This window comes from Zalophus californianus, chromosome 6, assembly GCF_009762305.2.
Source record: "Zalophus californianus isolate mZalCal1 chromosome 6, mZalCal1.pri.v2, whole genome shotgun sequence".
In the NCBI taxonomy this organism is placed as follows: Eukaryota; Metazoa; Chordata; class Mammalia; order Carnivora; family Otariidae; genus Zalophus; species Zalophus californianus.
The window spans coordinates 37,744,126-38,032,483 of record NC_045600.1 but is presented as its reverse complement, the minus strand read 5'-3'; the positions used below and the strand labels follow the sequence as shown (position 1 = coordinate 38,032,483).

The window sequence follows — 288,358 nt, the reverse complement described above, 5'->3', positions numbered from 1 at the left end:
TTTATCTTTCTCTGACTGACTTATTTTGCTTAGCATTATACCCTCTAGTTCCCTCCATGTTGTTGCAAATGGGAAGATTTCTTTTTTTATGTAATATTCCAATACACACACACACACACACACACACACACACACACACACACCCACCCACCCCATATCTTCTTTGTCCATTCATCCATCAATGGACACTTGGGCTGCTTCCATAATTTGGCTATTGTAAATAATATTGCAATAAACATAGGGGTGCATATATATTTTTTTAAATTACTATTTTCATAATCTTTGGGTAATAATAGAATTACTGGATTGTATGGTAATTTAATTTTTAATTTTTCGATGAACTTTTTAAAAAAAATTTTATTATGTTATGTTAATCACCATACATTACATCATTAGTTTTTTTCAAATTTTAAGTTATGTTAATCACCATACATTACATCATTAGTTTTTGATGTAGTGTTCCATGATTCACTGTTTCCGTATAACATACAGTGCTCCATGCAGAACGTGCCTTCTTTAATACCCATCACTGGCTAACCCATCCGCCCACCCCCCACCCCTCTAGAACTCTCAGTTTGTTTCTCAGAGTCCATAGTCCCTCATGGTTGTCTCCCCCTCCGATTTCTTCCCCTTCATTTTCCCCTTCCTACTATCTTTTTTTTTTTTAACATATAATGTATTATTTGTTTCAGAGGTACGTGTCTGTGATTCAACAGTCTTACACAATTCACAGTTCTCCCCATAGCACATACCATCCCCAATGTCTATCACCCAGCCACCCGATCCCTCCCACCCCCCATCGATGAACTTCTATACTGTTTTCCACAGTGGCTGCACCAGTTTGCATTCCACCAACAGTGCTCGAGGGTTCCTTTTTCTTCACATCCTTGTCAACACTTGTGCCTTGTGCTTTTGATTTTAGCCATCCTGAGAGATGTGAGGTGATATCTCATTGTGGTTTTGATTTGTATTTTCCTGATGATGAGTGACGTTGAGCATCTTTTCATGTATCTGTTGGCTATCTGTATGTCTTCTTTGGAGAAATGTCTGCTCTTGTCTTCTGCCCATTTGTTCATTGAAGTATTATTACTATTTTTTGGTTTTGGGGTGTCTAAGTTCTTTATAGACTTTGGGTACTAACCCCTTATATATATCATTTGTTAATAGCTTCTTCCATTCATTAGGTTGCCTTTTAGCTTTGTTGATTGTTTCTTTTGCTGTGCAGAAGCTTTTTATTTTGATGTATTCCCAATAGTTTATTTTCTGCTTTTATTTCCCTTGCCTTAGGAGGCATATCTAGAAAAATGTTGCAATAGCATATGTCAGAAATTATTGCCTGTGCTCTCTTCAAGGATTTTTTTATGGTTGCAGGTCTCACATTTTAGGTCTTTAATCCATTTTGAGTTTATTTTTGTGTATGGTGTAAGAAAGTGGTCCAGTTTCATTCTTTTGCATGTAGCTGACCAATTTTCCCAACACCATTTGGCAAAGAGACTCTCTCCCATGGCATATTCTTCTCTTCTTTGTTGAAGATTTACTGACCATATAATTGTGGAAGCATAACATTTTAAAAGAGTATGTTTCCTTTAAAAAATATTTCTTTTTTACAAAATACATGAATGTGTATAAATATTAAAACATTTTCAAAGATAACTCTGAAAATGCAAAAACTGATTTTCTCAAGGGGGTGGGATTAGAATGATATACCTTTTTTTCTTCTGCTTATGTTCTAATTTTTCTAAAATGAGTGTGAATTCCTTGCATTAAAAAAAAGGAGGTAGCTCCTGAGAGAGAAAATTACTAGTATTGCAAGCAAGTAGGCAAGGAATTTTTAGGTGTCAGAGAAATGTAGAGGAGAGAATCAAAAGTTATAAAAAACATTTTTCTAACTTTTGGAAATAATACAAAACGACAACATATGGGGCAGATTCATAGAAGAAAAGGCCGATCTTGGAATGTGGTCTTACAGGTTCAGCATGACTATGGGTGATCAGTATTTTAAAATTCCTTTGGTAGTTTCCAATTCAGTTTGTTAGGTAAGTTTTCTTCAGAAGGGATATATCTTAACTTCGATGAAGTACACATGTTCCATGAAGAGACCTGTCCATCTGATAGAGTTGGGTTGATAGTAAGAGGTAAATGACAGATGTTCAGAGAAGCACCACTCTCTCTCCTATCCTCTTCCCATTTTTCTAAGACAGACCTTCATCATCTGCCCTCTGCACTCATGCAACAACCTCCCAGTTGGTTTTCAGATTTCAATGTTTTTACCTTTCAAGGACATTGTATTAGTTTCTTATTGCTGCTTAAACAATTTACCACAAACTTAATATCATAAAAGTACACAAATTTACCATTCACTTCTGTGGTTTAGAAGTCTGAACTGACAGGTGCCTGGGTGGCTCAGTGGTTAAGCATCTGCCTTCGGCTCAGGTCAAGATCCCAGGGTCCTGGGATCGAGTCCCGCATCGGGCTCCCTGCTCAGTGGGGAGTCTGCTTCTCCCTCTCCCTCTGCCTCTCCCCCTGCTTGTTCTCTCTCTGTCTCTCTTGCAAATGAATAAATAAAACCTTTTAAAAAAAGTCTGAAATGCATGTCACTGGGATAAAATCAAAGTGTCAGCGGGACTAAATTTTTTTCTGGAGGCTCTAAGGGAAAAATGTTTTGTTTTTTTTTGCCTTTTCCTGCCTTGCCATCTTCAAAGCTAACAATGATGGGTTGGGTTCTTCTTACTCTGGTTTTCTCTTCTGATTCTCTTTTTCACTTTTAAAGACCCTTGTGATTACATTGGACTCCTCTGAAAATTTGGGATAGTCTCCCTATTTTAAGGTCATCTGATTAGCAACCTTAATTCCACCTGCAACGTTGATGCTCCTTTGTTATGCAAACTAACATTCACAGATTTTAAGGGTTAGGACATAGACATCTTTAGGGGGCTATTATTCTGCCTCCAGTAGGTGTTATCAACATAGCTATCAGAAAAAGCTATCTAGTATGTACACCTGGCCAGACTTCTGTCCTAGTCAAAACCTCTTTGAGCCTCTTAATCATCCAAAGCCCTTGACTTCACATATGAGGTTTGTCACCCTCTGGCTTTGCTTTTATCTCAGTCTTCCATCTTCCCATTGCTTCCCGGTTTATGCTCAGGTAGTGCTGAACTCATAGTAATCTGCACTCCCTTCCCAACCTTGCATATACACACATTGCCATTTCCCACTCCTGTGCCTTAGCTGCTCGTGGTCCTTTTGCCTTTCATTCATCTGGTTACTGCACCTGGTTTTCCCCCTACCACCCTATTTCCCTTTCCTGGCTCCTCTTCCTTTCCTGATTTCTAGATGTTGATCTATTCAGACCTTGGTTATAACCTTCCTCTTGGTCCTCTCTCTTTTCCTAAATGATCTCATCCATTCTCCTGACTTCAACAACATGATGATTCTCAAATTTTTATCTCCAGCACCAGACCTGTCCCTAGACTTGCATATACAACTGCATACACTACTAGAAACCTTTATTGGCATGTCCCATAGGCATTGTAGACATTTGACATTCAAGAAAGGCTTCCTCTTGATTCCCCTCACCCCCCCAATTATTGAATCTGTTCACTTATTTGTTGAATGAATGTTCATTATGTCATTCAGCAGTACAATTAGGTAACTTTTATTGTTTACTGAATGTGCCAGACTCTTTTCTAAATTTTGATCTTCCGGATGTCCTCATGAAGTAGATACTATTCTTACTTCCATTTTACAGATGAAGAAATTGATTCCCAGAAAGTAGTCTGCCTAATTTTACAGAGCAGTGAGGTAGAACCTTTAGAGTCTTGTACTCTCAACTACCAGGTTAAACAGCTAAACAGCCCCAGGCATGTTTCCAGTAAACTCTCCTCAAACCTCCATGCTGACTTAGGAGCACCTCCTCTGTGTTTCCTCAGTCCTCTGTGCTGACTTCGGGCTTTATAATTAGCATGTGATGGTTAAATCTGTGTTTGCCTCTTGTCCCCCTCTGGAGAATGTTCACTGTTCACTGTCTTTGTTCCCTCAGCATCTAGCATAGAGCCATGCACAGTAAGCAATGAACAACTACTTTGTTGAACCAAATAGATGCTCCTGTGTTGCTTTGTCATTATCACATAACTCATGTTCCTGTAGCAGTGGGTTGTCTTAGAACCTTCTCCTTCTGCTGATTTTGCCCCTTGACTCAGGTTCAGCATCATCGCTCTTAATTTCAAAGGTCACAACTGCACCTGAAATTCTCCTCTGAGAAGCCATCTGTAACTAATCACAAGTGAGAGGGCAGTTTTCCTAGTCCCGTTCTCTAACAGGAAACTTCTGTGTTCCTGTTGTATTCATAACCTTTGTTCTGAGGGCAGTGTCAATATTTAGTTTTGTGTCAGCCCTATTTATATATTCATTCTTAATTCTTTCCTGTGCTGTCTGCATTCCATATTGAGTACTGTCACCTGAGGTTGTCAGCAGCTTCCCCGAGCCCTAGTAGTTTTGTTGACGAGAGTAAGGGGCTCAGAGCCATAGAAGAACCATTTTGCTTGGCCTCTTCCTGTTTCAATATTGTCTAACCCCAACCAGCTACTCTGCAGGTTGTTATTAGTCACAGGGGGGACCCAGCAAGAGAGATACTGGTCTGTCACCTGTGGGGCAACAGCCTCAAAGCACATGTCATATCGGAAGTGAGATGAAACAGTCAGTACAGTGGTTAAGAGAAAGGACTTCAGAGCAAACAGACCTGGTTTCACGTCTTAGCTTCAGTGAAACACTATTTTTCCCAAAGCAAGTACTTCTATGATTTTTTTTCCCTTGGCTTTAAAGTGGGCTCAGGATTCTTATGTCTAAAATGAGACTATCTAGCATGTATTTAATAGTCAGTGCATGGTTTCAAAAGAAAGAATACACTTAGGACTCAATGTAGTGCTGGGGGAAGAAGTAAAGAAATACTTCATAAATTCTTATTGGTGGTGATGAAACTAACGTTAGAGGTAGAGTGATTATTTGTTTTCCATTCTTTCAGCTATTCTGGCATGCTGGGAGAAAATGGTCCCTGTGATTTTTTAATTATATAGAAAGTTATTAGGGTAACAAAAGAATATTCCAACTAGTTGGGCCAGAAATTATGGGAACTATGGTACCAAACTCATTCATAGGAAGTGTATCGGTAAAATCAACCAGCTATCTCTTTAATCGTTTTCTTTTTAAAAAATGCCATGTGGCTGGAACTGCACTGATATTGGTGATAAGTTATATTGATTTCTATTGCTCTAGTTTATTGCACAAAGTCAAACAGTCATTTCAGGGATCCCAAACCTCTCTTCCCCAAATTTCTTACTTTCTCACCTCACCACTAGATGACAACCCATTCCTGTGTTTTAGCCAGTGAACAAGGGCAAACACTTTGACTTAATTGTTGTGTAGTTGTTTACTATTAGGTGTCCTAGTAACATCTGAAGGAAAACTTCATTTATATCCTCTGATCATCCTAATGCAATTGTTGAGATGCAGTACAGTTAATTATCTATGCCAGACAAATGGAAATGATTTTTCAGCTTAAGTGTTTGACTGTCACAATTTAATTATCTAGTATTTAGTATGTTTTCTAAAGTTCTTGAAAATCATACTGTCACTTTTTTTTTAAAGATTTTTTTTGTGCGAAGAAAAGAAAGAGCTAGCATGAGCGGGGGTGGGGAGGGGCAGAGGGAGAAGCAGACTCCCTGCTGAGCAGGGGGCCTAACACAGGACTTGATCCCAGGACCCCAGGATCATGACCTGAGCCGAAAGCAGACACTTAACCTGAGCCACCCAGGCCCCATACTGTACTTCTTTATAAAGATTCAAATTCAACACATTATTTTTTTTTAAGATTTTATTTATTTTTTGACAGGGAGACACAGTGAGAAAGGGAATACAAGTGGGGGAGTGGGAGGGGGAAAAGCAGACCTCCCGTGGAGCAGGGAGCCCAAAGTGGGGCTCGATCCCAGAACCCTGGGATCACGACCTGAGCTGAAGGCTGGCGCCCCAAAATCAACACATTGCTAATAGGAATTTAACCTTCCTTAAAAACCATGTTGACAAAAATGATCATAAGATCTCATTCATCATTAAGACTACAATCAATATATTTTGGGACTGCTGTCAGTCTTTTAAGAAAATACTTTTTAATTTGGAGAAATGAAAAGTTTCGCTCAAAAGTTAAATCTCAATCAAGCAAAGTTAATACTTATATAATGTTGTATGTGAAAAACCACTGTCCATGCTGAATCAGGATGGAAGGAAACGGATATAAAGACATTGAAAGTATTTTGACATAAAAGTTGAGGTGGTCATTTGTGCATATTATACAATTCCTTCAGATGACTTTTTTTGATGCCCTAGTTATATCTAGCTCAGTACTTAAGGACCATGGAGAGAGAAAAAAGAAGACTATAGTAAAGAAAGAAGACAGAGGGTGAGGTGATTTGGGTGAAGCTTATTTATTGAGATGATTAAGCCAAAGCACCACAAGACCCCTAATAATTTGTGGGTCTTTCAGAATGTTTGAGGGTATTTGACACCTTTAAGCCAAGATAATGTCTGGGTGCCACCATATATATTCTATGTAAAAAACTTCTTTGACAGTCTAGTTAATGCTGGTATCTATGTTTTGCACCAAGGTGTGCTATTTGCTTCTCATGTTACCACATTTTCTTTTCAGGTATGGTATTCTCTTGCTTATGAGGGACCTAGCAAAAATGTTCTTCAGTTTGTTATTGTGCAAAATGGTAATGACAATACTTGCCTAATAGAAATATTGCATGGATTAAATAAGTTTGCTATATGCTAAATTCAGCTATAAGAGACAGGAAACCCCAAATTACGGTGCCTTAAACAAGTTAGAAGTTTATTTCTTTCTCATCTAAACAAAGGCCACAGGTAGTTTAGTTTTGTCCCATTGTGTTGGCTTCTTGATTATCAGAGACCCATGCTTCTTCTGTCTCCCCGTTTCACCGTCAACACATCTCAGAGTTGATTTTAAGACTTGTGTTTGTATCTCCTTGGCCAGCTCTTGGTCATATGACCTTATGTACCCTTTGGGAGTGTTGAGAAATGTCATCTCCATGACATTTCTGGGACAGCCATTCGCCCAGTTGCTAATTGGCAGTTCTATTCCTAAGGAAGAAAGAGAGAATAGGTATTGGGGGTAAGTAGCAGTCTCTGGCATGGCAATCTAGGATAGTGTCTGATGCAAGATGTTCTTCAATTGCTTGTTTTCCTCTTTTCCTTCCCCCTTTTCTCTTCTCTTGGCTATTTGCACCTGGGATGAGTCTTCTGTGTAGGTTGGAAAGTGTTAAGCCTGAAAAGAGCTTTTTGGCAGTAAAGAAGGAATTCCTGTGGCCAGTTTCAGTTAATTTGTGATTGTGGAAGAAAATCTTGGCATAGATTATATCAGATCATGTGTTGTGCAAAGAGTGTTCACTGTGGACACAAACTGATGTATTAGCATTTGCATTTAAGTAGCTAATTATATTCTGAGCATTTAAAATTGTGGAAAACAAACACTTTCCAGAATTACTTCAGAAACTATTTAGCACTGCACAGACCCATTGTAATTAATAGATGAAAAAGAAAGAATTCTTCTACAGGATTTTTAGGAGCATATAATTATAGTTTTCCTATGCAGAGTTTTCCTATGTGTTCTCTTAGGATAATTTCAAGGTTAGGGCTTTATTGTGGCTGTCTTTCATGTTTTTGCTTTATTTCCTTCTAATGGTCTATGATGCAGTGATTATGTTCCTCTCGCTCTTCACTTGAAGTGAATGAGTCAGAATTTCTCACTTTGAAGGTGAAGTCCTAAAAGCATTATCTGAAGGATCTATGAGGGCTTGCATATGATTGGTGCTTTATCTTCAAGGAAAAGGAGTTGTTTTATTCTCCATTCTTGTGAAATATCCACAAGAATGGAAAACTAAACAAAAACTTGGCAATTCTAGGACTGGAGTCATGGTTCAAATTGTGTGAGACCATTGTATATACTTTATGAGGGCAGAGACTTTTTCTGCCTCGATACTGACTGTTTCTGTAGAATGTGTAGAATATGTCTGATATACTGTAGGCTATCAATAAAGATACATTGCTGAAGTGAACAAATTGAATAAATGAATCATCAACAATGGTAGGTGATGTAACTCAGCAGCACATGTGTGAAAGATATAGGGGTTTTAATTGACTTAGAACTCCCTAGGAGTTAAGTTGTGACTTCCAAAAAAATTGAGACAGTAGATACTAGAAGTAATTTGCTTACTCAGGGGGTAAAATAAGGTTGATCCTGCCAAAATTAATGTGCACAATCCAAGTAGAATATGGGCTGTGCCTGGTTGCACTTCATGGCAGGCATAATATTTAGTCTTTAGGGCCACCTGGTGAAAGACATGGGCATACAGGCATTGAAGTACAACTTAGTCATGAAATCTCAGATTGGAGTGGACTTCAGAGGCTATTTATTCCAGTTCCTGTTCTGATTCTCCGATCTTCTCTGCAACATTGTTAAAAGTGAGAGTCTGTTCTCTGTACCTTCCCAGTGGTGGGGAACTCAATTCAGTTTGAGGCATACCATTTCATTTTTCAGAACATTCTGCATCTATGCTTTGGGAAAAGATGAGTGTGACCAGGAAAATGAAGGAGTGTAAAAATAATGTCTGGTGAAGGTCAATTGGAAAGAGAGCACCTTCCATTCTTTGAAGAGCTGTAGTGTGAAAGAGGAATTATTTGTGTGTGTGTGTGTGTGTGTGTGTGTGTGTGTGTGTGTGTGTGTTGGCTTAATAGAAGAAGTAGACTGAGGCATGGACCAGATATTCCCTCTGAAACAAAAATTCTTAACCTGGAGTTTGAGGACCTCAGAGGGCTTCATGGGGATGGATCTTAAGGGAGTGTCCATGCATTCTATGAATGGATTTACAGAATTTTGTTTGTGTATGTTTATCTTCTGGGAGAGGGTTCAGAGCCTTCATTAATTTCAGAGGGGGTTCTTAGCCCCAAAGATGTGAACCACTGTGTTGAGGTTTATGACTTTGAGTATCTATGCTTTTATAAAAAGTATGTATGAAAGTAAAATGCCAGTTTTTTCATACATAGGGAAAATAGACTACTTAAGACAATTCTGGAACAGTTTCTCAGCTGTTTTGTATGACTTCTCTTGTATGAAGGAGGAGTGTTTAAAATATGCTACAACTCAACAATAATGGCCCTTCATGCCACATAGCTTCCGTTTTTAGTTTTCACAGAGTAACAGCTCAGTTACTGCTCCTGGCTTCAGTTTTACCTATGACCTTCTGTGACCCTCCAGGTTTTAAATTCCAGGAAGTGTAGCTTCATCTCAGCCTGAAGCTCTATAGAGCTATTCAGGAAAGAAACGAGTGATTAATATTTGGGAAATAATGTATGATTCCAGGTTATGATATTCATGGGAGACTAGTTATTTTGTCTCCATAAAAAATCCCATCTGTGGTCTTTGAACTTGCTTTTCATTGTAGGGACTGTAGGCTACAAACAAGAGAAACAAAGCACTCTTATGATTAACCAAAATATTTATGGCCAGAGTCTGAGTTTAGCCAGGGCAGCAAATTACATCTGTCCCCTAGAGGGATAAATTACTTACCATTCAATAGCAAATGAATAAAAATCTGGAACAAATTTATCAGGAAGATAATTTTGTCCATAAAGAGAGAACTAATAATGCCACTGAACAGGTGGTTATGGAGTCGAGAAAGAATTATTAAATGATTCAGGCAGAGGGTTCCAATAGCTATCATGGTGAGTCAGTCCAGATTCTCTACCTCCTCTTTAGCAAACATTTCTTTGGTGATTCTCACGCTCAAATAAGCAACTAGCTTTCCTTTGCCCCTTCTAGATAGATGGGAGCTGCAGTTTTGTGCAGTTGGAGTGTACATTATTGACTCCAAGGAGGGTAGAAAGGCATTAGGACCTAGAATTAGGAAAAAATTAATAACCTAGAGTTAGAAGAAGGGGAGGTGTGGGTGCATTTTCAAGGAATATTTAGGTAGCATCGAAGCAGTTACTGAATCAACACTTTCTCAAGGAAATGCCATGCCTGGTTTAACCTGCTTTGCAGTTGTGAATGTTGCACAGAACCAGGTGAGTTGTTGTGAACAATTCTTGGGCTAACGTTGGTGTTCTAAGGAAGGGGACAGTTTTCTTTGAAAATAGTATAAGAGCTGTAAGAGGTGTGAAATTGATATTTAATCCATTAAAATTTTGTTTTATTTTGAATTAATCTGGGAATCTTTCAGGGCTGGGGGTTTAAGCCCTGGTAGATCTGTGTCATGTTAGTTCATCTGACGGTGCGAGAGACGGAGAGTGGTTAGGAGTTGGAGCTCGACGGAGGCTGGAGGTGGTTATGCCTGAAAAGGAGAGAAGGGGCGTTTTGCTTTTGCTTTTCCCTCTCATCACTAGAGACAGGAATGGACATTCAGGGACCCTGAGGGAAGTAGGTGTTACAAAATTGTTTGCTATGCCCAGTTGGCAGGAAGATAGTATATAACCAAAATTTCACATCGATGCTTGTATCAAGTTTCAAACTAGTTTTGCCCTTGGCGCCGCCTATGTACAACCTCCTTTCTGTGTGTCTGAATACCTAGCCAGGTGGGGTTGTATACGAGGGTTAGTGGTCTACAGTCCTCAGAAATCCCATGAGAACACAGTTCAGCATTTGTGGACACCTGATTCTTTTACATCTAGGTGAGAAGGCCAGCCTTCTGGGGGGATGGGCTGGAGCAGGTGGTGGCAATTACATTTTGTTCTCATTTGCAAAGCTTGTTTCTTTGCTATAAGATTGGCTCCTGTTTGGAGATATTGGCCACTCCTCCATTCAAAGGTACACTGGAGGCGTTTTAATAACCTGGGTTAAGAACTGAGTATTGCTTCCTTTGGGAGCTGGAGCAGAGATAGCACACAGCTTGTTATCAGGAACATGATCATGAGGATAAGTACATAAATAAGGATAAAAGCACATCTCAAAGCACCATCTCTTGCAGGAAGAAAGGCGACTTAATAGACATAAGCCTGACACTTCCTGTGTGCATAGTCATTACTGACAACCTGTGAGTGTGGGGAAGTACTTTGTACTGTGGAGCAAGGACATTGGTAAATGTCTATGAAAAATCCTCATGCTAACCACATTTTTGCTGCTTTGCTTCTTCACGAGTGGCTTTTTTTTTTTTTTTTTTTTTTTTTTTTTTGCTTTTCTGTCCATTCTGAGGCCCAAAGGAACAGTGATCCAGAGACTACTAGTGAAGAACCAGAAGAACCTTCTGGTTATTATTTATGTAGCCATTTCTCCCAGCTATCCTCAGGATCTCTCTGTAAGAACCGACGGAGCAGATTCTATGAAGTTTGCAAGTCAAGCCTGCTCAGTAACCTCTCAGGTTTGGCAGACCAGAAAAACATTGTTGGAGTCATTAGAGGTTTGAATGGTGGGCATGAAATGAGGAAAGAAAATTCTAGGGGTCTATAATGTCATACAGTGTGATGGACCAGAGGAGATAAAATGTGTGTTGGATGTAGAAGAGAATGTATACTGGGAAGGTGGAAAAGACATATTCAGAAAAGGCCACATGAGGAAGACTAGCCTGGGGATTGGGCCATTGGGTAAAATGGTAAAGTGGGCAAGTCCATAATTTGCTCTCTTCCTCAGTGGCCTCCTACTGAAGAGGCGGCCGAAGTCACTCTTAGGACGCCTCTGGATCTAAATACTACCCACATCCCTCTTTCTGGACTTTAAATGTTTCAGGGGAGAATGTTTGCTTCAGTCGTAATTGGACAAACCAAAAACTGACACAACCTTTTTTTTTAAACATTTTTTTTTCCTTTTTCCTTTGGTCCCTGAATTTACAGTGAAGGCCCATCTGAAATATATTAGATTTCTCTTAGTACTGCATTGCTAGAGCATTTTTGTCCCTGGACAATATGTGTTATGAGAAGCTCGAATGTGACTTCGGGTGATCAAATAGGTTTTCTTAGTTTTCTCCGTGAGTGCTTCTAAAATGCATTCCCCAAATTAGCTGTAAGAGTGATTTAAAACCTCTGGTAGCTTAAATGTTTTCAAATGTTGTTTAATTGCCTTTTTTTTTTTAACTGAGAGAATAGTTAAGACTGTTGGAAATATACCACAGCCTTTGTAGAACTCAGTTCACTAGGTTGAATTATATCTAAAGCAGTTATGTGGTGCCATTAACTTAAGGAGTACTTTAGAATTTCTGGAAACATAAGGAACTTTTCCTAGGGACTTAAATGAGTGAGAAAGGAGCCAGCTTGGTTAATCCATCTTGGGGTGGGGGGTGCCTGGGTGGCTCAGTTGGTTAAGTATCTGCCTTCGGCTCAGGTCATGATCCCGGTGTCCTGGGATCGAGTCCAGCATTGGGCTCCCTGCTCAGCGGAGAGCCTGCTTCTCGCTCTGCCTACTTGTGTTCTCTCTCTCTCTCTCTCTGTGTCAAATAAATAAATTAATAAATAAAATCTTAAAAAAAAACATTAAAAAAAATCCACCTTGGGGATAATCCTTCTTGCCCCCAGGTAGTGCTCGACTCTCACATTTTCAACCGGTGGATGCTGAGTACAAAATGAGGAGATCCATAAAGAAAAGCTTTTCTCTTCTTTCCACATGATTCATGCTAGAGCAGACAGCTTGGCCTGCTTGTCTCCTTTGCTTCAACTGGGAGCTTTCTGTGCTGCTGTATCTCACTTCTTTTTATCCAGTCCAGACCTCCTTCCAGACCATCTGCTCAGAGAGCCAAATGCTACTGGGAATGTCGACTTGCAGTCCCATGAGCCCCTCAAGGACCGCATGAATCTGTATGGCTATCTTTCTCTCTCAGCTGCTCCCTTGCATGTGTTTCCTGTCTCTGTGAGTGGTAACAGCTCCCGTCTGCCACCTCGGCTCCAAGTCACTCCCCATTTCTGATTGGCCACCAAACCCTAGAGGTTTCAACCTCATATCTGATGGACCTGCCTTCTCCACCCTATCTGCATTGCTCTTGCCAGCCTTGAGGCTCTCACTTGGATCAATGTCATGATTTTTTAATTGGCTTAGTAGGTAGAATAATGCCCACCTCTCCCAAGAGGTTCACATCCTAATAATCCCCAGAACCTGTGAATATGTTAGGTTCCATGACAAAGGGTAAGTCAGGTTGCTCATCAACTGCCCTTAAAATAGGGAGAGTAGCCTGGATTATGCAGGTGGGACCAATATAATCACAAGAGTCCAGGCAAGTGGAAGAGGGAAGCAGTAGCAGAGCTCAGAGTGATGTGACTGGCGGACTTGACCGGCCCTTGGGGGCTCTGCACGTTTGGGCCACCCACCAAGGCATCTGAGCGTCTGCTATAAGCAGAAGAAGGCAAAGCAATGAATTCTCCCCTAGAGCCTCTGGAAAGGAAGGCAGCCCTGCTGACGCCTTGGTCTTAGCCCTGACAGACCCTTTGTGGACTTCTGACCTACAGAACGGGAAGATAATAAATTTGTGTTGTTTTAAGGCACTACGTTTGTGATAACTTGTTAAAGCCGCCATAGGAAGCCAACACCCTGACCTTCCTACTTCTCTTTTGCCCCCATCTCAATCTATTTGCAGACCCCATGTGACTCCCTTGTCCTTACAACTGGTCCATGGTTGCCCCACCCCCGCATTGTCTTTGTTTACTCAGCGTCTCAACACTTTACACATATGAGGCAATGAATCAGTGTTTAATGAATACATGGAAACAGCCCATTTTCAGCATCTTGGTCCAATTCATGATTTTTAATTTGTGGAGATAAAAATAAGGTAACCAACTGATTTTTAGTTTTATATATCCCTTTCTGGGGACAGGATGAAGTAAAAATATATACTGTCTTTTCTTCCTTTTTAAGCCTCTATTGGTTTTAAATTACATTGTAGCATTCTGTTATAGCCAATTTGATAAATTTAAAAAAATCCACAATGAGGCCGCTCAGAGAGGACCACTGTTATTATTTCGATGTGTAGCTTCCTATTCATACATCTGCATCTATAATTTTTAAAAAGGATATTTTATGTATTTTAAAACTTTTGACTTAGTATAATGTGAACATTTTTCTCCCGCCCTTTTAGTGGATGCATAGAACTCCTTTGTGTGGCCGTACTAAAATTTATTTAAAACCTTTCTCATGTTATTGAACTTTTGTTTCCATTTCTTCTCTTTTATGGACAGCACTATAACTAATACCTTTACACTGTCTTCATGCATGTCTATGATTATTTCCTTGGAATAAATTCCTTAAGAGTAATACCTGGGTCAGAGACTCTGGAATTCTTATGGTGTTTGATACGTACCACAAAATTGCCCTCCAGGAAAATTACATCAGTTTGCACTCCCACCAGCAGTGTTCTTTCATCCGGTTGACCTTCATGCTCTTGCCATCTTTTGGATATATGGCAGGACTAGAGAGCGTGACATCAAAGGTGGCAAGAGGATAATTTTACATTGAAAGTGGGCACAGCTTTAACCAGTTGAACACAAACTGGTGTGGTCAGCAGTCAGCACACCCAGCTCCTTCATAAGTGAGACATCCTCCTGTCCTCTCTCTAGAGGATTGGTACCATTGCTACTTGCAAAAGTGTGTGGGTCGGCCTCCCTTTTCCCAGCACATCAGCTGCCAGAAACCAAGGGTGGAATCATGCCCCCCACCCGTTTATATAGGCTTCTGGTTTTTGGCAGGAGTCTGTAAAGGAAGGTTAGGGCTTTATTGTGGTATGGGGGTACACAGAACCCCTGTCTTCCTGAGCCCCCTGTTCCATCTTTACTCCAGGCTGTATTTAAGCGTGAACTTGAGCTACTATGACTCATGTAAACAGCTGCTGCATGTTATGTAGTATGGAAGTCACCTTAGGTGGTGAAATGTGAGTCCCGTAAATGTCTGCTGAGTGGACCGGCCTGACATCTCTGCTCACTCAACATTAACAACAAAAGCCTACTGCTAGACTTCCAAGTCCAGGCAGTTTTGACGATTGGTAGTTGGCCTTGGCTATGGCTGTTTCTGGAAACACTGGTCTGGCATGTACAGAAGCATTAATAAAATACAAAGTTTATTAGTTGCATTTTCTTTTTTAGTGGGGGAGTTTTTACGCTGTGAGTTTAGGAAAGCTAGTCTAGTTGCTATGGCAACCCAAAAGCTTTCAGGCCCTTGTTTGTTTGTTATATTCCCTTTTCGGTTTATGGAGTGGTCTGCGGAGCCTCTTGAAAGCTGTGCTGCTGAGTGTTTGACAGTTAAATCACCATGCTGCCTGACAGAGATGAGAGTGGGGTGAAGGCCAGGGGACAAGCCACAAAGCTCCTTTCTCACTGTCCGCTTTCACAAAGATTGTGGCTTTGGAAAGAGGGCACCTGAATCTGGAGCAAGGACTGTCCCTCAGTGTCCCTGAAATTACAAAGGAAAATCGCTGAACGTTGGAAGCATCACACGTGTCTTTTCCATCCTGTTGTTCCACCCTTCCACCGCCATCCTTAGACAGACAGTGCAATTACTATCTCTTGAACGTCTAAGGGTATGAAAACTCTTCTAGCCCACCCGTGGGCCCTGAAACAAAACAGGTGCTGGGAAAAACAAAGCAAAGTTGGCCTTTGCAGGTGAGAGGTCCCACCGTTGCCCTGCCGCCTGTGCTCTGAGGGGGGGTGCATGCTCACAGGGTGGTCCTCCTTCCCCAGCGGAAGCAGCTGCTCCTGTTTAGAAGTCAGCAGCTCCTCAGGCTCTGGGCGCCTGGGCTTCTTCTGTATGGGTGGGCTCGGTGTGGACAGTGAGCTTTAGGTGACCAGACATATCTAGGATTGCCTACATGGCCAGTCACTTGAGCATTAGAACAATTTGAGGTAAAAGTAAATTTCTATAGTAGAAAGATTATAAAAATACAAAATAAGGGGAAAATTAGAAAAATCACCTATATTTCACACCCCCAACCCCAAAATTAACATTTTGGTACCAATGTTATATGTGGTATGTATGTGTGCACACATATGTACATGTGTATGTCCATGTATGTCTGTATATAGATGTGCATGCATTCATGTATGTGCATTGCTGTTGTTTTTGTAGAAACATGGGATTTTGCATATACTTTATATACTTAGTATAAATTTTGCATATACTCTGTATAAATTTTTCATTCAACTGTGTATCATGACGTATTCCATGCCAATAACTTTAATGATTGTGTAATCTTTTTAAAAATCATATAGGTATTATGGTTTGATTCAATGCTTCTTTCAATGTTTGACATTTAGGTAATTCCTGATTTTCTATTTCTTTAAATAATTCTGGGCTTACCTTCTCATGTACCTTTATGTAAACAGCTTTAAAAGGACCCAGAAAAAACAAATTAAAAAAGTATCCAGAAAATCAGCAAGTGCCCATTCAGTGTTAGTTATGTAAATTTTTTTTTTCTTTTTAAACTGGTGAATCAGCCTCAGGAAAATTCTCTGATGACTGAAAACATGGAGTGTTTTATGAACGTTTAAATCCTAAACCTGCCATGTCAGCTCCAGAATTGAAGCATGACTATGCGAAGACAACTGCAGGAAGGGATGTGGTTTGGGACCACACTGGTGGGTAAAATGCGCTGTTGGATGCATTGAGTTGCATTGCACCTGATGCCAAGGAGATGACCCGGCAGCATGTGGTACAGAATCATGGACGGGGATCTGCCTGGGACTGGGGCAAGCTCAGTTTTCCTGGTTTTGCCACTAATTTGCTTGTGGAAACTTGTATAGTATTCTCAGTTTCCTTATCTTTAAAGTGATAGAATTGTTCTAATTCATCTCCAAGTTTCCTTTCAGATCTAAAACTCAGTGGTTTGAAGCTGACTCTGTTCAATTTAATTCATTTGTGACAAACAGAATGGACTTTCAAAATATCTACTAGAGCTTAAAATTGGGTGGCCTGGGGAAATTACTACAGTTTTACTATAGTGAACTCTAACACTGTTGAGTGAAAGAATATTTTTTTAATAGATTTTTATTTATTTCAGAGAGAGAGAGAGAGAGCGTGTGCGTGTGAGCATGAGTTGGGGGGAGAGGCAGAGGGAGAGGGACAAGCAGACTCCCCACTGAGCAGGGAGCCTAACATGGGCTCCATCCCAAGACCCTGAGATCATGACCTGAGCTGAAGGCAGCTGCTTAACCGACTGAGCCACCTTGGCAGTCCAGTGAAAGAATACTTTTGCTTGCCCACTGTCCATTCCTTCTTTCCTCTTTATTTTGCCCAGGGGATTTACCTCTCCCTATTGCAGGCAGTTTGGCTGGTATTTTGTATCAAGCAGCAGCTCCAGCTAAGAAGTCTGACTGTCCCTCCAGCAGACACTCAGGGCCCTGCCCGAATCAAAGCTTCTTTGCGTTGTTAGTGGCTCTCATTTGTTGCTCTGGTCCACATCCCCAAATGGCCCTCATTCTGTTTTTCTATTTTATTGTTCCCTTTTCTTTGTAATCTGTGGACTTTGCATATCATTTCATCAAATTCTGGTTTTACCTTTTAGCCAGAGTTAGGATTCCATTGTTGGCTAGAGAAAAACCGTACGCCTTCATTGCTGGTGCTGGCCCTAGTGCTGGTTTTCCAGCTGACCAGGGCTTTGTGACCAGCAGGCAGGTCACTCCATCTCTCTAAGCCTATGTGTCATGATCTGTGTCACTGATGGTAATAAAACCAATCTAGTAAGGTTGTTGTTGGTGGTGGAGGGGTGGTCAGGTGGAACTGACCATCTGACCCTGTAAGTATAGGGTTGGCACATGTTGGGAGTGTGATGCCTGTTAGTTTCTCTTCAACATGGAGTTTCATTGGGAAGGTGCTTGACCTGTGAATTTGAAACTTTGCTCTGAATGTGTCACATGTGGACCCTAAATTAACAGACTCAGAAGGATGTTTCTGATAATAATTGTGCTCAGTTTGTTCTTAGTCTTTCCTTGCATTGTGGTAAGCACATAGTAGGTGCTTTCTAAATACAAATTCTTTCGAATGGCTTTTAAAAACCATTAAACAAGGACATTGGAAAAAGTTTTGTTCTACACATTCTTAGTGTTACACTTTTCAATCACCAGTGTTTTAATAAGTTGAGCAAAGGGCAAAAATATTCTGGCCCTTTGGCCAAGCTTGGAAATATTTTTGCTGGGAGAGCCTTTATTTAACTATATTGCTTTAATGGAATTTGAGATGTATAGGAACGTTTTAATTATCAGAATGTTCTTTAGAAAAAGCCTCTGAGATTTGAGATAAGTTTACATATTATTATATGAATCACAATTTGCTTTAAGAGCTTATCTAAATCCCATCTGTTTGATTGGAAAAGGGAACTCGGAATGAATCCATCTAATTTTCGGTTTTCTTCCTTGGAGAGAATCGTGATGGAAAGTCAGAATGGGGTTATGTGCTGCCTTTTTTGATGGTTTCTAGTGGAAGTTTCAGGGTTTCCATAGTAATGCATGAGGAGTCATCATATTCTGTCATGATTTCCTAGCAAACAGAAGAGCATTGGTAACTGTGGTTTAGTATAAGTGAAAAAGTTGACAGCAGATCATTCTAAAATTGTTCTGGCTATTCAGGGATGGGTAGGGCAGAGCATTGTACTCTCAACTGAAGGTGACTGACTCCCAGCTCCACAAGGCAGATAACATAGTTCCTGCTCATCCAGTGGCAATGTCAGAGAGTACTAGGTGTTTTGACTAGGCGTAAGACAGGTGGGGTCCTGCCATATTGCCCCTGAGATTCACTAGAGAGTTTGCATTTGAGGAAATTCTGATGTTGCTGTACCTCTATCTTCTCCTTTCCCCCTCTCTCCCTCCCTCTCAGTTTTTTCTCTCCCTGACCCAACTCCCCCCCGCCCCCGCATCCCACCCCAGGCCTTCCCCTCTGCTCCCTGTCCCACCCCTTCCCCTTCTCTGTTCTGTGGCTACTCCGACAGCCATGGTTTCAGCTGTTCAGAAGGCAGAGGACAGTGGCACGGGATGGTGGCTGAGTCCCTTGGAGAGCGGGGTCACACGTCTGGCCACTGTCCCTGGCATCTTTCCATCACCCTCAGGCTGCTGGGCCTGGGATATTCCCTTCCTGTCACAATTCGGCCTGTTTTCAGGTTTCCTAAAAATAGCAGCATTTTACCTCATGTCACAAGGTATACGCGCACATCTTTGTTTTGTTCTACCTGAACGAAGTGTTCCCATTGGTGAATCTGGAGGCACGAAAAAAGTCTCCTCAGCAGCTGTCCAGCCAAAGTGTGGATTTGTCTTAGAGACAACAAAGCCAGCAGAAATGAGTGTGCCAGGAGCAATGTTATTACCCAACCTGGTGGTGGTTAGGTGGGATTTCCCAGTGGGCTGTGATGTCTTTGTGTTTCCCTTTGCAAGAGCTTCAAAGTTTACCTTTGCTTTAAGCTAGTTTTGCTTTGAAATAGTATTCCGTCATGATTTTCAAAGTTGGTTATCATTCAGAATCGCTGGGGTAAGCACAGTGTTAATGGCAACCCTATTTGGCAATTTGCAGCTTTTTTTCTCTGCTTAGTTAACACAGTTAAGTGATTTAATAAGTTCTAGAAAAGTCAAGGTGGATCCTTTACCTCAGAAGAAGACCAACTTTCTTATCTTGCCATTCATGGAAGTCCCTTTATTTTATTTTATTTTTAAAGATTTTATTTATTTATTTGAGAGAGAGAGAATGAGAGATAGAGAGCACAAGAGGGAAGAGGGTCAGAGGGAGAAGCAGACTCCCCGCTGAGCAGGGAGCCCGATGTGGGACTCGATCCCGGGACTCCAGGATCATGACCTGAGCCGAAGGCAGTTGCTTAACCAACTGAGCCACCCAGGCACCCCATGGAAGTCCCTTTAAAGTAAGAGACTTGAGACCTATAAGACTTACTTGCTTTTAGATTTTATTTAAAAGTTGTCAACTCCTACCTAGGCTCTACCTCTCTTGCTCTTTCAGTTAAAATCACTGAAGCATTTGTTGACAAAGTTGCTGATGACCTCAGGCCTGGTTAAGGTAATTGTCTTAGCACACAGCTACTTTAGATGGTCAGGAAGCCCTCTTTTCCCTTTTGCAGACTGGGAATCTAATGGGAGAGTTTCCAGTAGAAGTATTGCTCTTTAGACAGCAGAAGTGGAGGTTCATATGATGTACCAGACTTCCCAGATGTGATATGGCTTTTGGGTTTGTTGGGTCAGAGAAATGGAGGAAAAAGGAAGAATGGAAACTTCTTTTGCTGCAGCGGTGGGAAACTCCAGAATCACGTTTATGGGCAAACTTAGAATCCATTCATTCATGGGACCCCATCCATCACCCGTTTGCACGAGTAGTGGGGTGGGTGAGTGTGACACATGAGTGTTCGCCTTTTGGGGACATTGGGGTACAGTGAGGAATACCCACTCATATTTTCATCTGATGCCTCTTGTGAGCCTCCGTGCATCCCAGATCCACACACACACACACACACACACACACACACACACACACACACACACGGTATTACAGGGAAGAAACTTGAAGGGAAGAGATCACACACATCGAGCCTGTAAGTTTAGTTTAAATTCTCAATTATCAAAAGATGAAGAAACTTTTAAGAAATAAGAAAAGATGCTTAAACAGGGTAGGACTGCTACACACTATCTCTTTACACATTTTCCTCTTACCCCCTTCCCCGGTGTTTAGTGAATGGTACTGTACCCAAACACCATAGCAGATGCCTTATGAGATTAGGGCTGGGGCAGGGTACAAGGGCTATTAGACATTTACCCTCCAGGTCTTCACAATGTAGAAACGCTTTAGCGATACAAAGCCGCCCAGGTTGCCTGGTAGTACATGTTCATCCAGGTAGGTGGTGTGGAAATGCTATAGAGTTCACCTTCATAGTTGGCTGGGAGGAGACAGGTAAGAGAGGATTTGAAGTAGGAAGGCATTCTTGGGGAGAGATTGGCTTATGGGACCAGGGGCCTAGAAGTAGACGAGTACCACTCTGCCCAGAGGCTGTGAGTTAAGGATGCTAGTTTTGTTGAACTCTGAGTTTCCCGTGGGGGTACAGTGGGATGAGCTGGAGGAGTTTGCTTGGAGTTGGACCATGTATAGCCTTAAGAGGAACGTGGGCTCTGTCCTGTAGCGCATGTGTGACCGTTACCACCAGCTGCGTAAGAGCGACATGGTACAAACAGTATTTGGTGAAGATGAATTTGGTGTAGTGCTAAGGATGAAGTTAGGGGGCTGTGAGAACATGGAAACAGAATCTAAAGGGACTTCATGGTAGTTCATAAGGGATATATAAAGAACATGAACTGAGGGGTCCTGGTGCTTGGAAACTTGGCTGCAGAAGTCCGCAGGACTTCCTCTGTCCCCACTTGATGCACAACCCCCTCCTGGCCCTGACAGTCAGTCTGTTTTAGGGTCAGGAACAGAAACATGTTTATTCAGTGAGAAAGCTAATAATTCTCTTACGTACACTTGTGGTTCAAGGGAAGACACCTGCATTAGTCTCCTCGGGCTGACATAGCAAATACCACACATGGGGTGGCTTCAACAGCAGAGATGTATTGTCACCCAGTCCCAGGGGCTGGAAGTGCTGAGCAAGGTGTGTGCAGGGTTGGTTTCATTGTGAGGCTTCTGCCCTTGGCTGCTAGATGATCGTCTTCTCCCTTTGTCTTCACCTGGTCTTTTCTTTGTGCACACACACGCCTGTGTTCGAATTTCCTGCTCTTAAAAGACATCAGTATAGGGGCTTAGGGTCCAGCCAAAGACATCATGTTAACTTAATGACCTCTTTAAAGACCCTATCTCCAAATAGAGTCACAGTCTGAGGTACTGGGGGTTAGGACTCCAACATATGAATGTTGGGGGGGACACAATTCAATCTGTAACAGCACCTAAGGAGAAAGAAGATGAGGAGCAGCAGGAGGACCAAGGCCAGGCATCTTCCCTGACCCCTTATCCAGGCTCTTGGCTGCCTGTTCCTTGTGGTAAAATGGCCATCTCCAAACACAAGTTCCAGAGCCAGCTTTCTGTCATCCTTTTCTAGGACAATGTAGGCTGATGTCATCTGGGGGATTTTCAACTCCCAATTTTAGGATTAGCAGCCTTTCTCCTTTTTTTTTTTCCCTTTCCTTTTAACTTCTCTGGCAATGCTAGTTTCTTACCATATTTATTGCAGTCTTCTGTTTATGTGCATGATAATTTTTATCATGATGGCAAGGAATCTCTGAAGATAAATGGAATGTATAGAATAAACAGGTACATTAAAAGTTACAGCTACATGGTTTTCATGAGTGTCCTCCTTTTGGGGCTAGCACTTGTTTCTGACTTCTCTCCCCTCTACCCCTGAGATGACCTCCTCTTTATTTCCAGTGTTCTCCGTTCCCATCAGCTGGCTGAGGCTGAGGCCTCAGGTCCCCATGTCCTTGCTTCTAAATTCTTGTTCCCCTCGGGACTTCAGGCCCAAACTGCTTTTTTCACAGTCACCTGAGCCCTTGCTGAGAGTGTTTACTGCATTCTAGCCTCAGAAAAGTCATGATGAGGCAGGATGGTGGAGTGATTAAAACCAGGGACCCTGGCCAGACTGCCAGGGTCAAATCCTGGCTCTGACACTTATTCTTCTGCAACTTTGGATAAGCTAATCTCCAAACCTCAGTTTTTTTTTTTTTTTTTTTTTTTTTTGGTCATCTGTTAAGTGAGGATAATAATAGTCCCAGCCTCAGAGGACTGTGAATTTTAAATGAGTATAAAGTGCCTGGGACATAGTGATTGCCATGTGAGTGTAAACTATAATAATTATTATTTTGCTTGCCTTTGTTCTGAGTGCTTCCCTGGAGATTCAGAACTTGCTTGGCTCCTTCTGCATTCCGCCCCCCCAACCAGGCTTCCCTTTTGTAACCCATGTAGGGGTGGGCAGGCATCCCTGGAATCCTCCTCAGACCAGCTGTCTGTTTATTAAACTGATAACCAGAAGTAGTTGACAAGGTCTGTAAATTGTGCTTGTCTTGGGGGCAGTTCTGCTAGAACAGTCCCGGACTGTGTGAGCCTTTCCCTTCCACTCAGGCCAGTGCCTGGAGAGCAGTTCCCTATGCAGCCACCGTGGGCCCTTGAAGTTTCCACAGAAAGGAGGGGCTGCTCAGGCCTCAGCAGAGACCTTTGCCCCTTTCTTTTGCAGAAGTACCACCTTCTTGGAGCCAGGAGACTTTTATGATCCAAGGGAAAGTTTGGAATGGCCTGGGGTGGGAGACGGGGTAGGACCGCTTCTTGTGATCTTAGTTGGGATACAGGACGAACACACCTCTGTCGGTGTTTAAGATAAGGTTCTCTGGCTTCTGCATGGTCACGGTCATGCTATACATACATCAGCTCTTCTCCTTGTACCTGTGGCCTACCTTGGGCTGGCCACTGCTGGGAAACTTATGAGTCCTTAACTGGCCCCTAGTGGGCCCCTTGTGAGACACTCCATCATCACAGGATCCCCAAGAGCTCCGAGATTCACAAGTTCACCATAAAGGCACCAAGTTATGTACAGACCAGTATTAATCCAGGTCTATACCAGTGTTTTCACTCTTCAGATTATTCTTTGCCTTGGGCAAAGGGTGACAGCTTTTGTTTTGTTTTGTTTTTAATCTTTGAAATCTGCGTTCTTCACCGTGTTCTTCTCTGCAATCTGGGGTTCTTTTTGTAATCCTTAGTGACTTTTTGAGAAGTTCTTGAACCTTCTCCCTTCCTTCAGCATGCTGCTGCTTCCACAAGATGGAGCCTCCTGCTTGGCCCCTCTCATTGTATCTTTTTTGCTCTAGCCTGTAGCTTCCCCCTTACATACTTAAACAGAATCCCTTTTTTCTTCTTAGCTCTATGGCTCATTTAGTGCTCCCTCCCCAGTCTTCATCTCTTCCCCAGGTGGAGGACCCCATTATTAAGGCTATAAATGTGCCCCTTTCCCCACAACAAGTGCTGATGCATCTATCTCAATGAAGCATGGGGCAGGCCCTTAATTTCTAGTTTGGACAATTGAAATGATCTATCTTAAAGATGGTATCTAAAGACAAGTCAACAAGCATTTCAGAAAATATCTGGAGCCGGATGAAATTCATCCAAGGGCAGAAGAGGCTCCTTGCCTTTGCCAGGCAAGGCTTCTTTGGCCATATATACAAAAATATTACTCATCAATCAAACTAATTTTTTTACCAATATTGAAGGTGTTCCAAAAATTGGCAGAGCATACTACCTTACTCTAATTTGACAAGGTGTATTATGTAAGCTACATGTTTCAGATATTGGTCTTATTTTTTTATTTTAAAGAACTGTTAATAAGATAAGGTATTGCTTATAGATGTCGAAAATGGTATGTTTTAAAATCAAGTTGTTGGAATGTTTCTTGCTAAGTCACTCAACCTCCTTTAAATTTTTTTCCCATTTTACAACAATTGATCTTTATATCCCCTTCTTCAAGTCTTGTTTTGCATGAAATAAATTTTCCACCTGTGAAGAAGCCTTCCTTGAAAATCTTTATTAAACTTCTTGGAGTTCAGAATCCAGTGCCGTCATGAGTGGGTGCTCAGTAAAGAGGTTGGTTTTCCATGCAGGAGAACAGGCTCTATTCAATCTTTACTCTCTTCAGTGGAGATATAAGTGATGTTATCAAAATGGGATTCCACTAGGTTTAAATAATGAAAGTTTAGCTGGGAGAAATGTTAGATAAGCCGAGAGATAAATTTCTTCTTCTGTTTTTCTACTCAGTAGGATTCTAAAACAATCTCTGCAGGAGTTTAGGTAGTTGCAATCTTATCAAAAATATGTACAGAATATTTTTGGTTTTGAATTGATATTTCAGTGACTGCTTTCTTAAACTTGGGATGGGGGTTGAAAGGAGACAAATGGGAGAGAATGTCTGGAGATGTTTTAATGCATTCTGAGACATTTTAGTTTGATTTGCTTATGTTCTAGGTTAATGTGGACCTAAAGTTTTTTTTCCCTAGATACTTGCATAATGCTTATCGTTTATCCTCCTTATGACTCTACCAAATATGAACTGGTTCGAAAACAGAACATTCTCAGGTCATGTTTTCTGTGGATGGGTCCTGCATTTTACAGTTCAGATAGTGTGTAGAGCTGAAGGAAGTGACAGTTTTGCACTGAAAAAAAATAGAGATACAGGCATCAAAGAACATTTTTTTCTTTAATTTTTAATTAATTATTTTTATTATGTTCAATTAGCCAGCATATAGTACATCAATTAGTTTTTGATGTAGTGCTCAGTGATTCATTAGTTGCATATAACACCCAGTGTTTATCACCACACGTGCCCTTCTTAATACACATCACCCAGTTACCCCATCCTCCCCACCCCCCCATAACCCTCAGTTTGGTTCCCAGAGTCCAGAGTCTCTCATGGTTTGCCTTCAAAGGACATTTTTTTCAAAAGCTTTATTTCTGTTCTCTTTCCAAAACCAAAAGCTGTTTAGGGCTAGGTCATATTCTGTGGGGGAAGAGGGCAACAAGTAAAATGGTGGGGTCACAACCCTATGTTTTGAGGAATGGTTGAAGAAACTTACAGTTGTTTAGGTTAGAGGAGAAGCTGGGGAGGCATAAGTGCTGTCTCCAGCTATTGGCAGGGGCGATACTGGCTTTCTGTGCAAAGAAGAATGTCTACCCAGAAGATACGGACAAAGAAGGAATGGGTTGCTTGGCAGAATATGAGCTTCCCAGCCACCAGTAGTTTTCAAAAGATGCTGCTGGCTGTCACTCAGGGTTATAATATACTGGATTCCTTCACTGAGTGAGATGTAGGAGGTTCTTGGCGGGGAGAAGGGCACTACTGCAAAGGTGTTGTGATCCTAAGAGAGGATTTTAGGGAGAAGCTGCAGAGAGAGGTAAGATCAGAACTGTCGGAATGCATGTGAAAACCTGGGCTCTGGTCTCAGCTCTGCCACCGTATTTTTGGGTGTTTGGGTTAGATCTCTTGGCCTTTTTGGGCTTTAGCTTTTATTTTTGTAAAAGGAAGGTTTGAATTGGTGTCCTCCAGGGCTCCTTCTAAATCAACAGTTTTAAGATCATTGTTTTCACAGCCTGCACATTTGCTGGTTAATATACTGCAGACCCCGAAACACTGATGGACCTAAACCATAATAAAAGAGTGGCAGAACAATATGCTTGTTGGAGCCCATAGGACGTACCATATACAGGATTTGTTTTTGTAAGGAATCTTCCAGAGACTTACCTCATTCCATACTCTAATTCAGTGATAGTTTATATGCAATAAACCCATCAGTAATTTAATATAAAACATCTTGGAGGTTACACTTGTTAATTTAATTAAACTAGCATGCATTATGGATCTATTATGAGTGAGGCATCAAGAATATAAAGATGAAAAAGAGGACACCATTTCTGGCTTCAGTAACTTTACAGTTTAGTGGGGAATTACAGATAGAATAAAACAATGGTGCAGCATTTTGAGTTAGATGTAAAGCTACAAGCACTGTGCAAAGGACACAATCATATAGTCCGCCTGGTAGGACAGGGATGGGCTTTATAGAGGAGTTGTCTTCCCAGTGGGTCCTTACAAGATGGGCAGGACTTGACTGTTGGAAAAGGTCATTCCAGGGAGAGGGATTACTCTGAGCAAACACACAGAGGTTTTAAAGTACATGACCGGTTTAGAGAACTGTGAGTATCTATCTAGTAAAGCCAAGCACAGTATACCTGGGAGGTGTGCTTGGTAACCAGACTGGAAGGGTGGTTTTGGATTGATTTGGAAGGGGTCTCAAATGTTATGGTAATAGTTTGAGCTTTAACCTTTAGGTGGTGGAGAGTCCTAGAATCTTTTATGCATGACTGTAGGTCTGTGGTTCATATGGCTAACTCTGTTAGGGGTTATAGAATGGGTTGGTGCTGTGAGGAACCTGGCAGTATCCAGCCTAGGAGTGTGTGTGTGTGTGTGTGTGTGTGTGTGTGTGTGTGTGTGTGTGTGTGTGTGTGTAATAATCAGTGCTCAACCATGTTCATGAAATGATCTCAATCTGCCTGTAAGTTTATTATTAAAGTAGCTTAGCCCAGGGACGCCTGGATGGCTTAGTTGGTTAAGTGTCTGCCTTTGGCTCAGGTCACAATCTCAGGGTCCTGGGATCAAGCCCTGCATCGATCCTTGCATTGAGCCTGGCATTGAGCCTTGCATCGAGCTCCCTGCTCAACGGGGATCCTGCTTCTCCCTCTCTTCCCGGCTGGTACTCTCTATGGACTATCTCTGTCTCTCTCAAATAAATAAATAAAATCTTAAACAAATATAAAGTAGCTTAGCCCAGCTAAGTCCTCTTCACCAGAGATTCAAATTATATTTTTAAGAAGTTAAATAGTTGAAAACTTGAATTAAGCTTTAATTAAAAAAAAAAAAAACATCAGGAAGGAAAGAAGGCAGGCAGACAACATCAATTTGGAATCTTTGTAGAGGTTCAGCCTGGTAAGAGTCTGACTCAAGTACTGCACTAAGAATGGAATGGGGAGGACTTTTGAGGTTTCAGAAGGCTTTTGAAAAGGATAATGAGTTAAGTCCTGGCTTGGTAATTTTGGGAATGCCTGCAGGACATCCTGGAAGAGATATGTGTCAGATTAGAGTTTTGGCTTATAGACACACACTTGGTAGCCCTCAGTGACAGCTGAAGCCATGAGAATATACAAAATATCTGAAGGAATGGGACCCAAACACAGAATCTTGAAGAATAAAAAACTCTGAGAGGTGAGCAGAGAAGTAGAGCTCCAAGAGAGTGGGTGAAGTGATAAGAAGAGAAACCTAAATCAGAAAATTCTGGTGATGACTTAGGTGTGTAGAAAGAAAAGTTGAAGAATAAGGATGTGGGATGTGGGTTCTAGCTTTGCCCAGAGGTTTGGGTATTCTTATTTTAAAGGACCATTCTGGGATCTGAGCAAGAGTGTCTTTGGGAGAAGGTACCTAAATCATTTGTGTCATTCGGGGTTGGAAATAGCCCTCAGGAAGATTCCACTTTTCATGCTCTTTTTTCGTTGCTCACCAGGTAACCCTTTAACCCATAATTTCATCTTAAGTGGAGCCACCCCCAGATATAAGATTGACTGTAGTTCTATATATACAAATTGGTTCTAGTTCCTGGGCTAGGAATAACCATTATAATAAAAAAGTTGGGCTCCTAATTTATCACATATCTCATTGGTGGAAAAGCACATAGATGTCACATAGTCTGGCCCTCAGGACCTCACATCACCCTGGGTTATAGAGTTAGGTAAGACAGTGCTGGACCTGAACCTCCTAACTCAGGGCCAAAAGCTGTTTTGTATCTACTCTGCCTTTGTGCCTTATAGCCTCTGGCTGATTTAATTACAATGATGTAATCCCCAAGAGTCTGAGCATCTCGTGGTAAATTTTAAATATCATATTCTTAAACCCTGGAATAGTATTTGGACTTTGATGGCCTCACCAAGATGTACCAATAATTGAGGTTCACTTGAATCCATCATCCTATCTCTTTCATGTTTTATATCATCAGAATGATCCTGGTTCACTCATGAAAGAAATTTAGCTCCCTGTGACTCTGATCTGGTGAGGGTAGCTTCTTACCCTAAGCAAGTGTGCCTGGAGGAGACACAGGTGTCTCAAGAGGCAAAATTTTCTGGTAAAAGTGATCAGTACATAGCATGCTATGAAATCAGAGCTTTGTTGCACAAGACTTTGCAACATGGTACCTGAAAAACACCAGAATAAAAGCACTAATCTGTGCCTCAAAGCCCTACTTTTATAGTCCTTGTTTGCTTTGCTAATTAAGAGACTTTCACAACTCCCTCTTGACCTAAATGTGTAAAATGTTGCATGTTGTTTTGGCTCTTCTAATAGCTTTTGTTTGGCACATTCTGAATTTATAAGGTCAAATGTAATTAGCTCCAGATATCCAAGCCTCCATTGGGAAAAATGTTAAGGAGGCAGTGCATCTCAAAATCTGCTTAAAAGTCTCTGACATTTTTGCATCTTTCAAAAAATGTTTAAATCTCTAAATTGGCCTTGATTTTGGAAGGGTAAATGGGGAGAAGTTTGAGGGAATAATTGGCCTGAGTTAGGTACTTCTGCTCAAGGTTGGGAATAAAGGACCCTTTTTAGATAGACCTGTCATAGTTGTGTTTTAAGATCAATACTCATGGCTACCATGTGGAGCCAGACCCCTGGCTTTCATGCCTACAACGGTTTGACCCTGTGTAATCTTCCGTTGATGTGCAGTAATTACCAAGTGGAATGCCTAGTGCAGATGGCCTCCCGTGCTTTAGTGCACAGCCCTTCTGAGTAGGGATGCTATGCAGCAGAGTGATGTGGGCACGTAAGTGGGTGGAAACTTTCTAATGTGTCACAATAATAACAATGCAGAATCCTTTTGCTGTTCAGCTTCCCCTAGAACTTCAGCCCACGCAGCAGCCTACTTGGTTCACAGTCCTATGTGAATGCTAGACAATTAGCAGCTGATAATGAAGAATGCCATGGGAACCAGTGGGAAAATAATAGCTTACTCCAAGGATATAATGAAATGAAATTAGCACAGACAGTAAAACAGACAATTTATGCTGGTGTTTTTTTCTTTTTTCCTTTTTTTTTTTTTTTTTGTAATGAGAAAAGAACCAGTAAATGCTTCTAGTAGAGAAATATGAGAATCGATTAGAATCCCATCTGTTTTGGAGGGGGGTTTTATTCAGAAATTAATTCCAGAGAAACTTCTAAGTTTCTACTATGGAACTAGAATAGGCAAAAGACAGCTATTTCATTTGAATACAATGATAATTTTGTTCAGTGTTGTTACCTAACTGGGTGCATGTGGTCTGAACTTTAGACAGGGATGCTAATGCTGGATAATTGATTTTACTGTTAGAACTATATTTGATGCTCTCAGCTGAAATGTCAGTGGATTTTCAGTGTGCCCAGCAAATTCTTACTAAAAGGGTAAACTTGTATCTCTGTGGATGGATAACTTTCTGAATACACAGAAATGTATTATCTGAGAAATTGGGCATTTAAAGACCCTTAAATGTTCTTCCTATTTCTGGATGTCCCATATGCTGCTTAGTCTTTGAGCATAAAGCTCTATATAGCTTTTGGGGTCAAAGGTTAAAATTTGAAGACTTTACAATAATCTTTAAAAAATATTTAACTGTATTAGACTGCAAGCAATTTTTTTTGAAGGTATTGAATTGGTAAAAAACAATTTTGTTAAAATTTCAGTCTCATTGTGTGGGCAGTCTTCTGTGAATTGAAAAATAAAGAAGTTATAAACAAATCAAAATTATATTTCGCTCCAAATGCTTTCCAAATGCATTTGTTTTGGAGAGTTGAAGAAAGTTGGATATCTTTCTTCCGATATTTTGTCTGCCTGAAGTAGACTTGTCTCTCAGTTTCTCTCATTTATAAAAATATTCTCTTTGTGCTTGAAAGCTAAATTGCCACATTGATTCAACAACCATTCCACCAAAATGATGTACATGTATATTCTCTGATGTTTCAACATGACATGCTTTAATTTGGCATATGTTTTTAATTTTATCATATAATTATATTAAATTCAGTAATGTTAAATTTATAAGGAATAATGTCCATGCTAACTGATTGATTTTATTTGGCAAATGACATAAATTGTACAATGCCCATAAATTACTGAGTGAAATTCAGCAATATAAGTATGCCATTAAAAATCTAACAATCTAAAAATGTTGACTGTAGCCTTATAAATCATCAACATTATCTAATTCCTTTTGTTTCCTTTCTATCTTCTTCCTCATCTGGGAAGATGTGGGAAAATGGAGAAGTTGGAGACAGTGGAGAATAGCTGAAGTGTTCAGGGAAACTCAGGCAGGTGAAAAAGTCTCAAGGATTCCCTCCATGGACTATTGGTCCACTTCATCCACTTTCATCATTAAATGCTGCTTCTGAGCTATCCATCTGAGCATTAAGAGGAAAGAGAGCAAGATTGCTGATCATTCTTCGTTTCTAGAAGTATGTGTGTGTGTGTGTTAATGCTAAGGGAGAATTAACATTTTAAACATGTAAAACAGAGAGGTTAGGTTACTTAATTCTCAGAAGAAGATGGACACATTTCAACACACATATATTATTATATTAAAGATAGCACCCCATGTATGCCCCCAAATGCTGTGTTCTCAACTGTTTTGAGAAATGATTGGTTGCTAGTGACTCCATATGTTGTTATGTTTTATTTTGGAACATGTTAAAATCTCACTTAGGTTTCATTAAGCCATTTTTTGAAAGGTCTATTTTTTCCTTCCAAAGAATTTGTTTGAATATGTGGTTTAACATATCCTGGTTAGCTATTACTGGGAAGAAAATTTAAGTGGAAATACCCATTTTTCTTTAAATATATATATTTTATAAAAAATATTTTACATTTCTTAGTCCTAGAAAGTTTTAGAAAAATAATTGACTATCCATGAAGGTTGTTGAGGTTATAATAACTAGCCTTAAATTTAGACACTGGAAAAACAATGTGCTAAGTATCAAAGGTTTTGTTCTTTGATTATTATTATTATTTTTAGTTCTGGAAGCATTACCAAAGGAAAAAAGGAAAATTAAAGCCCTCAATTTAAGTTGTTCTGTGCTAATTTTTAAAAGTGACTTATTTACTTTTGTAGTTGGATTGTAAAAACACAGCTGATGATATAAACGAGTCTAATTGTATGGATATTTTTAAATTTGTGCCCTGAAGTAACTGTATATGGAGTTGGCACATTGGTGTTCAACTCTAACTTCTGTTCTTTTTGGTAGTTGCAAAGAAAGTCTGAGCATAAACTCTAGGTCAAAGGCCTCAACTCTTTTGTGGAGCCCAACTCAGGGTTTGAACTCATAACATTGAGATGGAGACATAAGCTGAGATCAAGAGTTGGACACTTAATTGACTTAGCCACCCGGGTGCCCCAGGCCTCAACTCTTATTGTCCCAAAATTGCCTCTGAAGACATCTCCTTGTTTTGCCAAAGCCTCTGATATCTAACACAATAGCTTTTATGGTCACCTCCTCACCCTAGGATCCTGGCTTATGTGCACCTGACTGGTAGACACCTATGCTGTACTCAGTTTACCTCTGCTCTGACCTGGTTCGCTGTCCTTCCTGGGAGGCTTCTCAAGTCCTCAGGTGGATGGATCACTGGAAGAGGATGTATATGCCCAGGAAATCCTGAATTCTTTTTTAAATTTACTTTTCTTGAGATATAATTGACACATAACATTGTATAAGTTTAAGGTGTACAACTTGTTGATTTGATACATTTATATATTGTGATATGATTACCATCATACCATTGGGTAACCCATCTATTATGTCACATAATTATCTTTTTTTGTGGCAGGAACAATTAAGATCTAGACTCTTAGCAGCCTTGAAGTTTATTTTTTTTAAAAAAAGATTTTTATTTATTTATATGACAGGGAGAGAGCATAGCGGGGGAGGAGCAGCAGAGGGGGAGGGAGAAGCAGGCTCCCCGCCAAGCAGGGAGCCTGACGCGGGGCTCGATCCTAGGACCCCCGGATCATGACCTGAGCTGAAGGCAGACGCCCAACCGACTGAGCCACCTAGGTGCCCCAGCTTTGAAGTTTATTAATAGTACTGTTTTGTCTGTAATCACTAAGCTGTGCATTAGATTAATCCCAGAATTCTAAGGTGAACAAGCTTAGGCTCAAGTCAGGGACTTTTGCTGCATAACCATGCTGGAGAACATCATAAAAACAATTTCAAAGTCATGCTACTTTTTACAGGGATGAATGAAGTTGAAGTTATATCTCTGAAAACAGGACTTTCAGGTTGATGGATACTCAAGGTAGAATTTTTATAAGTGAGTGGAGTTTTAGATTTACCTCAGGCTTTCCTCATGTTTTTAATGAGATTCTTCATGTTCCTCAAAGTGATGCCAGGAGAGTTTATTCCTGAGAAATTGTAACTTTACTTTTAAATTATTTCTATTGTCATTGCTGTTAATTCTGATCCCCCCTTACCATTTTGTTAAATACAATTTCAGCTTCCTCTCATCTTATTTCTAGCTCTTGTGAGTCAAACGGCTGTAATTGGCTAGGCTTTATTTTTTAACCTCTTCAACAACCATGGAATGAAATTTACAAACATCTAGTGACTGTGTGACATGCAGAGACTTCCCTATTTATGTCACTGTATGCTCTGTCTTCTTGAGCCATTGCTTGAAAATCAACAGATGGGGCTATCCAGTGGAACATGAGAGATATATTTAACTTTAAGGAAGTTTTCAATATAAACTATGTGACCAAACTTCATACCCATCTGATTTCCAATTTAGCAATTACTGGAATAATTAGATGAGTTACTTTGCAGATGGCACTTAAGTTTCTTGACATATGTGCCCTTGTCATCTATAGCAGATGATACATGTAATGCTTGTTCTTCACTATAGCATTGTATATATGGGATGCAAAATGAATTTAAGCTTCCTTGCCAAAGTCTCTAATTTTGTTTAGACCCAAATGCAGCATCAAACCCTCCTTGGCTTATACTGATAGAGATGTTGGCTTGCTGTGTTCAGTGTTACACATTGAGGGTAGAGCTGTGCAGACTCCAGTTCTCATAACCTATAATATTTTAACTTTATTTTTAATTCTACATATTGAATAATAAATTACAGAATGCTTAAACATGAAGAAAGTCACTTTCAAATCAAATTGAAGAAAATTATTATATTTTTCATATTTCCTTCCAGTCTTTATTAAAATGATATATTTGCAATTTAAACTTTCTGAGATAAAATCCATATTCTATAAAATTCATACTCTTTTAAAGTGTAGAATTCAGTAGTTTTTTTTAAAGATTATATTTATTTATTAGAGAGAGAGAGTGTGAGAGAGAACATGAGCAGAGTGAAGGGCAGAGGGAAAAGCAGACTCCCCACGGAGCAGGGAGCCTGACGTGGAACTCGATCCCAGGACTCCAGGATCATGACCTGAACCAAAGGCAGACACTCAACCGACTGAGCCACCTATGCGTCCCGAATTCAGTAGTTTTTAGTATATTCACAAAGTTGCACAACCATCATCACTATCTAAGTCCAAAATAATTTCATTACCTCAACAAGAAAATCCATACCCATTTGTAGACACCCTCACTTCTCCCTTCCCCCACCTTCTGGGAATAACTAATATACTTATTGTCTCTGGATTTGCCTATTCTGGACATTTCATTTAATGGAATCATACAATAAGTGGCCTTTTGTATCTGACTTCTTTCAGTTAGCTTGTTTTCAAGTTTCATCCATGTTGCAGCATGTACCAATGCTTCATTTTTCATTGCAGAATATTTAGCTGTATGGTTATATCACATTTTGTTTATTTATCAGTTGATGGATATTTGGGCCATGTCTATACTGTTATGAACATTCATGAGCACATTTTCGTGTGAAAATGTATTTTCAACTCTCTTGGTTATATAGCTAAAAGTAGAATTGCTAGATCATGGTTGGAGTTTTAAACCACTTTTAAAAAGGACAATTTGTGTGCAACCCTGGTAAAGCAATTGTTACAAGTCTGGGGTCTCTGCCAACTTCTTAGCCATTGCTATGATATTCTACTCATCTAGAAAGCACATAAGATAACCTACAGCTTAACATAGCATTTCTCCAGCAGACCCTCATGCACCTGTTCAGACTTTCCACTAAGTACCCGTAACCACATAGAAAAAGATGGAATTAGAATTGATAGATTCTAGGAGGAACATGAACTCTGTTGAAATAACCAAACTTGCCAAACTAAGCTTTTTCTCTGCTTTTAGCTGGATGTGTACTTATTCATAGAGTTCTCCACCATCCAACTTGAAAGGGGGGAAAAGATGATATATCCCTCCCCCCTGCCCCCCATGTGCCACTGACGCAGATATTCAGAGTTTACAGTAGTGAGTATGGTCCAGTGGTTAAGAGCGTACTTTCACCTATTTACTTGAGTGACAGTGTGTAGTCTGTATTTAAGAAGATCTATCAGAATGCAGAAGAAAAAAACAAAGAGGAAAAAATTAAAGTTGGTAGCCAAAGAAATACCGTTTAATATAGAAACAAGAGCAGTTAGAATAGAAGAAATTGCCAAAGACATAACTGAAGAAAACTCCCACAAGCTTTACAAAAGCCATAGATAATTTGGTGGAAAATCTGGGTTCCAGGAAAAAAAAAAAATCAACAAAAGATACTCACAAAAAAATACCTTCTGGTAAAATTTTTGTGTTAAAAGATTCTAGCAACACTTTGACCAAAACATTCATTTGCCCATACAAAAAGTAGAAAAAAGTAAGCTGCAGCATCACACTTATTTATAAACATTAAAGGTTAAAGGTTAATGGAGCAATATCTATACAGATTTTAAGGAGAAAAAAATATTGACACCTACTTTAGAATTTTATACCCATCCATAGTTAACTCACTGTCACCAGAATTATTGCTAACAGAAATGTTTTCATCTCCAAAAAACAAAGTTATTTTGAGGAACACAAGGGTTTATTCCCTCATTTTTTTTTTTTTTGCATCTTTGGAGATTATACTGAATAATTTCTTCATGTTGTTTCCGTTCTGGAATCTGAGGGTTTTTATATCAAATGCATTAATATCAGCATGTAAAATAGTGTTTCAGTGATGATAAAGATAGGAAAAAATTTGTAAGAAAAAAACAGCAGGTTAACGCTGATGGGTGGTAAGATTCCATATGATTTTTTTTTTTACATTTTCCATTGTTGTCAAAATATTCTACTACATGAATGAATTATTTTTTCTTTAACATCTCTAAAAATAGCAGAACTTTTAATCTAATAAAAAATGTTTTATGAACCAGAAAGGTAAAATCAATACAGACAATTTAGTATTTTCCCAGTAGTCAAAATGACTGGAAGGAAGTCCACAAAATCTTAATAATGTTTGTCTTAATTTTTTCTATATTTTGCAGATTTTATGAAATAAGCCTCATGTTGCTTTTTTTTTAGGTTTTATTTATTTATTTGTCAGAGAGAGAGAGAGAGAGAGAGTGCACAAGCAGGGGGAGGGGCAGGCAGAGGGAGAAGCAGGCTCCCCACTGAGCAAGGATCCAGATGCGGGGCTCGATCCCAGTACCCTGGGATCCTGACCTGAGCCGAAGGCAGATACTTAACTGACTGAGACACCCAGGCATCCCCTCATGTTGCTTTCCAATGGAAAAATATACTTTGTTCAAAAATAACAAATTAGTTTCATTAACGAATGACATTAGGTGCAAATGTTTCTGCTTATGAATGATAGATGAACTCTCTTTTTCTTAAGGCTGAATGTTATGTAAATCATATCCTGTGTAGTTTAGTGTTACTGACCCATTTGAGATTTATCTTTTCTTTCCATAAGTTTTCATTGATAGGTCCATTTATCAATGTGTTGAACAAAGAAGAGTTCGACATTTATTCAGGTAGCAACTATTTATGGAGTGCACCCTATGTTAGCTGCTGAGAGTACAATGAGTAATCGAAGCACAATGCCTGTTCTTATGAAAATATGTCTTATTTGAACACTGTTGAAAAAGCTGTTAGGGGTACAGTGGCAGGGAACACACAGTAAAAGCATCTAGCCTGGTCAGGAGGAACAAGAAAGGCTTTCAGAAGAAGTACAGTATCAGAAATAGCCAGAATAGAGGTAAGCATTTGCCTCACATAGTTGAAATAGCCTATCCAAAGGTCTGGAGGTGAGCTATGTTTGGGGGACAAGAAGTAGGTGAATACACTGTCAATAAAAAGTTTGATGTTGAAAAAAAAGTTTGATGTTGGGGAGTGATAAAGGCTGCAATCACTAGCTAGGTCATGAATGGCCTTGTAAAACAAGTTAATGAATTTGAATTTTGTCCTGTGGGTAATGGGAAGCCACTGGAGGGTATATTAGTTTCCTAGCATTACCATGACAAATTTCCAGAAACTTTATGGCTTAAAACAACAGAAATTTATTATCTTCCAGTTTTTGATGCCAGAAGTCCAAAATCAAGATGTCAGTGGGGTTAGTTCTTCTAGAATCTCTGAGGCAGAATCTGTTCCATGACTCTCTCCTAGCTCCTGGTGGCTGCTGACAACCCTTCGTGTTCCTCAGCTAGAGGTTTCAAAACTCCAGTCTCTGCTCCTATGTTCACATGGCTTTCTTCTCTCCGTCTTTTCCTATTCAGGCTCTTGTAGGGGCATTTATCATTAAATTTAAGGCCCACCCTTATCCAGGATGATCTCATCTCAAGATTCTATCCTAATTACATCTGCAAAGACCTTTATTTCAAATTAGGTCACATTCTGAAATTTGGGTGGATGTATCTCTTGGGGGGGGGGGCACAATTCAACCCATTACAGAAGGTTTTAGGAGGGCAGTTGAGCAAATCAGACTTGTATTTCAGAAGGATTTCCTTGGCTACTGTGTAGAGAAGGGATTTGAGGGGGTAATTCTGGGCACATAGAGATCAGTGAGAGTCTGGGTAAAAGATGCTAGTGGCTTCAGAGGTAAAGTGGAGATGAGTATAAGAAATACTCAGAAGGTGGTTGAAAAGGGGAAAAGAGAGGGCTATGGTTGAGGAGCATATGGTGGTGAAAAGAGGCTTGGAAAGATTGGGAGGTGTATGATGTGTTTTTAACACAGGTGAGAAAGATGTTGTATTTACAAGGGGGAGTAGCTGAAAATACATGGATGAGGGTCAAAAACAGAGAGAGATAATTGTATTGATGAAAGGGATGGAGATAGGGTCCAGAGCACAGACTGTGAACAAAGCTATGCATGCATACCATATTTGACTGCTGCTAGATATTTTTAAATAAAAATATTTTATTTATTTACTTGAAAGAGAGAGAGAGAGAGAGAGAGAGAGAATGAGAAGGGGAGGGGCAGAGGGACAAGAGACTCCCCGCTGAGCATGGAGTCCAACTTGGGCCTCGATCCCAGGACCCTGAGATTATGACCTGAGCTGAAGTCAGACACTTAACTCTTAACTCAGGCCCCCCTGCTAGATATTTTTTTAAATTAAAGTTTAGTTAATATAAATGTTATGTTAGTTTCAGGTGTACAACATACTGATTTGACAAGTTTATATATTATGTCATGCTCACCATAAGTATAGCTACCATCTGTCACCATACAACACTATTATAATACCGCTGAATATATTCCTTAGGCTATACCTTTCATCCCCATGACTTCTATATTGCATGACTAGAAGCCTGTACCTCCCACTCCCCTCCACCCATTTTGCCCACACCCAGCCCCTCCCATCTGGCAACCATCAGTTTGGTCTTTGTGTTTATGGGTCTAGTTCTGCCTTTTTTGTTTGTTTTGTTTTTTAGATTCCACATATAAGTTGAAATCGTATGGTATTTGTCTTTCTTAGTCTGACTTATTCACTTAGCATAATATCCTCTAGGTCCATCGATGTTGTTGCAAATGCCAAGATCTCATTCTTTTTTATGGCTGAGTAATGTTCCATTGGGTATATATATCATATCCCCTTTATTCATTTATCAGTTGATAGACACTGTATAGCTTGGCTATTGTAAATAATGCTGCAATAAACATAGAGGTGCATGTATCTTCTCAAATGACTGCTCCTAGATATTTTAACAGCTCTGCCAAGATGATGGTGGTGATGTTGGGGAAGATGGTTATTCCTGTTTGAGAACTCACTATATGTCAGGTGTCACACCGATTATTTTCCATGTATTACCACATTTGATCTTTGATATAGCTGGATTTATTATTTCCTTTTGTTGCTTAGGAAACTGAAGCACAGAGAGGTTAAATCATTTGCTCAAGACCACGCAGATAAGAAGTGGTAGAGTGTGATTTCCTCTCAGGCAATATAATTGCCGAACCCATGCCAGTAAGCATTACTACCTAAGCTGCCTCTGCAGACAGAAGGAATAATCGATATGTGCATACTTTTTCCTCATGGTGTATGTTGGCTTTGATAGCAGACACTATTATCATTTTGCAGACTACCAAGCTACTATCTTACCTGCTATTTTTTGTTTTGTTTGTTCTTTCTTTGGCTTGCCACTGGATTGGTTCAGTGAGGCAGTACCATTTATTTTCTTTATCTTTCCATGGCATTGCAACCAATTTAAACCATCCTTTCTCTGTGTATCTGGATGGTAGTGTGAGGTAAATATTTTCCCTTCATATTATTAGTCTACATATTAAACCTGCCCAAGGATTAAAGCTGCTTTTAGGAGGTTGATTTTCATAAGCTTTCCATGTACCCAACTCCCTTGAATAAATCTTATTGACACCTGCTCTGTAACTAATTCCTTAATCATGTTGCTTTCTGAATTTTTTTACCGAGTGTTGTCTTGGCTCAAATGTCATTTCCTTAGAGGAGTCTTCCCTCAATCCTGATTTAGTTCTGGTCTCCCTGCTATATGCATCTCATAGCTGAACTCAATGGCTGGGACTCTTTAAGGTACACTGGGTAGCACTTAACCAAGGTCAAATAAAGCTCAGGATATTTTGATGAGGAGGAGGAAGATGGGATTTCATTTTTAAGAGTTCTAAACTATTAATCAGTCAAAATATACTTCTGATCTCTTACATGGATTAGCAATTTTCTTGTCACCATTGATGATGATAATCATCATATTGCATAGTTGGATTTGCAAAACTATATCCAGGAAATGACTTTTTCTCCAACTGCAAATATTGATAAATGAAGATGTCTGAAAGTTTGTCTCAAGTGATTACTTTTTAAGTTTTAGGTAGCTGTGTTTTTAAGGGACATGCTTTTTTTTTTTTTTTTCTGAGAGACAGAGACAGAGAGAGAACAAGTAGCGGGAGAGGCAGAGAGAGAGGAAGAAGCAGACTCCCCACTGAGCTGGGAGACCGACATGGGGCTCAATCCCAGGACACAGAGATCATGACCTGAGCTGAAGGCAGATGCTTAACCATCTGAGCCACCAAGGAGCCCCCATGGGACTTGCTTTGATAACGCTGATCAACCATTTCTGGCTCAACCCATTTGACAGATATCTCTCTTACAGTTTGTGTGTTTGAAGCTGAGTATTAGGCTAAGGACAGGAAGAAAGCACAAGTGCTAAAGTATAGAGGTCTGTCATCTGAAGAGCCAGCCTAACCAGATGTACCGGGCAACAGTATTCTTTTTTCTTTCTCCTGTACACAGTCCTGGGAATGCCAGCAAGTGTTGAGACTTGTAGAGTATTTGGCACTCTAATTAATAAACATAAACTTGGATCAGTTGTTAGAACTAAAAGTTGGTTTACTTCCATTTTGATGATGTTTCTTCTTTTGTGTTCTCTTGCCAGTTCCTCCTGAAGCCATTGGCTTCTTGTCAGCAGTTGGGGTCTTTATTGTTCTTTTGGTCGTCCTCTTCCTCTTCATCAACAAGAAGATATATTTAGAAAAAATAGGCCTTCCATGCCTGGAGCAACGAGGGAAAAGAAAGCACTCCAAAGACAAGACTGGGGTCTGTGAGGGGCTGGGTAAGCATGATGCTTTACATTCTCCTGAGCTTGACAACTTGCTGTGGTTTGGGTGAGGGGAGGAGTGTCACTGTTTCCAGGATAGGCCCCATTAAGAAACCAACGTGAGCTGTGGTAGACATGATGGATGGACATTACCAAAGAATACATTAGCCTTATGAAAGTAATGCCCTCCTTCGAGTGTGAAGAGCAGATGGGAGAAGGCTGACCACCACTTCCTGTTGTCTTAGCTTTTTAAGTGCCTGGGTTGAGTTTCCCGCTGACTAATGATTGACAAAAAAATGGTTTTTCACAAAGAGCCTTGATATGTTTTAGTCTCATTATATTGGAGCAGTGTTAACATTTCACTTCAGTTAGCTATTTTTGAGATTTTCCTTGCACAGGGCCACTTCCCATCTCATATGGCAATAGCCACTTTTCCAAAGGGAGGTTTTTACTCCTTAAGCTGAAACTACATTATTTACTCACCACCTTCAATTTGTTGGAGGAAAGTAATATACTTAAAGAAATAATTGGCTTCCTGTTCTTAAAGGACATACTTTATTTTCAATTGCTGAAGTGTAGAACTTTGTGGTACAGGAGGTTACCACAGAGTGAGGGTTATCATCACACCGAAGCTGGATATTTAAAGGTAGTGCTCTTATCTTACAGGTAACAACTCTGTTCTCTCTCTTTTTTTTGAAAAGAGTCTAATTCTCACTTCCTCTCCCATGCCCCATATGGGACATGCTGTCACTGATGGAGGAACAATCTTATTTATTTTTAAAAATATTTTATCTGTCTATCTATCTATTTTCTATTTAGAGATCATGAAAGGAGGGAGGGGCAGAGGGAGAAAGAAAGAGAATCTCAAGCAGACTCCACACTGAGCACAGAGCCTGACGTGGGGCTCAGTCTCACAACCCTGAGATCATGACCTGAACTGAAAGCAAGAGTGGGATGCCCAACAGAGTCACTCTGGTGTCCCGGAATAATCTTATTTTTTTGAGCAGGGGCAAGGCCTTGAGGCATATACCCTTTACTCATCCTACCTCCTGGGTATGTTTGGGGAGATGAGCCTGGACCAAAGAATATATTTGGCTTATTGATATGGCAGCTTTTGTAGCCATGGTTCAGCTTTATTCCTTTGTTATAAGAAAAGGCATATTTAGAGATAAATGTATATTAATTAATTGCTTCATAATAAACATCCCCCCAAATACAAGCACCTAAAACAACAAATATTTATTTTATAGTTTCTGAAATTCACAAATTTGGGATTGGCTTAATGGGGAATTATAGACCAGGATCTCTCATGAGGTTGTGATTAGAATGTCACCTGTGGTCATTTAAAGGCTTGACCAAGGCTGATGGACTTATTTCCAGGATAGCAGGAGCCCTCAGTTCCTATCCACATGGAACCTTCCACGGAGCTGCTGGACTATATTTATGACATGGCTGCTGGCTTCCCTGAGTAAGAGATCCAAGAGAGGAGAGCAAGAAAACACCACAGTTTCTTTTATAACTGAGTCTGGGAAGGCCTACATTGTCACTTCCACCATATGCTAGTCATTTACTGCTTTGTACTTACAGCCTACACTCAAGGGAAGGGAAATTATGTTCCACTTTTGAAGGGAAGAGTATCAAAGAATGTGTGTACATATTTTTAAATAATCACAGGAGATAATATAGGTGGTGTAAATTGCAGGTCTGGTGATCTGTTTGGCATTGCTGTGTTGTAGCCTTATCTTTTGAATACTGCTTGGGACATCTGACTCATCTTCTGAAAATAGAATGGAATATTTTAATAGACTTTGTCAGGTGAAATCTGGGACTTACAAATGGTTTAGCCACTACTGTCCCAGCCAGGACATAGGTGTGTGAGATGGATAGGCTTCTGCTGGCCAGGTTGGTAATGAAGGTAAGATTCATAGCGATTCCACTTTTCCCCCCTTAAGCAGCTGGTTATCACTAGTTGTGTGACCTTGGCAAATCATGGAACCATTCTAAACTTTAATTTCCTCATCTGTATTTTGAGATAATCAATACATTCTCTACAGTGTTGATCTAGACTAATGAATTACTTTGTAAAGTTACTGGCATGGTGTTTATAGTGAAAGTCCTAATAGAACCATAGCTGTGCAGCATTAACAAAATACCAGTCCCAGTAATGGCTTCTAGGAATGCCATCACCCATGAAACACATTGTATTCATTACTTAAATTGGGAGATTAAAGTTGGTGATGTTTTCTCCTTTGCAAACTATAATGGGTAAAGAGAGCTAAGGTTAGAGCTATTTAAGATTTTTTTTTGTCTTGTTTGACATGTTATCTGAGTATTTTAGAGACAATTATGAATTATACTTGCAAATAAGTTGAGGTTTGAAGATAATGAAGAAACAATAACAATAAAGCATAAAGCGGAAGCTGTCAGCTGAAGAAACACTGAAAAATCCATGTCTCAAACTCAGAGTGGGGTCATAGAAAGGGAGCTTTAAAAATAGTTTAATTGGGAGAATCTCCAAATTATAATGTCTAAGAACCATAGACCTTCATTATGACATTTCTCCCTTTAAAAGTTTAATTATCGATACAAAAGTCTAATTATCACTGATCAAAAGTCTTTTGAAAAATGTGCTTCTATCCCAGATTTTATCTAAGTTTTGATATTTGCCTTAATTACCATCCTCAGAGTACTGACTTCTCAGTGAAATTGGGATGTTTTTAACAGAATTTGGCAAATGTAAAGAAGTAGGGAAGGCAGCCTGATGTGGTGGAAAGAAGCATGGTGAAGACAGCCAGAGCTTAGTTTTGCCACTAATTAGCTGCGATATTTTGGGAAGCTCACTTCACCTCTCCAGGCCTTAAGTCCTCATTTTTCAAAGTGTTGAGTCTGGACAAGGTTTCTCCCAATTTCTCTTGTGTAGTCCTCTTGGATTCTTAGGGTTACCATAACAATTGCTTCTTTAGATCTCAGTCTATGAATGGAAGAGACCTAACAGAAATGATTAAAAGTCAACTACAGCATCCCACTCTCAGATTGAACTATATGAAATGCCATTTTTACAGATCAAAAATGGCTATCTGCAAGCTAATCATTATAATCTAATATACGTGAGGTTCTGAAGAATACAAAAATTCATTTGTGTGGTAATATCACAGAGGCAGGAGTGACAATCTATTTTCTGAAGCCATCATGCAAAATAACTTACCTGACAAAAATACTTTGCTTTCTTTTAGGCTATAAAGTTTTCATAGTTCAAAGAACTTAAACATAGGGCGCCTGGGTGGCTCAGTTGGTTAAGCGACTGCCTTCGGCTCAGGTCATGATCCTGGAGTCCTGGGATCGAGTCCCACATCGGGCTCCCTGCTCGGCAGGGAGTCTGCTTCTCCCTCTGACCCTATCCCCTCTGATGTGCTCTCTCTCTCTCATTCTCTCTCTCTCAAATAAATAAATAAAATCTTTAAAAAAAAAAGAACTTAAACATATTGTTCTATTCAGATTTGGTAAGGGGACAAAGAAACTGCAACTCTTTCTTCCTAATAACACAGATAGTAATAATAACTAGGCAGTAACAACTGACAGCTATCACTTATTTAGCATTTAATATTGCCATGCACCTGCTAAGTATGTTACATGCATTACTTGATTTCTTTATGCAAGGTATTAGTGTTGTTTGGGGAAAGGGTGGGTACTACTTGTAACAAAGGAGGCATTGTTCAGCTTTGAGAGAAAAACCTGATTAAAAATAAAACTGCCATTGTGAGATAATAGTTTTTAAAGAAGCCTAGCTTTGTGTGTGTGTGTGTGTGAGAGAGAGAGAGAGGAATTTTTTCTGTTTTTTTTTTTAATTTCTCCCTCAAAACCTTTCTTTATATATCAAAGACAACATTTAGAAATTGGAGCAAAGAGTTTCATTTTAAGAGACACAATGTAGATGGGATAGAGGATATGCTCTGTGGGGAGATATTCCCAGGCAGGGAGGGGAAGAAGAAGGCCCTTCCATTGCTAGAAAGGGCAGCCCACAGCTTGGAAAGATGGCAGAGAAAGAGATACAGAAGGCTTGAGACCTTGTCTAGACCCTGAGAAGGGTGGCGGATGTGGGTGGGGTTGGAGTAGTTGTGGTGTGATCAGAAGCCAACGTGGCCTGAGGAGGAGGCAGAAAGTAGAGTGCCATGTGCTTCCCATTTGGAACTGTGGCGGGAGATGGTTTCACACATGTCCCATGTGGGCCAAGGGCAGATGCAGCATGTAGAACATACTGGTGGGAATGGAAGGAGAAAGAAATTGAAAAGATTCCCTTGTAGTTCTTCAGGTGAGCAGTTGATGTCTCAGGGGATTTAGAAGTTTGTGGAAGGCCCTGTGGGTGGGAGAAGACAGCGTAGGAATGAGAGTCCATGAGCCTGCCAGGGAGTTGTTGCAACTTGAGGTGAGGTGGGCCTGTAGCCAGAGGCTAGGGGTGAACTACCTGGAGCCTCCTGGAATCAGGGTCTGCTTCATGGGCATGCACCTATGCCTAGAAGGGACCCTGCGCTTGGTTTAATGTTCTGCTGTTGCCATCTTAAACTTCTTAAAGATTTTTGAGCCAAGGTCCCTGTGTTCTCACTTTGTATTGGATTTTGCAAATTGTGTAGCTCATGTAGTCCGAAATTGTCACCAGGAAGTACTGCAGATATGAACACTTCACAGGGAAAGCTGTAGGGATAGAGGCCAATTCCTCAGGAGGTTAGGGGAGCCAGAATAGGAAATGGCACATGGTGGCAAACAAGCTTCCACCTGTGCTCCCTGATATATCAGAAAAAGAGGGTGGGAGTGGAAATCCCAAAGCCTGGGGATTTATCCAAAATGAAATTGACTGAACTACTTTAAGTGGGCAACCTGAAGTTTAATTTCTCAGCACTTAGCATGAGAAGGGGGGCCACAGAGAAAGACAGGAGCGCCATGAGACAACATGAAGAGGAGCTTTTGTACATTTAGGGAAAGCTGGTACTCAGCTAGTGCTCAGCAGTAATGTTGTGTCAGCTGGGGCTCAGAAGCAAGGTGGTTAAAATGCAGTAATTTCTCCCTACCAGTTGAAAAGAAGGCCCTGTTGACTGGTGCCTCCCCAAGACCACCCTAACCTCTTTACCTGCAGCTCAATAGGTTAGCTTCTGGTCCAGCAGGGGCCTCCACTCTGTGCCATTGCCCTCTGCTTGGGCTATGATGGCTGCCATTGTCAAATATTTTCTGTATTTAGGGCAGAATGTATTCAAGTACAACTTTCCCACTAAACATTTCAATAAATAGGTCCTATTATCTCCATTTTATAGATGAGGAAACTGGAGGTCAGAGGGACATTTTTCTCCCCAAGCTCTTAAGCGGCAGAGCTGGGACTTGTGTCCCAGAACTCCTAATGCCAGAGGCCCAGACCTTAATCATACTTTTTTTCTGCCCACCTAATCTCTCCAACTCAGTCTACTACTTCATGCTTTTGAACTTCTGGGATGAGAAAAAATCAGGAAAAGGAGGTTTGAGTTCTTGTGGCTGCCATGTAAAAATGTCACAAACTTGGTGTCTTATAACAACATAAATTTATTTTTGGCACAATTCTGGAGACCAGAAGTCCAAAATCAGAGTGTCAGCAGGGCCACACTCTCCAAGCTTCAAGCTCTGCCTCCATGCTCACAATGCCTTCTCCTATGTGTGTCTGTGCTCTCTGTGCCATTCGTCACTGGGTTTTGGTCGTATCCTGATAATCCAGGAAGATCTCATCTCAAGATCCTTAACTACATCTGCAAAGACCCTTCCAACATTCGTGGGTTCTAGGGATTAGGACATGGGCATATCTTTTTTGGGGGCCACCATTCAGCCCCCATAAGGGGGAGAGGAGGTGAAAGCATAACCTGGAAGTCGTTTTTAATCATTCCAAATTAGGAGGGTTGATAAAGAACTGGATGCAGGATTCTCTTTTCTCCATTTTCCTCAGTGATATTCCACATGCCCCGTCTGGGGTTAGAATGATTCTTATAAAGAGATGCAACAAAACCTTGTCAAATGTTTACAATATGGATTGTAATCATCAGTTAGCATGCTTTCCAACTGGAAGCCCAGTTGAACTCTACTGGGTCTCAATCCTGGGAAACCTAAAAAAACAAAACAAAACAAAAACAGTGCCCAAATCCCACTGCAAACTAATTAAATCAGAATGGAGAGATACAGTGGCGGTGGCAGGGCAAATCATATGCTTTGCAAAGAATACTAGGTGACTTGGGGTGCCTGGGTGGCTCAGTCGTTAAGCGTCTGCCTTCAGCTCAGGTCATGATCCCAGGGTCCTGGGATCGAGCCCCACATCGGGCTCCCTGCTCAGCAGGAAGCCTCCTTCTCCCTCTCCCACTCCCCCTGCTTGTGTTCCCTCTCTCACTGTCTCTCTCTCTCTCTGTCAAATAAATAATAAATAAAATCTTAAAAAAAAAAAAGAATACTAGGTGACTTAAAGGTGTGGCCAGGGTGGAGTACCACTGATGGACATGGGGGTAGGCTCACTGCTAATTTCCCCTTTCAGGTCAGGAAGGATAGTGTGTGAGCAGATTGTTAACACTAACCAAATCCACCCTTGCTTCTGCCCACAAGGTATCCATCTGGTGGTTCCCCACACGTTTCCTTCCCTGACTAGTTCAATTCAATTCTACTTTTGTCATCAAGCAAGCTTTTCTCTTTATGGTATTTTCCTTTCCAAAGCCCCACATGTACCATGACACAACCAGCAGTTTACTTTTGTACGGGGATTAAAAACATACTTAGAAAAAGTACTTTATAAAATTACTCAGAGTTGCCAAATTACAACCAATTCCAATTCATATTCAAGATTCAGAGAGTTTTACAAATTTTTAGTGAATTTGAACCAAACAGAAGAGTTTGGTTGTCCCATTGATAAAACTTCCAGTGTTTTCTGAATGATTTTGACAACTTACATTTTCCTTTTATGCCCAAATAAGAAAGAGCAATGACAAACTTTACAAAATGGTATGAATCATGATCTGAAACAGTTATAAAAATAAAAATATAAAGGGTACTCACCAGTAGGTAGGAATGGTTTCACTTTTTTTATTTTTGGCTCCTTGAAGTGAGAGGGACATTTAGCCATGTGCTCATCTTACAGTTGTAAGCAACCAGCATCAGCTTCTTTGTACTTTATGTTTAGTAAGATTGATAAATTAAATACAGGCAGAAAAGGGAGGGTTTTTTTTTAAGGATACTGTAAACACAGTATAATCCATCTCTACTGGGAGGTCTTAGATGTCATCTTTAACACTGCATTTTATTTTACCTATACCCAGAGTCTAGGTTTCTTCACCTGTAGATCTGTACATTGGTTTTGGGCTTGGATGATTCAGATGAATTGTAAATGAATCAAATATTTTGGAATTTAAAAAAAAAGTTCAGTATTTTTTTCCTCCCTTCCTTCCTCCCTCCCTCCCTCCCTCCCTTCCACACCCAGCATGGAGCCCAATGTGGGGCTTGAACTCACAACCCTGAGATGAAGACCTGAGCTGAGATCAAGAGTTGGACTATTAACTGACTGGGCTACCCAGGCGACCCACCCCCATTTCTTTCTAATAGGATAATTGAAAACTATACATGCCACTGAAATGCTTTTTATACAATTTACAAACTTCTGGATTGCACAATAATCTGTTTTAGAGCTATGGATTGGATAATCTTTGAAGCTAACCCTCCTTCTTTTCCTTTTTTTTTTTAAAGATTTTATTTATTTATTTGACAGAGAGAGACACAGTGAGAGAGGGAACACAAGCAGGGGGAGTGGGAGAGGGAGAAGCAGGCTTCCCACGGAGCAGGGAGCCCAATGCGGGGCTCGAGCCCAGGACCCTGGGATCATGACCTGAACTGAATGCAGATGCTTAACTACTGAGCCACCCAGGCACCCCCCTCCTTCTTTTCCCCACCTTTTTTGCTCTGAAATAGTAGAATAAATGGAATAGCCCCTCTATACTTCTTATGTCATCCTTCCCCAATGAGGAATATGCAAAACAAGACCCAACTTGAAGGGTAGTACCTAAAGTGGAAGATTCACTTTTCAACAATCTAAATTGAAGAGTAATTTCTCTTCTGATTTTAAGGACTTAATTTACATAGAATATGGATTTCTCTAACTATGTGTTATATTAGGTTGAACTGTATGAAATTACTCTCTTTGTAGATTGGAAGTTTCATAAGATTCAACATAATACATGAGATGAAAAATTGAGAATTGAGGTGCTGTATAAGTTTGAACATTAAGACAAACCATGGTATGTCTCATTGTGTTGTCTAGGTACTTGTTTTATTGACTTGATTAAGACACAAATAATTGACAATATTTCTCAGTGGAACTATCAAAGTATGACTAATTGTACCTTGTTTGGTGGGTGAAAATTCCAAAGAACCCATTGGAGAATTTACTGGTTTGAGAATATTTGTTCATCCATTCAGTGTTATTTGTTGGGAATCTGTGTTATACTACAGTGTGCTAAGTGTTAGAAATAAAATGGTGAAAAAGAAAGATGTAGTCCAATAAGGGCTACATCTACTCCTTGGTTACTTCTAAGGAGTAACTCTTGGAAATTCGTTAAATTTTTGGACGAAGAGAGACAAAAGCAAAACTGAAAGAGATAAAATATAGATTGTTACAAATACTGTTGGGGATTAAAATAACAATTGACAAGGTGTTGAGATTTACTCCAGATAGAGTTGAACACATCTTCCTCATTGTTGAGTAGAGAAAGAAACACACACACACACACACACACACACACACACACACACACATGCACACATACTACCTTATATTGGTTCTTTTTCTCTGGCAAACCCTTATTAATACAGCTCCTAATAGCCACTACAGACTTTTTAGTTATCTTACCCTATATATAAATTTATCTCTATTGCTATCTATCTAAACCTATACCTATATCTAGTTTATATAAATATTAACATATTTAATAATAGAGGTATAGAGCTCTCTCCATCTCTATGCTTATGGACATAGACATAGAGATGGAGAGAGGGAGAGAGATTGAGAGAGAGGGAGAGATTACTTTAAGGAATTAGTTTATACAATTATAGTGGCTGGCAAGTCCAAAATCTACAGGGCAGGCTGATAGACTAGAAACCTAGGGAGAAGCTGATGTTGCAGTTGAAATCTAAAGGTTATCTGCTGGCCAAATTCCTTCTTGCTCTTGGGAGGTCAATCTTTGTTCTGTTAAAGTCTTCAACTGATTGGATGAGGCTCACCCACATTATGGAAGGCATTCTGCTTTACACGAAGTCTACCAGTGTAAATGTTACTCTCATCCACAAAAACCACCCTCACAGAAATATCCAGAGTAATATTTGATGAAATATCTGGGCACTGTGGCTCAGTCACGTTGACCCAATTAACCATCACAGGTGCTTTCTTAACATCTCTGTGTTCTTGTTTCCTTCAGTGTATAATGGTAGGGAGGTTGGGAAGAGATCTTCACTTTTTAAAAACTTTTTATTATGGAAATTCTTACACAGACAGGAAAGTAGAGAAAGAATCATATAATGAAACCCATGTACCCATCACTCAATTTCAACAATTATTAACAAAGACAGTTCATTTCTAAATTAAACCCTATTGTCTCCATCTCCTTGTTTTCCTTGGTAAATATAGGGAATAGATCTGTTCCTTTAAAATCTCTCATCCTTTACTATTTGTTTTCTTGCAACTTAGATGATGGGTTATTATCCTCTGCTCAAGCATTTGACCCAACAAATGAACATGTTACATGCTAGCTGATTGCTAGAGATGGGAGACATTAGATTAAGGGTTCAGAGGACCTTTGACAAATCTGGGCACATTTACAGTTGGAATATGAGGAGTTCTGCTTTCTGAGCTATTTATGTGAGGGTATATAATGAGTTACCTTAGAAACAGATTCTTGTGGCATTTAAGCTTCCTCTGTGATGCTAGGATATTAATAAAAACAAACCTGAAGCTCTCTGTAAGTATGCTGTGGAAATGTTGAACACCTAAGTTTGAGAACTCCCTAAACACACACCACTATTTCAGAAACTGTAGAAAATTTCTTTCATGAGTTTTCACTTTTCCAATGACTCTATACATATGGAGGTGTGTGTGTGTGTCTATATATCTAACATATATAGTCCTGAGTCTTAATTTTGGCAGAAACTTTGGAGCCATTTTGCATTTGAAATAGCCATAACATGGAATTTTATGACAGAGTTCTAGGTAGACCTCTGTCAACCTTGGCAGTCAACATAGAGGCACCCATTAAATGTTTATTGCTTGGTGGATTGAAGTTCTTCCTCTCCTCCTTCAGCACACATTCTCAGGATTATATGAGGAGGCCTTAACCATACATCCTTTTGAATGGAGATACTGAAACTAGCTCACCAACTTTATGGGTAGCTTTGAGGGATTTTGACGTAGTGGAGATGAACCTGTTATTTTCACTTATAGATCAGGAAATTGCTCATAAGTTTAGAGCTTGTGCTTTTATAGGTGTGAAAGAATGGCATAATTAACAACAGTTGTTCTCTTTGTGATATCTTCCAGAGATACAGAGTGTCTGGAGGATACCAAAAGTTACATTTATCAGAGGACGTTAGGTTTTTGTGCTTTTCTTGTCAGCAAGACAGCAATGCTTATTATACTTTAAAGAGATACATGCCTTAAATAAAAAGAAAACTTCAGTTGATAGGTGGGCGGCAAGGAGAAAAGGTTATTGTTTGTGTAAAATGGTTAGTAGCACGGATCATTTTCTGCACGAAAGTGGGTATCTATGAGTTTATATGCTTAACTAGCTATTTGAGTAATCAGTTTTAAGCTAGTTATTGGAGTAAGAGCTTTAAAATATCATCATTTTCTTAGCCTGACAGATGAAAGTAAAAGAAAAGTCATGTCTATCGTTACACATTTCCATAAAAATATCTGCATCCCTCTAAAACCCACTTAAAGGAGCAAATGCTTTATTCACAAAAACTCTCATAATAATTGCACGTCTGTGTTATTCTGGGCTTGCTGAATGAGGTTTAACAAGGTGACAGATATTATTTGAAGTGTGTGAATTTAGGAATTCCAAAAACATTTTGAATCTTGTTTTCTTCGTTTCTATACTCTGGGTCTTCAAAATAGTTCTTAAAACTTAGGAAAAATTAATGCCAGTGTTATAGAATGAAATGGCTATCTGCTTAAAAACTTTTCTTTTTTTGTTTTTTTCCAGTAAGCATTGACTGTAGAGTGGTAATTTACAGTTGTCATCCCACAAAAGTGTGGGCCACTTAATGCGAGAGGAGGGTGATGGAGAAAACCTTACTTTTAGGGCATTTGAATATTTCTTTTAAAATTATTTTGAAACAAAATACAAACCACGGCATTATAAGGCACATTATGGCAAGTATGGTGAAATTCTCAATTTCTTACCTGGACTCCCCTTTTTTTTAAGTTTTTTTTTTTTTTATCTTCCCAAATCCTTTTATCACTCTTCTGTCTCTAAACAAGTAATGCTTATTAAAGCTGTACTCAGTAGCTCATGATTCTATGTTGAAAAGATGTCAGAGTTTAAACATTTTTTATTTTTCTCATGGGTTGGCTTTATAGTCAAAGACCTAAACTGGTATTAGTTTTAAGAACATTTTAGGGTAAGAGTTCCATTTAGAATTTCCCCAAAGAATCTAAAACTAACCAAAAGTCTATTTTGTGTGGGACTGTGTTTAGAAATGGGATACCAATGTGAAATGTCACTTTCCACATCTGTTGGAGGATTTTTCTTTTCATTAGCTGCTCTATTGTAGGACTCACATTTATACTGGAATGCTTTTTGGGATGAAATGTTAGAATTTCATTACTAGAAAGTAGAATCACATTCATTATAGGTGATGGTAGTAAATCCATGTTGGACTGAACTGTGCTAAGACTTTAGGGCCATTTGCTAATCCTCAGCAAGCAAGCTTTCATATATTTTAGAGAGAAATTGGAAGAAATTGAAAGCAAAAGAGAAGAAAAAAGTAAAAGGCAGGCATTGTTGACTTAAAATAGAAATATAACTCGCATTTTGGTTTAACTGAATAAATACAATCTGTGTAACTATATATAATGCTATAAAATAGGTCACACGTGTATGTAGAATTAGTTAAGAACATTTGGATCCACTATTATGCTGAGAAAACAGTACTCCCAGTTCTTATGTGAAATTCCCCACCAATGGGAAGGGAAATGTGAAGAAAGGAGTGTTTTCAAATGTTCTTTGACGGGAGCCGCTTTGGCTGGGCAGGACTGAGAGATGTCATGTACTACCCACCTAACCTCCTTGTGTTTGCAACCACAAAGATCCCATTAAGTCTGCTGCTTTTGATGGGCTCCCAAGGGGAACTGATTATTAATGTTTGCCAAACACAGAAGTATTGATATTGTCATATTATTGGCATTACTATTCTAAGAGCCCCGTCATCAAGGACCCCAGGAGACCTTATTTTGATAACCACTAATGAAGGAGATAAAATGTGTCACAATAGTCATTTTTGTAATGAACAATTTTACTACCTGCTTAGTTCGAAGCTTATGTAAACGAATGAAAAGGGAATATATAAGGAAAAATACTGAACATTTGTTAGCATTGATTTAGGTTGAGAGTTCTAACTTAAGAGTATTGATATGTTCATTCATAGACAGAAGGGGGCCAGTATAAATAAGAATATGAGGCCATGTCCTAACACCTAGCAGAAACATGTATAATAAATTAATACTTTGTGCTGGAATGGTTTTCTGGCTGTATATGGAAATTTCATTAGATATAAGATTCATATTTTCTTCATCACAAACAGTGGGATCCAAATTAAAATGGTGTAATTGTTGGTTGCAGGGTATCTTTCAGAGACAGACTAATCTCACCAATCTGTGCTCTTCATAGCAGTGACAGTTGGGGGTGGTGGTGAGGAATCCTTTTGAGACTCTGCAAAAGGTATATTCAGATATTCACAACTATCGATTGCTGACAATAGGCAAAGGCAAAACTAAACTGTTACCTGATCTCATGGAGCTTCTAGCTTAGTGAGGAAGGCAGATGTTAAAAGAAATAATTATATAAGTTATCAATAAGCTACAATTATAAACCCTAAAGACTCCACCAAAAAACTACTAGAACTGATAATTGAATTCAGTAAGGTTGCAGGATACAAATACAATATACAGAAATCTGTTGCATTCCTATACACTAATCATGAAGTAGCAGAAAGTGAAATTAAGCAGAAAGTGTAATTAAAACAATTCCATTTACAATTGCACCAAAAACAATAAAATCTCGAATAAACTTAAGAGGTGAAAGAATTGTACTCTGAAAACTATAAAACACTAGTGAAAGAAATTCAAGATGATGGAAAGAATTCGAAAGACATTCCATGCTCATGGGTTGGAAGAAGAAATATTGCTAAAATGTCCATACTACCCAAAGCAATCTATAGATTTAATGCAGTCCCTAACAAAATACCAACAGAATTTTTCACAGAACTAGAATAAATAATCCTAAAGTTTGTATGGAACTCAAATAGCTAAAGCAAACTTTAAAAAGAAAAACAAAAACTGGAGCTATCACAATTCAGATTTCAAGTTATATTACACTGGGTGTTATACTTAACTAATGAATCATTGAATACTACATCAAAAACTAATTATGTACTATACCGTGGCTAACTGAACATAATAAAAAACGACACAACAACAACAACAAAACCAAAATGGTAGTAATTAAAACAGTATGGTACTGGCATTAAATAGACACATAGATCAATAGAATAGAACAGAAAACTCAGAAATAAGCCCACAATTATTGGGCTTATTTGACAAAGGAGGAATGAATATACAATGGGAAAAACTCTCTAAATGGTGTTGGGAAAACAGGACAGCTACATGAAAGAAGAGGCAACTGGACCATTTTCTTTCACCGTACACAAAAATAAACTCAAAATGGATTAAAGACCTAAATGTGAGATCTGAAACCATAAAAATCCTTGAAGAGAGCATAGGTAGTAATCTCTCTGACATTGGCTGCAGCAACATTTTTCTAGGTTTGTGTCCTGTAGCAAGGGAAATAAAAGCAAAAATAAACAATTGGGACCACATCAAAATAAAAAGTTTCTGTATAGCAAAGGAAATAATTAACAAAACTGAAAGGCAGCCTATGGAATGGGAAAAGATATTTGCAAATGACATATCTGATAAATGGTTAGTATCCAAAATATATAAAGAACTGATACAACTTGATATTCAAAAAACAAATAATCCAATAAAGAAACAGGCAGAGGACATGAATAGACATTTCTCTAAAGAAGACATACAGATAGCCAACAGACACATGAAAAGATGCTCAATATCACTCAACATCAGGGAAATGCAAATGAAAACTACAGTGAGATATCACCTCACACCTGTCAGAATGGCTAAAATCAACAACACAAGAAGCAACAAGTGGTGGTGCAGATGTGGAGAAAAAACAACCGTCTTGCACTGTTTGTGGGAATGGAAATTGGTGTAGCCACTGTGGAAAATGGTATGGAGGATCCTCAGAAAATTAAAAATAGAATTACCCTATGATCCAGGAATTGCACTACTGGATATTTACCCTCCAAATATGAAAAGACTAGTTCAAAGGGATACATGCATCCCTCTGTTTATTGCAGTATTATTTACAATAGCCAAACTAAGGAAGCAGCATGTGTCCATCAACTGATGAATAGATAAAGAAGATGTGGTATACATATACAATGGAATATTTTTCAGCCATAAAAAGAATGAAATCTTGCCATTTGCAACAACATGGATAGAGCTAGAGAGTAAGAGAAATAAGTCAGTCAGAGAAGGACAAATACCATATGATCTATTCATATTAGTGGAATTTAAGAAACAAAACAAGCAAAGAGAAAAAAAGAGAGACCAAGAAACAGACTCTTAACTATAGAGAACAAAGTGAGGGTTACCAGAAGGGAGGGGGGTGGGGGGTAAAAAAAAGCTACAATTATAATATAGTAAGTGTTAATAAGAAGGAATAAAAGGTGTTAAGAGAAACTATTTCAGGGGCAACTGGGTGGCTCAGTTGGTTAAGCAGCTTTACTCTTGGTTTTAGTCAGGTCATGATCTCAAGGTCAAGGGATGGAGCCCTGTGTCAGTTTCCATGCTCAGCACAGCCTTCTTATCCCTCTCCCTCCCCCTCTGTTTCTCTGTCCCCCCCACACACTCCCTCTCTCTCAAATAAATATATAAAATATGTTTTTTTAAAAAGAGACTATTTCAGGGAGACATAATTGAGTCTGAATTATGGGGGCTGGTTGTCAGGCTGAGCCCTGAAAAGAGATGGATGGGCTTTGGAGGACAGGAAGGAAGCCTGAAGGAAGGAGCACAGTCTCAGCCAGTGGAGCCAGTGGGAGGAGCCTGTTGAAGTAAGATGTTGAAGTAAGATGTTGAAGTAAGATGTTGAAGGGTGGCGGCAAGATACTGAAGAACAGAGAGCAAATAGAGAGTGGTTAAAGATAAGGGGTCAAAGCGTGCATAGCTTCCTAAGTCCTGTGGAGGATTTTGGACTTTGTCTTAGAAGCAGTCAAGTAATTTTAAGTCATTTCAAACATGGAATGACACAATCAAATACGTGTCTTAAAAACAGCATAAATGTCATTCTACCTTGGATATAATGGATGGTCTAAAATACTGAATGGGCTTTTGAAATTCGGAGAACATCTAAAGGTTCTATTGTTACGATGGAAAAAACACTGAGCAACTTAAAGCTCTGGCTGAGCCAACCCTGGTATTTTTGTGGTCATCATGCTCAAACACAAAGCGGTCTGTTGGATAGTTTGAAAAATATATTTTAAAATAAGCCTTCCTCAACTTAAGCAGTAGTTCAGAATATTTTTAAAAAACATTATTACAATTATTTTAGAAAAAGAATTCCAACAGTTTTCATTTTTTAGAGAGTTTCATTGGTGAAATAGGCAGCCGAGGTGGAGTGGAAACAAAATGAGAATAGACTTTGGAGTCAGACAAACCTGGATTTGAACCTCACGTTGCCCACTAATGAGGGAAATACCTTCACATTTTTTATTTCTAAGGTCTTCACTGTCTTATTGGCATTTTATGAAGATTTGGAATAGAGGTTAAAGCAAGAATTTGGAAATCAAAGGAGAATTGGAATACTAGCTTTATTATAGATATGAACCTTGGGGAGCAAATCACTTGCTCTTTCTGAGCCTCAGTTTTTTTCAGCTATAGAATGGGAAGGCTAATATCTTTCACAAAGAGTTTATTCATATAAGTTGTCAAAAATCATTGCATGCTGTAAAGTGGCAAATGTTAGCTATAATGATAGTATCATGTTTCTGGGGTCTTAGCATGTTACAGAAAGGATTACAAGAGTTTAATATGTTTTCAACTTTCAAAATGTCACAAGTTTGGGTTTAGTAATGAATAACTGATATTCAGGGCCTGTTATGTAGTGGACTCTGTTCTAGGTGCTTTAGAAACATGTAATCTAATTGTCACTGTGGATTGCAAGACAGGGGGTAGTGCTCCCCATATTGCAGATGAAGACATTTAGTTTCACCCAGGTAATGTGATTTGCCCCATGCTGTGGCATAACTGAGAGATTATCCAACACTGAGCCTTGTTTTTTGTGATTTCAAGGCCATTGCGACTGCTTTTCCTCATGCTGTCTCATTTTTCTCCATGTCTACTGATGAAAGTATGTTTTGATTATAGGGCAATTTCACATTTAGCTTTACACTAATTGCCTCTCCCCTCCCCCACCTGAAGCCTAGTGGTAAAGGGTCTGATGTATTAGACATGCCATACAATGAAAATACGGTTGAATTGTATCCATATTGTTGACATAGATAGTTTTCAGTAGTCCATTTTTATATTTAAGATTCTAACCTTTAGAACATATTTTGGACAAATGCTACAAAAGATATTTCATCTCAGTGGCACATGTTCCTACCCACATAACAAATTTTCTCTTAACAGAAAACACCTGTAGTCTCTTTTGAATCATGTTAAAGATGAATTACAGCCCATTTTATAGTTCTTATTTTGACTCCATGAGTTATTCATGTTTCTAAGTCTTGTTCACACTAGGTGATACAAGATGCCTTCCTCTGAAAAGCATGATAATTGTCATAAAAATCATAGACTTAATTAGCCTTATGACCTCTTTAAGAAGTCAGTGATAAGTAACCCACATTTAATAGATGACACAAGGAAGTTAACTGATGGCTATGAGAAGTATTTCTCATATTAACCCAGTATTCTTTTTTTAAATAATTTACCCAGTATTCTTTTTTTAAATAATTTTTTATTATTGAAGTATAGTTGACAAACACTGTTATATTAATTTCAGATATACAACATAGTGATTCAACAATTCTATACATTATGCACTGTTTACCATGGTATGTGTCATTACCATCTGTCACCATACAATGTTATTACAATATTGACAATATTCCCTATGCTGTACTTCTCATCCCCGTGGCTTACTCATTTTATAACTGGAAGTTTGTACCTCTTAATCCCCTTCATCTATTTCACCCATCCCCACACCCAGTATTCTTGACTTTTACTTATGACTGCCCTACAGATGTTGGTAGAGAATAAGAATAGATTTTCCAAGGTGATTTCTCCTTTAAAAATTGCTAAACATTAACCCACTTCAGTAGATGAACTTGTATAAGATTTTGACTTGGGGCTAGGTTACCTGGGGACCATATTATTGGAAACGTTTTCTTTTCTCTCAGAATGTGTTTGACTCTCTCCAGGGGCTCATAATCCTTTAAAAATCACACAGGCATACAGGCTTCCACTTTATCTTTCACCAAAATAACATCCATTTTAAAGGCATATTTCCCAGAAGCCAGTATTTCTTCTTAGATGATAACTTTCTTCCCTTCCTCCAAGCATTTGTCATCAAATAGAAAATGGGGTCAGAAAGATTTAACTAACAGCCTTTAAAGGACCATGAGCATTATTATTCTGGGTATGGAACCACATCTTTTCTGTTCATAATTACCCTTGGTGAGGATGATCAAAATATGTGATAAAGCATATGGCTCAGGAATTTGATAGTTTTCCCCCTTAGAGAAACAACTCTTGAGTGTTTACTGTTTAGTCATTTCCTATGTTTAAAATGACCTTAATTGACCATTTTATAATTAAAATAGGATTCTAATTAAAATGATATTTAAAGAAATGTAATGTAGCCCCTAGGAATATATCAATGGTGTTCCTTTCATCTTTATTTATTGGTTGTTACTAATACTTTTTAAAAACATTTTTTAAATAGAATTGACACACTGTTATTTTAGTTTCAGGTGTGTAACATAGTGATTCAACTTCTCTATATGTTATGCTGTGCTCACCACAAGTGTAGCTACCATCTGTCACCATAAAACACTATTACAATATTATTGACTATATTCCCTACACTGCGCCATTTACTTCTATGACTTAGTGGTTACTAATTCTTTATTAGATTGTTAGTTTAGTCTCAGTACTTTGAGAGGTTGTAAACTTTCCTCAGTTATGTTTATGGTAGGAGCTCTTATGTTAAACACACGCACATACATACACCCACCTTTTGCTTTTTTTTTTTTTTTTTGGTACTTCTTATAATAATGAAGTATCATGAACTTTCATTTCAAATAGTGAGCCTTCTCAGCTACCACAGACCTTACATATATTTTTCCTTCTAATCCAAGGACCTGGACTATCTTTTCTTTTATTTTTTTGATATTAAATGTTTTATTATTTCCCCCTGCCTTCAACTTGGTAATTGATATAATGAAACTATGTATAAAAGTCAGTATTTCACATACATACTTCCTGTACTCTTTACTCTTTTAAATAAGTAAAAAATTATTACTGGACTATCTTTTCTTTACTATTTTTCTTTTCCTATGTGTTTTTAAAAGTTTATTATTATAATACCAGAAGCTACTTTGTCTTTTCAGCTGTAAGAAAGTTCCTGAAAAACTAGGATACCAGATATACATCTGCTATTACCTTTGGCATGCTCTACCAAGCAAGTTGAAATTTATCTAAGCCACAAAGATATCTCCCTGGTTACCCTGCCAGTACTTAGCTCTCTTGGCTTTAGACTGCTTTAGTATAAAATAAAAGGTCTCCAGTGTTGCTAACTAGGTAATTTTTCAGGTTCCAGCTTTAGGTTGCCCTTCCTTTTTTAGTATTTTGGAATATAACAATTGGACACTGTTTCATATATATACTGATATTTGACCTCTTTCCAATTGCTCCATGATCATATCCAGCTGTCCATGCAATGGTTATTGACAAAAGTACAGAACCAATCTGAAAAGGGAACTTAATGTTGAATATATCTAGCCTCAGTATTACATGCTTTTTGCCCGACACTGGTAAATTCTTGGGTTTTAAAGCAGAAAGAAACTATTAGGAGTCATCTAGTGAGTTAACTCCACTTTACAGATAAAGAAAAATGAAGGCATCAGGGCTACTTAGCTTTAAAATTGTTCATGAATAACTTTCATTCATTCATTCAACAAACATTAGATAGAGTCCTTACCCTGTATGGGTCCTAGAGCTATTAAGTCTAAACACTGTCCATTGGAAGAGGAAAATGGACAAATAATTACCATATCCAGTGAAAACTTATATCATAGAGCACTGGGTGTTATTCGCAACTAATGAATCATTGAACATTATACCAAAAACTAATGATGTACTAGATGCTGGCTAATTAAAAAAAAAGAAAAGAAAACTTATTATCATAAAGGCACATTTAAAGCCTCTCTGAGGTCACACCTTTGACTGTAGAAGAGTTGACATAGGCAATGGGAGTTTCATTGTAAAGAACTATTAAGTATCAGAGGAGGAGCAAGATGGCTGGGAGTAGGAGACCTAAATTTCGTCTGGTCCCAGGAATTCAGCTAGATAGGGATCAAACCATTCTGAACACCTACTCACGAACTCAACATGAACACAACAGGAGATTGAAGAAAAGAATAGCAGCAACTCTGAACAGAAAAGCGACCACTTTCTGGAAGGTAGGACGTGCGGAGAAGTGAATCTGAGGCGATATTCGGGAGGATAGATGGCGGGGGAGGGGGCCTCCATTGGCCGCTTCTGGCAAGTGATAGAGCAGAGGAGCACAAAATCAGAACTTTTAGAAGTCTGCTCCGCTGAGGGACGTCGCTCCAGTGGCTAAATGGGGGATGGAACCCTCACAGGACAGTGTGGTCTCAGGACCCTCAGGGTCACAGAAAGACCAGGGGTTCCCTGAGTGTGGCAGAGCTCTCAGATATTGGAGCAGGGAAGCCGGCTGCAGAGACGGAGCTGAGGAACGGTTTCTCAGCTTGGGGTTGCCATAAACCATGATCCGCAGCACAGCCGGGCCACTGCTCCTCCAGCAGGGACCCAACAAGTGGCAGATCCAGGGAGACTCCCCTTCCTCCCCCGAGAGGAGTGGTGCGGGAGCGCATCCCAGGGATCTGCTGGGTTTGAAGACTCCACATAGGGTCAGGTGCCAGAGATAGAAATGCTTGGTCACAGGCTGGGGGGGAGCATGGAGTGTGTCCGGAGACCGGGGAGATGGGAGTGATTGACTGCTTTTCTCTGGGGGCGCACGAGGAGTGCGGCCCCGAGTTCTCGGCTCCTCCGGGGCAGAGATTGGGAGGCCGCCATTTTCACTCTCGTCCTCCAAAGCTGTAGGGAAAGCTTGCAGGGAATCAAAAGCTCCCGAGAGCAAACCTGAGCAGATTACTTAGCCCGACCCAGCAAGGGCGGGGCAATTCCGCCTCCAGCAAAGACATTTGGGAACCACGGCAACAGGCCCGTCCCCCAGAAGATCAGCAAGAACCGCCAGCCAAGACCAAGTTTACTGATTAATGAGAACAGCAGAACTCCAGCCTAGGGGAATACAGCACATAGAATTTGTGGCTTTTTCCCCCATGATTCTTTAGCCTTTCAAAGTTAATTTTTTTAATTTTCTTTTTTTCTTTTTCTGTTTTTTTAATTTTTCTTTTTCCCTTTTTCAACCAACATCTTATCAATCCCTTTTTTAAAAATCTTTTTTATTTTTCATTTTTAGAGTCATATTCTATCCCTTCATTGTAGTTAACCTTATTTTTGGTGTATATATATATATATATATATATAAGTTGTTCTCTCTTTAAAATTTTGGGATACAGTTTCTTCTCACAGACCAAAATATACTCTAAATCTCTAGTGTATGCCTTTGTTCTAGTCTCCTGCCTGATCACATTCTCTCCCTTTTTTTTTTAAATTTCTCTTCTTTCTTTTTCCAACCAACTTCTTATCTTATCAATTCCTTTTATAAAATCTTCTATAATTTTCATCTTTACAGTCATATTCCATCCCTTCTTTGTATTTATCCTTATTTTTGTATATATATAAGTTTTTCTTTCTTTAAAATTTTGGGAGGCAGTTTCTTCTAACAGACCAAAATATGCCCAAATTCTAGTGTCTGGCACTGATCTATTCACCAGACTGATCATATTCTTTTTTTTTTCTTTCCCTTTCTTTTCCCCCCAGTTTTCGGGTCTCTTCTGATTTGTATAGTGTATATTTTTCTGGAGTCATTGTTACCCTTTTAACATTTTGTTCTCTCATCTATTCTCCTCTGGACAAAGTAACAAGACAGAAAAACTCACCTCAAAAAAAAAAAATAACAAAAGGCAGTACTGCCAGGGACCTAATCAATACAGACATTAGTAAGATGTTGGAACTAGATTTCAGAATGATGATTATAAAGATACTAGCTGGGCTTGAAGAAAGCATGGAAGATACTAGAGAAACCCTTTCTGGAGAAATAAAAGAACTAAAATCTAACCAAGTCAAAATTGAAAAGGCTATTAATGAGGTTCAATCAAAAATGGAGGCTCTAACTGCTAGGATAAATGAGGCAGAAGAGAGAATTAGTGATATAGAAGACCAAATGATGGAGAATAAAGAAGCTGAGGAAAAGAGAGATAAACCACTACTGGATCACGAGGGCAGAATTCGAGAGATAAGTGATACCAAAGGTGAAACAATATTAGAATGATTGGGATCCCAGAAGAAGAAGAAAGAAAGAGAGGGGCAGGAGGTATATTGGAGAAAATTATAGCAGAGAGCTTCCCTAATTTGGGGAAGGAAACAGGCATCAACATCCAGGAGGCACAGAGAACCCCCTTAGAATCAGTAAAAATAGGTCAACACCCCAACATCTTATAGTAAAACTTACAGGTCTCAGAGACAAAGAGAAAATCCCGAAAGCAGTTTCTACAATGATAGAAACATTAGATTGGCAGCAGACCTATCCAGAGAGACCTGGAAGGCCAGAAAGGACTGGCATGATATATTCAGAGCACTAAATGAGAAAAATAAGCAGCCAAGAGTACTATATCCAGCTAGGCTGTCATTGAAAATAGAAGGAGAGATAAAAAGCTTCCAGGACAAACAAAAACTAAAGGAATTTGCAAACACGAAACCAGCCCTACAAGAAATATTGAAAGGGGTCCTCTAGGGTTCTAGAGGGGAGGGGGTAGTGGATGGGTTAGCCTGGTGATGGGTATTGAGGAGGGCACGTTCTGCATGGAGCACTGGGTGTTATGAACAAACAATGAATCATGGAACACTGCACCAAAAACTAATGATGTAATATATGGTGATTAACATAACAATAAAAAAATAAAAAAAAAAAAGAAAGGGGTCCTCTAAGCAAAGAGAGAGCCTAAAAGCAACATAGACCAGAAAGGAACACAGAAAATATACAGTAACAGTCACCTTACAGGCAATAAAATGGCACTAAATTCATATCTTTCAATAGTGACCCTGAATGTAAATAGGCTAAATGCCCCAATCAAAAGATACAAGGTATCAGATTGGATAAAAAAACAAGATGCATCAATATGCTGCCTGCAAGAGACTCATTTTAGACCCAAAGACACCCCCACATTGAAAGTGTGGGGGTGGATAAGCATTTACCATGCTAACAGACATCAAAAGAAAGCTGGGGTGGCAATCCTTAGATCAGATAAATTAGATTTTAAACCAAAAACTATAGTAAGAGATGAGGAAGGACACTATATCATACTTAAAGGGTCTATCCAACAAGAAGATCTAACAATTGTAAATATCTATGCCCCTAACTTGGGAACAGCCAGTTATATAAGACAATTAGTAACAAAATCAAAGAAACACATTGACAACAATACAGTAATAGTAGGGGACTTTAACACCCCCCCCTCACTGAAATGGACAGATCATCTAAGCAAAAGATCAACAAGGAAATAAAGGCTTTAAATGACACCTTGGACCAAATGGACTTCACAGATATATTCAGAACATTCCATCCCAAAGCAACAGAATACACAGTCTTCTCTAGAGCCCATGGGTCATTCTCCAGAATAGATCACATCCTAGGTCACGAATCAGGTCTCAACTGGTACCAAAAGATTGGGATCATTCCCTGCGTATTTTTAGATCACAATGCTTTGAAACCAGAACTCAATCACAAGAGGAAAGTCAGAAAGAACTCAAATACATGGAGGCTAAAGAGCATCCTGCTAAAGAATGAATGGGTCAACCAGGAAATTACAAAAGAATTAAAAAAATTCATGGAAACAAATGAAAATGAAAACACAAAATCTTTGGGATGCAGCACAGGTGATCCTAAGAGGAAAGCATATAGCAATACAAGCCTTTCTCAAGAAAAAGGAAAGGTCTCAAATACACAACCTAACCCTACACCTAAAGAAGCTGGAGAAAGAACAGCAAATAAAGCCTAAGCCCAGCTGGAGAAGAGAAATAATAAAGATCAGAGCAGAAATCAATGAAACAGAAACGAAAAGAAAGGTAGAACAGATCGATGAAACTAGGAGCTGGTTCTTTGAAAGAATTAATAAAATTGATAAACCCCTGGCCAGACTTAACAAAAAGAGAAAAGAAAGGACCCAAATAAATAAAATCATGAATGAAAGAGGAGAGATCACAACCAACACCAAAGAAATACAAACAATTATAAGAACATATTATGAGCAACTCTATGCCAGCAAATTAGATAAGCTGGAAGAAATGGATGCATTCCTAGAGATGTATAAACTACCAAAATGAACCAGGAAGAAATAGGAAACTTGAACAGACCTATAACCACTAAGGAAATTGAAGCAGTCATCAAAAATCTCCCAACAAACAAAAGCCCAGGGCCAGATGGAGTCCCAGGGGAATTCTACCAAACATTTAAAGAAGAATTAATACCTATTCTTCTGAAACTGTCCCAAAAAACAGAAATGGAAGGAAAACTTCCAAACTCATTTTATGAGGCCAGCATTACCTGATCCCCAAATCAGACAAAGACCCCATCAAAAAGGAGAATTACAGACCAATATCCCTGATGAACATGGATGCCAAAATTCTCACCAAAATACTAGCCAATAGGATCCAGCAGTACATTAAAAGGATTATTCACCACGACCAAGTGGGATTTATTCCTGGGCTGCAAAGTTGGTTCAACATCCACAAATCAATCAATGTGATACAATACATTAATCAAAGAAAGAACATCAAAAACTAATGATATAATGTCTGGTGATTAACATAGCATAATAAAAAATAAATAAATAAAAATAAAAGAAAGAACAAGAACCATATGATCCTCTCAATAGATGCAGAAAAAGCATTTGACAAAGTACGGCATCCTTTCTTGATTAAAACTCTTCAGAGTGTAGGGATAGAGGGTACATACCTCAATATCATAAAAGCCATCTATGAAAAACCCACAGCAAATATCATTCTCAATGGGGAAAAACTGAGAGCGTTTCCCTAAGGTCAGGAACACGGCAGGGATGTCCACTATCACCACTGCTGCTCAACATAGTACTAGAAGTCCTAGCCACAGCAATCAGACAACAAAAAGAAATAATAGGCATCCGAATCAGTAAAGAAGAAGTCAAACTCTCACTCTTTGCAGATGATGAGATACTTTATGTGGAAAACCCAAAAGACTCCATCCCAAAACTGCTAGAACTCAAACAGGAATTCAGTAAAGTGGCAAAATATAAAGTCAATGCACAGAAATCAGCTGCATTTCTATACACCAACAACAAGAGAGAAGAAAGAGAAATTAAGGAGTCAATCCCATTTACAATTGCACACAAAACCATAAGATACCTAGGAATAAATCTAACCAAAGAGGCAAAGAATCTGTACTCAGAAAACTATAAAATACTCATGAAAGAAATTGAGGAAGATTCCATGCTCATGGATTGGAAGAACAAATATTGTGAAAATGTCAAAGCTACCTAGAGCAATCTAATATTTAATGCAATCCCCATCAAAATACCACCCACTTTTTTCAAAGAAATGGAACAAATAATCCTAAAATTTGTATGGAACCAGAAAAGACCCCCAATAGCCAGAGGAATGTTGAAAAAGCAAAGCAAAGCTGGTAGCATCACAATTCCAGACTTCAAGCTCTATTACAAAACTGTCATCATCAAGACAGTATGGTACTGGCACAAAAACAGACACATAGATCAATGGAACAGAATAGCCCCGAAATGGACCCTCAACTCTATGGTCAGCTGATCTTCGACAAAGCAGGAAAGAATGTCCAATGGAAAAAAGACAGTCTCTTCAACAAATGGTGTTGGGAAAATTGGACAGCCACATGCAGAAGAATGAAACTGGACCATTTCCTTACACCACACACAAAAATGACTCAAAATGGATGAAAGACCTAAATGTGAGACAGGAATCCATCAAAATCCTAGAGGAGAACACAGGCAGCAACCTCTCGACCTCAGCCACAGCAACTTCTTCCTAGACACATCACCAAAGGCAAGGGAAGCAAGGGCAAAAATGAACTATGGGGACTTCATCAAAAAGCTTTTGCACAATAAAAGGATCAGTCAATAAAACCAAAAGACAACCGACAGAATGGGAGAGATATTTGCAAATGACATATCAGATAAAGGGCTAGCATCCAAAATCTATAAAGAACTTATCAAACTCAACACCCAGAGAACAAATAATCCAATCAAGAAATGGGCAGAAGACATGAACAGACATTTTTCCAAAGAAGATATCCAAAGGGCCAACAGACACATGAAAAAGTCCTCAACATCACTCGGCATCAGGGAAATCCAAATCAAAACCTCAATGAGATACCATCTCACACCAGTCAGAATGGCTAAAATTAACAAGTCAGGAAATGACAGATGTTGGCAAGGATGTCGAGAAAGGGGAGCCCTCCTACACTGTTGTTGGGAATGCAAGCTGGTGCAACCACTCTGGAAAACAGTATGGAGGTTCCTCAAAAAGTTGAAAATAGAGCTACCCTATGACCCAGCAATTGCACTACTGGGTATTTACCCCAAAGATACAAATGTAGTGACCCAAAGGGGTATGTGTACCCCAATGTTTATAGCAGCAATGTCCACAATAGCCAAACTATGGAAAGAGCCAAGATGTCCATCAACAGATGAATGCATAAAAAAGATGTGTACACACACACACACACACACACACACACACACACACACACATACACACAATGGAATTTTATGCAGCCATCAAAAAACCCAAAATCTTGCCATTTTCAATGATGTGGATGGAACTAGGGGGTCATGCTAAGCGAAATAAGTCAATTTGAGAAAGTCAAGTATCATATGATCTCACTGATATGAAGAATTCTTAATCTCAGGAAACAAACTGCGGGTTGCTGGAGTAGTGGGGGGTGGGAAGGATGGGGTGGCTGGGTGATAGACGTTGGGGAGGGTAGGTGCTATGGTGAGCGCTGTGAATTGTGTTAAGACTGATGAATCACAGATCTGTACCTCTGAAACAATACATTGTATGTTAAAAAAAGAAAGTAGGAAGGGAAAAATGAAGGGGGAGAAATCAGAGTGGGGAGACAAACCATGAGAGACTATGGACTCTGAGAAACAAACTGAGGGTTTTAGAGGGGAGGGGGTGGGGGGTGGGTTAGCCCGATGATGGGTATTAAGGAGGGCACATATTGAATGGAGCACTGGGTGTTATACGCAAACAATGAATCGTGGAACACTACATCAAAAACTAATGATATAATGTATGGTGACTAACGTAAGATAATAAAATAAAATTAAAAAAATAAAAAAAGAACTATTAAGTATCTACCAGACAGGGTAGGGAGAGAAGGCATCTGGGCAGAGCAAACAGAAGTCAGGGACGAGCACATTTGCTATGAAAAATGCTTAGTGTGTTAGTGAGTGTGACAGGCACAGAGGACTTTACAATGAGGGGTGGTGAAGAAGGGCCAAGTTGTCACTGTGGGGCAGTGTTATTGGGAACATCTCGTACAGAGCGAGACATTCTGTCAGGACAAGGCTCTGTGAGTTGTGAATATGTTGAATTATTTCCAAACTGGTTGATAAACAGCCACTGATCTGAGACCCTCTCCCCTCTATGGTCCTGTTACACCTCCCAGAAGTCCTCACACCCAGTGATTTCAGCAGTTAAAGAGTTGGCAACTTGCAGGAGGCCTCTAGGACCCCTCCAGCACTGAGGTCAGTCAGGCAATGTTGATTGTGCATTTTTGAGCATCTCTCCTCTTGTATGCCATAGTAGAGAATGTGAACTTTATCATATAATGTAGGGCTTGGAAATTCAGATGCTTCCAGGGGTCAGGCAGGCTACACAGAAATGAATGGAGCAAGTGGGTACATATAACAGAGAGAGATGAGGACTGTAGTGAACTGGAGGCATCAAAATTAATTTTTTAAAAACCGTGTCAGTAAATGTAAGTGAATGGTGATTTTGACAGATGGACTGCCAGTGCTCAAATTCTGCACTATAGGTAATAGGAAAACCATAGTGTGGGTTCTTTTTTGATTTTCTTTTTAAAGTAGGGGAGTGATATAAGCTTTATTTTTTTTAGAAAAATTGCCATGAGGCTTTGATGGACAGAGATTACAGAAGAAAGAGATATGAGACCAAGAACATGAGCTGTTACTAGTTCAAAGTTTGGATAAGAAAAAGCTGGCTTAAATTAAAGGGTCTTAGATTGAATATGGAAACAAAGTTTTCTCTGTGTAATAAAACAATAGAAAGGATTATTAAGGAAGATATGCAATTTCTGTCTTAAAAATTTCAAGTACCAAAAGGACAGTGGTAGAAGCTAAACCCAATGATTTCTCAGGGAACTTTCTAGGTCTACGATCCTCTGGAGCACAATTTAGGCACAGTATTTGTGGAGAAACAAACAAAAAATCTGTGGGTGGTGAAATGGAGTGGAAGAAATGCTGAAAGAACCCTTTAATACTACCAAGCAGGGGATTAATATAGTAATGTTAAGGTGTTTTTTTTAGCAATTCTGAGGTCTATTCATAAATTTAGCAAATTTGAGTATATACTATATGCTAGACAATATGCACATTAAATAGCACTCATTACTTCATTTATTGAGAATTGACTACATACTTAGCACACTTCTAGGCACTGTGGATAAACTAGAGAATAAAACATGCAATCCCTGCCCTCCAGGAATGTCTATTCTAGGGGAGGAGCCAGGCAATAAACCTACTAGAAGGTTAGGTTATGGTGAGCAAACCTAGAAGGATGGATTGAGGCTGGGGAAGACTTGAGACAGGAACCAGCTAGGTATGTAATTTCTGGGGAAATTAGAGTGTTGGAAAGGTGATCACTGTACAAAACACAACAGAAGAGTCTGCATAGACCTAAAAGTAGCAGAACTTGGAATGGAAGGAATAGAAGGGGGCAAGGTTGAAGAGAAAAAAATCACAATTGTGAGTCTAAAGTGTTGAACACTTGTAGTAGTAAAAGTGGCGAATTTGAGATTTTGGTGAGACACCCAAGTGTAGCTCTTTCCTTAGATCAGCATTTCTCGAATTTTGGTGTGTGTCAGAATCATCTGAGGAACTTGACAAAAATAAAAAGATAGGGCCTATTCCTTCAACCCACCTGAACCTCTGTTTTTTATTAGCTTACCAGGTGATTCTCATACAAATTCTGTGAACCACTAGCTTAGATAACCAGAGATCTAAGCCGGTATAAAGGGATTGAACTATGGGCTGGAGATGTATATTTTGGAGTTAAAGAAAGTGTTGAGATTATGGATGGGTCGGCTCTCCCAGCTGAGTATGAAGGGGCAGGAGGAGTAACCATAGGACAATGTGTGGTTGCATATATGTAGTTGATGGGAAGACAAGAAAGAGCCTGAAAGACAAACACATGAATTATTTAGCATAAAGGGAAAGTGCAGAGAGCTCAGTTTCCCTTTAATTGGAATATGGGCCCCATGGGGACAGACCTCAGGGTTACCTCACACCTGGCATTGTGCCCAGCACTTAATAGGTACTTATCAATATTTGTTTATTGATGAATCAATGTATATATGAATGGCTATTACAAAAGCCCCCCCAAAAAAGCTAAGAAGACATTTTCAGGAAAATGTAGGTAATCCTATCAATTGCAGTAGCTGGAGGACAAGAAGGCTGAAACATATAGGAGTGTTGGTAGACTGAGTCAGAAGGAAGCTATTGCTATAAAGAGATGGGGTAATTAAGTGCAAGCAGTGAATTTAGGCTCTGTGGTCATTTATAGCATTCATCCTGAGCTGTTCATGAGCATTGTAAGGGCAATAAGATATATATATATATATATATATATATATATATATATATATATATATATATATATATACACACACACACACACTCACACACAGTACACATACACATGCAAATGTATATATGTGTAATGTTTGTATGCATGTATATGTATAAAAGTATAGACGTTCAGCTCTAGAATCTTTGTGCCCTGTTGCTCTGTCAATGTCCTATAGCTGCCTCTTTCAGGTTGTAAATCTTGGGGGCAGGAGGTTCTCTCAGGAGTCTTCAAGGTTGTGGAGGGTTGTCTTTGGGAAGTTAGAACACAAACAAAGGCAATAGGATGCTAGATTCATGTCTCCAGTAAGCTGCATACTCCACTTGCTGCTTTGTTTTTCAGTGGTTCTTTGGTCCCCAAGAATAGATATGATTTGTAGAAATTGCATAAAAATATTAAATCTTACTTTAAGATCTGTTAAAAGCTTTTTAATTCCAGGCACACATTTCCTTTGAAAGGATAAATCTTTGTGTCATGAAGCAGAGATGCTTATTAGCCTGCTCACTGGGATCTGCAGGTTTGTAGATGAAGCATCCAACTTTTCTTGTATTTTGAAATGTCATATCCAACTGCCTCTTAATGAAGAGTCATTTATCCTTTTCACACTGTTAAGTATGGTCTATGGGGATAGACTTCTCTCAGTCCACATGAATAGAGCCCATTACTGCCGATGGAAGTTTTGCACATGCCTGAGCAGGTGAATAGGCATTGAAGTAATCTACATTTAGACTTTCACAGTAATTTTTATTTAGCTGCTTTCAGATTTCAATGATGATCTCTTTTTGTCCCTGAATGTTGTTTGACATTGATTATAGGTATCTGATAATGGATCTGAGGTTGTTACTGTAATAGGTGTAAGTATTTCTTTCCTCTGTTTCAGCTGAGAAGTTTTGAGAGTGAACTATTCACAGCCATTAAGAGACCTTCAATTTAATTTGTCATCATGCTTATTCTGTAGTTCACATTAAATCCAGAGTACTGAAGGAGCTGAACAAGTGGACTTGTAGACATCAGATAGCTGGCCATGGTTTTGGCCATGGCGTCTCAGGATGCTCAGAACTTCTTCCAGCCTCTCTCTTCCTGGATATCTCGGGTTTATGAAGCTCTCCAGCAAGCAGGAGATACGCTATCTGCTTCGCTGGTTAACTTAAGCAAACAAGACTCTAAATTGAGTGAAAAGCTAGACCAGGACTTAGATGATACTCAGATTCAGGAAACTTACTTTGAAGATGAAGAACAAGGCAATGATTGGCGTCAAGAGGATGCAAATCCCTTGTTTCTTGAAGTGGATCATTTCTCCTATTGTAATAGGGATTTGCAGGACTCTGCCCAAAGTTCGAGCCCCAGACTTAGCCAACATGCAAAGGACTCATGTTCCATAATGTCCCAGTGGCCCAATCAGACCCTTGATGACCAAAAGCCACCACATGTGCTTTCTTCTATTGCTGAGGAAGAATACCACCTTGAAAAACAAAGGAGTGACCTTCAACACAGCTTTGACAGCCAGCTCTCTGGTATTTTAGAAAATGTTAATGGAAAAAAGCAAGGTAAGGTAGCCAGTGATCATTTTCTCTGGGTTCTTCCAAGGGACATTTCTACTAATTATATTTTTTTGACTTTAGTTATCATATGAAGTTTATTTTTTCCTCTCCTTATACCTTTCCACATGGTGGCTTCTTATTGAGAGATGTACTCCTCAGGAATATTTTCAACATATAAAACTGTGGGAGATCCGTATTTGTGGGGTCCATATTTCAGAACAATTGTTCAGAGCAAGTAAAATGGTGAAAACACGTCTGCAGGTTCTGTTTGAGAAGCCCTTGTGCATATGTCATGCTTTTTAAAATATCTTTTAAAATGTTTTCTTTTTTTTCACTAGGTTAGGAATCTCTAGATGTTACTATATTATTCAGTGTGAAATCCTGTGCAAAAAGCCATACTTGTTGCAAAATTTTTAGTTGATAACACTCCAAGAACACTTTTCACAGTGTTTCACTGAGACGTGATATGAGATGACAGTAGATAGGAAATCTTTGAAATAAGAATAGCTTGATTTTCTTTAAGCCTTGAGTGGAAAGGACACATTTAAAACAAACTGTCTTTAGAGCTTTATCCTGTCAGATACCTTGAATATAGTGAAATGTAATTAGCTCTGTAAAAGTAGCTGTAGTATGTCCTGGCATGAATTTTTCAGGATTCTAATGCTCAAGCCTGAACTAAGGACATTCTACTACTCTTGGGTGTGGGTATGTGACATGTGGTTGTAATGCATCTCTCACCAAGATTATTGGATCTTTTATGTGACATAAAGGTGAGGTCATTAATTCTTTTCTTTTTGGAGGGAGCAGAATTTTCCGGAATACTTCACAGCATCTTCATCCATTTTCAGTGATCCCTCTTAGCTTTATCTTTTTAGGGAAACATTTTATCCAGATACATGAAGCCTTAGAAAATGAGGAAGCATGATTTCATTTTCTTTTTATAGTACTTTTTTGATACTCATTTAAATTAATGTTGAAATACTAAAATAAATTGGTAAAAACAGAGTAGGCTGATATTCTTTCTGAATCTGATAAGCCTATAAATAAATGCAATTTCAAGTCTTTAAAAATTATCTGTGAAGATATTTCTAGAAATATCTGGGCAACCAATAGGATTTCTTAGATTTGACTTGAAATTTCTATTACTATTTAAAAAAGTCTTGCTAAGGTTGAACTACATTTAAAATTATTAACATGAATTTGGTTTAATAGTTGCTTAACATTGGGTTTTTAAAATTTTTTTAATTGTAATAATCTAATGGCAGTAAAACAATTGTGTTCATTTGTTTATTCGGGGATGTTTATTCACTAGATTGTAGCCTCTTGGAAGGCAGGGGCCACACCATAGATTAATTTTTGTATCCTTAACATAAAGCACAATGTTAGGTATATAACAGGACACCAAATAATAATTAATGATAGAACAGCAACAAAGAAAGCTAATAACTCTAAGAGGCAGATACTATTATTCTTCTCACTTCACAGTTGAGAAGACTGATGCTTAGAATGTTTGAGAATATATGCAAGATCCATATTTAGAAAGAGGCACAGCTCAGGGAGTCTGATTCTAGAGTTTATACATATTCTTTCTCTTTTTTTCCTCCCCCTTTTTAAGGTATAATTTACATATGGTAAAATTCATTCTCGTTAGCATACAGTTCTGTGAGTTTTAACACACAGTCTTGTAACCACTGCCATAATCAAGGTATAAACAGTTCCATCACCTCAAAAAATTCCCCCAATTCCCTTTGTACTCATTTCTCTTCTCTATCTCCAGCTCCTGGCAATTGCTGGTATATTTTCTCTCTATCATTTTGTCTTTTCCAGAATGCTATATAAATGGAAATATGCAGATGGTAGCCTTTTGAGTCTGACTTCTTTTATAATGCACTTACAGTAATGCATTTAAGATCCATCCATGTTGCTGTGTGTTTCAGTAGTTCACTGTTTTTTTTTTAATTGCTGAGTGGTATTCCATTGCATGAATGCACCATAGTTTGTTGATCCATTCATCAGCTGAGGAATATTTGGGTTGTTTCCAGTTTTTAGCAATGTAAATAAAGCTGCTATAAACATTTGCAAAACAGGCTTCGGTGCAAATGTCAGTTTTCACTTCAACTAGGTAAATACCTAGGAGTGGGGTTGTTGGGTCATATGGGAGGTATATGTTCAATTTTATAAAAAAAATTCTACTGTTTTCTGAAGTACCATTTTGCATTCCCCAAAGTAATGTATGAGATTTCTAGTCACTCATATCCTCACCAGCACTTTGCAGTAATGTTATTATAAAAAAAAATTTTTTTTTAGCCATTCTCATACGTGTATAGTGATAGCTCACGTTGGGAGATAACTCTCCATTGGTCTTCTGCATTTTAGCATGTCCTATGAGCAAAGCCACAAACAGCCTTTTATTTTGGACTATCTTTTCAAGAATGTTTGTATGACAAAGAACCTTGGAAGATATAGTGTCTCTCTTCAGAGTAGAGAGATTTGTTTGCTACTCAGTCTAATAAAGATAATGTCTCTCTTCAGGGTGAAGCTTAGGCAGATTTGCTTGCAAATGGTAGAGATTTTGCAAGCTTGGTGTTCCTTGGCTGTGACATAAACCCACTGCATGCACAGCATCTATCTGCACCTGTCTCTGCATCGCCTCTATAGTACTTGGACAGTGGGGGACTGACGTGAATGTGGTGTTCATGTTGTATGTTGTGCTGGCATAAACTGTCCTTTGTCTCTGACCAGAAGTCTTGCCTCTTTCGCCAACAACCATAAAACAGTAGCAGGCTAACTTGTTGCTGTGCAAGTAAGATAAAGTATCAGGCCTTTCCTAGGTTTTTAACATATCATTTTGATTTTAATTTGCATTTCCCTAATAACTAATGGCATTGAGCATCTTTTCATGTAGTTATCTATCATCTGTGTAGCTTCTTTAGTAAAATCTTCAAATCTTTTGTCCACTTTTATTGAATTGCTTTTTTAATTTTGAGATTTGAAAGTTATGTTTATATTCTGAGTATGAGTTACTTTTCTGTGGTCTTTTCTATTGGTCTATGATTTACAAATATTTTCTGCCAGTTTTGTGGCTTGACTTTTTATTCTTTTAACAGTGTCCCTCAAAACACAGGGACTCTTAATTACATGAGACCCAACTCATCAATTTTTTTAAATGAATTCTGCTTTCATTATCATCTCTAAGAAATATTCATGTAGCCTGGGGTCACAAAGATTTTTTTGTGTTTTATTCTAGAAATTTTAGAGTTTTGGGTTTTACATTTAGGGATATCCATTTTGATCCATTTTGAGGTAATTTTTTTTATGATATGAGGTATGGATGGAGGTGTTTCCCTCCCACCCTCAGTATAGATGTTTAATCATTCTTGCCTCATTTGTAGAAATGACTACCCTTTCTTCATTATGTGCTTTGGTATCTTTGTCAGAAATATATTATCTATATATGTGTGTCTAGTGCTAGACTCTCTATTTTCCCATTAATCTATATTTGTATTCTTTCTCCAGTATCACACTGTCTTGATTCCTATAGCTGTATAATAGGTCTTGAAATCAGGTAGTGTGAGCCCTTCAACTTTATTATTAAAAAATTGTTTGACTATTCTAGTTTATTTGCTTTTCCATATAATTTTTAGAGTAAGCTTTTGATTAAAAAAATATGCTGGGAATTTGATTGGAATTATGTTGAATCCATAGATCAATTTGGAAACAAGACAGAGGATCATAAGGGAAGGGAGAGAAAAATGAAACAAGACAAAACCAGAAAGGGAGACAAACCATAAGAGACTCTTAATCTCAGAAAACAAACTGAGGGTTGCTGGAGTGGAGGGGGTTGGGAGGGATGGGGTGGCTGGGTGATGGACATTGAGGAGCGTATGTACTATGGTGAGTGCTGTGAATTGTGCAAGACTGATGAATCACAGACCTGTACCCCTGAAACAAATAATACATTATATGTTAATAAAAATTTAAAAAAATGACATGTTAATAACTTTTGTTTTTCAATTCATGAACATGGTATATTGCTTTATTTAGTGCTTGGATTTTTGTCTATGTGTTTTGTTTTGTAGTTTCCAGCATAAAAGTTTCATACATATTTTGTTAGATTTATACCTAAGTATTTCCTTTTTTTGGATTCTATTGTAAATAGAACTTTTATAACTTTCAATTTGAAACTGCTGCTTGTTAGTATATAAAAATACCATTAACTTTTATCTGCAACCAAAAATTATTAATATGTTGTCATTCTATTAAAAACATCTAGTTTCCCTTTGACTTCCTCTTTGATGCATGGTTTATTTAAAAGTATGTTAGTTATGTTCCATATATTAGGAATATTTTAGGTAACTTTCTGTAACCAATTTCTAGTTTAATCCAGTTATGGTCTAAGCACATATTTTATATGATTTTGGTTTTTTAAAATTAATTGTTTTGTTTTATCACTCTGAATATGTTCTGACTTGTTGGATATTTCCTGTGTACTTGAAAAAGACTGTATTTTGCTGTTGTTGGGCACAGTGTTTTACAAATTACTTCAAGTTTTTTGAGGCTGGTTTTTTCAGATTTTTTATATACTTATTTTATCTACTAATTTTGCCAACTGATTTTGTTCTGTTGATTACTAAGAGAAAAGTATTGCAGTCTCTAATTTTTCTTGTGGATTTATTTCTCTTTTCCAGTTCTATTGGTTTTTGCTTCATGTAGTTTGAAGCCCTGTTGTTAATTTCATACACATTTTAGAAATATGTGTTTCCTTGATGAATTGACCTCTTGCTCATTATGTTATATACCTTTTTTATCCCTAAAGTCTATTTTGATATTGATATGGCTCCTCCAGCTTTCTTTTGATTAGCGTTGGCATGGTATATTCTTTTCTATTCATTAACTTTATTTTTAAAAAACATTTAAAAATATTTATTTGAGAGAGAGAGAGCACAAGTGGCGGGGGAGGGGCAAAGGGAGAGGGAGGAAGCAGACCTCCCTCTGAGCAGGGAGTCTGACATGGGGCTCCATCCCAGGACCTCAAGATTATGACCTGAGCTGAAGACAAATGCTTAACTGACTGAGCCACCAAGGTGCCCCTATTCATTAATTTTAAATTTGTCTTTATATTTGTAGTGGGATTCTTGTACATGGCATAAAATTGGGTCTTATTTTTTTAAAATCCAATCTGACAAATTTTCACTGTTAATTGATCTTAACTTTATATTTAATGTAATTATTGATATTGTTGAACTAAAATCTGTCATCTTATTAGATTGTTTCTTATCTGTTTCATCTATTCTTTGTCTCTTTTATCCTATTTTTTTCATGTCTTCTTTTGAGTTGAATATTTTTAAGATTCCATTTCACCTTTACTCTGGGCTCATTATTTATATCTCTTTTTTTAAATTAAAAAAATTTTATATCTCTTTTTAAAAATGTTTAGTGGTCATCCTAGGATTTATGATATATATCCTTAATTGCAGTCTGTCTTGAAATAATATTTTACTGCTTTACGCATAGTTTGGTGATGCTACAACAGTGTATTCCCAATTCCTCCTTCATGTCCTTTGTTTTATTGTGATGTATTTTACTTTTATACATGCAGTAAGTCTCAATACATTGATGCTGTTTTGCTTTAGATGGTTGGTTGTCTCTCTAAATAATTAAAATAAGGAAAAAGGAATTTTATATTTACCTCATTTATGCTGTTTGAAGCTCTTTAGCTTGTGCATATATGCTGCTACTGAATTATCTTAGTTGTTTGTCTGAAAAATATTTATTTTTGAATATATTTCAGCAAGGTATGGAATTCTGAGTTGACACTTATTTTTTCCCAGCACTTTAAGGTTGTCATTTCACTGTCTTATGGCTTGCATAGTTTTCATATGAGAAGTATGCTATAATTCTTTTGTTCCTCTGTATGTAATGTGTCTTTTTTCTACTGGATACCTTCAAGATTTTGTGTTTATCTGTGGTTTCCAGCAGCTGGATTAGGGGTGTGTGTGTGTGTGTGTGTGTGTGTGCGCACGCGCGCGTGCATCTGTGTGTGTGTGTTCTGGTATTCATTTTTCTTGGTGTTCTCTGACCTTTTTGTGTCTGTGGTTTAGTGAGTTTCATTACTTTTGGAAAATTCTTGGCTATCATCTCTTCAAATATTGCTTCTAATACATTCTATTTTGCTCATCTCTTTAGTATTCTAGTTATACAAATATTAGACCATTTGATATCATCCCATAGCTCTTTTTCCTTCACTATTTTTTACCTTTTTGTATTTCAGTATAGGTAGCACAATCTAATGTCATATATTCTTCAAGTTTACTATTATTTTCTTTGTATCAGTTCTGATGATAAGTCCACTGAAAGCATTCTTCATCTCTGTTACCATATTTTTTATTTCTAGCATTTTGATTTGACTTTTTAAAAATAATTTCAGGCTTCTTTGCTGAAATTCTGTATGAGTTTATGCATGTTTCCCCCTTTTCTTATTATGGCTTTTAAAATATTAATTATAGTTTTTTTAAAAGATTTTATTTATTTATTTGAGAGAGAGAATGAGAAAGAGATAGCACGAGGTAGGGGGAAGGTCAGAGGGAGAAGCAAGTTCCCCACTGAGCAGGGAGTCAGGTGGGACTTGATCCGTGGGACTCCAGAATCATGACGTGAGCCGAAGGCAGTCGTTTAACCAACTGAGCCACCCATGCGCCCAATTATAGTTATTTTAAATTTCCTGTCTGATAGTTCCAACGTCTGAGTCATCTCTGAGTTTGGCTTTTTTGGTTGCTTTGTCTATTGACAGTGTATTTTTCCTTTCTGTTTTTGTTGCTTGTCTTGTAATTTTTGATTCAAAATCAAACATCATAGGTAGGGAATGTAAATAGTATTTCTGTCTGGAAATAGGTTAGCCTTTTCTAAAGCTGGGAGAAAATTGAGTCAATTTAATCAGAATTTGATCTGGGTTTGGGCTTTGCTGTTGGTTAATCTCAGTGCCGTATAAGCTTCAAAATTTTCTATTATTACATTGTGTTTGGGATAGGGGCTTGTTTTCTACAGAGTTTTGTCAAAATCTTCTCCATCTTCCACTTTGAGTCTCCTCTTTTTGTCTGTGCCTCAGAAAGGGTCTCTCTTTTTAGGCTTTGTCCCTTTCCCAGAAGGAACCTGCTCTGTATCTATTACTTGGTGTTTGCTAATGTGGTGTGGTTGTGTTGTAAGTTTCTGTTTTGTGCTGTTAGGGAGCAGCCTGTTTTAGGCAGGTCTTATGTCCCTATGCCTTAGGGTTAGGGTCTTCTCAGTAATCCTGCCCTCCCCCAATGGTATGACCCCAAGACTTCTTTCTGCCCCTTCCCCAGAGGTGGAAGTTTTTATTTTGTTTTATTCACTCACTTAATGTCTTTAACTGTAGTCTGGGAGGTGACAAAATCTGCTGCCCTTCCCTAAGTGGCTTAAAGCTTTTGTTCCATAATGGGAATATAATAGAGGAATCTTAGTGAGACTTCTTACCTTTCCTATGGCATCTGCTCTTCTCCTCTTCCAGACTATACAATGAGAGAAACTTTCTTCATTCTTGCCCTGCCACGCCCTCAGTCTTTCTTGTGAGTACTAGGTGAGTTTTGTGGAGAAGAGCTTCTAAATGGGCTTCAATTTTCTTTGGATTTGTGACTCCTTTGGGTTTTGTACTCTTGTGCTGGTCCACACTTGGCCTTTAGAAATTTCTTGAAAATATTAACTTAATTCTTCTGACCGTCTTATGTAAAAATCCAACAACCGCCTTTAGCAAGAAAATGCTTGAAGTCTTTATCCCTTGAAAGAAGTTTTCTTTTTTTAGCTTTTGGATTTGTTGGTTGCATTATGATCTCAGCTCTCTGATGAGTTTAAGAGAATGTGTCATTTTACAAAATACCTAAATTTTGTTGTTGTTGTTTAAAGAGTGGGAGCATTATTTCCAATGTTCTACATCCTAACTCGAAGCTGGGACTTAGATCTTTCACACTTAACACTGTACTTTAAAATTGAATTGGACATTCTTATTAATTGGGTAGCATGTTTGGGCTGGAAGATAAATGTACAAAGAACATATTGGTTTTTTTGTAATGAGTTCCTTAATTCCTAAAAGATAGCTATATGTAATAAGTCCTACGAAAATGTTTATATAAAGTTAGAACAGTTAAGTACATGGTAACTCTTGAGATGATTTTGCCAGAGGTGATCCAAAAAGGTTCCACAAAGCAGATGATGTAGGACTGCAAACTCCGAGCATGAGTCAGAATTTAATGGTGAATGGAGGGAGAAAGACATTTCTTTTGGAGGAAATGGCATGAACACAGCCATGTGGACAAGTCCGACATTTTCAGGGATGGAAAATGAGGCTAGATCTTAGGCTGCAGTTGGGAAGGTCTTTGTTTTTCTGTGTTAAAGACTTAACTTTTATTTTGTAAGTAGTTGGAATCTCAAAAATATCATAATCACGAGTGACACCAGTGGAGTCTTGTTTTAGGATAACTCTAGCATCAGTTTGGAGGCTAATGTGGGAGAAAGAATGTATGTTAGGGAGCTATTGTAGTAACTTATAAGAAGAAATGGTGTCTAGAACAATATGAATATATAGAGAGAAATGTTGTCATTATTTTCATGACAAAATAATGTCATCAAAAAGGCATCTCAGAGAGTCTTTGACAGGACTCTGACAGAGCAATAGTGCATTGGCTTATTACAATGGAGGCAGAAGTCTAGGTTTCTCTCTTGGCCTCCTTCACTCTTGAAGGGGTGGTCCTCATTAATGTTGGGTTGGGATGGGAGTTCTATCTTCCCATGTGATTTCCACTAACACTGAGTTGAGGGTAGCCTTATTACTGTTAGGTGATGGTGAAAGTTCTGTCTCCACTAGAGCTCCTCTGATACCACCCAAGTTGGGAGGGGCACAAAAGCCTCAATACTTTCAGGTCGGGGTCCCGGCTCCTCACGTGGCCTATTCTGATACTGCAGAGGTGGTGGATGCTCATTATTGGCTATCAAAAATGAAAGTCCTGGATCCCTCCTTTGCCTTCTCTGGCACTCTCTGGTGGGGGACTTGGGGTGCCTCATTACATCTTGGTGAGGATGGAAGTCTAGGCTCCCCATTTGGACTTTGCTGGCATGGATGAGGGTAGGAAACAGTTTTTTCTGTGCTGTTTGTCTAGAGTAGAACATTTATTGTCTAAGAGTTTTCTGTTTTGCTAGGCTGCCCCTTCCCTGGTCCTTTGCATAAAGAGAGTAGGCTTTTCTTGGGGCCTTTGTTGTCTGTGCTTGTTGTAATTTCTGGGTTGCCAATTTCTTCAGCTTCACTCTGGGATATGTGTGGCAAAAGAACCCAGGAAACTCACCACCATGTTGTTCCTTGAATTTCATGGTTCCTGGTAAGTCTGCCATCTTCTCTGTACCTTTTGGTCTGCTTACCTTTGTTTCATATAGGATTTTTGGTTGTACTTAGGGGAAGAATAGGGAAAAGTACAGCTATTCTATCTTCCTGGAAGTGTAAGTCTTTAAATTAGTCCTTAACAGCATTATGACTAAATCTCATCCACTTCTCTCCATTTCACAGTGAAAATAAAAGCAGAAAATGGTAAAGGGAGACGTGTTTCTATAGATTGATATGGGGAGAAACATTTCTCTAAAATGAGAGGTTTTGTATGATGGCTGTTCTCACTTAATCAAATGTTTATTGACTGTCTACCATGTACAAAGCACTATAGGGAATGGATAAGTATACACAAGTATAAGCCATGGGCCTCTCCTTCAGATTATTGAAAAGCTTATACCATTTGTTTAATATATTCCAGAAGATGTACAAATGTTTTTAATGTCCTGACTGTTGGTGGCAGTGGGAATGGGGATGCAGCAGAGATCTAGAATGAGACAGTCTCCTTGGCCTAATTCATTCATGACTTTATAGGTGGGGGAGCTTTACTAAGTTGCCTCTAGGGAGCTTCCATCTTTGTCTTTCTTCCTGATGTGATATAGCCCACTAATTTACTTCCAATGCCTCATAACCAATGAACAAAAGCTCTTATTCCTCTTATCTCAAAATATTTACCTAGCCTGAGCACCCTATGAAACCAGGATAAGGGACTGGATTCTTAGCTGTATGACTATTAAACACTTGTTTTGGGGGGATCCTACCTGCTTGGTAGCAGTCTTAAATTATCATGTGCTCAGTTTTTCTTTTATACTAACGGATCACAGCAGCTGCAGTACGTGGCTGCTTTGCAGTCTATTAAAGAGATGTATTTGGAGATACACTAGGAAAAGGAGGCATTTTAATCAGTGATTTATATGCATTTTTTAAAAAGCCTTGTCAAGCCTGCTTTTCCCATTTAACCTTGAATTCTTTTCATAACGTTGTATCTTGATTTTATGTTCCTTAATGTGCCATATTTTTTTCTCCACAATAGATTTTAAGCTAAATTGGCCCAAAACAAGAGGGATGCTGAATGCTTTTTGTAACCATGGAAACATTTCTGGGCACTTACTGAGGATCTGGTTGCCAATAGTAATGTAACAGAGAAAAGAGATACACTTCATTTAGCAGTTGCCTATGATTAAGAGGCAGATAGACTCCTTAGAGTGCCATCTCAAGATAGGTTTTTTGGTTTAAAGACCCAAATCCAAAACACCAACTTCTCAGTCAAGAAGCAGTTATGACACCTTTGATATGTGATGGGAAAAAGTTCTAATTGCATTTAAAAATCATCTTTGTTTTCAGTTTTTCACCTACTTTTTTTTTTTTTTGAGGCTGTTTTTTAACCACATGTATTTGTTTCCAAGAAATATGCTCACTATTTCCTGAAATAGCCTGCTAATGGAATTAATGTGTTCCAAGTACACTGGCATATAGAACTTTAGAAACACTCTTTGGCTAGATGGAATGAATTTTTAAAAAACATAGAACAGCAGGCTTTGGAATCATGGTGATACAATTTGACTTTTCAGTCAGATTATGAGGCTAATATAACATGAAAGGGAAAATCTTACAGTGTTCTTAGTTGCTGGTTGTCTCAATCTTTTATGGATTGGAGGTATTTTGCACTGTCGATGTTCTTAGGAGTGGCAATTGAGACTAAATGTATCAGGCAATATAATGCAATTGATTTATAAATCATACAGGCTTCATTTCTTTTCAATAGGACATGTTACTGCAAATGAAATGTCGCATCCTGCCTTTCCTTTATTTGCAACACTGGAACTTTGGTTTTGCATTGCACAAGTTCTTCTTGAAAGTACACCAATCCCTAATTGAACTTGTCTTCATTCATTAGTACTTCATTTTATAGCATATGCCATCATGTTCCTTGGTTATCCAGAACGGTCCATGAAAAAATTGAGTATTCTGCAAAATCTTCAGAATTTTTTTCAAAAAACTTTTTGAAGTTAATTTTCTTGATACGTTGACTTGCATATTTTAGAAAAGATAGGCGTTAATGAATATGCTAGGAGTTGACAGTTTTCAGAGCCTTGACATTGAAGGCAAGGAGATTGTTATTGCCACTGTTGTTTATTTTGCAATTTTTGTGTCATTTTTAAAGAAAATTTTAGGCATATAACAAAATCCTATATGGACAGAAGTTAGAACATATGACTTATACAAATGGTCAAAATGTGGATTTAATTTTTACCTTGATTTCTTGATGTTACTATAATAGAATACTTGGACACTTTTAAGGACAGGTTTAAAATGAGGAAATAAAGTCCGTTTTCTGTTTTCCCATTCTTACCATCGTTAGGGGTGGATTAGAGGTAAATTATACTACAAATAAGCTTAAATTCCATTTTTCTAATTCCCAAGACACCAGAAATTTCTCTCTTTTTAAAAAGATTTATTTGATTGAGAGAGAGAGAGAAAACACAATGTGCACACAAGCTGTGTGGGGGAGGGGAGGGGCAGAGGGAGAGAATCTTCAAGCTGACTCCCTGCTGAGCAGGGAGCCCAATGCAGGGCTCAATCTCAGGACCCTGAGATCAGGGCCTTAGCTAAAACCAAGAGTCTGATGCCCAACTGACTAAGCCACCCAGGCGCCCCCAGAAATTTCTCTTTAATAATGGAATTACTTGATAATAAAAACACTCAGAAATAAGAAAAACTCAGGAATCTTCCTTGCCCTGAGACTCAGAGAGTAATAGAGCCGGGTGAATCTTTTGCAATTATCTAGCCTAATTGGGAAGAAGCCAGAGCCAGGTAGGAACTATAAACTTAATAAGACCTTTTCTTCGTTTACTATCTTGTTTCCTCTTACTGAGGGATTTCTTACCTGGGTGTTTGTGTGTTGTTTTTTCATCTTTTAAAATGCCATAGAGATACTATTTTCTTTCTCTCTTCTATTCTCCTTTCTTTGATAAATCTCCCTTCTCCCTCTCCCTGTACTCTTGTCAGAAATCCACCTCTGAGGAGAGAGGGTCTTGTTTCCTCTGAAACAAGAGGAAAGCTCCTGAAAAGGAGCCTTATAATGGGGTTTCTGATTTGTGATGATGAGTTCTTCCCTTTGAGCTCCTGTTAATTATGCTCAGGGGGTGGTCTAGGCCACTGCTAATGGAGTTTTTAGTGCCCTTTACATTTCCTAATTTTTAAATTTATGAAACATTTTCAAAACAGAAAAATATAGCATGATATAACAAACACCCACAAATCCACCACTTAACTTGGCCACATCTTAAGGTTTTGCCATATTGAACTCAGATTTATTTTAAAGAAGTCATCTAGGACCAATATAATTAGAACTCCCTGTGAACTCCTCTTTATTTTCTTTCTCTTCTCTCCTCACTAGGGGTAAAACAAATTTAAATTTGGGGGTATGATTCCCAGTGTGTTTTTATTCTTTCGCTGTAAATATTTGCACAACATAATTTTGCATGTTTTAAAATGGTACAAACTATATGATATTAAGCATGTTATTCTACAGCTTGTTTTTGCTTCCAACCCAATGCTACACTTTTGAGTTATTCAGACACATGTAGGTTTGGTTTAATTGTTATACAGCAGTCCGCTATATTAAATAATATGCCATTTATCCATTCACATGTTGATCTAATTTATCCATTTAAAAAATTTAGTTAACATACAATGCAATATTGGTTTCTGGAGTAGAAATCAGTGATTTATCATAACTTACCCATTCTTATAAACATGTAATTTATCTCCAAATTTTCACTATAATGAATAATTCTGCAATGTAAAAATATCTTTGAGCACATATACTGGAGTTTCTTTAGATGGCATTTAAAAAGGAGACAGTGCTATTCTGGGCCCCTTCCTTTAACTAGGTGATTTCTTCCTGGGTTGAGGTCCTTTGAATAGATTCCTTGGTCCTCCCCGGCTTTTTCTTGAGGTGATTCAGATTGGTTCTGTAACCAAGAGAGTCATAACCAATAGTGTGCTGAAGGCATTAAAGGAAACTAAGAATTGTGTGTTTTCCATAGCAAGTTTAAATATTGAATGAGAAAATGGGAAGTGATGCCAGATTTTAGGGGGCTTTCAGGCTCCTTTGAAACTTTAAGAAAAGTTATGAACCAACTTATTACAAAAAAATACCATGATATATCAAAATGTTTTTATTTCATGGGTTCATGGACCACCTGAAGTTCATCTGTGATACTCCAAAGTCTACAAGGCTTACAAGAAAGAGCTAATATAATAATATAGTGAAGAGTCAACCATTTCAAATTTCTTTTGAAATTTGGCTTTTCTCCTAAGAAAATAAAATTGGAGAAATACATTAGGATCTGTGTTGGTCTTAAGCTGTTATCTCTTTGCTCAAATCTATTCTGCAATGTCCTGCTTTGGCTGTTGGGGCTGGAATTCTGCAAACTATAGCTCTCCTTCACCAGGGGTATTCTCCTATATTGTGCCAAAAGAAGTGGTGGAGGGATATTGGAAGATGGGAGGAAGGGAGAAAGGACTTGCTTTTTTCTGCTTTTCCTCATTGTTCTTGTTACTGGCACCTCAGCAGAGCCCTTCACACTGCTGCCAGCAGTTTGGGTTCTAGTTTCCATCTTCTTCCAGCATTCCAGAACCAGCTTCATGGCACCCCACTCAGAGGTGAAAACCCTGTCCAGGCAATTTCCCCTCCCCAGAGCCCAGACTCAGTGGGGCTCCTCTTCTGAGATCCTGAACGACCACCAGCAGCTGGGTGATACCCCCACCCTTACAGCCGATATCTGGGTCTCATATCCATTGGGTCTTATCTCTGAGCTTCTAGTTTCAATACACTTGACTGCTTCCCTTTGCTTCTCCAGCTGCAGGGGTGGTAGCTGCTTCCTGCAGTTATAATCTCTGAGCTATTTCCATGTTCTTCTTTCTATTCATTCAATACCCAGTAGCTATAGAACCAGTTCTCTATATTAAATTCCCGCTATTGAAAAGCCTATTGTGGTTTTTGTTTTCCCGACTGGACCTTGACCAATAGTTATTAAAGTGGTGTCCAAGCAGTTGTATAGATTTTGAAGTAGTCCATATTAATTGTGGAAGAGCTAGAATGTGCATGTGAACTGAGACTTTCTGAAGGTGATAGGTAACTGGTAAAATGAGCATCTAAATCTTACCCAAATTTGATATTCACCAAACAAATGTCATGTCAGGTAATAAGTACCATGTAGGAAAATAAAGCAGGTTAGGGGGTAAGAATTAATCATGTGAGTGGTATTTTATATAGGATGGTCCTGTATTTTATATAGGTGGTTCTATAGTTTATATAGGTGGTGCTTTATTTTATAAACTATGACCTCTTCAGGAAGGCAGCAGTTAAGCAGAGCTGTGAAGGAAGTGAGGGAGTGAGCTATGCAAATATCTAAGGGAAGAGCATTGCCAACAGAGGGAAAGTAGTTGGGCAAGCCATGGGGTAGGGTGAGAAGTGTGTTTGGCAGATTGATTGTAAAATGTGGCTTTGCCCAAGCTTATCAGCATCTGGCCATCAGTAATACTGACCAGTGGTTACTCTGGAAGTTTTGCTGTTTGTGAAATTTTCTGATGTTTCATAAATTGCTTAAGGAGGTCAGATATGAGGTTATCATAGGAGACATTCTTGTTCATGGAAAGACTTCAAAAACTCACAACTATATCATCTCACAAATCAGTTTCTTTGTGAGGAGGGAGTAAGAAGAAACAGGAAGTTGAAATTTCAAGCATTACCTGCTTAAGCTGTAATGTCAGAGCCTATTTCAATAAAGCCAAGTTAGAACTTCAGGTTTTTCTGGCTTTTATTCTGTTTTGATCCTGCAAAAAGTAGCCACTGCTAAACTTATATATGGGAAGTTGGAAAAATGGTTTTTTTTATGTGAACATAAAAACAGTTATTTTTATGTGAACCTATGCTAGACCAATTTGTATAAAAACCACTGTTTCTGACTCTTGATACTTCCCTTCGCAAGGCTGAACTTCCTCGCCATAAAATGGCATCGAGGCAGTACTTCTTGTGTCCCAGAAGCCATGCTATTTTCGTAATTGAACCAAATTCAAGACATACTGGGAATTTCTCAATTTCTTACAAGCAAAGAAAAAGAGGGAGTGAATTCAAGTAATTGATAAACCTGGGAGTAAATCTGGTTTCCTGAGTTTTCTCAGGAAAGTTCAAATGTTATCTTTGGTACCTGGTTTTTCTTCCCCTACCAGCAGTCTTTTCTCTGCTTCCATTTGAGCTGGCTCCACTCTTTGGCTCTGTTTATAGGGGGATGGTTGCCACAAGCTCCAGGTTTATATCTTCTTAGGTTATAATCTGGTGGAAAAAGAAATGCAAATCCCTGGCAACTTGAAAAAATAATTCCAGGGTTAGCACTAATTGGTTTTTATTTACTTTGCTTGGCTTGGCTTGAATTATGTGGCAAACCTTAGTGATCACTTAGAAATCAGGGAAATGTGATGCTCTAATTGGACAGGCCTATGTCACATGTCACTCCTGGACTTAGTATAGATAGAACTTTACCAGAAAGGTGGTCTGACCATGGAGGGAAAGTAGCTTACCAGAAGAAAATCAGAATTTCAGAAATTGGAAGAAAAGATGTTGGGTGGCCAAATTGTTTTGAACAAAAGTTTCATAACAGCCGTGTTTTGGTTTTGAAAAGGAAAGAAAACTTTACTATTATTACAGAAGCGTAATAGAAACAGAAGAGGAAAGGAATCTACACATAGATGAAGGTAATAGTAGGCAATGAATGAGAATAAGGCAAAATTACATCAAATCAGGTACTTAAAACATCCAACCTCATCAGCGGGGGAAGCCCCATGGACACGGCCAGGCTGGAGTCCTGATCGAGAGGCCTGGGCAGAGTGTCCTCGCCTCAGGTGAGACTTCCAAATGGCCATCCTCATAAAGGCCATATTTATAAGGCAAATCACAGGGCTTGAAATTAAACATTTGTTCACCTATGTGCAGTTTAGAGCAAGCTGCATTTCCATGTTATCATGTTTATATTTTCAAGGAGCCTGGGCTATGTATGTCTGCCTCCCCTCCCAGATTCAATTCTCAGGGGCCAGCCCAGCCTGGAGCAGGAGAGAATGTGAGACAAGATTTGTAGCTCTCGGTGTCCAGAACAGAAGGGCCAGTTCTGACCTGGAGGCCAGATAATATATTTCAAACTACCAGGCTCCCAAGGTTATTCACACAGCACGAGTCTCACAAACAACATTCCTTAGCCTGCCTGTGTACATGCAGGTCCAGGTGGTTGCTTATGCAGGACAAATCACAAAAATATCTATCCATACAGAACACAAACAAACAAAAAACCAAGGGTTCTATTGGAGGAGTCAATGTCTTTCATGGATCTTTCTACTATCTGTACATTGTACACTGATTACAAGCCTGTTCCAAGGATGAATCTAGATTCCTTGTGTCACCACATATGCCTGTGTCACCACAGGTGCTATGAACACCTGCTTCTCAGTGCTTAGGGATACATGTCTGCTTCATGTCAGGAAAAACAATTTTTCATATTATACTTCTGATTTAGATCATGGCACCTCTCCTGGATGTTAGAAAATCTCTCTAACCCACACTTTTATCTATCTATCTATCTATCTATCTATCTATCTATCTATCTATCTATCTATCTCTCTATCTATTTTAGATTGGAGGAGGAGCAGAGGGAGAGGAAGAGAGAGAATCCTAAGCAGACTCCACTCCCAGTGTGGAGCCTGACGTGGGGCTCGATCTCATGACCCCGACGTCATGACCTGAGCTGAAATCAAGAGTCGATGCTTAACCAACTGAGTTACTCAGGCACCCCTCTAACTCACCATTTTTAGATTCACTTAGCTTTGCAATTAACTGTATGGGATCTGTATTAGTTATCCATTGGTATATAATATATTTTCACAAACTTAGTGACTTAAAATGACATACATTTATTGTTTCAGGTTCTATAGGTTAGGAATCCAGGCGTATGTTAGCTGGGTCCTCTGCTCAGGGTCTCACAAGGCTCAAAATATCAGCTAGGCTGCATTCTCATTTGGAGGTTGGACTGGAGAAAAATCTACTTCCAAGTTTCTCAGGTCATTGGCAGAATTGGTTTCCTTGGATATAGGACTGGGGGCCCCAACTTTATGCTGGCTGGTGGTTGGAGGCTGCCTGTAGTTCATAGAGGCCATTCCTGGTTCTTTGCCACATGGGCTTCCTCAGTGTGGTTGCTTACTGTATCAAGCTAGCAAGGAGAGCCTGCTGGCAAAGAAATATTATATTATGTAATATGATGATGAGTGTGACATTCCATCACCTTTGACATACTATACTGGTTAGAAGCACATCACAAGTCCTAGCCATACTGAAGGGGAGGGGATCACACAAAGGTATGAACATTAGGAGGCAGGAATAAGGGTAGGGTTGACCACTTGGGGTCTGCCCACTACAGGATCCTAGATTGGTTATTTAAATAAAGTAGAGAAGTTGCACAAAAGGTGGGAGCTACTTACATGCCTTCATTTGAGTTATTTGAATGTAAAGATTTTTTTTCAAATGAAGAAATTGTATTTTTATCTTAAAAGGCAAACTGTTCCTTTCTCTTGGCTTCTCTGCAAATGGTTCATCCAGGAATTGTTCATAAAAAGATTTTGGTTAGAAGCTAAATCTGTAGACTTGAATTGATTTTGAAATGGTAGTGTAGAGGGAATGACGACTTTACAGGAAAACTCGCCACTGGCACATGCTCTCTCATGGGAAGTGCCCAAGAGACCTTGCCAAGAGTCCTTATTGATTTTGTAGATCACTGCAGGTGAAGAATTTCTTGGTTTGCTAATATCTATAATAATAAATATAATAGTGAAAAGTATTCAATAAAGTATAACCTTGACTATGAGCTAGACATTTTACAAACATGGTCTCACTTAATCATAATTTTGTGAAGTTGGTAGGTGAATGGATCATTATTATTTTTAAAGAAAACACAAGAGTTTTGTGGCTCAGTTACTTCTTCAATGTCCTTAGCCTGTAAAGAAGCTGGGATCCCAAACCACATGTGTCTGACTCAAAATATCAAGGTGCTTTCCTCATGTAGTCATTGTCCCAAAGTGGGCTGAAGTGCTCCCACTTCCACCCCACACCTCCAGCTCCACAGCAGTTATGGGCAACAAATTATGGCACAGTATAGCTTCTGACAGTGGACTCCTAAGCTGAGTTTAAGGAATTAATGAGAGAACAGGCTATATGTGCTGTCTCCATTTCCCTTGCTTGCTGCTTTAATCACTGAGGTCTGGCTTCTCCTCTACCACTGCAATGGCCACACAGTTCATTATATCAGCAGCACTCCATCCCCATTCTACTTATCTTGCCTGTGAACATTGCTAAATATTCTTCTCCTGAAACTCATTCCTCACCTAAGTTCTGGACTCCACGCATTCTTCGTTTTCTCCTTACTTCATCTATTCGCTCCTTTTCTTTCCTCTTCTGCCTATCCCTTGAATATTGGTTTCCCTCTTAACACACTCCTCCATGACTTCCACCTCGAATCTGTATCTCTTGTCTAGACCTTCTTCTCTTGAGCTCTGGGCTCGTATATCCAGCTGCCTTCGCTTGAATGGTATCACACATTCCAAATTTAACATGTTGAAAAACATAGCTAATCATCTTCCTTTGTTATTTCATTTATGGAAAGCTAGTCATCAAAGTAAGATAGACGTTTCTCTCAGCTCCCTATCCCTCCCAGCTCCCTTACCCCACTTGTATTTTTTTCATATGTATTAAATCCTATTGGTTCTGTCTCCAATTGCTCTTGTGTCTGTCCATCAAACTCCTCTTTATCCCTCTACCTTCATTCAGATATATATCCTCTTCTGCTTGGTCTATTTCAATAATTGGTAATTGGCCTTTCTATTTCCATGTTCTTTCCATCTTTCTTCATTCCCAGGGTTCCCCTCAGGATGATCATTCTAAACTCTGCATTAGATTTTATACCTTCTCATATAAAAAGCCTTCCAGGATGATTTCTTTCCTTTGAAAGAAGCATAGCCTTCAATGATTTGGGCCCACCATCTTCCAGCATCTGGAAACACCGAGCGCATTTCACACTTAAACATTTGGTTTCTTTCTCGCTGTTCTTGTGCCTACTTAGTGAAAACTGCTCATCTTTCAAGAGTCATCTCAAGTATCATTTTCTCTGGGAAGTTCTCTTAGTCCATTCAGGCAGCTATACTAAAAATACTATAGACTGAGCTGTTTAAACAACATTTATTTCTCATGGTTTCAGATGCTGGGGAGTCCCAGTTTAAGACAGCGGCAGATTCTGTCTGGTGAGAGGCTGCCTTCTGGTTCATAGACAGCCATCTTCTGGCTGTGTCCTCACATGGTAGACTCCCTGAGATCTCTTTGCTAAGGGCAGAAATCCCATTCTGAGGGCTCTACCCTCATGAGCTAATCACCTCCCAGTGACCCTACCTCCTAATACCATCACACTGAGGAAGTGGGATTTCAGTTGAAGAATGAGCGAGGGGCATAATATTTAGTTCATGAAAGAATCCTTCCCTATCTTCTTTCTCCAGCTTCTGTCATATTCTCCACACTATTCCCCTGTGCTCCCCACCCCACCTTTTTCTGGAGGTTAGCTGTTCCTCTTCTGTGTTCCAATAGCTTATTTTACTTCTCAATAATATAGACTTTATATTGTATGTGACTTTTTTTATTATTATTTTTTAAAGATTTTATTTATTTATTTGAGAGAGAGAATGAGAGAGAGAGAGAGAGAGAGAGCATGAGAGGGGGTTGGGTCAGAGGGAGAAGCAGACTCTCTGCTGAGCAGGGAGCCCGACGTGGGACTTGATCCCAGGACTCCAGGATCATGACCTGAGCCGAAGGCAGTCACTTAACCAACTGAGCCATCCAGGCGCCCTTTTTATGTTAGTCACCATAGAGTACATCATTAGTTTTTGATATAGTGTTCCATGATTCATTGTTTGCTTATAACACCCAGTGCTCCATGCAATACGTGCCCTCCTTAATACCCATCACCGGGCTAACCAATCCCCCTCCCCCCTCCCCTCTAAAACCCTCAGTTTGTTTCTCGGAGTCCATAGTCTCTAGGGTTCATCTTCCCCTTCATTTTTCCCTTCCTTCTCCTAGTGTCCTCCATGCTATTCCTTACGTTCCACAAATAAGTGAAATCATATGATAATTGACTTTCTCTGCTTGACTGATTTCACTTAGCATAATCTCCTCCAGTCCCATCCATGTTGATGCAAAAGTTGGGTATTCATCCTTTCTGATGGCTGAGTAATATTCCAGTGTATATGTGGAACTTAAAAAAAAGTAAGTGTACCCACTCAAGTCTGTAGGCTCTTTGATGGCAAGGCTTTTTAAAATCTTTACATTTCTAGCATTTAGCAAACATCAATTTCACGAAATGAAAAAAAAGAATGACTTAATGATTGAACATAAACCTAATCTTAGTGGTCACTACCACATCTCCTTACCTTCAGGAAAATGATCAGCCTGTAGATATCCTACCATTAACTATAGATTACAGATTGTTGAAAGAATCTAGTCAATGACACCCCCCAGGTTTCTTAACACTTTTGACACTGTTGGAAGGTACAGGCAAAAAGACAGTATCTCGAGACTTGCCTTGACTTTCTCCATCCAGTGTTAATGAAGGCTTACAAGGCAAGTGAAAATGAATTGCAAATGTTACTCTGTGAGCCTTCACTTCTAGTTGTTAGTTGTTTCTCTGAGATATAAGGCAAGACTTATGAGCCCTCTGCAATTAAAGTCAGGAGCTCTGGGGAAGCTACTGTGGCATCATCATGCAGAGTAGCTGTGAATGGACTGGCTCAGACAACTTGGCAGTAGTAAAGCCATTACAATGGAGAGCCAATTTATATGTCCTGGCAACATCTCCTGAGCATGCACCAGGGACAGAAGATCAAGGGAGCACTAGCTCTTCTTTGGCACTTCTGCTGTGGAAATGAAGTCATGCTATTTCAGTTCTCAGTGGCATGGTCCCAAGTCACTTTCACAGGAGGTGTCTTCTTGTCAAAAGGTTTTTAGCTAAGATGGGAAAGATGTCATATATATAACATTCATTCAGTGTTAGTACAGAAGAATATTTATTTTTCTGGTTATCAGCTGAGTCTTTGAAATATTTCTGGTTCATATTTTTGGTTTATAGTTATGGCATTCATAACAATGGAATTCTTGTTGAACTGTCAGAATTTGACCCCCAATTGTGTTTCTGAAACTGCTGTGATTTTATCTACATTAACTTTGTATTGTTATTCTCGTGTCCATGTTTAGGCTCCCCCACTGGACTGTAAACTCCTTAGAACTTGGACCACGTGATAATCATTCTTGTATCCCATCTCCACTGTATTTAGCACTGTGACTTGCATATGCTAGAGTCACAATAAATGTTTCGGAATTAAGTTCATGGAGATGTTAAATCCTATTGGCTCTACAATAAACATATGTCTAGAATCAGGCTGTTTCTTCCTACTATCACTGCTATCGTGGCGATTTAAGCAACCATTATCTTTCCCCCGCGTTACTGAATTTATATCCTGATTTCTCTGTAGCCACCTTTCTTCTCCCATGGCCCGTTTTCAACACAGTGCTCAGTGTTCCTTTTAAAACTTAAGTTAGAACCTGTCATTCCTTTGCTGTCAATAGTTTCCATCTGATTTAGAGGAAAAGCCAAAGCTTTTTCAGTGGCTATGTGTTCCATCATACCCTCACCCCATGCCACCTCTCTGACTTCGTTCCACTATTTTCCCCCTTGTGTACTCTGTCCCAGCAAATCTGGGGCCCTCAGATCTTCTAAAACACCAGTTGTGCTGCTGGTTCACGGCTTGTGCATGAGCTCTTTCCTCTGCCTGGAAGGCCTGTCCTATGGGTGTCTTTGGTGTTTGCTCCCTCATTTCACACAGGTCTTTACTCAAATGGCCCTTCTCAGAGGCCTCCCTGATCACATGAACATAGGCTGTACCCATCCCCTTTCCATGCCTTTTTTTTTTACAGCACTTTTCACTATTTGACCTGTTTTACTTAATTTTCTCCATCAGGGCAGGCATTTTTATCCATTTCGTTCACTGATGTATCCCCTGCATCTAGAAGTGCTTGCCTTATGATGGTAAGAAATAAATATTTGTTGAAAAAAAGGAATGAATACTTTTTTTTTTTTTTGTATTTGGCATATCCTATTTTCGAATAGTTTATTCTGACAGCATTCACAAATTGAGTGGAAGAATTTGCCTTGAGATGCTTTTAGATTTGTAATAAGAGGAACAAAAAGCTTTTGAAATGTAAAGATTGCAGTTTTTCTTCACTTTTCACAAGTATTAGAAGTGAGCTAAAACTTTAACAGAGGAAATAACACTGTAGTAATATAAAGACTTTATTTTGAGACTTAGGTTTTAACAGACAATCAAACAGAATTAGAATGTGCTTATTTCTTTTCTTTTTTTTTTAAGATTTTACTTATTAATTTGACAGAGAGAGACACAGCGAGAGAGGGAACACAAGCAGGGGGAGTGGGAGAGGGAGAAGCAGGCTTCCCGCTGAGCAGGGACCCTGATGCGGGGCTCGATCCCAGGACCCTGGGATCATGACCTGAGCTGAAGGCAGACGCTTAACGACTGAGCCACCCAGGCACCCCAGAATGTGCCTATTTCTTAAAAGAATCTGGGAACATGGAGAAAACACACAAATGATTTTTTTTTTTTTCGAGAGAGGGCACTTGAGCAAGCAAGCGGGGGGGAGGGGCAGAGGGAGAGGGAGAGAGAGGTTCTTAAGGGTTCAGCATGGTGCCTGACACAGGGCTCATTCTGATGACCCCAAGATTATGACCTGAGCTGAAATCAAGAGTGGGACACATAACCTACTGTACTACCCAGGCACCTCAAAAATGAAGATATTTTATATCTTTCTCCTCATGAAAAAAAACATCAGTTCCATTTTCTGAATTATCACAGAGAGCTGTGTATGAAGACTCTGGTCTTTGGAACTAGGGGTTCAAATATCAAATTGCTACTTTCTTGCTATACACGCAAGGATAAGTTACTTAAGCTAAGGAGGCTCTCTTTTCTCATCTGTAACAGGGGATAGCAGTATCTAGTTAAATGTGAGAATTTGCACAAAAGTTAGCCATCCATGTAACAATTTCCTTTTTCTCAAATATTCCTCCTCCTCTTTTTTTTTTTTTTGGCTCCTTGTGGTCCTTGGAGGAGATGCTGTAGGCTCCCAGGTGTTTGTTTCATGTGATATATTTGCAAACACAGTGAGCCTTCTTTTGCTATCTGGCTATGTAATCAGGCAGTAGGTGGAGTAGAATCTAAGTCATGGGAAGGACCCTGGCTGGCTCTGTGGGAGGATCACACCAAGAGGAGGGGACATCAGCCTTTTTTCCTGGGGCCTCTGTTGAAGATGAGGGGCTGATTGCATCATTTCAAAGTGCTAATCCAACACAGTCTTCTAAATGGTGGTCTGATCATAATCTCATCAAAGACTACTATTGCAGTGTTTGAAACCTTGGAGATGGGATGCAGTGGGAACTAGTGAAGGGAATTTTTTTTTTTAATAAAGAAATCCTTTTATTTCCTTTACCCCCTAACTTATTTTTTTAAAGATTTTTTAATTTATTTTATTTGAGAGAGAATGAGAGAGAGAGAAGGCACATGAGATGGGGGGAGGGTCAGAGGGAGAAGCAGACTCCCTGCCGAGCAGGGGGCCCGATGCGGGACTCGATCCCGGGACTCCAGGATCATGACCTGAGCCGAAGGCAGTCGCTTAACCAACTGAGCCACCCAGGCGCCCCCCCCCCCCCCCCCCCCCGGCCAACTTATTAGTTAGAGATACACTTGAATTAGCAAAGCAGTTGATTTTATCTGGATCTTTTCATAAATCAGACTTAATGGTTCCTAAAGAAATTGGCCTGAAAATCTTGGCTTCTCCTGTTGAATTCTGGAGAGTTCCTTGTGTTGTGATTTCTTTATTTTAGCAGGTTGGAAAGAACTATAGAGATTCTAAAACCCTCACTGCTTTCATTTTCTTAAAGAGTTTTTCTTTCTCCCTAGTAGATAGGTAAAAGTAAATTAACATATGACTTCACTCGAGTTTACATAATTTTTTTCCCTCTATCCCTATTACCTTATTTCTTTTTTAAGAGAGTAGCTACAACTCTAGCACCCCCCTCTCTCTCTTTTTTTTAAAGATTTTATTTATTTTTTGACAGAGACAGCAAGAGAGGAAACACAAGCAGGGGGGCGTGGGAGAGGGAGAAGCAGGCTTCCCACCAAGCAGGGAGCCCGATGCAGTGCTCAATCCCAGGAGCCTGGAATTATGACCTGAGCCGAAGGCAGACGCTTTACAACTGAGCCACCTAGGCAGCCCTAGCACTTTAAAACAAAAACAAAAACACTTCATTCTAGAGATCTTGGGAGAGTTCTGAAATTTACCTATAAATTCACCAAGGAAATGTTGAACTGAATTGGGAGAATTCACTTGCACAGTTTTCCACATTTTACAAGGGAAAGAGTGGCACACCGTAATGGAGATTCCACTTCATCTCCCAGAAAGCTTCCATGTTTTTAGTCACCCTTCCACAATTCATTTTCACCAACTGGCAGCTCTGGCTCTTAGCTGGAACCGTGGACCCTGGCCTCTCCAGCGATGGACTCAACAACCCCTAAGGAGTCTTTATTCAAGCACACAGAGTCTCTGCAAAGCTTAGCTAAAAGTGAGCGCCAGGAACCTCCCAGGATTAAGGAAACAACACTAAGTGAGTTAGAAATTTGGGCCTGGCAGGTTCAGGAGTGAACAGGGCCCTTGTGCTGATTAGGGAGCCCAGTACCCTCTAGAGCCGGTGCACGCAGTTTGTACCCTTGGTGGTCTGCAGGCACGGAAATTCACAGGGATGTGGCTCACATGGGTCTTCACTGGAAACTCTAGTCCTGAGTTCTCAGGATGCAAGTAGTTTGAGAAAAAGAAAAGTTGTGAAGGTTCACACTCATGAGAGGAGGAATTTTATTCTTTCTTGGAGTGTGAACTGTTTGATTTTTAAAAACATGTCTCCTGACAGCCCACGTAGGTGCCCTTTTCCCCGTTTTATTCATTGTTGGGGGTTTTCTTCTTAAGCCATCCCCTTCTAAGAACTCATCCTGTGTCATTACTGTTTTAGCTTTTGTCATGTTTTGCAAATACTTTTTTTTCCAAATATGCTTTTAATATAGTGTCAGTTGGTCATCTGGAGGGAAGTGATTATTCATTGTTCTTATGTTCAGAATCACCAAGAGGCAAGAATAAAATCCCAAGTCAATTTTATGTAAAGTCTCATTTTTCTGAGGTATCACTTAGAAGCAGCAGTTGCCATGGCATTTCACCATCTGAATTTGAATCCTGGTCCAACCATTTATTTCTTGGGTGACCCCTGGGCAAATTTCTTGGACACTCTGGACCTCAGTTTTCCAATCTATGTTACCTCCTAATTTTAAGTATTTAGTGTGTGCTGTATGCAAAGCATTTAGGGTGATGCCTGACCTGCAGTAAGTTCTTAATAAACATTAACCACTTGAAGTTCTGTCAGTTGAATATTCAGCGACATTTTCTTTTAGCCTTTTTGTGCGTGGTTGATGGGAAGGACATTGTTTTACATTTAACTTTGTGATTCCTTAAAAGTTCACTTTGGTATATGGTATCAGATGAAGTTCTAACTTGGAGGTTTTTCTCGTGGGCCATATTTTTCAAAGTAGAATTCGTTGAGCAATTTCTTCCTTCCCTGTTGATTTTTGTAAAGCTGTAGGGCTTCCTTTATCATTTATCATGTTCTTCTATCTCTTAATCTGTGTCAGGGATGCTTTATCTAGTCCATTAGCTGTTGGTCAACTCTTGTCCTAATACTTAGGTTTTTAATTTTGTTTATTTTTTGGTCTTTTTATTTATTCTTTTACTGAAGTATAACATACACAATGAAGTGCATGAGTCTTGAGGACTATTTATCTGTTTATTTATGTTTCCACTCTTGTAATTACCATACACATCAAATTAGAGACCCCAGATAGCTCCCTCATGCTTGTCCCTAAGGTAACCACTGTTGTAACATCTATCACCATAGATCAAGGAAATTTCTTTCTGTTCCTACTTTGTTTAGGAATAGACCAGGAGATAAATTTTATTGTGTGCTTATTCTGCATCTATTGAAATAACTATATGATTTTTTTCCTCCCTTTATTTATTACTGGGTAGATTATATTGGTTGATTTGTCCAATGTTAAACGAACTTTGCATTTTTGGAATAAATCTCACCTGGTTTTGATATATAATTCTTCTTATATATAAAGGGATTTGAATTTCAAATATCTTGGTTATGGTTCTACATCTTTGTTCATGAAAATATAGGCCTATCATCTTCCTTTCTTGTAATATCCTTTTCAGGTTTTAGTATCAAGGTTATGCCTGCATCATCACATGATTTGGGCAATGTTTTCCTCTTTTTATCTTCTCTTATTTTGCAAGTTTGGTATTTTTTCCTTTTTAAAGTTAGGCAGATTTCACCAGTGAAGCCATCTGGGACTGGAGTTTCTTTGTAAAAAGAAATGAAATAATTGATTAAATTTCTTTAATAGATAATGAACTTTTCAAATTTTCTTCTTTTGTCACATCTTTTCAAATATATAACTTTTTTCTAATGTATACATTTGAAGTTATAAGTTTCCTTAAAAACACTGCTTTAGCTGCCTCCCACAGCCTTAGTATGTTGTATTTTCCTTATAATTAACCTCAACATATTTTCTAATTTGATCTAAAATGTCTTCCTGTTTGTCTTTCTTTTCTTGATTTCTTGTTTAACTGCCCTGTGGTCAGAGAATATTCTCTTGTGATTTCAATCCTTTGAAATTGGAAATTTGTGATATTTTATGGTACAGCATATAGTCCTTTTTTTCCTGGTATAGTCCATTTTGGTAAACATCCCATTTAAACTTGAAAAGAATGCATATCATGAAGGTGTGTGTGTATTTTATATATATATGCACACACTTTTATATATATATGTATATACACTTTTTTTCCTATGCTAGTGTGATTTAGTTAATCATGTTCTATTTTTATATACTTTATTTTCAGTTTGTTCTATCAGTTTTAGAGAGAAGAATGTTAAAATCTTGAAATAAGATTACAGACCTTGTTTCTCTCTATAATTTGAAGTTGTATTTAGGGTCGTTATGTCTTCTTAATAAATTCACTATCTTATCATGAAATATCATTTCTTATTTTGAATACTTTTTTTTAAAGATTTTATTTATTTATTTGAGAGACAGAGAACAAGAGGGAAGAGGGTCCGAGGGAGAAGCAGACTCCCCGCCGAACAGGGAGCCCGATGCGGGACTCGATCCCGGGACTCCAGGATCATGACCTGAGCCGAAGGCAGTCGCTCAAGGACTGAGCCACCCGGGCGCCCTATTTTGAATACTTCTTGTCTTAAAGTTTACTCTCTCTGATATTAATATAATTATACCATATTATTTTTGGTTATTATTTGCATGCTACATCTTTTTTCTTTCTAATTTTATCAAATTTAAAGTGGGCCTCTTGTAAATAAAGAAGATAGATGTAGTTGGGTTTCCTTTACTTTTATCTAGTATGATGATATTTATATTTCCAGTGGAGTATTCAGTCCATTTACATTTAGTGTAATTATTGATGGTTGGATTCAAGTCCTCTTACTCTGTTTTCTATCCTCATCCTGTCTGTTCTTTGGTCCGTTATTTTTTCCTTGCCTTTGGATTCATCAAACACTTGTATTAGTCTAGTTTAACTTCTTAGTTGCCTATTACTCTTTAGGTGGTTACCCTACAGGTTATGATATTCATTATTGATATTTTATTTATTTATTTATTTATTTTTAAAAGATTTTATTTATTTATTCATGAGAGACAGAGAGAGGGAGAGAGAGAGAGAGAGGCAGAGGGAGAAGCAGGCTCCTGCGGAGCATGGAGCCCGATGCGGGACTCGATCCCAGGACCCTGGGATCACGACCTGATCACGATGCTTAGCCATCTGAGCCACCCAGGTGTCCCTCATTATTTATATTTTAAAGTCTACTCTAAATGAATACTTTTATCACTTCCTGAACAATGCAAAAACTTTATATAACATTTTAATTTCACATATACCCACCTCTGTACTTTTGTGTTTCTGTTGTCCTATCTTTTACTTCTTCAAATATTTTAAATCCTCAAGGAATTGTAATTAATTTTGGGGGGGTTGATTTTATTTCTTTATTTGGCAGGGGGAGGAGCAGAGGAAGAGAGAATCCCACGCAGACTCTGTGCTGAGCACAGAGCCCTATGTGGGCCTTCATCTCATGACCCTGAGATCAAGAGTTGGAAGCTCAACCAACTGAGCCACCCAGGCACTCCTAATTTTGTTTTTTAAAGTATAATTTAATTGTTCATTTGTTTTGTAAGGACCTTACAACAGTTTATTCCTACTTACTTCCTCCTATCATTTGTCATCATACATTTTACTTTAACATATGCTCTGAATACCCAAAATGCTGCTATTTTTTTTGCTTTAGACAGTTATCTTTTAGAAAAATTAGAAATAAGAAGAAAATAAAATTTAAATTTCCTTTCATTTATGTCATTTCCAGTACTCTTCATTTCTTTGAATAGGTTCAAGTTTTTATCTGTGTTAACAGTTTTCTCTCTGAAGAACTCCATCTTTAGTACAAGTGTGCAGCAAATGAGTTCTCTGTTTTTGTTTGAAATTTTCTGTATTTCTATTTCATTTTTGATAGATATTTTCATTGTTTGGTAGTTTTTTTTCCCTCTCAACACTTGGATGCCATTCCAATTGTCTATGGCTACATAGTTTTTAACAGGATTATTTCTGTTCCTCCATATGCAATGTGTCCTTTTCTCTCTGAGAGCTGGCAAGAAATTTGCTTAACCTTGTTTTTCAGCAGTTTGAATATGAGATGTATGTGTATGTTTGTGTGTGTTTAATTTATCTGGTTCTGTGTTCTTTAATGTTCTTTGGATCAGTGGTTGGCTGTTTATTAATTTGGAAGAATCCTTGGCTGTTATCTCTTTAAACATTTTTTTGCTCTGTTCCCTCTCTCCTCCTAATGGGATTCCAGTATCTCATGTTACACCTTTAAATATTGACCACAGTTCTTGGATCTTAAAGAGGGAAAAAAAAAGGAGATCTCTTTTTTTAACTTTGTGTTTCAGTTGGGATAATTCCTATTGACCTTTTTTAAATGTTACAGTGTTTTTGTCTTGACTGTGTTAAGTCTAATGCTGATTCCATTAAAGGGATTCTTTATCTCTTGCAGTGTTTTTTTTTCCCCTAGCATTTCCATCAAGCTCTTTTTTAAAGTTTCCACCCCTGAAATACCTCATCTGATGGTGCATGTTATCTTCCTTTTCTGTTATTCTTTAACATATTCATTATTGCTGCTTTAATTTCCCAGTCTCGTTGTTCTAGCATCTGTGGCACATCTGAGTCTGGTTCTCTTACTTGCTTTGCCCCTTGATAGTGTCTTTTTTGTCCTTGCATTTTTTGTGTGTCATAATTTGTTTCTGAAATTTAGACATCTTGTGTAAGATATATAGATTGAGAACTAAGGTAAATAGAATTTTTTATTAGAAATACCTTATCTTTTACTATGACTTTAGTGTGAGGAGTTGAGTCAATGTAGCCAAAATTTGAGCTGGCTTTAGGTTTTATTATGGCTATGGTTATCTTCTAGGCACTACACTCTTCAAATTCTAGTATTACTTTGGCATTTAGGGTAGGGGCAGGTTTGCCAGAGGGTTTTCTCTTAATGTTTGTGCCACCCTTAGGTTTAAATTTTCCTTTTAGTCTCCACATGATAGAAGGTCTTGACACACTCCAGCAGGAAACTGCTGTTTCTAGTTATTGATACTTGCTAGCCTAGTGGGCAGAGTGGGGTGGTGTTCTCTGTTGTTCTGTTACTGATTTGATTTTAGGGGGTGTTCTCTCCCAGACTCTCATGGGTGTGGCCTTCTCAGTAATCGTGACTCTTTCCCAGAGCTAGGGGATGGCTAATGGTGGAGATATAGGGTGTGCTCCAGCCATCCTCCATTGATAGAGCTAGAGAATTTTCTCTGTTCCTTTTCTCCAGCTGCAGAGGTCTTCACCTGTGCCCTAAAACCAACAGGATTTTCTGTTTTCCCTCCAGTGGTTTTTGTCTCTTGTGCCCTAGGGGAGGTAGAAGGGAAGAATCTGTGTGAACCTTTTCCACAATGACTGTTGTTTTCCTCCAACAAGATTGCACCAAGAAAGAGGCCGCCTCCAGCCTTTCTTACAGTACTTGATGAGGATACTTGAGAAGGGTCTCTGAGGGGGAGTAAATATCTTTTGTGTCTGTAGCTCCTAGAGGTTGTAGGCTCTCATGGTAACTCTTACTTGGTTTTTAGCAATTTGTTGAAAGGTTCAGCTGAATTTTTCATAATGGTTTGATTGGGGTTCAGTGTCTATCTCAGGTAAGCAAGTTTTGGGGTCTTGAATCTCTTTAGAGCCTCTTGTCTTTCCTTAGTTAGTTGGGTTAGTTGGTTGACCTGAAAGATAAGCTGTCTTTAATGGGTTCAAGAAAAGTTATAATTTTACTTTTTTTTTTTTTTTTTGCAGTAGTAGGAGAGAATCTATTTTAGTGGGAAGAATATCCTAATTCCTTTGTTTTTAATTCCTTCTACATGTCCATAATTCCACACAGGATCATTTCCCTTTAGCTTTAAGAATTCCATTTAGTACTTTTACAGTGCCAGTCCACTAGTTATGAATTTCTTAGAATTTATGTGTTTGAAATGTATTTTTGAAGTTTATTTTTACTGGATATAAAACTCAAAATTGGTAGTTCTTTTTATTTCAGTACTAAATATGTCATTCTATTGTCAGCTTTCTTCCTTTCTTTCTTTTTTTTTTTTTTTTTTAGTATATTTAGACCTTAGGGGCACCTGGCTGGCTCAGTTGGTAGAGCATGTGACTCTTGATCCTTGGGGTTGTACAATTCGAGCACCCAACTTCAGTCTTTTTTTTTTTTTAAAGATTTTATTTAATTATTTGACAGAGAGCGAGCAAGCACAAGCAGGGGGAGGAATAGAGGGAGAGGGAGAAGCAGGCTCCCTGCTGAGCTAGGAACCCAATGCGGGGCTTGATCATGGCCTGAGCCGAAGGCAGATGCTTAACTGATGGAGCCACCCAGGTGCCCCCCAGATTCAGTCTTAATGTTTTTCCTTTGAAGCTAATGTGTTTTTCTTTGACAGCATTTATGAGTTTATTTGCAGTTTTACCATGATACATTTAGTTGTGGTTTGCTTTTTATTTATTCTGCTTAGTGTTCAGAGGGCTTCTTGAATATATAGTTTGATGTCTTTCATCTGTTTTGGAGGATTTTGACCAGTATTTCTTCATATATTGTTTCTGCTATATTCTCCTAGGATTTCAGTTACATATATGTGCATACACATACACATATAATGCATACACATTATATGTGTGTGTGTGTGTATTTCATAAACTATTTAGGCTCTTATTCCATGTTTGTAATCTATTTCTCTATGTGCTTCAATATAGGTATTTTCAGTTCATTTCTGTTTTGCTTTGTCCAATCTGCTATTGAGCCCATCAGTTGAATTCTTAATTTTAGTTCAAACTTAAATTCTAGATTTTCCATTTGACTCACTACTTAAAGAAAGAGATTTCAGATTTCTGTCTAAATATTTAACATTCATATTCTCAAACCTATTAATCTTAAACATTTTAAAGTCCTTGTTTGATAATTCCATTATCAGAATCACTTGTGGTTCTATTTCTATGGACTGTTTTTCTCTTTGATTTGATGTCATTTGGTTTTGTATGTTCCATTTTAGTAAGCCAAATAGTAACTGAATACCAACATTATGGACCCCAAATTGTAGAGGCTCTGGATGATTTTGTTTTCTTCCAAAAAAGGGCAAATTTTTCTACTGGCAGGCAGCTAGAGTACCAGTGGATCACTTTGATACTTATAAGAGTTTATTTTTAGGTGTTTGGAGGCAGTTTTTTTACAGTCTTTACTTTTTGGAGTGTTTCTTATTCCGCATCTGTACAGCCTCTAAGGTCTCAACTGAAAGAGTGTTTATCAAATTTACTCTGCCTTCATGGAGCTTGACCTCCAACTTCTGTCTCTCCTAAAACATGAAGCTGATAAAATCTATATTTAACTTTTTAGCCTTCCAGCTATAAGCTTTCCTAATTTCATGTACAGCTTAGGAATTAGTCAACAACTTGAGGGGAATTTTTATTCAGATTCTTCTGAGACTAGTTTCTCCCTAGGATTTTGCCCCAAGCCTCAGCTGCTTTTGGTTGCTCTAAACCCTGACCTTTTTCTCTTCCACTCTAGTTCTCCATCCTGGGATTTTGAAAAATGTTCTCAAGGAGGTAGTAGGGGTGAATGTGTAGTTCACCTTCAACGCTTGCTTCCTTTTGAGGATCATAGACCCTAATCCTACCTGTGTTAGTTCTTGAATAACTTCAAACATTTGTTCAAACAGTTGTTTTATATGTATTTTATTATTATTTTTTAAATTTTATTTTATTATGTTAGTCACCATACATTACATCATTAGTTTTTGATGTAGTGTTCCATGATTCATTGTTGGTGTGTAACACCCAGTGCTCCATTCAATGCATGCCCTCCTTAATACCCATCACTGTGCTAAACCATCCCCCCACCCCCCTCCCCTCTAAAACCCTCAGTTTGTTTCTCAGAGTCCATAATCTCTCATGGTTCATCAAGCCCTCCAATTTCCCCCCCCTTCATTTTTCCCTTCCTACTATCTTCTTCTTCTTCTTCTTTTTTAACACATAATGTATTATTTGTTTCAGAGGTACAGGTATTTTTGTTCAACTTTTATGGATGGTTTTTCATTAGCACACTGTTCTTTTTCCTTAAGTCTCACATAGTGTATAAGGGGAGGAGATTCCACTGACTCATGTGTTTCCTGTAATGAAGTATATTTCAAACTGTATTATAATTATCCATTATTTTCTTTTAATTTCACTAGCTCTATGAAAGCTCTGTGGAGGCAGGCATTCTATCTGCCTTGTTTACTACTATAACACCAGAACCAGCACACAGCCTAGCAATGTAGTAAGTTCTCAGATAAAACTTGTTGTACAAATAACATCTTTTCCTTCTAGGAATGTATTAGGTTTTTCCTTCTGGACCAAATATATGATCGATTATAAGCACTTTATTGACACTTGAAAATAAGATGTCTTCTCTGCTTTGAAGGGATGGTGTTTGATGTACATGTAGTTATTAATTATATTCATATTTTCAACTATTTTTTGCTTACTTGATCTGTTGGAGACTGGGAAGTATTTTTTCATGTGTATATTAAAATATTTTGTACACATTTAAATGCTATGCATTCTCCACAGCATTGTTTGTAATGATTATGTCTTCATTGTGATTTTCTCTTTTGTCATTTGTAAAACTAACTTCTCTGTCCACTTCATGCTCTTTGTCTTAAACTCATCTTTTCCTGAAATTAACCTGTAATAACTTACTTCATTAAAAAATCTGTGGGAAAAATGGGGAAAGTTCCCTAAGAGCAAGTTGAGCCTCTTACTTTTCCTGTTTTCTCTTCTAGTATCTGGAACTTTATCCATAAGATGCAGTATATGGTTTCATATCCCAGCTCAGCCTGACCATGTTACAGCTATGATAGCAGTGCTTTCCAGAATGAATGTAGACCTAATGGTATCAATGTAGGACTTGGAATGAAAAATGATTCTAGTCATCTTGAAAGTAGAGCCCAAGAAGGGGGACTGTGGTCTGAACTGGAGAGAGACCTTATTTTCTGGTTGGTGGTTCTAGACCTGGGTTTCCTAAGAGTACATGGCAGGGATGGGTAGAAGAGCATTTAAAGCCAGAGACTACTCTGATTGGTTGGTTCTAATGTCTTGTTGGCTGTTAAAAATGTTTAAAATTCTTCTCTTTAGATTGAAGCATGAGTTTGCCATCCATTCTATTTCAATCCAGCCTTACATGTACTGCATTAATACTCTCTTTTGGTTCCTGCAGTGTAATGACCTTGCATGTTTGGTGTAATGTTGGGAGTTCAACTCTCCATGACCTTCCCATTGAATTAGGCTTGGGTGCCTGATTGGAAACACAACATAACTCAGAAGTCTCAAGGCAGCCACGTTTGAGTCTTCTGTTCCTTCTGTTACCTCCCCCAAACTGCATGAAAAGAGCCTTTACTTCAGAGGGAATTTTGTACTTTGTGCAGTCAGTGTATCCCTGAAAAATTGCTCATTTTTATTGCAGACTTCTTCACTGCTGGGGGTGTCAAATGTGGGCTATGATTCCTTAGGCTGGAGAAAATCTCTGGTTTTTGTTTTTGTTTTTACACCAGAATGGTTGTAAAATGGTTGTTATCTGTATTCTCCTTGTCCCTGAAAGCTTTGATGTTCCATCTGAATATCTCTTTGTTCACGGGCCATTCCCATGCTCTTTCTCTGTTCAATGGGCTTTGGAAGGCAGAATTTGCTCAGTTGGATTGTGCCACCATATTGTGCCCTGAGTAGTCATTTATATTTGGCCTCTGCCTTCAGTTGGTTGTCTTGAAACTATTTGATCAGAGCCTCAAATAAGCAGATTATGCACCTGTCCAAATACGTGATGATGGTGATTATAAAAGGTAATATTTCCTGAAAGCTAACTATGTGTGAAGCAGTTCTAAGTGCTTCATATGTACAGTTCCATAAATACTATTATTGACTCCATTTGACAAAACAGTAAACTGAGGCACAGAGGATTTAAACCCAGAGGCACATAACTAGTATATGGCAGAGCAGGATTTGAACACAGGCATTCTGACTCTTAACCACAATGTTATGCTGCCTCTGTAAGTAACCCATAGCATCCCTGTGTTTAAACTTTTAGGTAAGTTGGGGGATATTTCATAGGAATTTTCATGTTAATTATTGTTATCAAAATAGAATTAAGAATTATTTGAAGGGAATGATTAAGAACAGGTTTTATTATTGAAAGGGTAAAGTCACTAAAGCATAAACATCTGAAAAGCTAAAGTCTTATGTTATTATTACCACTAGTGTTGAAATATATGTGTGTGTGTTGCAGGGAATTACAGTAATATTTTCAATTGAGCTTAAAAGACAATTTAAAGGGAATTTGAAAATGAATTTATAAATGCAAACTTGAAAGTACTAAGTATATAGACAGTATCTTGAAGTGTAACCAAGGAAAAGAAGCAGATGAAACTTAGTGGAATTTACTAGCTATAATAAAAAACAAACATAGAACATTTCAAATATCAAATTCTGGGAGTTATTTCTTTAAAACAAAAGTAGCTATGTCTATTTCTCAGTGAGAGATTCAGGGGCCAGAGTTTCAAGCAGTGTGTGATGCTTTGCACAATTACCTTTCATCTGAGTGGCTCCCATAGGGCCAGCCTGAATATCATAATTAGGAATGAAGTGGCCCTTTGGATCAAAGTCTTGGATGAATGTGAGGTGAAAAGGAGATACAAAGAGCATCTATCACAGCTTCCCAATACTTGCGGCAGCCACACTTCACACTGGGAACAGACATCAGGCATTTCTGCTACACCTGTGTGAACAAACAGTGATGCCCACGGGTGGTTTTATCGTGATTGTGAAGATTCTTGATGAGGGTATGGAGATCATGTGGAACTCTAAAAATGATATGTTACACTCCTTTTCGGGAATGCTATTCCCAGAATAGCACAGTTCTTTGAAATCCTCATTTAAATGAGCTTCGTGATCTGTGGAAGGTGAGAATGCTCACACCTGCTTTGCAAATTGTTAAGCTACTCCATGAGTTCATAACAGGTGGTTTGCTTGAAGTCGGGCGGTGAGTCATCAGTGGGACTACCGACAAAATCCAATTGTTGTTACCCGCCGACTCTCTGATCTCCCTTTTAATTAATGTTAGGGTAATTAGGCAAAAAAGCTTAGTAATAGGGAGGGTTGTTCGTTTATCAACTTGAGGGCATTGCATTTCTGTGTGTGTACACACTGGTGTGTTTGTGTGTGTTTCTGTGTTTGCCTGTGTTTTCTGAAACATTTTTGCCAAGTGGTATCTTCTTCCCACTTCCCAGATGGTAGTTGTGATTTTTTTTTTCTTTTGGAAATTGCTCACAAATCAGGAGGCTTCATTTGCCAGTTGACAGATTTTAACAGCAGCTGGTAGGTGACCACCCTCCACCACCCATTCCTCCTACCCTCCTCCATGGCTGGGCATCAACAGATAGAGCAGAAAAGCTATGGGATATTTAATGCTTTTAGGGAAGTTCGGACAGTGGGAAAGTTTGACAATTATTGAGAATATTCAATACAGAGCCAAACTGAAGTATATCTTTCTGCTCAAAGATATTTTTTGCCAATCTTTCCCTCTTTTTTTTTTTAAACCAGTTTTCTTAACAATAGAATGGTAGCTTTGTTCACTTTATATTGTGCTGCTAGTGGGAAAAAGTAATTTTGAAAGTGTGATAAACAGAATTTTCTCATAGAATATTAAAGATTCACCCACTGCATAAAGTGATGAATCCCTTGTGTAGAAATAATTTTGAAATGGTTTTGAATGATGAGTTATACTAAGACTAATCTGGCCCTGATTCACCTTAATTTGTTGGACAATAGAAGATCCATAGAGGCCATCTCCATAACCGTTCAAATCCTGTCTAGCTTGGTGCTGTAAATTCTGTTTTTCACTCTCACTTTCTGTCTTAGTTACAGCTGAACTACCTGTTTCACTTCCTTGCCAGGAGCAGAATATGGCTTTGATCAGTCTGCATCAAGGTTACAGAGGTTTTTATTTTGCTATTTGTTAGTCAGATTCAAAGGTGGCTTTAACCTTTCTCTCAGTTAGTGAATAGAGTGTTTTATCAGTGATTGAAGCCAAGCATAAATGAAAGAACATGGATTTTTAGACCATGGCCTTTTGTATTAAAAAAATGAAAAACTGCAAAGAAAGAAAATGAAGGCTATGATTTATCTGTTGCATTTGGTTATTAGTAAGCATCAGAGATGTTGTATCATTTGATCTCAAGTTGAACATGTGTGTGGAACCAAACTGTCTAGGATTAAAGCTAGGTAACTTTAGGTAGGTTAACTTACCTCCTCTGTGCCTCAGTTTCCTTATCTATAAAATGGGGGAAATAATAGTATTTGCCTCATAGCATTGCTGTGAGAGTTACATGAGGTACTGAAAAGCACACAAGCTACCCAGAACAGATTTTCTTGAACGATTAAAACCTACTTAGTTTAATATTTTAAAAGTTTGCTTTAAAGCCATTTTGAAAACGTATGCAATGTGTTAAAAGATAAAAGGTCATCATGTGCAAATAAATACATGCTTTCTTGTATTAAACACAACCGTGTCCTCAAAACTGACTCCTGTTCAGTTGAGTTCAGAGAAAGAGACTTGCCAATTTGGGTTTCGAGTGAGCTAAACTGCATTAATTTGCAGGTCTATTCACATCTAGCACAAACACTATAGTTAGAAAAACACTGTGGAGCTGTTCAGAAATGGAGATGATGTTCACAGTATATTTTAAAGGTGGAAAAAAATAGTTCAACCTCATTTGAAAGGCAAATAGTTACTAATCTACATGAACAGGTAGTTGAACTTTTGAGCATCTTTTCACTTCTACTAATCATGAAAACAAGAAAAGCAAACGTGAGCCTGGAAGTGAGAAGAATGATAGTGTCTTAGGGCTAAAAGTAACTTAGAAACCAGAAGAGTCCCCTTATGTTACAGTCCAGGAAACAGAGCTGGAGGATATAGTGAACTCCCTCTAAATCACATGAGTAGGTGGTGACAGGGGACACATGTCATGACCCACGCAATGACTCAATATCAAATTCACCTCCCTGGGTAAATTGGAAAATCTTGATAACGTGCTGACTTCTAATTCAGTGATCCTTGACACCAGGGACTCAAGCCTCCTACTGAAGATAAGAGTGTGTCAGATAGTTTTGTGTGGCCCAAACAGGAAGGCTTTAGATTTATCTGGTACTAAAAGACTGTTGGGACATGAGGAGAGACCTATACAGGGAAGTTGGACTTATCTGAACCCTAAAAGCAGGAGGCTGCGAACACTAAAATCTGAAAAAAGCAGTAGCATGATTTTCAAACTAAAAATGGAAGGGAAATTAATGTAGTTCAGAATAGCAAGTGAATTGTTTTGACAATGGCTAGAGAGGGTAGAACAGAATTTGGTAGTTTGGATGAATAAAAAGGGAATGATGAGATAGATGACCCAGTAAGTTGAAAGAAAGGTAAGCATGGGAAAGAAAGTCAAGTTACAAAAGAAAGATGGTAGAAGCCTGAAAATAAAGAGGGTGAACGTTGTTATTATTGCTAGCAACTGAGCATCTTAATAAAATTGAAAATTTCATAGAAATGTAGGATGCTGTTAAGATAACTTCTGTCATTTTCTTCATTATGGAAAAACCATTTAATTTTTCTCAGTTTTAATTACTTTCTCTGTAACATAAGAATTAAAATGGTGTGCCATCCTGAAGGTCTGTTATCCTAGGACATTTAGAAGAATCAAGGATCATTTATTTAAAAATTCCTTCAAATAGTGACAGTTCCAAATCAATTCTTTTGTAATATCCATTAGCTTAAGATGCTTTTGTTTATCCAGATATACAGCAAATTCTTACTTGAGTTCATAAATATTTATGTATTTGAGTTTATAAAAATGAATCCACATAGGGTAATGATACTGAACAATGATAATGATCTTTTGGCTCTAAATTCCGGTTGGTTGCTCTTATCTAGAAGTTTTGATAGATTGGGGAGCTTCTAAACTTAGTGAAAAAACACTAAGGTATGTGTAACAAAAATTTTAAAAACATTTAATTGAAGAGGGTTGCAAGTGGGGGCGGTTGATGTTTTTTTTAGGAAAAGAATATTTTGGTAAACAGAAATTTTTAAGTCTAATTACCTAATAAAAGTATCATTGCAATGGATGGAAGAAATATTTATTCTTAATTATTTCAAGCATACTCATCCAAATTGGTTTATTTTGAATTCTATAGTTGTATTTATTTTTTAAAGATTTTATTTATTTATGTATTTATTTATGTATTTATGTATTTATGTATTTATTTATTTATACAGAGAGACATACAGCGAGAGAAGGGACACAAGCAGGAGGAGTGGGAGAGGGAGAAGCAGGCTTCCCGCTGAGCAGGGAGCCTGATGCAGGGCTTGATCCCAGGACCCTGGGATCATGACCTGAGCTGAAGGCAGATGCTTAACGACTGAGCCACCCAGGTGCCCCAAATTCTGTAGTTTTAGAAATACACCAATTAAATATGAATCTAAAGACATTACATTTCATGAAATTAAAAGTATGTCTGTTGTAAAGTTAGCATAATAAACTTGAGAAAAATACTTTTCTGTTAATATTTCAGAAAATATAACCTCAGAAAAATATATATAGAAAACTAAATATTTTATTTGAAAATATTAAGGCAAAAGTACATCTCAGAAACCACAGGAAAATTGAGAAGTAGGTACTATAAGACATTTTATAAAATCAGGGATAAAAATATATTTTTAGATTTTGTTACTAATGAAATAAGCTGAACTTTTTCCTCCAGCAGGTCAAAAGTAAAAATAAAATGTTTGACAATATGACAAATAAATGTACTAAGTATGAATTTTGGTTATGGAATCAAAAATATCCCTCCTCCCTTACCCCAATGCACAAAGAATGGAAACTAGCATTGCATATCCCACTTTCTAATTTTCAAAGTAAACACAGATATTCTGGAAGAAATGTAACAATCCTGTGTCAACTGAATTGTTTGACAAGAACAAGTTCATTAGCCATTATGCCGAAAGAGTGTATTAGAACATGAGCAAAGAGGAGAGAAGAGGGAATGGGTTAATACCATGTAGGAAAATGAAAGATGAAGAGATACATTATAATTTGTGAATATATAACTAACACCCAACTAAAAAAACAAAACTTCCTTATAGAACAAGCAAGAATTAACTCAAAATGGGTCACAGACATAACTGTAAAGCCCAAACTATAAAACTCTTAGAAAAAAACCTGGAAGTAAACCTTATGACCTTGGTTTAGCTAAAGCCTTATTAGATATGATACTAAAGCACAAGTGGAACACATACTCACTAGATGCATTAGACTTCATGAAAACGAAAAACTTCTGTGCTGCAAATGATACCATCAACAAAATGAAAAGACAGCCTAAGGGATGGGAGAAAGTACTTGCAAATTGTATATCCAGTAAGGGACTTATATCTAGAATATATAAAGAACTACAACTCAATAACAAAATGAAAATAACCCACTTAAAAATGGGGAAGGACTTGGGCGCCTGGGTGGCTCAGTTGGCTGGGCAGCTCCTTCAGCTCCAGTCATGATCCTGGAATCCCGGGATTGAGTCCCACGTCGGGCTCCCTGCTCAGTAGGGAGTCTGCTTCTCCCTCTGACCCTCGCCCCTCTCATGTGCTCTCTCTCTCTCTTTCTCTCTCATTCTTTCTCTTGAATAAATAAATAAAATCTTTTAAAAAAATTTTAAAAAATGGGTAAGGACTTGAATAAACATTTCTTCAGAGAGGGTTTACATATTGCTATCAGCACATGAAAAGATGCTGAATATCATTAGCCATCAGGGAAATGCAAATTAAAATCTCAATAAGATACCACTTCACACCCACTAGAATAGCTATAATAAAAAAGCCAGGTAATAACAAGTGTTGGTGAGGATATGGAGAAATTGGAACCCTCACACACTGTTGGTGGGAATGCAAAACTCCCAGAGGTGCCTCTTTGGTAACATGGAGTTGTTAGCATATGACTGAGCAATTCCACTCCTAGGTATATATCCAAGGGAAATGGAAACATATCTCCACACAAAGTTTGGCCCTTGAGTGTTCATAACAGCATTATTTGTACTAGCTAAAAAGTGAAGACAACCTAAATGTCCATCAACTGAATAGGTAAGTAAATGTGATATATCCATACAATGGAATGTTATTTGACCATAATGAAGTAGATTCAAGCTTCAACATAGTTAAACCTTGAAAACATTATGCTAAAAGAAAGAAGGCAGTCACAAAGGACACATATTATATGATTCCTTTTATATGAAATGTCCAGAGTAGGCCAATCCATAGAGATAGAAAGTAATTAAATGGCTAGCTAGGGCTGGGGGGAATGAGGTGACTTTGGGGACCAGGGGATGGGAAAGAGGTGGGAGGTTTTGGGGGATGTTGAAAATGTTCTAAAATTGTGGTGGTTGTTGCACAGCTCTGTGAACCTCTGAACTGCACCCTTAAAGTTGGTGAATTGTCTATCATGTGAATTATATCTTTATAAAGCTGTTTAAAAAATAACCCTCATCACAAACAAAATGAAAACTGTGCCACATAGGCATCTTCTGGCAAATGACAAAAGTTTTACTCTCGACAGTGGAATTGACTGAACATCATACCTGCAGACCACAGGTTTTTCCAGTTGGCCTTGAGGTTTTTTTTCAGCAACGACAGATGCAGTGTTTTTTGAAGTGTCCTTAAGTATGTGTGTGTGTATGTGTGTGTGTGCACACATGTGCATACATGAGCTTTCCTGGGGCAGTCAGTGGGTCATTTTTGAATATGGAGGATCACATCTTCTAGGGCACCTGCCTCTAAGGCACTTTTGGCATCCAATTCCCCATGCAGGTTATTAGACATATTGCTAGAGGTGGTAGCTTCCTTAAATCCAATTTGTATCATGACCAGTTTTAGCATATGTTCTAGAACTTAGTGTGGGGTAGTTTTAATGGCCCATAGCCCAAATTTGTTAGCATCTTATTTTTTGAAAATATTAATTCTTTCTGTTTTTGCTGTACACTGCCTTGATTTTTACCTTGTCTTACCTTTACTAATTGTTTAGTCAGATGATTCTGTTCATTTTTTTTAAAACATGTAATAGCTCCTAACAGTGTTTAATTCACTTAATTAGGAAAAAAACCCGTGAAGATAAAGAAAGGAAGGCCAGAATACAGGGAGGAAATAATAAGGGAAAATACTTGTAATTCCATTAGAGAGACAAGTAGCTATCCATTGACAGGTTTAGTGAAAAGAAATTAAAATAGGTTAATAGAAGCTAAATTGGATAAATAGTGTGTCACTATTGTATCCTCAGCCCCTTACCAAGGAGTTGTGTTCTAAGTATGGCTTTGTAAGCTCTTTAAAGCTTGAGAGGCATTTTCCTTTAAAAGTTGGGGCTCAAGTCCAGACCACAAGAGTCCATTTAATCTGTGTGTATCTAAAATACAAGACATAAGAATCCCATAAATTTTAATAAAATATATAACTGATTCATTCAACACATCTGTGTTAACCTGATTCTGTGCCTGATTATGGTGATAGGTGCTTTCCATGTTAGATGCTTTTGGGTTTCCAACTCCTCCCACTGAAGTGGGATGAGGCTAATTGATTACTGTTCCCAATCAGTATTTATTGAGTAGTTGTTGTTGGCCTGACACTACACTATCTTGGTTCTGAGATGCAGAGATAGGGGCTCTGTTCCCACTTTTTAGGAGCCATCAGTCTGGAGGGAGTATGTACAAGTAAATGGACAGTTTGAAATTATTTTGATTAGTGCTTTCATAGGGGTAAGCACAGATAGCAGGTGGAGCAAGAATAAGGGAAAGACTCAGATTTGTCTTTTGTTGGGGGCAGGGGGGGAAATAGATCCTGCAGCAAATGAAGCCAGAGGCACTTTGAAGAGTGAGATTGAATTGTGTGTGGAAGTTGGGGGCAGGTGAAGGTCATTCTGGGCAAAGAGACAAAATGTTGAGAATGAAGGAAGCACATAACAGGTTGGGGAAGATGGGAACAGAATGGGCCAGGTGGGGGTTGTGGAGAAAGCCAGGCCAGAGGCAGGTATTGGATACATATATTAGTGTAGAGCTCAGTAAAGAGGGCTGGCAGAGCTCCTCTACTGCTCATCGTTGTGGAGGTGGTAGTTGGAGTTGTGGGTGTTTTGCAGGAAGACCAGGTGTACTGAACATAGTGCTCAGGGTGGAATCCTAAGGTCTGGTGTCAAGAGATGAGCAGGGAGGACCGGGGTGGGGGCGGGGGTGAAAGAACATGAGGCAGCATTGCTGTGGAAGACCAGGGAAGGAATGTCCTCAGTGGTGTCACATTCTGTGAAGGGGTAGTCAAGTAGAACTGAGAATTATCTGTTGTGTGCAGCAACAAGGGACAGGTCAGTGCACTTCTTAGACGCCTTTGCCACTGAGCTACAAAAGCAGGTGTCAGATGTTCTGAAAACACTAGTCCCTACATTAAGTGATTTTCAGGAGCATGGGCTTTTTGCCCCTCCAACCTAGTTATGACAGGAACCCTGTTCACAAGGTCCTTTCAATTTTCTAGGATTTTCCTTGTATTTGTGAAATTTCCTCACCTCCTTGTGCTATCTCCAGACCCTAGAACTGGGCAGTATCCTGCCATTGGGCCTCTTTAATATTTTAAATTAAGAATTTTAGAATATATGAGATTCCTGCATCTTAAAAAATACTGATTTATCAATAAACCTTGTGGGGGAAAATACTTCTGTAGCTTATTAATACCAACATATGGCTTGGGATGTCTCTTCTAGAAATCAGATACATGAAATTAGCTTTTATCTTCAACTGATATTTTCAACTTGTCCTAAATTCTAAAATCCAAAACATTGAAAACTGGAATTATTTCATAAGGTTGAGAATGACTGGAACTGAAATAAGGTTATTTAGAGCCTTTACTCATCTTAGAGTGAATATTCACATTTTAATTATTAATGCATTTTATTACAAGGTGTTGCCCTAGACTCCACTGAGTTGTTAAATAATATAGGGTGTGTATACCGTATTGCCTTTTTAAAATCCAAGAGAACCCGCATTCCAAAACATATCTAGCCCCAAGGGTTCCGGCAATGGACCTGGCAGTCTCAATACTGACCCATTTAGGCTATTTCTGCTTTCTTAAACGATCCTACTTTTCCTGCCTGCTTTGTGGACTTCCATGCCAGGTGAGGGCCAGGGTCTATTTTTGTGTGTATGTGTGGCTTTTTAAGTTTTTATTTTAATTCCAGTGAGCATACAGTGTTTTATTAGTTTCAGGTGTATAACATAGTGATTCAGCAATTCTGTGCATTACCTGATGCTCATCTCAACAAGTTCAACCCTTACTTCCCCTCACCTGTTTCACCCATCCCTCCACCCTCCTCCCCTCTGGTAACCATAAGTTCTCTATAATTAAGCGTCTGTTTATTGATTTCTCTCTCCCTCTCCCTCTCTCCCGCTCTCTCTCATTTTCCCCTTTGCTCATTTGTTTTGTTTCTTAAATTCCACAAATGAGTGAAATCATATGGTATTTGTCTTCCTCTGACAGACTTATTTCACTTAACATTCTATTCTCTAGCTCCATCTATGTTGTTGCAAATGGCAAGATTTCATTTTTTTTGGATGAATAATATTCCATTGTATATATAGCACAACTTCTTTATCCATTCATTTATTGATGGACATACTGTTTACCATTGTATGCTGACATCAGGCCCTGGGCCTGGCATGTCATAGGGTCAGTACTGTTTATTAAGCAGATAGACTTTTATTTTTTTGTTAAAATATAATGTATTACTTGTTTCAGGGGTACAGGTCTGTGATTCATCAGTCTTACACAATTCACAGTGCTCACCATAGCACATACCCTCCCCAATGTCCATCACCCAGCCACCCCATCCCTCCCACCCCCCTCCACTCCTGCAACGCTGTTTGTTTCCTGAGATTAAGAGTCTCTTATGGTTTGTCTCCCTCTCTGGTTTTTGTCTTGTTTCATTCTTCCCTCCTTTCCCCTATGATCCTCTGTCTTCTTTCTCAAATTCCTCATATCAGTAAGGTCATATGATACTTGTCTTTCTCTGATTGACTTATTTCGCTTAGCATAATACCCTCTACTTCCAACCATGTCATTGCACATGGCAAGATTTCATTTTTTGATGGCTGCATAATATTCCATTACATATATATGTATATATATATATTGTATATATATATACATACACACACACACACACACACACACACACACACACACACACCACATCTTCTTTTTCTGTTCTTCTGTTGATGGACATCTAGGCTCTTTCCATAGTTTGGCTATTGTGGACACTGCCGCTATAAACATTGGGGTGCATGTGCACCTTCGGATCACTATATTTGTATCTTTGGGATAAATACCCAGTAGTGCAATTGCTGGGTCGTAGGGTAGTTCTATTTTCAACTTTTTGAGGAACATTTATACTGTTTTCCAGAGTGGCTGCACCAGCTTGCATTCTCACCAACAGTGTGGGAGGGTTCCCCTTTCTCTGCATCCTTGCTAACATCTGTCGTTTCCTGACTTGTTAATTTTAGCCATTCTGACTGGTGTGAGGTGGTATCTCACTGAGGTTTTGATTTGGATTTCCCTGATGCTGAGTGATGTTGAGCACTTTTTCATGTGTCTGTTGGCCATTTGGATGTCTTCTTTGCAGAAATGTCTGTTCATGTCTTCTGCCCATTTCTTGATTGGATTATTTGTTCTCTGGGTGTTGAGTTTGATAAGTTCTTTGTAGATTTTGGATACTAGTCCTTTATCTGATATGTCATTTGCAAAAATCTTCTCCCTTTCTGTCAGTTGTCTTTTGGTTTTGTTGGCCAAAACTGTGCAGAGCTGTGCACGGAGCTTTGCTGTGCAAGAGCTTTTTATCTTGATGAAGTCCCCATAGTTCATTTTTGCCCTTGCTTCCCTTGCCTTTGGCGATGTTTCTAGGAAGAAGTTGCTGTGGCTGAGGTCGAAGAGGTTGCTGCTTGTGTTCTCCTCAAGGATTTTGATGGATTCTTGTCTCAACACTTAGGTCTTTCATCCATTTTGAGTCTATTTTTATGTGTGGTATAAGGAAATGGTCCAGTTTCATTCTTCTGCTTGTGGCTGTCCAATTTTCCCAACACCATTTGTTGAAGAGACTGTCTTTTTTTTTTTCCATTGGACATTCTTTCCTGCTTTGCTGAAGATTAGTTGACCATAGAGTTGAGGGTCCATTTCTGGGCTCTCTATTCTGTTCCATTGATCTATGTGTCTGTTTTTGTGCCAGTACCATACTGTCTTGATGATGACAGCTTTGTAATAGAGCTTGAAGTCAGGAATTGTGATGCCACCAGCTTTGCTTTGCTTTGCTTTTTCAACATTCCTCTGGCTATTTGGGGTCTTTTCTGGTTCCATACAAATTTTAGGATTTATTATTTGAAAAAATTTGGTGGTATTTTGATAGGGATTGCATTAAATGTGTAGATTGCTCTAGGTAACATAGACATTTTCGCAATATTTGTTCTTCCAATCCATGAGCATGGAACGTTTTTCCATTTCTTTGTGTCTTCCTCAATTTCTTTCATGAGTGTTCTATAGTTTTCTGAGTACAGATTCTTTGCCTTTTTGGTTAGATTTATTCCTAGGTATCTTATGATTTGGGGTGCAATTGTAAATGGGATCGACTCCTTAAATTCTTTCTTCTGTCTTGGTGTATAGAAATATAACTGATTTCTGTGCATTGATTTTATATCCTGCCATTTTCTTGAATTCCAGTATGAGTTCTAGCAGTTTTGGGGTGGAGTCTTTTGGGTTTTCCTCATAAAGTATCATATCATCTGCAAAAAGTGAGAGTTTCACTTCTTCTTTGCCAAGCAGTTAGACTTTTAAATAAGTGAATTTTTTGCATTCTCTCCCCCCCACCCCATCCTGCTTCTAGCTGTGGCCTTAGCTCCACTCTTCAGTCTCCGACCAGGATGTCGGCAGGGTCCTTACAGGGCCCAAGTATAGCCAGGAGTGTCCTCTTGCAGGCAGCTTCGATAGGTGGATTTTGCTGTTTGGAGTGAGGTTTGCAGATTCTGAGACCACACCCAAGCTTATCAGGCAAGAGTGCCACAGCCAGTGACTATCCTCTGCTTTGGGTAATGAGGGCAAAGTTGTAATGGTATATGTTTCATGATTTTGTCAATCCTGCCTACTATGTATAAGCAGGGACTCTGGGTTCTGCTGTGATTTTCATTTGTTCTTTGTCGTTTTGGTTTTGAGGCCCAGACTCAAACTGTTTCATAGTTTCCTGGCACCTGGGGAATGGAACACCTGTTATTTGTACATAAATTTTTTTTTTTTAAAGATTTTATTTATTATTTATTTGAGACAGAGAGAATGAGAGAGAGAGAGCACATGAGAGGGGGGAGGGTCAGAGGGAGAAGCAGATTCCCTGCCGAGCAGGGAACCTGATGCGGGACTCGATCCAGGGACTCCAGGATCATGACCTGAGCCAAGGGCAGTTGCTTAACCAACTGAGCCACCCAGGCGCCCCTTTGTACATAAATTTGTATTTACCAAGTAAAATAATGTGATGGAGGGAATATGGACTTGGGAGTCAGAGTTTGCACATTACTTAACTGTTGGGGACCTCAGTAACTTCATCTGTCAGGTCAGGACACCATAGCTGCCTCCAAGGATATTACAAGTTTTAAATCGGATGTTATATGTAATGGAATGAGTACATCAGAATGTTTAATAAATGTTGCTTGGAGTCCTTCTTTGCCTATAAACAATTGTTTTGCTCCTGACAGTAACCTTAAAAAGTAAAGGATCATTGTTTCCATTTGTATAGAAAAAATGGAAGCTCAGAGAAGTTAAGTAACAAATGGCAAGTCACACAGCTAACAAGTGGCAGAACCTAAAACTTAGGTCTTTTGGTTCTAAATGATTTGCTCTTCACTTCTGTTCTTCTTCAGTGAAGGAGAATATTTCTGGATGTAAAGGAAAATTTGGATAGAATTCAGTTCAACTCAGCCAATTCTTTCAGTATGCTGACAGTGTCAAGGGCCTTGTGCTCCATTTTGGGGCCGTAAAGGCCTAAGGCAGACTCTGCTTCCACTAACTCATGGTATTTCAGGGATAAGGCATGGGGGTCAATATGAGTGATATGCTGTGAAGTCAGAAAATAGTCACAATACTTGTGGCCACCGGATTCTTATACAATCATAAATTTGTTTTAAACTGAGAGGGCCCTAAAAGATGACATAACTCATATTAGGTGTGCTATACATGTATTTGGGTTTAGGGAGCCGCATCAGCTGTGTATGAGGAGTCAAGGACATATAATCTGATTGGGGAAATAAGACTAAGTGAATAAAATATTAATGAGGATTTAAATAGCTAGCCAAGAGGGAAGACCTATCACAAAGCAGTACATACTTATTTGCTTAATGAATTATGCAGAGAGCATTTATTGTAGGAATTCAGAGGAGAGAGATATAAAGTTTTTTGGGCAAGATTTCATTATTATGTGTTGAAAGAGGCAGATCAGGAATGGAGATCCCTTCACTATCACCTGTAATACTCTTTGTACTTTATTACTGTATTAGGCACAATTCTTCTGAGTGCAGGTGACAGAAAATTCAAAAGGGGCTTAAACACACACCCATGCACACAATAGTTTATTGGCTCACATAAGTGAAAAGCCCAGTGGGTTATTCTGGATATAGGAATGATTGACTCCCATTCACAGTGGGTATCAGGAATCTACAATTCTTGGTTCTTTTTTTCAGTGTTGGCTTCTAAGACGGGCTATCTTCCAGGTGCTGGCAGATACAAACTTACATCCTACTAGCTTATCAACCACAGCTGTAGGAATGGGACTGCTCCTTTTCAATATTTCCAGCAAAGGCCCAGGGCTGGCTGTCATTGACCAGATTTGAGTTGCTTGCCTACCCTAACATAAAGGTCAGCTCTCACTCCAACCTCATGGATTGAAATTTGGAGAGGAGTAGTTTCCTACAAGAGAATCAGGATGCCATTAACAAAAGAGAGGGAAAGATTCTAGAAGTTCAAAATAAACATCTGTATAATATTGCACATATATAAAAGTTGGGAAATTTTAAAAAAAATTTTAATAATAAGAATCCAAGCTTTTATGTATTTACCCACATAGAGGGGCTCTGCTCTTCATTTCTTTGTATAGATGCAGATTTATATCTTTTTTTTTTTTTCTCTTTGAAGGACTTCTTTTAAAATTCCTGTTTCATTGGTGATGAATTCTTTCTGAAAAGTCTTTATTTTCCCTTTGTTTTTTTAAATTTTTTTAAAAATTTTTTATTGTTATGTTAATCACCATACATTACATCATTAGTTCTTGACGTAGTGTTCCATGATTCATTGTTTGTGCATAACACCCAGTGCTCCATGCAGAATGTGCCCTCTTTAATACCCATCACCAGGCTAACCCATGCCCCCACTCCCCTCCCCTCTAGAACCCTCAGTTTGTTTTTCAGAGTCCATCGTCTCTCATGGTTCGTCTCCCCCTCCGACTTACTCCCCTTCATTCTTCCCCTCCTGCTATCTTCTTCTTTTTCTTTTTTCTTAACATATGTTGCATTATTTGTTTCAGAAGTACAGATCTGTGATTCAGCAGTCTTGCACAATTCACAACGCTCACCATAGCACATACACTCCCCAATGTCTATCACCCAGCCACCCCATCCCTCCCACCCCCCACCACTCCAGCAACATTCAGTTTGTTTCCTGAGATTAAGAATTCCTCATATCAGTGAGGTCATATGATACATGTCTTTCTCTGATTGACTTATTTCACTCAGCATAACACCTTCCAGTTCCATCCACGTCGTTGCAAATGTCAATATCTCATTCCTTTTGATGGCTGCGTAATATTCCATTGTGTATATATACCACTTGTTCTTTATCCATTCATCTGTCGATGGACATCTTGGCTCTTTCCATAGTTTGGCTATTGTGGACATTGCTGCTATAAACATTGGGGTGCAGGTACCCCTTCAGATCCCTACATTTGTATCTTTGGGGTAAATACCCAGTAGTGCAATTGCTAGATCGTATGGTAGCTCTATTTTCAACTGTTTGAGGAACCTCCATACTGTTTTCCAGAGTGGTTGCACCAGCTTGCATTCCCACCAACAGTGTAGGAGAGTTCCCCTTTCTCTGCATCTCCGCCAACATCTGTCGTTTCCTGACTTGTTAATTTTAGCCATTCTGACGGGTGTGAGGTGGTATCTCATTGAGGTTTTGATTTGGATTTCCCTGATGCCGAGCGATGTTGAGCACTTTTTCATGTGTCTGTTGGCCATTTGGATGTCTTCTTTGGAAAAATGTCTGTTCATGTCTTCTGCCCATTTCTTGATTGGATTATTTGTTCTTTGGGTGTTGAGTTTGATAAGTTCTTTATAGATTCTGGATACTAGCCCTTTATCTGATATGTCATTTGCAAATATTTTCTCCCATTCTGTTGGTTGTCTTTTGGTTTTGTGGACTGTTTCTTTTGCTGTGCAAAAGCTTTTTATCTTGATGAAATCCTAATAGTTCATTTTTGCCCTGGCTTCCCTTGCCTTTGGCAATATTTCTAGGAAGAAGTTGCTGCGGCTGAGGTCGAAGAGGTTGCTACCTGTGTTCTCCTTTAGGATTTTGATGGACTCCTGTCTTACGTTTAGGTCTTTCAACCATTTTGAGTCTATTTTTGTGTGTGGTGTAAGGAAATGATCCAGTTTCATTCTTCTGCATGTGGTTGTCCAATTTTCCCAACACCATTTGTTGATGAGACTGTCTTTTTTCCATTGGACAATCTTTCCTGCTTTGTCGAAGATTAGTTGACCATAGAGTTGAGGGTCCATTTCTGGGCTCTCGATTCTGTTCCATTGATCGATGTGTCTGTTTTTGTGCCAGTACCATACTGTCTTGATGATGACAGCTTTGTAATAGAACTGGAAATCTGGAATTGTGATGCCGCCAGCTTTGCTTTTCTTTTTCAATACTCCTCTGGCTATTCGGGGTCTCTTCTGGTTCCATACAAATTTTAGGATTATTTGTTCCATTTCTTTGAAAAAAGTGGATGGTATTTTGATGGGGATTGCATTGAATGTGTAGATTGCTCTAGGTAGCATTGACATCTTCACAATGTTTGTTCTTCCAATCCATGAGCATGGAACGTTTTTCCATTTCTTTGTGTCTTCTTCAATTTCTTTCATGAGTATTTTATAGTTTTCTGAGTACAGATCCTTTGCCTCTTTGGTTAAATTTATTCCTAGGTATCTTATAGTTTTGGGTGCAATTGTAAATGGGATCGACTCCTTGATTTGTCTCTCTTCTGTCTTGGTGGTGGTGTATAGGAATGCCACTGATTTCTGTGCATTGATTTTATATCCTGCTACTTTACTGAATTCCTGTATGAGTTCTAGCAGTTTTGGGGTGGAGTCTTTTGGGTTTTCCACATACAGTATCATATCATCTGCAAAGAGTGAGAGTTTGACTTCCTCTTTGCCGATTAGGATGCCTTTGATTTCTTTTTGTTGTCTGATTGCTGTGGCTAGGACTTCTAATACTATGTTGAATAGCAGTGGTGAGAGTGGACATCCCTGCCGCGTTCCTGACCTTACGGGAAAAGCTCTCAGCTTTTCCCCATTGAGAATTATATTCGCTGTAGGTTTTTCATAGATGGCTTTTATGATATTGAGGTATGTACCCTCTATCCCTATACTCTGAAGAGTTTTGATCAAGAAAGATGCTGTACTTTGTCAAATGCTTTTTCTGCATCTATTGAGAGGATGATATGATTCTTATTCTTTCTTTTGTTAATGTATTGTATCCCGTTGATTGATTTGCGGATGTTGAACCAGCCTTGCAGCCCAGGGATACATCCCACTTGGTCGTGGGGAATAATCCTTTTAATGTACTGTTGGATCCTATTGGCTAGTATTTTGGTGAGAATTTTTGCATCCATGTTCATCAAGGATATTGGTCTGTAATTCTCCTTTTTGATGGGGTCTTTGTCTGGTTTTGGGATCAAGGTAATGCTGGCCTCATAAAATGAGTTTGGAAGTTTTCCTTCCATTTCTATTTTTTGGAACAGTTTCAGGAGAATAGGTATTAATTCTTCTTTAAATGTCTGATAGAATTCCCCTGGGAAGCCATCTGGCCCTGGGCTTTTGTTTGTTGGGAGATTTTTGATGACTGCTTCCATTTCCTTAGGGGTTATAGGTCTGTTCAGGTTTTCTATTTCTTCCTGCTTCAATTTTGGTAGTTGATACATCTCTAGGAATGCACCCATTTCTTTCAGGTTATCTAATTGCTGGCATAGAGTTGCTCATAATATGTTCTTATAATTGTTTGTATTTCTTTGGTGTTGGTTGTGATCGCTCCTCTTTCATTCATGATTTTGTTGATTTGGGTCATTTTTCTTTTTGGTAAGTCTGGCCAGGGGTTTATCAATCTTGTTAATTCTTTCAAAGAACCAGCTCCTAGTTTCGTTGATCTGTTCTACTGTTCTTTTGGTTTCTATTTCATTGATTTCTGCTCTGATCTTTATTATTTCTCTTCTCCTGCTGGGTTTAGGCTTTATTTGCTGTTCTTTCCCAGCTCCTTTAGGTGTAGGGTTAGGTTGTGTATTTGATACCTTTCCTGTTTCTTGAGAAAAGCTTGTATTGCTATATACTTTCCTCTCAGGACTGCCTTTGCTGCATCCCAAAGATTTTGAACAGTTGTGTTTTCATTTTCATTGGTCTCCATGAATTTTTTTAATTCTTGTTTAATTTCCTGGTTGACCCATTCATTCTTTTGTAGGATGCTCTTTAGCCTCCATGTATGTGAGTTCTTTCAGACTTTCCTCTTGTGATTGAGTTCTAGTTTCAAAGCATTGTGGTCTGAACATATGCAGGGGCTAATCCCAGTCTTTTGGTACCGGTTGAGACCTGATTTGTAACCTAGGATGTGATCAATTCTGGAGAATGACCCATGGGCACTAGAGAAGAATGTGTATTCCGTTGCTTTGGGATGGAATGTTCTGAATATGTCTGTAAAGTCCATTTGGTCCAGTGTTTCATTTAAAGTCTTTATTTCCTTGTTGATCTTTTGCTTAGATGATCTGTCCATTTCAGTTAGGGGGGTGTTAAAGTCCCCCACTATTATTGTATTGTTGTCCATGTGTTTCTTTGCTTTTGTTATTAATTGCCTTATAAAACTGGCTGCTCCCATGTTAGGGGCATAGATATTTACAATTGTTAGATCTTCTTGTTGGATAGACCCTTTAAGTAGGATATAGTGTCCTTCTTCATCTCTTATTATAGTCTTTGGTTTAAAATCTAATTTGTCTGATATAAGGATTGCCACCCCAGCTTTCTTTTGGTGTCCATTAGCATGGTAAATGGTTTTCCACCCCCTCACTTTCAATGTGGGGGTGTCTTTGGGTCTAAAATGAGTCTCTTGCAGACAGCATATTGATGGGTCTTGTTTTTGAATCCAATCTGATAGCCTGTGTCTTTTGATTGGGGCATTGAGCCCATTTACATTCAGGGTAACTATTGAAAGGTATGAATTTAGTGCCATTGTATTGCCTGTAAGGTGACTGTTACTGTATATTGTCTGTGTTCCTTTCTGATCTGTGCTTTTAGGCTCTCTTTTTGCTTAGAGGACCTCTTTCAATATTTCTTGTAGGGCTGGTTTTGTGTTTGCAAATTCCTTTAGTTTTTGTTTGTCCTGGAAGCTTTTTGTCTCTCCTTCTATTTTCAATGATAGCCTAGCTGGATATAGTATTCTTGGCTGCATATTTTTCTCGTTTAGTGCTCTGAAGATATCATGCCAGTCCTTTGTGGCCTGCCAGGTCTCTGTGGATAGGTCTGTTGCCAGTCTAATGTTTCTACCATTGTAGGTTACATATCTCTTCTCCCGAGCTGCTTTCAGGATTTTCTCTTTGTCTCTGAGACTCGTAAGTTTTACTATTAGATGTCGGGGTGTTGACCTATTTTTATTGATTTTGAGAGGGGTTCTCTGTGCCTCCTGGATTTTGATGCCTGTCTCCTTCCCCAGATTAGGGAATTATTATTTGCTATTATTTGCTCCAATATACCTTCTGCCCCTCTCCCTCTTTTTTCTTCTTCTGGGATCCCAATTATTCTAATGTTGTTTCGTCTTATTGTATCACTTATCTCCTCAAATTCTGCCCTCGTGATCCTGTAGTTGTTTCTCTCTCTTTTTCTCAGCGCCTTTATTTTCCATCATTTGTTCTTCTATATCACTGATTCTCTCTTCTGTCCCATTTATCCTAGCAGTTAGTGCCCCCATTTTTTATTGCACCTCATTAATAGCCTTTTTGATTTCGACTTGGTTAGATTTTAGTTCTTTTATTTCTCCAGAAAGGGTTTCTCTAATAACTTCCACGCTTTTTTCAAGCCCAGCTAGTATCTTTAAAGTCATGATTCTGAACTCTAGGTCCGACATCGTACTAATGTCCGTATTGAGTAGGTCCCTGGCTGACGGTACTATCTCTTGTTCTTTTTGCTGAGGTGATTTTTTTTGTCTTATCATTTTGTCCAGAGAAGAATAGATGAATAAGAGAACAAAATGCTAACAGGTTAACAACGTCCCCAGCAAATATACTGTATACAAATCAGAAAAGACCTGAAACCAGGGGAAAAGAAAGGGAAAGAAAGAAAAAAGAAAGAGAAAAAAAAAGAAAAAGATAAATACAAAAACAGAACAATAAGAAAAAAACTGAATATGATCAAATATGATCAGGCTAGTTCATAGATCAGTGCCACACACTAGATTTTGGGTGTATTTTGGTTTGTTAGAATAAAGTGTCTCCTAAAATTTTAAAGGAAGAAAGATTTATATATGTACAAAATAAGGGTTGATACAATGAAGGGATGGAAGATGATTGTAAAGATGAAAATTATAAAAGATTTTATAAAAGGAATTGTTACGATAAGAAGTTGTTTGAAAAAAGAAAGAAGATTTAAAAAAAAAGAAAAAATAAAGGGAGAGAATGTGATCAGGCAGGAGACTAGAACAAAGCCATACACTAGTGATTTAGGGTATATTTTGATCTGTTAGAAGAAACTGTATCTCAAAATTTTAAAGAGAGAATAACTTATATATATATATGCCAAAAATAAGGGTAACTACTATGGAGGGATAAAATATGACTCTAAAAATGAAAAATAAAAAATGTTTTTCTTAGAAAAGGGATTGATAAGATGTTGGTTGAAAAAGGGAAAAAGAAAAATTAAAAAAAGCGTTTAAAAAATTAACTTTGAAAAACTAATGAATCATGGTAAAAAAAAGCCATGAATTCTATGTGCAGTATTCCCCTAGCGCTGGAGTTCTCCCGTTCTCCTTGATCGGTAAACTTGGTCTTGGCTTGCTGGCTGTTCGTGCTGATCTTCTGGGGGAGGGGCCTGTTGCCGTGGTTCCCAAATGTTCTGAAAATGGTGGCCTCCCAATCTCCACCTGGAGGAGCTGAGAACTCGGGGCCCCGCTCCGCAGTGCACCCCCAGAGAAAAGCAGTCAATCACTCCCATCTCCCCGGTCTCCGGCCGCACTCCGTGCTCACCTGGCCTGTGACCAAGTGTTTCTATCTCTGGCTCCCGACCCCGTGTGGAGTCTCCAAACCCAGCAGATCCCTGCGGTGCGCTCCCGCACCGCTCCTCCCAGGGGAGGGAGGGGAGTCTCCCCGGATCTGCCGGTTGTTGGGTCCCTGCTGGAGGAGCAGTGGCCCGACTGGGCCGCAGATCACAGTTTATGGCAGCCCTGAGCTGAGAGCCCGCGCCTCGGCTCCATCTCTGCAGCCGGCTTCCCCGCTCCGATACCTGGGAGCTCTGCCGCACTCAGGCACCCCCGGTCTTTCTGTGACCCCGAGGGTCCTGAGACCACACTGTTCCGTGAGGGTTCCACCCCCTGCTTAGCCACTGGAGCGACGTCCCTCAGCGGAGCCGGCTTCTAAAAGTTCTGATTTTGGGCTCCGCGGCTCTATCACTTGCCAGAACTGGCCGACAGAGGCCCCCTCCCCTGCCGTCTATCTTCCCAAATATCGCCTCGGATTCACTTCTCTGCACGTCCTACCTTCCAGTAAGTGGTCGCTTCTCTGTTCAGAGAGTTGTTGCTACTCTCTTCTTTGATCTCCTCTTGAGTTCGTAGGTGTTCAGAATGGTTTGATCCCTATTCAGCTGAATTCCTGAGACCAGATGAAATCCAGGTCTCCTACTCCTCCGCCATCTTGCTCTGCCCCTCTATTTTCCCTTTGTTTTTGAAAGATACCTTCTCTGGGTATAGAATTCTGTCAGTGTTTTTCTTTTAGTGCTTTAAAAATATTTCTTCACTGGGATTTCACGAGGAGAAAGCTGCTGTTCTTATCTATACTCCTCTGCTCATAGTCTTTTTTCCTTTTACTTTTTTTTTTTAAATAAATGGACTATTTTTAGAGTAGTTTTATGTTTGTAGAAAAATTGGGCAAAAATTATGGAGAATTGCCACATACTCTCTCTCCTTCTGCCCAGTTTCTCCTATTATTAACATCTTGGATTGGTGTGGTACATTTGTTACAATTGATGAAACAAACTGATATATTACTACTAACTACAGTCCATAGTTTACATTAGGGTTCACTCTGTTGTTTTTTTCCCAGTTATCTCTCACTGGTTTTTAGCTATTTGGTTATGGTGTGCCTTGGTGTAGTTTTCACCATACTTCTTGGACTTAGGATGTGTTGAGCTTCTTGAATTGGTGGGTTTATCATTTTCGTCAAACATGGAAAATATTGTCTGTCCATGCCTTTTCTCAGATTTTTTTTTCTGCTCCTCTCCTTCTTTCAGGGTCTCCAATTACATGAAGACCTGAAGTTGTCCCCACTGCTCACTGGTTCTCTGTTCAAATTTTACAGTGATTATATTTCTCTGTATTCTTTTGGATAGGTTTCTATTGCTACATTTTCAGGCTCACTAGTCTTTCTTTCTGGAGTGCACAATCTGCCATTAATTCCAATCAATGTAGTTTTTCATCTTGTGTAGTTTTCATCTCTAAGTTTCATTTGAATCTTTCATCTCTATAATATTCAGTCTTTTTTAGTTTCTTGAATATATGGAATATAGTGATATTTACTGTTTTAGTGTCTTTGCCTACAAATTCTATTATCTGTGTGATTTCTTAGACCATTTCAATTGATTGGCTTTATCTTCACTATGGGTGATACTTTTCTGCTTCTCTGCATGCCTAGAAATGTTGGATCAGATGGTGTACATTGTAAATTTTACCTTGTTGCATGCTGGATGTGTAACTTTCTTGAGCTTGGTTCTGGAAAGTGGTTAAGTTACTTGGAAACTGTTTGATCCTTTCAGGTCTTGGTTTTAAACTTTGTTCGGTAGGGCTAAGTAATGTTTTATCTCCGGCTAATTGCTCCTTCCTACTGAGGCAAAAACCTCCCACGTAGTTTAACTAATGCCCCATTAATGAGGGGGTTTTCTATGCTTGCTATTTGAAACAGGCAATGTTCCTTGTTCTGTGTGAGCTCCAGGTACTGTTACCTCCAATCATTTCCATTAATTCTTTCTATGGCTTCAATATTTTTCCTCACATGGACTTAGCAGTGTTTGTCTGAAGACTTCAAATACAGCAGATCTCTGAGTTCGCTTTGTAGCTCTCCTCTTCAGTACTGTTTCAGCAAGTCCTCACAGTCTTGGCCCCCCAACTCCATCTCCTCAAATCAGGGAGAACATCAGCTTTGCCTCAAAACTTTCTTCAGGCAGTCAGTTTGGGTAAGCATAGAACTTACTCGCTTATTTCTCATCTCTCAGGAATCCCTGTTTTTAGTTGCTTAATGTTCAATATTTTCAGAACCATTGTTTATTTCCAGGTTTTCAGTTGTTTCACATGTGAGGCTAAATTTAGTACTTGTTATTTCATCTTGATTAGAGGCAGAGGTCCCCTTGATGAACCCTTAATAATTGAAAGGTTGACCTTGGCTTCTCTTGGATTTTTTTTTTTTAACATGGAAAGTTCGATCTCTTGACATTTCATTTTTTGCTTTCCAACACATGCCCTTCATTTATCTTTCTTGTCTTATAGTGCTTTTGAGACCTCCAGTACAGAATTGCAAGGAAGTGATAACATCAAGTGTTCTTGTCTTTCATAGTCTCTAAGGAATGTTAAAGTTTACTTTTGAGTGTCATGCATGGTTGATTTTCTTTTTCAGGTGGAGAAAATTTCTTTCTATTCCAAGTTACTGAGAATCATTGTCATGAATGGGTGTTGAAACCTATTTAATGATTTTCCACATCTGTTAAGATGATTATACATTTTCATCTTTATTAATGTGGTTAAGTACATTTAAGAGATTTTCCTGATGCTTAACCTTCTTTGTATGTCTGTTACAAATTCTTACTCTCAATGTATTTGTTTTTGATATATCATAAATTTTGTTTGCTGCTTACTTTACAATATTTGCAACTAGCATTATAAGAGATTGATCTACTATATAAATTCCCTTACTGAGTTTATAGCTATCCTTAAAAAGTGATACAAGAAGTCTTTCCTTTTAGAATGGCTTATATAAAAGAGCAGTTACCTATTAACTGTAAGTTGGAAAAAGTTATACAAAACGATCTGGATGTGATGTGTCACTTTTTGAATTTTTTTCTACCTGTTACTTCATTAGTGGTTATCAGTCTATATGTTATCTATTTGTTCTTTTTAAAATTGTTAAAACTTGTTTTTGTTCTCTTGTGATTTTTAAGTGTCCATTATATCTATAAATGTGTTCATTGTCTTAATCTTGTCAGTGGCTTATCTTTAAGAGACTGTCTTCATCTTCCCTGGTTTCTAATGTTTTCTTTGTATTAACATTTTTATTAATATCTACTTTTTATCTTTTTTATTTCTTCCATGTACTTTGCTTTGGTTTAAACTATTGATCAATAACATCTTGAATTGACCATTTATCATATTAATTTTTCAGTCTTTTCCTTGATTTCTAATATATACCCTAAATGAATCCATAAATTTCCTTTAAGTACCACTTTAAATATATCCCACAAGTGTATGATATGTGATATGTTCATTATTTTTCAGTTATAAATATTTTATCATTCCAATTAGGGTTTCTTCTTTGACCCATCAATTATTTAAAAATGTGTATTCTGGTTTCCAAAAGGCATTTTTATAATTTTTAAAACGTCTTTTATTTCTAACTGTATTGAGATTAGAATGTGGTATAATTATATTTTTGAGGCTTCTTCTGTGGCCTAATACATGGCTAATTTTTGTAAATCTTCCACATATTTAAATCACCGTGTGTTCTTAGATTGTTTTCCATCTCACCTCAAGACAGTTTAATACCTCTTGTGTATTATGTTCTGTGTGTTTTCAGGTTAGCTCATCTTTACAGGGGGTATGTTTGTGCTTGATGAGGGGTGTAATCCTGTGTACGTTGGCTTATGGAAGTATTCCTATAGTGCAATTTTGCACTTCTGTTGGGTCTCCTGGATTTCATAGGTGCTTACCCATTTCCCTTATTAATTTCTTACCTTCAGATGTCTGTGCTGTGTTGGTACTATGTCTCTGTGAGAGGTAGACTTGATATTTTTATTTCTCATAGAATAATTTTTTTCTTATTTACAATCCCAGTGGGTAGTAATCTTCCTTGCTACTTCTGTAGGTCCAAACTGTAAGCTGAAATTTACTAGTCCTCTCTTCATAGAAAGGGCAGCCTCTATTAAAGAGTAGTAGCTTTATGGTAGGGTCCTGGATCCAGCCTTGCATGAACCCAAGGGCTTTATTATCCTAGATATCAGCCAAACAAGTTGGTTACCCCTCTGGGATAATACCAGGTATCTTTCGAATTTTACCAGCATTTCTATGAGTTTGTAGTAGGAGGAGTTTTATATGGCCTCAGACTTCCAAAAGCTGGTCTAATTTTTAAAGATGAATAAACTGAAGTTCACCCAAGATCACCCAGTTGGGAAGTGTCAGAGCTGGGATAAAAACCTGTGTATGACTTGCTTCTCTTTGGTATTCTTCCCACTTTGCATTTGCCTTTGTATGATATTTGTGATAGTTAATTTTATGTGTCATTTGATTGTGCCACAGGTGCCAACATAGTGGATCAAATATTATTCTTGGTGTATCTGGGAGGATGTTTCTGGAGGAGATTAACATTTGAATTGGTAGACTGAGTAAAGCAAACTGCCCTCCCTAATGTGGGTGGGACTCACCCAATCCATTGAAGACCTGAATAGAGCAGAAAAGCTGAGTAAGAGAGAACTTTGTCTGCCTGACAGCTTGAACAAAAACATCAGTCTTCACCTCATCGTGGACTAGAATGTACACCATTGGCTCTCCTTGTTCTCAGGCCTTCAGTCGGTCTGGAACTACACCACTGGTCTCCAGGGTCTCCAGCTTGCCAATTAGAGACCTCAGAACTTCCCAGCCTCCGTATTTATCTGAGCCAATACCTTATAATAAATAAATAAATACAAATCGTATATCTCTGCCATTGGTTCTGTTTCTCTGAATAATCTGGCTAATACACTATTGTACTGATTTTAAGTTTGTTTATTCATTATTGAAGGATTTGCTTTATTCCTAACAGTATATTAGACACTAAGGGGATAGAGAAGAAGGGATTAAGACCACAAATTCCTTGAACATGCTAGAGGAGTCACAGGCACATAAACCCATTTAGAAAACGTAAGTAAGATAAATAACAGAAGGTAAGCTCTACATGGCAGTTAAGAATATGGATGGAACAAGGGACATTATTATACTCAGGGCAACATTTCTAATTCAATGGTGCCTGGCTTGTTCGGGTGGTTCCATGCTGAAAATTGATGTGATTTTTGTGGCACCCCATGCAATTTTAATGTATGTATTTTCATCATGAAGCAGGACTCATTTTGCCAGTGGAAAATATGACTAGATGATGTAAGCCATATAACAGTCATAGCATGAGTATGCATATCCATGACAAAACAACTAAGGAAAGAAGCATGATTAGCTACTTCATTTCTTTGTTAATTTTTTTTTTTTTACCTGTTTGTGCATGTCAGCATATGGGATAACAGGCACCCAAGGGACAGAAACTTCATGGGAAAAGTCAAACATTTGGAAAATTTTCCATTAACTTTTCTGCAAATGGAGAGAAGTTATTAATTATCTATCAGTGGCATCAACTGAGGGCTGCTATTCTAATTTATGCATACCACCACTGAATATATGGTGTATGAATTGTGTGCCTTTTCTTGGAATATGGTTTTTATTTTTCTTCTAAAAAAGCTCTTACTTAGCCAAGTGAGCATTTTCAACCTATTTCTTTTCAGTTATCCTGATATATTTGGATCTATTTACTGTAGATTTGGTATTGAGGAGAGTTTGTAGCTTAACGAGGCTCTATTGCAAGATAAAACAATAACTTTGCAAACTTCCTTGAGAATGATTTGCAGCATGGAATGGAAAGATGAGTGGATGAACTGAATAGCTAGAATTTAAAAAACTCACAACACCTGCACATCTCAAGATCCGTTTATTATCTCTCTCAGCCTTGGTTACCCATCCGAGGCCCTTCATTTTAGTATCCATGGCAATGGAATTTGTTTTTTGTCTTCCTAATCAGAACATTTGTAAATTAAAATGTTGATTCACATTTGCTTGTAAGGATTCATTGGAGTGATAGAAAAGTGTTGGGGGTTGGGAAAAAGGGAAAGCAAGAGCAACCATTCTGGTTTTATGTTTTCTCTGCATGTGCAGAAATTTAATTATCAGGTCACCACAGTTCTCAGCAGAGTAAATTACAGTCTTGGCCATTCATTTGTATGTAAATGCCACTATAGCAGGAAAACAACACAACACTTGGGTCCTATCAAGAAATTCCCTTGTTGGAGGCATGTGTATTAGAGAGCAGAGCTGAAAAGAGTCAGGGAGGTTAACAGTTTAGCACTTGCTCTTGTCCAGGTGAGCCCTATTGCAGTGATGAACCTGAAAGTGATGGTCAAAGTCAAGTGTTCAGGAAACATTTGTAGTTGAGAGAGTCAGATAATGAGAAATGAGGGTTTAGTGAGTATGGATACAGGCCTGTTCAGAATACTGCCCATTATGGTACAGCCTTTGTGTGATCCCCATAGTCTGAGCCAAACACCCCACCCCCGATGATTTCACGATGCTTCCTTTCTTATCTTGGATGAGTTTGGCCTGGTGGGGAAGAGAAGTAAGTACTTTTTTGTTTTAGCACAGAATTACGTTATTAGTTGATTCCTTTGATCTTTTGGAGTATTGGCTTCATACTTTGTTCTGTTGGGTTTGTTTCAGTTTTACTTTTAGTCTTAGCTCTAAAGTTGATCAGTCTAGAGTTTTAATGGAATACCTGGAGTCTCTAACTTGGCCAGATTCAAACTCCTGACTCCTGAGACAGGCTGTGGCCCAAATGTCTGCTCAGATTATTTAGCCCTGTAGCTGTTACCTTTGGGGGCTTCTTGGATTCTTTCCCTTGCATTCATATTTCAGGTTTCAGGCAAGTGTTTGCCAAGTTCATATGCAGATTTTGGAGTTCTTTTTCTGTTCCCTCCTTTATGGTGTTTCCCCCTATATTTTCAGCTGCCGTGAATTCTGTTCTCTGACATCTTAAGTCAATAAGGCTTCTGTGTCTGCCAGAGTCCTAGATGCCCTGTACTTCATAGACTTGGCGTTACTTGTAGCAGAAAAGCAATGTAACCATGTATCTCTCCCGGGGAAGTTTCCTTCTTTCAAAAGTGGGAACCTTGGGCGCCTGGGTGGCTCAGTCGTTAAGCGTCTGCCTTCGGCTCAGGTCATGATCCCAGGGTCCTGGGATCGAGTCCCACATCGGGCTCCCTGCTCCGCGGGAAGCCTGCTTCTCCCTCTCCCACTCCCCCTGCTTGTGTTCCTGCTCTCGCTATCTCTCTCTGTCAAATAAATAAAATCTTAAAAAAAAAAAAAAAAACAAAAGTGGGAACCTCTCCAGATTGTCCCTGCTCTTGTTTACTTCTCTATGCCTTCAAATAGTTGACTTAAAATTTTTTTCATGAATTTATAATTGTTATTCATAGGTGAGTTCAAATCACTTATTCTGCTGTTACCAAAACTCGAATCTTCAATGTTTTAACTTTTCCCTAATATAGTGATCTGTAACTAGTTTTAATAAAAGATTTTCTTTTTGACTCACTCACATCTGTTACATGTGCCATCTCTTTGTGCATATAGGAAATGGAGTTGTCAAAATATCTCACAGAAGGTACAGGGTGACAAAGCAGGTGTGCACAGTCCTTCCTCTGGTGCTAGTCCTTTGCCACTAATTAGCTATTTGACTATAGGTGAGTCCCTTAAGTAACCTCAGACCCAGTTTCTGTTCTGTAGAATGAGGGAGTTGGGTTATATCAATGTTTTTCAAACTTTTAAGAAGTGTCAGGACTCCTATTTTTTCCCGAACAGAATCTTATAAAAATATAAATAATATTAGAACAAAATAGCCCTGACTCTAAGGGATGAATGGCCCAACCTACTCAGTGTAGCTGCCCATATGTCCACTTTTGTAGTGGCCTTGAAACTCCTTTGTGGAACCCTAGACTTCCACAGAACATAGTCTGAAAAAAACCCCTAAGGCTGGATAATAAATAAAAATCTTTTTCTCTCCTACCTGAATCCAATAATGGCTAGATGGTGCTTCTAGAAATGTGACCCTTTCTTAGGATCTGAAATGGGCAGTTGTCTCATTTGACCTCCCTTCTACTTTTTCACTTTAACCAACTTGCTGTTCTTATTTCCATCCTTATCCAGCCACCCTGGGCAGATGTTCACTGTGGGTACTTGAGAAATTTAGTATATAAGGGATTTCCTGCAATTGTAGCTAAAAGTAGCACCCAGGTACTACACCACTGAGCACAACCCACCCCCACCTCTCTCCACTTCTCATGTATAAGATGTGAGCAGTACTTCCTTCCACCTAATTGCTCCTATGTGGGTGGGAACAAATTAATGAGCTCAGAGCTGCACTGATCATTTACAAATTCTAACTCCATCTGTGAAATAGCAGCAGACAGGCTTAAGAAATCCTCCCCTTGTATCACCAGTTGGTTGTTTTGTTGCCTTAAAAGAAACAAGAAAATGAGCAGGCTTTGGGCACTGCCCAAATCCAGACAGCATTGCCAACTCTTATTAGAGAGCACTGCACCTCCGGGCTTGGAAAAAAGGATAGTGAGGTAAAGAAGGTAACACAATTCACATTATCGGCTTTATCTTCTCCTCTCCCAGCCCTTGTTTCTTCCACCTTTCCCCTACAACAACCCTGATGATGAGTTTTTAAGTTAGACCCTGCAAGAACAGGCACATTCTTTCCTTTGCATGTAAATGCAAAGCTTCATAAAAGTGTTTCCAACCAGGGCACTGACCTGATGGGGGTTACTAATACTAATACTACTAATAAAACATTTTTGGATATATCATATACTAGGCATGTGCTAAGTGGTTTATTTCATTTATTTTTTTCAAAAGATTTTATTTATTTGAGAGAGAGAGCACAAGCAGTGGGAGTGGCAGAGGGAGAGGGAGAAACAGGCTCGATCCCAGACTCCTGGGATCCTGACCCAAGCCAAAGGCAGACGCTTAACCAACTGAGTCACCCAGGCGTAATTTATTTCACTTAGTTCCCTCAACAACATTAAGAAGTAAGGAATCGCAAAATAAGGACACTGGAATTCAGAAAGAATAAGGAACTTGCTTAGGTCTCAAACTAGCAAATGGAAGATCCCAAATTCAAAGCTAGGCAGCTTGGCTCCAGATTCCACACTCTTCACCACTCTAGCCTTGACTGACGTTATACTTGACAGGCAGTTTCTGTGGCTCTGGAGCCCCACCGTCTTTACTTAAATGTGAAAGATAAAGATGGCCTTGCTCTGCCCCTTCCTACTTAAACTAGAAAAAAAAATCATTAAAAATTAGAGGGAGGGACATTCTGACTCCGTTGCAGTAGGGATTTGGTATTGATGGGTCTTCAGTCAGCTCTGTCTACCTTTCCAAGACAAACTTCGTGCCAGTGCAAGAATCCCACAGTAGCACCCGGGCAGTGTGTGAACAAAGGCATGAAGCTGGGTGGCCAAGCATCAGAAAGGTTGCAGAAGAGTCTGCCTTCTCTTTGGTGGTGGAGATTTGGGTGCTATCTATGATCCCTCTGTATTCTGTGTTGGAGTGAAATGAATAATCTCAACTTTAAGACGTATCCACATCCATGGTAACTGTCCAATTTTTTCCCTATTATTTTAGCAAGCTAATTGGATGAAGGGGTGAAGATTTTAATACAAATTGCCACTGTGTTATTTCCCAGGTACCTAGCATGAAAGGGGTTTTAACTTGGTATTTATAGGGTATTTCAGAAAGTACTATCTTATCTCTGAAATAATTGTCACAACTGAGATGAGATTTTGTGCTTTTCAAAAATTTAAGTTGAATGAAATCCAGATCAGCTATTTAGTTGTTGACATAGACTCATTACAAGGCACGTAGCAGGAATCTTTTAAAAAGATGCTTATAGGGGCGCCTGGGTGGCTCAGTTGGTTAAGCGTCTGCCTTTGGCTCAGGTCATGATCCCAGGGTCCTAGGATCGAGCCCCCTGCTTCTCCCTCTCCCTCTGCCTGCAGCTCCCCCTGCTTGTGCTCTCTCTCCCCCTCTGTGTCAAATAAATAAATAAAATCTCTCTTAAAAAAAAGATGGTTATAAAAATTCTTTCCAGCTCAACCTATGTGATTTTGTGTTCTTAGTGATAAAACAAAGTTGTGTAGATTTTGACCAGGATTTTAGAAAGTTTTTTTTTCTCTTGAGTCAGCAGATGGTAGAGGGAGCATTATGTTCATTTACATTGATTTTGGAGCAATATAGCCTGGGTTTGAATCTCAGTTCCACTATCTACTAACTGTTATGACTCTGGCAAATTACTAACCTCACTTTGTCTCAGTTTTCCCATCCACAGAATGGGAATGATAAAGTACCTATTCTTTAGGTTATTGTAAAGAGTAAATAAGTTAAAATATGTAAAGTTCTAGAATAGTGCCTGCACATGACACATGCTGTATATGGAATTGCTTTTATTATTGTAATAGTACCACTAGTAACTTATGTAGCTGCTGAGAGGTTTTTAGGAAGGATGGCGGGTTTCATTTTTAAATGGAGAATTCCCTGAGATCCTTGGGGAGTGAGGCTTAGAATAGCACATACAGTTTTATTTATAATCTCATGAGGAGCAATAGGCCAGTTATACTGCAGCCTGCCTGTATGTATTCATTCCCACATGAACTGACTGTTCTTCTCTTCTCACAAAGGAAGCAACCTACTGGCAGATTTCAGGGTGGAAGAGGCAGAGCACCCTCCCTCACTCTGAAAATAAACTAGATATGGCTCTAGTGTCCTCACACAATAACGTTTGATGATATGCACATTAGCTAAGAACATAGGTTCTATGTGCAAGTCCCATTTTGTTACTTTGCTAACTTTGTTGCTCAGGGCAAGTTACTTAACTTTCTGTACCTCTGTTTTCCATCTCTATGATGGGAATAATAATGATCCTTACTTCATGGTGTTGCTGTGATGGTTAAATGGGATAATATATGGAAAGTCCCAAGAAGGTGTCTGGAATGTAGTATATGTTTAGTGAAATGGAAATCTTTCCTCTGTGGATGATCAGTGACTCACTGGGAAAAAAAAAACTCAGGGATCATATAATGGTAAATTATTGAATTCTAAAAAAAATGAATGAATTTCAATTATTGATTTTATAGATGGGGAAATACCCACTCACTCAATTTGAGACTGATGACTATGACTACTTACATTTAAAAATCTGACCTTGTAATATAAATGGAATGGAATCTCAGACTTAGAACTCCAATGAATGCTTCATCCAAATAACCCTCCCATGCATATATCCCCCTAACTCCTTCCCAGGTGCATAGCTGGTCCCTTGCTCTAATGGTGAAGGGAGTTTATTTTTGCTCCATTGGTCTCTGGGTCTCTCCCATATGTGATGGTCTATCCCACAACAGGTGCTTTGCACAGCATGTTGAGACATGGGAAGACTGCCTCTTGTGATGGTTTTTTAGTATTAGCAGAACATCTAGTGTCTTTTTTTTTCCAATAAGCTAAAGAAATCTAATTTTATTTTATTATGTTATGTTAATCACCATACATTGCATCATTAGTTTTTGATGTAGTGTTCCATGATTCATTGTTTGCGTATAACACCCAGTGCTCCATTCAATATGTGCCCTCTTTAATACCCATCACCAGGCTAACCCATCCCCCCACCCCCTCCCCTCTAGAACCCTCAATTTGTTTCTCAGAGTCCATAGTCTCTCATGGTTCATCTCCCCCTCTGATCTAGTGTCTTTTGACACTTAGCTTTTCAAGTCTTACTGGTGCTGGTCACAGCCAACAGAATTGAGTGAACTGACAGTGATGTGCTCTTGTATTCTTGGATCAGCTTCTTCATAAAAGAGCAAAACAGATCCAGTGTTGACGTTAGGAAGTTTGGAGTCAGAAAACTTAGATCTAGAGAAGACCTGGGAAAGGATCCAGACATTAGCAATGATCCGGACAGGTCAAGAGATTTGACCACAGGGACTGAGCTGGTTGATGTGAGCATACAGAAGGGTTCTTTCCACTGCCTCTCTCTGGTTCTTCAGAATAATAATTAGAAACATGGCCTCTAGAGATAGGCTACCTTGATTCAAATCTCGGTTCTACCCTTTATTGGGAGCGTAATCTTCAGCCAGTTGTAGACTTTTCTTTTTCTCGATTTTCTCATTTGGAAAATGAGAGCAATAATGGGTGTGTCATGTGGATTAAATGAGATAATATGTGTAAGGCACTTAGGACAGTTCCTGGCACATAAACAAACAAATAAGTGATTATTATTATTCCTAATCTTCTAAACAAACTCAGGAATATCAACTCTTAAATAAGACAGAGAATAGATGTTTTGACCAGGCTGGTACTTAAAGTATTTTCTCTCACTTAAAAAATGTCTTTATAATTTTTTCTTAGTTTCTGATTCAGAAGTGATCTTCAGGACCCATCTGTGAATTAATAACCATACTCTTCCCAAGAATTACTGTATGAGTTTTGGATGGAAGGAGCAAATTTTTAAAAAATAATTTCCCATTGGGGCTCCAGGGTGGCTCAGTTAGTTAAGTGCTTGCCTCTTGATTTTGACTCAAGTCGTAATCTCAGGGTCGTGAGATAGAGCCCTCCCTCTGGCTCCATGCTGGGTGTGGAACCTGCTTAAGATTCTCTCTCTCTCCCTCCCTCTCTCTCAACCCCCTCCCAACTCTCTCTCTTTGTCTGGAAAAAAAAAAAAAAAAACAAAACCCGTTATTTATAATTTCCAATTTACTTTCAGCAAATATTTACAGAGTAGCCTGCCATATGCCTGGCATGGAGATAGGGCCTGAAGGGATGGGAAGGTGAGTAGTCCGCTGTGCCTCTTAATCCCCTGATGTGTACAGGTTAGGTGGAATGGTTGGGAATTAAATAGGTAAATCTGTCACAAGGCTGGAAGGAACACTGATAGGGCAGGGCTGAGAGATATTTTACAGCTCATGGAAGAAGCCCTGAACCTGATTTAAGGGGTCAGTGAAAAGCTTTCTAGAAGTGATGTCTATACTGAGTCCTGATGATGAGCTAGATTCTTGACTAGTCCAGTAGTCCAGACAGGGGTTGGGGAAAATATTTCGGGCACAGGGAACCCTGGGTGAGTATGTGTGGGTGGGGAGGGTGGGGGTGCTCAGGCTTGGGAGAAAACACTGGATCTTCACCAGTTTCTTCAAGACTTAACAAGCATTTGTTAAGCACTTACTATGCAACAGGCATTGTTTTACATAATGGAGAGACATCAGGTAACAAAACAAATGATGTCTTTATTTTCATGGAAGTCATGGGGGGAGAAGAGAGGAATAGAAGTGTTTTGAAGAAAATTGCTAAAGGTGCGACAATGAGGCCAAGTTTAGGATGAAGTGACAGTGGAGCTGACACCTCAGTGGTGAGAGGAGCCAGCTAGGAAAACACCAGGGGCAGGAGGGTTCCAGGCAGAAGAACAACAAAGACAAAGAACTCAAAGGGAAGAACCATCTTGGCTTGTTGGAGAAACTGAAAGGGCCAGTGAGCTGATATGGGGAAAGTGGTACAAATAATTCAAAGGGTGTTTGGGTTGGGTTGTTGATGCTGAGAAAGACATCAGAACATTATAATAAAAACTAGTTTTGTTTTGTATAAATTGCATACACAACTGTGGGTGTCTCTTCAAAACTAGGACACTATTGGAAGTTCTCAGTTGCAAGTATGTCTTCTCTGGAGTGGGACTTGGCTGTTTGTGTTTTAATAACAGAGATGAAGCTAAGAGCATATTTTCTGTCATCATTGTCAAATGCCCTGTTCCCAGTTCTAAGCACATGTCAGCAACGCAACAAATCAGCAGGGCTGCCCTGCTCAACAAAAGGTCTTAATATGTCAACTAGGGGTGTCCCGATGGTTCCTCCTGGGTTCCAGCCATATATTTCTACTTGCCCACATAAGCTTTATTTTCCTGTTTTATTTCTTTGGACTCAAATTTGTGTTTCAAAAAATGCTTTAAAATCTTTCTGTCTGATTTGGGCCTGCTTTATCCAGACTAATCATTCATGTTCTTCCATGTTCTTCTATTTCTCTGGATTATTGATCTCTGTATTCTTGTGAGCCCCACATGAGACTCACGGCTCTTGTTTGATCCCAGTTAACAGCTTTGGAGATGATGAAGAGCCATGCACATCTTCTGACAGTGACGAAGAGGTGATCAAACAATTTGAGATTTCTGTGTCCCGGTCCCAGAGTTTCCATTCAGAAGCATCTGAAAAAGGAAAGCAGGTGGGATTGGAACAAAAATCAAAATTCAGCCACCTGCTCCCTACCCATGAGGAGGATAACACAGAAGTGTCTGCCTGCGAAGGTATTCTTTGCATGAAACCCTTTTTTTACCTAGAGCAGGGAAGGACAATGGTAAGAACGTCTTTGAGTCAATCGCTATACTTGTATCTAGGGTCCAGAGAGGAAAAGAAAATGGGGCAAGACCTAGAGGCTGGAACAGAGTAAAGGGGTTCTTTCAAACCTTGCAGAGGGGGTGTCATGCAGGGAACTGGGAGAAGGAATGGATAAGAAGTGCCAAAATCTTGACCCCTGATTTGTGGGACTCCTTCCTTCCTTACAGGTTATCATTTGGTATATTTTGAACACTAATGGTTAGAATTAGCATGGTATTTATTAAGCTTTCTAAAATCTTAATCTCTTCTGATAAATATAAACATTTCACATAACCTGTTTGCTGACATTGAGATTCTGTGCCTTTTCTCTCATTTGGAGTCAGAGTCTATTTTCTATTTATCTATATAGCCTCAGACAATTTTTGAAATCTTTCTTTTAGTAGTTCGTATTATTAAAGCCACAGGTATGTTTTATCTTTCAAATAAAAACATGTATTACAGTAATACTGAATAACATTTTTCAAACAGCACATACCCTGCACATCTGCCCTCCCTCCCTGTAGTTTCTGTGGTGCCCTCCTCCCCGCCTCCATCCCCTGCCCCACAGGAGAATTGCTTGCTGAGCAAGAGCAAGGTCTTCTGCCATTCTCCAGTGTCTTCAGACTGAGTACCTTCCACAGTGGGGAAGGGAAATACTCTGAGGTACAGTAAGCACAGCTTGTGGCTTGTTATGGTAGGTTGGCCTTGTGAAGAATCCTCTCTCCACACCACTCACACAAAATAACCTAGCAAAAGAACAGTAAAATATTTCTTAGTGCTTTCCCTAGCGAAGGTCAGGCATTTCTCTGACTTTTTTTTGCCCAGAACCCTGAGTAGGCACAGGATATTGAAACTAGGAAGGGTTTGTGAATCGTATTAGGTAGAAAGCTAGAAGAAATGTCACACCGCCCGCTTAAGTGACCTGGTCTAAATGACCTGTGCTCTCTAATCTTTTCCTTCTTTCCTTTGGACACATGGTCAGTCAAACCAATGGGGGTGTAGTTGTAGGTCTTCCATATTTTGCAACCCTTAACAATAGAAAGAGAAAAAGGAGATTCCAAGATTGAGAAAAGATAACAGAGAATAAATGTCTGGTTTGATGAGGTGGATGAGGCAGCCTGAAAAAGAACAAAGTAAAAATTTTAAAAAGGAAAATATACAGAAAGAATCTTATTTATTTAATCAGCAGAAATGTAATAATTTGCTGTCATGTAATTGTACTTATTGATATGGGCCAACATAACGTATTTTATTGCTGTTCCCATCAGCACAAGGTAAGTGACCACCGTATTGTATTGGTAGCTACTGACCTCTGCCATTCACTCACCCCTCTCCTGTTTTCTCTTTCGCTGGTGTTCCATCACAGCGGTCCTCCCTCTCCGCTGAGAGGGCAAATGTTAGCTAATGAAAGTTAATAGCAGTTGATTCCCTAGGAGCATCTCACTGCATTCTAAAGCTAATGGCCCCATTTCCCCAAAGCCTAAATGTCTAGTTTCTGATTTATACAAATGGCCCATGTTCTGAGAGTTCTGACAACCATTCTAACCCTCACTGCTTCTGGAATTAGCAATAATTTTATTCATAACTGGTGATTCTGAAAAACTTGACAGAGAGTGACAGGAAAGATCACGTTTCTTTCTCTATTGGAGGGAGGAAAAGCATACTGCACTGGATAAATTACCTGTAGATTTTGAAGAAAATCCGCAGGATTTTCATAGAAGGGGATAACTGCCTGTTAAATTTTAGGTTATCAAATGCCATGGAAATGTTAATGTAATTTTTATTGTATGATTTTTTGTTCGTGTAATTTCTTTTTGTTCATCTTTAGATTTGTGAATTTGTTTTCAGCAGTTAAGAATAAGGAAGAGATTAAGCATGCACCCCAGAGAGGAGTTGTGGGGTTTTTTTTTTTTTTTTGCCTGTCCTCCATCTATTTAGCTTTTTTTCACTCTACCTTAAATATGATTTTCTAAGATAAAATTTAATTGTAGACAATTCTTCCACTTTAAAAATGCTTTCAAAATGTTGGACCAGTGAAAGTAAAGGTCCAAATCCAAGTAAAATCTGAACCATGAATGAGTTATTGGTAGGTTGTCTCATGTTTCATCAGGTAGGATCCTTCCCATTCTAGATGGAGTGGGGAGGTTATTAGAACCAAGCAAATGCTATCTTCATATCCCTGGCAAGTTCTCTCTTGTCTCATTTATCTGACTTAGTGTAGTTGTGCATCACCTTTAAATGCATCCCCAGTAATGTCAAAGAGGGTTTGTGCTAAGTGATCCAGATTAGAGGCTGCATATCAGGTCTTTAGGTCTGAAAAGTGGGCTACAGAATAATAGTCTACTTATCAGGGCATTTATTAATTTGTTTGTTTATTTAATTGTTTTTGAACAAAGCCTTATTTTTGCTTGTGAAATATGTAGTTCTTAGGATGTTTCAAAAAAGCTAGACATTACATTCCTGGTGTCATTTAAAACAGCTCACTTATCCCTGGAATCTGTGCTCAGTTTTGTTTGGGATGGTGTATCGATTAGGATTTTATATATATCAAGGTGACATTGGGGTGCCTGGCTGGCTCAGTTGTTAGAGCATGCAACTGTTGATCTCAGGGTCATGAGTTCAAGCCCCACGTTGGGGTAGAGTTTACTTAAAAAATTTTTTTAAAGGTGATATGAGAGTGGCCTATATATCAAGAGATTTATTGCCAGGAATTGGCCTATGCTATTGCTGGAGCTGGCTAAGAAACAGAAATTTAGAGCTCTGAAATCCATAGGTGAAATTTCTTTGTGTCCAAGGATACCTCGGTTCTCCTCTTAAGGCTTTCAATGGACTAATTATGTAGGATAATCTCCTTTACTTGAAGTCAACTGCATAACGGCTTTAGTCACATGTACAAAATACCTCCAGAGTATCTCCTTAATTAGTGTTTGATTGATTAATTGAGGCCTATAGCTTGGCCAAGCTGACACATAAAACTGATCATTGTAATGGGCAAAAGTATTTGTATGTGGGTGGTGGTAGGAGGGAAGGGTTTGGGAGTGTAAAATAAAGTAACTGGATAATAGGATTATACCACGTCAAAGTGGGACATGGATTAAAAAGTGCAAAATTTTCTGCTAAAATAAATATGGTGTGACATAATTATGGCCTATAATTTCTAAGAAGCTAGGATACATTTCCCTGACAACAGGCAATTACATTTCTGTATGTGTTTAAGGTGACACGGTCTTCTTTAACTTATAGGATGGGAAGATTGCTTTATGTAATGGTGAATCCCCTTTCTTTTTCCTCTGCCTCGTGACTTGTACCCCAGCTTTGCTTTTCTAATTCATTCCTTGCTTGTCTGTCAAGGAAAATGGTTTGTTACATTAATATAGTTCTTATGTTTTTCAGTTATGAATAGCTTTTCAAGGCTTAATGTAGCTTTTGAAAATTCCCTTATTACTGATCTAGGTATTATCACTGTAGGAGTTAAAGTCATGAGACAATTTTATGGGGGTAATTTCTTGGCAAAGTTAGATTTTGTGCTGAAATCCTGCTGGGTGCTGCACACGTTGATGGATGACCTACTGTTTAATAGGACATTTTAGTGTTCATGTATATGAGGAATGGATGTGCTAATTAGAGCCTTAGAAGAAAATTCTGCTTTATGTTGTAGGGTTTTGCATATGGAATATCCCTTATTCTCTCATTTTCTGTGGCCTTTTTAAAGTGTGTTTGCGAAATAACTGAGGTGTGTGAATGTAAAAATGTTATGGTGGCCTATGAAAGTGTTTCCAAGGGGCCTGAATTGAATTATTAAGAATAACAAGGCAGTTAGGGGAACTTCTTGGTGGATTGCCATGGTTTTGCAAAATCCCAAATCAGGAGTTTGAGGTTGCTCTGAGTACTAAGTCTGCCTAAAGATGTTTTTGTATAGTCTGCATAGGGTGATAACGTATTTTTTAAGTTTGCCTGTTTACAGCAGGTGGGTCATAAACTGTCTGGTAAACCACTGTCCCCACTACTCCATTTTGCCGCACACCTGGCTGCTTCAAATATTTGTTAACCAGCCTAGTCTTGAAAGTTATTGGAGAGTTTTGTGAAACCCACTAGTGAATAAAGACTAGAAAGCATAGGTATGTGGCTTAGTACCTCCCAGGAGATTATGTTCTCAATGGGGCTTTAAGACCAACAGTGGAAACAGTTGCTACCATACAGTGTAAATAAGAGCTGAATTCATGATCTATACTTTGTCATCCCTGTACTCACGCATCCTGTCTATATCTCTAATTTTCTCTTATACCGGGTTGGTGTCTTCCGGAGGAGACTGGAGACCAAAGAGAGAATACGTTCTTGGCTACTTTCTGGATGTGGGAGGAAAGTCAGGGTGAAAGCTATTGCTTAGGAAGACCCTGCCTGTTTTTCTTTACTGTCTGAGGGTAACCTAAACTTTAAAGGAGAGGAAGGAGATGCATCGGTGAGGGACTACTGACAAAGTAGAATAACACTAAGGTCAGAGAAAAACACTGAGTCCAAGAAGTCAGGGAAGATTCAGGTGTTGTTGGGCTTTGGATGGACAAGAAGGAGAGGGCAGTTTGGGGGAGAGGGGGTTTGAGGACCACAGTGAACAGAAATACACAACTAGTGTTTTCATGAGCCCATGGGACCACAGGTGACGGCAAAGTGGGAGGCAGTAGAAAATGTGGTTTACCGGGTTGGATGAGGCCAGTTGGGGCCAGACAAGCAAGCAGGGCTAATACTTATGGAAAACTAGTGACTGCTAGGAGGCTATTATTTCATGTGTCCTCAATGATTCCCTAGTGGTTTTTATAATCATTTTATAGATAAGGAAACAAAGGTTTGGGCAGTTCAAATTTTGTGTAAATTCTTAACGCAGAGTTAGGATTTAAACCCAGATCATCTGAATCCAAGTCCAGTATTCCTTCCATGGATCAAGTAGAGAACTTTTTACTTGAGAGAACCATGAAGCCTTCCAAGGAGAGGGTAAGATGAGAACATGGTAGACAGAAAGAAGAATGGTAGAGTCAGGACACAATATGATCTCCATAGTAGATTGTTGCTCTTGCTTTCTAGATCTATCCCCAAGGTCTTGTGGCTGTTAGTTTCAACAAAATGCTAATATGTTTATTTTATCTTTTTAACATTAACACACGTCCTTCATAGTCATATTATTAGAAAGTATTAAACCTTCTTATACCCCATGTAATGAACTAATGGTCTTTTTGGTTATATAGACCAAGTTTATCCACCACGTGGATGCAATTATGTTTCTGCAGGTGTTATTTGATAGGCTTTGCTTCTGAGGTCTTGATAGTTTCCTTATTGCAAATTTAGATTTGGATGGAGCCAGCCAGCTGAGTTATTCTGAGAATCTGTCCTACGGTGAAGATGACCCTGTTTCTGCCCATTCACAGTCCCCATGTGAGGTGGGGAACACCAGGCACCATGGCACAGCTCCCCAAGAGACCAGCGTGCCTCGCAGCCTCAGTCACCAGTCCACAGAAGGCAGCTTGGAATTGGAGACAGGCTTTAATAACCAGGGATTTGAAGAGTCCTATGCTGCTGATAGCTCTTCCATGTGGAGTCCAGAGGCAAGTTATTTGTTTTCCATTCTTTTTTTGCTTGAGTGTTGTGTGCTCTCTGGTGAGTTCTTGCTTTCCTCTTGCTCGCCACGCCTCAAGAAAAACATTTCTCCAAGAAAGAAGCATTGCCTTGAAAAACAAAGACCTAAGGAGCCTTTATTTGAAATAAAAATTTTTTCAGATGACCAAGTCACAGCCCCTATGTGTACCAATCAAAGGGGGTACACAATAAAAGATTCATAAATAAATTTCTGTCAAAATAGGGGGGGAAAAGAATGGTGGCAGAATGGAACCAGCAACAATTACACTTCTTGTTTATATAAAAGAGTTTCTAGTTCTTCAGAGAAGACTGGTTTATTTCCTTCATGGTTTCAATTAAAACGGAGTCTATTTTTATTTGCCCCAAAACTTGAGTTACAATTACTTGAATAAAAGAATTATTTGAAAATTAGACTAAAATACAATGGCCTTCTAAATGAAATGATGCAAGATATTATGATGAAGATCTTGCTGTGGATTTGGATTGAATTCAAGATCTAGGAGATGGCATTAATTTGTGATGACCCTCCGGCCATTTACATTGCTTTTTGGAATAAATCTCTGAAAAAAGATGCTCCTTCTAAATTTATTTCTTATTTAAAACTTACTCCAGAATATGCCTAACTGCCCAGAGGTATGATTGGAGGTGATTATTATAGACATTACCATTTATTGAGCAGGGACTATGTGCCAGGCACTGTGATAAAGATTTACAAACATTACATTATCTAACAGCCATTTTTGGTTATTCTTTATTAGCTAGATCTCTTTTATTATGATTCTACGACATTAAGAGATGTAAAATAATAAATGTCTAATGCCTACTTTGAAATTAATTTTGATGAAATATGTAATGTATGTATATAAATATTAATATGATTTGTGGGGCAAGAGGAAAGAGAAAAGTGAATGGATTTTGTTAGCATCAGTCTGCCTGGGAAAAGAAACTGGTAGAATCTCTTATTAGGACCTAGACTGTCATACATACCAAATGCTCCTCCAGGAGAAGAAAAAAATAATCACAGAAAATCATGTTCCAAAACCTTACTGCTAATGCACTGGGATGTGTAGAGAGAGAGCATAAGGAGGTGTGCACACGTGGGTGGGTGTGTGCCCATGTGTTGGTGTTACTGCTGAGGACAAGAAACAGTAACTCGGATACGTGGTTTGTGGCTTGTCGAGAGCAGCCCTACATATAGAGATACCCAAAGCTATTAACCTTAAAAGTTGTTTTTTTTTTTAATTCTGCTTCCCAGTTGTTTTACTGCAAAGGAGTCCTATCAAATTCCACACAATAACATTTAACATTTAAAAATATTATTTTTGACTTTCTCACCACAAAAACAAAACAAAACTGTTTACCTGCCTCTTAATACTCTGTCCCCTTGATAACTGTTCCCTTAGGCTTCGGATTGCTTTCTTCAGGTAACCTCCCATCTGCCTAACTCATGGAGCTTTCATAGAAGACTTTTGGTGTTGAGAGCACTGAATGTTCCCAGACTCCAAAAATACCCAGACATCTCTGTGTGCTCCATTCAACCTCCTATCTATTTTGAGACAAAAACTGTAATTTGGTGCTCCTACGGTAGAACCTCAGATACAGCTCGGAGGCAGTTCCTGTAACTGCCTGCTTTGCAGGCTTAGCTTGCCTTTTAAGAATTGATTTATTTGCCTCTTAGCTGTATTAAGAACCCTGTCTTCCCCTGTGTATCTGGCATCGGGAACATATTGCAGGTCTGTTTACTTGGGGCCACACAGATGACATCAACCCTATCTTACTAAAACACAAAGGCTTTCAGTCTGATAGAAAATCTTTAAACCTACAAGGGTTTTGACAGCGTGGCACAAATATTCCCATCTTAAAGAAAAATCGGGGTATTAGAACTAAGAGAATCATTTATTTTGCCTCAGAGGGAAACCAGCCATGCAGTGTGACTACCTGTTAGGCTGATGGATTTTTGAACTCTGCTCTTCTCTCCTGGAAAAGGCCATCGACTTTTTCCTGCAGACCCAAGGCTTGGCAGGGAAGACAATGGGAGGGTGGCTGGTGATTTTGAGCACACAGGAAAGCAGGTGTCCCACTTTTCATCTCTGCTTTCCACTGATTAACTCGTTGGCCTTGAGAAGTTAATTAAAATCTGCCAAATGGGGATAAAAATGAAGAGATTTTTACCTTGCAGGAAGGTCAGATGGATTAGTGGTATTAAGAGTACCCGCATGAGGAGAGCCGGGTGATAGGTAATGTGTGTTGAAATAATTAATTGCTATGAAAATACCAGCCTTCCCAAATCTTTGTTTCAGATCAACCCAGGAAGGGGCCACAAAGCCCAGCTTCCCTGTGCTACTGCTTGGCTCGGCCCTGTCCAGAGCCTGGCTATGGCCTACAGCTCTGTCTTAGGCAGGGTTCCGAGGAGAGTCATTTCAGAGACCTCCAAAGGACTTCCCACAGACCTGCAGGTGGAGCGAGCATTTGTCTGAATAGATAGCCTGATGGATAAGTGGAGAGAGACTCAGTGACCCGAATATTTTTACCTTGCATTGAAGTTGCTGACAAAACTGGGAACTATTAACTATAATTAAGAGCAGGGACTTAAAAGGATGTGAAATTCAAAGTAGTATGTCTTTTCATCTTTCATCTTACCCCCGCCTCACCCCACACACTTACTACAAACATAAATGGCTATGGTGAGAGACTTGGGGAGAAGAAGGGAGACATCGTGGTTCGACATAAGGTTTGGGATTTTGAGCATTAATGCTGGAAAATCCTGCATTGTCCTGGTGGGGCATATGAGGTTGGGGGCAGGGAGTGAGTTTCTAAATCTTAAATTTCCTCCCCCATAAAATGAAGATATTAAAATTCCTTCCTCATTAGGTTAATGTGAATGTTTTAAAAGATAATATTTCTTAGCTGGATTTCACAAAAAGCAGAGCCTACTTTGTCAGGATATATAATCCCTGGGAACAAGAGTGAGGGACAAGGCAGGGAGTGAGGCAGGGAAGAAGGGAGAGCCATATTAGAATGTGTAATCAAGTTGGCCACCAGTAAGTGTGACTCATGGCTTGCTTTTGTGGGACTGTGCTGTAAGAAGCTGTATTAAACTGCCCTCAGGACACTTGTCCAAGGAGAGACAAGTTTACTGCCTGGGGCATTGACCTCACACACATGCTGGACTTTATATACATGAATGCCAGCCAGGATTCTGTAACTTTCCAAGACTTAACATCAACAGAGAGGCCTGTGGTGGGAGTTGAGACTCACATCGCATGCGCGGGAGGTGGGAGTTGAGACTCACATCGCATGCGCGGGAGGTGGGACCTCCTTGGGCTGTGTCAGGCCGAAGCTACTTAGAGCCCGAAAGACTGCACCTGTAGGGGGAGACGTAACAAAAGGTCTAAAACAAGAAGTTCTAAAGTGCGTAACAGTGGGCTTTTGCCGTCTGTAAAGGGTTTAGTACGGTACCCGGCACAAGAAAGGGCTTAGTAGAAGTGGGCTATCATTACTTCTGATCCAGCAAGCAATATAGAGGTGATCAAGAGTAAGCTAAAATAGATGGGAGTTTTAACAGAAGACTGTGACTTGATTTCTGAGTTAGCCTAACTCCTTGGAGACTTGCTTCTAATATTATACCTACACTAGTCAGTTGTATTCAGAAGTCTCTATAGCAACCACTTTTATCACTTGAAACTAAGTACCTCTGAATAGAAACACTCTCACATGAATGCATGCTGAGGAAAGAATATAAGGAGCTTCCCTTATTTTGCAAGAAGCCTAAATTTTCTCGGTAGACTAACGTGAATTTTAAAAGAGAAGGCATTTATTCCATGTCTTCCGCATGTCAAATCCTTTCATTTTCACAACAACCCTATAAATAGTTTTCATCCCCATTTTACTCTTGAAAAAACCAAGAGTGGAGAGGATTAGATAACTCGTCCAATGCCCTAGGGGGAGGAAGTGGTAGACCTGGGGTCCCCAAGGATGTCTCACTCCAGAGAACTGTGCACTTTCATCTCTACTCTGCGGGGAAGTCCTGCTGATGAATGTGCATTTTTGAGGTGCTTTATTATATATTTTAAAGTAGTCTTTAAATTAGCAAAGTCTGGTGTTCAATTACATAAATGAAAATGGATTCCGATTTACAACAAGAATCAGCTCAAAGTTTAGTTATGAGTATCATGCCTTCATAGAAAAAAAATCAAATTATGTTGACATTCTTTATAGTTTGTTGGAGAGTACTTCACTGTAGTAATGCAGGTCAGCTCAGCTTTCTCTGTGAGGTCATCAGATCTGAGTGGCTATAGGTGAATTGTTGTCTAAGGGTGCTATTTTACAATGAGGGGCCCATGCTTGAAAATAGGCAGCATCAGTCCATTGATGGGAATAGATATTGATGGAGTCTGGTCTAAGCCAGGTATTTTTCCCTATCTCATAAAACCTCACCACAGCACTCCATCAGGTAGGCATCTTAATGTTCATTTTGCAGCTAAAGCACAGAGAGGGTGGCCTTTTTGGCCAGAACCAAAAACCTAGTGTGTGGTAGAGTTATGCTTTCAACCCTCTGCCTCCGCATCCAGTGTTGCTGTTTGCTAAGTGGTTGCTATAGGTGTCCTCCTAAACCCTTCGTACTCAAAGTGTGTCTTGAGGCCAGCTGTGGCATCCTCAGGGCCTTAGATGTGCAGAGTCTCAGGCCCCACCCCAGGCCTACGGAATCAGAAACTCTGAGTGACTCAAGTCCACATGAACGTTTGAGAAGCTCTACTCTAAAACCTTTTCCCCCATGTAGCTTGAAAATCTACTGAAGGATCACCTGTCGTTGGGCCCCATAAGGATTCTCATCTGCAGGAAGTCCTGGCCCTTGGAGCACAGGCCCAGACTCAACCATTTCTCCTGGGGACTCCAGAAAAAGTTGTTTCTTGGCAGTTGCATAGTTGACTAATTTTAGACTTAGTATCTCAGTTTCAATGATAGTGGTCAGTTGTGCTTTTTGAGAGTCAGTGTATATAAAAACACTTTGCACATTATAAAAGCTTTCTTCATTCATTCCAAAAACATTCATGAAGGCTCACCATATGCCAGAGACTGTACCCCTAGAGAATTCACAGTCCAAGGGAGACATAGACCAGTATGTCTATGTCTAGACCCTTCTAATGTATAGGGATATGTGCTAGTAGTCAAAAAGTACAGGGTTCTGAAGGATCACAGAGGGGCACCATCTCACCAAAGGGTATTTGGGCATTATCATTTACATTCCTAATCTCTTCCTCTATCTGCAACAGGTACAGGATGGGGCCAATTTCCAGGTGCCAGCCGGGGTCTTGGAGCCCATCTCAAAATGTGGTGACCTGGATGTCATCTTTGAATATAGAGCCTCCAGCCAGAAGCTCACAGTGACCATTGTGAGAGCACAGGGCCTCCCAGATAAGGACCGAAGTGGTGTCAACTCCTGGCAAGTTCACGTAGTGCTGCTGCCCAGTAAGAAACAGAGGGGCAAGACAAGCATACAGAGAGGCCCCAACCCTGTCTTCACGGAGAAGGTCACCTTCACCAAGCTGGAGCCCAGACATGTGGCTGCCTGTGCTGCCCGCTTCCGTCTGTATGCTGCCCGCAAGATGACCCGTGAGAGAATGATGGGAGAGAAGCTATTCCATCTCAGCCTCCTGCACCCAGAAGGGGAAATGAAAGTGACTCTGGTTCTGGAGCCAAGAAGTAATATCAGTGTGAGTATGTTAAATGGTGCTGCTAATGATGCGGGTATGTTCAAGGACCTGGAATTGTCAGCCCTTGATTTAGTACATTCAGCCTGTGAATTCAAACACCTTAATTTAATTTTCCATTTGGCTCTCCCCATCCTTATAAGCCATGATTTGCACTTCATGGTACAATGGTTTTTTTCTTCGTGCCCATCTTCCCTATAAGTCAATGGATGTATTCCCTGTCCATTTCTGGAAATGACAGCAAGTGTGGGGGGAGGGCTTAGCCTGCTGATTAACTGACCTGTGGTCTGACCATCTCCCTCTTGCGCCACCCTTACTCTGCATTATGATGAATCTCAGAGATGGGACTTTGAAGGGGAGCTCCTTAACATGTTTGTATGAGTCGGCTACCATAGCAGCCCAGATCTCCAGCCACTCCTAAGACCTTCCATTTATATGCCTGCGCTCCTACCATGTGCCTTATCCTCTGCATCTCCGCACAGCTTGTATGTCTCCACGATGGACAACCCGCTATTGCTGGGGGTTAAATGTCATCTAGTATGAGGGCCTCCTTTTAAAAACCATGTAAAAATATCAGGTAGCTCATCTTGGGCTATTGGGCCAATCAGTCATCCGTTCAGAAACGTTTACTGAGTGCCTGCCATGTCAGGTGCTATATAGGCAGAGGGGATGTAGGAAAGAACAAAAAGGGTGATGCCTCTGCCCTCAAGAGCTTTCAGCCTGGGGCAACAAGAGAAAACCAGGGTTTGCAAGGGGAGAGAGAGAGGGATAGAGGCTGCGGTTGGTTAAGAAGGGTCAGAGAATGTGTCTTTGAGGTGGTAATAAAACACAGAACTCCACAAATCAAGGGATCAAGCCTGGTGACATGTGAATGACCAAGGATTCTAGACGGAGGAAATGGCACATTCAGGCATCGAGAAGTAGGAAGGAGCTTGTCCTGTCTAGGGGGAGGAAAGGAGCCAGAAAGCCTGGAGTGTAGTGATGGGAGATCCAGCCACTTAAATTTTTAATAGCTATCTCAAAATTATTATCTCCAGACTTGTCTCCCTAAATCTATTCTACCTGCAGCCTTCCCATCTTGGCTAAAGGCAACTTCATCCTTTTAGTTGTTCACGTCAACCCGAAATCCTCTTGGCTCTATCTTCAAACTATAACCAGAACCTAACTGTGCTGGATTATTGAAATGGCCTCCCAGTGGTCTTCCTGCTTTTGCCTTTGCCCCTTCTTCCCAACCCAGGGACCCAAATGAACCTTTTAGGGGCACTTGGGTGGCTCAGTCCATTAAGTGTCTGACTCTGGATTTTGGTTCAGGTCATGATCTCGATCCTGGGACGGAGCCCCACATCTGGCTCTGAGCTTAGCGCGGAGTCTGCACAGGATTCTCTCTCTCCCTCTGCCCCTCCCCCCACTCGTGCTCTCTACCTCTCTCTAAAGTAAATAAAATCTAAAAAAAAAAAAAGGCAGATCATTTCTCATTTCTGCTTAAATCTCTCTTTTTTCTTAAGCTCTGACTAAAGTATATGTGAAATCATGGAAAATAGAAGTCAGAGGAGGTCAAGGAATCCTGCACTATAAGGCATAGGAGTAGGTATGACCTCACCCCGATTTCTCTGTGCCAGGTCCTGTCCTAGAGACACAGAGTTGAGTGGGGAAGATGAACCAGCGTGAAAGAACTTTGAAGGTAAAAATTCATCAGTTATCTGTTCATCATGATTATATGCCAGGCATTGGGCTATGCACTAGACTGAGTGATCTACAAGGATTCAAATGTGATGGGAGAGGCAAGCTCTGTTGTGATAGGTGCCTTGGTAGATGCTTCTGTAGAAGCACAGGGGAGGGGTGTGCTTACCCCAAACTAAGCAAATATGTCACTACTGGATTGTCATCATCTAGACAGCAGGGCCTACATGGCCCCTATCAAAACCAGCTCTCCCTATAGTTTTCATATTGTGTTCTTGAAAACCCAGGGCTCTGCCATGACTTGGTAAACAGGGTTTTTTCCTACAGATGTGAAGAATATTTAATTCCTTTTAATGTGTTTATTTTGTGGGGTTTTTAAAAAAGATTTTATTTAATTATTTGTCAGAGAGAGAGAGTACAAGCAGAGGGAGTGGGAGAGGGAGAAGCAGGCTCCCCGCTGAGCAAGAAGCCCGACCAGGGCTCGATCCCAGGACCCTGGGATCATGACCTGAGCCACCCAGGCGTCCCTTTGTGGGGTTTTTGATAACAAGTTTAGGAAATGACTTCAGATGTTTGGAAGAAAGTTTGAGCTAAGTCTGATGCACTTGTTTCTGGTGGAGGAGGTGGTGGCTCTTGGAGGCTGGCTGTCTTGCCCCCCCCCCAGGGCCAGTGCCCACTATGCTTCTTGAGGTGAGAGTCAACATCCTGACTTACTTTGCTCTCCTCCTCCCAATGTGGCTGGTGTAGAAAGGTGGGCACTTTGGGGAAGCAGGTGTGTGAATAAACAGGACAGAAAGCGTTGTCTCTCTCCTAGGCTCACCTGGTGCGTGCAAAGTCTCTGAGATCCACAGTCCAATCATGGACTGTTTTACCAGACAATCATAAAAGTGCTCATTTTCAGTGTAATTCATTTCCTCGGGGAGGGGGGGGGTAATAGCATCTGGTATATTCCTGACACCCCTGGGAAGTAGAACTAGGGGCCAAATGTTCTATGTGGTGGTAGATGGTCGTGGTCATTTCTGTTCTAGTGAAGACAAAGTGCCTCCTGTGTTACTACATTCATCAAGAAGCTGCAGAGAACAGAAACAAAACTCATGCCTAGAGTGGATGGGTTCCATAGAAACATTCAAGCACAAATGACACTGGAGGGAATTTGGGTCTATATTAAATGTATTATTAGCTCTTCGTGTATCTGAGAGCGTTTGATTTACACTAGTAATAACATCTTTGTCCATTTTGTCTTTAGAGAGGAAATGTTGAATGGAGACAGCTCTCGAAGCAAATATGTCAGCGAATAATGCGGGGCATCTCATCCATGACTGCACTCCCCAGGCCCATTATCATTCACACCAAGTGCGCTGTTAGTAATCTTTGGCAGCAGTTGAGATTGGGCCACGATTTCACCAAACATAATATCGGCTTTCTGTAAGAGAGTAGTACAGCGTGGACCAATGGATTCTTTGTTGTTCTTCCCCTCCAGAGTGGAGAGTCTCCGCTCAGCCCATCTGCAGTTTCTCACAGTGATAGTGCTTCATCCACGCAGTCGCTGTCTCATGGAGGAGCGCCAGAGCTGTTGGTGGGGCTGTCCTACAATGCCACAACGGGGCGATTATCCGTGGAAATGATCAAAGGCAGCCATTTCCGAAACCTCGCTGTTAATAGAGCGCCTGGTAAGTGCATGTCTGGATGCCCAGCTCTGGGCCTTCCAAGAGCAAGCAGAAGGCTGTGTTTGCTTTGGTCTCAGTTTTTTAACTTTTATAAAGAAATGATTTTGGAATGACTTAGACATGTTTTTACAAAGTGATACCTCTTAATATTTTAAATGCCTTTCTATCTAATTAGATTGAAGACTTCTTCAATATCTGGATATATCTCGATGCAAAATAGACTGGCCTCTACATGTATATGGTTAAAGGGAAAAGAATGATGTCTCTTCAGCAACATAATGTGTATTGGCAATTAAAATCTGCTGATAGGTTCCAGGCCTGCAAATACCTTTAAAGAGGCAGAGCATAGGCTTTGGAGTGAGGCAGATCCAGGGTCAAAGTGGATGGTAGATCCAGCTCTACCCACTTACCCATTAGCTTCGCTCTGATCCAGTACAATTTAACTCTCTATTCTGAATCTCAGTAGGTTCGTCTGGAACAAAGTGATATTAATAATACTTTCTTTTTTTTTTTTTAAAGATTTTATTTATTTATTTGACAGAAAGAGACACAGCGAGAGAGGGAACACAAGCAGGGGGAGTGGGAGAGGGAGAAGCAGGCTCTCTGCTGAGCAGGGAGCCCTGTGCAGGGCTCGATCTCAGGACCCTGGGATCATGACCTGAGCCGAAAGCAGACGCTTAACGACTGAGCCACCCAGGTGCCCCAGTAATACTTTCCTTATGGGTTTTTGTGGGGAGGGATTAAACAAAATGATTTCTATAAAGTATTTAGCCTAGTGCCTAACACACAGTGAGCATACAAGAAATGTTAGTGGTTATGGTGCTGACAGAGGAGGAGGTGGAAGAGGATCTGGGGTAATATAAGCCTGACTTACCAGGAGAGCTACCACTTTGGAGATCACCACTGGAAAGAGGGGCCCAAGACACTCCTATAGCTGCAGTCCCAGGCTCAGAAAGCCAGAATAAAAATGGTGCTGCTGGAAACAGCCGCAACTGCCTATCAGGACCCAAGAAGTTAGAGACTGAGCATTGGAATAATGCTGCTAAAAATTAGCTCGGTTTTAATGATTGTCAGCAAAAATAGCTTAAAAGGGGACAGGAAGATGGTTTCTGCCTCACTTCTGCCTTCTGGTACTCATGCAAGTTCATACAACCAGAGGAACCTAATTTGTATCTGGAATTCTAGCTGCAAGAGAGTCTGAAAAATGTTGCATTTCCAGCCTTTCGAGTCCAGAAAGTAAACTAGAAAGGTGAGCCTGTCCATCCCAGGGACCAGAGTCTCACTGAAATAAGGATGAAGTTGATAACAACATGGTAGGCTAAAGGAGTCAATGGGCTCTGGCCTCACATGCCAGCATCAGGCGAGGAGCCAGCCAAGATGGTAGAAAAGTGTCAGCTTCTATAGCCAAATCCGGGCTCTCACTCTTCTTAGTCTTTATCTGTGCTGCAGCCCACAAAGTCTCTGTTCAGTGGTATCTTGTTAGTCAGTCTATTAACACCATTAGAGCAATGTCATAAGGAAAACCCAGCACTCTTGCTAACAAGAGAGTGGGTACATAAGCCATGTTCTGTGTTGATGCTCATGGCCATGTGAGAGCTATTTAACATACATCATAGGTGCTGATTATTAATCACACAGCTAGTCTCTTTGCTAGATACAGCTTTGTTTTTTTTTTATTTTTTTTATTGTTATGTTAATCACCATATATTACATCATTTGTTTTTGATGTAGTGTTCCATGATTCATTGTTTGTTCATAACACCCAGTGCTCCATGCAGAATGTGCCCTCTTTAATACCCATCACCAGGCTAACCCATCTCCCTACCCTCCTCCCCTCTAGAACCCTCAGTTTGTTTTTCAGAGTCCATCATCTCTCATGGTTCGTCTCCCCCTCTGACTTACTCCCCTTCATTCTTCCTCTCCTGCTATCTTCTTCTTTTTCTTTTTTCTTAAAATATGTTGCGTTATTTGTTTCAGAAGTACAGATCTGTGATTCAACAGTCTTGCACAATTCACAGCACTCACCGTAGCACATACCCTCCCCAATGTCTATCACCCAGCCACCCCATCCCTCCCACCCCCAACCACTCCAGTACAGCTTTGTTTTTTTAAAATGGCTCTGGATTTATTAAAGATCTGGATTTACTGCTCTTCTTTTAGAGCTTTTTCCAGTTTTCCCCTATCCTCCTGAAATTTGGTGAGATCTGGATAACTACTTGGGAGGAACATGGTGGAGCTGCAGAGAATGGTGGGGAGGTAAATCACACAGTCATGACCTGTTCCAGTCCACGCTGGGAAGCTTTAATCTGTGTGCTGGGTGGTAATATGGAGGCTAAGAAAGCATCAGCTGGAGGCTAACAAACTAAGGTGTGAATTCAGGCTCTGCCACTTACTAGCTGGAAGTTATTAAACTTTCCTCAATTTCAGTTTCCTCATCTGTAAAATGGAATTGGAATCATATATACTTTCTAGGTAGAAATACTACATAGAAAGCTGTGATGTTGAGGATGGTACTATTGTATCATTATACATTTCTATATAAGAGAAAACATGCCAAAGAGGAAATTCTTGTAACAAATATTTAAAACTGAACAGAAAAAAAAGGCAAGTCCTAATTTAGAAATTGATTTTATTCCAGAAGTTTAAGTCAGTTTGGCATTTGCTACATGATTTTTTGTAGACATAATGTTGCAATTTAATTTAAACCCTAACTGACATGCTGTATCTTTGCAACCAAAGTAATAGAAAACAATGTTGCTGTGATGCTGTTCATTAAAACAGAAACCCAGTAGTGAAGACAAAAGTTTTTTGTTTATGTAGAATTCTGGCACTTGAGGAAAAGCCAGTTTAATTAGGAGGGGTTGAGAAAGTAGAAGGTTCCTTTGTGGAGATTGTAAAAGGGATCTCTTGGTACTTTCAAGGGCTTTAGATGTTGATGGCATTGGCTCTTCATTATGTCTCACTTTATTATGCCACTAGCACTACTTTGGCAGTCATCAGGCAAGCTTAGGTTACATTTTTAGTTCCCATATGGAAGAAAATAAGAGACAGAACAAGAGTTTTATGAGATAACTGAGCAGAGTTGGAAGAAAGGGGGGAGGAGAGAGGATGCAAGCTAGGGGATGAGTCGGCCTGGGGGTGATGGGTGGCTGAGGGAGATGGTCAAGTGAACTGTCTCCATGAGGTGGATGGAGGGTAGGAGGTGACACCAGAGCCCTGCATCACAGGTCAGAGTCTGCCATGAGGAGCTGCCTGCAAGGGGAGAGGCATGTGTGGGAACGCTCGTGTGAGGGTCCTAAAACCCTGTGCATAAGACTCTGGGCTCAGGGACAGTTCCCTCTTCTGTAAACAGGGGACACCAATCCTGCTTTACAGAGTAGCTATGATAATTGAAGAATGGTCCTTAGGGAAGCCTGAAGGAGAATAGGTTGAGCCTGAATATTGGGAAATTTTCTTCTCTTGAATATCGAACTTTCTAAATATTGCTAGAAACTGGGAGAAAGGCTGGAGATTTAGAAGTGAGAATCTTTTGCCTCAAAATATATCATGAAACAGAGAACTTTGAACTTGACAGCTTGATCCAGTCGGATGACTGTTCGGACATTTTAAACTTTTCTTTCTAAGCAAGATAAAGGAAAGGCGGACAGATAGTAGATGAAATTCCTCTTCTCTATTAGGGCCTTAGAAGAAATAAACCACTGAAATGTAAGCCCCCCTTCTCCAACTTCCGAGGTAAATACTTGGGGGAGAGGTCTCAGTGAGAGGCAGGTTTTGCTTTGATGGGTAGAAGCTGGTGAGAGCATTCTTAGATATGAGTCTCCATGACGTGCACTAGAAAGGCTAAAAGTAAGGCTGATTCCATCAAGTGTTGGTGAGGATGTGGAGAATACATTGTTGGTGGGAATGGAACAACCACTTGGGAAAAGGCCTGGCGGTTTCTTATACAACTAAACTTGCGCTGAAAATGCAACAGTTCTATTTTTAGGCATTTATCCACATGTTAAAAAGAAGAAGAAGAATAAAAGACCTGCACAAGAATGTTCAGAGCAGATTTATTCATAATGGCAAAACTGCAAAGAGCCCTCATGTCCACATGAATGAATAAACAAAGATATATTTATATAGTGGAATACTATTCAACAACTAAAAAGGAAATTAACATGGGATCTCAAAAACATACTGAGTACCTATTACATGACTCCATTCATAGGAAGTTCTTGAATAAGCAAAACTTATCTATAGTGAAAATAAGCAGAAAAGTGGTTGCCTCAGGATTGGTATCAGTGTCAAGATGAACTGGGCATGGACATGAAAGAATATTCTGAGGTGATGGGCATGTTCTATATTTCGATGGGAGTATGAGTTAAATGGATGTTTGCATTTGTCAAAACTTACCAAATGGTACTAGGCTTTGTGCATTTCACTGTGTGTAAATTTTACCTTAAAGTAGAAAAGAACCATAAAATATTGAACTCTGGTTATTTAAATGTATGCAGAAATGTTTAGGGGTGAAGAATAATGATGAATACAGCTAAGAGGGATTGATGGGTAGATAGATACGCAGGTATATGAGAAAGAAAATGGTCTGAGCTTGGCTACTACAACAAAAATGCCATACGCTAAGTGCCTTCACAGAAATTTATTTCTCACAGTTCTGGAGGCTGGGAAGTTCAAGATCGAAGTCCAGCTGATTTGGTTCCTGGTGAGAACCCTCTTCCTGCTTTGCAGACAGATACCTTCTTGCTGTATCCTCACATGGCAGAGAGAGAAATCATCTCTCTCTTGTCTTCTCTTATAAGGGCACTAATCTCAATCATGAGGGATCCACCCTCATGACCTAATTACCTCCTAAAGGTCACACATCCAAATACCATCACATTGGGGATTAAGGCTTCAACATGTAACTTTTGGGAGAATACACACATTCAGTCCATAACACAAACAAAGCAAAATGTAACAAATGAAGAATCTAGGAAGTAAGTATATGGGTATCCACTGTACAATTATTTCAAATTTTCAGAGTATTTGAAAATTCTACTTATATAATATTGGGCAGAAAAAGCTAGTCTGGTCTAGAATAGTTCAGATGGATCAGGTGGGTAAAAATAAAACATGAACCTCAGCTTCTTTGGTTAGAATTACATTGTTTTTGGTTATGTTGACATCTCAAGGTCCAGCCTTATTCCCCTGACTCAACCTTGGGCAGGATAGAGCACCAAGCAACTGAATCTGAGTGCATCTTCTGTAGCACCCTCTATAAACCACACCCATCCCAAGAGAAAGTATGTGATTAGGTGCTTCCTGATTTCTAACTTTAACCTTTTCCCTGTTCATCCAATGGATGGATGGATGGACAGATAGATGTAGATGTAGATATAGATAGACTTGTATCTAGATTTATATCTGTTTACATATGTTTTTCTTCTTTATTTTTGGAAAATGCCTATGTTATATGTTGTTGTTGTTGTTGTTTTCAAATAATAGGTGGGCTAGGGATGATAGAATAGGCTATTTGAATATTACTGAAACTAGCCCATTGAACCTATTTAGAAACAACATATAAATGAAGTAACAACATGAACTAATCACATAACAGTGTGCCAAGAGTCATGCCAGTCATTTTCAAGGTAATACCTCATTTAGTATGTGTGGTCAGTGTTCAAAAATATTTTCATTATTGCTGTTAAGGTGGTATAGGCTAGTCTACAAACTGATGGCAAGGAACAGTCTCCACATCTGTACATGGTTGATGGTCCAGGTGAAAAAGCAGTTTATAGCATCTAGTAGTCATATGAAATCCCAATATGCATTTACAAATGCTTTTGAAAAAGTTTCCATGGAGAATTAGAAACATTTGATTATCCTTCAAATTTGGCTTCATGGGAAAGCAATTCACTAACAATTTAGCAGCTCTGTTCTGCCTGCCACCCAATTACTGCATGGCCTCGACAGTTGATTTAACCTCTCTGAATTTCATTTCCTTCCCTATTAAATGAGGTTAACAAGCTAATGTTACCGATACAAGTGCTAAGTTAAAAATGTATTAGTTATTCTGTTGGTAGGTTCTCTTTCTCCATCCCTATTTTCACTATGTCTCCTTCTGCAGTGCGTTACTGCGTTGTGTATGTGTGTGTGTATATACACACATATAATGGTTCTTGTCAAAAACTATCACTAAGATGTCCCCTCCAGTTAAAAACAAGTTCCCAGCCTCTCAGCATGTGCATGATTAGCCACATGTGATAATTACATCCCAAATGATAATACTTAAAGCAGCACCATATTAACCTTGTTAGGCACTCACAATAGCAGAGACTAGAGCAAAGAAAAACAAAAAAGCATATCAAGCTGCCTCATGTCAACTATGAAGAACAGGTGGGATGCAGAGAGTGAGCCGTACAAATAGAGTGCAGGGGAAAAAAAGGACTAAATGAAAATGAACAGATATGGGGCATACCACCTTTCAAAATCCTGGCCCATTTTCCAGCTAAATATAGTGTTTATTAGCAACCACTGTGTGCTCAGAGTTATGGCCAATTTAAATGAAGATTTATATGTGGCACTAATTTACAGAGTGTATAGGTGATAATCCTTTACTTCCATTAACTCACTTAATTCCCACAACAATATTAAAGTTAGAATAGACGAACTTTCTAGACAGAATAGACTGCTTTTCTAGACAGAAAAGCAACGAGGGGGAAATACCATTACCATGATACGGAAATTATATCTCAATCAAGCTGTTTAGTTTGTTGGTGGTGGTTGTTTTGTTTTGTTTTTTAAACCAAGTTACCTGCAGAAGGGTGGCAGTAAGACTGAGGACAGACCTCTAGGGACGCCTGGATGGCTCAGTTGGTTAAGTGTCTGCCTTCGGCTCAGGTCATGATCCTGGGGTCCTGGGATCGAGTCCCACATTGGGCTCCCTGCTCAGCAGGAAGCCTGCTTCAACCTCTGCCTGCTGCTCCCCCTGCTTTGTGCTCTCTCTTTCTCTCTGACAAATAAATAAATAAAATATTAAGGAAAAAAAAGACTTAGGACAGACTTCTCAACAGCAATAACAGAAGCCAGAGGAGAAGGGGACAATATCACCAGTCTCAAGAGAAAAACACTCTCAACTTTTAGTGTTCTGTTTGAGTGAAGGAAAAATAAAGATGTTTTCCACAAAGTTTGAAAGGGTTTATTATTGAAAGAATTACTAACTGATGTATTTCAGGAAGAAAGAAATTGAACTTAGAAGGAAATAGTGAAGTTTAGAAAGGAATAATGAACAAAAAAACTGGTACACATGTAGGTAAGTATCAGCATGTATAGACTGAGCAGCAGCAGTAGGAAAAATGACTAATATATTGGGAGTACAACAACAAAGAGAAATAACAGGAAGGATGAGAAGGGGAGATGGAAATCAAAGAATTCTGAGATCCTTATGTTGCTCAAGAGGAGAGTAGAGATATTGATTAATTTTAGACATTAAGTCAAAGCACATGTTAAAATTTTCATCTAACTTTCAAACCAATAGAGGGAACAAATTAGAATAAAGAAAATTCAGTGGATCAATAGAAATCAGGAAAGGATACTTAAAGGCATAGACAGTGCAGTATAGAAACACAAACCAAAACAATAAAAATAAATAAAAAATGTATCAGTGATCATAATAAATGTAAAAGGATTAAAACTGCTGTGTAAAAGATAGATATAATGCTAGATTATTTCTCTTGCTCCCAATCTCTCCCTGTCTCCCCTCCCCACATCCTTCTACCTACACTATAGTTTATGTTGGCCCACCTAGCCTCATAACGTATAAGAAAAAAAATTCTAATTACCAACGAATTGAGCTTAGCTCGGGCAAGTAAGAAGGATTTAACTTTAGGAAAATCGCTAGTGTAGTTCATCATATTAGCTGACATATGAGAAACCATTATGGTTATCTCAACAGGTGCAAAAGAAGCTTTTGAGAGAATGCACTGTCCATTACTGATAAAGAGAACTTAGCAGGTAGATAAGAGAAGGTGTGTTAGTATAGGGTAGGCTGAGATGGAGTAACAAACAAGCCCTGCCATCTGGGTGGCTGGACACAGCAAAGGTTTATTTCTCCCTTGCATCACTGTTTGTAGTGAGTCAAATGACTCCTCTCTGCTGGGACAAAGGCACACAGGCTCTTTCCATTTAATGAGACAATAACGATCATATTCAAAATGTGACCTGCATTGTTGTTGTGGACAGGGAAGGGACAGCATGGGAGATTTCTTGCTTGGGCGGGAGTACTTGAATATAGTCATGATTGAAGGTAATTATTATCATTTCTCATATTCCGTTATTCAGAACTCAGTCAGAAGGCCCGGTCAACTCAAATCTGGTATGAAGCCTATGTCCTTAGTATGATATTATCACCTTATTCACCTGAGAAGGTTTGTTGGGCCTCTGTTGTTTGAATTCCTTTGAGATCCATTTCTCACTGTTTGGAAGTCTGGAAGCAGTTAGCTTTTCTAACCACAGAAAGGCCTGAATTTCAGTATTCCTTCTTTTTCCTTTCTGTTTACCTTGCACACTGGCCAGTTCTTTCCCAAGCTTACCTTTTGCCTCTCTCTGCCCCTCAAGTGAAGCTAGTAGTACTGAATACACTTCTAGCATTCTCTTTTCCAATCTCTTTCCCTAGGAGGGCAAAAAACTGACTGGCTGTATGCCCTTCCTCCTAACTTAGGTCAGATGGGGATTTCACCATCACATAATATGGAGTATGGGTCTCCACTATCCTAGCCTCTGATCTTTTCATCATCTGGCACCCACCTTCGATGCCAGTGCCCATTCTTATGTTGTTGTTGTTGTTTTTTATGGAAACATTCCAGTTCAGATTATCACTTACAATATCAGTCAGATTTTGTCAGGGAACTAGGAATAGTCTAGATATTTTGAGTCCAATGTTGTTTATTGTAGGGTTGAAGCTCCCTCAGGAAATCTAGAAGTACAGACATCACAGGAAAGATGCCAAAATGGTCTGAGCTGTTTGTGCAGGAAAGAAGAGATTCTCTTAAGGATGTTTGAACACCATGGGCAAAACCACTACTTTGCCAGCTACTGGGTCTGGAGAGATGCGGCTCCCCTTTTCTTCTACCTTCCAGTCTCAGACAAGACGCTTTCATTAGTGGGATCTTACTGGCAGGAGATTTAGGGAAATGCGTTTTAAGTTTTATGCCCCTTTGATACAGGAAATTGCTTAGGAAGGGGAAAATGGTGTTCAATATCAACAACTAATATGAGGTACAGAACTTGCTTAATCTTGTTAGTGGGCATTTAAAGAAAATCTGCACTGTCATTCTTAATCCTGAAATCCCATTATTAAAGTCAGGAACAAAATAAGGATTCCCACTGTCACCACTCTTATTCAGTATTAGGCTGGAGGCTCAAGACAATTCATTAGGATAAGAAAAAAATAAAAATTTAAAGCATGAAAGAAAGAAACAAAACTGCCATTATTTGTAAAAAATATGACTGTTTACATTAGAAGATCTACAAATTTGAACTAATAAGTTTCTCATACAAAACCAATTATTTTCTAATACATCAGGAACAGTTAGGAAGAAGAGTTTTAAAGGTGCCTCGGTGGCTCAGTTGGTTAAGCGCCCGACTCTTGATTTCAACTCAGGTCATGATCTCAGAGTCCTGAGATCCGGCCTCCAGTCAGGCTCTCTGCTGGGCGTGGAGCCTGCTTAAGATTCTCTCTCTCCCTCTGACCCTCCTCCCCTCTTAAAAAAAAAAAAAAGGAAAGAAAGAAGAGTTTTAAAACATTGCTATGCACAACAGTAAGAAAATACCTAATGTACCATTAATAAAAGATGAGTAAGAAAAGAAAATTATGGAAAAAGATACAAAACTTTTTGAAAGACACAAAAGAAAACTAGATGGGTAAACTATGTTCATTGGTGAGAATGTTCTATATTGTGAAGATAACAACTTTTCCCAAATTAATCTATATATCCAGTACAATCCCAATCAAAATCCCCACAGGGTTTTGGTTCTTTTGTATATTTTGCTTTAAAAAAAAAAAAAACAACTTGACAGGCTGATCCTAAGTTCATATGCAACAGCCAGTTAAACCAAACAATTTAAAATAATGAAAAGTTTTTAAAAAGACAATAGTAGGAGTCTCCCTAGCAGATACAAAGGCATATTATAAAATGATGTTAATAACTATTATCAGGTGAGGGAAAGACACTCAAGCCTGGAGAGTTGGTACCTGACATTGTATTACAAATCAGTTGTGGAGATAATGGGCTATTTAATGAATAATGCTTCCCATATGGAAAAAAATAAATAAATCCCTACTTCACACCATACATAAAGATCAATTTCAGGTAGATTAAATATCAAATATGAAAAATAAATTCTTATGACTCATAGAAGAAAATATATGAGACTATTGAGTTTGGGTAGGATTTCTTAAAGAATTTCTTTTAGGGGCGCCTGGGTGGCTCAGATGGTTAAGCAGCTGCCTTTGGCTCAGATCATGATCTCCAGGTCCTGGGAACGAGCCCCATGTCGGGACTCCCAGCTCAGTGGGGAGTCTGCTTCTCCTTCTCCCTCTGCCTCTCCCCCTCCTTGTGTGCTCTCTCTCTAATGAATAAAATCTTAAAAAAAAAAAAAGAATTTCTTTTAATGAGGGGTGCCTGCATGGCTCAGTCATTTAAGCATCTGCCTTCTGCTCAGATCATGTTCTCAGGTTCCTGGGATCGAGCCCCAGAGCCCCATGTCCAGCTCCCTGCTCAGTGGGGAGTTGGCTTCTTCCTCTCCTTCTGCCCCTCCCCTGCTCATGTGCACATGGTCACTCTCTTTCAAATCAATAAATAAAATCTTTGAAGAAAAAAAAAAGAATTTCTTTTAACCCATAAACTGAAAAGGAAAACATTTATAAATCAGACTCCACAAAAATTTAAAGCAGTTATCATATAAAAGTCACTATAAAATAAAAGGATAAGAACAGAGAGAAGATACTAGCAATAAATATAACAAAGATTTTGTATCTAGAATTTATAAAGAGCCAGCAATCCACTCCTAGATATATACTGGAGAAATTCTCAAATTTTGGTACAGTATAAAATATAGAAAAATGTGCAGTGATATCATTTCCATTCTTGGTTATTATAAATAAATATCCATTAATTAAGAGAATGGACAAGTGAATTGTGGTTTAGAACACTATACAGCAGTTAAAATAAATCAATCACAGGTGTGTATATCAATATAGGTAATATAAAAAATTTAATGCAGAATGAACAAAGGCAAGTTTCAGGAATACCTACCGTAAAATGCTAAATACTTTTAAATGTGCAAAATTCTGTTAAGTATGTTTTGGATATCTTTATTTATGTCTACTTACACAATGAAAATGATGAACTCCAAATCCAGGCTAGTAATTAACTTTAGTGAGAGAAGAAATCAAAAAGGATCAAGGAGGGATACCCAAGGATCTTCAATTATGATATTTTGTTTCCTAAAAATCAAACAAAAAGCAAAAGGTCAGTAGTAAATACGACAAATGTTAAATATCACAAGTCTGTGTGGTGGATATTTGGGTGTGTGTAATATTGTTCTCTACTCTCTTTATGTATGTTTAAAATATCCTGTAATTATTACTAAATTAAAAGGGAAGGGGAGGTTAAGTGATGGAATTCCTTTCCCTTGCCCTGACGATCATGGTGCCCCAGTCCTGCCCCAAGGCGGAGTCTGTAGTACTATTGGTAGAACATCGTGCTGCAAATGGGCAGTGTTTTGTATGAGCTCCATAAGTAACCACTATGGTATGGTGCTGTTTCTTTGGAAACATGACTTCTGAGTTTCAAATGGCATACTTTTATACCATGATCAATTGAGGATTGTGTACTATTATCATTTTTTTCTGGTACACATGGCATCTTCCTTTACAGAGAAGGAGACAGTGACTGGTAAAGCAGCTGCCACAGCTGACTCAGAAGAGCGGCATCGAGGACTATCAAGGAATTATGACCCATCCAACCTTTTGATGATGGTTTTGAGTTACTAGAGCCACTGAAGGGCAACCTGAATCATCATCAGAAGATAAAATATTGCTTGGTATTGCTTTGTAGCAAATATTATCAATTCCAAAAAATTAACACAGAATTCAGTGAAGTTGTATATTTACTTGGTCCTTTCTTCATCCATTCTGGCTGGTGCTCATTGGAATAAGTCATCGAACCCCAAAAGACCGCAGGCATACTCTGCACTGTTCCTCACAGGTTGACTTTCCTGGGCACAGCCTTGGCTCTGGACACTGAAAAGTAAACACATTATCACTGCTGAGAAAAGGTTCCCTTTGAGCTGGAACAATCAGCAACATTTCCCTTCTTTTGGTTAGGTGCCCTCAGACTGGATTGTTTATCAAATAATTATTTTCCCCTTTTGTCATACACGTATCATTCAGCTTCAGTGATGGCGGTTTGGTAGTAAATGGCCTTTCTTGTCATTAGAAAGTGATCTGTGACAGGATAAAGATTGAAATTGCACTTTGTGAAATGAGCAGGTCTTTTGTTTGCAAGATTAACTCAATTCCCACTGCCCTAGCCGAGGCAAGAATTGCCAGAGAGGTTCAGGGACTGGATTGAACTTCTCCTATAGGAATCATGGAGCTGTACAGCTGTGGAAACACAAACTCACTCCCCTATTGCTGGTTTTCTGACAGCTTTCTCAGTAGAGCAGTTTGAAGAGTGGAGAGGCCTGTTTCTGAGACAGAGAAGTGTTTTCAGACCTGAAGTGTAATTTCACACCTTGTGTTTCTCAGCAGATAAGTGAATAAAATAACACATCAAACTGGAATAGAAAAAGATCAACATAGAAAGAAAACTGCAGGTTGTAATTTGTTTCCCATCTTGCAATGCTCTTGTAGAGAACAGTAAATTACAGAGATCTGGATTTACACTTTAAAAGTTTAGTTGTTAGGTGGGAAAGTGAGCAGTAAACACAAATCAGCTCTCAGCCTGCATTGAACAGAATATACAGAATGATAGAATCTGCGAAATACCCTAACACTTAGATTTTCTTTTTTAAAGGCTAAGACACACATAAGTTAGTGGTAAATATTGTCATTAAGAGAGAGCCAACAAATTGATGAATTAAGTGATTTTAATAAAAATATAATTGCCTTTGGAGATAGTTTTCTTTGCAATTATCTATTCAGGAATTTTAGCAGCAGTAGTAGATTATGTTAATAAAATTTGGATAATTTTTTTCCTTTCTATAAATTGTTAAACATATGAGACTAATCCCATTTTATAGCATTCCAGGGCAAGGGTGATAAAACCAAGGGGTTTATCTTCATTTTGCAAGTTTGAAAACGCAAGACCAAAAGAAAAAAGAAAGTCAAGCCTGCTGGAGAGTCATGTACGTTCGTTACAAAATGTTTAATATATATTGAATGTTTACCATGTGTTGGACACTAGGCCAGGAACCAGGGGCACAGTTGTACACAAGGCAATTCCTCTTTCAAACTGACAGCCTTGCAGATGAGTAAGCAGGCAGCAAAGTCCTTAGAAGCTGCTTCTAATGAACGTCAGCAAGGTGCTCATAGTGGGCTGCATGAAACATTAACCATTGAAGGTAATAATCCCTTTCCTTAATAATTCATGGAAAGTATGTTAGTCCTACAGCAAATACCAGGCCTAAGGATGCTGCTCAGTATGTTAAAAAGGAAAAGTTTGGATCCCATGTAAATATTACAACAAAACTAGCAACACAGAAAGCTCTGATGTTTTCTCATTTCTGTTGTTTTTTTCCTTAGATACATACGGAAAGCTCTTTCTTCTCAATTCTGTGGGTCATGAGATGTCCCGCTGTAAGACGTCCATTCGACGTGGTCAGCCCAATCCAGTCTACAAGGAGACCTTTGCTTTCCAGGTGGCCCTCTTTCAGCTCTCTGATGTCACACTGATGATTTCCGTTTATAACAGGCGTACTATGAAGCGTAAAGAGATGATTGGTTGGATTGCTCTGGGCCAAAACAGTAGCGGAGAAGAGGAACAAGACCATTGGGAGGAAATGAAGGAAACCAAAGGCCAGCAAATCTGCAGATGGCACACCTTGCTCGAATCCTAGTTTTGCCAGCAGGCATTCGCATGTGACATCTGCCCTGGCCACCAGTGTTTTGGCCACTGATACCAACTCAGCACATGCTGGTAGGCGTTTTAAAGACAGGCTTACAAATAGGTATTAGAGTCTACTAACCTCTGGGACATTCTGGGCGGGATCTTTGGGTCTCTCAAAGGTTTGATTTGGATTCAGATATTATAATTTAAAAAAACACATACACGGTCAAGTGTATTTTATGGAAAATTAACCACAGTTGGGAACAGTGATGATGAGTCATTTTGTGTTAATAGATCATTGAGTCTGGGTTCAACCTGAGGAATGAAGTGTCTCTTGCTGTCTCTGTTTGCTTGAAGAGTAACCTGAGATCTCAAGGGAGCTGTTAAATTTCACTATTTGTAACCAGGTATGTGTATGAATCAGTATTTTGTTAATATGGTGCCAAAACACCCCCACTATGGAAATGATTTAGATGCCAAGGCTCATAAGAGAGTGTAACTGTCATCCATAATCCCCTATTTTACATTTTTCTCTCTGTGAAGAAAACTCATTTATTTACTTAAAAAATAAATGTTATAAACTCATACTTATAAAACAAATTTGTATTCTTTAAATGCCTTTCTTTATCTCACTTATATATTGTGGTTTCCTATGAGATTTGGTTAGGTGAATCATTTTGAAGGTAAAACAGAGTTTGAAAACACTGTTGAAAGACATCTTGTCTCCTTTTAATATGTAAGATTTCCAACTTGTAATTTTCAAGGTTTTTATGCTATTTTTCTCACCTAATAAATTCTTACAGAATGAGAAGAAAACAAAAAAAAACCCGTATTTAAGTCATGGATTTGTTGATTTTCTGAATCGAGTGTTCTCCTTTAGATTATACTTTTTCTATATTCAGTGATATATACACATACATATATTTTGAATGTACACCTGCATGTAAACCTTATTCTTTTTTATGCAGTTATTTTCCCTCATTAGAGCATAGTAAATTGTGTATAATGTGTCTGTAATAAACGTTGATTTAATTGACTCTTAGAAATGAACATGTTATGATACCTGTGAATGAAGAAATATTTTCAGCTTGTATTAAATGACACCGAGGTTTTTTTTTTTTATTTTGGTTTGTTTGTTTGTTTTGAGCATTTGAAGTGCCTATAATTGTCATTTTCCATGGCATTTGCAGCAGCGGATATTAGTCACTACTTGCATTCTGGGCATGTGCCATTCAGAACACTCATCTTGTCCGGTAATAAGCATGAAATTGTATCTCTGACTTTTACATATTTGTGCAGTGCATGTTTATTTTTCTTTTGCTTATATGTGAGTCCTTAATTTTAATTACCTGAAATTGTCAGTAAAAAAAAGGGGGGGGAAGGAATATGTGTCCATGTAACACCGCGCCTAATGTTCAGCTCTTCTGAGCAATTGCTCAGTCACTTATTTTTAGCTTTTATATTTCATTGTTGACTTATTGCTGTCTGTGGGAAGAGTGGTAGCTAGTGATGGTTGTATACAGTTAGAAACACAGAACTCCTCCTCAGCTCTACATTTGACAGATTGTAGACGTAGGCTGTAACACTTGAAGAACATATTTATTCCTTACCGTGCAGTGTGTAATGGTTATCCTGACAAGAAGAGACTAGGGCACAGGATAATTCTTCTGTGATTTCAAGTACCCATTTGTGAAAGAAGTGATTTCATATGGAAGAATCAGAATTAGCAAAATAAATTAATATCTTAATTTCTTTTTAGGTCATGGGAGTTTCATCTGTAACACTGCTCAGTTATTGGGAAGAAGTAATAAAACCATGCTCCTTTGGGTTTTTACCCTACCTTTCTTTGGAAGACCTCAAAGTGCTTTTCCAACATTATATCCATTAACTGCTGAGTGGTCTTTGCAGTGTGGCTGTGTCATCGAGTAGAACTGAGTGCAATTGATTAAGTAGTGGCACAGAGAATTGGCTTTTCACATCCCTCACTCTCTTTACGCGCTTGTGTTTAAAGGGAAGTAAAGCAGCCTTGTTATGCTTTCCTTTATGCAGTAACATAAAAGCAGCATTCACTTTAAAATTTACATTTGAAAAAAACCTGCATATATTGTACTGACCGTCCTGGATTTTCCCCCCTTATATATTCCTGCTCTATGTTTTGCTCTATCCCTTGTCTTATAATGCCAAATCATCACCTATGCTTCGTTTTCTGCTGCCTTGACCTACCCATTTTTAGGGTTTTCTGCTGGTACGGTGAAGCTATCCTTGTGGGTTTGATCTCTTTTCCAATAGTCTGCCTATGAGGCTGTTACAGGAATGTGCAGCGTTTTAAGGAACAAGATGCCTGAAAAGCATTTTTAAATTTTTGCAATTTTACTATGTTGATGCTATTCACCATGTAGGATGCATGTACATCTTGAATATACAGCAATCTAAAGCTGACTGTATAAATATAAAATGCTAATGACAAGATACATTAAAATATGAGGGTGGATTTTTTTTTACATTGATTTGAAATTCTGGTTTAGTAAGATCTTTTGATTTTGTACATTTCAACTCCCTTATTTGCCTGGCAAAGTCTAGACACAATGCACTAGCATGTTTTTCTTTTCACTAGAGCTCTTACATCTACATTTGCTTTTTAACAGTTATGAAAGATAATTAGTTGGTTCCGTGGTGGAAAAAGCTCCTTTTGCCTATTTCATCTAGCTAATAATTAACATCTCACAGAGACATTTGAAACTGAAGAAGCACCAGTATTTGTTGCATGAGTAGTTCCTTCCGTGATTTTTCCTGAAAACAGTGCTTTTGAAATAATACTACAGAGGGTAAATGATGCACTGGGTTTATGGAAATCTGCTTTATAGTGTGTCTTCTTTCAGGGCATTAATTTACACTGAATTGAGAAGTGCTGGTTTCACCAATCACGGGGGTGGCTCTTGTGCTCCCTGCTCCCCTCTGACTATTGTTGAATTTGTAAATGGGCCATTCACCAGGCAGTCAGGCATCTGCTCTTGCTTCTCTCTCCTTCACTGGCTCCCTGTGTGATGCACAGCTGTTTGGGACCCTGTTTTTGCTGATGTAGCGTAGCTGGGAGGGAGGTCTTGCCTTCCTTAACAGTAGAAGAACTTGTACCGCTGTCAGATGGATTACGCTTGGCATCCACCTGTACAAAGTTCGAGAAAGAATCCTGTGACTGCAAGGGGCGTCAAGAGAGTATGCTACTGCACTGTCGTTCACTTTCGGCACTGGGCCCTCTGCTTCTTCTTCAGTGACGGTATGGACTGAGCTTGAACACTGATGTTCTCTGTAGCGTGAGGAGCTGCAGTGAGAACCTAGCCTCTGTCTTTGCAGCATAGGAACTTCCGCGAGATTTTACAAATTGTTGTCACCTCTCTGTCAGTCTCAGTGCTTTACATCGTGGTTGTACCAGATGTTCTTATCTGAGAACCAAAATGCTTTTCCTTTCAAGTAATGCATTGTTTAGGTTGAAACTACCACCAGGTTAGGCGAAAGTGCTCCTCCAGTAGCCACTGAGTTTATGAAACTGATGGTTCAGCATTGAACTGTGGGGCTCCCAAAAGCCCGGCTATCCTGTTGCAGCAAAGAACTCAGTATGTTAGGATCAGAAAAGTGATAGAAGAAGATTATTTGTAGATGACATAAAACCAAATGGAGATGCATGCTTTAACAATAAACAGGGCCAGAAAACTCGTGCAGTGTCCCCTCTTTAAGGGAACCGGGACCAGAGCACATTCTATTCTATTTGATCTACAACAAACAAAAATGATAGATAATCCTGAAATGCAAAAGTATTTTGTTTTTAAAAAAATCATTCATTTGTTCCAAAAAGGAAAGCTAGGCAAAACTATCAAAAACAAATCATATAGCTTATATACAGAAGAATTAAAGAATAAATAAATATTGCTAGATAACTTCAGCCTCTGCTAGCATATATTCAAGAAGAGTAAAATAATAAACCAAAAGACATTTCAGGTTAACTAACTATTATTTTTTCACAACTTGTGGAATTCCAGCAAATCCTTAATGATGAGGGAAGTGAGACCCATCTAGTTGGATGAAGTTGGCAAAGGCTACAGTCCTCCCCTGGCTTTGTATGGAACTCCGTTAGCCGTGTGGCCTTAAGAAGATTCCTTACCCAGTCCGTGTCCCTGATTCTTCAACAAAATGGAAGTTATACCTACTTCATCAGGTTTTTTAAAAGACGATAACAGCATTGAGCCTGGCATATAATAAGCATTCAATTTCCCCCCACCCCCAACCATACTTAATCAAGAATACAGCCTTTAAGATTTGTTTCTCTGTCTAGTAGAAGTAATAGTAACATTAGAGAAAGGCTATAAACAATTCTCAGATACTTTAAAAAGGGTAGACTCCTAAAGCTGGTCTAAATTTGTAAAGAAAAAGAAGTCTTACAGGGTAAAGTAAAAAGAGATAAGCCTGGCATATTGAGTCTTAATAAGTCCCAAATGAGGTACAATAACCAAATCTTTGTCTTTCATCCCCTTAGTTTGGAGGGGATACAAAACCTTGGTGCTTGTGTGCACATCTTGCTAAATCAGACACAAGACTCCATTCAACCTCAGCTTTTCTCTACAGTTCAGACCTGGACAAAGCACCATATACCCATCCAAAGAGTTGGTAAGGTGACAGCTTGAGTACCTATTTCAACTTTGGTATGAAAAAGGAAAAAAATGGTGTGGCAATTTGCTGATACTCATTTAAAAATGGACAATTTTTTAGCCTATGCTATACATCCATATTATATCTTCATAGGCAAATTTTTAAAACTGACCTAAGGCAGCTATCAAAACTCATCTAACTGTTTAACTGTAAAGTTCTTTTCAGGACCAATTATTTATCACTGCTTCCCTTAGGAGATCCCAATGAAAGGAATTCTTTTAGAGTTCATACTCTCTTTTTTGAAAAGGGTTTTAAAGAGTGACTTGATGTAATAGAATGCATGTTGAGTTGCTCTCAACTGTTCAGACCATGAGTAAAAAGGAGAGTTTCCTGAAAATTTAGAAGAACTTTTGTGGACATTTGATCTGCAGAAGTGTCAGGAATAAACCACCTCAAGTTCAGGGTAACCAAGTGCCAAGAACCAGTCATGCGCTACTTGCTGTTTTAAACCAAACATGATTCTGGGACGGGGAAGTATGAGCCTACATTCCCAATATTGCTAGATCGCCACAGTGCTCACTCAGGTTCTAGGATTTCTGATTAAGGAGAAATGGGGAAACTTGAGAAGAATCACTTAGCTTAGGGGGTTTTTTGGGGAATAATTCAGCATGTAGGGAAGTTACAGGGGACAGATGGGAGTTCAAAGGCTGTAGAGTGATTTCTAGGAATAGTTATCCAGAATGTGAAGAGCTCTTAGGGGACAATGTGTTCCTTCTCTTCTTGGTCACATGGACAGAGAGCTTCCATCTAAATCAAGTCACAAGAGTTTAACTTAGACATGAGAAGGATATGATGGTTGTTTTGCATTAATTCAAGATGTGTTCATTGGATTTTTTTGGGTGTGGCACCAGGCTATTTGGGATAGTATAGGACTTAAAATCTTTTTTTTTTTTTCCAACTTTTTGGAGTGGTGTGATTACACATTGAAGCAATTGAAGCACTTAGTCATCATGATAAAAACAATGTTTATCAACAGTTGTTCAGTTGATCCAATCATGTGCCATAAAAAACAGAGTTCCTTGTTATGGGTTATTGTTGGAAGGAGGTGAGATGCATTGACTGAACGTATTGGAGAAGAGTGTCTAAGAAGCCAGGATCTGGAGTAGGCCTTAGTCACATTGGAGGGGGAATCATCCAGGGAGAGCACAGAATCATCTTTGGAAGGCTTTTAAGATAGAAACCTCTGTGTGGAGTGTGGGTTCTGTCTAAAGGAGAACAGGAGGGCAGCCAGGAAGATAGCCTGTTTAAAGTTCCTTCTAAGTCTAATATTTTGTATGTAACCTCCAAATAGAATCAACAATAACACTCTAGCCCTGTTGTCTTCCCCTTTGGACATTGTTTCCACACTGATTTTTCTCTGCATCATAGAAGGTCTTCTCTGGGGAGTTGCTGTTTGGGCTTTGTTTAGGTGACTTTGGAGATGCCTGTGGGCTCTGGGTGAGTTTCCTCTCCTACTGTGTTTTTGTTTCCCCTGGGTCTCAAAGCAGTATCCTAGACACAGACAATAATCCACTGTATTTATAGCCACTGTTGAACCTGTAAAACAGCTTGAGGCTTTCTAGAACAAAGTCAGAGGCAGTCATGGAGGCCTGTGGACATTCCTAGAATAAACCACCCCTGAATGTTGCTACTTCTCTCCCTTGCTTACTGATGCTGCCTTAAGCTGTCTCCATGGGAGTTTTTACTTCACGCCTTTGAGCAACAATGCTACCTACCAACTCTACCAGACTTTGAGGATGGTGAGAAGGCTGCCTGCCCATTGGTACTGCCATATTTATGCATTATTTTTGTGTACTTCATTTTCCCCTCAAAGTATCTACTTACTGTTTTTTTTTTTTAATACAAAATTTATTCATTCAAAAGATACTGAGTATATTTATCCCAGGCTCTGGACTAGGGGCTGGAGAATGGTTTGAGTTCAATTGCTTTTATTTCTAAATACTCCATTTTTTAAAAGCTAGGTAAATAATAAGATCTTTTATGGCCTTCAATTTCTGTCAAATGTATTTCTGTAGTGACTTCTTTATTCCCTGTTGAAAAGGAGAAGATTTAAGGAAAGTGGAGGTCATTACTCTGCCTCTGGTTAAGAAATAAACATCCTGTTTATCAGGCTATGCTTCCCTTCAAAATAAATGGATGTGTTTTACATCTGAGGGAAGAACGGCAGCATTCCATTCCAGTAATGAAATGAGTTATAGCTTGAAATGGAAGTTGGATATTTAGTATTTTTCACTTTTATAATTGAACATTGAATACCTTTTATAAAGCAGTAAGCAGGTCAGAGCCTGGAATGGTGGGTCTGTGCAAACAAATGTGACACAGTTCTTAGAAGCTCCATGTTTTAATAGCTGGAAAGGCTTTGCTACCTTTTACTTTTTGAAAGAGTGAACTGGAAACAGTAGCTGCCAGATAAAGGGGTAAGGGTATGAAACAAAGATCCCTCCTTACCGATCTGGTTCTTTTGATTAACATTTGTCCTCATATTATACACTAAACACATCTGGGACATCCCTATAAAATGGTTAAAGGTCAACATTGGAAGTGTCCCTTCCTTGGCAGATGAACCAGTCTCAAACAGTCTCTTACTTTCAATTTTATAACAGGAGACAAAGTAGGAGTTTTTCCAGTAGATTTATTGCTTATAATTTTTACCATCATAGAAACTTGCCTTAAATATCACCTATATATGTCTCAATCCATGATTCCAGGTCAGAATCTTTGATGACCTAAAAATTCTTACTGAAGAAAGTCTTTTAATGTTGCCCCGTTGATGGTCCATAATAAAAAAGTTTACATCTCTTATTTGATGAAGACCTTGATTTTGGGGAAAAGATATTAAAAGGCTGCCACTAAAAACTCTGATTGGTGAGGAGTACGTACACTAAAAGACTGTATTTCCGTGGAAGCTATTCTGTATACTATGTTCACATTCTGGGGCCACACCTCTCTCTTAAGAGTTTGTCAAGTTCTTTATAGTTGGCACCTTAAGCAAAGCTTACTAATTTTGCCATTTCCCCATGGGCCATGATAATCTTTATTAATTCACAACTACACCAAATTATATTGTGGTCTTTTATTATGCCACCATACTAATGCAGGTGTAACTTAAAGTTTATTATTATGAAATACAAAATGTTTTCCAGAATTTAAAATTTTAATTTTATTACAGATTCTATTAAGTTTGTGAATAAGAAGTTAGTATTTGTATACTTGAGTGTGACCAAGACATATCTATAATAATATTTTGAAATAAGATCTGACCTCTATTTCCATGGAAAAAGGCATAATGGTCTTTGTGATCTACTTGCTTTTTTAAAAAATTAATAAACTTTTTTTTGAGCAATTTTAGGTTTATAGCAAATTTGAGTGGAAACTACAGAGTTCCTGTGCACACCCTGCCCCATCCTTGCCCAGTCTCCCCCGCTATGGGCATACCCCACAAGAGTGGGTACGTTTGTTACTGTGATGAGCCTACACTGTCACATCATTACCACCCAAATTCCATATTTTACATTAGGGTTCACTCCTGGTGTTCCACTACCTTAAAATTTTTCTGTGCTCTGCCTATTCATCCCACCTCCCTAACCCTTGGCAACCAGTGATCATTTTACTGTCTCCATAGCTTTGCTTTTTCCAGAATGTCATATTGTTGGAATCATACAATATGTAGTCTTTTTAGATTGGCTGCTTTCATGTAGTAATATGCATTTAAGTTTTCTTCCTGTCTTTTCACAGCTTCATAGTTCATTTCTTTTTAGCGCTGAATAATAATATCCCATTGTCTGGAGGTACTGGTCTGTTCATTATTTACTTTTATTTTTAGTTCTGATTGCTATTGTACATTTTGTTAAATGTGCATGTTCTCAAGAAAACTGGATGGATTAATCCATATGATGCATCAACTGACATGTAGCAATTTCTAATCTGGCATGAATTTCACCTATGTGGTATTGGGCTTGTTTCACCTTTGAGGAGAAGATTCATGGAAAACATTATGTAATTTCACAGTTGGAATCTAAGCAGAGAAATTTCTGAAGGCAATGAGGATACGATCCCCAAATTTAGCGACTCTGTGGTGTTCTCTGTTGTTGAGCACTGATTTAAATATACATTGATAAAAAGTGCTAATTACATTATTACTGATTCATGACAGAAAACCACCTTCTGTTACTAGTGTATATAACTTTACATTTGCCACTGCTGCCAAGAGAAAGGAAGCTTCGTGATTGTACCCTGTCATAGTCAATTGTGTAAATTAGCTGCAAGTGGTACGTAAGCATCTGGATCACACAGGAGCTCTGCATTATGGATAGAAGGATGACCCATGAAAATGCATAGGCTGAATGGACAAGTGGTGAATATTGGAATGATAACACTGATAATCACACTGGGTGAATGGGAAGACCTGACAATCAATATCTAGGAAACATTCTGACATTTTCATGTGCACTGACTGCCCTTTGCTTTGTAGCTGCAACAACCTGTGGAACCAGGCATTGTTGCGGAGATGAAAGTGTGGTTGCAGAAAGAATATTGGATTAGATTAAAATTAATGAGGCCTATGTTCTATACCAAGTCTTCCCTTAATGAGCTCTAAAATGAATGTCAAGTCACAAGTTCTCTAAGCCTTCAATTTTGCATCTGTCAGCCAGGAATAGTAATACTCTTTTTACTTGTTTTCACCATGTTGTGATAAGAATGAGATTCATTCATTCCTTCATTAATATCACAAACACTCAGAGTCCCCACTACAGACGAGGGCCACGGACATGGTCAGGTAATAGGTGGAAATACACTTTGCAGAATTGAGAGTTTTTGAAGGCTGTGAGATATTTTCTTATTTTTTATTTTAAGGTTAACTCAATTCTTTTTTTATGTTAATATATCAAAGTAATTGACACTTCTAGATCTCTGCCAATCATCGAGCTATATTCATAGAGTGTCAGTTATTTGACTAAAAGTTACAGTCGGAATGGTCTTTAGCCATTCTGCCTGTGAGAAGCTAGAAATAAAGTATTAGGCTTGAATTCTTTTGTTCAGACACGCTGACCACAGAACAAATTGCAAATCCATCTTTTCAGCAGGCTTGCCAATCTTTGAGTTGAACACAGACCTTTCTTCTTTAGAACAATTTAACTTTGAGTACAGGGAAAGTATTAAGTTGGATAGCATTTTTTTTTCACAAAACGGAATTTTGAATACAGTATTTGGAAAGATGCTTCCCCCACCAAAAAAGGTCCTTCAATCTACGTTATTATATTTCTCTTGGAGAATGAGACTTCTCCAGCTTTCCCCTCCCAAGTGACTTACTTTCCTCACCCACATAATCATTTTCCTCCTAAATACCATTTATCATCTCCCAGGGAAAAAAAAGGATTAAAAAAAAACATTTTCAAGGTACATCCAAGATTTCATAGCAATATTTGGTGTTCACAGTGCAAGATAAATCTGACTCTCAATGTTTTTTTTTTTGGTCTTCATATGGCATCTGAAACAGTTGTTCACATTCACACATTTATGTTTCACCATATGCATACTGTGTGCAACTCTGTTGTTTTAAAATATTTTATTGGTTTTCCTTTAAATCTCAACTTTTGATGGGTGTCCTTGAAGAACTTGCATGCAAAAAAAAGTAAATGTGAATGATTCATTCATTTTGAACATATGTAACTATTTTGGGAAGATTTTACCCTACATAGAGCACACTGTTCTCAGCAGGGAGTGTACTTTGTATTTCTGTTCAACTCACAGCTGGATGCCGGAGATGTATTAATATTGTTAGCCTGTACCTTTTCTATCTCGTGTTTACTTCAATGAGTTATATGGAATTGAGGGTCCTGAATTTTTGGTGGTTGTGAATGGCGGTCAAGACTTTTATGGATTTCACTTGTGGGGACAATTTAGCATAACGTGGCTTAAAATCTGGTCTTCCTTTAGATTTCGAAGTCACAAGAAGGCTTCCATGGGCAAACTCATTGTTCCAGGGCAGACTTGTTAGTGTAAGGTAGGAGCTGCCCCAAACCTGTCCCATCACTTCATGGGCATTTCTAGATCTGGCTGCTGTCAGGTTTTCTCCTCCAGAGTTTTCCAGCAGAGAAGCAATTCCTGGGTGGTCCCGAAGTTCAAGAGAGAAACAAAAAGTATTTTCTCCTCCAAAGGGTTCAACTCTCACGTGAGAAACTCCTGAAATCTTCAGAACATTCCATGTAGGTGTCCCTGTGTTCCTCACAGTGTGACTTACTGACTTACGGTGTCTTCTATTTACGCAGCATGAATGTATCTCCAGCCGTTACCAAAACAAACAGCCATAGAATGTAATCATCCACCCATTTCTAAAATTACTTCTATTGATGAATAACTAGTGTATAGGAAGAGGTTTGGAAATTTTTTAAATTGTTAACCTTAAAAACTAGAATACCTTTCTACCTTTTATAATGTTCAAGATTTCATAACAGTGGTTTTAATGTATGACCGCTGTACTGTTATATCTTGTGTTCGAACTGGGCAAACCAGGGAAATTTTTAATGTCCATACTCTCGGGATAGAAACACCCTTGAAAATATGTTGAAAATACAAAATTGTTTACCTGTGCTAGAGAATAGGTTTGTGATTAGAAGAATTACTGTTTCTCTTGTACAAATAATGCTTCAAGCAGATGTTCTGTCTTAACAGTGATGTTGGAAGCATATTTTATGCAGCCTAAAAACTATTTCTGTATTAGATATTTAAATGCATGAGGATACATTCAAATTGCTTTTTGTTTAAAGCAGAAACATAGAAGTATTAGCCCCAGTTTGTACAAAATGTCTGCTGCAACTGAACTCACGATAGTTCAAAACTGAAAATCATTCTAATTTTGTAAAACTGCTGCTACTGGTTTTATCAATAAAGTTTAAGCAGATGGCTTATATGTATACGTGTGAAATTTTTTATGCTAAAAAAAGATACAGTTTTGCAGCATCAACATGCAAATTTTATGGGTCTGAATGATATTGCTTAATTTAGTATATGCAGAAACCATTAACTCCAAAACCATGCCAACTGCAGACATATATATTAGAATGATGAGTGTTACATTTATGACCCCTATCATTTACTTTGGTTTTAGGGTGCTCGAGGCTTTTATGTTGAACACATGCATGAATCAACATAGTTCAACTCAAATATTAGAGTGGTGAATATTGGGTAAGTAAGGAGCTATATATACATAAAGATCACCTGAAATAACTAAATTGCATCAGAAGAGGATTCTGAGAAGGCAAAATGTAGGTATTCCTGTACAAAAGGGTAGGTAATTGTTCATCAGAGAGGCTTTTATCTGGAGTCCTGGCCCCTTTGTGTATACTCAGTGTGAACAGGCTTACAAGGCTCTGATGCAGTGAGCTAGAAATACAAGGGCAGGGCTATTATGGCCAGACCTCCATAACAGTAAAAACGTCATCGACATCCCACAAACAAACAAACAAACAAGGCTCTAGATGTTTCAAAAAATCTATTTTTATCATTTTTGCAAATTGTATTAGTTGAAGTAATTAATGCAACTTGTTATAATAAACAACCCTAAGTGTCAGTGAGTCCACATAGGATAGGTTTATTTCTCACTAAGATGCTTTTTTGCCCATGCAGCTTTCTTTCTTAGCAGCATCTTAGGGACTGAGGGCCATCCCAGAGTTCTTAGGGCCTCTGAAGGAATATATGGCCATGCAAATGGAGGAGGAAGAAAAAGCAGGAGAATCAAATGTACAGTTAAGGGACCAGGGTTAGAGGCAGTGACCACCACTTCTGTAAACAGCAAATGTTGGAGAGGTTGTGGAGAAAGGGGAACCCTCTTACACTGTTGGTGGGAATGCAAGTTGGTACAGCCACTTTGGAAAACAGTGTGGAAGTTCCTCAAAAAGTTAGAAATAGAGCTACCCTACGAGCCAGCAATTGCACTACTGGGTATTTACCCCAAAGATACAGATGTAGTGAAAAGAAGGGCCATATGCACCCCAGTGTTCATAGCAGCAATGTCCGCAACAGCCAAACTGTGGAAGGAGCCGAGATGCCCTTCAACAGACGATAAAGTAGATGTGGTCCATATATACAATGGGATATTACTCAGCCGTCAGAAAGGATGAATACCCAGCTTTTACATCAACATGGATGGGACTGGAGGAGATTATGCTAAGTGAGATAAGTCAAGCAGAGAAAGTCAATTATCCTATGGTTTCACTTACTTGTGGAACGTAAGGAATAGCATGGAGGACATTAGAAGAAGGAAGGGAAAAAGGAAGGGGAAGACGAACCCTAGAGACTATGGACTCCGAGAAACAAACTGAGGGTTTTAGAGGGGAGGGACGGTGGGGGGATTGGTTAGCCTGGTGATGGGTATTAAAGAGGGCACGTTCTGTGTGGAGCACTGGGTGTTATATGCAAACAATGGATCGTGGATCACCACATCAGAAACTAATGATGTATTGTATGGTAACTAACATAACATAATCAATTATTAAAAAAAAAAATAAACTCCTTTGGTCAGAATGAGTCACATGGCTCCACCTATATTTAAGAAGGCTGGGGATTGTAGTTTATTTGTATGTACAGGAAAATGAATATTCATTTGGTGAGAAGCTTCTACACAGGAGCACACACATTTTTTTTCCTTTTTAAAAAACTGTCTTATTTCAAATGTAGGAGTGGCAATTATTTAAGGAAAACCAGCAAACTGTAAGCTCATTTGTTGCTTCAGTTTTTCCTAACCCATGGTGGAACTGGAACATTATGGACTGACTGAGGATTTTAATTGCTCACTCAGAGCTGACGGCCCTGAGTATGGTGAGGCATTTCTACATGGGTATGTGCACTACATTCATATGTAACCTGCTGAAAACACCAAAGCAAGTCCTATGAAATTGTGAGCAGAAACAGAATATTGCAGAGGGAATAGAGTTTTAAAGTAAATCATCTGCAGAACCAAAAACTTGACAAACGATTGCTATTTCTGACATTCCTTCAACAGAGATTTACCCATCTTTAAATGTTAAAATAATTGAGATGGTTATCCATGACTATGACTCTTAAAGTCTCTTATAATAATTTAAAAAAAATCTTGAGTAACCTTTTATTGATGAATCAAATCACATTATATGTCTTGCAAACTCCATAGTCTCTTTACAGTTGCCCTGGGGTTCTCCAGGGAGACTCAGAGACATGGTTCAAGAGGAAGCTTGGGTGACAATTTGGAGCTCTGATGAATTTTAATGTGCATTCTACCACATAATGAAACATCTCATTGTGTTTGGCAAACAGATAGGGAGCAGGAGATGGATTTGCATTACATCTGTGGTCATCTCAATGAGGGACAAGATTCAAGGGTTGTCTTGAGGTGAGAGGATAACAATTCAGATGGATTCTAAGGTGGACTGTACGGTATTTAAATATTTAATTTTAAAATCCAAAATATTTAGTGGAAGATGTGCTCTGATCACTTGCCAGGGGAATTGAGGAATTTATAAAATTGTATCTGCAGACATAAGTAGTCCAGTAAGGATTAAGTTCATACCTGTGCTCTAGTTCTGGCTTTGCTACTAAGCCATTCCGTGATCTTGAGATTACTCTGACCTTCCCATCATGTCTTCCACCAGCTGTTATTTTTCTTGAGGGGGTCCCCGGTGAAGAAGGGATTTGGCAATTATTTGGTGAGTTATACTGACAACAGAGAAGGAGGTTTCCTGGTCTCTTCTGATCAACTATACTAGAAGTGCTGTCCATATTGGTCAAGTTAGCTAGCTGCTCTCCAAAGAGGTTTTTTGTTTGTTTTTTTTAACTTTTAATTTTTTGCTCCATAGAGCTACAGCATGTGATGATGGAGGCTAGTTTTAACCTGAGATAGAGGAGTATTTTAAGGAAAGATGAAACAGATCAGTTCAGATCACACTTACTTTGGAGGACCCAGAGAGAACACAATTAGGAAAATATATAAAAAATTCTGAGGTAATTTCTCAATGCCAGTAAAATCAAGGTAGAGACCTTTCTAAGATGCTTTAAGAAGAAAAAGAAGTTGCTCTATCAACATGTCTCATAAAGGGCAGAAAACAATTTTCTATATGACGGGCTTTCCCCCTTTCCTTTACTTAATTGAAAGGACAGCAACCAGTGACTGCCTTCATGGCTTGTGTAAGTTCAGTTACTTAGAGCTACATAGCTAAGGTAAAAACAAGGGACCTTGAGCCAGGCAGGGTGGCTCCATCCATCCACAAGTCCTCATGATCACCTTTGATGTCCCAGGCCCTGTGTGCTCTGTACTGGAAACACAGTGTTAACAAGGTGCAACTAGCTGAAAACCTGGTGTGATGATGACGGTGAAATGGGACCGGTAGGATGATTTGGGAATGTAATTAGGAGGCCAACCTAGCCAGGGGGAAGCTGTGAGGGAAAACCACTATGAGGAAGCGGTATTTAAGCTGTGACATGAAAGCTGGGTAGGAGTAAGCCAGGTAAAAGGGAGGCACCTTAAGGAAGAAGAGAGCCTGTACAAAATACCTGAGGCAAGCGAGAACCTTCCCCATTCAAGGAAAAGAAAAGCTAGCGTGACTGGACCACACTTGAGGTATAATGGACAAATAAAATCATAAGATATTTCAAGTGTACCTGTGATGATTTGATATACATTGCTAAAGGATTCCTGTAATCGAGTTCATTGTTAACACAAGGTTATCGGCTTTTTACATCTTTGGGCTAACAGATTGTTAACTCCAAGTTTGGTCACAGGTGTCAAGTTGGTACTGGGTGCCTGAGGAAGCAGTGGCCAATGAGATTTGTAGGGCTACTTTGTGTGGCCCCTTCAGCCTTGCAAAATGTCTGCCTTTGCAGGAGTCAACATGACACTGCACGGCAGCCCTGCCCTGGCTTTGAAGACAGCAACTTTTCTTTTTAATTGATTCCCAGTGGTGCTCTCTTCCTTCCAGGCCCTGGCCCGACCCTGTAGGGAATAAGGGAAGTGGTGTATACCCATCGTCAATGACATTCCCTCTCTGAGGGAGTCCCTCTCCGCTTTGGACAAGCCTCCTCTTCTCAGTTTGTCATGTTATCTTTATTGGCTCACTGGCTACCGGATTTGTCCACTTTGACCTTCTCATCAACCCTCCCCTCCAAGAATGACAACCCCATTGAACAACAACAGCAAAAGGCAATGATTAAAAAAAAAAAAAAAAGCATGCCTTGAGTGAGATATCAGAAACAATACAATCAATTCTTTGGGTAAATCTAAACTAAAGTATAATTGACTGAAACAGGCATACCTTCTCCATTTTCCTTTGTGAAAAGAACCTTCTGTTTTGTATATTTTTAGTTTAAAGAAGCTTACATATTAGCCTGAGGTTTTAATTAGCCATTGGATCAAAATGAAGACTTCCCCACTCCATAAAGGGAGTATTTGAGCCCATCGGGTCATATTTTTCTGAAATCTTTGGCACCATATTGGCAGCCATACCCAGTAATGGGATGAGATTCCGATTTTCATGGGTTGGTTGTTCCCTCTTCAAAATCTATCAACAGTGCAAACCTGAAGACACAAACAGGAACACACTGGGGAGGAGAGTCCCAGAAGGCAGAAGTTCCTGTAGTCCTCATCCCACAAGCCTCACCCCAGGTCACACACACACTCCTCCATCTCTCCCATGGCCAGGGCCCTGCTCCAAGGCACAGAGCATCCCAGTGGGTCTCGGTGTTTAAAAGGCACTGACCAAGTTCTGCCGCTTCCTCAGTCGCTGAAAGTGCCGTCCCACTCCCATTCCCAAACCCTATCACCCCAGGGGACACCCAGCTACGGCCGGACTGCAGCGAGTGACCCTGACTGGGGCGGTGGCGGGGCGGGGGGCGGCCCCCATCACCTGCGCAGGTCCATGGGAGCAGGGCCCGAAGGCCCGGGCACGGAGTTGCGGCCCTCGCCCACCCGCATCTCCCCAGCTCTCCGGGACCCAACTTCGGCGAGAAAAGGACCCCCCCTGTTTGGGGCTCTTTGTTCGCTGCCCCTCTTCGTTCCAGTTCTCAAACCTAGCTCCCAGCAGCCCCCGCCAGCGCACCCGACCTACAGGAAAGTTGCTCCCGAGCTGTGGAGGGGCGTCATCGCCTCCTAGCAACGCTCCTAGCAACCGGGTAACATCTGCTCCCTCTGGTCCAATGCGAGCGGAGAACAGCTGCGCGCCCGCCTCGCGTTCCGAACCCGGAGCGAGAGGCGCTTCAGAGACTGGAGGGACCGACCTGCAGGAGCCAGGGCTGCCCGCCGAGCTGCAGTTGCCGCTGCTGCCGCTGTCGCTGTCGCGCTGCCGCCGCCGCCGCTGTCAGCGCCCCGCTGAAGAGTGACAGCTCCGCAAAAGCGGGAGGGAGCACGGAGCCCCGCGCCTCTACGAAACAGGTGCATGCGCCGATCTCCTGGTCAGTGGACCCAGCTTGCAAGGTATGTCTGGATTCATCCAGCAATGTGCCTTCCCCTGAGGCTCAGAAAAGACCCGTTTCATTGAGGGTGAGAATAGGGACTGCTCAGGGGGTCCTACTCCGCCCTCAGTGATTGAAAAGCGGCCAGGTGGTGGTCCCGAATAACCTGATTTCATTTTTTTTTTTTTTAAATCATGAAATTGGTTCTCAAGGATTCCCCTGCCCGTCGTTACTAGGTTTGTGTTCGCAAGTTTTCAGCCCTCCGTGTTTTTCCTTTGACTTCGCTGCCCGTGTGTGGCTAGGAGAGCTGGAAGCAGTAAGCACCATGGAAAGCCTGTGGTTAAGGCTAAAATGACATCGTGTAGTCTGGACTAATTGAATCAACACGTATGGGGAGCAACAATCTTTTTAGGTCCTGCTCTGGAAAGGGTCCATTTGGCGGCCAGCAGCGGTTCACTGTTACTCAATCTCCTGAAAAGTAACCATAGTAACTCACCTCTCTTTTGATGGGATCCTCCTCATTGGCTGCCTATCTTCCTTTGGAAAGCTCATCTCTCTAAATATAGAAGATGATGAGATCTGTAAGCATACATCCATTTAGAAAAGGTGCAGTTCAGCATGGCCCTTTAAAGAAAAACTATCTTCAAAGAAAAAGTACCATTTGGCTGTTTCAAATCCTGTGAGAAGTAGTGTGTCTTACAGAGAATGATTGAGTTACTGTTTTGAGTTAACTGCTGGATTGTTACTTTAGAAAGAATATTTCTTGAAATTATACAAAATCTGGCATTTAAAAACAAATTAAGTATGTCTGACTCTGATTTTTTTTAATCAACCTGCTGATGATCTCCCCAAAATAATCTCCCAGTAAATAATTGGTGAAATCAGTTATTCACTTATTTCCAAATTTCTTAGGATAGTTAAGGTTCCTTATGTTTAAAATTCAATCTGGAGAACACTAAAGTAATTGTGTGTGCTTGAAGGTTTATCTATTTATCTGTCTGGTCCAGAAGAGCCCCACCTCAAACATCTTCGATAGGGTCCTCCTACTGCATGCGTTCTCCTGACTTGATAACCAGTTCAAGTCAGTGCAGTCCTGACTCTTCCGATGTTATTTGCATCTGTCTCCGTGTTTCAAAATCTCAGGTAGCCATTCATGAGCCTGAGGCTGTGAGAAATGCTTGCTGTGCAAAGGGGAACTCTCACCAGATTTTCTGAAGCTGTCCTAGAAATATACTTTTCAGATTGATTCAGCTTTACCAGGTAATCACTAGCTTAAAAGAAATTACTGTTTAAATATGTATCCAGAGAAATAAATGCTAATGTAGCATTACCATAACTTACAAGATCAATATAAGGGGTTGTTTATATAGATGGTTGCTGGATAGAAGTCAATAGAGGTTTTCTGTAGAAAGAACATTTGTGGGCTGGCAGATTTTCCTCTCTAAGACCCATGTGAATAGACTGGGCCAAATTAGGTAGCCTGCCTTGGGAAGCATGTCAAGCGGAAGCGCTATGGGCAAACTGGTGCATGTCTGAATGAAGGAAATGAAGAGAACTCTCCAAGTTGCAAAAGGAGATTGTGGTGCTTTTTAAAAATTTAATTTGCGTTAAGGCCATGATGATAGAAACTCATGAGTGTTAAGCGTTTTAAACTTAACCAAATTTTCAAGACAGAATACAGTCGTTTAATGAGTGCTCAGCCCTCCAGTGCTGTGTTTAACTTTCACATGTACTGAGCTATCCATGTGCAGTTCCTGTAGGCAAGCAGCCTAGCAAATTGCTATCAAATTCATAAAAATAGAGCCTGCTGCATTTCTTCCCTGACTTTACCTCTTTGTAAAAAGAAATAGTTGAACCATTTTATTTAGAAACCTAATTGAAAATTTATTTGGTCTAGTTGTATAGTGTTTATGATTATCATGAGACTCTAAAAGTACTAGTCTCCATAGTCCTTTATTGAAATATGTTTAATAATTTTAAGCATTAAAGATGGCCATTTTAGCCATCATTAGCCTTAAGTACCACCACCCCTTTTTTCTTCCTCCATTATAACTAGTATATTTTATGATAAGAAATAAATCCAAGGAGACAAATAAGATTGATTGTCATCTGCCATGAGAGGTATGTAGAGTTCTAATCATGCTATCAATCTAAGGAAAGTTTGAATAAAGCAGCCACAGGTATAGGTTCGTGTATATGCATTAGTCTTATGCATTAGTAATTTATATGCATCCTATCTCTTATGTAATATGCATAGGAGTTTAAAATCATTCAGTGCCCTTTAATTTACATGAACAGGTCTGCCCTTTCACTGAGACCACTACTGCAATCAAGAAGGTCAAGTGAAAAGAGTTCTTAAATTTTAATTTTGATTCTATCATGAATGTATAATGTGCAGAATGTACACTGTGCAATTTTGATGAACATACCTGTTTCAAGTCATTCATCAGAAAATGTTATTGTGGCAGTTAGCTTTAAATAAATAAGAATAAATCAAATGGTATCATTATAAAATAAGCATTTACTTCTAGAGACATTGGTAGATCCTAAGGAAGAGTGTGAAAAAAAAACCCCACCGATTTGCAGTGAAGAATCTGGTCGCTCTTGTCAATGGGAACCCCAACTGTGCATACCACGAGTTATGAAGAGGGCTGTAGCTAGGGCTGTAAGGCTTACATAAGGCTGAGGTCAAGCAGGTTAAAACTGAAACCAAGTTCTAATTTTGGTTTTTCATTATATATTCTATTTGGAAGTGTTTATGTGTCTATGAACATTCCGTGTTTAATTTTATGTTGTGTTGCTTTCCTGGGGTTTAGAAGATGCTTTGAAACATGGAGAAATGTTGAGAGGTTTGATCAAGACGCCAAAGGTCTGGGCTCTTCACTGAGGATCCATGCCAGCTAGCTTTAGCTGTCAGAACACCGACACCCTTACAATAGCTCTAAAGCTGAGGCATACATAACCAGTTCAGATTGCTCTATTTGTCAAAGCAATATGCTGCAGAAACCTAGAGAAAGGTAAATAAAATAATGATTCCAGAAGCAAAGGAGTAAACTGACCAGAGACATTCACCACTAAAACTGAGGAAGAAGTACACCTGCCATTTTGGGGAGGAACTGATCCTTGTCAATGGCCGCCCCCCATGCCCCCACCTTTCTAATAAGTTGTTTAACTAGTGTCAATACATTACTTTAATGTTTCCCCTTTTTAGTCAAACATAATTATTTTTAAAAATTTTCCCAATTACTTTTATGTTAACAGGCTAATAACAGAGCCATCTAGTTTACTGCAATATTTCTTAGTGGGGCGAGTAAGGGGACATTAATAAAAACCACTGAGAGCTTGCTAGTGTTATGTTAAGTATTATAATATAGCTTTATAGTTAGAATTTTTTAAGCTTTTTTTTCATATTATAAAGAGCAACAAAAAGTCTTCTTGGCAGGTAGAGATACAAGAGTCTCCTAAACATCAGTGATGCTTAGAAGTGGAGAAGGGACAGGTTTGAAGGCGATCCCCTCCATGGTGGTGTACTGGGGTATGTGTTATTTTTTAAATGATTATTAAAAGGGAGCAGGGTTACAAACATCAAGAAAAGTTGGGGATACTGCAAAGAGAATCACAACTCAAGAGCCTAGAGTCTTAATTCTGTCTGCATGTGCTGCTTATTTACTGCTCTCTGGCTCACTTCTCCATATCTGCGGTGGGGGATAAAACCAGCTATTACATGAAGAGGAGTGTTTGAATTGAGCATAATGCAATTTAATGAAGCACTTATAGTCTTTAGAAGAAAGGTACCCTGTGAATGAAGGACATTACAGCACTAGAGCCACTCTGGGTGGTGACACAAATCAGGCCAATGAGTGAGGGCAGAGAATCACCCAACTCCAGGGCAAATTCTCCTATATTCTTAGTGAGTAAAGTTAATTATTAGCCCATCTCATGTTTTTCTACAACCCTTCTGGGATACCAGGCTAAATGTTTTTGGCAATATACCCAAACCTGATGGTAGTCAAAGTGGAAGACAATGAGGGTGATGAAGAGGAGGTATTTTTCAAAAGATCTCTGTGGTCCACTTACAAGGGATTGAAAAACTTTCCTCTCTGAGCAACAAACCTGAATATCTAAGGAAGTTATAACATTTCCCTAGACATTATCGGTAAGATATTTCTTGGAACCTATATCTAACAATATGATTGCTTTGCCAATTTTCTTTCTGATTCATTTCCACTTTCCAAGGTGAAAGGTGTAGTGAAAGGGAACATCATCCTTCAAAACAAGGAATGCACTGCTGAAGGGAGGTAAAGCACAAAGTTTACCCATGAAACTTACTACACTTGGTCTTCATCATTAATAGGACCCAGTCATGGCAGGATTTAGGCTTTGGTGCAGCAACTAAGGTAACTTCATGATTACATGGCTGGTCATATCCCATTTAATAATGTTCTCTTTTGTTCAGAGGTCATCAGCAGTGGAACAAGATAGGAAGGCTGTGGAAGGGTGTTATTTTATTTAATATTCCATGCCTATGCTTGGGGCTATCCTGAGGGACATGGACTCCAGTTCCAGACAATGCTGCTGGTCTTGGGAAACTCTTCTACCTCCTTTCCTGTCAGTTGTCCCTGGAAGTTCCCAAGGAACTTTTCCAGGAGCTACAACTTGTTGGTAATTCTGACCTGCCAGCAGAGTTAATCTTTTGCTTGGAGTGGATGATAAATCTGAAGAAACAGATTGTTCCATTGATTTGGAGCTTAAAACTGGCACTGAATTCTGTTCCATAGAGTATGTTATCTAGAAGGGTGCCAGGCAAGGGGTTTTGAGGGATAAAATTGATGGAATCTTGCTATCACAAAGCTAAAGGTCTACAGAAGGAGCAGCTTTATGGCCTTGAATGTTGCTTCCGTCTACCTTCTTGAGCACACTTGTGGATGTTTCATGCTCCTGTGCTTACCACCAAAGAGAGGACAGATGTCCTGCTATAACAAACACAGTGCTGCTTAATAGGACACATATCTATGATTTCAAAAATGAAATCACAACACTCACAACACCTAACCTTTATTGTAGAGTAGAAAATATGTGGAAATGTGACAGGCACTGAGTAAGTGCTTTTAAAACATTATCTCACTTAATTTACATACAACCCAATGACTTTGATATTGTTCTGCCATTTAATTGATGAGGGAACTCAGGCTCTTTGAGGTTAAATCCTTTGCCCAGAGTCACTAAGCACATACATTATAGAGCTGGGATTTGAACTAGTGCTATGGAACAGCACTAGAAAATCCTGTTGAAGTATTTTAAGCCTTGTAACAAGATTGAAGAATGCAGCTAACAGTGACAGATGGGATAGCTCTTTCTAAACAAAAGTGGCCCTTGAGGAAGGACGTCTGCAAGGTTTGCAACTAGCAGAGCATTATTTAGTCAGATAGGGACATGTACTTTTTAAGGCTCATGCCAGGCTAGCACCATGCAAAGGGAAATCAGTGAGACCCATGATTTGTCCACCACACAAGTGAGTTGTGCATCTGAGACTAGACCCCACCTTCTTCTCCCCATTGATCAGGCTCTTCTGTTGTCTAGGGCTACAGATGCCCATTATCTAGTTGGAGGATCTCAGCTCAGTTTTTACAGTTTCTTGATTAAAGTGTTCTGGGGAAGAGAATAGAAATGTTATTCAAATGAAGATACGTTAAACCCATCACTTCTTCACTCTCTCTCAGGTTTTTCAATCTCAGACAAAGAATGGATTGCCATGACAGGGCTTGTTCTTTTATTATTGTCTGTTCTCTCAAAGTGTTTGTAAATTAATTTGCTGATGATCTTTCCTTAATGTACTGCCCCTGGGCCATGTACCTAATGAAATCACTTGTGTAATAATAGGATTTCAGTTGTCTGGAGGCAGGAGCAGAACAATAGGAAGAGCGCTTGAGCAATCATTTGTAATTACATTTGAAACATTTATTATAAAAATGTGTATAAATTGTTCTGCTGGAACTCTAATGACAGAGATGGTCATTTCTGTTCTGTAACTTCTCATTTGTTGCTTCTTGGAGTTTTACACTATGAAATACATTGAGCTGGGCACAGATATTTTATGTGCCCCCGGGGGGTTACAGCGTTAAAAGCAATTTGAATATCCAAGCCAGCATTAACCATTTTACCTTTTGAGATAAATATAGGCTCAGCCTAACTCAGTTTTATAATTTATATCCTGTTCTCAGAACTCAGGACACTGAAAATGAACACATAAAATCATTTTACTTTTCCTTGTCTATGTCAAGGCTGGGTTGAGTTTGGCTCTTTAGTTATGGGAGAACGATATAAACAGATTTGTACCTGTTTACTGGATCATAACAGGCAAATTTCTTTGGATATCTAGAGTAACTTTAATTCTCCAAATGACTATCTGGATGTTTCAAGAACAATTTACCTTTCCTTCACCCCAAACATGTGACCAGTGGCAGTAAATCCAGAAACATTTTGCTGGAGTTGTTATAGCGCCTGTACTGTATTTTATTCCTTGACCATTTGAAATAGTCTTTTGTAGTCTTTTAACTCTCCAGTTACAATCTAGTATCTCTGGGAGGACGGGCGGTGGAAAGGAGTCTTGGGGTCAGAGCTAAGAGGCCAGGCTGGGATTGGTGTCTGTGGGATAGGTTTCTGTGCCTACTGGCACTAATAAGAGCTTGGATTTGATTGAGCACTTACTATACGCTAGGCAGAGTGCCATTTTCAATGAATTATTTCAACGGTCCTATGAGCCAGTGTTATTTCCATCCCCACTTTACAAGTAAGACTTGTAAAGAGCCTCTATAATTTTCTCAAGGCCACCCAACCAAGAAAGAGCAGAGCTAGAAATTCAAACCCACTTCAACCTGACTTCGAAACTCAAACTCTAGCCACACAACTATTGTAAATCATGGAACCCTTCTGAGACACACGTTGCTCATCTGTAAACTTTGGAGGCTGACTCAGGTAGTCAACAAATTGATCTCCAGCTCTGAAGTTTTTGAGTTTCAATCCAGCCAAGAAAACAGATGTAGGAACTTATGTTTGCTATATATTTTAGCCTCGAAGTGGCTAAAAGCAGCCTCCAAAAACATTTTTGCCAAAAACATTGGAAATAGCTAAACAGCCTACAAGGAGGTAATTGTCAAACCAATACCAGCTGTGAAAGCTTTTCAGCATTTCAACAACCCTTGGGGGTGTTTTTTAAGAGCAATAAACTAAGTGGCTAAGTGTGTTGCCCATGGAGCTGAGACACAAATCTAGACCCCTGAGAATTTACAGGGTCTGATACATTCTGTATCTGAGGCTAATGACTCCAATGCAGCCAAACAGGATCTTAATTAATGAACCTTGGAGACATTTAGGATAATTTTTTGGTCTTGATCTATGAATTAAAAACGCCTTCCGCAGAACATCCCTTGGTTTATTTGACATTCGGTGCTCTAAGCTGCCACCTGTCCTGCCTTGTTTCATTCACTGAAAGGTTTTATTGGTCTTAAATGCTATAGACACGGCATTCCTTTGGAAAATAAAATGAGCAGATGTTAAAAGAACAAAATATATATAGATGAAAATGTTTGCTATGGTGAAGTCATTCTTCTTTCCAAGTCTTTCATCAATCCTTTCCTACTGTGATAACCCATTGGACCTTATTAAAAAAAAAAAAAAAAAAGCAGTGACCTGTCCTGCTAAAATGCTAATAACAGTCATTGATACTTCTTTTTTTTTTTTTTTTTTTTTTTTTTTTTTCAGTCATTGATACTTCTTAATGTGAACCCAGAATTTATGTTGAAAAGTGACCTCATTCTTCCTTCACTACTTAGTTAAAAGGCAGTCTGGCTTTGTTTGATGCTACAGCATTGAAGCCAGTGTAGCCAATGTTGGGATAGCGACACCACCACCAACAAAAATTAATCATGCTGATTGCTTGGCATTCCGATGACAAAGCAATCAGTTGATGGGCCAAATGGTCTGCTTTTCTACTTGCTGTTGTAGTGCAACTACTTCCCTGTCTAGGGCTCTAATACAGAGGCTCTCAAAATTCAGTCCCCACACCCGCAGCCTCAGCATCACCTGGAAATTTGTTACAAATGTAGATTCTCTGCTCCTAGTTCAGGGCTACTGAATTAGAAATTCTGGGGGTAGGATCCAGCAATTTGTGTTTTAAGGAGCCCTTCAGATGATTCTGATGCTCTCCAACATTTGAGAACCACTGTGGCATCAACTAAATAGTTAAAAAAGAATTCAGTCGCAATAATTAATTGTCATCACAGAATAACCCAAAGCTTCACCTAATTATTTGATTAAATTCTTTAAAAATACACATAAGAAAATGCATTTTACAAAAAACAAAACAAAACAAAAACAAAACAAAAAAACCAAAACCAAAAAACAACCCAAAACAGCCCCTAAGAAAACTGGATTCTGTAATGCTTTCTTTGTTTTCAATATACTCCATTTTGTTCTCTTTCCCCCCCAACCTTTTGAAATCTGTGAAAACTCCATATAAATTGAGTTCTGCTTATTGCATTCGAGACTGCATACATATAGTAGCAACTATTGTCTTTGATTCAGTTGTGAATAATCATTGTACATTTGTCTCTTTTTAGGTCAGACCAACCAGCGCTTTAAAATTCTTACTGCCCTTATAAATCATGCCAATTCTAACTGAAGACTCCTTTGGGTTTACAGTCCACACTGATATCAATGAAAATTTGGACTGCTTTAGGTGTGACTTAGGTAGCTTTTCCTATGCTTTAGGAAAACCATCCAGCTACTAAAAACTGCAGGAAGTGTTATACAGATGCCACTGAATTGGAAGAAAAACTAGGGCAAGCAAGTTCTTGAAGTGCACATTTTTAATATTTAAGATTTTTTAAATTTAAGACAGAGGAAAAACATTAAATGTCTTCATCATGAATTTATTTAATAAGTATTAATAAACTACTCATTTTATGCATCAAATAGTTTCAACACCTAGAAATATTTGAGGATGTAGATTAAAAGCAAAATCGATGATGTATAAATATGAGCATTTATTTTGGGTCAGCCCCCTGAGGTTGAATGAGTCTGTACTAACCAGGACTCAATTTGTATTCTAAATTCATTCAGTGCTTTCACTAGGAAGCTACTTGTCCTTTGTTTTTAGGATCGAACTTGCCTGTTTTCTGTGATATGAGCACCACCTACAGTACACACTAGGAACTCCCTTTAAACCAAATGATTTCTGCAAATCGGCTTTCAGAACACTACTGTTCTTCCTTAAGCAAATCAGACTCCCCAATAGCAATAGCAGTTTAAAGGAGAGAACAAAGATTTTCACATTCAGATACTATATACCAAGGTCAAGTTTTCTAGGCAGAATGTTATTTAAGCCTTTCATTTCCATATGATTAACCTCTGTGTTATGAGGATGGTATCATAAGGTTTGTCTACAGACACACATAATTATTTCTTTAGGGTATAATTGGGTTGCCAACCATTTGATTAACCTAGGAACATTAAATTTTCTTTATAAGTTAGGTAATTTAACTAATGGAATGACAAAAAATAACTTACCTCTTTCCATTAATTTTGTGAATCAACTTCAAATTTGGGCATATTTTGACATTAAATGGCATGGAATTAAGTAGGGGATTGGTAAGTATTTTATTTCTGAGGAGATGCATAAGGAAATAAATATAGTTGTCCAACCTGGAACATCTATTTTGGGTCTGAATAGTGGCATTTGCCTGCAAACAGGCTTTTTGGTCACAAGAGAATTGTTCCTGACTACTTTATCACGTTGCTCAGTAAATGAAGATAGAATTCTATTTTCTAGGGTCAACAGTTTCTTTTTATAAGATAACTTATATGATAAAATACTCTTTGCCACAATAAAATCTGACTTTTCTTCAATTATTTTATTTTGTTTAGCTTATCCAACAAAAGTATTAACATATACATTAACAACGTCGAAAGTAGCCTACTTTAAGAGAAAATATGCAGAAGAAGAAGATTTACATCAAGATTACCATGGGTATTTTCCAAAAGTAAGGGTTTACTTATTATTATTTTTTCATTTGTATGAATCTTGTCAATAGTGAAAGCTCTAGTTTTCATTTTTCTAAAACATAGAAAATGATGTATTTGCTTTCCAGCACCTGATATTGCCTGAGGACAGGACTTGCATTCTCAAACTCTCTCTGGAGAAGCTCAGGTTTCTTGAAGACCCAGAAACCTACTTAAGAAGGTCTGTGTTAATTAACAATTTGCTGAGGAAGATACATCTAGAGACGGAGAAAGAGAGCTATGAATACTTTAAAGAAGCTCCCTGTTATAAGACTGCTTATTCTGATACAAGAAAACGGCTGAAGTTCATGGTACAGGAATGCTGTTCTCAGTCTCTTTATTATGAAGAGCTGCATTCATATCATATTGTGCCTTATGCTTCAGAGAATGCCATTTATGGAATGGGCTACACTAGCAGCCACTTGGAGCAAAATTCTCAGCTGCTTATTTATAAAATGAATTAAAGTAACCGTTAAGTTCATTGATACTTTGTTTCTAAATGCCTGAACTGTTTATAGTGAAGATGTTAAAATAAGGCACTAATTACCAGTGCACTTGAGATCAAAGATGACATGCATGCTGAACTGAGTGGAGAAAAGCCTGGTTATTACTCAGCAGTCCTTAGTATCATCCAAACTGAAAATATGTCCACATATTATAAAGCGGCAAATAAGTGCTTTACAGGCAAAGGTTTTTATGCTCTTTTTAAGATAAGATGATGCGTACAAGGAGACCTATGTCAAGTTCTTATACCGATTTAAACTTTTAAGTCCCCGTTTCCAAATTTTGCCACTCTTAGTGGAAAGTAACAAAAAATGACATTGAACTGATAATGTGGTGTTCTTGAATATTAAGGGTGGAACGAATTTCGTTTTCTGTAAACAATGAGGGGAAGATAGGTTCTTTCTGAAAGCTTTCGCTTGTCAAGCATTGTGCCAAATAATTGTTTGACACCATTCTCCTCTTACCGTTGGTGGCAATCCATGTTGGGGCAAACGTATTGCAACTTAACTGCTGAATGTAACAACCAGATTACTCCAAACTGATCCATTTTATTTTATTTTATTTTATTTTATTTTATTTTATTTTATTTTATTTTATTATTTTATTTTATTTTTGGCTTGATAGACATTTCTCTTAAAAGTAATATTTAATAAAATGAGCCTTGCAGATAGGCTTATCTGTAAGTTCTAGAGGTCAGTTAAAATTTGTGGTGGGCTTTCAGTTAAGAGTTTACATTTTATTTATGATGTCATTTTTACAGGCTGTGAAGCTCAGGAAAAGGGTAAGCAGGTCAAATTTGTTTTTAATAGGTTGATAATTTTAAAGAGTCTTATCTGCAAAAATTGGTGAAAACAACAGAAATTCTACATGATGTTATTTCTTCATCGAAGAGTACATTTAAGGCTGCCTGGACGAAACTTTGCACTGATTTTTGTATAGTAGTTGACCATTCACTATTTGACAAAATGTTTCAGAATGCTTTTGGTGGTGAAGTTTAGATAAGTCCCTATATTTTGCAATTTGAAAGATAATTGTTTAACAAGTTGGATAGATCCCTGAAATTATTTGAAATGGTTCATATGTTCTTTGAGGTTTGAGTGAGATTTCAGTGTCTGGGGTTATGTTCTATGGAGCATATCATTTAAAGAATTGTCATTAATTGATGAAACAGATTGGGAAAACTAGGTGCCAAAGGTATATTCAAGAAAATACCAAAGACCCAAAGATGAGTGTTAGAGAGACTATGATAATGAAGATAAGAATCTAAAATAAGGATTGCATAGGACATAGAAGAACACCGTTAAAGAGCTTTGGAATGATTTGCTTACTAATGTGCTTTCAGAGCACTTTATAGGAAATAATGAAAATCAAGGACACTGCTTTAAGTGAAGATATTACAGGCTTTTGGTGATCATATGCTTTCACAAATCTAAATATGGTGACTTGTCAACATTGTTCCATCCCTAGTTGAATGCCATCTTGTGACCAAGAAGTCTTTTTTTTAGTCAAGAGAATTTTGTTTTTAGTTCCGATTCACTATTTGTTCCCTTTAATGAATCATCAGGTGAGTCATATGGATGTTTTTGGTATAAATATTGGTGCCCTAAGTAGCATGTGTTGTTGAAGATTATGTAGATTTATAATTGATAAAAGTATCAGGTTTGTATTTAATTGCTCAATCAGAATTATTAAAAAATACTTTAGAACAAACTGAAAAATTATAATTGGGGCTAATTTTTAAAGGCAATTTTGTTTGAATGGTGAAATAGCTTTGAAATAGATATAAGTATTTAAAAATTAATTTAAGGGCAAAATTTGGCACCAAAGTTCAAAAACTTTGTTTCACTGCTTATAAAATACTTTACTTTAAGAGCACTTCTTTTAAAAAGGTTTCTTAAACAATGAGGATATTAATTGAATAGATTCCAAATTAGATAGGATAATTATACTACATATAATTTAAAAATAGAATTAGCTCTCTAATAGTTTTAACTTTTTTTTTTACTGAGAGAAACATTTGGTTTGGTTTAGGACGGTGCCTATAACAAAAACACACCTGTGCGAATTGTGACTTACAAAACTGCCATATATTGAAATTGTTTGAGAATAGAAACGCAACTTTGGAATAGAATAGAGAGGGAGAGAAAAAATTACCAAGAAAGTGTGAAATTAAAATAGTTAGCGTGTGTCAGAAATCTTAAAGTAACAACTCTTGGGCAATGAACGAGCAACAGAAGTAAAGTCTGTTTTATTTGATGATGTCATTAACTGAGCTCTCTGATCTCTATATTCATATGTAGAGAAGGAACTGTCTTAGAAACCAGTGGTATTTGTGAATATGCTTTTTTAAAAAAAATGATTTCAAACCAGGTTATTTAAAAATATCTTTAAGAGCATTTAATTTCTTGTGCAATAAATAATTCATAGATAAGGAGTGGACTAATGTTATCTTGATTTTTAGAAAAACAATAATTTGTATTTAAATGACGTAAACATCTGAATCAACCAACAAGGTTGCTGTCATTTTACTCTGGCAAACTGATATATAGAGAGACTCCATATAGACCTGCTTTGCTGACCCCATCCCACATGCTCTATTACCAGAGAAGCAAAAGACGGGAGACCAGTTATAACTTTCTTGAACCTAGACATCCTTTCTTTGGTAACAGAAGCCATCCTTAGAGTAAGAAAGACAGGATGAGAAATCTGAATGCCTTAGGTAATATTGATCACTCTTGTGGGTCCTCAGCCTGAAGGCCTAGTAAAGAAGAAAATTTTAAAAAGAGAGAAGAGGAAAATGAAGAGATGAGGAAGGAAAAAAAGTGTGTTGGACGGGTGCAGAGAAATTAAAAAACAGTATTAATAAGTGAAAGAGAAAGTTGTTTCATTGTGAGGGCAGATTGCCTTACTTGCTACACTCATTTTGACTCTCTGTGTCTGCTGTACACCCCCAAACCTGATATCCATAACATACTGATATTTTCTTTAATTCATCAATGATGTATAAGCTAGATTTTATTTAGCATATGTATTATTTGAAATGTGATGTTACCATGAAATATTCCCAAAACTGAGCTCCCTGGATAGATGAATAAAGGAAAAAAAGAGAAATGGATAGGCTCAAACATATGATCAGATTTCAATATACAATTTAGTAAGATTTAATCCGAGATTTAATAATTCAGTGCTAGAGGACTCAGAAATAAGTCTAACTCCCCACCATTTATTAAGCAACTACTATGAGCCAGACACTGTACCAGGGTTGGGGATACAGAGGTGAATGATACACAGTCCCTGTGAACTGCTCAAGCAGTTCACTGATGAAGAAGGAACTCGGAGATGTTTGGTTTTGTTTTTAAAGTATTGAAAGCACCTGCATTTCTCTTTTTCAAACTATGGGATGGTTATCAAACATGTGTCTCCAAAAGTGTTTACAGCTAAGAAGATGTACAAGGAGAAGGGAAGGTCTACTGACCTAGCTCTTAGAGGGGAAGCAGCGTACATTCTGCTTTGCAACATATTTTATACTTGGAAGCATAATAGCCACTATCGTAGACAGCAAGTGTGGCTGGCCTTAGCTCATTCCTGGGGCATAGAGATTGTAGGGGAGGTAGGGAGACAAGTGCAAGTACAGAAGAATTCCTTCTCTCCCACTTCTCCAGCTTTCATGTTCTTTTTAGGGGAAATCAGGCTACTATTAATGTGAAGGAGAGCCTTGAAGGAGAAGCAGAATCAGGAAATCACAGCCTCTGAGTTGTATATAGTGCGGTCAAGGTTAGAAGGGCAACTTTCTTTAATTTGCCTCATGCTAGTGAGCTGCTTGAATGAGCCTTGGGATTTCTTAACACCAGCTATGCAGCCAGCTCTTCCTTCCCTCCGCTCTGAATCACAGCCCAACCCGAGACTTTGCAGTCTGCTGTAAGTGGAGATTTTGGTTCTAATTCTTCACCCTCCTATTTCCCCCAGCATTGATGTTGAATTGCTCAAAGATACTTGGAAGAAAGCAACAATTTGCAGTACTGGATGAACTCCCCTTTGGGAAATGGTTTCCAAAGTGTATCAAACGAGAATTCATCAGTTTCTTGATATAATTCTTTTTAAAACTATTGTACTTAGTCATTAAATAATTGACTACTAAGGTAATCTTCACGTTTCTAGTGTTCAGTGTAATAGTCATCATTTGTATATGTTTTACTAAAGAAGATACCTTAGATTGGAAACAATGAAAGATTGTGTGCAATTAATACAAGCAGTTCATGATTATTATGTAACAGAGAATTTTAATTTACATTTTCCCATTCTCAAACTTCATTTTATACATCAGCAATGTGACATGTTTCAGGTGTTTTTGTTTTTGTTTTTTTTTATTAAGTGGATCATGTCTAAAAGTTGTTACATTCATGGTTAAACATTTTTAACAAAATTTTCCTATTAGCGTAGTTTTATCTTTCCCCTGGGATTATTCTATAGTTGGGTAGAAAAAGAACATTCCTCTACATTAGCACATCTCAAATCTTCTTGTGCATATAAGTCACTGGAGATCTTGTTGAAATACAAATTTCTTTTAGTAGATCTGGGATAGGACCTGAGAGTCTGCATTTCTCAAGTCTCCTAGGTGATGTGGGTGCTGCCAGTCTACCAACCACACTTTGGGTAGTAAAGCTCTACATCACTTTGAAAATCAAAATATACACTCAAGCCTATATTCTGATTACTTTCAAAGAATACGTGTTCATGTCTGTCTTCTATAGAATTTTTTTAATCGAAAGAAATGAAAGATAAAGTTTCCAAATTGGTCACAAATATTATAATATTTTATATAGCAAAATACATACAAAATGATTTCTTGTACAAATTTTATCTACGTCTAGTGCAAAAAAGGAACATGGATGTAGTCATGTACCATTCTTATCAGTCAGGAAATGACACATGGTAAATTTCTCTTCTTGGTTTTCTTTCTATTGATTATACCCAGATAAGTGAGCTCTATTAACACTGGAGCAAAGATGAAATTTTGTTCACAGTTAAGAAGAATTTGGCAAGTTCTTGCTTGGCCAAACCTGAGAAGACGTTATAAAAACATTCTGTATTAAATTCGGACTTGTGGGTGAAAGCATGGGCTGAACAATTTGGTAAACATAAGCTGAAAAATGGCACCTGGATCTTCAACTTCTTGTTTTGAACTCTTTCTTGAGCTTTATTCCATAAGAGACCCTCCCCTTGCTATAGACTCATTGTTTCTCTTTAGTTGTCAGTGTCTAAGTAAGGGGTGGAGGATGGGTGTAAATGAGGGAGTTGCACAAATTGTCTAATTTGAGCATGCCAAGTGATTTTTGTCAGGCTCTCCTTTGGTCATAAATTGTTGATATAGCTATTGTGAAATATAGTGTCATAAATTTGTCATAAGCCATTAATGAAGGGAAAAAAAGCAGAAATTTAGTTCTGTGGGAATGCACCCAAATATCAAGCAGATGGTGTTCTACAACATTTATTTGGGAAACTGTGTATCTGTTACATAATCTAAAATATGTCATTTTCACATTTAAAAATATTTGGGTCATGATTTAGAGTTTTTATTGGATTGTTTTTTAAACTGAGAGGAAGAAGAAAGGTAACTGTATTTTAAAACATATTTGACATGTTACTAATAAAATTTTATTTCTGGTGAAATAAAGATGCCTTTATTAAGTGGGGGGGGTCACGAACATTTGGCAGTTGCTTTATGTTCCTTGATTCCAGAGGTCTCATTTTATTTATTTATTTTTTAATTTTTTATTGTTATGTTAATCACCATATATTACATCATTAGTTTTTGATGCAGTGTTCCATGATTCATTGTTTGTTCATAACACCCAGTGCTCCATGCAGAACGTGCCCTCCTCAATACCCATCACCAGGCTAACCCATCCCCCTACCCCCTTCCCCTCTAGAACCCTCAGTTTGTTTTTCAGAGTCCATCATCTCTCATGGTTCGTCTCCCCCTCTGACATACTCCCCTTTTCTTCCTCTCCTGTTATCTTCTTCTTTTTCTTTTTTCTTAAAATATGTTGCGTTATTTGTTTCAGAGGTACAGACCTGTGATTCAACAGTCTTGCACAATTCACAGCGCTCACCGTAGCACATACCCTCCCCAATGTCTATCACCCAACCACCCCATCCCTCCCACCCCCAACCATTCCAGTAACACCCAGTTTGTTTCCTGAGATTAAGAATTCCTCATATCAGTGAGGTCATGTGATACATGTCTTTCAGAGGTCTCATTTTAAAAGCATATAGTTATATTTCTTTCAGCAGTTTTTTAAGATTTTATTTATTTGAGAGAGAGTGAGCGAGCATGAGCAGCAGCAGAGGGGAAGAGGGAGAGGGAGAAGCGGACTCCCTGCTGAGCAGGGAGCCCGATGTGGGACTCGATCCCAGCACCCTGGAATCATGACCTGAGCTGAAGGCAGACACTTAACTGACTGAGCCACCCAGGTGCCCAGCAGTTCACTTTCAACACAAAATTTGCTCAAGTATTTGGAAGACATTCCCAATCTCCTGGCAAATTTTCTTGACTAAAATTGACCTCAAAATGGTTTTTATGTAGCATGAGCCATAAGAACACATGACAGAACTCATTCTAGTTTAGGCCTTATTCAAACACTGTAAGTATAAATCTCAGAGTCAAAGATGATTTCCCATTAGAATAGAGTAGCGGCAGATGTCCCCATTGGTTCTCCTGATTTGTTAGGGGCAGGGAGGGCAAGTGGGAGGGACAAGTGGAACACAGCAGAAAGGCAGATTTCTTCTTTTGCTACTGGGAGCTGATGTTTATTATCAATTTTGCAAACCAGTGATTGTGAAGTCCCCTATAATCCACTGATTTATGTGAGACATCAAAGCCCAAGTGTAAGGTATTTCCAAGAACACAATATTTTTCTGTGTATTCCTAGCAAGACAATGGATTGATGAAGTATATAATTATTTAAGCAACCCAGGAACAACTACTTCATATAAATAAAAGATACTTTGGAGTGTGTTAGACACTTAAACACATACAGATGTACACATCTAAGATGGGAACATAAAGAGCCAATTTGTCTCTTTCAGGAGTCAAAAAACAACCTTATATATTATGCAAGTGCCTTAGACAGTGCCCAGTATGTATTTGGTGGTAATAAATCACATTGTGCAAGTGACTCTTAATTTTTCTTTTACAAATAAATGCATTTTTCCCACTTGCACTCTATTTGTGAATCCAAAAGTAGGTGGTTATGCTTTGCTTTCCTATTTGAGAGTTTACAGAACACACACACACACACACACACACACACACACACCACGGACTGCAGGTGGATGGGCTTTTAAAGATCTATTATTATTAAGAACTAAAAGAAAGGTAACTCAGAATGCTTCTCTCAGGAAGCTTGGAATTTCCACAAGAATTTCAAGCCATATTGAGAACCATAAATATAGTAGAGTTGTTGAGTTGATTGTAATAAGGACAACTTTAACCTCAAAACAAAGATCCACCATGAAAAAGGATTTTATCATCTTTTTTTTCCTGTTCCTGATCCGGACACTACATGCCCACATCATTCCACCCTACCCTGGCCCACGCCCTCTATTTGTGACCTGATTGCTACCACTGAAGTGAATTAATACTCATGGCAAGATCAATCAGGACAAATTTTTATAAAGCCTTGGTTAAATCATCCCAGCCATTTCTTCATATTGTAGCAGTTTTCTTAAAATTCTTTGATGTGAGTCCTCTGAGTTAAATATATTCCATAATGTGAGACACACTCCCAAACATTCATTTACCTGGAAGATATTTTTACTATTGCCCCATGGATTTAATAGAATATTTGTAAACAGTGCTATGTAAACACAAATTATATTGAATTGCCTTGAAAAGAAGATATATCAAACTATTATTAGTTCATATGGATAAGTAAAATCTAGCACCACTTTGACTGAATATGGATGTAGTTATTTCTATAGTTTGAGGAAGCAAATACAGAAGTTTTATATATACATATATATGTCTCATGTTACTGTCTCATCAGTTTGTGATACAAAATAGTTTACAATTTTTTAATTATCAAATTAAGACTACTTCATCCTCACTTGACCTCATTGGGAGGAGGTTCCAGTCTTTCTCCTGGGAAAACCCATCCTGAGATGCTCTAGGCCATTTCCACTGGTCACTAGCCAAGTGGGGCCTGTTGGGAGACAGGGTGGCCACTTAGAGTGGCTCACTTTGCCACCAGAGGCTGTATTGGCTCAAGCATCAATGTGCTGTCACTGTGGAAACCAGGACCACCTGAGTTTGTGATTACTGTGAAGAGGGAAACTGTCTCCTTACCACGGAACCTTATCCTGACTGCCCTAATTTTATAAAAGACACATAGGCTAAACTCCTTCTCATGTCCAACTCTCCAAGGAAATTTTTACCATCAATATTAAATAAGAGACTAAATCAGTAATGGTTGTCTCTGTTTAGCTTTCAAAATAAGCCAACTCTAAAAACTCTTCTTTCTCCTGTAGTTGATAGGCTATTAGGAACTGGGGGAAAAAATTTCAAACACTAAGTAGTTCACTCTCTCTGGTTTGAATTATGTCCACTTTCCTGGATCCCTGCATAATTGAATGGAATTGAATTGATGCAGTCGGCACAGATGGAAAGAGCTTTCTGCCTGGGGATAAGAACCAGTCACGTTGTGGGGAGGCCGAATCACAGAAGCAACCTGAAAAGTGGGTATGAAGGCATCAGGGACTTAAATATCTCTTTCCATATTTAGAAGAAAAGGATCCTGGGCATAGGTCCAACAACTTAGACAGTGCTCTTTTTCCTTCTTTGAATTTGCTCTAAGAGTGTGAGTGCCTTTCAGACAAATGGGCTGAAATAATGCTGCTCTCCCTTATGTACTTAACAATTTATTTCCATTGGTTTGATTTCTTTTGAAGAAACTTTTATATTTCTTTATATACTACTGGCCTGCTGCTTTATCAACTTGTGTCTTACAAAAAAGAACAAAGACCTAAACTTAATGGTTCTGGATATACAGTTTGATGTTACCTAGGAGAAGCCAAAATGAAGATTATAATATTGGAAAAATGCTCCCAGACAAGGTGAGGAAATGTACATTTTATATATAAATTACAGTATGACAACAGTTCAGTAATGGTTCCAGCCTTTCTCTCGCATCCAGTACTTTCCACAACGACCCTGCTTGTAAAATACATCCCTGTAAGAAAGTTTACAGGCTCAGTATTGACTTTTAATCTTAGCTTTCTAGTCTAACTTTATAGGAAAACCCTATCACATTAAATATTTTGTTTTGTGGGTATCTTTTGTTGCCTGGATAATGAGAAGCTATTTCAAAAATTTGGTTTCCCATTTTTTGCTTACTGCCACCAATGGATCTCAGAGATAAATTTGCTTCTCTTACCTACCTACAGATTAATGAAACCAGTTGAGCTACCTGTGATATTAAGATTTTAAAGATACTATCCTGGTCCGCAGGCTAAAATATAGAAGGGATAAGAAAAATATATGCAGGATTCTAAGTTGAAATGGGTTTGCCTAAATTGCATGAAAATTACAGGATTGTGCTGTGAAAGAATGAGGACATCCCATCCAGTTGGGAAGAACAGGCAGGTATTTTTTTTTAAAGATTTTATTTATTTATTTGATAGAGAGAGACACAGTGAGAGCAGGAACACAAGCAGGGGGAGCGGGAGAGGGAGAAGCAGGCTTCCCGCGGAGCAGGGAGCCCAATGCGAGGCTCGATCCCAGGACCCTGGGACCATGACCTGAGCCGAAGCAGATGCTTAACGACTGAGCCACCCAGGCGCCCCAAGAACAGGCAAGTATTAATGAAAAAGTAGAGCTCAATAACAGCTCTGAAGAAAAGGTAAAATGTTAATAGACAGAAGAGAGGGGTCAATGGCCAAAGGGACAGAATTGGTAATGTAGGGGTATGATTGGGGGAAAACCGATAGACTGGATTAGCTGAAGCAAGGGAAGCAATGAAACATGAGACTGTAAAATGATGAGGGGGTATTTTATGGAGGGTTTTGAGTATCAGGCTGAGGCATTTGAATGCTGTTTGCTAAGTAATGGGGAGCCACTGATGTTTTTTTGTAGCACTTTGGTACAAATAAACATAGTTTATTTGATGGATTGGAACAAGGAAACAGAATAGATGGGGGACTTGTGAGGTAATTAAGGTGCTTAGTAGATAAATAATGTGGTAAGAGACATGGTAAATGTTGGATACAGAGGGTGAAAGAATGAGTGAAAGGTAACTATAAGGTATAGACCTGTGTTATCCAATATCGTAGCCACAGCCACATGTAGCTATTAATCAGCTGAACTGTGGCTAGTCTAAATTGAGATGCAGTGTAAGTGTAAAATATACTCTGGATTTCTAATAATTTTTCATCAAAGAATGTAAATATCCCATTAATTTTTATATTGATTATATGTTGAAATGCTGATATTTTGTATATTTTGGCTTCTATTAAAAATTAACATGTTTCTTTTAAAACTTTTAACATGGCTACTAGAAAATGTAAAATTATGTATGCAGCTCACATTATATTTCTGTTGGGTAGAGCTTGTTTAGACTCTAGAGAACTAGCAAAATGGTGGACCATCAATGGATGTAGAGGAAAGAGGAGCAGGAGCTAGTTGAGAAACTTCCGTGGTCTGAACCCAGAGACTTCAACAGGAGGGACTGTGTATGATAGTTCTTAGGAAAATATTTTTCAGAGTCAGACAAACCCAAGGTCAAGTCTTAGCTCGATTACTTACAGCTGGAGAGCTTTGAGGAAGTTCCTCTCCAAGCTTCTTTCAGTTTTGGTTTTCTTTTGTTTTTTTTTAAGATTTATTTATTTATTTATTTGAAAGAGAGAGAGAGAACGCGAGCAAGCACAAGTCAGGGGAGAGGCAGAGGGAAAGAATCTTAAGTAGACTCCCTGCTGAGCATGGAGCCTGTGGGGCTCAATCTCATGACCCTGAGATCATGACCTGAGCCTAAACCAAAAGTCGGACACTTAACCAACTGAGCCACCCAGGTGCCCCTCAACTTTGGTTTTCTTATATTTAGAGTAGGAGAAATGATTTCAGGTAATTCTGAGGTTTATTATGTGAATCACGTGAATCACGTGAATTAGTGCATGCCCAGACTTAATGTCTGTGCTCAAGAAATTTTAGCTATGTAAAATAAATAAACATGTAAGACAAAAATGCCAATTCATTAACACAATTAAGTAGATTTGTTACTAATTCAGAAATAATAAGAAATCTTTAGTTTTCCAGTTATCCTGGGTTCCCACTTTTTCCAAAATTGCCTAATATAAAATGGTTCCAAATGAATAATTCTGATGCTTTTAATGAGAGTTCTCAAAGCATGAGGTATCTCTTCTCTATGAGTGATGCTTTGTTCCACGCCAGTGTGTATATATTAATTATCTGTGGGGGAAGGCGGTGTTCAAATAAGAGCAGGCCTTCTTGCCTTCCAGGGACATGCTGAAGAAATCTAAAAAATGTACACATCCACACCACAAATGAATTGAGAGCAACCGATGCCGGGGAACAAAAGGTAAAGCATTGCTACAATACTCCCCCTGTGTATTTCATAGGCCCTGTTCCTATGAGCGATATGATATCCACAACTGCACAGCCACACTGACAGGCTCTCCAAACACAAAGCCTCCTCCCAACAAAGACTCCAATCAGAGAGAGAATCTGACTCAGTACCTGTATCCAGAAGCCTGAATAAGGGCCCTTCCCCAGGCTTGGCAGTGTTTTCAAACATACTCAAGAGCCAGATGGCTACTGGTCTGATTCACAGGAATTTACTATGATCACCAATAATGTGTCCAATTTTTCATTCCCACTCTGATAATTCAATCGAGAGGAAATAAACACAGCTAGGCAAGTTGGCAGTTGAGTCAGAACTTCAAAGCCATGTGTTTAAAAGTACATTATTGACAGGTCACAGTTTAGTAGAAATTTTTTCTACAGCCTTCAGAGCCATGGATTTGCAGCATGTGGTAGCCAGATAGAACGCTGGAGGCCATCTTGCTTGGTTTTCTCATTTTATAGAGAGAACAGAACCCAAGAAGTTAAGTGATTCAGGCTTGAAATGGGGGTTGAAACAAGAAATTTCAACTCCTTACCAGATCTGAACATTTTTCAAAATTATAGTCATCTATTTTGCTGTTAACATTATCATTAATGAATGCTAAAGAATTTAAGGATTAAGCTTCAATATTAAGTTTATTTTATAGCCATGTTACTCTTTGTTGTCATCAATGATTTTTGTCTTTCTCCTTCTCTATACTGTGAAGGACCCAAGAGAAAGACTGTCTTGTTTTTTTTTTCATCCTCAGGAACTAAATAATTGTTTCTTGAATGAATAAATGAATAGATATGCATCTGTCTGTGAAATTTCCTTTGCAGAGCACGTCACTGACACTCAGGTAGGCCTCTACTTAACCATGAGTATGATAGGGAAAGCAGGTCCTTGGAACAAAAGACACAATACCTAAACTTGCAATCAAAGTGAATGAATATTGCAAATGAGAAACTAACATGAAAGTGAAACTACCAAGTAGAAGATCCACTCAACAAATGTGGATGCTAAAATGGAACACAATGACAATGCTCTGCCAGAGAAGGGGCTTTCAGGGAAAGATAAACAGATCCAATTCCTAATCTCTGTGGGCATCACTAAAACAGCTGGTGCTATTGTGGTCAAAGCAAATCTTCAGGAAGGAAAATAAGAGGCAATTATGTCAAGATCAAATGAGTAAAGGAGGTGAGAGTATTATATGCTAATTTTTGAGTATGTTGCAAAAAATTATATTGATGATGGAAGTATTAAGATTAAGACTGTGATTTTATCTAGAGCTAGGAAAGACTTCAGAGAAAAGGGTTTTAGGTACAATCCATTAAACTAGAAGTAGCAAAATGATGGATTGCTCAATCTTACATTGAAAGTCAGTTGTAAGTAAAAATACAATTTGGGGTTCTGAATTTCAAACCCAGGACTCAGTTCACTGACCTTACAATTAGACTCTGGTATTGTACAGTTGACTTTTGAGGTTAGTGTTTAGCACATTAAAAAAAAAAAAGAGCTCTCTCTTCCTTGGCGCTGCCTGTGGAGGTGGCCGCCATCTGTTACTGGGCAGCATGGCTGCCCTCAGACCTCTGGTGAAGCCCAAGATCGTTAAAAAAGAGGACCAAGAAGTTCATCCGGCACCAGTCAGACCACTATGTCAAAATTAAGCGCAATTGGCAGAAACCCAGAGGCATTGAAAATAGGGTGCGATTCAAGGGCCAGATCTTGATGCCCAACATTGGTTACAGGAGCAACAAGAAAACAAAGCACATGTTGCCCAGTGGCTTCTGGAAGTTCCTAGTCCACAACGTTAAGGAGCTTGAAGTGCTGCTGATGTGCAACAAATCTTACTGTGCAGAGATTGCTCACAATGTCTCCTCCAAGAACCGCAAAGCTATTGTGGAAAGAGCAGCCCAGCTGGCAATCAGAGTCACCAATCCAAATGCCAGGCTGCGCAGCGAAGAAAATGAATAGACAGCTTGTTGTGCACATCATATTTGTGTTAATAAAACCATAAAACCTACAAAAAAAAAAGCAACATGTGGATAAGGATTATTTTCCCTCACATGACAGAAACCCAACTAGTTTAGACAACAGGGGAAAAGCATCAGCCAGGTCTAATTCAGCATATTTAGAGGGACCTGTTGGATTTAGATAGCTCCTCTTCCTCCATGCCTGATTCTGGCAACAGAGTACTGTTTCTACTTGTGCTTTTTTAGGAAGTTTGCTTTGAAAGTCAATGTTGGACAATTCCTTCATTGTTCCTGGCTATATCTTTTTTCTGAAGCACTGGACACCTCAGCTTCAGTGTTTGGAGCAAGAATTTCTGAAAATAAAAAAATACATCTGGTAATATTTCAGAAATATTATGTTATTATACTAATTTTTAACAGACTTGGGTTTCTGCTGTTTTGCAAGCCCAAATGAAATAAAAATGTTTTGCTAGCAGCAATTAGTATTATTCATAACATATGAGCAATTTCAGTAACTTCCACATACATTCATAGTATTTATGTGTATTTAAAATACTAAATGCTGGCTTGGTCGGTGGAGCAAGTGACTATTGATTTTGAGGTTATGAGTTTGAGCCCCATGATGGATGTAGAGATTACTTAAAAAATAAAATCTTTTTAAAAATTTTAAAAGATTTTGTTGACTGTTTCTTTTGCTGTGCCAAAGACAACAAACAGAATGGGAGAAGATATTTGCAAATGACATATCAGATAAAGGGCTAGTATCCAAAATCTATAAAGAACTTATCAAACTCAACACCCAAAGAACAAATGATCCAATCAAGAAATACACAGAAGACATGAAGAGACATTTTTCCAAAGAAGACATCCAAATGGCCAACAGACTCATGAAAAAGTGTTCAATATCACTCAGCATCAGGGAAATCCAAATCAAAACCTCAATGAGATACCACCTCACACCAGTCAGAATGGCTAAAATTAACAAGTCAGGAAATGACAGGTGTTGGCAGGGATGCGGAGAAAGGGGAACCCTCCTACACTGTTGGTGGGAATGCAAGCTGGGGCAGCCACTCTGGAAAACAGTATGGAGGTTCCTCAAAAAGTTGAAAATAGAGCTACCCTACTCTCCAGCAATTGCACTACTGGGTATTTACCCCAAAGATACAAATGTCCTACATTTGATCCAAAGGGGTACATGCACCCCGATGTTTATAGCAGCAATGTCCACAATAGCCAAACTATGGAAAGAGCCAAGATGTCCATTGACAGATGAATGGATAAAGAAGATGTGGTATAGATATACAATGGAATATTATGCAGCCATCAAAAGGAATGAAATCTTGCCATTTGCAATGATGTGGATAGAACTGGAGGGTATTATGCTGAGTGAAATAAGTCAATCAGAGAAAGACATGTATCATGACCTCACTGATATGAGGAATTCTTAATCTCAGGAAACAAACTGAGGGTTGCTGGAGTGGTGGGGGGTGGGAGGGATGGGGTTGCTGGGTGATGGACATTGGGGAGGGTATGTGCTATGGTGAGTGCTGTGAATTGTGTAAGACTGTTGAATCACAGACCTGTACCTCTGAAACAAATAATACATTATATGTTAAAAAAAAAAAGAAAAGAAAAAGAAGATAGCAGGAAGGGAGAATGAAGGGGGGAAATCGGAGGGGGAGACAAACCATGAGAGACTATAGACTCTGAGAAACAAACTGAGGGTTCTAGAGGGTAGAGGGGTGGGAGGATGGGTTAGCCTGGTGATGGGTATTAAAGAGGGCACATACTGCATGGAACACTGGGTGTTATACACAAACAATGAATCATGGAACACTACATCAAAAACTAATGATGTAATGTATGGTGATTAACATAACATAATAAAAAAAATTTAAAAGATGAGGCACCTGTGTGGCACAGTCAGTTGCTTGGTTTAGTCTTAGGCCATGATGTCAGGGCTGTGAGATTGAGACCCATGTGGGGCTCTGTGCTCAGTGTGGAGTCTGCTTAAGATTCTCACTGTCTCTCCCTCTGCCTTTTCCCCCTGCACACGTGTGTCCTCCTCCCCCGCTCAAATAAATAAATTTAAAAAAAATTGTAATAAAAAATATTAAATCTCTCTTCATCCTAGTTGAGATTGAATTTATCTGTATTTTTCTTTGGGGCATATCAAGTAACTGTCAACTTCAAGAGTTTTTAGATAATGGGTAATCTCAATAATTCCTTGACAGATTTATACAAGCTTATATAAATAATAAAACTGAATTTGAGGAAACATGGTAGGGTAGAAACTTCTGAGTTGAAAGGCACATGTCAAGAATTCCTTGACTTAGTTCCTCCTTTCCTTTACAATGCCCACTCTAAAGGCCCAGTTACTCCCCATCTCCCTACAATGCCCCTCCCTGCCCCACCTCACCACTACACACACAAAGACCAAGAACCGAAAATACCCTTAGAAATAAACTGTGGCATATCTGTTTCCAGCTTCTAGGAAAATTTTCTATTATGTAAGACAAAGGGAGCTGAAGTGACTGTTGACATCTATTTTGCTACCTGCAACTTAACCAAACCCATCATCATCCCTGTCTCACTGTCTGCCTTTCTAATTAGGGTTCTTATACTCCTGAGTATGTTGTCTACCTCCCTCATTAGTACTTGTTTTTACAGATTAATTTGGATGCTGAAACTTCTAGAGAACAATAAGGCAAGACATGAGCATTTGGGGATAGGGAGGCAACAGAATTTTGCTTTGTACTTTGGAGATATAGTCCCAATATATAAAAATCTTTATTGGGGGGTGGCAAAAACAAGAATGACCCTAATACTCTGATAGCTCACAATATCAAAGAATCAAGTAGCATAAATAGGAAGTGATTAATGATTTCACTGAAATCCAGAAGAACCATAATAGAAGAATATCTCCAAGTCCTGGAAATTGTTGTGTATAACATCAGGACTTCCAATTGTAACAAGCTGTACTAAAGCTAAGTCACAATCCCAGTGTATTAGCAAACACTGGATCTAGATGTATCTTTCTTCATTCCATGAGGAGTAAACTGAAAAACAAGAACAGACCTCAATGACAGCTGGGGTGTTGCTCAATATACAAAACTATTTCAGAATAAAAGTAGTGTTATGTGACTATTATAACTCAGAGGAATAGAAATATCTTTAAATGATTAACCCTTGAATTAGGAAAAAGTTTAGAAAAAAATAGTGTCTACAATAACAGACAGAAAGATGAGGCATCTGGGGACCTGAGTGGTACAGTTGGGTAAGCATCTGACTCTTGGTTTCAGCTCAGGTCATGATCTCAGGGTCGTGGGATTGAGCATCGTATCGGGTGCCACACTCAGCATGGAGTCTGCTTGAAATTCTCTCTCCCTTTGCCTCTGCCCCTTCCCCCCACTCACTCTCTCTTCCTCTCTCTTTCAAATAAATAAATACATCTTTAAAAAAATATGTGGCATCTATAAAACAGGAACAGAAAGACATAAAAAGAGAACAAGTTATAAAGAAAAGATGATCAGATGAACTTAAAAGTCAATAGTTAGAGGTGAAGATGGAACTGGATGGAAGGAGAAAATATTACACAGCAATTAAAAGCGCAGAGAAGACAAAAATCAATATTGGAAAAAGCAGAATGTTGATACAAAATCAATAATGGGAGTAGTGATAACTCCAAAATTAAAGAGTTTTAAATATTGTGAAAAAGATTGTTTACAGAGGACATACAATAAAGAGGAAGACTTTAAGTTGTAGATATTTAAGGGAGGAATTAACAGTTGAAACAGAAGTGATAGTAAAAGATGTCACTGAAAAAAGTATTTCTCAGCATACAGATTAAAAGGGCTCATTGTGTTTGAAGAAAAGTTGACAAAATTCCAAATCAGGGAAATATGTTTCATTATAAAGATGAATAAAAATATCATGAGCATTTGGACATGAAGCATAAAGACCTAAGGGACTACAAATCAGCAAAGTATAATGCTAGAAGTCAGTAAAGCAATGTATAGGGGTATCGAGAAAAGAACTCCGTAAGTCAAGAATTTTAAATGTGAGTTAGGTTGATGGTAAGTAATAGAGAGGTATAAACATATTCCATGGTATGTAAACTCTTAGAAAATGTCACCCTACTATATCTATATTTTATATCAGTTAGTGACTGATGCTTAATAGATCACCCTAAAATTTGGTGCCTTAAAGCCTCACACATTTATTACTGCTTTTAAGTTTACACCTCAGCTGAGTAGTTCTGTAGAGCTAGGCTTCTCTGTGTTGTTTTTGGTCAGCCTCCTAATGCATCTGCAGTCAGCTAATGAGTTGGCAGAGGGCTAGGATAGCCTCACACACAGGTCTAATGGTTGGGGGCTATCAGATGAGACAACCGTGGTGAGGGAGCCCCATACATTTCATCACTTAGCAGGCTACACCTGGCTTATTCAAGTGGTAGTTTCAGAGTTCCAAGAGTAGAAGCACACAAGACTTTCTGAGTCTTACCAGTGAGAAATATACATCATATACATCAGGGCAAGTGTGGTCCAGGCAACCACAGGCATGGCACTGCTCAGTACACACATAGCTCCTAGTAGTTTTGACTAGATCTCCACAGAGAATGATAATGGCAGGCTGGTAACTGAGGATGACTTTAAAGTTAGTGGGGCACCAACCTATATTTATGCATGCTTCAGGTGGTCTTGATGTGGCAAAGGCAGCATGGACATTATTGAGAGTCAGATAATCCAGCACAGCAGACAGCAGAAAGTATGTTTACCATGAAGAGGGTGACATTTAATCAACGGAATGAGTATCTTATCTGTTAGTGTACTCTGCTATGGTCAATCATTTATGATATAATTGTCCAGGAATTGTGATGGTGGCATATATGGCCAGAGGGAAGTGGGTATGGGGATTGATTTGGAGTTCTGTCAGTCCAATATTCAGGGCATTATCAAATTTGAGGAATTAAGTGAAAGAATACAAAATCTTGCTAATTAGTCTGGGCCTTCTAAAAAAAGGAGAGGCTGCGTGCATTAGGATTGAAAATACTATTTCTTTATTTGGGAAACACAAAGCAAAGGTAGTGAGACTGAGGAAAAAGTGAAATGAGGCAAGGTAAGAAGCAAAGCGAAACAGTGGTTATAGCTTCACAAAGAGTAAGATGAGACTTGGCAGGTCATGAAGTAGGAGTGTTTACTCAACACACAGGTATTGTCTGAAAGTTAGGAAAAGAGAAGCTGAGTCTTGGACAATTCATTGAGGAAGAAAGGAAGGGGAATTTATCTGCCCAACTTCTTCCCATTCCCTATTTCCCATGGGCTAAGGTTCACCCATGTTTCCAGGATTCATCATACTGTAGGTACTCAGGAAGCTTAGATATCATACATGTGGCATGTCATTTCATCTGAGTCCAGAAATAGAGAGATCACATGAAATGAATAAGCTTTAAGAAGGCAAACAGCACCTTTGGAAGAAAGGAAACAAAGGAGTCTGAAGAGTGCTTACAATGGTTTTCATCCATTCATATGGTTAAGAAGAGTGTCATGTGGGCACTCAGTACTGAGGTTTCAATTGATGTCATAGATAACCTTCTGGTCTACTACAGCAGCACAGTTAGAGTGCTCTAGGGTGGTGATAATGATGGAGCAATGGGGCTTGACTACATCTATGGGAGCCTCAGGGACTAAGAAATAGAAAATCCCTGCTTTGACTTTTCATCATTACCAATACCATTATTAGAACTAGATCTATCACTTCTACTGGAAAACCAATGAGCTTTGTAGACCTGTATCCTAGTTAGAGAGTTTTTGAATCCACCCAAGAATAGTATCAATGAGGGGCACCTGGGTGGCTCAGTCAGTTAAATGTCTGCCTTTGGCTCAGGTCATGATCTCAGGGTCCTGGGATCCAGCCCTGTGTCAGGCTCTCTGCTCAGTGGTGAGTCTTTTTTTCCCTCTGCCTCTTCTCTTGCTCATGCTCTCTCTTTTTTCCTCTCTCTCAAATAAATAAATAAAATCTTAAAAAAAAGAAGAGTATCAATGATTTCATCACCAGTAGTGTCGTGTCCACAGGCCTAGTTTCTGCCCCATCTTCCTTGTCAGTGCTGAAATATTATAGATGGAAGGGCTCCTAGGTCTACTATGTTTTCACCAATAACCATGAAGCTTTTGAGTTGCAATCTTGTGTTGGCAGGCAGTATTATCCTGACGGGACCACCCTTTCCTGGTTCTTAACATAAAGCAGATATAGATATTAAAATATAAATTCCTAAGTATGTATCAAATCCAATTATTTCACTGAGTCACATAGCTTCAACTCTTACTCAATGAAGTTCTTTATTTCTGGCACTGGAAAATGTTTTCTTCTGCTTTTAAGTTGAGCTATGCAGAATAAACTACAAAAAATCTGGCTATTCTAATTGTTGAGAGTAAGGTGTGTAGTGGTGGTGAGTTCTTCCTTTGCTTAGTCTTCATTTTCACTAGAAGTTGCTGAAGGCATTCTAATTCTATTGTTTGAAATACAACCTTTACCTTGAATTGAATTCCCATGTGTTCCTGAAACATCTTCTGTCTCACGGATGGGTTTCCCTATTCTTGTGCCATTGCTCTACCATTTTACCTTAGCTTTAAGGAAATTTTGATATTCTGTAGGGTAATTCACCACTTGTTGTTTTTCACATTTTAAAAAACATTCTTTATGTTCGAGCTCATATACTTGGAATTGGCTGTTAGGTTCAGTGATAAATGTTGATTAATTGGGGAGAAGTTATCATTTTATAATAGTGAAACTTTCCATACAGGGATACTGTTGGAGGAGGTCTTCAGGAGGATGTGACCACCAGTTGACCCTCAAGCTGGACCTGGGCAATTAGAGATTCCTTACTCCCACCCCTCCTTGGAATGTGTATTCCACCCACCATTCCAACACTAGGAGTTGTTTCAAGGACATAGCCTTGAGAGAGTGAGAGGTGTTGCTGAGACCATCTGGACTGACTGATGGTTGAACCTGGTTAAGGGCTCCTCTTTGAGGCTTCTGGCAGGTGGGTGTGGAGATTTACGGGTCTTGCGGCTGCCCAAGACAAGCCTCATATGTAAGTCCCTTACTTTTGAAATCTGCCACCTACTAATGTGGAGTGGTCTGCCTCTTTGTTTAGTTTCTCCTTGTCCTCTATGCACAGGGGACAATTTGCAAATCAAGAAACATACCATGTCTTTCTGTTTATTCAAGTTTTATTTTCTCTATTGGGGTTTTACAGTTTATTTCTCTAAGCTTTTGCACATTTGTGTTAGCATTATTCCTAATTAGTTCATGGGCTTTGTTGCTCTAGTGAATTGAATCTTTTTTTTTAATTTAATTTTATTATGTTATGTTAGTCACCATACAATACATCATTAGTTTTCAATGTAGTGATCCATGTGAATCTTTTTCTAAAAAACTAAATTTGCTAATCTATCATTGTTGGGTTATAGGAAATCTGTTCATTTTTGTTGTTGTTGATCTTATCTGGTTATTTTACTGACTCTAAAAGTTTTCCATTTGATTTACCTGGTTTACCCAGGTATAAGATTATCTTAGAGATGGCAGTTTCATTGCCTTTATTCTGATCATTTTAACTTTTATTTATTGATTCTTCCCTGGACCTGCATTGTAATGCTGACTAATAATAGCACTAATGGGCATCCTTATCTTGTTTCTGACTTAGTGGAGATAACTTTCATATTCCACAACTAAGTATAAGGTTTATGTAAGTTTCTTGTTAATGGCCTTTATTAAATTCAGTTTTCTTCCATTGTTAGCTTAGTGAAGGTTTTCATTGGAAGTATGTGACATTTTATTTAATTATTTTTTTGGCATCTGTTGTCAAGATGCTTTGATTGTTTATAACTTTTTATTTAATAGATTTCTTAACAATAAACAATTCATAACTTTCCTAAGATAAATGCTATTTGGTGGTAATATACTATTTTTTAAATTTTCTTTTGAATTTGATTTGTTGAAGCCATAATGAGATTTTTTTCTTCCATATTGATATCAGGATTATGGTGGCATGTAATCTTACACTGAAAGAGATAAAAGCAAAGGAAATACACTCCATTTAGGCAATACACATTATAAAAATAAGTAAGAAAACAAAATCTGAAAGCATAACACGTTATGGCTGAAATAACCAATATGAACTTAACATAATAAAAGCAAATGATTATATTACAGGGAAAAGGTATAGATTATTTGAAAATAAAGAACACACACACTGGGGCGCCTGGGTGGTTCAGTTGTTAAGCGTCTGCCTTCAGGTCAGGTCATGATCCCAGGGTCCTGGGATTGAGCCCCACATCAGGTTCCCTGCTATGCAGGAAGCCTGCTTCTCCCTCTCCCATTCCCCCTGCTGTGTTCCCTCTCTCGCTGTGTCTCCCTCTGTCAAATAAATAAATAAAATCTTAAAAAAAAAGAACACACTATATATATGTGTAATATGTATATATTTATTTTTATATGTATATATTTATGTATATATGCACACACATATTTATTAATATGAAATATACATAATATATATTTCATAAAATACATAATATATACTATGTATTTCATTATATATATAAAGTTATGTGTTATGATGTAGTATGTGCTCGAAGAAAAATATATAGTCATATTTGTTCTTTTTATAGCAAAACAAGCACAAAAAAAGCAGAATGGTAATAAATACGAATTCAGAAGTTAATGAATTATAAAATAGGTTGCAGCATTGTTAAATAAATTCAAGAGTTAGTTCTCTGAAAAACAAAATCATAAATAGAAACATCATTGCCAAGTTGGATTCAGAAAAATAGACAAAAAGAATTAAAAAGAGTGCTATGACACCATAAATCGGTGATTTTTAAAATTAGAAAAAAGAGCTATGTATGGCCATAAATATGAAAATCGAATTAAAGTAGATAATTTTCTAAGAAATTGTAAATAACCAAAATCAAGATGAAGCTGATAAGCTGAAGAAATAATTATTTTAAAAAAACTTTGAAGAGTACAAATAATTGACAAGAACCAAAAAGCTGTGGGTCTAGATCTTCTTCCCAGATTGAATTATTTCAAGCTTTGAAGACATTATATCAACTGTCATAAAATGTAGAAAGAAATGAAAAACTCTCCAGTTCACTTTTGAATTTAGGAAAACCCTGATAACAAATCCAGTCAAATGTAACAGAAAGGAAAAACAGAACAACTTATACATGTAGGTGCAAAATACCAACTTCAGAAGTAAATTAAGAGAATACTGTAGCAAGAACAACTCATTTTTATTTTGGGGCTATGTTTAGATTATGCAATATTACATTAATATTTCAAAGGAAGGAAACGGAATATTTTAAACTTCTGATAGAATATCTTAGAAGATGATGATGAATGCTATTCTATCAAAAGTCTACATATGCACTTAATGAAATATCAGAAGCATTTTCACTATAATCAGGGTGAGCTAAGAATGTCTACTATTGATCACTTTTACTTAATGTTGCCCTAGATTTTCTAGGTATAGGTACAGGAAAAAATAGACATTATTATTTTTAGATGATATTTTTTTCTTAGACATAATACAAACCATTAGTAGTAATAAAAAATTAATTAAGTGTCTGTTAAAAAATAAAGAGAAGAAAATAGCTTTCATATTAACTATTAACTACCTACTAGGAAAAATCCAACAACAATGGAAGAAAGATACAGTTCAGAATAGCAATAAAACACAAATATGTAAGATAGTATAAGTTATTGAGTGTATCTTATGTAAGGAGTTATCCTAATATAAACAGGACATGTGAGAGAGCTAAGCCACATTTTTGAATGAGGGTTCATGAATACTATAAATATCAGTTTTTCCCAAATTAATTTATATGTTTAATATAATTTTATTTTTATTTATTTTTAAATATAATTTTAATAAAAACCTACTTTTCAATTTTTTTGTTTTTTTTACAAACTTTTATTCAGACTCATAGGAAAAAATTATTTTCATTCATGTTTGCAAGATTATTGGATAGTGTAAGTACACTGCACTTAGTGACAATTACTAATGTGTATTCTGTAAGCTCCATACCTGCTGTGACACAGTAGCATGCCTTCTTTTGCTATTTATTTCCACAGAGAAGATTGTCTTATACTCTTAAGAGCAGAGCATCTTTTTTTTTAAAGATTTTATTTATTTGAGAGAGAGAGAATGAGAGACAGAGAGAGCACATGAGAGGGGGTAGGGTCAGAGGGAGAAGCAGACTCCCTGCTGAGTAGGGAGCCTGATGGGGACTCAATCCCGGGACTCCAGGATCATGACCTGAGCTGAAGGCAGTCGCTTAACCAACTGAGCCACCCAGGAGCCCAAGAGCAGATCATCTTAAGCATGAATAGAGACAAAATATTCCCTATATCCAATCAGTAGCCTGAACTTCATTTTTTTTTTTTTTTTTTTTAAGATTCCATCTATTTGACAGAGAGAGACACAGCGAGAGAGGGAACACAAGCAGGGGGAGTGGGAGAGGGAGAAGCAGGCTTCCCGCTGAGCAGGGAGCCCGATGAGGGACTCGATCCCAGGACCCTGGGACCATGACCCAAGCCGAAGGCAGACGCTTAACGACTGAGCCACCCAGGCACCCCAGTAGCCTGAACTTCAGAAAACTGATTTAATTTTAGTCAATTCTTTTTTCTTTTTTCTTTTAAATTGAGGCATAAGTGACATATAGCATTATACTTGTTTCAGGTATACAACATAATGATTTGATATTTGCATAATGCAAATTATGCACACATATTGCAAAATGATCACAATAACATCTGATCACAGTTAGTATCTGTCAGCATACATAGTTACAAAATGTTTTTCTTATACTGAGAACTTTTAAGATCTGCTCTCAGCAACCTTCAACTATACAATACAGCATTAACTATAGTCACCATGCTGTATATTATATCCCCACAATTTATTTATTTTATCACTGGAATTTTGTACCTTTTGACCCCATTTATCCATTCCTCGCATCTCTAGCAACTACCAATCTGTTCTCTGGTATCTATGAGTTCCCAAATTTTTTCTTTTTTAGATTCCACATGTAGTGAGATCATATGATACCTTTCTCTGTCTTACTTACTTTACTTAGCATAATGCCCTCAAGGTCCAATGTTGTGGCAAATGGCAAATGGCAAAATCTCATTCTTTTCATGGCTGAATCATAATCTATTGTGTTTATATACCACATTTTCTTTAAACAGTCATCCATCAATAGATAGGTTTCTTCCATTTCTTGCCTATTGTAAATAATGCCACAATGATCATGGGGGTGCATATATCTTTTCTAATTAGTGTTTTCATTTTCTTCTGTGACTTCTGAAAATATAAGAACAGAAGTTCTTATATTTTCTCTTTGTAGAAGTTCTCACTGTGTTCATACACTGTTCTCTCAAGCTCAATGTTGTGAGCATATTTATGACCACTACTTTGAACTCTTTATCAGGTAAATTTCTTATCTCTGTCTCATTAACATTTTTCTCTAAGGTTTTAGCTTATTCTTTCTTTTAGAACATAACATATTCCTCTATTTCTTCACTTTGCTTGATTCTTTGTGTTGGTTTCTATGCATTAGATAAAACAGCCACCTCTCTCAGTCCTGAAGGAATGGCCTTGTGTGAAAGATGGAACTTATTATTCAACCCTGCCCTGGATCGTGGTTGCCTGTCAAACCTTTGTGATTGCCCAAGTAGCCTATTTTATTTTATTTTTTAAAGTTTCTTAAATTTATTTGACAGAGAGAGAGAGAGAGCACAAGCAGGAGGAGCTGTAGGCAGAAGGAGAGGGAGGAGCAGGTTCCCCAACGAGCAAGGAGCCCAATGCGGGGCTCGATTCCAGAACCCTGGAATCATGACCTGAGCCGAAGGCATCTGATGCTTAACTTACTGAGCCACTCAGGCGCCCCGCCTATTTTATTTTTAATGGCTCCCAGCAGTTGAGGGTGTGCCAAGACCTGTCACCGTCCCAAAGAGGAGGATCTCAGCACCTCGATTCCAGTGATTAGAATCTAGACTCTCAGGCAGCAACTTTTAAAATATGCAAATATATGCAGTGAAATATATGCAGTCCTGTGGGATGGCAAGTGTAAGCCCCTCTGACCACCAGTGGCAGGTGATCTAGAGGTGTTCCCTGGGTGGCCGTGGAAAAACCAGGGCTCCAGAAGACTGTATAAGCTTCCTCTGAGAGATACTGTCACTCTGGAGTGAGGTAGAGGGAGCGCGTGAAGATAGCACCTACCTGCTGCGGTTCTGGAAAGCCTGACAGTCAGCCTAGAAGTGTGTATAATTAGAAGGCTGCCCCTCAGGCTGCAGCTGTGATGTTAAGCAAACAGGACTCTTCGGCAGAATAAGCTCCTGGGTCTGCTGTCTCTTTCCGTGCCCTGGAGGTGGTGGCTGTTTAAGGACTCTTTCTCCATCCATTACAGTCCTATGGGCCCCACGAATGTAAGTCCCACTGGCCACCACAGCCAGGTGATGTAGAGGTGTCCTCTGGTGGCAGCCACAAAAACTGGGCAAGACATAAAACCAGAGTACCACACATGTGCGAAATTTCCGCTCCAGGTGATACTGGGGCTGCGTGGCTGCGGAGGGACGGCACAAAGATGGCGCCCACCCGGCCAGCGGCAGAGGGTGCGTGTGGTGCTTGCCAGGAAATGGCAGGGGGGAAAGCCTACAGTTAGAAAAGAAGAAGAAAAAAAAAAAAAAAGCCCAGCAGCTGAAGAAAGGCAGAGGGAGAGCGAACGATGGTGCCTGCCAGTCTCCATTCTTTTTCTTTTTTAAAAAAGGTTTATTTACTTTGGGGGGGGCGGGGTGGGTGTGAGGGGCCCCGGGAGAGAAGGGATCCCAGCAGACTGCACGCTGAGCGTGGAATCCACACAGGGCTCGATCTTAGGACCCCAAGATCATGACCTGAGCCGAAACCAAGAGTTGGTCGCTTAACGTACTGAGCCACCCAGGCGCCCCTGGTGTCTGTTCTTGTGGAGGCCACAGTGACCCCCAAATGTGCATGAGACCTGAGGTCTGCCTCTCGGGCTGAGGCTCCAAGATGAACAAATGAGCCCGTCCCACACAAAGTCGGGCCTCCATGGGCTGCTGCTGTTACCCTGGGCCCTGTGGCAGGTGAGTCCCTGCGTGGGCCCTGTAAGAGCTCCTTCTCAGAGCCTTATATCCTGTGGGTCTTGTGGCTGGAGCCCGTTGGTTTTCAAAGCGAGATGTTTCTGGGCCTCATCTCTCAGGTACAGGTCTTAACAGCTGGGGTTCAAACTATTAGTTCCTCAGGGAGAAGCCCTGGTTTTTGAGTTTCTTTCTGACTGTGAGGTTGCTGCACTGGGTGTGAGATTTACGGCGACACTGTGTCCAGGCTGCTCTACGCACTTCCATATGGATTGTATAGCCTTCATCTGATGTGACGCCTGGGAGCCACTTAGCCAGTTTCTAGGTTTTTTTTCAGGGTAAGATATTCCACATATAGTTGTTGATATCATGTGTTGATGGGAGGAGGTGAATTTAGGATCCTCTTTTTTTTTTTAATTTAAATTCAATTAGCCAACATATTGTACATCATTAGTTTTTGATATAATGTTCAGTGATTCATTAGTTGCATGTAACACCCACTGCCTATCACATCACGTGCCCTCCTTAATGCCCATCATCCAGTTACCCCATCCCCCCAACTCTCCTCCCTATCCTCAAATTTTAGGATCCTCTTAAGTTGCCACCTTGAACCAGAACCCAAAACCTACTTTTTAAAAAACTTTTAGCAATATGGATTTAATATACTTATGAATGAATAAAAATGTGGAGATGGATAATAAAATTTTGAAAAGAGGGAGCATGAGAAAATACTTACTGAAGCAGACATTGAATATTATTTTAAAACCATAATAATAAAAAATAGGATGCCACAGGTGGTGAGAATGATAGCATCTAGTATATAACTGTAAATAAGAAAATATATATGTTTATATATTATGTATTTGTATACAACAAATATGTATGTGAGTATATATATATATATCATAAAGGTGCTTTACAAAGGAAGGGTCACTCAATAAGTCATATTGAGATAGCACTAAATGGTAGCTAAAAAGAAAAGAAAATGAAACAAAACAGGGGTGGAGGCAATGAATGACCAATATGTGTCTGCACAGAGAAGTGCATGCACTTTTAGGAAGCCCCAGACTGGAAAGGCGAGTACAGAGTCTGGGATCTTAGCACGGATGGTAGAGTTACTCCACAGTCAGGAGAGGAGGTGTCAGAATTCAGGACCCTAGACCAGGGTTTGGAAATAATAAGACCAGTCAGAGCAGGAACTGAGCCATGGAAAGACTGGTATTAGGGATTAGAACTGGTTTCTTCATTGCTCTTTGATAAATTCATCAGTATAGTCTCAAGAACTCCTAGTTTAAATCCCTGTTCTGTTATTTACTAGTGATAAAATGGGTTAAGTTATCCAATCACTCTGAACTTTGATTTTCTTATGTGTAAGGTAAAAATGATAGTACTTGCTCCATAAAGTTGTGAGGATTAAAAAAAAAATATATATATATATATATATATATAGTCCTTAGAAAATGCCTGACAAATAGTGAGTTCTATATAAATATTAGTTAATAATGTGCATCATCATCATCATTATTATTATTACTATTAAGCTCCTCCTATGGGTTAGATATGGGAACTATGGAGATGCAGTCCTTGAGCGTCTTACAATCCAGTGTGGGAAGATGGATACTTTCAATTCTATGTAAAGAATATTATAATGTTAGCACTTTGTGGAAATTCAGTGACTACCTGTTTTGGAAGTGACTTTTGACTTGGGTCTTGTGATATGAGGGAAAAAGTGCTGGGAGATGGGGGGGGGATGGTTTCAACAAGAGGGGGCATTGTGTACACACACTGGTTGTCAAAGAGCAGAGTGAGTTCAAGAGCAGGGAAAAGTTCATTGTTGCAAGGAGCCAGAGGAAATAAACTTGGGCAGTTTTTTTTTTTTTTTTGAGGTGCTTAAAGACAAAAGAGAGGAGTTTATGCTTGTGGCAGATGGCAGAGAGTCACTGTAGCTTCTTGAGACGAACAGAATGAAAATGATTTTTTTTTAAAGATTTTACTTACTTATTTGACAGAGAGACAGTGAGAGAAGGAACACAAGCAGGGGGAGTGGGAGAGGGAGAAGCAGGCTTCCCGCTGAGCAGGGAGCCCAATGCGGGGCTCGATCCCAGGACCCTGGGATCATGACCTGAGCCGAAGGCAAACGCTTAATGACTGAGCCACCCAGGTGCCCCTGAAAATGATTTTTAAAGGATGTTTAATCTGACAATAATCTGCAATATGTATTGGGATGAAGAAAAATGTTGGTGAGGGGAACAAGCGGCATTCTTAACAATCCCAGAGTCGGGTGCTAAGGGGAAGGGAGGGAAAGGCACAAGGCCAGGAGGGGTGCTTCGCAGAGGAAGCAACCACTGGGTAAGTAATTGGTTGGATTTCAAGAAACAACAAGAACCTAGAATGGCTCCAAAATTTCTGCAAGACCAGAACAAGGGTAGATTTTAAGTGAGTTGGGGGTAGTTGGGAAGGGCAGTAAAGAGTAGTATTCTCGAGATGCTACAGATTGAAAGTGGAGGAGATGCAGTTTTTCAAAATGATGAGAAGGTTCCATTACCCAGAGGTGGGGAGGCTGGGGAGGCAAAAATAATAGGCTGAGTTCTGAAGAAGTGCTCTTGCTGTGGTTGGATCATATCTAGGAATTTTACTGAAGAAATTACCTCAAAATATAAAATTAGTTATAAATAAAAAAGAATGCATTATGTATATTAGATGATGACCATCTGGGTCTGTGTGTTCAGCTGTTCTGCTTAGCAGTTCACAGTGTCCCAGGTAAAACCCGGGTGGGTAGATTTATGAGGGATCTTGACTTTTGAGGAAGCCAAATGTCCCTGAGGCACCCCTACTCCTGCATTTGTAAGTATCACTGCCTTGCCACCTTCTCTCTCCCCATCTTCCACCTTGTGAATAAGGTGAATGCTCTCAGGGTTTCTTCCCGTCCTAGGACCTTGAGTCTGTGAGTTTGACATGAAAGGAGAGCTACTGAAATAGAAACATGTTGTAGATAAGTGGAAAGATTCTCAATGTCCCCAAAGGTGTGGTATTTTGTGGCATAAAATGCCAGATCTGAGATGTTGTGAATCTCCATACCACTGATACCCCAGCAGTGATGGGGGTGCTGTTTAGGCTGGCTGGGACCAACTTAATGACTAGACCTATGCCCTCTGGATTTTGTGGTAACTAGCTCTGTCTGGTGTGTGAGAAACACAAGAGCCAACAGCCAAGGGAAGGATATGTGTGCATTTGTGATTGCTCTTCTCAACATCAGTGTGACCTCATGTGTCTTTAGATTTAGGCTTTTGGTGATTGTACTCAGACATTTATGAGAAATTTTTTTTAACAGTTTTCTTTTTTAAAAAATATTAATTTATTTATTTGAGAGAGAGAGAAAGTGAGAGAGCAAGAGAGCGAGAAAGCAGGGGGAGGAGCAGAGGGAGAGGGACAAGCAGACTCCACACTGAGCATGGAGCCTGATGTGGGGCTTGATTTCACAACCCCGAGATCATGACCTGAGCCGAAATCAAGAGTCAGACACTTAACCGACTGAGCTATCCAGGTACCCCTATGAGAGATTTTTAAGCTTCTAAGGCATTTCCCCTGTTGTTATTATTATTATTAATTATTTTTCTTCTAGGTATAGTAGAAGTCTATGCTATTTTTCCCTCCCTCAGATGAAAATTTATCTTTGTGAAATGTACTCTTAACTTGATTATTCCCTCCCTGTTTTCCAAGGTGTAACAGAACATCCTCTGAAGTGATATCCAGGAATAAGTCTTTCACTAATGACTTCTTGTACACCAGGGAACTGAATTGACCATCTGTTTATTTGTTTTCTTCTAAATTCTGGAACAGTTTTCTTCTCTTAACAGTAAATTGCCTAGTGGTTTTTTTTTTTTTATTTGTTTGTTTTGTTTTGTTTTGTACAGATCAGATATCTGGGCTAAATGCCAAGTGAATTATATTTTTTCACATCCTGGAAGAAAGAAAATGTATTTTTAAATAAGATTATTGTAACTTTTTCTTGAATGTGTAAGTAATGGAATTTCTTGGCAACACATATCTATAATGCACACTTAAAAGAAGGGTAGAAATGAGAGTGTGAGCTATGAACTATAAGCAATAAGCAGTGCATGTGATCACATTGTTAACAGAAATTGTATTGATTATCAACAACTGCTCAGCTCATAGTGGGCAGCCCAGCTTAGATCTGGGAGAGTTGTCTGGATAGCTGGTTAGTCTTAAGTTATCAGGGCTCCTGACATGAACAGAATCACTCAGGGCAGCTGACCGCATTGAGCATCCAAATAACTGAGGAGAAAATTGAGCTGACTACTTTGATCATACTGGAAAGCTAAGATTAGTCTCACTGGGAAATACGTTTAATCAATTTCTCATTTATTCCTACAAACTAAGAGGTAAACAACAAGAGATTGAAATGAACGTAGTTTGTTTTCCAGGGTCAAGATTATGGTATACAGCAAATTTGTTTCCTGCTCTTTTCACTTGTCATTATAGCAAAATGTGTTCTTCTGTTATTACTGACTTTTGATAAGCATCCTTTGATATAAAATATTTACTCAGAGGTACAATAATGTTACTGATTTGTTAGAAATTTAAATTATTGGGGCGTCTGGGTGGCTCAGTCGTTAAGCGTCTGCCTTTGACTCAGGTCATGATCCCAGGGTCCTGGGATCGAGCCCCGCATCCGGCTCCCTGCTCGGTGGGAAGCCTGCTTCTCCCTCTCCCACTCCTTCTGCTTGTGTTCCCTCTCTCACTGTGTCTCTCTCTGTCAAATAAATAAATAAAATCTTTAAAAAAGAAGAAATTTAAATTATTTTAACTTTTTGATTTTATAAATGGTGATGTCATCAATATCATATGTAAAGCCTTTTCCAGTTTTCTTATGATAGATTTCCTGGAGTGGAATTGCTACATCTAGTTAAGTTAATATTTTTAAGACTCCTCATATGTATTCTCAAATTATTTTTCAGAATGGTTATATTGTAGCATCTGAAAGTACTCAGATCACCACACCTCAGTAACACTGTTTCTAGATCTTTCTATGAAAGATGGCATAATAAGTTACCACTATTAAAAGCATCATTGGAATATGCACACATGTGCATCAGTGTGGTAAGTGTGTGTTTGTCTGTCTGTTACTGAGTAAGGAAAAGGAACTCCGCAGAGGGAGTCTGTAGGTGCAAGTTTTCTGTGTGACTTCCTTTTGATTTCTTTTGTATCTTTTTTGGTTTTCCTTCTTTACCACGCAGACTTCTTATACTTTCTCTTTCATTAAGTATGATGGGGGTATTCAGGAATTTTGAAACATATTTTTTCATCTCAAAGTGAGGTATGCACACAACGATCACTTCCCAGTAGAAATATGAATGAAACACCTGCAGGCAGCGTGTAACATGACAAATAATAGCCCAGGTTCCCTGCTCTGTTGGCCTTTCCACCTGTGTATGTGGCCAATATGTCTGACATAGAAGGCTAGGGGAGAATAAATATCTCCATTCCAGATATTCAATTAGGATAAAGTGGTGGACAAATTTTCAGAAAGCTGTGGTGAGGAGAGGTTTCCCTTGGACTTGGAAGGGGAATAGAGGCCTATGTAACTCAGAAAAGGGTAGTCAGGTGCATAGTGCTTGGGTGTCGTGTGTGGGAGTCAAGACGGCAACCATGGGGGCAGGAGCCTTTGGCTACCAAATATTGCCACAGCCTGCAATAGCTGGATCTGAAGGGGTCACCCAGGCTGGGATCATGCTCATCTCTGCTGTAATCAGAGTGGATCTCCCTACGACTTGTTACTACTAGACCCAGGACTACTCTGGTACAACTGTGTGTATGTGTGTGTGTGTGTGTGTGTGTGTGTGTGTGTGTGTGTGTGTGTGTGTGTTCCCACTGATGACAGAGATTGAATTCTTCTCCCTATAGTGTCATTTTCAGTATAGATGAATGCTTAGAGTTGCAGTGAACTTGTTTATGTTCATAAACTCTTTGTCAGACTAGCACTTTTGTTTTTATTAGAAAAACAAAAACCCCTCAGTGATGACATTGATATTTATGATAGAAAACTGGAAAATTATAAAGATAAAAGAATAAAATAAAAATCACTTTTAATCCACCAGTTGGAGATGCTCTCTGTATATTGATATAGATTCATTCTCACTTCTCCCTCTCTGTCCGTTTTTCCTCCTCTCTGTCCCTTACTCCCAAAAGTAGGATGATATGGACATCCAATTTTTTTTTAACCTGGCTTTTACACATAGACACATATTTGCATATACACACACTGTATTCTGTGAAAATGTTTTCAAGTCATTAAATATTTTTCCATAACATTTTTAGTGAATGAAATATGCCCTACAATTTAACAAGACCCAGATTGCTGGACATTGTTATTACTTCAGTGCTTTTGCTGTTACAAACATCCCTCTGATAAGAAATGTATAAATCTTTGGGTACATCCATTACTTTATATTTAAGATCATTTCACAAACTTTAGAATTTATAGGCCTGTAATGTCCCTCATGATTTCTGAAGGTTTGTTGATGTCAGCTTGAGAATAAATTCCTTTGAGTAAATTCCTGAAAGGGGGAATTGCCAGCTCAAAGGGTGTCCAAAATGGTAAGGCTTTTCATGTTACTCCACAGGGCCGCTGCCACTTTGCTCACTGCAGACTAATGAACTTCCTGATTCTAGGATTCTGTGGGCAGGTGATCTTTTGGGTGCCAAGCTGCAGCAATGCTCTTCTCCTCTAGATGGCGACGTTGCATCATGTTAAGAAAGCCTGCTCTGCCCCAAGGCCTGGAACGGATAAGCATAGTTTTCACGATTGTACATGGATCTACTAAAACAAGAGAGACAACAGTGGGGAAGTGGTTACATAACTTTTGTCTGTAAAGCATTATTTATCCAAAGCCAAGAAGCCACAAGTTCTTTCTTGGCATTAACTCTTTGTGATATGCCTCTGAAGGAGGGTAAATATTTACGAGGGTGAGTTTGCAAATCATGCAACTTAAAAAGATGAAAATATACTTCCATCCACTAAGTTTTTGTTTTAATGCTTATTCTAGCACATTTTCTGTCTGTTTCTCAAGGCAACTTGGCAGTGGACCACCTGACTTTTTGTCCTTATACCCAACTATGATTCTGTAGTAGATCTTCTATCTCTGGGTTCTTCTTGATATGTAGGCATGAAAATCTTCATTTTCTGAGGACAAGAATGGTTGTGTGCCCTGCAAGTCACTTACCTCTCTCTCTCTCTCTCTCTCTCTCTCTTTCTGTGGCCAGCCTAACTCCTGAATAAACAGAACTTGAATTTTAACGCAAGAGTTTCTGGATGGATGGCCATCTTCCAGGACAGCTTGAGACCTCTTTAGTCATTGAAGAAATACTTTGGATGGCAGAGATGTGTAAGAATCTTGTTACTCTTTGGAACAATCATGCTGTCCTTGGTCTAGTACTTGTCCTTGTTCTTGTGTTAGTCCTTGTTCACTTAGTAAACTCCTGTGCATCTTCCAAGACACGACTCTACTCAAATGTCTTATTCTCTGCACAGCTTCTCTTGGTCCCTCTGGGTCCAGAGATAGTAGCTACCTCTTTTGTGCTCTCAAACACATCCATTCATTCTTCTTTCAAAAATGTTTATTGAGTGCTAACTGCATTTCAGGTTCATAACAAACAAGACACACATGGTTTCTGCTTTTCAGAGCTCAGTAGCAAATGAAATATCATGTAATTATTAACAGTATTTTCAAAAATATCATAAAGGACAAGTATATTTCTCATAAGAATTACAAGTAAATTCTTAGAGAACTCAAAACAATTCATTTTGGGAAGTCAAGGAAGACTAGGAGCTAGTTTAGTGAAGAGAGAAGGCTGAGGGAACCAGGCAGGAAGGAAGCAGTGCACAGAACCCTGGAGGGAGGGACATAATACACATAAGGAGCAGAGAGTGGGTCCGGGATGGCTGGTGCCTGGTGGAGAGTGGCATGAGATGGGGATGGAGAGGATCTTCCACAGCTTATAGGCCATGCTATGGACTCTGAATATATCTAAAAGCATGTGGACATGGATGGAACTGGAGGGTATTGTGCTAAGTGAAATAAGTCAATCAGAGATAGACAATTATATGGTTTCACTCATATGTGGAATATAAGGAATAGTGCAGAGGAAATCATAGGGGAAGGGAGGGAAAACTGAATGGGAAGAAATCAGAGAGGGAGACAAACTGTGAAAAACTCTTGACTCTGGGAAACAAACTGAAGGTTGCAGAAAGGGAGGTGGGTGGAGGGATGCGGTAACTGGGTGACGGGCATTAAGAAGGGCACGTGATGTGATTAGCACTGGGTGTTATACACAACTAATGAATAATTGAACACTACATCAAAAACTAATGATGTACTATATGTTGGCTAATTGAATTTAAATAAAAAATCAAAAGCATTTGGAAATCTATGTGAAAGTTTAAGATAAGAAAATAAGAAGTAATGATATCAAACTTGATTTAGAGAAGGTCACTGGCAGATATAATGGAGAATGACTCAGTGTATGGTTGCTGGGAGACTAGTTGGGAAGCTATACAGTCTTCCAGCGAAAAGGTTTGGTGGTGGAGATGAAGAGAATGGATGTGAGATGTAGGGGTGGAAGAGCCAGGGGTTAGTAACTAATTATATGAGAATTGAGGGAGAGGGGGTAAACAAGGATGGTGTCCCAGTGTCTGGCTTCAACAAGTAGTTGAGTTATTAAAACATGGATAACTGAAAGACAAGCAGATGTGAGTACAAGGTTACGAGGTCAGCTTTAAACAAGTAGCATCTATAATGCCTGAGAAATATCCAAGTAGTATTGTCACATATACAGATCTGGGGTCCAGAAGAGAGTCAGGTAGTTCAGTGACCTTTACAGTATGATCTCTAGACAGCAACAGCAAATGGAAACTTACGAGAAATGCAAATTCTTGCACTCCATTCTGGACCAAGTGAATCAGAAAATCTGGGAGTGGGATCCAGAAATTTGTTTTAACAAGCTCCTCAGGTGATTCTGATTCATGCTAAAGTTTGAGAAGTACTAAGATATATCTCCAATATTTAGAAGTTTTGTAGAAGAGGATGAGTAAGCAAAGGATCCCAAGGAATGGTGAGAGTTGTAGCAAGAAAACTGGGAAGTATGGAGTCAGAAGTGAAATGAAGGCGAGGTCAGCTGTGTGGAATGCTTCTCAGAAGCCAAAGTGAGGACTGAATTGAGTCCATTGGTTTAACAACATGAATCTTATTGGTGATTGTACCTGGAACAATTATGAGGGACTGGTGGGGCGAGTAGCCTGATGAATGTGGGTTAAGGAATGAGTGAAGGTGGAAAAGTGGCAGTGGCACATTATTCTTTGATAAGCTTGCTTTAGAACAGGAAATGAAAGATGGATAATAGTTGATGGGGAATGTGAGGTTTGTTTTTTTTAATTGTGTTAGAAAAGTGCCTAAATGACAAGTATATATAGCTCAACTCAGACAAGTTGGTGACCAAACTCAATTGTTTTTAAATCATTTTTAATTATTAGAAAAAATTATTGAGATATAATTGACACATAGCATTATATTAATTTCAGGTGTACACACAGATTCACTATTTGTATATATTGCGAAATGGTCGACACAATAAATCTAGTTAACGTTTATCACCATACCAAACTGAATTGTTTTTGATCGTAAAAATGGAGAACAATAGGGAATGACAGCCTTTCCCGAGAGCACAGCTGCCCCCTGCCCTACAACTATAGCAGCCCAAGCCTGCTCTCGGCAGGAGGGTGTTCACCTGAGCCCTTTGCCGGAGCATTTCTGTCCTTCCTCCACGCAGCCTGTAAAACTCAGGCCGCCTGTGAGAATTCAGCTCCAGGGATGGATCCTAATTGGTTTAAATTAATCATAGCGCTCTCATTCTTCTTACCAATGATTGGTTCCGTACCTAGGCCTTGGCCAATCAGAGCAATTTTTACTGGTAAAGGGTTGGCCAAGCAAACTAAGTTGATCCAATCAGACGGAAGGAAAGGCTTTAACTTCACGGTTCAGGCGCGTGAGGGTCACTGTCTTTGGGTGAAGCGGGTATCGTGTGTTGCTTTTGTAGCTGTTCATGGTATTCTTTCAACAGTGGCGTCAAACCAGCCAGAAGACAAAACCTACGCGCAATGGAGGGCAGAACAAGAAAACTGTAGAGAAATGGTGCCGAAGCCCGGACTGTACTTTGCTCCCAGTTCTCGAAGCCTGTGACTTTCCTACTATAGGAGGTAAGTGTGATTATTTATTTGACCTCTTTGGTTCAGGTTTTCTGTTGCTTAGAGCTGAAGGTATCCTACAACAGGTAGGTTTCTTTGCCCTTTTGACTCATAGATAAGGAAACTAAGACTCAGAGGTGGAATCACTTGTTTTAGGTCATGCAGCTAGATATTTGAACCCAGACCTGCTAGATTTATAAGCTCCTGTGCAGTATGGTTCCACTTGGTCTCTATTTACCAGGGGCACAGCACAAAACAGACTGCATCATCAAGTAGAGTAATTAAGCAGAGTTAAATAAGGAAGCCCTTTACAAAGGTGTGAGCAGGATTAAATAAATCCAAAAATAGGTAAATGAAGTTCCCCGAGGCTAGCAAGAGACAAGAGTCATTTATACCCCTTGATTTAAAGGGGCAAGGATGAGGCAAGGAGATGGGAGACAATTAGGGGAAATTGGAGAGAGCTGTAGCTCTGGACACAGGAGAGGAGTCACTCTCTGGGGTTGAGTTCTCCAGTAGAGGATCACAGCCAGGACCCAAACTGGCAAGACAGTGAGGGAGCCTGGGTGACAAATATTCTGATTGCTTTCTTTTTCCACTCTTCAGTCTCCTCTTGGCTCCCTTGAGGAATTAGTGGGCAAAGGACTGCGGTGACACGGTCCATAGAGCAGGGAATAGAGCCGGAAGAGGGTGTGGGACAACTTGGATGAGCAAATGGAAAGTATTCTGCAGAAGGAGCCTCTCACTTCCTACCAGTTTCTCAAATTCGTCTAGTATTGCAGATTGGTTAACCTGAGAGTGGACTCAGAAGACTGGCTTGCAGGATATTCAGTATGAAGGGTTTTTTGGGTTTGTTTTTGTTTTTATGTAATCAACATCCATGGAGGAAGGGCAGAGAGGAGATGAAGTGCAATGCAGTTCTGAAGAAAGCCTCAGCTAAACATGGGGCCCCGGGTGGTACTTCAGAATTCTCCCAGATTTGGGGTAAGGCACCTGGGCCCTCTATAGCCTTGTGATGTTCAGCCATTGGATGCAGACTCTGAGTATCCAAAGGTCACTGGCAACTCAGACCCTTTGTCAACAACCCTTACAGTGTGTGGATTTCCCTTTCTCAAGTGTACAGTTTCTCGAACCAAGAGCCTACATCTCCACAGAGTGTGGACAGCTGCACTCACAGTAGCTGAAGAAATAAGTCCATTATTTGTTTTTAGCTTTGAGTTATAGTCAACGTATAACATTGTGAAAGTTTGAAGTGTGTGGTGTGTTAATTTGATACACTTATATATTGCAAAATAATTACTACCATAGCATTAATACCTCCATCACAGCACATAATTACCGTTTATTTTTTTGTGGTGAGAACATGTAAGATCTCTTAGCAACTTTCAAGTATATAATACAGTATTATTTACTATAATCATCATGCTGAACATTAGGTCCCCAGAACTTACTCATCTTATTAAGTGGGAGTTTGGACCCTTTGACCATCCTTTCATTCTTTTTTTTTTTCCTAATTGATGTATAGTTGATATACAATATCCTATGACTTTCAGGTGTACATCATAGTTTTATATTTTTATACATTATGAAATGATTCCCATGACCAGTCTAGTTACCATCTGTCGCCATACAAAGTTACCACAATATTATTGACTATGTTCCCTATGCTAGGCATTACATCCCATGACTTACTTCCTTTAAAACTGGAAGTTTGTGCCTTTTAATCCCCTTCACCTATTTTCCCCATGTCCCATGCCCCTCCTGTAAACAAGTTTGTTACCTGATCTGAGTCTGTTTCTGTTTTGTTTGTTCGATTGTTTTGTATTTAGATTTCACATGTAAGTGAAATCTTAGGGTATTTCAGTTAGCACAATACTCTCTATGTCTGTGTTGTCACAAATGACAAGATGTCATTCTTTGTGGCTGAATGATACTCCATTGTATATACCACTTCTTTATCCTTTCATCTGTCCATGGACACAGGTTGCTTCCATATCTTGGCTATTGTAAATAATGCTGCAGTGAACATAAGGGTGCATATATCTTTTTGGATTAGTGTTCTCATTTTTAGATAAATACCCAGAAGTAGAATTGATTGATCATATGGTATTTCTATTTTTAATTTTTTGAGGAACTTCCATGCTGTTTTCCATAGTTATTGCACCAATTTACATTCCCACCACCAGTGTATAAGGGTTCTCAGTGTTTCATTCTTGAAGGAGGATGTGGGTGGTCTGTCAGAGCATGCTTCATATTCAAATATGATTAGCTCTCAAGGTAAACAAGCTTAAGGTGGGATGAAAGAGACCTTGGAATGTGAACAACATGAGGGCAATAATTTTTGTCCATTTTGTGCATTGCTCTCTTCCCAGCACCTAGAACACTGCTTCGCCAGGAGCATGGGCTCCAGAAGTAATTGTTGAACAAACGCTTGTCACTTTTAGATTCCAACGGAGATGCAGAGTGCTTTCCCACAGCTTTTGTCACAACGATTTCTTCTAAATAAGATACTATGTTTTCATTGCCATAGGCTAGTCATCAGTTTCAATCCATTGTTTATTGATGTTAGTGAGTTAGTATTTATCAACGGATGTTAAAATGAAAAAAAAAATCTGGTATTTTCTCCCTATTTTCTGAGACTTAGTTGACCGAGTCATAGTGTTATTCTTGACTCTCAAATTTTTTAAGTTACTGGACAACTTAAAATTCATTTGTATTCATGTAGTTTTCTTTTGTTTCTTAGAGCTAATGATGCACCCACAATTAAAAATCGAACTTTTGTTTTAGCTTTAAAGTATCTGACTTCTTCAGAATTTTTTTTTTTACGGGTGAGACAGCCAAATAGTAATAGTCATTCACCATGAAGAGAGGACAAATACACAAACTGACATAGAATATCTTTCCTCATTAGACATTGTCAACAAATAAGGAAATGTAAAAAGTGAACATTCCTTAGGAAGCAACATTTTTTTTTAAGATTTATTTATTTGAGAGAGCAAGAATGAGAGAGAGAGAGAACATGAGAGAGGGGAGGGTCAGAGGGAGAAGCAGGCTCCTTGCTGAGCAGGGAGCCCGATGTGGGACTCGATCCCGGGAGTCCGGGATCATGACCCGAGCCGAAGGCAGTTGCTTAACCAACTGAGCCACCCAGGCTCCCGGAAGCAACATTTTAAAAAAGAAATCTGGGGTGCCTGGGTGGCTCTTAAGCATTTGCCTTTGGCTCAGGTCATGATCCCAAAGTCCTGGGATGGAGCCCCACATTGGGCTCTCTGCTCAGTGGGGAGTCTGCTTCTCCCTCTATCCCTGCCCCCTTGCACACTCTAATAAATAAATAAAATCTTTAAAAAAAAAGAAAAAAAATCTGTTCACAAATGTGTCACTTAGCAAGAATTATACCTGTTTATCCCCTATTTTTCTTTTATGTTAATAATTGCTGCAGATAGAAATATTATGAATTATATAAAATACATAATTTATAGTCTGTTAATGTTCAGACAGTTTGCAGAGATTTGTAGATTTAAATTCTTTTGAAATATTGTCAGGTAGTTTCATATTACTCATCTTGTTAACTCATACTCTTGACCTGTATATTTAAATGTCGTTAATGGATACCAGAATTCATAAATATCACAGTATAACTATAGAGTAAGCTTCCAAGTGATAATTTTAATAATATAGTAACAGCATCTGATAGTTAAGTGTTTCTTAGGTGCCCCACTTTATGCTAAATACAGTGTCATCATCCTGCATAGTGCTTATAGACATCGTCACTCCAGAGCCCTCATTCCTAGCTTCTGCCCCATGTCCCCCTCCAATGGCACAGGCACATGGTCTTCAGGGATTCTGTTCTTCACTCTATCAGCTCGCTGAATTCACTGACAATCACCACCAATAACAGTCGTGAAAAGTGCCTTCTAAGTCTAAAGGTTTTAGTCCTTCACATCAGGTGAATTCAGTTGGCTAATTCTATGAAACTATTGTCCATCAAGATTCAACTGAAGAAGAAATAGAACATTGAAGATGGTCACAGAATTTAATTCCCTGGAGAGCTCTGCTCCCTTATTCTTTTGGATCGCTGAACATGGCTTGCCTTGCCCATTCCGTTACTGAAGATGAGAAGATATTGTCAGGTAGTTTTAGTCCAGACATTCCTCCTGTGTGACACCTTTTTCATTTCCCAGGCCGACAGAGGCACTTGCTTATACTCTTGGTAATACCTCCCTCCCTCTCCCTTCTTTACACACACACACACACACACACACACACACACACACACACACACACACACACACACACACACACAGGATCTCCATGACAGGAATGATTTTCTTTGTAAAATGGAATTATCTGTGAAGTATGCATTAGATTATGAACTACTTAAGAGTGTGTTTTGGATCTTTTAACCCTTCCCAGCACTTCAACAGTAACTTGCACAGTCATTGGTTGAACTAATAAATGCCAAGAACAGAAAAAAGCTCAGAATACTAGGACTGAACAGACATTTAGGCAAAAATAGCCACCTCAGGATAAAAATGTAGGGCATGTGGCTTAGTTATGAGTGCACACAAACTGGAAATGCCAGTCAATAAACTCTTCCCATCCCAGGAAGGACTGCTTGCAGCCTTTTGACACTTGCTTGTCTGGATTGGAATACGAATCTTTTCTCTAGTAGTTCACATAAATGAGATACCGAACAGCTAGTTTGTCCCTCTGTAAGCAGTGACCTCCCCAGCTGGTTGACTGCATTAATGTCACTGTGGACTTTGAAATGCCGCCTCATTGTAGAATTCATTTACCACCAACTGTCGACGAGAGCAGAAAAGTTCTTACCTGCTTTCTTGCACCGCTTTAATTCCACTTTTAGGTTTTTGTAATAGCCATATGCATATTCTTTCCCTTCTCTTAAGCCCATGCTCACTAGGAGAAGGAGCAACTTAGGCTGACCTTTCAGGCCTTTGAATTGTGTGGCTCTCAAAGGAAAATCACAGATCCTTTCTCTAATCCCTCATGTGATTAGATTATCCCTACTCTATAAATTTTTCTATAAAAGGCAATAACTGGAAGATGAGAAAGGACAGGACAATGGAAAGAATTTTTTAAAAAATGGATTCAAGTAGAAGAAACCTTACGGGACCTAACAGGGTCACATTCTCCCCTCACAATCAATATGGTGTCACAGTAGGAAGCCTGGCAGGAGATAATGACTTAATGGCTCTACTAATAATAGGATGGAGAGAGAAGTTAACAAAGTTCTTCTTCCATTTAATATTTTTCTCCTCCCATCTTCTGTGTTCTCGGAAAGAAACAATGTTGGATCTGAGATTCTGAGTCTCCCTGTGTCTTGTAACACCCACACAGTGACATGTGGTGTCTCAGCGCTGATGTGTAGGTGCTAAAGGACAGTTTCTGAGTGCTTCATCTGTGATGTGCAGGACAGCCATTCAGGTGATTAGACCCTATTTAGGCCAGAAAAGAAATGAAAGCCTGAGATTTCTTTGGTCCTGTCACAGGTCAAGTCTATTCACCAACCAAATTTGATTGAGCAATTCATTAGTGGACACTGTTGACCTTATATTATCAAATTGGAAATTTTTGCTCAGTCAGAACTGATATACCAGATTTTTCCTTTTCCTGCATTAATTTAAATGAACATGAAGTAGGATGACCTGTCCTCTCAATGCCACATCAGCTCTTTATGATACCTCAGAATCTGGCATTTTCGCCCCATTTCTAGTAATTGCCTCTATTAGAAACATTGCTAGGGCTGTGAAAAATATATTCTAATATAAAATTAAAAATCAAAATTCAGGGTGAAGGCAATACAGTGGTAGGTGACTCTTTGACAACTATTATGTGGGTAACATCAGTATAATTGGGAATGAAAAATTTCTCCTCCTGTTTCCAGTGAGCTGAGAAGGGGCTTATGCCTTTATTTTGTATCAAAAGCGGTGTCTGCACAAATTGTCAAGCCTTTAATATGGAGACTGAAACTATGGAGTTGATGTTTTTAGGCACCACTTTTGATCTCCTGTCGTTCTGATCAATTTCTTGGATGCTCACTGGGTCAGAATTCCACCATTTTTTACTGGATCGTTAAGGCTAGTTTATCAGTCTCATAGCCTAAAAATTGCATTTGGGACATAAAAGCCAACAAAAGGCAAATTAACAAACCACACACCCAAACAGGAATGGACTTGTTTTAGGTATCTTTTTAAAGATTATTTTAAACTTGTGATTTTATGAAGACCAAGTAAGTGATGGATTGAGATTGAAAGGGACCTTGGAAAGATTAGTGTTCGTTTTACTTAACAGGTTTAAATACATGCAGAAGAGACCTTATAAATCACACAGCTACAACTGCAATATGATCCGTCTTCCTCAAGCTCTGGGAAAACCCTTGCCCAGAGGAAATGCCTCATTCCTGCTTCTCTGTGCATCCCCTTCCTTTCATGTCATGGCCATTCAATTGCTGCTCTGATTCTTTCCTGCTTTGCCTTCCGATCTGTGATCACTTGCATTCAGCAGGTCACCTGCTGGGATCACTGCAGCTTACCAATGCCAGAGTGTTCTTAGTTTCTCTTTCTGCAAATGTTCAAGGCTTAAACTTTAGATTCAGTTTTTACTGACTGCGTTTTTGTCTGTATTGGGACATAAAGCTGGGGATTTCAAGGTACCTCCTTTCTGATATAAAATGCTTATTGTAGCTGCTACTGCTTATAAAATATATATGTTGCAGAAGTGGACAGGCTTTATGAGCCTGTTTTTGGAAAAGGAGGAAATGACTTTCAGAGTACCTCTCCAGTGATCTCTTCCCACTGCTGAAAGCCTGACACTGGAGTTTCACTCTATCGGTTTCCCCAACTGACATCAGTAGTTAAAGTGAATCATTTGCTACTTCGTGGGGTTTTGCTTTTTAACCAGTTTATGTATCCTATGTTTGTGATTCACCAACTCTCAAGGTAAAGACCTGCTAAGAGGAAAGTGGTAGACTGTAGTGTGGAAGTTAGCCTATAGACTGCGCTACACCGACAGCTATTGTGGGTTCCAGCCTCTGCCCGCGCATTGGTTAGGATAAAGTCCTTGAACCCTCAGTAGAAGTTGTAGTTCCTTCCCTGGTTATGTGATGACAGGTACATGACAGAATGGGTGTGATGGAAACACAAGCATATAGGCATGTACGTGCACAATTTGAGTGCTTGCTGTGTACCAGACACTGTTCTAACTGCTTGATCTATTTTAATTCCTCGAATTCTCTGATTACTTCCTTTGGAATAATAACAATATTAATTCAGCCCCCTTACACTTTTTTCTTAGGCGGGGAGGGGCAGAGGGAGAGGAACAGGGAGAATCTTAAGCAGGCTCCACACCCAGCACAGAGCCCGACGTAGGGCTTCATCTCACAACCCTGAGATCATGACCTAAGCTGAAATCAGTAGTCGTGCACTTAACCAACTGAGCCACCCAGGCACCCCATGCCCTCTACACTTCCAAAGTGTCCTTCACTCTGAGGTAGGTTATATTATAATTTTATGAGAATGGAAGAAAGGAAGAAACAGGCACAGAAGTTAAAGCATTTGCCTAAAGTTACATAATTACTAAAAGGTAAAGCCCAAATAGTCAAATTCAAGTTCATGCCTTAAAGACTACACTGACCATCTACACTGCCTCCACTGCCCATAAAAACCTATCTTGCAGGAAGGGCAACTGGAAGATAGGGAGATTTGGGAAGCCTAATTTTGCCCCAGCATCAATAGTTGAGGTAAAAACAAAACAAAGTAAAACCACGAACGAAATCCCAAAACCAAAGCCTTATTTGATATCTTATTTGATACCTCATTTTGCTGTTTAATTCATAAATGTTGTGTTCACTTTGTACTTCCAGTTGTTTTCCCTTCTCCTCTAAGTCCTTTAATATAAATACACTTGGGAAGAATTTAATATTATAATTTAGAAATAACTTTAGAAATTCAATTTCGTCCTTCTATTCCGAGACCATGGAGTATGTAGATATGATAGAAATAGTAGAAAAGGTAGAACTCATATGGAAAGTCGAAGGAAGAAGTAAGAATAATGATAAGCCCTACTTTCTGTATGTTTCTAGGATTATTTCCTGTGTGCCACATTCATTGTTTTGTAATCAAAATGGACAGAGAAATTACTAGAATATGCATCTCCTTTGGGAAATACTTATTTCAATATCTTTTTAAAAAATCTTTTTGAGGCTACAAAGATGTTTGAGATAATTTTTGCCTCTGTCCCTTAGTGAAATAGAGTTAATCTCATCAAGGGCAGGGAGTCTCATCTTAGTCATCTTTCTTTCTCCCCTCTGGCTTAGGGCAGCAGGTTCACAGTAAATAGTTGTTGAATAAATGCTTAAGATGATAGCCCTATGGATCACCTCTGCTCTGAGTAAGTTGAGTCTGGGTTCCTGGAGACATCCTGAAGCAATCCAGAGTCTTGAGCCCTGCTGCTGTCCTCCGGTTAGCAGGGACTCACATTGACCAGCAGGTGGCAGCAAACCTTTGCTTTTGCTCCTCTCCTGGGTGGGATGACCGTGTGTCAGCCAAATTCTATGGCTTGCATGTGTCCTGCCTTTTCCATTTGATGCCTTCTGGGACTAGTTTACTAAAAAATTCACCTCCATAAAAATCATCTTCCACCGGTTCCCCTTTCAGAAGAAATTAGATTTTGGTGGAAGGAATCAAGTCTGATTGGAAATGAGCCAACCTGCCTTGCCAGTTGTCCTAAGTTCTCTGTGCTGGGGAAAGCAGCCACCTAGGGACGAAGAAACTGTGGACAGAGTCCTCACTGACTTTGCACGGCACTGCTTCTGCAGATGGACCACTGCCTCCACTGCACATTAAAAACCTGTCTTGCAGGGAGGGCAACTGGGAGCTAAGAGTGTGTGACCATTCATTGAGGTGATCTAGGACAGTTTCATATCTGATGTTCCAACATATTTATGCCCCTCATTTCTAAGTGTCCTCATTTGAATGATAAATTTTATGGTCACAAGTGGCCTCATGTCTCCAGCAAGGTCATCAGCTAAGGGTGAGACAACAGGAGTCAGGCTCCAGGATTTGAGAGGCAGGTCAAGAGAGGCTGGGAAGGAAGCTGAGATTCCTGTGGAGAGGAGAACTTTGGGACTTGGGGAAACCACATTTCTTTCCTTGCCTTCCAAAGCTGGACTGGTTTATAGCAAAATTGTGAAGGGTGTAGTATTTTTGCCCTATCCTCCAACATGCTCTACAGCTCCTGTTTCTTTCTCCTGTTGACATCCTAGGTAGCTACATTTCAGGTTTAAGGAATGTGCTTTTTTTAAAAAATTTTTTTATTGTTATGTTAATCACCATATATTACATCATTAGTTTTTGATGTAGTGTTCCATGATTCATTGTTTGTTCAAAACACCCAGTGCTCCATGCAGAACGTGCCCTCTTTAATACCCATCACCAGGCCAACCCATCCCCTCACCCCCCTCCCCTCTAGAACCCTCAGTTTGTTTTTCAGAGTCCATCGTCTCTCATGGTTCGTCTCCCCCTCTGACTTACTCCCCTTCATTCTTCCTCTCCTGCTATCTTCTTCTTTTTCTTTTTTGTTTCAGAAGTACAGATCTGTGATTCAACAGTCTTGCACAATTCACAGCACTCACCATAGCACATACCCTCCCCAATGTCTATCACCCAGGCACCCCATCCCTCCCACCCCCCACCACTCCAGCAACCCTCAGTTTGTTTCCTGAGATTAAGAATTCCTCATATCAGTGAGGTCATATGATACATGTCTTTCTCTGATTGACTTATTTCACTCAGCATAACACCCTCCAGTTCCATCCACGTCATTGCAAACGGCAAGATCTCATTCCTTTTGATGGCTGCATAATATTCCATTGTGTATATGTACTACCTCTTCTTTATCCACTCACCTGTCGATGGACATCTTGGCTCTTTCCACAGTTTGGATATTGTGGACATTGCTGCTATAAACATTGGGGTGCACGTACCCCTTCGGGTCCCTACATTTGTATCTTTGGGGTAAATACCCAGTAGTGCAATGGCTGGATCGAATGGTAGCTCTAATTTCAACTGTTTGAGGAACCTCCATACTGTTTTCCAGAGGGGCTGCACCAGCTTGCATTCCCACCAACAGTGTAGGAGGGTTCCCCTTTCTCCGCATCCCCGCCAACATCTGTCGTTTCCTGACTTGTTAATTTTAGCCATTCTGACTGGCGTGAGGGGGTATCTCATTGAGGTTTTGATTTGGATTTCCCTGATGGCGAGCGATGTTGAGCACTTTTTCATGTGTCTGTTGGCCATTTCGATGTCTTCTTTGGAAAAATGTCTGTTCATGTCTTCTGCCCATTTCTTGATTGGATTATTTGTTCTTTGGGTGTTGAGTTTGATAAGTTCTTTATAGATTTTGGATTCTAGCCCTTTATCTGATATGTCATTTGCAAATATTTTCTCCCATTCTGTCGGTTGTCTTTTGGTTTTGTGGACTGTTTCTTTTGCTATACAAAAGCTTTTTATCTTGATGAAGTCCCAATAGTTCATTTTTGCCCTCGCTTCCCGTGCCTTTGGCGATGTTTCTAGGAAGAAGTTGCTGCGGCTGAGGTTGAAGAGGTTGCTACCTGTGTTCTCCTTTAGGATTTTGATGGACTCCTGTCTCACGTTTAGGTCTTTCAACCATTTGGAGTCTATTTTTGTGTGTGGTGTAAGGAAATGGTCCAGTTTCATGCTTCGCATGTGGCTGTCCAATTTTCCCAACACCATTTGTTGAAGAGACTGTCTTTTTTCCATTGGACATTCTTTCCTGCTTTGTCAAAGATAAGTTGACCATAGAGTTGAGGGTCCATTTCTGGGCTCTCGATTCTGTTCCATTGATCGATGTGTCTGTTTTTGTGCCAGTAGCATACTGTCTTGATGAGGACAGCTTTGTACTAGAGCTGGAAGTCTGGAATTGTGATGCCACCAGCTTTGCTTTTCTTTTTCAATATTCCTCTGGCTATTCGGGGTCTCTTCTGGTTCCATACAAATTTTAGGATTATTTGTTCCATTTCTTTGAAAAAAGTGGATGGTATTTTGATGGGGATTGCATTGAACGTGTAGATTGCTCTAGGTAGCATTGACATCTTCACAATGTTGGTTCTCCCAATCCATGAACATGGAACATTTTTCCATTTCTTTGTGTCTTCTTCAATTTCTTTCATGAGTATTTTATAATTTTCTGAGTACAGATCCTTTGCCTCTTTGGTTAAATTTATTCCTAGGTATCTTATGGTTTTGGGTGCAATTGTAAAGGGGATCGACTCCTTGATTTGTCTCTCTTCTGTCTTGGTGGTGGTGTATAGGAATGCCACTGATTTCTGTACATTCATTTTATATCCTGCTACTTTACTGAATGCCTGTATGAGTTCTAGCAGTTTTGGGGTGGAGTCTTTTGGGTTTTCCACATACAGTATCATATCATCTGCAAAGAGTGAGAGTTTGACTTCCTCTTTGCCAATTTGGATGCCTTGGATTTCTTTTTGTTGTCTGATTGCTGTGGCTAGGACTTCTAATACGATGTTGAATAGCAGTGGTGAGAGTGGACATCCCTGCCGCGTTCCTGACCTTAGGGGAAAAGCTCTCAGCTTTTCCCCATTGAGAATGATATTCGCTGTAGGTTTTTCATAGATGGCTTTTATGATATTGAGGTATGTACCCTCTATCCCTATACTCTGAAGAGTTTTGATCAAGAAAGGATGCTGTACTTTGTCAAATGCTTTTTCTGCATCTATTGAGAGGATGATATGATTCTTATTCTTTCTTTTGTTAATATATTGTTTCACGTTGATTGATTTGCGGATGTGGAACCAGCCTTGCAGCCCAGGGATACATCCCACTTGGTCGTGGGGAATAATCCTTTTAATGTACTGTTGGATCCTATTGGCTAGTATTTTGGTGAGAATTTTTGCATCCATGTTCATCAAGGATATTGGTCTGTAATTCTCCTTTTTGATGGGGTCTTTGTCTGGTTTTGGGATCAAGGTAATGCTGGCCTCAAAATGAGTTTGGAAGTTTTCCTTCCATTTCTATTTTTTGGAACAGTTTCAGGAGAATGGGTATTAATTCTTCTTTAAATGTCTGATAGAATTCCCCTGGGAAGCCATCTGGCCCTGGGCTTTTCTTTGTTGGGATATTTTTGATGACTGCTTCCATTTCCTTAGTGGTTATAGGTCTGTTCAGGTTTTCTATTTCTTCCTGCCTCAATTTTGGTAGTTGATACATCTCTAGGAATGCACCCATTTCTTCCAGGTTATCTGATTTGCTGGCATAGAGTTGCTCATAATATGTTCTTATAATTGTTTGTATTTCTTTGGTGTTGGTTGTGATCTCTCCTCTTTCATTCATGATTTTGTTGATTTGGGCCATTTCGCTTTTCTTTTTGATCAGTCTGGCCAGGGGTTTATCAATCTTGTTAATTCTTTCAAAGAACCAGCTCCTAGTTTTGTTGATCTATTCTACTGTTCTTTTGGTTTCTATTTCATTGATTTCTGCTCTGATCTTTATTATTTCTCTTCTCCTGCTGGGTTTAGGCTTTATTTGCTGTTCTTTCTCCAGCTCCTGTAGGTGTAGGGTTAGGTTGTGTATTTGAGACCTTTCTTGTTTCTTGAGAAAGGCTTGTGTTGCTATATACTTTCCTCTCAGGACTGCCTTTGCTGCATCCCAAAGATTTTGAACAGTTGTGTTTTCATTTTCATTGGTTTCATGAATTTTTTTAATTCTCTTTAATTTCCTGGTTGACCCATTTGTTCTTTAGTAGGATGCTCTTTAGCCTCCATGTATTTGAGTTCCTTCCGACTTTCCTCTTGTGATGGAGTTCTAGTTTCAAAGCATTGTGGTCTGAAAATATGCAGGGGCTAATCCCAGTCTTTTGGTACCGGTTGAGACCTGATATGTGACCTAGGATGTGATCAATTCTGGAGAATGTTCCATGGGCACTAGAGAAGAATGTGTATTCCGTTGCTTTGGGATGGAATGTTCTGAATGTGTCTGTAAAGTCCATTTGTTCCAGTGTGTCATTTAAAGTCTTTATTTTCTTGTTGATCTTTTGCTTAGATGATCTGTCCATTTCAGTCAGGGGGGTGTTAAAGTCCCCCACTATTGTTGTATTGTTGTCCATGTGTTTCTTTGCTTTTGTTATTAATTGCCTTATATAATTGGCTGCTCCCATGTTCGGGGCATAGATATTTACAATTGTTAGATCTTCTTGTTGGACAGACCCTTTAAGTAGGATATAGTGTCCTTCCTCATCTCTTATTACAGTCTTTGTTTTAAAATCTAGTTTGTCTGATATAAGGATTGCCACCCCAGCTTCCTTTTGGTGTCCATTAGCATGGTAAATGGTTTTCCACCCCCTCACTTTCAATGTGGGGGTGTCTTTGGGTCTAAAATGAGTCTCTTGCGGACAGCATATTGATGGGTCTTGTTTTTTAATCCAATCTGATAGCCTGTGTCTTTTGATTGGGGCATTGAGCCCATTTACATTCAGGGCAACTATTGAAAGGTATGAATTTAGTGCCATTGTATTGCCTGTAAGGTGACTGTTAGTGGACAGTGTCTCTGTTCCTTTCTGATCTTATGCTGCTTTTAGGCTCTCTCTTTGCTTAGAGGACCCCTTTCAATATTTCTTGGAGGGCTGGTTTCGTGTTTGCAAATTCCTTTAGTTTTTGTTTGTTCTGGAAGCTTTTTATCTCTCCTTCTATTTTCAATGATAGCCTAGCTGGATATAGTATTCTTGGCTGCATATTTTTCTCGTTTAGTGCTCTGAAGATATCTTGCCAGTCCTTTCTGGCCTGCCAGGTCTCTGTGGATAGGTCTGTTGCCAATCTAATGTTTCTACCATTGTAGGTTACATATCTCTTCTCCCGAGCTGCTTTCAGGATTTTCTCTTTGTCTCTGAGACTTGTAAGTTTTACTATTAGATGTCGGGGTGTTGACCTATTTTTATTGATTTTGAGAGGGGTTCTCTGTGCCTCCTGGATTTTGATGCCTGTTTCCTTCCTCACATTAGGGAAATTCTCTGCTATTATTTGCTCCAATATACCTTCTGCCCCTCTCTCTCTTTCTTCTTCTTCTGGGATCCCAATTATTCTACTGTTGTTTCGTCTTATCGTATCGCTTATCTCTCGAATTCTGCCCTCGTTAACCTGTAGTTGTTTCTCTCTCTTTTTCTCAGCCTCTTTATTTTCCATCATTTGGTCTTCTATATCACTGATTCTCTCTTCTGCCTCATTTATCCTAGCAGTTAGTGCCCCCATTTTTGATTGCACCTCATGAATAGCCTTTTTGATTTTGACTTGGTTCGATTTTAGTTCTTTTATTTCTCCAGAAAGGGTTTCTCTAATAACTTCCACGCTTTTTTCAAGCCCAGCTAGTATCTTTAAAGTCATGATTCTGAACTCTAGGTCCGACATCGTACTAATGTCCGTATTGAGTAGGTCCCTGGCTGACGGTACTACCTCTTGTTGTTTTTGCTGAGGTGATTTTTTTCGTCTTGTCATTTTGTCCAGAGGAGAATAGATGAATGAGAGAACAAAATGCTAACAGGTTTACAACATCCCCAGCAAATATACTGTATACAAATCAGAAAAGACCTGAAACCAGGGGAAAAGAAAGGGAAAGAAAGGGAAAAGAAAAAGAAAAAAAAAGATAAAACCAAAAACAACAATACAAAAAAAGCAGAATATGATCAAATATGATCAGGCTGGTGCATAGATTAGTGCCACACACTAGATTTTGGGCATATTTTGGTCTGTTAGAAAAAAGTGCCTCCTAAAATTTTAAAGGAAGAAAGACATATGTACAAAATAAGGGTTGATACAATGAAGGGATGGAAGAAGACTGTAAAGATGAAAATTATAAAAGATTTTATAAAAGGAATTGATAAGATAAGAAGTTGTTTGAAAAAAGAAAGATTTAAGAAAGAAAAAAAGAAAAAAGGGAGAGAATGTGATCAGGCAGGAGACTAGAACAAAGCCATACACTAGTGATTTAGGGTATATTTTGATCTGTTAGAAGAAACTGTATCTCAAAATTTTAAAGAGAGAACAACTTATATATATATGCCAAAAATAAGGGTAACTACTATGAAGGGATAAAATATGACTCTAAAAATCAAAAATAAAAAATGTTTTTTTTAAAAAGGGATTGATAAGTTGGTTGAAAAAGGGAAAAACAAAAATAAAAAAAAACAGTTAACAAAAATTAACTTTGATGAACTAATGAATCATGGTAATAAAAAAGTCATGAATTCTATGTGCAGTATTCCCCTAGCGCTGGAGTTCTCCCATTCTCCTTGATCGGCAAACTTGGTCTTGGCTTGCTGGCTGTTCCTGCTGATCTTCTGGGGGAGGGGCCTGTTGCTGTGGTTTCCAAATGTCTTTGCCCTTGGCTGAATTGCCCCGCCCTTGTCGGTCCGGGATAAGCAAGCTGCTCGGGTTTGCTTTCAGGACCTTTTGTTCCCTGCAAGCTCTCGGTACAGCTTTGGAGGACCAGGGCGAAAATGGTGGCCTCCCAATCTCCACCCGGAGGAGCTGAGAACTCGGGGCCCTGCTCCTCAGTGCGCCCCCAGAGAAAAGCAGTCACTCCCATCTCCCTGGTCTCCGGCTGCACTCCGTGCTCACCCGGCCTGTGACCCAGCGTTGCTATCTCTGGCACCCACCCGGTGTGGAGTCTCCAAACGCATCAGATCCCTGCAGTGTGTTCCCGCGCCGCTCCTCCCCGGGAAGAAAGGGGAGTCTCCCCAGCTCTGCCGCTTGTTGGGTCCTTGCTGGAGGAGCAGTGGCCCGACTGGGCCACTGATCACAGTTTATGGCAACCCTGACCTGAGAGCCCGCGCCTCGGCTCCGTCTCTGCAGCCGGCTTCCCCGCTCCAATACCTGGGAGCTCTGCCGCACTCAGGCACCCCCGGTCTTTCTGTGACCCCAAGGGTCCTGAGACCACACTGTCCCGGGAGGATTCCACCCCCTGCTTAGCCACTGCAGCGACCTCAGCAGAGCCGACTTCTAAAAGGTCTGATTTTGTGCTCCGCGGTTCTATCAATTGCCAGAAGCGGCCGGCGGAGGCCCCTCCCCCGCCATCTATGCTCCCAAGTATCGCCTAGGATTCACTTCTCTGCACGTCCTACCTTCCAGTAAGTGGTCGCTTCTCTGTTCAGAGAGTTGTTGCTACTCTCCTCTTCGATCTCCTGTTGAGTTCGTAGGTGTTCAGAATGGTTTGATCCCTATTCAGCTGAATTCCTGAGACCAGACAAAATCTAGGTCTCCTATGTCTCCGCCATCTTGCTCCGCCCCCCTAAGGAATGTGGTTTCTGATGGGAGAGAGCCAGCCATCAAGTGGCCTTAAGGCAAGGACTCTGCTGACACTGATTAGACCATGCACACTGCTTTCCGATGGTAAACTGACGGTGCATCCTGCAGATGGGGCATCTTGCAGATGGGGCAGCTGTGTGTGTGTGTGTGTGTGCATGCGCGTGCTGGGTCACATGGACAGGGATCTATTTTTGGCAGGACCCTGAGCTAGCTTTAACACACCAGTCATCCAGGGAGGGTGATGTGGTTCTAAGAGGTGCTGAAGCATTGTGGTTAAGTGCGTCCACTTTGCATATGGAGAAGAGTGACCTGAATTTAGACTCTGCCACTTGCTACTTGTATAAATATGGATAAGTAACTCCTTAGTGTCTTAATTTCTAGAATGGGGTTGGTAATGTTCATATTCTTAACCATCTCAGCCACCCAGGTGCCCCTGATGTTCACATTCTTAACCCAGTGCTTCATACTTGATAATATTGAATAAATTTGTTATTGTTAAAGCTGATTACATAAGAAAACTAAAATGATGAAATGATGTGATTATTTTTGTGTGTGATATCAAGGGTTTTTATACATATTAAAACTAATGTTTAAAGGCATATAGTCCCTAATTTATTCCATAATTAGAGTCTTTTTCCAGCTTTGAGAGATAATTGACATACAGCACGGTGTAAGTTTGAGTATAACATAATGATTTGACTTAAATTTTAAAATGAATACCACAATAAGTTTAGTTAACATCCATTATCTTATATAGATACAAAAAAACCCTTTTTTCCTTGTGATGAGAACTCAGGATTTACTGTCAATGCTGCTAGAAGGTGTATACGAAAGTTAACTGTAATCATCATGTAATATATTATACCTCTGTACTTAATTACCATACAACTGTAAGTTTGTACCTTTCATCTACATTCATCCATTCCTCACCCATCCTCTGCCAACCACAAATCTGATCTCTTTTCTATGCATTTGTGGTTTTTTTCTTGTATTTTTTTAGATTCTACTTATAAGTAAGATCATATAGTATTTGTCTTTCTGACTTATTTCAATTAGCATAATGCCCTCAATGTGCACCTGTATTATAAATGATAGGGTTTCCCTTTTTTATGGCTGAATAATATTCCATTGTGTATCTGTGTGTGTGTGTGTGTGTGTGTGTGTGTATACACATTCATCTGTTGCTGAACACTTAGGATGTTTTCATGTCTCAGCTATTGTAAATAGTGTTGTGAACTTGGGGCTGCACCTTTTCCTGTATCTATTGGCTATACATGCTTTCTTTGAAAAATATCTATTCAGGTTCTTTGCCCATTTTTAAATTGGATTTTTGGGTTTTGGCTGTTGAATTATAGGAGGTTTTTAAAAATATGTTTTGCATATTAACCCCTTATCAGACAGATGGCTTGCAAACATTTTTTTTTCCTATTCTGTAGGTTCTTTTTTGTTGATTTTGTGTGTGTGTGTGTGTGTGTGTGTGTGTGTGTGTGTGTGTGTGTGTGGAAGCTTTTTAGTTTGTAGTCCCACTTTTTTTTTTTAATTGTGTTGCTTGTGCTTTTGGTGTCCTATCCAAAAAATCAATGCCAAGACTCGCGTCATGGAACTTCAGTCACATGTTTTCTTGGAGTTTTATGGTTTCTGGTCTTAAATTTAAGTCTTTAACCCATTTTGAGGTAATTTTTGTTAGTGGTGAAAGAGAGGTGTCTGGTTTTGTTCTTTTACATGTGAACATCCAGCTGTCGAAGAGATTGTCTCCATTGAGTATTCTTGGTCCCTTGTCAAATAATAGTTGACTGTATACGCATGGGTTTATATCTGGGCTCTTGATTCTGTTCCATTGGTCTGTGTGTCTGTTTTTATGCCAGTACCATACTGTTTTGATTAGCTTTATAATATAGCTTGAAATCAGGAAATAGGATCCCATCTGCTTTGTTACTCTGAGAAGGAGATAATTTAAACTTGGGAATTGGAACTTGGACGTTGGTCCTGGCTCTGCCGTTAACAAGATGTATTCTCTTTCAGAAGTGCCTGAACTTGAGGCTTCAGTCCTTTGCCTGCAGAGGAAACGTGTAGGGTCTGACGGTTGCTTCTGGACCTTTGGTGGTAACAGTGGATGTTTCTCATGAGATGCCTCCACACAGCACGGTATGGTGCTCTGCACCCTATATTCGCTGGCTGGTTGAGTCTGTTAGAGGTTGGGATCATTGATTGTCCTGGAGCCCGGTTAGTTCCCTTATGTTTCAGATTGGCCTCAGCTCATATGTTCTATGAGCACAGAGAAGGGTACTTCCACAGTATGAGGTATTGAGCATTGTCATCATGACTATTAGGGGGGTCAAAAAGATGAAAAAAGGGGGATTACCTAATGCTAAGGGTTTCGACAATATTAATTGTCCAGGAGTGAAAAGGAGAGTGCTCTTTCTCAGGGACCCTTATCATAGTGTCAACTCCAGCTAATCATTGTCTGCTTCTTAGTAATCTGGTCAACTAAGTAATGGGGGAATTTGATTAAATCTTGGGATTCTGAATTGGCTCAAAATAATTCTTTCATTAATGGTGAGGCATGAAGAAACAAAACACATTGGATAGGATTTTTGACCATTTAGGAAATCTTTTGTTGTTGTTGTTTTTATTAAATTCCAGTTAACATACAGTGTAATATTAGTTTCAGGTGTACAATTTAGTGATTCAACAGCTTAAATACAATACCTGGTGCTCATCATAACAAGTGCAATTCTTAATCCCCACTTTAAAATTAAGGAAAAAAAGCGGGGGTGGGGGGGAGCTTCAGCTCTCAGTGTGATTTGCATATTAGAATGCAGAGATGGTGAGTCAGGGCCTGGACCTGGGCTCCCTGCGGTTCAAGGCAGGCCGACTTTTAACTAGCACTAGAATCTAGTCCTTGAATAGCTACTTTCTGTAGATAGGAAGTTGTTTGCCTGAGGTATTGATTCTTATGCTGTGATGTTGACCAGCTGGCCCTCTAAAGGCTCTGCAAGAGAGATTTAAAGTTGGGTGTTTAATGAGCCCAAGAACTTTTGCCAGACATGCTTTTCTACTAGAAGATCCATCTTCCTCTAAAGACAGTAGATTTTTCCCCCCATTTTACCAGGGAGATCTCATTTGCCAAAACCCAGTAAATTGAGGCAAAAAGGTGAGACTTTCTGCCTTCAAGATTAATGAGCCTAGAGGTGGGGGTGTGTGCGTACCCTTTTGACCCCAGTGGCCTGCAGAATAAGATGGAGCAGCCTCCCTAATTGAGGCAATATTTTAATTCTCACCGAGGGCCAGAGTGAGATCTTTAGAGACACAAAGGTCTGAGAGGAATTATAGTACCCACCTTTGTCATGTAACTCAATAACAATAGAAAACAAATTCTAAATCAAAATGTAAGTGTGAGAAAGTTAAGATAAACAATTATAATTTCCTATGACTATTTTGATAATTTTTTTGAAATGTCACATCAAATTCTTTAATTCTTCATCGTCCCCTTTATCCTTCGGCCGCTGCTTTGCCATTGACCTGTCGGAGCACCTGGGGAGCTCCATAAATAGATGCCGGGTGACCTCACACCCCTCCCAGACCTAGATCATAAAAAGATCTGGGGGTGGAATCTCTTTCTTAATGAGGTCCCCAGGTGATGATTGAAACTGAAATAAAACTTAGGCACACTTAGAACACTTAGAATGCCATAATCCTATGGCTTATAATTATTGGGGAAGTTCTTTAAAAAAAAAAAAAAGTGAGTGGTTACCCAGGGGGTAGGTCATGACTGGGAAGAACACGGGGAATTTTGTGGTGTGGTTAGTGTTTTGTCAATCTGGCTACTGATTTTAGGACCGATTACAGATGAAGTTTTCATCTGTAAAATTCATCAAGCTGTAATACTTATGATGCATACACCTTTCTGTATGTATGTTAAACTTCAGTAAAAAGCAACATAAAACAAAAATACAGATGTTCCCTCACAGCTCCTGCTTATTTAAGTAGCCTGGGTGAAATCTCTGGAATGTCTTGATGGAAAGCTCCGTTATGATTCTGTTGAGAATTACATGCTAGACCAATGCCAGTTCAATAGGAATATAATACAAGCCACATCTATGTTTTATTTTTTTCTAGTGGCCACATTAAAAAAGTAAAGTGAAACAGGTGAAATAAGTTAGAAATTGTAACTCAGTATCTAAATGTCATTTAAATACATAAGCACTATAAAAATCGAGATACTTTTTTTTTTTTTCCACATTGGATCTTTGAAATTTAGTGTATAGTTTACACTTGCAGCACGTCTCAGTTTGGGCTAACTGCATTTCAAGTGCTCAGTAGCCACATGTGGCCAGTGATGACTGTGTTGCATAACAAGGTTTAGACAGTCTCTCCCTTAATCTGGAAATGCTGGAACTAAGGTGTTTCAAGTAACCTGTTTGCTTGTAATTTCAGTCACCATTGATTCGTAGATCTTTCTCATAAAACTCTTCCTTCATGAATTCTTTTGTCATTCCCTTAGTCCCTCCCTTCCGCATTGCTCCCTCTGAATTCAGACTTCCCCAAGGTATGACTCCATCATAGGCTATTAAGAAATTTCTTTCTACCTCTACTTCCTTTCCTTTCCAAACCAACTTGCTATAAATGTTCCATTATTGTTACAACATAATTTTCACCATGACCTCTCCTCTGGACCATAACACTTTCAGGATATAACCAAGAAGTTGCAAATTAGAAGGGCATTTAACATTCGTGAATATTAATTATAACATGTATTATACTTGTACAAAGTAGATTGATGCAGTGCATGTACTTTGGATATCTCCTGGTCCTGTGAGGGGGCTACTGTTATGCTCATTTTACAGATGATAAAATGAAGCTCATGATAACCACAGGATAATAAAGGCAGTAAGAGGCAGAGCTGATTTCAAATCCAGCTCTTTGTCTCTACATTCCATGCTCCTCTGTATCACACTCTCGGATCATCTGATCCTGTATTCCACAGCACAGAGCAGAAAGCCTCTTAATTGCTCACCCCTAACAGAGCTAGTGTTAGCTGATACACCACTAATAATGGACACTGCATTAGGAGTAGTCCATTGTACTGTTATAGTTAATTTTTTGAGAGCTGTGTCATTAATGTTCAAATCCTGCAGCCTGATTCTCAGGGTTCGCCATAATCTGGCACTAAGCCACATTTTCAGTCATATCTCCCACTTCTCCTCCAGCCACATGGCATATTTTCATCCACATTCTGTCATTCCCTGACCAGAGCCATTCACTTTGGCTTTTTGCTGCAGCTTCTTAGCACAGAATTCTACCCATCTTCCAAAGACCAGCTGTGAGCCCTGCCTACAGAAGGGCACTTTTTTTCCTCTGAATATAGTACCGTGTTGGCTCTTCCCTATTACTGTTTACATTTATTGCTTTTGGATTTATTTTTTTCATCCTCAAGTAATTCTTACAAGTTTTAATGATAATCCCTTTCATGTCCACCTACAGGCTGAGACCTTAGATAAAATTTTGATAAGCTAGTAATATTTATTTACCATTAAGTATTCTCATTAATGTGTCTACATTTGCTTGCTGAAGGAGGCCACCCAAAACTGTGCTTGAATCATTGCTCTGCAGGTGAGCAATGGAGTTGAGGTTGAAAGCGTCTGAGGAGATTGGGACCTGACACAGATTTTGGCGTTGGATACCTGCACAGATCACTGACAAGTCATTGTGCACCATGGGTAGTGTGTTACACAAGGGCGCTTGCTCAGTGGTTGTCATGGGTAATCAAACCAGGTTTGATGAGATCAATAAGTAGTAAGTGTGCTCCAGGAATAGCTCCTTTGTCTGAGGGAATCTTCATCACAGCAATTAGAAACAAGATTTGCCCTAGCTCTTCAGGGAAAGTACAGCAACCAGGAGATTTGTTATACCTGAGCAGACAACTCGTTCACTTGACACAGAGTGCCTTTGGAAAAAGTGCTTTTATTTCAGAGGGAAGTGGGAATCACTCAACCGGGAGTTTCAAAAAAAAAAAAAGGAAAACCTTTTATTAGTCCTCTATGTTCTCTTTCTCTCCATGTAACTGAAACATATTAAATTGAACCTTTACTCTGCACTGGCTATGAGGAACCTTCATGGGATACACTGAAAATATATGTAGATGTGGAAACTGACTCTTAGAAGGATTCATGGAGGACTCATTTACCGTCCAAGTAACTCATTTGAGTTTCAGAGGAGGACCTTGAGATAGAGTGAGAGAAGGTGGCAGGAGGGGTGGGTATGCTTGCCCTGTCTGGAGACAACAGAAAAAAAAGTAAGAATACCTAGAGCTTGAACATTCTTTACTTGGTTTCCCTGCCTGATAGAGCAAGAACAAAGGGGGGGACTTTCACTCCTCTTAGGGCCTTTGTGTAAATCACAAAGGCTGGAGCACATTCTTCCAGGTGAAGAAGCTTCCTCTGCTCTCTCACAGTCTGCTTTAATCTGGAAAGGTATTACATTTCCCCATTTTATTGCACACAAAAGCCACAATTGGAGTCCAGCAGTGAAAACTATACCCACAAGCATTCTGCAATTGCTTTTCTCACTGATGCCCCTAATGCTTCCCACTCCTTCAAAGTCTGGTTTCTACCACTACTCACGTTCTTAGGGGAGGATGTCTGGAATGATAGCATCCATGTGGGTGATGAGGGTAAAGAATCTTGAATGGTGGAGTAATGGCAAGGCATTCTTGGTATGTTAGCATCTACAGATTCCCTGCCCCACAAACTCACATCAAAATTTCTTAGGTTTCAAACTATGGAAAGAGCCAAGATGTCTATCAACAGATGAATAGATAAAGATGTGGTATGTGTACACACACACACACACACACACACACACACACACACAATGGAATATTATGCAGCCATCAAAAAACCCCCAAAATCTTGCCATTTGAAAAAATGTGGATGGAACTAGAGGGTATTATGCTAAGTGAAATAAGTCAATCAGAGAAGGATGAGTATCATATGACCTCACTGATATGAGGAATTCTCAATCTCAGGAAACAAACTAAGGGTTGCTGGAGTGGTGGGGGGTGGGAGGGATGGGGTGGCTGGGTGATGGACACTGGGGAGGGTATGTGCTGTGGTGAGCGCTGTGAATTGTGTAAGACTGATGAGTCACAGACCTGTACCTCTGAAACAATACATTATATGTTTAAAAAAAAAAGATGGAAGGGAAAAATGAAGGGGGGAATCGGAGGGGGAGATGAACCATGAGAGACTATGGACTCTGAGAAACAAACAGCGTTTTAGAGGGGAAGGGGATAGGGGATGGATTAGCCCGGTGATGGGTATTAAGGAGGGCATGTATTGAGTGGAGCACTGGGTGTTATATGCAAACAATGAATCATGGAACACTGCATCAAAAACTATGATGTAATGTATGGTGACTAACATAATAAAATAAAATTTAAAAAAATTTCTTGGGTTTCTAGAGCAGCAATTTTGCTTCTGAATTGGATCCTTGGTAACTCTGGATAAATTCCATGGACTGGAAATTATTCTTTTCATATTACCTTTTCTGAAAATCCTAAGCCAAAGTCATCTCCTTTACCATACCCTACCAGACACTCCTCTGAAAGAAAACCATTGCTTCTCTAAACTCCATAGCATTTTATGGAGAATCACAGTTTTAAGACCATTTAGATTCTCGTGGCAACACCTGTCTTCTCTCTCCTCTGGTCATTCCTGGAAGATAAGTTCTTGCCTGATTTCTTTTTTGGTCTCTGTAGTGCCTGGTACAACTTCTTTGCATCACGAGAAGCCACAGTGAAGTTGAAAGAACTGTGGACAAGCCATCAGGATATGAGTTCTGACATTGACACCACAAAGCATTCTGAACTCAGGTGAGTCATACCATGTATCCATCTGTGCATATTTTCTTACTAATAAGGTGAGTTGCTACTGACCATTTCCGCTGTGAAATTCTGTAATGTTGTATAAGTACTTTGATACCTGTTCTGATATGATTTTAGATGCTGGTAACATGGAAATACTAAGTAGCGTAACTGGATTAAAAATAGGGTCATGACAGACAGTTAAATGCAGGGTTTAGGAGTGCAGGCTCTGGAGTCAGACTTCCTGGGTTCATATTCTGTTATTGTCATTGACTTGGTGTGTAACTTTTCTATTTAAGTCATACAATTTCCATCATCCAGAGAGTGGGGATAATAATACTACTTGTGTCAGAGTTGTTGCAAGATTTAAGCAAGTTAATTTGGGTAGTGTTTTGAATGGTGTTTGGCACATGATGTGTCCAATGAACGTTAGCTATTACAATTGTGGTTATGATGATTTCTCCCAGAGTCTGAGTTCTTAGTCTGTGCAATGCAAAATTTGAGAGGAATCACACCTTCAAGATGTGGTATGACTTTTATTTTCCCAGGCATACCTACAAATCTTGGTGTTAAGTTCACTGTATGCTCATTAATGTTTTCCAGTTGGTTTGTGGGTCTTTCCTCTTTCAGCAGCAAGGTAGATGCTGCTAACTCCCAGGGTTTATGTTAGTACACACGAGGAGGCTACCATTTCTTGGTTGGTTCTGGCTCATTTATAAGTCTACAAATAGGAAGCCTATGTACTGCATATTCTGTTTGCATATACAGATTTCCCTTCACCTCTCTCCATGCTGTTTTTTTGCCCGAGGAGGCTGATCTCCATGGGTCCCTGGGCTCCCATGTCTTCTCTCTTCTGGTTAGGTTCAGCCAAAGGGAGAGCACAGGGAGGCAATCAGAAGGCAGAGGGTGAGAGAGAAGTTACAGTATTTATCCTCCCTGCCCCTTTTGGCTGGACTTCGGTCTGGCAGGAGCTGCACTCCTGTATGAAATGCCACAACTCTTCTCAAGTGGATCTTCTACAACTTCTTGCTGCAGTCCAACGGCACCTTCAGATCTAAAGGACTCCTCAGTGTTGCTTGTTCTGTGTACTGTCCCCTGCTTGTTCCCTTAAATCTTGTTACATCTTGGTATAGTTCTTTGATTGAATGAGCTTCAACTCCTATTGAGTACACTTTTTCCTAGTTGTTGGACATTAATCCAATGATGTCTCCCTGCCAATTTACTGATGGGCAGTCTCTGGAACATTTTTACCTGATCCTACAACCCTGAGGTTCAGATTTAGCCCTTTCCAAGTCTAGCTCCACAGGGTATGGAGAGCAGTACTTGAAGAGCAGGACAGAAATTTACTAGATGGGGTTTTACACTGAAGTTAATAACCAATAGGGAAAAAGAGAACTGAAGGGATTTGGTTGAACAAATGACTTTTAGAACACTCTGGGTTATAAAGGAACTTCTCAACCTGAATTCTGGTGTATTGAGGAGATATTCAGTGACCTTGGATGAGAGGAAGTAAAATACCTGGGTTGGGCTAGTGGTGGTATGCTAGTGCTCATGGTGAAATCATTGAGCTCATGGCCAAGGGAAAGGTTGGAGGGAGAGGCATGGCAATGGTCTACCACTGGGAGGGATGGGGTCTACCACTGGACCTGGCTGATTTTGATAGTTCTTTGTAGAAACTTCCTCTTGCTGATTGAGAAAGTTTGAAAGGTTTGAGGGCTTTAATTAGAGATAACATTTACCAGAATGTAATGTATAACATGGGTACCCATAGAAAAGAAGGCAAGGATTTGTAAGAACTTGACTTTGGCTGGCACTTGAGAGATAAGGAAACGTAAATCCTTCAGTCAGATGCTTTTATGGGAACCACTTTCCTTGATGGATTAGTTTATGTAAAAAGCTCCAGTGAAGAATAGCATTAGAAATCTCTGCCTGAGTTTGATTTTACTGTTAGAATTTTATTAACTGGTTCAAGGGTGAACTGGTCCAAGCAGGATGTACTTGTGAGGCTGAAGTTACATGTGGTTTATTCAACTTCTGCATTTTTCCAACTTGGGGTCGGTATTTCAAACCCTGAGATTAATCCTCTCTTCCTCTGTTTATAGATGTCTCTGGACTCCACCACTAGAATTTGCATCATGGTTCCCAGGGCAACTAATGTACTTGTAAGATGGGGAGAAAGGAAACGGACTAAAAAAAAATGACAGGGCCATACCTGAAAAACGGGAATTAATTATGGACATGAACATAGGGTCATAAAATGAGTGGGAAGAAGGGTATTGCACATATAAGGTCTTTGGTTTAAGACTTTTGTGATCACTGCTGTATTACTTTTGGTTAACTCAGCTGCCTCAAACTCACTGTTACATGTTGTCTTTCCTCCCTTGCCCCTCTTCTCAGCTTTAGTGGAGAACATTACCAGGGCCAGGACTGCTTATAGTCCAGGAAAGTGGTTACCTCTTCAGAGCGCCTTATATAAGATCTCCCCAAAGTCATATGGGCCCTCTCTTACCTTTTAAACAGGAGCTCTAGACTTAGGCTGTTCGTGGTCTGTATCTGGTTTCTTTTTTCTTCTTTTTTTTTTAAAGGTTTTATTTATTTATTTGACAGAGAGAGACATAGCGAGAGCAGGAACACAAGCAGGGGGAGTGGGAGAGGGAGAAGCAGGCCTCCCACTGAGCAGGGAGCCCAATGTGGGACTCGATCCCAGGACCCTGGGATCATGACCTGAGCCGAAGACAGACGCTTAACAGCTGAGCCACCCAGGCGCCCTTTTTTTTTTTTTTTTAAAGATTTTATTTATTTATTTGATAAGAGAGAGTGAGAGAGCACAAGCAGGGGGTGCAGGAGAAGGAAAGGGAGAAGCAGGCTCCCCACTGAGCAGGGAGCCCGATGCGGGGCTTGATCCCAGGACCCTGGGATCATGACCTGAGCCGAAGGCAGACGCTTAACCATCTGAGCCACCCAGGCTCCCCTGTATCTGGTTTCTTACAACTTAATTTTGTCTCATTCAGGAATAGAAAAAGGAAGATTCTATTCAGAGCAAGGTTTTTTATTTATTAAGTTTTGCCAGCTTCTTTCTCCCTTAGTCCTATCCCAAACGTATGTGAAGACCAGACAGTAAGAGCTGACCACTACTGGGGCACCTGGGTGGCTCAGTCGTTAAGCGTCTGCCTTTGGCTGAGGTCATGATCCCAGGGTCCTGGGATCGAGCCCCACTTTGGGCTCCCTGCTCTGCAGGAAGCCTGCTTCTCCCTCTCCCACTCCCCCTGCTTGTGTTCCCTCTCTCTCTGTCTCTCTGTCGAAATAAATAAATAAAATCTTAAAAAAAAAAAAAAGAGCTGACCACTACTGATAAGGACATTCTGAAAGAAAACATATATATCCTATATCCCAAAGATTCCGTGATACAATCAGGTCTTAACCCAGGCTTGAGAATCAACCAACAAAATGGGGAAAGCTGAGTCAATGATTTTCACTTCTTCTTTGTCAGCCTGTTTTTCCTACCATGTCAACATCTATTCATCTGAGATTTAATAGCTCCCCTTTTCTTCCAAGGTGTATTAACATCTGCTGACTCAGCCTGTACATTTTGTCTCTTTGATCGTTTGTTTTCTTAAATTTCAGACAGTGATATTATATGGTGTGACTTTCTCTGACTTATTTCACTTAACATTATACCCTCTAGATCTATCCATGTTGTTGCAAATGGCAAGATTTCGTTTTTTATGGCTGAGTACTATTCCCTGGTGTCCACACACAAACCACATCTTATTTATCCCTTCATCTGTCAGTGGACCCTTGGGTTGCTTTCATATTTTAGCTATTGTAAATAATGCTACAATAAACATGGAGGTATATATATCTTTTTAAATTAGTGTTTTCATTTCTTTAGGTAAATACTCAGTAGTGGAATTATGGGATTATATGGTAATTTTATTTTTAGTTTTTTGAGGAATCTCCATATTATTTTCCACAGTGGCTGCAGCAGTTTGCATTCCCACTAACAGTGCATGAGGGATCCTTTTTCTCCATATTCTTGCCAACACTTGTTGTTTCTTGTGTTGTTGATTTTAGCCATTCTGACAGGTATGGTGATAGGTCATTGTGGTTTTGATTTGCATTTCCCTGATGATAAGGGATGTTGAGCATCTTTTCATGTGTCTGGTGGCTATCTGGGTATCTTCTTTGGAGAAATGTCTGTTTGTATTTTCTGCCTATTTATTAATTGGATTATTTGGGTTTGGTTTTGTTTTTTTGGTGTTGTATAAGCTCTTGATAAATTTTGGATACTAGCCCTTTATCAGATATGTCATCTGCAAATATCTTCTCCCACTCAGTAGGTTGTCTTTTAGTTTTGTTGATTGTTTGCCTTGATATGCAGAAGACTTTTTATTTGATGTAGTCCCAATAATTTATTTTTGCTTTTGTTTCCCTTACCTCAGGAGACATACCTAGAAAAATGTTGCTATGGCTGATGTCGGAGAAATTACTGCCTGTGCTCTCTCTTAGAATTTTTATGGTTTCATGTCTCACATTTAGATCTTTAACCCATTTTGAGTTTATTTTTGTGTGTGGCTTAAGAAAGTGGTCTAGTTTTATTCTTTTGCATGTAGCTGTCCATTTTTCTCAGCATCATTTGTTGAAGAGACTGTTCTTTGCCCATGGCATATTCTTGTCTTCTTTGTTCTAGATTAACTGACCATATAATCATGGGTTTATTTATGGCCTCTCTATTCTGTTGTGTTGATCTGTGTGTCTGTTTCTTATGCCAATACCATACTGTTTTGATTACTATAGCTTTGTAGAATGTCTTGATATCTGGGATTGTGATACCTCAAGTTTGGTTCTTATCTTTTCCAGATTACCTTGGCTATTTGGTATTTGGCTATTACCAAATTGACTATTTGGCTTTTGTGGGTTCTATACAAATGCTAGGGTGATTTGTTCTAGTTCTGTGAGAAATGCTGTTGGCATTTTGATGGGGATTGCATTAAATCTGTAGATTGCTTTGGGCAATTGCTGAGGGCTCCTGGGAGAGTTGATTTGCCTCGACTGTAACCCTTGCCCACTGGACCTCTTAGAGAAGGTTTTATGCACATCTGCCCACATATATACTTAGAGTTTGTCTACAGCAATAATGAACTCTGGCCTAGTTGAAATGCTGTTCAATTATTGATGCCAAATGGTCTCCCATTCCTTTCTTCTTAGAAATTCAATCAGAAAACTAGAAAGTAGACTAATTTTAAATAAACAATTCCAGCAATCCCATCAATCAGAATTAGAAAATGGTAGAATATCATATCTCCAATTCCAAAATAAGGATGTTTTAGAGTTATTTCTCAAGTTAGGAGGTAACCCCAATCATCCTTTAAAAATTCCTTAACTCTGAAATAATACTGAAATATTTAAAGTAGCTTTTCATTTTGTGATTAAAGAAGCAATATATATATACTGAAATCAGAAAATTCATTAGCATGAAGCAAATAGAGAATCAGCAATCCCACCACACAGATAGTCACTGATAGTATTGATGCATTTTTCTGTACTACTTTGCTATGTACACACATCCTCATTTTGAAGGGCCCATTCCATACAGACAGTTTGGTAACCTGTTTTCTGTGACCTCATTTTAATGCTTATCCTGATAGACAACCTCAAGCACTTTTCTGTGTATCAAGATAAAGCTGGAAACAGGCAGCCGCAGAATTAATGTTTTCCTGAAAAGAGGCTCAGCTCAGCCTCTGGTGTTTGATGAAGCCCACTCACGGTGTGCAGGTGACAGGGGAGCTAAGCCTTGGGATGAGAATCATCGAAGCAAATACCAATTTGGACAAGATAGATAAAGGAATGTTGTCAGAGGGACTGCCCTCTCAAAGATAATTCAGTCTTTCCAGAGGTTAGTCTGGCCAACCAGCATAATACCTGGAGATGGAAAACCTTTCTTTCCGTTGTCACTGAACAGCTGTCAAACACAAGTGATAAGGAGGTGGAGAAAATGAGTGATAATTGGAGCTTTAGGATCTGTGTTGTAAGTTTCAGTGACAGTGTTGGTATTACCCTAGAATTCCCTTGTCAGTAAGTGAGATCTTCCTGTGCACACACCAATCAGTTTGCTTCCTGCAGCCCTCATCCCAAGCAGGGCCAGAGCACAAGGCTAAAAGCACACACAGTTCTGGCGGTTTCAGAACCCTGCCCAAATTGTACAGTAGTGTTAGAAGTTCCAGTTAGACACAATCCAAGACAGAGGAGGATTTTCATGAGTAGACCATGGTTTCTTTTCTCCTTAACTACTAATTGATGGTAGTAAAAGGAAGAATATACAATTGTTTTGTGAAAACAGTATCAGTTGTCTTTGTTCTGATTCTTTAGAAGTATATAAAATAACTGGGGGCTTGGCTGATGTTTATTATTTTCTAAAAGGTTGCCTTATATCTGGAAGTAAATGAAATCATTGCTTTTAATTGACATTTTAACTATAAATATAACATATGTACATGGTAAAAATTCAAACAGTGTAGATGGTATAAAATGAAAAGTAATTCTCCCTCACCTTCCTCTGTGATTACAAGGTGTCCTGCATAGGTAAGCGCTATTTTTCTCATGTAACTTTATTTTTTTTTTTTTAAGATTTTATTTATTTATTTGACAGAAAGAGACACAGCGAGACAGGGAACACAAGCAGGGGGTAGTGGGAGAGGGAAAAGCAGAGTCCCCGTGGAGCAGGGAGCCTGATGCGGGGCTTGATCCCAGGACCCTGGGATCATGACCTGAGCCAAAGGCAGACGCTTAACGACTGAGCCACCTAGGTGCCCCTCTCATGTAACTTTGCAACAACAACTCTATCACATTATTTTGTTTCTTTAATACCTTAATACCACTTTAGATGGTTTCCTTTAGCTCTAATCAGTATCATTTTGTCAAATACTGCTTCAGATTTTAAAATGTACTTGTTTGGGGGAATCAACTTGGACACATTCCCCCCTCCCCCACTATATTTTAACATGTTCTGTTGTCTCTCCTTTTTGGTGATACTTCAAGCAAATGCTATAGTTTTGACCCTTTTAATTTTAAGAATGGTCTCTTGGCAACTATCACTTGGTTTGAAGCATTAAAATTCCTCCTAAGTCTAATAAAAACTTGCTGGAGTGGTGGGGGGTGGGAGGGATGGGGTGGCTGGTGATGGACATTGGGGAGGGTATGTGCTGTGGTGAGCGCTGTGAATTGTGCAAGACTGTTGAATCACAGATCTGTATCTCTGAAACAATACATTATATGTTAAAAAAAATAGTAGGAAGGGAAAAATGAAGGGGGGGAAATTGGAGGGGGAGATGAACCATGAGAGACTATGGATTCTGAGAAACAAACTGAGCGTTCTAGAGGGGAGGGGGGTGTGAAGATGGGTGAGCCTGGTGATGGGTATTAAAGAGCGCACGTATTGAATGGAGCACTGGGTGTTTACGCAAACAATGAATCATGGAGAAATTAATGATGTAATGTATGGTGATTAACATAACATAATAAAATAAAAAAAAAAAAACAAACTTGTCTCACGTCTAATGCCTAGCTTATTTCCTCCCTGCCAATCATGAGCCATACCCATTCCTGGAAGGGGGTATGGAAGGGAGGCATAGTCATAGTCTTTAATTTTCCTCTATTTCCTTTACTTCCCATTCCAGTACTTGGGGGGGACAGGAGATTTGATAAGCAGCAAAATCTTTTTTTTTTCTTTCCCTTTAGTCCTATCATTAAGGTCTCTCTTGGCTAATACTGGCTGAACAAAATCCTCTGTCTCTGGTTCTTTGTGAGATGTGTGAGGACCCCCACCACAGTTCCCTGACATGGGTGAGGCATATTCTGACAGATTACCTGTGTCCCTCTTCCTTGCCCTATATCTGCTTTCGCTTCTGGTGGTACCCACATAGTAATTCTCTTTTCCAATATTTAGCCTTCTGTCAGTTGGAGGTGGGTGATGAGGTGATGGTCTCTGCAGAATTTTATTAGTTCTGCAGAAGTGTGTTTATTTTAATTCTTCCTTAGAATATACTAATTGACTGTTACTTTCTATATGAGGTCTTTAGCAAAATTGTTAGACAGTAAGAAAAGTCCTATTCAAATATTAAGTTTAAAAAGTGCCTTTGAGGGCACCTGGGTGGCTCAGTCATTAAGCGTCTGCCTTCGGCTCGGGTCATGATCCCAGGGTCCTGGGATGGAGCCCCACATTGGGCTCCCTGCTCAGCGGGAAGCCTGCTTCTCCCTCTCCCACTCTGCCTTTGAGACAGATAAACCTGAGTTCCTATCAGATCTCTATACCAGCGTGGGCAAGTGAGTCTGTTCTCTCATAAAATGGGAACAATGAAATGCCTGATACTTGATGGGAATGCAACAAAATGTGCCTGTGATTTTAATTATTATATAAAAGTGCACGTGATAAAGAACAATTGAGTGATTAACTTTGAGATGGGAATAGTCATGAAAAAATGTTATCACATTGATAAATACAAACATATATTTGGAGAAAAACAGGAAAAGCAATGGTTCAGATTCCCAAATAACTCAGCTCTGGGAGATTCTCCAAAGTTTCCTTTCCAGCAGCTGATAACTAAGATGAAATTACAGAATTTTTTTCCTTGGGATTAGGAGGTAGCATAGAACATCGCGTGTGGTTTTCTTTTTAATTAATTTTACATAATGACAACTTTAAAAGTTGGAATGACCTTTCCTAGAATGTGGTATAAATAGCTTCTCGATATGTTTGTGTAAGGGAAATAATGTGACTGAATTAGAGGAGAGAGAAGAAAACAGAGGGTTAGCAATAATTCAGATGGTGGGTGGTAGTCTTTTTTTTTCTGATTCACACAGTGTCTTAGAACAGTGTTGGAAGTGCTTATCCTGAGATAGCTTAACCCTCATCCCAAACATCCATCTTTGTTCTAAGAGGTCTCCCTGGAAAGGAAAGGAGTTGTGTGCTCCCTCTGGAAAAAGAGTGATTGAACAAAACATAGGCAGTGTTATTTAACTCTTCAGTTCATCTTCTGGAAGACAAAAATACAGTTTGAGTAGTCAACCTTCAGTCCTCATCTGCTCTGTGCCTGAAAGATTTGAGAATACTCTGTTAAGTGGCAGTTGTTAGAATAAAAGAAAGGCTAAACGAAATTATCTTCAATAAAGCTTTCCTTGATCTCACCATACCACACCCACCTCCTCCAGACATTACCTCTCCTGCAGTAATTCTCTCTCAAGGTACTCAAATACTCAAGATAGACTATAATTCTTTGTCCTTTGCTAAGCCCTTGAAGGCAAGGGTATATATCTTACTCATTTTCTTTGTAACCTGTATGTCCCAGGTCTCACTGCACATGTCAAAATAAGGTCAGAGTTTTGTTTTCCCACAGAGCAAAACTTGGTGGTTTTTTTTGTTCTGTGTCTATGAACAAAACTGAAGAATTCAGCAAGCTAAGTTATTCTAGCAGATTCTTAATTAGAAAGGAAAGAAATGGTCTTTAGTGATAAAATTGAGAACATGGTATTTGAAGTATATTCTTGAGACCTGGGAGACATTCTTCCTTTTGAAAGAATGGATTGTGCACAGAGGTAAGATTATACTACAAGGACCAGTGGGCCACTTTTTTTCCCTTGCTAGAATTGGTGGGAGAGCCTGGCCAATGTCTCCATAAAAATGCCTCAGCATCCCTATCTCATTCCTCATTGACTCCATCTGGTATACAGTTTTTGTGGATTCACATGTGCAGTCTTTTAATCTGCTTCTGTCTCATCCTTAAGTGGACATGGCATACTCCTACATTCACAGTGATCTTTGATTGCAAGAAGGGAGGTATGGATCCTTTTCTTCCTCTTAACATTAAATCTGCAGTACTGATAAGGCACCATGGATTAAATGTGGTAGATTCTGTAACAATGAGCCATTGCCTGACTGCTACATGTAGCATTTGTTAGCTATTTAGTTCCATTAATATTTACTGAGAACAGTGCTGGAGCCTGAGAATGGTAATTCAAAGCTGAGTAAGACATGGGTTGAGTCTTGGCGTCAGACTGTGTGTGTGGGTGAAATCTGTTGTCTTCCTCACTCCATTTAGACTTTCAGCCCTTGGAAACCTGTATATTTGTAAGTTTTATTTTTTAAGTGGAACATTCAGTAAAACTGACTTTTTTGGGATATACAGTTCTGTGAATTCTAGTACATGTGTAGATGTATATAAATCCCACGGCAATTGTGATACAGAAAAGTTCTGTCATCTTCCAGACACTCTTGTGCTGTCCCATTATAGTCAAACCCATTTCTCAGCTCTTGTCCTTGGCAACCACTGATCGGTTCTCTATATGAAGTTCTTTTTCCAGAATGTTCTATATACAGAATCATATAATATACAAATTTTGAAACTGGCTTCTTTCATTCAGCATAATGCCCTTACGGTTCATACATACTGTTGCACGTATCCATTGTTCATTCCTTTTCCTTGCTGAATAGTATTGTATTATATGGTCACGACACGTGGTGTTTATCCATTTGACCATTGAAAGGCGTTTGTTTATTTTGATTTTTTTGGTGATCGTGACCAGAGTTGCTATAAACATTCATGTGCAGGTTTTAGTGTGAACATAAGTTTTGATTTTTCTATGGTAAATAAGTAGGCATGAACTGCTGGGTCATATGTAGATATATGTTTAACTTTATAAGAAATTACCAAACTCTTCCGGAGCATCAATAATATTTTGTATTTCCTCAGATAGTGTACGAGGGTTCCAGCCTCTCTATATTCTTGTCAGTACCTGGTGGTGTTGGTATTGTTCATTTTTGGCATTCTAATTAGTATATAGTGGTATCTTGTCATGCATCCTGGTTTTAATTTGATTTCCCAGAATGGTTAATTATGTTAAATCTTTTCATGGGGTTATTGGCCTTTGTATATTATCTTTCATGAAGTCTTTTGTCCATGTTTATTTTTAATTTTTTTAAAGATTTTAAGTATTCTCTACACCCAGCCCGGGGCTCGAACTTACAACTCCAAGATCAAAAGTCACATAACTCCAGTGACTGAGCCAGCCAGGCATCCCTTGTCCATTTTTACATTGGGTTGTTTTCCTACCATTGATCTGAGTTTTTTATGTATTAAGGTACAGAACTTTCATTGAATATGTGATTTACAAAAATTTTCCATTGGTTTGTATCTTTTTACTTAACGGTCATTTTAATAAGAGTTTTAAATTTTGATGAAGTCTAATTTGTTTCTTTTTTGGATTGTGCTTTTGGTGTCATGTCTATAATTTCTCTTCCTAACTCAGGTCAAGATTTTCTCCTTATTTCCTAAAAGTTTTATAATTGTGTGTGCTCTATTTACATATATAATCCATTTTGATTTTAATTTTTATACAAGGGATAATATTTAAGTCAAAGTTTTATTTTTTTGCATACGGATTATCAACCAATTGTGTTAGAGCAATATTTTTATTTAAATTCAATTAGCCAACATATAGTACATGATTAGTTTCAGATGTAGAGTTCAGTAATTCATCAGTTGCATATAAACACCCAATGCTCATCACATCACTTGCCTGCCTTAGTGCCCGTCACCCAGTTACCCCATCCGCCCATCCACCTCCTCTCCAGCCACCCTCAGTTTCTTTCCCATAGTTAAGAGTCTCTCATGGTTTGTCTCCCTCTCTGATTTCTTCGTATTCCATTTTCCCTCCCATCCCCTATGATCCTCTGCACTGTTTCTTATATTCCACATATGAGTGAAACCTTATGATAATGGTCTTTCTAGGATTGACTTATTTCCCTCAGCATTTTAATACCCTCTAGTTCCATCCACGTCTATGTAAATGGTAAGATTTCATCCTTTCTGATGGCTGAGTAATATTCCATTGTGTGTGCACACACACATATATATATGTACATATAATACACATATATATAATACACATATATGTATACACACACACACACACACACACACACACACTAATCAGGACAGTGTGATAGTGGTCAAAGGATAGACACATAGATAAATGAAATAGAAAACTCCCAGAAATATGGCTAATTTTTAACAGGTATAAAGAAAATGCAATGGAGAAAGGATAGTCTTTTCAAATTGTTCCAAAGGCATTTTCACACTGTCTTGATTATTGTAGCTTTATTTTATAATCTTAATTGGTAGTATGCTGGATATCAAATTCTGGGTTGACAGTTACTTTTGTTAACTTTGGTAATGTTCTGGTTCTTTCTGGCCTCTATTATTTCTATGAGAAGTCTATAGCCTTTCAATTTGTTGTTACCTATGGATAATATATAATTTTTTTGGCATTCACTACCCTTTTTTTTTTTCTTTGTGTTTAGTTTTTAGCAGTTTAATTATGATTTTTCTGAGTGGAAATTTCTTTGGGTTTCTGTTTTTGGGGTTTGCTGAATGTTAGTCCTCTTGATAGTATCCCCCAATCCCTGAAGCTTTGTTAATATTCAATCTTCTGTCTGTTATTTGGATTGGATAATTTCTGTTGTCCAGTCATCAAGCTCAATAATTCTTTTTTTTTTTAAGCTCCATGATTCTTTATTTGGTTATCATTCTGCTATTGAACCCATCCAGTGGTTTAAAAAAAACTATTTAAAAAATTTTTCAATTTCCAGTTGGTTCTCATGTATACATTTTATTTGTTATGAGATTATATATCTTTTCACCCATTTTGAGTTTTTGCCCTTACTTTTTGGAACGTTTTTATAATTGCTGCATTAACAGTCTTTGCCAGATATTTACAACACATTTATCATCTTAGTGATGACTCATGTCTGTTGTCTTTTTCCATGTAAGTTGAGATTTTCCTGGTTCTTCATATACCAAGTAAATTTGGATTGTATCCAGGATATTTTGATACTATGTGGTAAGACTCTGGGTCTTTTTTAAATCCCATGAGAAATGTTTCTGTGTCAGCATCGAGCTGACCCAGTTGATTTTAGACAAATCTTCTGTGTCTTGTAGTTTTAATGGTAGCTCTACCTTTGCTGTGCTGTTCTTATCTGTCCCATGTGGATACCACCCAGTGGCCAGTATGGGACCCATGTGGTGGTCTATCACTTAGGTCACTTCTTAAAGCCTTGGAGTGCTTTTAAGGATCAGATCCACACATATACTGATCAGAGTTGAGTCCAAGAATCAACAGATAATTTTATGGCGTCATTAGCCTGATCTCTTCCCTTCCATGATCTCTCAGATACTCTCCAACCTGGCCTAGCCTTTCTCATCCTCTGGACAGAGAGCTGGGGCTCTATGTACCATGGTCAACTCTATAGACAGATATTTACTCCACCCTCTTAGGCTATAGCTCCTTTAATCAGATTGGAACATTTCCCTGCTTCAGAGTTTTAGGCACCTGCATGCCTCTACTTCTGCCCTTGTCAGTGCTGCTACTCCCATTGCATTGCCTTGGGACCAGAGGTAACAGGATGGAGGGGAAAAAAAACCAGAGCTCCTCCATGCTCTTTCTAGGCAGAACTAGAGGGCTTCAGGAGCTATTTCTGTTTGTTCCCATGCTCACTTTTGAAGTTTGGGCTGTTGTTAAATCTAAGCTGGGGGATCCTGGAGGGAAAGTTGGTAAACTCAGTATCAGTTTATTGCTACTTCAAATTTTGGTGTTCTGTTTCAGTCTATTATTTACTTTTTTTAAAGAGACTTTATTTTTTAGAGCAGTTTTAGATTCACCACTTATGACTCTGACTTACATCTTAAAATTACTACCCTATTCAGACCCAATCCCAGGTTCTTACTGGGCTGATTTCCTTTTTTCCTTCAAGATAATTTTCCAGGGTGGATATACATCCCCACTTCATTGGCAGCATCCCATCTCCAAATACAGTGGGGTGGCCTGATCCTGTAGTCCTGTTAAATCAATCCCTAAACAGTCTGATGTTGTTTCTTCTTGTGGCACGTAATACCTAAGAAGCGCCTTTCCTGTCTCATAAAAATCATCCTTTTATAAAAGGCATCCTGGAAAAGGAACTTAGTGGGCTCAGAATGGAGAGGCAGCTTACCCTGCAAGTTCTGTTATTGATACAATATTTAGATAGGCTGTGTTTCCCCCCTTCCATGGGCATTACTGATACACGTTCCACTACTAGAGGACAACTTTCCAACAGTTAGTGCTTAGCTACAGAACCATAATCTCCAAAAGTGGTTAGCTCCATATTTCAACTCCTAGCATTGCATCCAGGCATTACATTGGGACTTGCATATTTTGTCATTGCAGTATGAACTGGGCAGTGACTGTTAGGCTTCCTCCCTTGAGTCTCTTAGTTTGGCTGCACACTGAGCAAGAGCCTTCAAATCTTCACTCCCTTCAATTTTCTGATATGGAAATAATAGTCATTACTCATACCCAAATACTTAAAAGTGGTGAGTATTGTGTCGTGCAGCTAATGGGTTCATCCCCAGTTGCATTTTAGGAGTGAGGCAAAAATGTAACATGCTATTTATTAACTTTTGTGCACAGCGCCTTCTACATCACATTTAATAATATTTGGTTGATTGAGGATTGGGTCTTTCTGGGAGTAATCCTAGACTTAGAGTCCAAACTAAGTGAACATCACAAGCAATCCTCAGTCTTTCTTTCTCTTAGAATATACTAGTGGGAAATCTCTATACTGAGCAGTATTTCTCCCATAACACCTGGGTGATTTTGAATGACTGTGATCCTTGGTGGGATGTTTGTGTTTATGTACCGAGGGTGAAGAGATCTGTTACCACTGACAAGTTTCCAGTTTTTGTTACCCAGTCTAGAGACCAGAGTTGTATAAACACTAATTCTGAAGGCTTTCCATTTTAGTTTCCAGATAAGTTGCCTGATTGACAAAGGTGTCCTGTGGAAGAGTATGTGCTATTATTTATTTTAGCACCTCTCCCTCCCTGCCCCCTCCCCCCCAAATAAAAAGATTACTTAGGCTCTTAGGAGCATACCCACAGTTTACACTGGGCTTTGCATCCCCCTACATGATGTGGTGTTTATAGTTCTCATTCATGTCAGTCTCCATTCTTGGGAGAACTTACCGCCTCTGGGAAGCTCAGTGCCTTGCCATTGCCTCCCTCCCTGTACTCAGCTCCTAAGTTCAGGGTCCCAGCAGTGACAGACCACTTGTGTTTCTTCTTCCTCCATCTTTAAATCTCTAAATCGTGGATTTCCTCCAAATCTCTGTTCAGATCCTTAAAGCTCAGTTTTTCCATCAAGAATGCCCTTATCTGGTCTAGGGCACTGTGTGAATCTAAGCAAAGGAGAATGCCCACTATCAGAACTATTCTTAATCCTCTGCTTTGATCTGTACCTTTAGCATTATTTCCCTTAAATCCAAGGAGAAACTAGAAGTAGTCTGAACTATAATACCTCATCTGTATTTCTATTATAGTTATTTTTTCTCCACTGGACAATAAGCTCCTGAAAGGTATTCATCTTCAATTTCTTGAGACAACTTGATCAAGCAGCTCCAGTGCCCAAAACTTAATGTTCATTTTCTGAGGTGAGTAAAGATGGAGTTTGGGCAAAAAATCCCAAATTGGCTTAGAAATCATGCTTCTGGGTATTTCATGAGAAACTAGATGTACTTAGTAAATAAGTTTAAACTCAGTGAATATTTGTTGAATGAATGAAAATAGTAAGCAGAAATTTTTACAAATGACATGGATAAACACAGAACAAGTCACATTTTCACACTTATGTCTGATGGCCATGTTTTGTAGTCTTTCATCTTGTGACTCATCCTCAGATTATTAGCTCTTGGAGTATTCTATAGTCGGATAAACAAGGGAATGGTATACTGCAGTTTTTGGATTTTATTAGAAGATTTTCCTTTTGTTAACTATTAAGAACTTAATTGAGATGAGAGTCCATTTCTTGATAAATAAAATATTTTCTAATTCTCCTTGGCGCATTTTCTTTGTAGTGAATTTTCTTTTCTTTCTTTTTTTTTTTTAAAGATTTTATTTATTTATTTACTTTTAGAGATAGCACAAGCAGGAGGGGCAAAGGGAGAAGGAAAGAGAATCTCAAGCAGACTCTGCACTGAGCACTGAGCCCCACATGGGGCCTCATTTCACAATCCTGAGATCACAACCCCATCCAAAACCAAGAGTCAGATGCTCAACCAACTGCGCCACCCAGGTGCCCCTGTAGTGCATTTTTAATGAACAATTCGTATTAATCAGTATTAATAAATTCAGTAAGTAAAAATATTAATCTCTGCACTGTGTTCACATAAATGAACCATGGTAAAATTTACAGGGATGAATGAAATTATTTCTGTATAATTGGGTAATTTATTAAGAGGTCGCCATTGTGACTTCAAATGATTCTTAAAAACTTTCAGATAGTGGGGCACCCGGGTGGCTCAGTCAGTTAAGCGGCTGCCTTTGGCTCAGGTCACGATCCCAGGGTCCCAGGATGGAGCCCTGTGTTGGGCTACCTGCTCAGCAAGGAGCCTGCTTCTCCCTCTCCCTCTGCTGCTCCCCTTGCTTATGCTCACTCTCTCTCTCGTCAAATAAATAAAATCTTTAAAAACCCAAAACTTTCAGATAGTAAAATTTTGAAGTTCTGTGCAGCTCTTTTGGACATCCTCTAATTTAACAAGGAAGTTCAATATACATAATTTACACAAGTAGATTTTGGGTGAAAATGGGAGACTTCATAATTCTGAGCAATTTTACCCTTTAGTGTCACAATTAAATTTGAAATTCAATGTAGAAATTATGGGATGGTTCAAAATTTGTGCCTTACTATCTTACGGCAAAATATAAAGGATTGTAACAATTTTTAAAAATGGGGTAAAAGAGGGGTTCTTGGGTGGCTCAGTTGTTAAGTGTCTGCCTTCGGCTCAGGTCATGATCCCGGGGTCCTGGGGTCGAGCCCAACATCGGGCTCCCTGCTTGGCAGGGAGCCTGCTTCTCTCTCTCCCACTCCCCCTGCTTGTGTTCCCTCTCTCACTGTGTCTCTCTCTGTTAAATAAATAAAATCTTTTTTTTTTTTTTAAAAAGGTAAAAGAGGTATACATCTTTTTTTTTTCATGTGGTCAATAATTCCAACTTTCTGGAAAGGTCAGTTGATTTAAAATCTAAATTGGGGGATGCCTGGGTGGCTCAGTCAGTTAAGCATCTGCCTTTGGCTCAGGTCATGATCCCAGAGTCCTGGGGTCGAGCCCTCCATCGGGCTCCCTGCTCGGCGGGAAGCCTGCTTCTCCCTCTGCTTGCTGCTCCCCCTGTTGTGCGTGCACTGTCTCTCTCTTCTCTCTCCAACAAATAATAAAATCTTAAAAAAAAAAAAATCTAAATTGAGTTGTCCACTCACTATGTAAAATTTGTGAGTGCTGTCAGCAGATGTGTGCTCTCTTTAGTGCTGACTTTACAATCTGCATCTGCTTCTGGATACCATGAAAACAACACCACAAATGTACAACTTTACAAAGGTTTTAAAGTTGGGCAATATAGACAAGTGTAAATATGTAGTTTGCAGATAATGATAATGATCCTGAGCTATGTGAGAAGCATCTAATGCCTTTCCTTCTCAGGACTCAGTGCTCTGTAGGGAATCTAATAGAGAAGGTAGCACAAAAGGGGTGGAGGAGTGGTGGGAAGAGAAAAAGAGTTTCAGATCTGGTACCTTTTCTGATGAGCACAGGGATGGAAAGGAAACTAAGTTTGCTTTTCATAAATGCCCTTCACCGTCTCTCCAACAAAATTTAACTGTTACACATTGAGTTTTCCTACAAAAGGACTAACAAAACAGATCAATGAAAGGAACGTTAATTTGGTGGCAGCCAAAATATACTTGAATTCTAGCTTGGCCATTAATCCCTAGTGTGATCTTTAATTAGATCTTTAGCCATTTGAGACTCAGTTTCCTTAAATGTAGGATGAGAATGGACTCCTCATTTCCCCTATGCCCAAATTTGCTCAAATAGGCCTTATTTGGGATGTTGGCACTGCCATTCATCTGGTAGGCCAAGACTTTTCTACCCTTCTCCTTACATCCAGTTGGTCACCCTGAACTCTTGGTTCACACTGCCAATGTCTTCATTCTGCTTCTAGTCACTCAGTGCTAGGACTTTTGCAGTAGTTTCCTTCTTGTCATGCTGCCTCTTCAAGGAAGCCCTTTCTGATCTCCTCTGATAATTTATCACCTTCCTCTGCAACTTACATGAGCATCTTTTATGGTACACTCTGTTCTCATCAAGGTCTGTGTCATAGTCACCTTTGCAACCTGGGTCTTAGCTCAGTGCCTGGAACACAGTAGGAGTCCGGTAAATATTTGTTGAATGAGTTAATGGCTCATTTTGTGTGGTTTTTGTGAAAGTAATTGGTGGAAGAAGATAGGAATTAAATAAATGGTATTTATTAATATGATTACCTTTTTCTCTGAAAACATTTGTAAGTCTTCATGGTAATTATTAAAGGTGATCTATTAATTCAGATATTAGTACCCCTGATTAGTAAGTCAGCCTTCTAAGCTAGAATGCTCAAATTAGTTCATTGTTTTCTGCATCACATCAGATGCCAAATAATTTGCAAGAGGTCATCCATCTTTTGTGAGTAAACACAGGGAAAACTCTGTGCCAGAAGTGTTCTAAGTTGGGCTGGAATTTTCCAGCTTTTACCTTTTTTTTTCCTTATGCTGCCCATGATAGTGAAAATTCTTACTGGACTCACTGTACTTATGGAGCTACTTTGGAAGTGGTCTCAGTTTTGTTTTCCTGGGAGAATCAGGCTGCATGAAATTTTATTTACAGTAAGTCCAACACTTTACTAAAATTAAGGACAATTCTGTCAAGGAAGAATGGCCTTGAAGTGGTTATATGAAGTGAAGCTCCTGCCATGGTGGGGATGGTGGGGATGGTGGTGGTGAGAATAATCTTAAATAACCGGTAGCATCAGACCATTTACAAAACATACACCAGGATAGAAGGAACCTTGAGTTAGGAGGTACTAGAGCAGCAGATGTGTATCAGTGGAAGTTCTGAAATTACATTAAGCCCTTTGAGCAACTGTAGACAAAGGAAAGGGGAATTGATTTAGATTTGTGTAAAAATTTTGATCTAAGGAATAATCCTTCCCAATTCAGAGCAGAATGGGGAGGCAGAAGTAAAGGGGAAAGAGAACAGTAAAACCAAGATGGTAGGGGGAGAAAAGGATTCAGATGGGGTCTGACAATTATGACTCAGGGCTGCTGAAGGGTTTTACCAGTTCCTTACCAAGAAGGACTCAAACGAATTTCACAACAACCCTGTAGTGTGTGTGTGTGTGTGTGAATAAACAAATTCATGGCTTAGAAAAATGTGTGTGGTGCATTTTACAGGGTAGAATCAGTCATTTGCAGGATTTTTTTTTTTTCTGTTATTAAGGTCAGAATGAGTACTCATTCCATGATCATTAACTTTAGTTTAATGGATCAACTGATGTGTGCAGCCAACATTCAGATGCTCAGAGAAGGACTGAGAGAGCATAGTTCCTTACAGTTTGCTGCCTGCGTAAGATATAACCCTTTCTTGAAGCACTGGTCATATGATCACCCATCAGAGGATGAGACCCCTCCTATCCCTTTATTGTGTAATTTGTACATGTATACTGACAAAAGAAGGGTATGATGCTGATGTGAATTTATAGATTTAAATCTAAAATATGGAATTCTAATCTCAGCTGTTTCTCTTCTCTGAATATTGCTAAGCACTTAACATTCCCTATGTACATTCCCTTTATCCGAATTAGCAGAAATCTGAACAGCTCAGAAAGAATGTCTCAATACTCTGAACAGAAACAACTTCTAAAAAGTTGTTAGTGGATATTGGAAATCTTTGTAAAAGGGACTTGTTTGCTTCCTGGATATAGAATGTCGTGTTCCTTAGGTTAGGGTGGATATTGCAGACCTGCTGTGTGTCATCTCTCTGAGCTTAAGGCTCTTTGATACCAAGACAAAGATGAAGGCAGAGTAGGAGACTGGGATGAAATGAGTGACTCCACGATGTTCTTTGCAAGGGGTTCCTTTGAAAACAAATTTCCTTGCTTGATCTTATTTTCCTGTAATTTGTCTTTCTTGTGAAAGAAGAGAACAGAGTAATTACTTCAACCTGAAGTTCTGGCTGCCAGTTCATCACTACCTCACTGGAATGATCTCTGGCCTTCAGTGATATTGAGAAAGTCAAGGAATGATTTTAAGCAAAAGGTCAATTTTTAAAGTATTATCAGAACCCATAATTTTTAATATACAGTATTATACACAGTTTGCATATTCAATGTGCATAAAAATGCTTTGATGAACATCTTTATAAAGTTCTTTAAGATAGTTTCTTAGGACAGTCTGAGAATTAGAATTATTGGGTCAAAGGGTATGAAAATGCTTTTGAATAATTCTGACAAAGTGCTTTGCAAAAAGGTAGAATCCATTTTGCCAGCACTTTGATCAGCAGTGGATAAAGTTCCCTAGTTAATCATACTTTTTCAATATTAAACATTATTACTTTTAAAGAAATTATTTGTACATTCACTGAAGAGCCAGAATGTATTAATTGTGATTATGGGTGCTTTATTCCTCTTTTGACTTTGGCCCTTATTATTTTTTTTTAAATGTTTATAATGCAGAACTAAGGAATTTTTCCAGGGTGTTCCAGAGTGCTTGAACTGAGATCTTCTCATAAACTAGAGTTCTTTCTATTTACCTCTGCTAGATGAGTCTTGTCACTAGTGTTTTGTTATAGATGTGTCTGGTATCTTAGGAATTCATTTGAATTAGTGGAAGGGACAGGGTGCAGAGTGGTGAGGAGCTTAGATTCTGGACCCGGATTGCCACTTATAACTGTGACCCTGGGCAAATTATTTAATCTCTGTGTGCCTCAGTATTCTCATTAATAAAATAAGGATACTAGTACTTTCCTTATTTGGGTCTCCTGAGATCTAATATATGTATATATTTAATATATGTAAAGTGCTTAGAAGACCTCCTGACACACAAAGACCTAAACAAGTGATGTTATTGTTAAGAAGAATCTTCTCCTGAAAACTGCAGTCAGGAGCAATGAGGACAGGAAGCAACCATGTTTTCCCATCCCAACTCCTTCAGTTTCTACCTTGAAGAACACTGAGCAAAGGTGTTTCATACCTGAAATAGCTATAAAGCCACTCCAAGGGGCGCCTAGGTGGCTCAGTCAGTTAAACATCTGCCTCTGGCTTAGGTCAGGATCCCGGGACCCTGGGATCCAGCCTCGCATTGGGCTTCCTGCTCAGTGGGGAGTCTGCTTCTCCCTCTCCCTCTGCCCCTCTCCCAGTTTGTTCTCACTAGCTCGCTCTCTCTCTGCAATAAATAAATAATATCTAAAAAAAAAAAATAACCATTCTAAGCTAAGTGGTCTTCCTTCTACTCTTCTCAAGTAGTGGGGAAGTTTAATTGAAACATTTTCCTGCTTTTAGTGGGGGTTTGGAAGAGCAGTGAAGCAAACAGTTAAGTGCAGTAGATGCCATTGATAGACTTCAAATTCCCTTTGCTTTGGAAGAGGCACATATAAATAAGGTGACATTATATATAACGTGTGTGTGTGTGTACAGTGTTTGTAATAACCTGACCCTTACTTAAATTCCTGGTAGCAAATTAAATGAGAATAAATTCACTGTGGTTTATAAACTTGGAGCATAAAAGGTGTTGGCTTCCCACTGAGGAAAAAGTTCCTTAATAAGTAACAAAACTCACCATGGTGCTGCCATGCACCTAGATGTACTCCAGCCTGCACACATGCTGTGTGTGTGTGTGTGTGTGTGTGTGTGTGTGTGTGTGTCTAGCCATAGGAAGCCTAGAGAATGATGAAGAGTGCTTTTCTTCCTTTAGAGATAAGTGTTGCTAAAATGAGGTTCTCTTGGCAGACATAACCCTTAGCTAAATAAAGAGGTCAGGTGTTCATTTTCAGTGCCTCTAGCTCTTTCAAGATTAATCCCCCTCCCTGCATACCTCACCATCTCTGAATCCTTAGAGTTGCCTCCTTGTCTGTTCAAGGCCTTCTGCCATAGTTCCCTAATAAACTCTGCCCTCCCAGACAGCCTTATGCTGTGCATTTCTTCTATTTTCTTCTTCGTTTTCAGCTTTTCCTCATTTCCTCCTGTATCCTGTTCTCTCATAACCCTTCATGACAACTACTAGATTTAGCAAATAAAAAGTCAGGATGCCCAGTTAAACATGAATTTCAGAAAAACAGTAACTTTGTAGTTTCCGTGTGTCCCATGTAATATTTGGGACATACTTGTACCAAATGTTAACCTTTTTTTTTTTTTACCCGAAATTTGAACTTAGCTGGGTGTTATTGGAAACCAAAGTAAAGGGAATCCTTGTTACACAGTGAAAGAAACTTTAGCTAAGTTGTGTCCTAATGTTATATGGAAAGCAGAATTTACAAGTGATGGACTTGGATATTTAGCTGAGGAGATCGTTAAGCAAAGTGTTGAAGGTATAGCCTGGTTTTTTCTTGCTCCTTATAGTAGGATATGAGAGTAAAGAGAGAGACTGAGGGAAGACCTAAGCAAGAAGAAAAAAGACCTGATGATTGAAAAAATTCTTAGCCAATCCATATTGCAAAGATTCAGTTAGGAGATTGACTGTCAGGAAAGCATCCTCTGGAGAGAAAGCCAAGGGTGCGGCTCAGCAACCTTTCACTAATTCCTGGAAGGATCAGAAGGTCTAACTATTCAATCACGTAGAGGTCCCTTTGAAGAGATTATGCCTTTGATTCATGGATCCTTTCCGCCCTCTCAGGAGAACTTGAAAATAGAGATGAAATGATCTGCAAGGATCTGTGGAGCAGCCTTTTGTCTAATGGAGTGAATCCCTGTACATATACGGTGTACTCGCAGTGTTCTCGATGTCATATCATCAGAAATACCACAGCTTGGACTAAGAGGGACAGAGAAAAGAGGAAATGAAAGTTGTCATAGTCCAAAAATTCTGCCTGCAGGAAATAAGGTCGAAAAGTTACTCAGCTGCAACTATGTTATTCGCTTCATGAAGAAGCAGGGATGCTCCAGGCAGCACAGCTGTTTGTCCAGAGGGCAGAACCTCGTGCCTAGAGCATAGAAGTGAGGGCCCAGAGGAATCAGCTGAGAACCACAGAGGATTGTTTCCAGGCCTTGACACCTAATGAATTTTTCCCGGTTGTATCTCAGTATTGCTTGGAACCAGTGATTCTTTTTTTCATCTTATCCCTCACCCCTGTTTTTGAGTGGGAATGACTATAATTCTTATCTTAGGTCTGCCCCTCATTGTATTTTGGGATCACATAACTTGTTTTTTATTTTCACAGGTCGACAGATAGGAATTTTGCCTCAAATGGGTCATACTAAGACTTATGACCCATACATAATTTAAAGTGAGATTTAGGACTTTGGGGTTGATGATATTTAGACTTTGAAACTGCGTTGGTGCTTTGATAGGCTGAGACTTTTGGAAGTATTGGGATTGAGTGAATGTGTTTTGCATAAGAGTTGGATAAAAACCTTTGGAGGCCAGAGGGTGAACTGTGGTTGGCTGAACAGTGGCCTCCACCGTTGTTTTAGTCTCAATTCCCAGAATATGTTAGTATGTTACCTTATATGGCAGAAGGGACTTTGTAGATATGAATGAGTTAAGAATCTACAGATGAAATAATCTTAAATTATCTTGAGGGTCAGATAATCACAAGGGTCCTTATAAGGGAGAAGATACAAAGATGGAAGCAGAGGTCAAAGAGTAGAGAGGATGCTATGCTGCTGTCTTTAAAGATAAGTGTAAGAAGCCATGAGCCAAGGAATATAGGTGCCTTCTAGTAGCTTAAAAAAAAAAAAAAAAAAAGGCAAGGAAACAGATTCTTCCCTGGAGTTTCCAGGAGAAATACAGCCATGCATTTCGATTTTAGACTTCTAACCTCCAGAATTGTATGATAATGTTATTTGTGTTGGTTTAAGTCAGTAAGTTTGTGGTAATTTGTTACAGCAGCAATAAGAAACTAAGACACCTGGTGTCCTGTATCTTACCTGGCAACCTTAGGTCTGGGTTGAACTAATTTCATTGGAGATATATTATGGTTCAGAAGCCTTACACACATTAGCACATCTAATTCTTTCAACAACCTTGTGAAGTAGTAACCACTATACAAATAAGGAAAATGAAGTTCAGAACTGGTAGTCGCAGAATTTAATTTCAGCCCAGATCTGAGAGATTGGAAAGTCTAATTTGTTCATTTTTTCCCTCTGTTTCCTCTTCCTTTTCCCCCTCCTGTGCCCTGTCTTTATTAGCACACCACTATCTGTTTTTGAGGCAAAGTAGGTTTCTGATCCAGTGAGTTGGATGTCTCCTCTCCCTATGTACAGAGACACCTCTCTTTATAGAATATTTTATCGATTTCCATCTAAAGGACATCCCAATATAAACTAATGAGCTTTTGAATAAATAAATTTTCCACCATAGTCAAAATGCATATTCAAAAGTCTATACTTCATAGATGAGCTACACATTCTTCAATGCCAAAATGTTCTGGCCTGCTCTGCAAAGAAAATGAGCCAAGTATTATAAACTTTAACAAATGAGCCAAAACAATTAGTTTCCTTAGACAATTAAATAAGATAAGCCAAAAATGCTCCACAATCAGGTTGGTAGAGAAGCAAATTTACTACCTTTATTAGCAGCTTGCTTGCAGATTTTTATTTGAACTAATGAACATCCTAATAGCTCAGGGGAAAAACAACCCAAACGCCGCAGGCTCAGACCACTGCTAACCAAGGAGCTGGTGTTTAATTGGGAATGGCCAGCTGCACATACTGCTTCTCTTCATTTTTAACCTAAAGTTATTCTACCACCTCTTCCTGTTCCCTCTTCTTCCCCCACTCCTACCCAGCCCTCCACTGAAATCCTGTAAGTGCTGTGTTGGAAGAAAATCCCACAGAGCTTCCAGCAGACTGAGGTATTATTTATGTATCTGCCAGTTTACCAGCAAAGGGTGGGCAGCTGGAGGGGTGTCGCATGCAAGCTTGTTGGGGGCCAGGAGCACCAAGGGGAAGGGCCATGGTACTGGTAAATTGCACACTATAGATTTCACCAGAGCAAACTTGCTGTGAACTCGCTGTCATTTTTCAAAGGCGAGCAGCTTTCTCCCTTCTTCTAGTATTTTACACTGTATCAGTTAATTATGAAAAACCCTGAGCACAGAGCTTAGGAATTATATTTTGCTGTGTTACTTGAATCAAGACTATACTCTCAACATGTGGTCACTGAATGTCCCAGAGTCCAGTTGCATGACTGAATTGTGAGCTTTCGTGGAGGTCATGAGACTGGGTAGTTCATGGGTCAATTAATCTTTATGTGTTTTGAGTGACTCAAACAAATTTTTGTTTAGAATAACATATGTACTAGAAATACAAAGCTCTCTGTAGTGACATTACAGTGAGGAAGGGAGGAAGAACATGTGCCTGGCAGATGTGTTCACTCCGGACAGTTGACCTCCGGATCGCAGGGTCACCAGGGCAGCCCTTGTTATAACAAGGATAAATCCTTTTTGCTTCTGTTATCTGGGAAGTGTGCATGGGGTAGGAAAGAGTTAACTGTTTTTATCCTAAACAAGTGATAAAAAGAACCAGACCTGGAGATGTGGGGATAATTATGAAGTTAATGTTTCCCTTCCTAATGGAAACGGTCTGGATAAATGGTAGCAATGGGACTTCTGTGCAGCCTGTACCTTCCACAGACTCGGCACTTTCACATGAGGCTGTGTTGTTGGTAAAAGACAAGTCAAGTTGTGCCTTTTTTTAGGTTTTGAATTTGATGTTTTGAAACTTATTGGGAACATTTCAAGTACCTATTAAGGATATATAAAAAACAAAACAGAATTGGGTAGATAGCATTTATAGCCATGGCTCCCAACTTTGGAGTGCATGAGAATTATAGGGGGGAGGGTGGTGATGGGGATGATCATGTATGTGTGGGGGCGTTTGTTAAAAATGTGTACTCCTAGACTCGTCTCCAGAAAATCTGATTTAAGAGGTTTGAGGTGGGGCGCTAGGAATTGCATTTTAATATGCAGACTCAGAAGGAGGTAATGGGCCTGGGGGCCAGCAGGGTCAGCACTAATGAAAATGGCTTGGTTTACCTGGATAGAGTTTCATACTAAGAAATCAAAGAATGTATGAAATTATGGTACCTGATGAGAAATGATTAATTTTTAATTTTGAGATGTTGAACAAGAATCCCTTTGCCCTGCTTGCAAACTGTAGTGCTTGAGAGACACTATAGCTCAGTGGGCATCACAGGCCCTGGATTCAATTCCCAGGTCCTTTACTACATGTGTGACTTTGGGCCCAGTGCCTTAGTTTTCTCATCATAGCATCAACTTCACAGTATTTTTATGGATTAAGAGCTGATTACAGAGATGATAAAATAGAGAACCTGTATGAACTGTGGTTTTTAAGCATTTTACATATATTAGCTTATTTAAAACCCTATCACACATCTACTGTTGTTCTCACTGGACAAATGAGGTTAACAGTATGTTTGAGGCCACATGGTTAGAGATTGGCAAGATTGGGGTTCAGATCCAAGTGGGCTGACTCCAATGCTCACCTACACCATCACCTCCCTTGCTATTCTGCCTTTCCAATAAAGCATTAGCCCTTCTTCCTCCTCTTCCCTCTTTCCTATCTTTTAGCTCCAGGTGAGCCCAACTTAGTTCCTATTAGGTAAAATGTCAGTTAACTGAGAAACATATATTCTGGATGCATATGTATTTCCACAGATTCAGGAGATGATTCAGGGGAGAGAAAGCAGCATTGTGCCTCCTAAACAGGTGGCTTTCAGCTGGGTCTTTTGCATTTCTAAGTGCTCCAAAGCGTCTGCTGTCAGAAGTCAGCTGTCAGGGAAGGGACAAATTGACTGTGGCTCAGCTCAGCCATTTCTTTTCTTTTTTCTTTTTCTTTTTTTTTTTTAAGATTTTATTTATCTATTTGAGAGACAGAGAGAATGAGAGATAGAGAGCATGAGAGGTCAGCTCAGCCATTTCTATGAATTCTCCTGGGCTTAACTTTTCTAGGAGAGAAGGGGCTGGGTCCACCTCTTTCCAGAAGATAAGGCAAAGTCCTTGCTAGCCACAAACACAGCCCTTCCTGGAGGTCTCCTTTGGGGGCCCTGGAGATAAGTGGGATGAGGTCGAGGGCCACATAAATGTAGCAGCTACTAATGATTGAATGTGCCAGGTCCACCCCTCAGCACTTCCAGACATTCATGTTTAATGGTTTCAGCAACCCCATACTTATTTTTAGGACCGGCCCCCTGCTGGAGCCCCTCCACCTGTGCCCTCTGCACTTCTGAAGAGACTGATTGTTACACACTTGGTGATAGGTTGTCATAAAGCTGCCCTCTGCACTCATCTTTCTGTCTCGTCCCTGGCCAGGCTAGACCCTCAGGACTATTGGCTCTCTCCTTTGCCCTGACCCACTCCCCCAGCACCACCTGTGTTCTGCTGGGCAGGAGTGGCTTCTCCTTCAATGCTTGCTTGAAGGAACAGAACTTAAGTTTGCTGAGGTGGTTGTGTTTCCTTCTTTTTTGCTTGCCTGCTTTTCTGTCACCAGATCGCTCTGGGAGCAGTGATGCTCTTAATTAAGCTGAGATCTGAGGTGCTTAAAATGCAAACTTCACAGGCAAGCTGGCTGGTGCCTGAGGCTGGAAAAGAATACTCTTCACTTCCAGAACCTTAGCTGTGTCACCCCCTCCTCCCAATAAGAGCTCCTTCATTTTAATGGAGCCAGGTCACAGGATCAAAGAATGAGACTCATCCCAGGTTAGGGGAGCTTCTTTGCAACTAGACTCTATATCTCCTCCACACCAGTTGGGAGCTTAGGGGCTGTATTCAGCAATGAGGAGAAATAATGTGGGGTGTCTTCCTACCCACCCAGGTTCATGAGAAGATGAATCTATGAGGTCACAGAGAAATCTCTAGGAAAATTCTGGTTTTAGTGAGGACGGGAGACTGAGAATGCCAGTGTGGACCTAGACAAGCAAATGGGAAAGTTATATCCAGCTCTGTAGAAACCTATAAATTAGGCAGAAATTATCTTTAGTACTTCAGCGCATTCCCATTGCTCAACACATAGGTTCTTCCAAGTTCCATTCAACCTTTCATTTCCCAACATATGACAAAGAAACATGACCTTCTGGGAGGTGGTCCCATCACACAGCTCTTTTCAACCAAGCTTCCACTGCTGCTACCTCTCAACTGGGCAGGTGTCCATAAGTATGCACAATACCTCTGCTGCTTCCCTTTGTTTTAAGAGCAGAGACTCCCAAGTTAATTGAGGTCTGTAGGAGAGAAGGATGACAATTGTAGGTGTGGTGTGGGAGCCCCAGTTACCCCTTAGTTTTCTTTTTGCTCCTGTTACACCCAGTTGAACTGGACTTGGTATGACCTCTGCATATATATGAGGTATTTTTGTGTCTAAGAAAAAGGTACACCTGCTGGGTGAACCACTTATTAAAAAAAAAAAAGGCACCCACTTGGGTAGAGCAGTTAGAAGATGGTA

At 39.1% G+C, this 288,358-nt stretch overlaps 1 protein-coding gene, 2 long non-coding RNA genes and 1 pseudogene across 3 annotated transcripts; 3 read left to right on the top strand and 1 right to left on the bottom strand.

The window, feature by feature from the left end:
- The first annotated feature begins 71,194 nt into the window (after positions 1-71,194).
- On the top strand, positions 71,195-182,493 carry SYT16 (synaptotagmin 16). The gene is made up of 8 exons (XM_027570800.2): positions 71,195-71,717; positions 141,838-142,050; positions 147,458-147,714; positions 153,019-153,459; positions 156,617-156,806; positions 170,590-170,983; positions 171,188-171,300; positions 172,653-182,493. Exons 1-6 carry the CDS (start codon positions 71,195-71,197, stop codon positions 170,901-170,903), a joined length of 1,938 nt encoding a protein of 645 aa, XP_027426601.1. The 3' UTR covers positions 170,904-170,983; positions 171,188-171,300; positions 172,653-182,493.
- Positions 141,333-151,089, bottom strand: LOC113909525. The gene is made up of 3 exons (XR_003515760.2): positions 151,004-151,089; positions 149,684-149,882; positions 141,333-141,951 (listed from the first exon to the last, which is right to left on the bottom strand). It is a non-coding gene; the product is annotated as an uncharacterized LOC113909525 (long non-coding RNA).
- A 5,303-nt stretch (positions 182,494-187,796) lies between the features above and the next one.
- LOC113909524 lies at positions 187,797-204,216 on the top strand. Its single transcript, XR_003515759.2, has 3 exons — positions 187,797-188,033; positions 197,936-198,051; positions 198,160-204,216. It is a non-coding gene; the product is annotated as an uncharacterized LOC113909524 (long non-coding RNA).
- Positions 204,217-211,745: 7,529 nt separating this feature from the next.
- Positions 211,746-212,163, top strand: LOC113910159 (annotated as a pseudogene).
- The last annotated feature ends 76,195 nt before the right edge of the window (positions 212,164-288,358 follow it).

Coding starts and splice junctions, on each gene's coding strand:
- SYT16 (XM_027570800.2), top strand. CDS start 71,195: ATGGTTTTGGCCATGGCGTCTCAGGATGCTCAGAACTTCTTCCAGCCT. Junction 142,051..147,457: donor AGAAGTGTCTGCCTGCGAAG/GTATTCTTTGCA, acceptor TTGCAAATTTAG/ATTTGGATGGAGCCAGCCAG. Junction 156,807..170,589: donor CGCTGTTAATAGAGCGCCTG/GTAAGTGCATGT, acceptor TTTTTTCCTTAG/ATACATACGGAAAGCTCTTT.